The sequence below is a fragment of the Cinclus cinclus genome, chromosome 2 (genome assembly GCF_963662255.1).
Source record: "Cinclus cinclus chromosome 2, bCinCin1.1, whole genome shotgun sequence".
Classification (NCBI taxonomy): Eukaryota; Metazoa; Chordata; class Aves; order Passeriformes; family Cinclidae; genus Cinclus; species Cinclus cinclus.
In genome coordinates, this window is record NC_085047.1 from 27,831,430 (window position 1) to 28,054,955 (window position 223,526).

At 42.2% G+C, this 223,526-nt stretch overlaps 2 protein-coding genes across 3 annotated transcripts; both read right to left on the reverse strand.

Annotated features, from left to right (window-relative positions):
* Positions 1–16,560: 16,560 nt before the first annotated feature.
* GSK3B (glycogen synthase kinase 3 beta) lies at positions 16,561–165,116 on the reverse strand. 2 transcript variants are annotated; one of them, XM_062515510.1, is made up of 12 exons: positions 164,983–165,116; positions 109,732–109,925; positions 84,572–84,655; positions 71,940–72,050; positions 68,938–69,068; positions 67,022–67,128; positions 57,790–57,887; positions 46,416–46,511; positions 37,047–37,085; positions 34,548–34,734; positions 28,860–28,958; positions 16,561–22,466 (listed from the first exon to the last, which is right to left on the reverse strand). In XM_062515510.1, the coding sequence occupies exons 1-12, from the start codon at positions 165,068–165,070 to the stop codon at positions 22,399–22,401; spliced, it is 1,302 nt and encodes a 433-aa protein (XP_062371494.1). In that variant the 5' UTR covers positions 165,071–165,116; the 3' UTR covers positions 16,561–22,398. The 2 variants fall into 2 exon arrangements, with proteins under 2 accessions (XP_062371494.1, XP_062371495.1); XM_062515511.1 differs by lacking the exon at positions 37,047–37,085.
* Positions 165,117–184,951: 19,835 nt separating this feature from the next.
* On the reverse strand, positions 184,952–199,334 carry GPR156 (G protein-coupled receptor 156). Its single transcript, XM_062512918.1, has 9 exons — positions 199,230–199,334; positions 196,458–196,594; positions 194,132–194,267; positions 193,682–193,792; positions 192,553–192,678; positions 192,007–192,102; positions 189,016–189,252; positions 186,686–186,844; positions 184,952–186,136 (listed from the first exon to the last, which is right to left on the reverse strand). Exons 1-9 carry the CDS (start codon positions 199,332–199,334, stop codon positions 184,952–184,954), a joined length of 2,292 nt encoding a protein of 763 aa, XP_062368902.1.
* Positions 199,335–223,526: the final 24,192 nt, after the last annotated feature.

The following is a 223,526-nucleotide window of genomic DNA, read 5'->3' on the forward strand; positions in this document are numbered from 1 at the left end:
AACCTGGGCTTTTGGTGGTATTTCCTTGCTTCAATAACATTAAAAGAAATAATACTCCATATGTGGGAAATTTTGAGTTGAGACCATCCACAGACAAGCATGTTCCTGTGATTTCCTTAGTGGTGTAAGGTTCAGTGGCTTTCTGCATTAGCGCTGCTATTAATGAAGCATTGCACCTATTATAAATTTACTCACCACAGTCGGGTGGGTCAATCAATAAGGCAATTTATTAATTTGTTGATAAGGAACGGGCAAGCAGTGCTGGGGATGTGGGAAGTCCACACTCCACCAACACATCCGTCCTACCCCCGGTCGTTGCCCCTTTTACAGGCAGTTTCTGGTGGGACCATGTCATGCCTGCTGTGCTGGGGTACAAGTCCGAGGAAGCCCGAACATGTTGGTTACCACTCAAGTAGCAGTGGCTACAAGCCCCTGCCAGGTCTGGACAAGGCTCAAACATGTTGTCAGGTTACACTCCCAGCAAGCAGGTAACAGCAGTAACAAGTCTGTTCATGTTTGCACAAGCCCGTGCTTTCCTTATACATAAAAAGTGGATACAATTCATCATTATAGTGGCAAAATAATAATACAGAAAAAAATACAGAAAAACAAAAAACCCAACAGTTCACAGCAAAGTGATTTAAACAAATGAAATCATTATATTTTCCTGTGTCTCGTGTCCATGCTTTACTTTGAGTTCAGTATTCTTGTTTATATTGATCCCATGGTGACACATGATCCCATAATGACACGGATCACTATGTAGCATCTCACAATCCATCATCTTCTTTTTTATCTCATTGATTTGTGACTGTTTTCCAAATCGAGATAGTGGTTTTTGTGGGGGAGTTTGTTTCTTTTTATTTTCAGTTAATATCATTAGTTTGTGAGTTTTCTCTGAGGCAGCAAGTCCAGGATCAATGGGGATGGCTGATATTTGCATGTCTTGGATTACTGAGTGTATGAGTCAAGTAAAACATGGAATTAGACATGGTAAAAACAGTAAACCTAGTACTGAACAGAGTATCATGAGTCCCACTTTCTTCCAACAGACTCTATCAAACAATTGGTTCCACCAAGTTCCTTGAAGGATGGAATTCCGTTTTTGAACTGGGACATGTGCAAGTCATTTAAAATCTTCTGCTAGCTGGAGTAACTTCTCAGTTGTCATCAATTTGTAAACAACATTCAGACAGGTTAAACTTTCCACAAACTCCACGTTCTTCAGCTAACAAATAATCCAATGTCATGTGGTTTTGGTGCACTGCTGCTCAGGTTTGAGACATTTGTTTAGCTATTAATTCTAAGCCTTGGGCTGTTTTATTGGTTATTATTTCTATTACTGCTTGAAGTCTGATAATTTGGTTAAGCATATAAATGGGAGTTCTATATCCCCAACTGCCGTCTTGTGCCCAAGTAGCAGGTCCATAAGTTTCTATTATCCGCTCAGGAGGCCACTCATCATTCCTTCATTTCTGGGTTCCTTGGATGAGATCTCTCTTTGAGCTTACTTCTAGATGCTCATACAAAGGCCTCCCAAGAGTGTTTCCTTTTGTTCTTTCTAAGAGTAAGAATCCAGGTTGAATAATTCCTATGGTACAGCTACCTTTCCAATTTGAGGGTAACTGACTATATGCTCTTTCTCTGCAAATTAAAACATTCTGTCTGGAGCTTTCCAATCCCCTACAGTGTCTTGGGGGTTTTCCCAGAACCTTTTTAATGTGTCTGTTCCTTCAAAAGGGTTGGCATTAGTCTTACTACACCAAAACAATTTTTCTGTTTCATTAAAAGTACAGTTAGCTTTGTTTTGCATGCTCCAATATCCATTTGGCCTTTTTGACCACCACCAGATAGCACTTGAATTTGTGGTATATAGCCTTTTGCATGGGGTTTTGCCTACCCTTTAAAAAATCCTTGATTTCCCTTCTCTGGCAATACATTCTTGACCCACAACTGTATGAATCAAAACCCACCCCTCTGACCTGTGTCCTTGTTCAGCAATTTCTGTTCAATTCCATTTAAGTATTTGAGTGATATCCAATCCTTCACCTTTCCACGGCCATTGTTCAGCCATTAATGCTCCTCCACAAACCCAGCAAATGGACGTGTTTAGTTCTCCTGCAATCCTTTCCACTAAATTTACAAACAAATTCTTTCCTAGAGTGGGCAATTCTATTTCTGAAAGGTGTTCCCATATGTTGGAATATAGATCCTGAATTTTCTGGGGTTTATTATAATATATTTTTGCTATTTCTTTCAATTGTTTCTGGAACATTCTTTACTAATTGTGCCTGAAATTTGTCCTGAACACACCCCCACCCCCATTGTCTGTAAGGCCTCACATGCCTTCTTTAGTAAAACAAATATATTCTTGTCCCTTGGGACAAGGCAAACCCAGCCACATTCTTCCTGGTGCAAGACTTTGGGTTACCCAAAATGATCATCCAGCTATGTCACATGATTCTAATTGATGCTGGTCATAGCACACAGAATTCATGTGAGTGTTGGCTGCAAATACATATTCAGTGTGGCAGCTAATACATACAAGCTGGTAGCATTTTGAGCAGTCCCCATTAGCTTGTAGAGGTATTAAGCACATTAGTATCCACCATTTAACAGATTCTGTATGATTTATTCCTCTACCTGCCCAGCCTACTGAGTTGATTAATGCATCTTCTCAGTAGCAAGAATAGAGATCAATTCGTTCTTGCCCTCCTGTAATTTATAATGTGCTTTTACCCCCTTTTAACCAGGTTTTAACCTTGTCTCAACTTTTAGCCTAAATATATAAATATTTAGGTACCCAATGCCCACCTGAATTGCAATCCTAAGTGTTTGCTTTGTCTGCTCTCTCTTTTTGTTTTTTTGCATATTCACAACAGAGGGGACTCTCCAGGTTTTTTTCCCCTGTACTATGTCTATACCACAAATTCTCACACTTAAGATAGCAAAAACATACTCTAAGTTTACGATTGTAGTTAGGAGTTTGAGAAATTACTTCCTTGGAATATCTTAAAAGTTATTTAACTGGTTGCCATGATGTGAGTCAACTTTATCAGGGTTGCTTTCGGAATTTTACTCATAGGTCCCTTGGCGTGGAGGCAACTTTCCGTTTAGGTTCAGAAGAAGTTGTACTGGTCCTTTAACTCGAGAGGGACGTGTCCATCTCTTTTCAGCAGTCCACACAGCTGTTTCTGTAGTTAAAAGAGTTAAATACGGCCCTTCCCATTTAGGGGTTAAGTTTTCTTCTTTCCACCCTTTTATCAGTACCCAGTCTCCTGGATTGATATTGTGAATGTTAAAACTAGGGCATACTGATTGAGCATGAATATCCCTTACTTTCTTAAATAGTCTACATTCTGATAGTTTGTATGTATTTTTGAATAGTGTAAACTTCTATTACTATAGGGTTGTGTGGTATTTCCTGGGAATATGGCATTCTGTACAACATTTCATAGACTGACGGTCCCGTGTTAGCATTTGGAAGAGTCCTTATATGTAATAATGCTAGTGGTAGGCATTTTACCCATGACATTATAGTTTCAATCATTAACTTAGTCAATTGTTGCTTTAGGGTTTGGTTCATTCTTTCTACTCTGCCTGAACTCTGAGGATGCCATGGAGTATGATATTCCCAGGTAATGTTTAACATTTGTGCTAAAATTTTAATAATTTTTGAGGTGAAATGCATCCCCTGGTCTGAATCAAATGCTGCAATCATCCCAAATCATTGTGTCATTTGTTCTAATAATATTTTTGCTACAAATCTTACTGTGGCCCTTGTAGCAGGGTATGCTTCTACCCAATGAGCAAGTTGATCTACCACTACTAACAAATATTTCCTGCAATTAACTTTTGGAAGCTCAGTAGAAGATATCTGTATTCTTTCAAAAGGATGGAATGCTACTTTTCTTCCCCCTAAAGGGGTCTGTCTCATTGCCTTTTTGTTCACCTTTTGACATGTTAAACACCCCTGGGTTATTTATTTTTGGGTTCCATCTCCAATACTCCTATATACCCATAAAATTTCAAAAAATGGTCACACAAGGCCCTAGTTCCCCAGTGGGTTTCTTGGTGTCATTGTTTTAAAATTCCCCTGGTCTGAGATTTTGGAAGTATTTCCCTTCCATCCTTTAAAATCCTTCTTCCTTTCTTCTGTTCAGCCCCTGATTTTTAAATAATATTTAATTCTTGAGGACTGTAAATTAAATGTGTTTTCTTTTCTGGCTTTTCACTCAATACTTGTAATTTAGATATCTCACCAGGTTTCAGGGCTGCTTCCTTTGCTGCCTGATCTGCTAAGCTGTTTCCTCTAATCAGAAAACTCATTCCCTTTAACATGCACATGGTGGCCTTTAAAATGCACTACTGCTATTTCTTCTGGCTCTTGCAAAGCCCCCAAAATCTTTTGGATTAGATCTTTGTGAACTAGTCCCTTTCCCTGAGTATTTATTAGTACTCTTTCTTTCCAGATTTTTCCAAATGTGTGTACTATTCCAAAAGCATATTTTGAATCTGTATATATTGTCCCTTTTTTCCCTTTTTTTTAATACTAAGGCCTTGTACAAGGCATACAACTCACATGCCTGAGCTAACCAGCTGGGACTTAACTTTCCCCTTTCACACACTGACAGACTCTGCCCATTAACAATTGTATATCCTGATTTTTGTTTCCCTTCAACAAATTCAAGATGATCCATCTACAAAATATCAATCCCCTTCCTCAAGTTCTACCTCACTCAAATCTGGTCTAACCTTTGTTTGTACTCCTATCAAATCTGTGAGATTTGTACTCCTATCTGTACTCCTATCAAATCCTATCAAAACTGTGAGACAAACCCCCATCTTCAGTGGGCATCCCATAAACTGAGCCAGATTTTGTGAGGTAGTTACTTTTAATTCCAGCTCAGGAGAATGCGTAAGGATAGCGTAAGGATATTTTAGAATTCGACTATCTGTGAGTCATTTTTCAGCCTTTTGATTTAATATGCTCCTAACGTTATGGTGAGTATACACAGTCATAGGAGCCCCAAAAGTTTTCTGGCTTCTGTCAAAAGTGCTGTGGCTACTAAGGCCTGTAAACAAATGGGCCATCCACGACTTACTGGATCTAATAACTTTGAATAAAATCCTACTGGTTTCTTTCTGGGGAGGTCTCAAGTAAGTACCCCATATGCCATTTGATCCGCTGAGCTTACAAACGGTTGAAAGTTTTTATTTAAATCTGGCAGAGTTAATAGTGGGGCCTGTATTAATGCTGCCTTAACCTGTTCCAACTTCTCATCATCCTCGTTGTTGCATTTAAGAACATGCTGAGTAAGTTTCTCATACAAAAATTTTACCTTCTGACTGTATCCCTCTATCCATTGCCTACAATATCCCAAAAGTCCTAATAATTGTCTAACTTCTCATTTTGTTTTAGGAGGTGATCAGGCTAAAATCCCAGAAACTTGTTCGGGGTCCAGTTTCTTTGTTCCCCTACTCAGCCAATGCTCTTAAATATTTCACCTTGGCTTCTGTAAACTGTAAATTTGGATTTTGATACCTTTAATCCCTTGTCTCCTAAAAAGTTTAACAATTTTATTGTTGTCTCACATACTTCCTCCTGAGTTTTTCCTGCTACCAAAAGATCATCTATGTATTGAACCAATTTACTTCCTTTGGGTTGTTCAAATTCCCAATTCTCCTGTAGCAATTTTTCCAAGGCTTGCCCGAATAAGTTAGGGGATTCTGTAAATCCCTATGGCAATACAGCCCCCCTTAACTGTTGTCTCCTTCGAGTCTCAGAGTCCTGCCATTCAAATGCAAAAACGTTTTGGCTTTCTTCTGCTAGTTGGCAGGCCCAGAAAGCAGCCTTTAGATCCACTACATTGTACCATACAAATTCAGGGGGTATTTGGTTAAGCAAGGTATATGGATTTGCCACCACAGAAATTCAAGTTAAAGTTCTGTGGTCCATAGCTCTTAAATCTTGGACCAGACAGTAACTGCCATCTCCCTTTTTTATTGGTAGTATTGGGGTGTTATGGGGAGATGCGCATGGTTCTAACCTACCTTGCTTAATCAATCCGTCAATTATAGGTTTTAGTCCTTTTCTTCCTTCTAAGGAAATGGGATACTGCCTTACCCTTATCAGGAATTCAGGGTTAATAATATTAACAATAATAGGTTCAGTGTTTAATTTTCTAATTTCCCCCAGAGTGGACCAAACCTTAGGGTGTATTTGTTCCTCATCTTGCACAGTTAATTTATATGCTTGTACTTTTAGCTCATTGTCTTGGGGTATTACCCTTAATTCCAATGCCAACATTAAATCTCTCCCTAGCAAGTTAAAGTCCGCTTCCAGAACTAATAGTAGATTATTTAGAACTATTTTATTTGTCAATTCTATTGTCACATCTTTTATTACTGGGACTCTAATAGCCTCTCATTTTGCTCCAATTACTTCAGCCTTTTCCTTGCTTGGTCTGCATCCATTTGGCAAAATTTGAACTGTAGATTTTTCCACCCTGGTGTCTAATAAAAATTCAAATTCTTCCACTTGGGGACCTAGTTTTAACTTTATCAAGGGCTCCTTCAGTGTTCTAGTCCCCAAGAAATAGAGCCCCTGACACCCCCATTGTTGTTCCTCAAATATTGTTTCCTCTATTCTCCATTTTCTGCAGTCCTTCTTTAAATGTCTTTTTTCTTTCTTTCTTTTTTTTTTTTTTTTGACAATAGGAACAAGTAGGAAGAGTGTTACTACTCCTCTTAATTCTCCCATCTCTTGAGGAACTTTTTCTCGAGTTTTTCTGATTCAGGGTTCTCTTTTGAGTTTCTCTTACTGCTACAACAAATAATTTGGCTTTGGCTTTTGCTTTTTCTTCATCCCTTCTTACATACACTTTCTGTGCTTCTCGCAAAAGTTCTTGCAATCCTCTATCTTGCCAATCATCTAATTTTTCCAATTTCTTCCTTATATCACCCCACGATTTTGCAATGAATTGAGTCTTTAATAATGCTTCTCCTATCGCTGTATCTGGGTCCACCCCTGAACACTTTTGTAAATTTTTTCTGAGTCTTTCCATCCAAGCTGTGGGAGACTTATCCTCCCCCTGATGTTCACTGAAGGCTTTGTTAATTTTTTGATTCTTAATAACTGCTTCCTTGATTCCCTGAATCATTATATTTCTAAGATCTATCCTATTTTGCCAATCAGGGGCCGCATTATGATTCCATTTGGGGTCTACGTTTGGCCATTTCTGATCACCTGGTGGCCCCTGCTGGTGTGCCCTTTCCCATACCCTCATTCCACCTTATCCAACTATCTGCCTTTCTTTTATGGTGAATAGAATCCCTAATATAGATTGGATCTCCCCCCAGGTATTGGTATTTGGTCCCAAAAAACTGCTCTAACTGGTCCAATACTCCTAACAGGTCTTCCAGCAACTTTCCCATTTCCTTTTTAAATGCTCTCACATCCCCGGCATCTAGGGGTACATTTACGTATCCTATCCCCCCAGATTTCCCCCTAGCAGGATTTCTCGTAGTGGATATAACTGACCCCCACTTTCTTCATCACTTGTCTCTTCTTTTAATACCATAATTCCGGCTTTACCTTTTCAGCAATTTTTTACTACAGGAGGTGTGGTGTTCCTTGGGGAAGGGGGAGGGGGAGCCGGGTTTAGAAAAGCCAAAGCCGTGTTTTGGCTGTGTGCTCTCTGGTTCCAAGTGTTGTCTGGTGTGGGTAGTGGTGCTTGTGGAGGGTAAGGAGGGGGAAGGTTATCTAAAGGGTCCCAGGGCTTTTGATCCTTTTCAGCCTCCCCTTTAGTCCTTAAGGCTTATAATAGCAACAGCCCATTCCCACGCCAGCATGTTGCATGCTCACTTTCTTCTCGATTAAAAGGTTTTTTCTGGTTTACATATTTGTTCAGTGCCTGACATATCCAACTCTCAAAAGACCCGTACATGGGCCAAAACAAATTGTCAGGTCTTATCATTTCCCTGGTTCAAGTAACCATACAGTACTGAATAACTTTTCCTTACTTTTTATCTCTTCCCAATAGTCCCAATGTTTTAACATAATCCCCAGGGGACTGTCCTGAGGAATATCCGGTAATGTGCTCCCTTTATCCTTTGTACCCCGGTTCTTATGTGAACCCTGGTTCTTACCTGAACCCTCAGTACTTGGGTCTTGAGGTTTCTTGCAAACCTGACCCATTCCTGACTGGTCCTTCAGTGCCTCCAGCTCCAACCTTTTAAATAAAATCCCTTTGACAAACGCCTCCGGCCCTTGACTTTATTCTAAGTCCCTTCGACAAGTGCTCTGCCTCTGATTTTATTTAAAAGTCCCTTCTTCAGTTGCTTCATTCCTTCGCCTGCTGCTTCTCTCAGGAGAAGTCCTAACCGAGGCTAGAAGAACTCCGCACTCGCCTCGTAACAAAGTTACGCCTCAATGGTAGACCAGTCACACACCACCCAAACAAGCGATACTTACAGTCCAGTGTCCAGGCCTGGATCTTCATGCACAAGAATTTGCGGGTAATTTTCTGCAGTTTTTCTCCAGCAGCTCGAATTCCTTGCCCGTGCCCTATGTATTTTATGAATTTCCTATCCCAGTGGAGGCCAACAGTCACCTGAGGCCACCAAAGGTGAGGCGTGCCTCCCCTGGATCAGTTGTTCTCCCCCGGAAAATGGAAATTCATTGTGTCGGAGTCACCAAATTTGGTATAAATTTACTCACCACAGTCGGGTAGGTCAATCAATAAGACAATTTATTAATTTGTTGATAAGGAACGGGCAAGCAGTGCTGGGGATGTGGGAAGTCCACACTCCACCAACACATCCGTCCTACCCCCGGTCGTTGCCCCTTTTACAGGCAGTTTCTGGTGGGACCATGTCATGCCTGCTGTGCTGGGGTACAAGTCCGAGGAAGCCCGAACATGTTGGTTACCACTCAAGTAGCAGTGGCTACAAGCCCCTGCCAGGTCTGGACAAGGCTCAAACATGTTGTCAGGTTACACTCCCAGCAAGCAGGTAACAGCAGTAACAAGTCTGTTCATGTTTGCACAAGCCCGTGCTTTCCTTATACATAAAAAGTGGATACAATTCATCATTATAGTGGCAAAATAATAATACAGAAAAAAATACAGAAAAACAAAAAACCCAACAGTTCACAGCAAAGTGATTTAAACAAATGAAATCATTATATTTTCCTGTGTCTCGTGTCCATGCTTTACTTTGAGTTCAGTATTCTTGTTTATATTGATCCCATGGTGACACATGATCCCATAATGACACGAATCACTATGTAACATCTCACACAGCTGAACAAAGCCAGTCAGATTTTGCATCATCTTTTCACATCATTAGTCCTTGGAGAAAGAAAAGGTGTCCCTGACCTCAGCAGGGTGGTTTCTGACAAGCAGGCAGTGTCTGGCACAAACCTAGGTGGTAGCAGGATGACATGGGCATGGCAGGACTGAATGTATTTTCCAGAAATGTTACTCTTCGGGCTGACCACTTCATGCTTTTTTTATCACTGCAAAGAGCAGTTCTGGAAGAATCTTATTTTTCTTGGAAAAGTGTTAGTCACTCTGACTCTCCAGCTCTGAGGGCTTCACAGAAAGGATGCTGGCTTTGGTGTGTGCTGGCTTTGTCGTGTTTGCAGGCAAAGGGGTGCTCCAGCTCCGGATGTCAGGAAGCAGCGGGCTCAGACAGGCGCAGTGCATCCCTCACAGAGCTCAAGGCTTTCTCAGCTCTCCAGCGCTCACGTGTCAGAATTCCCGAGGGCTGTGGCCTTAGCGCATAAAGGAACATTTACACCAAAAACTACATTTTGGAGGGGCGGGCACAGCCACACCACCACACCCAAAATGCTCATTCATTGATGGCTGCAGCTTATGCAGCCAACAGCAGTACTAGCCTTCAGTGCTGTGGGGATAATGGGCTGATCTCTCCCTGCTGCCATCATTTCTCCTTGTGGATTGTCTTTTCCTTGTGCTGCAAAGCTCAGGTGTGGTTTGGCTAATCCCAACCACTGCCTTTCCCACATAACACAAAACAGCAGCTGGTCAAAAATGGTGCTCATTAATGCATTCCTGTAAAAATTCTGCATCGGGTCTTTGTTTTGTGGGTTAGGCTGGGGCAGGGTACAGGGAAAGGAATTTACAGGGAGGGGAGAGGAAAAGGAGGGAGAGGAGAAAGAAGTTTGGATACCGCTGTGTTCCACTAGGGAGTAAATAGCAGCTGGAGAGAGGAAAGAGCCGCACCAAAGCACCGCTGGTCTCCAGGTCGCTGAACCAGGGGGCACCAGGGGACTGCTGGGGTCAGGCAGCCTCTGCAAGTGCTGCAACTTCTGGCAGGAGTTGGAGGGGTGACCAGTATTAGTTAACACTGTGAGGATGATCCCATCAGGGACAGGGGATTTGAGGCAATTCTCATGGGTATTCGTAGCTAGTCAGTAAAAGGGAAGGTTGCAAATAAAAAAATACAGAACAAAACACTCTCCACAGTGTGGGAGGAGAAGCTGTGCAGAGATCGGCTCTGTAGCCTCAGGCCACCTTGGACAAATTTAGCCTGGTTAAAAGGAGGTTCATGTTCATGTAACATGAAGGAGGTTCAAAGGAGGTTCATGTTCTTGTAACACGAATTACAAGATCCAATGTAATAGGAGAGACATGGAAAACTTGATGCAGCAGAAGAGTAGAAGAAGAACTCATCCACTGAGGCATTTGCTGCATTTCTGAAGATAGTCTGTCAAAATAAACATTCTGCAGGTGGCTCAATTTGATGTGGTTTTAAAAGATAACTATTCCAAAAGGTGTGGGAATGGACAGAGGTTGCGTCACTGTGGTCTTCTGCAGGGATACAGCTCTGCATGATGAGGGTGCAGGGGACTCCAGATGCTGCAGGGGACTCCAGGCTGAACTATAAATGTCTCAGCTTCTATTATGATTTAAGGGACACCATCACGGTAAAGCCATCTTTTCCACATGACATTGCCTAGCATGTAAACTGAAGGCCACGGCAGGATTCCTGCAGAAAACTCTTCTGTAGAAACTGCTTTCAGTTGTCATGTGTTTTTTTTTTTCCTCAAGCTTTGCAGAATGTACTTTGAGAAAGAAAATGAGCACAGTGAGAGGAAATTGGGATCATAAATCAACAGCATAAGAATGTACCATTCCCTCTCCTAGCAGGAGACAAAACAGCCCTGGGGAGAAGCCCGTACCTGAAACAAACACAGCAGATGCCTCCAGGATTACACCAATGCAATGGGAATATGGGGCAAATTCAGCGTGTCCCTCTTTTCTTTCACCAGCTGTCTGCAGGGAGGGTGCCTGGATGTGCTGCTCTGCTGGCTCCTGTCTCCTGGCAGGTGGGGGAGACAGGCTGAGCCAAACAGATCTCTGGGGTCACTGCACCCTGAGAATGGTGAAAAATTGGTCTCTGCAGTAAATGAATGAATCAATGCAAATTGTCCCAGAGCCTCCCTTCCAATACAGATCTGGTGGTGTGGGAAGAGAAAATCCAGCACCAAGTTCAGTTCATCAAAAAGGACTTTGGGTCCTTGTTTACTGGAAATGTACAGTGTCTGCATTTCTGTCAACAGAAAACCACACCAAACCCACACTCCCCCATGTCTCCTGCCTCCCTTAAAAGCAACATAACCATCACAAAAGCTGCTGCCATAGACCTGAGTGTGCTTCTGTTAAAAGAGTTCCTGCCACTTTCTGAGCACAGCTGTTCCCTCCGCTCCTGGTCTTGCAATTGTGCGGGACTTGCCTGATACTCCATTGAGCTCAGTTCAGCCCTCACGCAATTTTTTTTGGAGAGTGGAATTTACCCTACAAGTATGGTCCTCACAGGCTCAAGGTTTTTAACAAGGCCTAATTGCATTATTGCTGACTGTCTCCTCCAAGTCCTGTTTCCCTGCTTTCACCAAAGTCCTGTTCATGCAACTTTTTCTGTGTTTTTATGATTGGTGAATTAGTATCATGCTGGCATCCAGCCTCCTCATCACAGTGCCCTCCAGAAGTTGGCCTGGGCTTGGATGGGGAGCTTTTTGTTTCTTGTGTCTGCTGTCCACTCCACCAGGGGCAGGAATTGGTTTGAACACCTGCCAAAACTGCCAACTCCCTGAGACAGAATGTAGACCTGGATTAGTAAATTCAATTTTCCTGGGACCACCCTGGACCAACGTCCCCACCTCTCCTCCCAGCCACTGCCTGAAGCAGAACTGGCAAGGAAAAGATCTCAATAGACACTGTTTGCATGAGACAGAAAACGCCAGCATGCCGAGGGGAAGGGTGTATGCTGAAACCCGTGGAGCAGGGCAGCTCTGGCTCTCTGCTCTGGTCACATAATTCATTCCCTCTCATACTTCCTTTTCTCCCACACACTGCATCAACCCCACACACCTTTTCCTCCACTTCTGGCTGGAGTCAAGGCTCCTTGTCTTGGCCTTCTCCCATGTGCCACATTCCAATCCTTCAAGTAGCACTTGGATGCCCTATTCCCCCTTCCTTCCTGTAGGGCTGCTTACTTGTACCCACATGCACTGCCTGGCTCAGCACACCATCCCCAATGGACCTGACAACTGCGGCTGCTCCTGCCAACACTCACTGTTGCAGCTGCTCACTGCTCTATAGTGGCTTGGACCACTGCAGAGCCCAACCAGATGAGATTTATCCCATCCAATTCCCCCAGCATAGAGCTCACATGGCAGCCTGCACTCCTGGCCCATCCTGGAGCTTCTCAGTCAGTGCTGGGGATGTTGGTCCTTGTCCCTGGGGAGCAGCCGGGAGCATCCGCTGCCCCTGCAGTGCCGATTGCAGTGAGATAAAGGTGGTAGAGACTTAAAAGCTGCATTTGCTGCTCTCCCTGGGCTGCTGCAGGATTGATCCTAAGAGTCTCCCTTGTGTTTGTTACTGAGTCAGTAGCAGCCTCTTGTGAGACTGTTGGTTTCTTACCTGTTGAATTGAAGCCTCTCTCTACCTGCCAACATAACTTTTCTGCCTCCAGTCAAATGCAAACCATTTTTTCAATGCTGTGCAGGCCCCAAATCTGTTGTCTCCAGCAGAAACAGCTTCCATTGACCAACCTCTTCTTAGGCCTGGTGCTGTGAAACAAAAATCTTAAAAGAGGTGTAACTGAGATGGTCCAAAGAGTCCCCAGCTGGGCAGTCCCTTTTCCCAGGGCTGCTAACTTATGGCAGCATTCCAAACAACATCAATGATCTCCTTGAGTAAAAATGTTCTCAAACCACCTGGGTTTTTCCAGTAAGCAACACTTCCTCCTTCCTGAGCACTCTGGCCTAGCAAAGGATTTGATTACAGGAATGAACTGCAGAAGGGAGGAGGAGGGTATGGCTGCTGTTATGCCAGAGGAAACAATCATAGAATTGTTTAGGTTGTAGAGGACCTCTAAAGTCACCAAATCCAACAATTATGCAGCACTGCCAGTCCACCACTAAACCACGTCCCCAAGTGCCAGGCATATCCAGGCACTGGGGGTATCTCCAGGCATAGTGGGTGGCTCCACCACCTCCCTGGGCAGCCTGCTCCAGGTCTTGATATCCCTTTCGGTGAAGAATTTTTTTCCTAATATCCAATGAAAACCGTTCCCTGTACAACTTGAGCCCATTTCCTCTTGTCCTCTTGCTTGTTACCTGGGAGAAGAGATCAATCCCCACCTGGCTGCAGCCTCCTCTAGGGGAGTTGTGGAGGGTGATAACAGGGATCTGGTGAGAGGGGTGGGAATGCCCTTTGCTTCCTCTCAAGCTCCAGTGCTGCTCCCACCACACACCTCAGACTGTCTCACTCCCTGCAGCCTCCGTCTCCCTCTGACAGGACCTGCCACACATCCCAGTGGGAGCAGCAGGTATCTGGACTCTGTGACTGCTCAGCACTTAGAGGTAAAGCAGAGGGAGGTCAAGCAGCCAGTGATAATGAACAGTCCTGCTCTAACTCCTGCCTTCCCACCAGTTTCTAGAAACCATGTTTAGGGAAAAAAAATACCAACTAAAAAGCCCAAACCCCTCAATCTCTCTCCTTAGCAATGAAATTTCATTCTTACTTCCCTGGGCTGCCACTGTACACAGGACCTGTGGCTCCTCTGCTAGGACAGATCCTTGTGCTCTGCCAGGCAGAGGGTTTGTTTGCCCACAGCTGGTTTCTCGCTCTGTAGCAAGTGAGGGGCCTGTGCAGATGGCACTGGGCTTGGGCAGAGCACCCTGGTCAGAAACACCCTGCTGCAGCCACTCACAAGCTTCCACAAGGGAAGAGACTCCTCATCCCCCAGTTGGCCTGGAGGACCCAGCCTTACTTCTGGAGTATGTTAGCAGAGAAGCGATACAGAGAGGAGGGAAATTCTGGAAGAGAAAGTTTTAACTCCACTGACTGAATGGGACACCTACCCAACTGCATGCACACTCAGGGAGTAATAGGATACACCAAGAAAATATCTGTGCCAGGGCATCAGGAATTAACTGGGTGTGCAGCAAGATCCAGGGCTGCATTCCTGCACTGACCAAAGGCAGGTGTTTGCTGTGAAATCCAGTTCTCCCTTGCAGCCCTGAGCGCTCACCTGCACTCTCACCTGAGATGATCTCCAGCAGGAGTTTGTTTTGGGGATCTGGTCTCTGCTCCAAAACCTTGCATTGTACAACACACACCCAGACAGAGCCTAGCTTTCCTGCTGTGCCCTGTGGGGCATTGACACCTACACATCCTCCTTTCCTATCAGAGCTTGGATTTGGGAGCAGTCGAGTCTTGCAGCCTTTGTGCACAGCTGGTCTAGCAAAGCCAGTCCTTTGCCAGGAACACCACCCTTCAAGACTAGCAAGGGAGACAGGATGAGGGCCCAGCCAGACACTCCCGGAGCCCAGGGATAGAAGCAAGGTTCCAGGCCGGCTGATGAAGTTGTACCATCTATTGGGCTTGCTGTCTCCAAGCAACTGGACATGGAGCCTCAGACAAACTGCAGTGCTCCTCTCCCCTCTGCAGTTTGCAGCTCACTTCTCTCCTCCTCCATCTTTGTGGCTCTTGTTCTTCTGCCACAGAAAGCCACTCAGACCTTCCCACCAGCAGCCCAAAAGCTGTCACTTTCCAGATAACAAATGGCACCAGTAGCCTTGACACTGACACTTAATTCCAATGCAGATAGATGGCAGCTTGCTTGATAAAGACAAAGCACATCAGTTGAGCAGACTTTTGTACTGCATTCAGCTTGGTGCTGCTTTATGCTTGGATTAGCATTTTAAATCATCCCAAGGCATTGGTGAACAACAGCCAAGTGGATTTGACCCTGGTCCGCAGATGGATCTCAAAAATTATTTTCTCAAAGGTTGAGAGAATGATGTTCCCTGGAAGGTTGTGCAAGGACTGGCTCTTGATGCTAAAGTGTTACATTACATCTTTTAAAAGGGTGATTGGAATATAAACACTATATGAAACTGTAACAGTCCCACTGGCAATGCTTGCAGGAGTTAAAATGGGAGGGAGTGCTGGATAAACTGGACAGCTGCATCCTCCATGCGGAAGAGTGAATGCAAATCCTTAGGCAAGGAGACAGACCGGCAGCAGTTACAAGATGCTCTCCAGTGCCTTCATTGACACTAGGGAGAGCACTGTAGGGAACCTCTGGCTGCTTTTGGTACTCACAGTTTAAGGAGGATGTTTGAAACAACAGCAGAGGAAATAAAATTGGAAACATTACAAAGATGTGAAGGAGCTGAAGATCCCCTTTCAGTCAGCTTAGCAATAAGTTAAGAGGTGCTTGCTTGAATCCTGTTCATTTGGCTCTGACATTGGCTCAGAAGAGAGATCTGAGACTGGAGCTGAGAGTTCTGTGCAAAGACAGCACATAAAGAGAGCCCACAACTTGCACTCCAGGTGAGGGAAGTTCAGAAGAGATGGGAGGCCCCAGTGCATGTCCATCCAGAGAAGTGCCCAAGGATGACTGACTACCACCCCAAATCACCAGGGATTGTGATGAACTCCCACCAGAAGCAAGATTTAAATATATAAACTCACTCAGAGAGGTGCTGTAATTTCAGCAGCAATGTGTCTGCAGGTGTAAGTGGCCAACCTGAATACCAGGTCCAGACTGGCCAAGCAGAGCAGTCCCAGTCTCAGCGTGAGTTGGATGCATCCAGAATCCTGGTGACCTTGTGGTACAGAGGTAATTGAAGGGACAGCAGGCTCTGCTCACTGCGTTGCTTCTGGGGCAGCCAGGCTGTGGGTGGCCACCTGGCCCTGTCACCCCAGTGCAGAAGGGTCTGCACAAGCCAAGCCCCAAACCCGCTCAGAGAGCCGGGGTGGGCTGGCACCTACTCCAGGAGCACAGCTCCAGCACCCAGGAGGGGCCAGAACAGCTCCCAGATGCACATTTGGCAATCAGAAGAGAATTAAGGGGACTCTGACTCAACAAGCAAAGTGTGGACCCATCAAAGGCTGCTTCCCACCCTACTCCCACTTGTCCTGGAGGGCCTCTGGAGTGAAGGTTCCAGCCTGGAGCCCAGCAGAGGTGTCTCAGGAACAACTGCAGCTTGTGGCACACAAACAAAGCAAGAGGAGTCTCTTTGCAATACAAATTTGTTTTTATTGAAGCAGCAGTCACATGACCTCGCATCTAGCCTTTAGGATAGCGACAGAATGGATTCGGCCAGATCAGCCAGCCCAAAAAAGGATTTTTATTTTTTTTCTTTTTTCTTTTTTGCACTAATAGACATGTCATGTTTAATACATACATTATCCAGTACCGGAAACCCAACTCAGAGATAGCTACGTGCTGATTTGCTGGAGGAACGGTCCACTGGACGTGGTCTCGACAAACTACAGATCACCACCAAATAACATTACTAATGGGATCCAATGATTTAAGAAAAAAACAAAAAAAAACAAACAAAAAAACCCCCAAAACAAACAAAAAAAAAACAACCCAAACAACCATGAGTGCAGGATTCAAAGCCAGCAGTTTACACAGGTTCTTACGTTTGCATCTATAGGTGGACGGTAAAGGAAGAATGGTTGGTTTCAATTTGAAATATTTATGTCCCAGGGTTCCTCTCTCCATCAAATCAAACAGTATCATAGACAAGCTGGCATCTCTTTAAAAATAGCATGGAATAACACAGCTCATTTAAGAAAACATGCTCATTTCTTGATTTTTTTCTTTATTATTACAAAGATTCATGTCCACCTATTCTTGCAGAGTGGAAAGAGGCATGAGGGTGAGGAACAAGGGTCAGAGAAGGGAAAGAGGAGGAGGGAAGAATAGGGTAATTTTTTGAAATAAAGACCACACACTTGTTATTTTTTTAAATTTCATTTCCAGGCTAACCTACTTTTTATTTAATGCAAATTACAGTACCAGTTAACTATTTCCGAACCGAGTCACACAGAACAAAACGTATTTACAAGGGGAATGGGGCGGGGGAAATAATAAAACATTAAGCATACTTTCCACAAAAAAAGTTTATATTTAAAATGAAAAAAAAAAAATCAGTCACAGAGGCATTCAAGTAGTAATAATGTTATACAGGTTTTGCTTTTCCTTTAAATCAAGACAGATTTGCACAAGTGTATGCAATAGTTTGTATACAACCCACAGTCCTTAATATATATATATATTTAGATTTCTGTTTTTAAGATGGAAGTGGTCACGCTAATTGGTGTGTACAGGCCCAAGTGATCCATCAGCAACACATTAATGAACGCAAATTTTTTACAGGCAAGCAAATTATATATATATAAATATATTTTATATATATATATTAAAAATAAATTGAGAAAGACCAACACAAGGAAGCTACTTTTCTCGAGCTAACCCCTTAGGTACTGTTTTCCTTTCCTGTCGTTTTGCCATTATTGCAGTGTTGCAAAACGAAGCCAACTACGACCAGAGCTGGCTGAGAGCTCCATGGAAATCAGCTGCCACCCCAGGGGAACCCGCTGGCAGTCTCCAGAAGGCAGAGCCCAGACCAAATACCCTACTGTGCTTTTCCTCATCGGCTTTTCCTTTTTCTCTGCGGTGGCTGAGGTTCCTAGTACAGGAGTACGAGTCTGACAGGCCTCTTGACTTCTGTTTTTCCATGTACTGAAAATGGGGGAATTTTAGGTTGCAAGTCGCAGGCACCTGTCATTATTTTAGGTAAAGCTTGGCTTCGAAATAAAGGGACAGAGTGTTCAGGGGTCTTCTACAAGTCAATTTTCTTTTGCAGGTAATTTTTTATCTTTTCTCCTAGCAAGGTAGATTAATAGTAAAGAACACCAGTGTCTTGACTGAGCATGTCCATTGGGGGAGAGAGACTGTGATCCAGCCCAGCTCAGGGATCCGCTACTGCAGGGCTGATGTAAAGGACACTTCAAGACCACACTGGGTTAGAAAAGAAGCCCAAAAGAGTGTAAAAGAAGAGAGGGACAGCTCCGAGCAGACTGTTGCCAACAGCTTGGCATCACTGACCTTTGTGTCACCAGAAAGAACGTGCAGCCTCTGCTTCACTGGAATGAACACGAGATGCTTCGAAATAAAACAGCAACCTTTGGTTTGGTAGTTACGTGTTTTCCCATTCAAGACAATCTTATGTGGAATACTAACAAGGTAGTAAAACACAAGCAAACTAGTTTTAGAAACAAGGCCTTCGTGCTGGGCACAAGAAATCAACAGTCATGTTAAACTCATCTCAAGAAAACAAAAGTGACTTCTGGGAAGGATGTGGGGGGAAAATAGGGAGAAGAAAGGGAACAGAAAGTCCTCCCGGCAGAAAAAACCACCGCGGTCTCCTACAGCGATGCCTCCGCTCCCACCGCAGCCAGATGGGTCTGAGCTCAGCAACCCTGTGGGATGTGGGGATTTCCCTCCCTGGGGGCCCTTTCCGCTCGCCGCTGCCCCCGGCACAGCCGGAGAGTGGGAAGGCCAAGCCTCCTGTAAGCTGCTGCTGCCCAGATGCTCCTGGGTGCCGGGTTGAGGGGGAGAGACAAGCAAAATCTAAATGGGCTTCTAGGGCAAGGGTCCGAATGAAATCAGCTGCTGCTAGCGGGAGGAGGAGGGCAGCGCAGGCACCTTGGAAACTCCCAGAATAAAGCCACGGCTCCAATGAAGTAAATGATGGTGGACACGGTTTCTTTTCATTCCGCTACTGATCAGGGTACCACCGAAACCTTACAGCACTCAAAGAGTTAGAAAGCGGGACGGGGAGGGGGGGGAGCAAAGATGCGGGTTTAGGTTGGGAGATATTGTTAATAAAGAAGGAGGAGAAAAAAATAAAAGGGAAATAAAATTCAAAAAATCATGGAAGCGAAGGCACTCCAAACTATATAGATACACTATACATCGCTAGAGTTATTGTTACAATAATACAGGCCGGTACCTACTGTACAGAGTTAAAACTATATGGCTTTAAAAAGCTCGTCTACATTTTGTCTGATTATTAAACAGAATCACTGCCCTGAACAGTAACTTTTTGCTCATTAATAACAGTTCCTGGGTCCACATATTTACATACAAAACAATAAAACTCAAAATTCAAAAACAACCAAAAATAATAATGTACAAGCTTGAATTTGGTGAGGAGCTTTGTTTTTTGTTATTTTTCTGTTTTTAGTTTTTTTTTCTTTTTCTTATTTACAAAAAAAGGTTGTTCAAAGACCTGGATCTAACTTGTATAAAAGAGTGTGTGATTCTGCTATGATTCTTGAAAACAGAAATAAAACCAGAGGGGCACCCCGACCCTCCCCCCCACCTAACACACACACAAGACACACACAGACGCTGGCACAGTTACAAAACCAGAGACAAATGCTCTGAACTCCCCTCCACCAGTCTTTAACAAAAAAATGAAAAAGAAAAGCCACATGTACTGGCACAAACAGCAATTTTTCTTTGATATTTTTATTACTTTTTTCTATTTTTTTTTTAAGAGTTGGTAATTTACTGCCTCCAAATAACAGCACCTGTGGCCAATGCTTCAGCAGTCTTGTCTATACAGCAGATCCATACCCTGCCACTGTCCTACTTTTTGAGTCTCCTGCATGGATTTGGATCACTGGGTCAACCAAGCCGCTTCAATTACCTTTCAGGACACCGACTAGCCGAGCGCATGTGTTAAGACACTCTTCAGCCCTTTTCTATGAAGTTGCAGGTAAGGATTTGGAAAGTCTTCTGTTTCTCAATGTGGGTGTGCTTCCCTTTGCAGCCAGCCAGAATGCAAAAAAGCTTTAAAACACCTTTTTTTTTTGTTTTGTTTGTGTGTGTGTGTGCGCGTGTGTGTGCGTGCCCAACAGCAAATCACTGAAGGGTATAACACGAGGGTTTTACTGGTTTCATGGCAGGTGGTCACTCACCTCTTCGATCAGCTCCTTGCGTCCCCAAACCCACCACGTCCATGCAGGAGGGAGAGGGCAGAGCTTTTATCAGTTCCAGGGCTGCTAAGAGACAGTTTCCAACAAATCCCATGTCAACAGCATAGAAGGTACAAGAAGAAACACACTGAGCTTGTGACCAAGCCCCTGTCACCCCTGTGGCAGCCGAGCTTCCAAAGCCGCTACTGCTGGTTCCCCCCGGGCCACATGAAGGTTCTGAGTGTTCCCGAAAAGCAACTGCTTGCCTTAGAGATTCGGAGGTCAAGGAGCAGCTCGGTAAGCACCAAAGGCGACTACAGTTTTTCTGAAGAAGGATTAGGCTGGAGCGGACACCAACCGCAAGCCTACCACAAGATCAGGTCTTCAAAAGTCTTGTTTCCGTGCCGGGGTTGCATCCGGCCATTCACCTGACCTTTCGCAAGGAATATTGCTTTGACTTCAGGAAAAGACACGTGGATGCTCGCACCACACACCGTCGCAGGGAGGAAACCTGGACCCTGAACTGATGGACTCGAAGAAGCATTCACCTGACACTTCAGTCAGACTGATTCAAAATCATAAACAAAATAAAAAAGCAGTATTGTATCTATGTATACATGTATATATTTATATAATATATATACACACACACTCACATAGAGCCAGCTTTCCTACAAGTCAGCAGGTACAAATTACCATCAAGAGCATTTGGATGTGTATTTTAATATTCTACCAATGTAAAATATAATGGCGACATGGCAACACTCATCAATAAATAGTGATCAAAAAAAAAAGAAAAAAAAGAATAAGCAAGAAGTTAAAAATTATGAAACTTAAATACAGATTCTAGCTGTGGATTTAAAATCAGAACCATCAGAGAATGTGACATTCTGCAAGTTAAAACTGCAGTTAAAAAAAAAAAAAAGGTATTACAAAATAAACCAGTAGCCTGTTACAATTCACATTATAAACCCTGGTGTCCTTTTCCTGTACGCACCTTAGGAAAGGGAAGCCTGTTCAAATCAAGAGCCAAGGAGGGGTGGGGAGAGAAAAAACCCAACCAAACACACTTTTACAGTGATCACTTCCCAAAAAGTCCCTTAACATCCATCCACCAGCTGGGCCCCTGCTGAGGATTTTGTTCATCTGCTCTTCTCTGCTGAAGCTGGGAGCCAGCTTGAGACATGGAAAGCAGGAGCTCCGGATGGGCAAAGGGGCGGCCTCGGCAGAGCCGACTGCTGCTATTCGTGCATGTGTGTGTATTATATTATATATCACCCACTCAGGCAACACTTTTCCCACATGAAGCTGCAGATTTCCTCATCACTAGCACTGATTTTTAAAATGAAAGGCTTCCACTAGCAATTCAAGCCATAGACACATGGCAGACCCTCCCCCCCACCCCATGGCAACCTATTTTCCTACTATGTCGCCCACTCCCCATGCTGAGCCAGGGCAGTTCTTCAGATGACCTGGGATATGGATTTGCTGACAAGAAACGCTGAGCTCTGTTGAATGACCCCTGCTAAGCTCCCGACCAAATTCAAGCTGTGCACTACATCAAAGTCCAAAACTTCACTTAAAAAGAAAATAAGAAAAGAGGGTAAAAAAAACCAAAAAAAACCAAAAAAAACCACAAAACTTCAGCAGAGAATGAGGTTTGGGATTTGTTTGTTTCGGTTTTTTCTTCTTTCTGTTGTGGGAGGGGGCATGAGGCAAGAGTCCTGGTTCTGAAGTACACAACAGCAAACTTCCAACATGAAGAGATTGTCGAGGGGAGACATTGGTGTGTTGTATTGCTCCGCTTTCCCTCCTCCCCCCACCTAGTCCCCTGCCCTGGACACCCTGCAGTGAGAATACAATGAAACTGGTTTGTATTTATAGATATTTTACAAGGTTAAATAAGAACAACAATAATAATAATAATAAAAAATTGAACACTAAAATGAACAGGTTGGTTGGTTTGTTGGATTATTTTTTCCTCTTTTTAATTTTCTTTCCAAATGTGACCAGTGTTGCTGAGCAAGACTCAAATTACTGGTGATTTTTCCTGTGCAGCTGGCTGCTTGGTACTGGTTCAGGTGGAGTTGGAGGCTGATGCTGTAGCTACACTATTGGTCTGAACTCGTTCTCCTGCGTTAACATCTGCAAACAATGGACGAGAAGGGGAGAGAGAAAAGAACAAGGAGCATTACCTCCAAAACAGAGACACATTGGAAACAACAGTTATGACATTCTCCACAAGGGGAAACCCACAACTCCCACCAAGACGGTGTTTGATTACGATGCTCTCCTGACTTCAGAGCATGGAGATGGAACAATGAAATCTGGGGAAAAATGGAAGATGGTCTTTAGGCAGGGTAAAAGCAACCTGGAGGGCTGAGGGCTGTGGGTTGGGCTCCAGCAGGTTTTGCAGTTTGTAACACTGGTTGTGCAGTGCAAAGTCACCCATTTTACATCCCATAACTGCAGGACAAGGCACACTGGCATTGCCAAAGCCAACACCAATGTCTGTGGTCATTATGAGGTTTCACACTGTTGCTGTTTCACATTGTTAGTCCTTCTTACAATAAAACTGCCTGTTAGTTGTGTGAATGAGCATGGACAAAGAACGTGATGAGCCTGCTCCCCTGGCAGAAACAGCTGGTGTGCCAATGTGCAATTCATGCACTTGCTACTTGAGAAAGTCTTTCAAGTCTGCTGCTGGATTCAGTGTTGCTCAACCCAAGTTGGATCTGCCACCCTCTGAACTGCTGAAGCAGATTAACATCAAGGCCTGTAGCCAGTAATGAGGTTTATGCAAGCACATGACATGTCAGAGGATCGGATCTCTGCAGTAAATGCCTCCAACACCTTCTCAGGGAGGGACAGTGCTTCACAGAGAGACAAGTCACAGGATCAAGGGCATGTGTCAAAGTGCATTCCAAAAAAACAGAGGGTTTGCAAAGAAATACCAAAAGGAAATTCATTGTAACTGTCTTTTCATAGGCCACATACATCAGGTATTTCCTCTAAAATAAAAAATAATTCTTAGTATTAGAAGAGCTGGTAGGGGGAAAAATGCACCAATTTCACCTGGAACCATTCTATATAATAATTAGCCAAGGCAGAAAGACTGCAAGATACTTATAGATCAGTGGGTGAACACCTAAATGCATAAAATACAGGATGGGAAAAAGATATTAAATGAGGTTTTCTCCAAGTGACTGTCATTTCACCCACTTAATTTACGTAAGATTAAATGCAAAGCTATTGATTCTGATGCTTTTTCCTGTTGCAGTAAGACTTATTATCTCAGTACAGAAGAAGGCAGACTGGGCCAACCTTGTATTTGAGAAGATACATCGAAAGAGTTTATAAAAAGAAAACAGATTTGGTGACCTCAGCCTGACGGGCTGTGTGACTTTCACACACAGCAGGAATACCAGACATGACAAAGCACACTGGTGGGCACTGGGTGTGCAGTAACATTTGTCCATCACTGAGGAGCCGGGCAATGCTCTCCGGTTACCTGTTAGCAAAACCTTCTCCTCTTCAGACACACTTACCTGACCACAGCCATGAAAAAAGGCAATGAACTGAATCATGGACCACTTTGGGTTGGAAGGGTTAAAGAACATCCAGCTCCAATTTCCCTGCCATGGCCAGGGACACCTCCCAGAACAGCAGGTTTCCCAAAGGCCCATCCAGCCTACCTTTGAACAGTTCCAGGGGCAGCCACAACTTTTCTGGGCAACCTGTGCCAGCGCCTCACCAAGTCTCACAGTTGAAGAATTTCTTCCTAATATCTAATCTAAACCTACCCTGTCTCAGTGTGAGCTCATTTCCCCTTGTCCTAACGCTTCATGCCCTTGTAAAAAGTCCCTCTCTGGCTCTCTTGTAGGCTCCCTTCAGGTCCTGGAAGTATGCGACATGGTTTTCCCAGAGCCTTCTCTTCTCTAGGCTGAACAGGCTCAAGTCTCTCAAAGGAGAGGTGCTCCAGGCCCTCATACTCTTAATCACCTTCCTCTGGACTTGCTCCAACAGGTTCACATCCTTATGCTGGTGGCCCCAGAGCTGGGCACAGCACTTCAGGTGGGCGGTCACAGACCAGAGTCGAGGGGCAGAATCACCTCTCCCAACTTGCTGCCCAAGCTTTTGATGCAGCCCAGGATACATTTGGCTTTCTGGGCTAGAAGTGAATGTTGGCAACTCATGTCCAACCTCTCATTAACCAACACTCCCAAATCCTCCTCCTCAGGGCTGCTCTGAATCCACTCTGTGCCTAGCCTGTATCTGTGCCTGGGGTGCCCTGACCCAGGGGCAGGACCTTGCTCTTGGTCCCGTTGAACTCAGTGAGTTTTGCACAGGCCCCCCTCAAGCCTTCCAAGGTCCCTCTGGATGGCATCGCTTCCCTCCAGTCTGTCAACCACACTGCACATGCAGGCTAGAAATGGGCAGCACTTGCTGAGTCACAAATTAAGTAACACTGACAGCAGTGACAAAAATAGGAAATCAATCAGCATGCAGAAACACAACCCAGAAGTGGGAAGAGAGAGTGATGCCTATTTGAAAAGGAAATGCTGCAAGGAATGTGTGGGAAGAAAGACAAATCGTCCTGTGGGCAGAGGATGCCATATGATTGCCCTGGGAGCTTCTCATTCCCTTTCATCTCACCCCAAATTAATTGCATCCCCGTCCTTAGAAAGGAATGACCAACATGACAAACAAAAAAAAAGCTCATGCAATTAAATCACCAAGGCAGCATGACTACAGTACCAATGTAAGTAGGAAGCTGGCCTTGCATGAAAGGGATGCCCTCCTATGTAGAGAATTTCCCTAAAGGAGCAATTCCCAAATCCCACAAGCATGCAGACCAAAAATGACCACAGAAACCAGAAGTGACCCAGCCAGCCAGATAATAGTTTCCACACTTTAAACTCTCACTGTGCCTGTTCTAGATTAATTTCAAGTATGGATAAACTCCAGTTAATGCAACATCTGCTGGCAGTGCCTGATGTGAGCAGTCGAGCTGGAGCCTATATTGTTGGCAGAGGATTTCTCTGTATGTGTACTGACAGTGGTCGTATTTGCTGAAATAAAATGCGTCTTTTGATCTCAATTTCCTGACGACAGCAGAGGCTGAAATTGTTATCATTTATATTGCTACTAGACAGAGATAAAGGAAAAAAAGAGGAAGGGATGGGGCTACTTCACATAACATATGCTTATTTTCTATCATCGCTATAACAGGGAAGCTCCTGAGAAATATAGATGCTATGTATTGAAATAACAAGTGATGCAGGCCAAGAACATTTTCCTGGGGCTTTTCACAACAATATGCAGAAGTCCCCCCAGACTGGGACAGAGCACAGAGCAAGCTCAAGGCTGCCCTGGCTCCCAGGCTGCAAGAAAATGCAGTATTTTAACATTTCAGCTCATTTGGTGATTCTGCATTGACTGGATGTTTGAGGAACAAAGAGGGGCTCATTCCAGTATCGCTTTGCTGAAGCACCAGAAAAAAAGAGTACAACTGGAATATGAGGGTCTCTGGACATTCACTTCTCACCATAAAAAAAATCAGTATTTGGGCCTAAGAGAAGGAAATCTAGGCCCTCAGCAATGTTAAGAGAGGATAGCAAAGCCTTGCTGGGGAACACAGCTAGGAGCTGGCATGCAGCTTTGTGGAACAGGACAGACGAGTGCCCAGCTTGAGGTCAGGGCAGCTTCTTTGTCCTGAACCACTGCCCAACACCCCTCTGTGTGCAGGCAAAGAAATGCCATCAGGGTTTAAGTGCCAGCTGCTTCCAAAAGTTCTTTCACACTGAGGGTTAAAGCATCTCTCATCATTATAGACAACTTCATCCCATTCAGCTTTTCCCTCTTAAGGGGTGCCTCAGCTTTCTTGGAGGGTACGTGATACTCCTTAAAAACCTCCTGAAAGGGAAAGACAGGGCTACAGTTCAGAGAACGACAGAGATGCCAGCTCAGACTGAGAAAGCCCATTAGCACTGCTAACAGCATTAGCTGGGTGCATTTGTGATGCTGTCAGGCTGCGCTGCTCATCTGCAAAGATACAGAAACAAAGCAACCACCAGCCTGGGAATCCTCACAGGACAGCTGAAGAGACAAGGGGAAGGAGGAGGATAGCCTGGAAAACCTATTATGAAAACCTATTATGCCTGCCTGTGGATGTAGAAATCCAGGCTCTGAGCAAACCTGGCAAAATGTCCAAGTTTTACTGCTCTTGTCATGGAATCATCCCTGTTCTGAGCTTATAGAAGCCTAAGAGAATTGCTTGCCGATCTTCTCCTGGTTACGGAATTCAAGTTTTCCAAAACTCCTTCAATATGAATACCACAAATGCACTAAATCTTATTTCATGGAGCACTGTGGTGTTTTTCAACTATGACACACTGCTAGGTAACACTAGTTCTAATCTGTTTTGTCACTTAAAGTTCAGGCACACCACTGCATTGGGATTACATGGTATCAACACAGTGGGATGCCTAAGACAATGACCCCAGAATACCTGCTGGCACAACTTCCCTGCAGATGGCAAGTATGCTCTTCCCATCTTCATCTTAACACTGATTAATGGAGAGGTAACCACTACTGATGGCTGATCCAGGAAGAAAAATGTAGTCACACAAACAGATATGCATTGCATTCAGCTCGGTTTGCATGTCCCCTCTCAGATGCTGTGGCTGCACAGTTATGAAACCATCCTCTTCCTCCTCCAGCCACGCCCAGGAATACAACTGCACTGGCATTTTTAATCAATGGCTGGTATAACTCACAGAAAGCTAGCACATCATTTTAAGCAGGGGACAATAAATCTCCTATTTCTTTTCCTCAACTTTGCTTTAGACATGTCACTGTGTCAGAGTTTCTCATAAATATTCAGGAGAATTTACTAATGCCAGAGCAGCAAGGCTACACACTCCCACTGCAAAGCCAGGTTCCATTACTAGAGCAAGTACAGCTTTTTGCCTCAAGAGAAGAGGTAATTGACAACAAATGTGTTTTATTGCCACTGCTTGCTAGACAGAGGAACAATTTACACACTAATAATGTGAATTACAGTTACATATTTGCTCTTCCCATTATTGCTTTGAGAGCTATATTTTGCTGCATCATCGCCACTCAGAAAAGCAGTTTCTGAACCTGTACTGCTTAGTCACACACACAAACATTTTGCAGAGAAGTCTCCTGCCTATCAGGATGCCCTGGGTTAGGTGGGAGACTTGCTCCCACACTGCTTTAGCAGTTACTGGGGAACGTAACAACATTTACTGCTCTGGGAGGTGCAAGGGGTATAGAGAAAGAAGGGACCCCTTGTATGAAAATCTCTTGCTAAGTGTAGCATTAGCATGCAAAGCACAACAGATTAAAATAAGCATTGTAACTCTGATGACATTCCCACAACCAACTGCAGAAATTCAAAGCTGTCCAATACTGAACTTAATCACACAATTTCTTTCCAATCAGCAAGGATATTATTTTTGGTCTTGAACCACAAATTGGAGGACACATCCCAACTCAGTGCAGTGCTTGCAAACAGAAGCTTTAAAAATGTTGACATCAATAATATGGGATGGGTCAGGGTTTTTTTACTTTGTTTTGGGTTTTATTTTTTGGGGTTTTTTTTAAACACTTCACTTGAGGGTGTGGGGCTGACTTGCATGCAGGGCATGTGGAAGCACACCTGTTTTGCAGCCTGGCTTTGGTTGCTCAAGCCCTGAGACAGCCTCTGGTATGCTGAATCAGGGCTGACTCAAGAGGAAGAATGCCATGTATTGAATCACCTCTGTCACATCCCAACTGGTATTACCAGGCTTTAAAGCTTTCACTGGAAACAGAATACAATATGGAGTGGCTAAATGCCAACAGTGAGCTTTTAAGAGGTTTCTGACAGAAACCAGAGAGACCAGGAAGAAAAGAAAAAATTCAGTCAGTGCTGGCCAAAACCCAAAAACATCTGCCTTGTGCCTGAAGATGACACAAGCAAATTCAGCAGGAAGCAACTGCAACTACTAAGATGAGGCAGTGAGTATGCTGACTGAACTCCCTAACTAGACTTTCAGATGCCAACACCCTTAGGGAAAAATCCTCTTCATCCATACTACATAGAGGCCACATGCTCTGAGCTAGCTGTTTCTCTTCTTTCTAGGCATCACAGCTCATGCACCAACTCAGTGTTAATTTCAGTGGCTGAGAGCACAAATTAGGTGCAGACCAATCCACAAGGGTTGCTAAAGAACAGGTGAGATAATGACTTTTTTTTCTTTAATAGTGTAAGTCTGAGTGAGAAGGACCAACAAATTAAGCAATCAAATGCAAGTTTGAGTGTCCTGGGTTGGTATTTGGGATGGTGACCACAGCTAATAATCATATGACCACCTACCAAGACCAAGGTTCAGGTGCTACTGAAACAATTCATTCCTCTCTGTTCACTCTGCGGGCTGAAGTGGCCCGTGGGCCTCAGCAGAGGGAAGGTGCCTGGGCAGTGTGAGCAAGGGTGGGGAGGGAAGGAGGCAGGGAGTTTCATGTTCTCACCTGAGGCTGCTGTAGCATTTGTAGGGGTTGAAGCAGCTGCTTGGTTCCGGGCATGAGCAGGGATGAGGATCGAAGCCAGAGTTGGGTTACTTGACAGCTCTAGAGGGGAGGTGGAACAAATAGAGTTAGCTTATCATCCACAGAGTGCGCCACATACAGGAACAGCTCCTAGGGTTTCTCCCTGTAATGGCACCTCACGTGAAACACATGCCCTTACAGCCCAAGGTCACGTTACATTTTCTTCTTTGCCAACCAGTAAGAAGAAGCCACAGTGATATTTAGCATGGCAGTCTCCAGAGCAAGACTGCCAAAACTACAGATACTGGTGCAAAGGAGAAATTTCCTAGAGAAAGACAGTGGCTTGGGAGTGAGCAAAGAACCAGCCAACCCTGTACCTTATTAATGGCCTGATAATTCTGCTTCCTTCTGAGCACTGGAGAAGGATCCCCTTCTTTACAAGCCCACCTGCAATCAGTCCCAGGGAAAAGGCTGATAACAGTGGTGTTGCTTTGGGCACTGGTTCAGCAAGCAAGCAGCTGCAACAGCTGCTCCAAGAGCTTCAGGGATTAGCTCTTTGGCTCACTCAAGCATCATTTTTTTCTCAATGACCCAGGAACCCAAGACTAATTTCTCATAGCTGTCTCCTTGAGCGAGGCCAAGAAGAGGTAACGCATCTCTTAAAAGGACAGGGAAAGGCAAAGGGAATTGGTCATCTGGGCAATTTAAATGGACAACAAAATGATGCAATTATTCTGTATGAAGATATTAACCAGGGAAAAAATAGTTGTCTTTTAGGTTCCAAATCTAATATAGCTTCAGAATGTGCATTAGAATGAGAAACAGGCATCTTACAGCCACAACTGTGAGAGGATTAAGGGCAACACACTGCCAACAAATGACAATCTTCTGTCACCCTTTCAAGACAATCTAGTGCCTCACAGAAGGCGGGATTGAGCTCAGACAAGACAGATCCTGTTTGTTTCAGAAACAGGAGTGACTGGCTGTCTCCTGAGAAAGCAACATCCAGTAAGAAGGATGTGAACAGTCACCTCATGGAAGGAGACTGATGACTTTTGGAGCTCCAGGAGGTCATCTGGAGGAGAAATGAGAAAAGAACAGACAGCTCTTTACACAAGACCTCCAGATACCTCAGGCTGTACAGAAACCCAGCCAAATCGTGGCATGGGTTCTGTGAGGGGTTTTTGGACACAGTCTCAAATTATTTGGGCTCATTTTTAAGAGGTTATTGCTTTTCTTTAATGCTAGCTTTAAACTCAGGGCCTAAAGCAGTCCACTTGCTGAATTTTTTTTTCCTCTGCTGTTACATTAAGTTTCATTACTGCTGGGAGGGTGAAAGGCAGAAGACTCTCCCGATTACAAGCCTCTTATTACTACACATTTTCAGACTGTTGCTACACCACCTGCAACACCCATCTAAACTATCTTGTAATACTCCATTCAGGTCTAAGCAGACCCATGTAGTCCTTATAGAAAGCCCCAGTACTCACAGCACTTGTACAAATACAAAATCCTCAATTCATAGGGGAGTAATTAAGAATTCATATATTCATAATGTTAATGCAGAATTCCTGAATCTCCATTTAAAATGGAAAAATAAGCTGAAGAAACATGAATCCTGAAGTGTCAAACTGAACACCAGTTGTAAACCTATACTTCAATACTATCTTGCGTATTATCTGCTTTGTGCTAGAAAATGTTGCTCCCTTAGTAATTTTTCCAAATCTGTTTCTCAAATCTCTTATTACTGGGAACCTACTCTTCATGTTGCTCTTTCGAAAGTTTCTATCAGCCCTGCATTATTTTCTGCTCATCACTCAAAACACTATGGGCTGTGATGCAAACAAAAGGAGAACTAAAACAAGGAAACTCCATGCCACTTGCTACCTTCTGGTGCTGCACAATGCCTCGAGGTGCAGCTACAGACTGTCAGTGTTGCTGTAGCCCAAGAACCAGTTATTAGACAGAACAACACCCTCGCAAGGGCACTTTGACCCCCTTCTCATTCCTCCCTCATCTAATGTTGTGAGAACACATCCTTTTGTACTGTGGCAATAGTAATGGCTTTTTGTTGTGTTTACTGCAAGTGAAACCATTTCTCTGAAGCTACCTTAAGGAACTGTCACAGAGACTAGAAGACTGACTTTGCTCCCTTCTCACACCTCACATTATCTTTCTTGGTATGAAGTTTCTAAAATTCAGCATACTCTGCATGTCTTGAACTTTAAGAGGAGCAGGCCAATTCAGAGGAGATAAAAACAAAGTAAAGTGGAGTCTCTTGGTTGAGGTTCAACAGCAGCTTTGCTTGAGAAGTTGTTTGAATTTTTGCTATAATGTATTTTTGCAGCCATCCTATCTGTAAGAATGAGACATGGCAATACTGTGGAGAAAGCTTGACCTGTGATTATCTTCAGTTTACAAAATAATGAGAATCTCTGTCCTCAGTGCTTTCCCTCACAGTATCTTGGCAGTGTGGTCAACTGTAGCCTGGTTATGGAAAACAAATGTGCAACTCAAGGCTGGGTTAATTAAAACCAATATAGCTGCAAGAAGCTACTGTGGTCAAGGCAATCCCAACAAAGTTTTCAATATCATGATGTGAACAGAGCAGCTATCACAATTCATTTATGAGACCCATCCACATCAGCCGGGAGAACACCTTTGGCTTTCTGCTGATCAAATCATACCATCTGCAATCACTTAACTTGTCCAAGAAGGAGCATGAATGAAAATGTCCAGTTTTACTAGAAGATCAGATCACCTTCATTCCCCAAACACAAGAAAATGCCTGGTGTTGGGAAACAGTGCAGTGTTCTTTTTCAGTATTATTATACTTGATATATCAACACTACAAGAATTCCCTGGAAAAATTATTCTTCTGCCATTTTTTTTTGGTCACAATAACAAACTTTCCATTATATATACACATAAACACATACATTTATCTCTCTAAATAAAAGAGAGATTAAAGCTCACAGGCTAAGGTCATTAAAAATACAAACAAAACTCCCAATGCACTCCCCTCTCAATAAAAAGTATTTTATCTTCAAGAAGCATGATAACCATTCCTAAGTGCTGAATCACTCAAAGAATTTTACAGTCTTCTGTGTCCAACATGGAAGCAGCATGATGCAGCACAATTGCTGACATGCTACAAGTAGTTTAGGAAATGGCAGTCACTTCAGACTATTTGAAAATCTGGCTTTTAAGAGAAAAAATTGCTTTTTGTTTTGCAGATCTAAAAGCCTAACTTAACTGCAGCTCTGTGCTTAGTAGAGATAACTTCCTTAGCCAAAGTAATTTTTCCAAAACCCAATTAGCATATAGTATTTATTTAAATTAAGAGAAACTTACAGGCAAGACATCACTAATGACCAGACAATGCTCTCTTCAACAGATTTAATCTCTAAACACCCACATGCCCCACAACTACAGCTGGCTGCCAAAGACCATGATCTTCATCTTCCATATACCCTCATTGCTCGTTTTCTAGACTCTATCTGAGAAGCATCAATGCTCAGGTCAGCAGATTTGGTATGATGTTTAATTCCTTTTTGAAAATCAATCCAGTGCCCTAATAGTCAGATTTATCTTGTCACTTCTAACAATTTTGCCTTCAAGCCCTCTGCAGTCACCTCCTACGTCATGGGTTTCAGGCAACTGGATACAGCCAAATCAAACACTTCTAGAACTTAATACTGCCTGTTGAAAACAAAGGCTATTTAAAACAAAATTGTCTTTCATTACTTTTCAAATTACCACAGATGACTTAACATGACTCATTATCCATCTAATGATCTGGTATGTTTCCCAGTTGGGATTTCTGCTCTGTAGCAGTCAATTTGATATAACCTTGCACATTAAAGGCCAGAGAACAAGGACTGGACAGTAGTCATTGGAGGAGCAAAAGCTTCTTGTATATCTTGAGGTCACAGTCAGATCTGCTGTACATTTATCAACTACGAAATTCTTCCAATCACTGCTCTAAGCAATGTATTTAGGTATTTAGAAACAACACCACTTTGGGCTTTTTTGAGTTTGACTGGTCACCTGCAACAGAACTTGTTTGGAAATGCATTAATGATCAGCCTGTGTCCTGCCTTGCCCTTACAGATGGTAAAACCGGCACCTGTAGATGACAGACAGAAATTTGACTTTTTTATCTTAAGGAAATCACTCCAAAGGAACTGTTTTCTCTTACCATTCCCAGGACTCTGTGTGAGGGAGGGCATATTAACTCCTTAGGATGGCAAAAGAGGAGCTCTAAATTTGCCTGAGCATTAGGCTCAGCTTCCACACTACATGAGGTGAATCAGGGACACACTACCAATACATATATCTGCTTTTCCCCCAAGAAAAACATTTTTAATTGACTCACTATAGAACTTCCCAACTCTTTCTAATAATCTTATTTTCATGTAGTAGGTAAGTTCAACCTTAATGTCATCATGAAACAATTAATAAATACTTTCAAAAAGAATAGAGGTGAAACTGCCTTGAAATACTGGGATCAAAACTATTTTAGCTACTGAAGATGGCCTTAGAGGGGCAAAACAAAAGGTAATCCAGGAGTACAAGGAAGCAGTTGTAACATAACTACTGAATTTCTAACTTCTAACAACAGATGCAGAAATCACCACAGAGGACATGATGTGGAAGCACAAGCTATTTACTTGACCACTTTAATGCATTTATGCTTCATACATGGCCTGTATATTTTTAAATAAAAAGGCTCCACAAGTTGAAGGAGAGAGCTGTTTCACATTTTGGCAGAGAGGCACAGCATGCACTAGAGTTTGAAAAATGATATTGATGCTAACTGGGCCAAAAGGTGTTCTACACTTTCAACAGAAAATGCATACAGAACTATTCTTGTTCAAAGGGTGAGAGATGGCAGCTAATCACTTAAAGAAAAACAACAGAAAAAGTCCTCCAAAATTAATTACTAGCATATTTGTGTGCCATACTTCTCCTATGTTCTGTCTTGGCAGGCAAAACTATACGGGGAGGGGGGGAGGGGGGATCAGTTTTACATCTCTGACTTCTGGAGAAAAAAATAGATGAATGGTTTTAAAATCTGATACCAGCCTGGCTTCAAATAAGAATGTGAGTTGTACATTTATTTTTACAGTTTCTAAATGACTGAGTCAGTGTAATGCCAGATGAACTGTACAGCATATAAAATCTGGAAAATAAAGCATCTTTATCTTGCATCCAGAACCAAAATGGGCAGCAACACTACAAAGCTCCCTGCCAAACATAACATGCATTACTACTCGACTATGGTATTTCAGGTGTGAAGAAGCAGGACCATCTCCAAATGATATTTTAAACTGCATGGTCCACTGATATTTCACACAATGCCATCAGCCCAGTTGCAGACACTGAGCTATTCATACTCATACTCTGCAGACACATGCTATATACATGCAATCCTTCCTGATACAATCCAGTAACCACTACTCTCAGTACCTCAGCAAAATTGAACTGGAAGAATCAAGACTCTGAAAATCCTGTAACTTCAAGACCCTTTCATCTCGTTTTGAAATGGACAGCTGGTTATGCAACTACTTCATTAACTTAGTATCACTTAAGAGATTTTTACTTCTGAGGGAGTAACATCTGCACTACAACCAACATTTATCCTGCTGCTTCCTCCTCTCGGGCTACCTTGAGTGGTGAAATTGAAGAGTGCAGGTTTATCTCGCCCGTTTGGTAACTTGACATTTGGGTCCCGTAGTTCATCGAAGAAAGAGTGCGCGCAGGCCTCCAGGGGAGTCAGGCGGGCCGTGGGGGTGTACTCCAGCAGGCGGCTACATAGCGCAATTGCTTCGGGGGGAGTGCGGGGCCGGAAGACCTGAAGGGACAACAGGAAAACAAGCAAGGAGAAACAGGTTGTCTGGCTAGGTCTCATCTCTTTGTCGACCAGAAGCAAGTCAGAGCAATTAAACCTCTCATTGCCCATCAAGCTGGAACAAACAGTTTGTGCTAATCAAAGTCCTGCAAGTAAGTGTGAGAAAATCCATTCCTGGGGTTGAGAAAGGGTTAATTGCAACGCCTTGCACTAGAGTGAAAGTGCAATGCCAGCAAGAGACTTCATGAGAGCGCACTCAGAAAAACAACTTTGAGAATGAAGGGGAAACTCATTCAAAAATCGTGACAAACACACACAGGTGCTACCAGCCATGCATATGGGGTGAAGGTGGGGAAGAAGGTTCAAATGAGCAGGATTTACTGGATGTAAAAAATATAATACTATAGCCCCGCTATAGTTTTGGGTTGGGATTTTTCTGGCTAGTGAAGGAAGTCTTACTAACATGGACTTTTGCAGGCAGGCAGGTCAGACTGTTGCTATGGAGGCTGCTGTTCAGCTTTGGAGAAAAACAAGGAAAGCACGGGTGGGGTGCAGGAAATGTCTAGCTCCAATTTGCAAGTTACTCCTTCTGTGACCTTATTCTGGCAAGCTACTTCTGTAAGTTTATAGGGATAATTCCTGCACATTTGGTATTTGTAAGGACAGCTGAAAATTGCGTCAAGAAAACCAACTATTTTAGTCTAACAGATTTTTACTTTAAGTGATTACAAAAAGCAGTTCTTCACTGCAGCTTTGTTTTAAACCTCTAAGAATAGTTCTACCTACTGCAAACCACACTCTCCTTTCTCATTCCATTATAAGCAAAAGAGGAGTTAATCATGTACATGACCTGGATGGCCTCCTCAAGCACTTGTTTTTTGCTGTGTTGCAGGTAAAAATGCAGTCTGGAGTAAAGGGAGTAGGGTGGGCATGAGCATAAAGTTCTGATGCTAGCAATTTTGGTGAAAACTGAAGTAATACAAAATGCCTTTGCACCACTGCAGGTGAACTCAAGCCACACAGCACCAAGGATTAAAAACAAAAATCAGTGAATGACATGCTAGTTAATCACACATGAGAAATTTGCACAGGCATTTCTTTAGGAGGTTTTAAACCAGGTATATATTAAACACAAAAGCCAAGCTCAGCAGGGACTGAAATTTCCTGCCCTTCGTACCCAGCTGGGCCAGCAGCACTGGATTTGCTGAAGGTATGATGTGCTAACTAACTCATGTGGCAAGGAATACTGACTAGGGGAGAGGAGCCATGTACAAAACAATCTGACTTCATTCCTACTACCAGATTATTGCAAAACAAACTGCAAAAAAGTTTTCACACAAGGCCTATAATAACAAAAAGAAAGGCTTTAGCTTAACACTGCTGGCAGAGAGCCTGTACTGACCACTGTGTTAGCAGTGTAGGGCCACCTGAAGAAGCAGCAGAAGCTGCTTTGTGCCTGCTGCTGGTGGAGCTTGGATTGTTGACCACAGCACACAGTGGATGCAATTACTGCTCCCAAGTCACAGCCTGACCAGAACAAAATCCAAGACTGCCTCCAGTTAAAAAGAAAAAACCTTCTGGCTTCCCCCCACCTCCCCATGGTAAGTAGCACAAATGTGTATGTCTTGAGGTAAACCCACAGAAGTGAAGTTGTTCTGTATTTAACGTGAGGTAAAATTACTGAGGTCTCCCTCATGCACCTTCACAGTGATATTTTAACAGGTTTGATTTATCACAGCTTGAAACTTTAGTACTTCACTCTTAGCTGTGTTTTTCTCCTCATTACAGCTCACATATAAGCCACTATACAGATTTTAAAAAGAAAACAATTTTATTTACTTAAAGATGACAAGCCCTTATATTGAGAAAATTAGTAGCCAGACAGTCACAAATCCAACACAGATAAAAAAGTAGTACTTTCTTGTCCACTAAAACTCCTCATTTTCAAGTCCTTGAAACCCTAACATGTTTCCTAAACTCTGTTATGAACTGCTCAGCCTGCCTTTGGATCTGGAACTAGTCATTTGGGGTAGGCAGTTCCCGAAGTCTGCCCTAACTGCTTCAAACCAGAAAGGGGAAAAAAAATATAGATACTAGGAGGCCTCACATGGCCTTCTCCTGCATCAAGTGGTGACTAACACATGAAGCAAGTTACAGGTCTGTGCCCACCTCATGTCTATCAGCTTGTGCTACATTCACCTGGCTGCTGCCTCAAGGACGCAGTTTGAACTCAATTATTCCACTTCTACCATTTCTCCCCCTTTTTTTTTTCCAAGGCTAGGCCTAGTAATTTGAAAAAATGTTTAAGTACATACCCGTACTCCTGAGGTGAAATGTCCTGTTCCTGACGAGTCCTAAAGATGATAATGCAGTGAAATAATCCAAACAGGGGGAGTCAATCCAAAAGAGAATAGTCCAGCAAGGAAAAATATAGCCAGTATTATAAGAAATCCATGGTGTGGGGGACATAGTAAATGTTTACACAATTAGAAACTTTAAACATCAGTCTCCATAGCAGCAAGTCCAACTTCACCACAGTGTATGCCAAAAAATCGATTGTGCAATGGTGAGGCATAGTATAGAACCATTTCTATATGAAATTTATGTTCCAATGCCAGTGCATTTACTAAAAAAATAAAAAAAAATTGAAATCAAAACTCTAACTTGAACTAAAAGGGTAATTGAAATTTCCGTAATAAAGCATTTTCAGTCCTTGGTCCTGGATAGAAATGTCCACAGAACCAAGTGATCAGATTAGTTTGTATCCAAAGATGCATCCCACTTGTAAATCTGTCCCAGACACACAGTGTAAAGTTTTGGATGGTTTTGGGTTTTTCTCAAAAAACCCCAAATCCCTAGCAATTTGTGCTGAAGACAAAGTAAAAATCTGAGATCTAAACTTTAAATTTGGATACTTTTAATTTGTGTACACTATGAGTACCTCAGGCCGCCGCGGATTATTGTCCATTTTGGATTGACTTCCCCCTCCACTGGATTTTGTTTGCTGGCATTCTCTCTTTAGGATTCTTCAGGAACTGGACGTACCACCTCAGGAGTGCGGGTATGGACTGAATTTCTCTCTATTGCGGGTTTATTCCCCCTCATACCCGTCGCACCCATTACTTAAGAAATTTTTTTCTCCTCAATTTGTCCCCTCCCACCTCCTTTTTGAATAATGTCCTAAGAAATAAAAGCAATGCCCTCTATGGTCTTTTAGCTCTTCCCATTCAGCAAAGTTCCCCCACCAAGAACTACACGAGCAGCTGCCACCCATGGCAATGGCTATGCCAGCACTTCCATGCCACAGAGCACCGATGCCAAGGCAATGCTGGGCTGATGCTCTGTGGTGGGAAGGGGCAAGAGGATGGATAGACAGGGGGACCGGTGAGCCATGAAGCTCCTTGCAGATATGTCTCAGCAGGAGTTTAAAGTCTGTGTAGTTCTCAGTGAGGGAATCAATTTAGTAAATAATCCGCGGATTATTTTTAGTCTGCGGACTAAAATTTAGTGCACGGACTAAAATCCGGCCCATCGGAGCAAAGTCTGTCTTGGTCTAAAATACATTTGGGTGAAAGCAAAAGAAAAGAAAAAAAGAAAGAAAAAAAAAGGAAAGAAAAAAGAGGAAGGAAAAAAAAAAGGGAAAAAAAGCTAAGTGCACAAAGTGTTTGGGTAGACTAACATTTAGTATGCAGACTAAATACGGCCGGGCAAAAGGCACAGCAAGTCCACAAACAAAATAGAAACCAAAAATAAAACACTGACAGGAACTTTTAAAGCAATCAAATACTACCCCACCGGCGCAGCAGTTCATTTTTCTAAAATGAAACAAGACCCTGTGTAAGGCTATTTGTCCACAGGAGGGACCGAAGGCTCAAGTTTTCATTTTAAAAAATGAACCTGTTTTGGAGATAAACAAATGCAAACAAAAAGTTTTACATACAATATTCTTCAAGAAAAATTTGCACTTGAATAACTCAAAACCTCTTGTTTCTGCAAAGCAAATGAATTTCAGGCTGAGACCCAGGTTGCTGGTTTTTTCTTTGGGGCTTTTTTTTGGATGAGTTACAAAAATCTCTGGATGATCATGTCAAGTGGAAATGCTGACTCATCCAAAGCCACAACTTTTGGTGCTTTTGTTGGTTTTTTCCCACCCTCTTTCAGATCCCAATATATCTATACCTCACCAAAAAGCTGAGGGACCAGCGTGAGTTGTTTCTTTGTTCAGGCATGCTAGTGGTGCTCAAATAGCAAGACCATAACAGCGAGTCAGCAAGGCCTGACACACTCCTCTCTCCTCAAGTTGAGCTGCTATCAATGCACATTTTATGTTACTCCCCCTTCATTTTTTCTGGAACTACCACCATCTTCAACATTTCAGGCTTAAGTGCCCCTGGTGTACTACACAGCTCTCATCCCCCAGAGATTTGAATTCAGATGAAGGCTCTGTGCACTAGCAGAGCAGTCACATTTTATGTTACTAATCTGAAATAGCTCCTACCAGTGTAGTGGAGTTTACGCCCCTTCTGAATTTTATTTTTCTGCACATACGGAAAGATGAAAGAAAAAGGATGGAAAGCTCAGAATTCTCCTATTTCACTTCACTCACATCAGCATTCAGCTCTCAAATAAAACCACATGGGGCAAGAGCTAAGTATTGTTTTAACAGAATGGTTGCTCTGACTTTCAATTCAATGACATTCCTCAAACAAACTTTCCATGCACAACACGAGCTCCATCATCTTGGCGTAATTAAGCCCCAAAGCCAAAGCTTCACAATGTGACACCAAGGTGCTTTTCTAGCCAGCGTATATTAAAAGACATGATTTCATGCCATCAACCACTGTGCGTTTTGCATGCAGATTGTGAATACTGCCTGCATGCTGTGCTACCTAAGAGAGCAGAGGCTTAGGAAAATGACATCTGTTGCTAATGCATCAAGTTTGTGACACCATGGTTAAAAATTTCCTCACCAGCTTCAGACTCACATGCTTTGCCAAGAACCACCCACACCACCGACTCAAGGCTGACAGTCTGTGCACATCCTTCTGGTTTGTAAGCATGTTTTTTTATTGCACATGAACACTTAGGTAAGAGAGAAAGCTCCTTCCTTCAACCAAAAGCTTGTACTGTTTACAAGCCAAGTCATCAATGTACAACAGAACCCGCAAATCAGCTTCTAAAAAATGCTATCATTCAATACAACTACTATGAAGCAGCATTTTGATCACTTAAATTTAACACAATAAGGCTCATGAGAAACAACATATTCACAAAAGGAGAGGGAAGAGACACACAGAGGACAGAAATGTATGCACCAATCTCCACCTGACACAAAGAACACCAAGGCTGCATCTGAAGCTCTTGGGACTAGTCTTGTTTCAAACGCCTGAGAATTTCAGCATGGGATTTCTGAAATATGCCATTTGGCTACTTTGAAGTGTGCAAAACTCACGTGATAAAAAAATGGAGGCTAAAAAGTGTCCACAAAAGAGGCACTGGTGTTGGGAGATATTCTAAAAATATATATATAAGTCCCCCAGCTTCTTTCTCCAATTAAATTCCTCTGTGTTTTTTCTAAAAGCACCTCAGAAATAGTAAATGCCTGATTAGTCAAGAATTCCTGTCCAATGGCACTTAGACAGGAGAAAATGAAGTAAAGAAAATGAAGAAGGGTTAAGTGGCTTACAAATGAGCCAACACAGAACTGGGAACAGGACCAGGAACCTGTCTTGAAAGGTACTTCTTGTTGAGACCACAGACTTTTTACTGGGCTCCTTCCATTGAGGACCCTGTGGAAACAGAACGAGCTCATGTTTATTACCCAGTGCATGTGCTCTGCTTCTATCAAGCTCTAAAGAAAAGCAACAAAGCTAAACGGAACAAAAGAGCTTGCCTTCTTCTGAGAGAGAACCCCCAAAAATGTACCTCAGAGCTCTCAACCTTGCTGGGACAGCTGCTATGAACACCTTAGACAGATGAGTTGCAGTGGGATGGCTAAACAGACGGTACACTGCAGAAGACATGTTAAACTTAGCATTTGATTTCCCGAGTTGCACTGATCTAAATCCTTTCTTAATGAAGCATTAGTGCTCACTCATTTACTGTTAGGCAGTACCTTCTTTACTACATACGAATTGGGCAGAGGCAGGGCAATTTAGCACCCAGCAAGCCTGGCTTCTTTTCTCAGCCATGTAAGATAAGAGATTTACACTGTCAAAAATCATTGCTGCTACAAAAGGAGCTGGCAAATATGAACTTGCCAGAAAAACGTTGTTTCTTTTAAAGTTAGTGTCCAGCAGAGCTTTTTCACTCTTTGCCTGTAAAGCCATAATACATCAAGTGAAAATAAGAGTTGTACGCTTTAGAATGAGGTCAGGGCACAATTTCACAACAGGCATAAATCAAGTCCGGTTCATGCTGGAAATGAGAGTTCTGCCCTTTTGGATATGCAGGTCTGCTCTGGTCCCTTGTCCCAACATTTGCAGTCTGGGCAGAATGGTCAGTCAGGTAAAGAAAATTGATCCAAATCCTGAACATGTGCTGTTCAAGAGGCTTTTATGCCCACGCAAAGCATGGGAATTTCATTTCAGGAATATGCAGGTGCAAGGCGGAGAACTGACCCAACTCCATGATGAACTTAATGCCAGTTATGGAGCTGCAACCAAAGAAACATTTCATCCTCATTGGATCTTTGTTCCTCTACAAAAGAGCAGACTTAAATCTCAGAAAGAAGAGCTTGCAGTTTAATCTTAAATCTAAATCCAAGTCCACTTACAAGATTTCTGACAGAAGAGTTTTTACATTTTTGTCATCAGTTATAATTAGAAGTGACAAAATGAGCTGTCTGTTAATCCCTTTTACTGTTTTGTATTCTTTCTTGAATCCACAGTATGAGCAGTCACTTTGGAAGCCTTATAAGCAAAACAATCTGCTTTAAAACTAGACAACAGCAAGGAGAGCAGGAGTATGACAGGATGAAGACATAAAACCAGTTCTGGAGAGTGGAAAAACTTTCATGAGAGAGAGCAGGTTCTACATCCCCATCCTAGAGTGCGGGGAAGGCAACAGGATGGTCTGCTACAAGCACAGAATTATTCAGCATTCAAGGTAAAGTGATTAGTATGGGAAAAACATATATACAGAACATACACGTACACAAGAGTATATAAAGACTTAAATATTAGGCAAGTATTTTACAGTATTAGCAGAAATTACTTCATAATGTAAGCGGAAATATGAATTCTAAAGTCAATAGCCAAAGCTACTCTTTAGCACAACCAACTGTGGTTCTGCACAACTTCAGCTGCAGCCAGAATTGGCCAACAGTTTTGGAAAAGTGCCAGAAGGGATGAGCTCGAGTTTGAAGTCTCATCTTAGACACTGTATTCCTGTGCTTAAAACCATTTGGCTTAAAGACATGGACAAAAAAACCACCCTGAACAGTAACAAATAATTAAAAAGCCCCCAAAACAAAAAGGAAGTGCTTACAAAGTTGGGAGGGATCCTGCCCACATCTCCCACAAATTTATTGTGAAGGCAAAGCAATGCAGAGAAAAGTCCTCTTGTACTCATCCACAAGAGTGCAAAACAGAGGGGCAGAGATACTCAAAACTAATCTAAACATGACAGTTTTTCTCCCTGTTTCTTCCACTGTCAGGCAAATGACTCCTGTCTTTTTCCAACTGAACACTGACTTGGAAATTATTGTCCAGGCACCAGCTAAGTATAGATTTGGGGATGGTGAAAAAGGCTATGCTCTTGAGTACACTCAGATTTATCTCAGCGAAAGTATATTCAAAAAATGCCTCCATGTTTGAAAAATCTTGCAAGTACTTTCAGAACAGAAGAAACAAAGGCAACCAAACCACAGCACACTGAAGGGACTCACTGTCCATTTTTAAGAGCTGCCTTGAGTAGAAACTGTTTCCATGTCTATACATTGGAGACAAAGGCAGAGGTTATGATTAAGTAAAGAAAACTGCCTTTGCTGTTAGAACTTATATTGTTCTGGCATCACGAAACATGGACATCTATATGCATACATATCTTTCATTATCCTGACATTGTACTGGCAAACATGTGGCAGTATCCTTAGGTGGGGAAAAGAAAAAATCCCAGAGAGTAATTTTCCCCACACAGAAAGGGCTTAAACTACATAATTCTACTGCATTTACTACAATCTTAACGAGATCTTTTACTAGCTAGATGCAAGAAGAAAGGCAGCCTGTCACAGCTGGACATTTTATGTATTTCTGGAAGTTAGCACTGCCTTTGATTTCCACTATCCCAGGGATCTGAGACCTGAAAGCAGTACCTGAGTAATGCCAGGATAAAGGGCAGCTGTAACTGGGCCATGGTAAGCAACACCCATCTACCACAAGCTTATGAAGAATGCCTTTAGACCTTCTGTTGACTGTCCCACTGTCCCTGCTCCTTTCCAAAAAGGGCCAAAAGATTCACAGAAAATCACCAAAGCTGAACTTAACAGCCCTGTGATTTACAGTCTTGCACTAATTAAACCTGGATTTCCTCCTAGGCTTTATATAGTCATATGTTAACCATATAAAGAGTTACATGGTATAGATGAAGCTTGATCAGAAGAACAGAAACAAGTATAAAGATAAGTAGCACAGATCAGACTGCACTTCTGCAAAGAAAGAAGGCTCAAGGAGTTGAGGTGGTGAAAGACACAGAAGCAAAGATATGACCCAGTAAGAACAATACCAGCAAATATCCAGAAAGAGCAGCAACTTTTATTTAATGAGCTGACACCATTAGTAAAAATGGACAGGTTTTCCAGCCCAAGATATACCTGAAGCTGTAGGATACACCTCTATGAATATAACATATTCTATATGTAGTGAAAATAAAGGGAAGTTTGGATGAAAATAACATCTAAGTTACTAAACATACTGGTATTCTGAAAAGGACCCCCCCCTGCCAAAGCACCAAAATGTCCTAGATTCCTCCTGTTGAGGCTGGGGTTGTAGGGATAGGCGACAGAGGAAAAGAAGAGGGAAGCCCTGTTTCTGAAGAATGGTTTGAGAGATTCCTGGAAAGTTCAGATTCCCTTTTCTTTCACTAGCCAGGGACATGTTGAACTTCCATCATCACGTGCCTCATGCATGTGAACTGGTATAAAAATACACACATGCTTGGCCAACACAAAACTGTGCAGGAGATGAGAGAGAGGTCTCTGAGTTTTATAATGGGAGACTCCAACTCTTAAGTTACAAATTTACTTCAAATCTGAAACTGAAAAATCAGTCTGAGAATTGTTCGCACTGCAAATACTGCTGCATACTATTGCTGCAGCACAGAAAAATTGTTTTTAGAGTGTTAGTTAGACTTCTCATAATTTAAGAAGGAAGTTATCAATACTTCATTAGGATAGTACCAATTTATTTCTACTGAAAAGCCTAAGATACATCTATGAAGTTAGGCTTCAAGCATCCATAAAACTTGTGCTCAAAATTCCAATTTTAGCCCAGAATTGATTCTCAGAAAACAATGTTCCTTCATAAATTTTTCTGTCTTCAGAGTTAATTTCTGCCTCTTTAAAAAACCCAGAATATATTATATTGCACTATAGCACCAGCCACCATTCTTCACAAGTAGCTAACATCAAGTGTAGCAATTATACATCATCACAGCAATACTTAGTAGGAAAGTAACATAATACTTAGTAGGAAAGTGCCTCCCAGAAACATCTAAAAGAGCAGACCAGAACCAGATACATCCAGTACAAGTCAGCATCACAGAATTTCAGATGCAACCTATATATACTACAGCTTCCGAAGAAAATCTATGCACACTTTTGCAGACAAAGGAAGTTCCCTGAAAACAAGACCTTACTTTTGTACAGACTAATGGCCTGGAAACAACCAGTTCCAGACTGCATAGAAATATGCACTGGGCACCTCAATCTCATGAAACTAACTCCAGCAAGGGACTACAAATCCAACTTTGACAAATACCAATGACAAATACCCAGCACAAAACAAGGAGAATACTTTAGTGTCTAAGAGCTTACAGAAAAGAGTGACTATATTCTCAGTACTTCTCTTTCAAACATGCTGAAAGCAGCTGCCTAGAAGTTATTTCACACGTACAAAAAAATCCTTCTGTCAGCTGAATCCTCTGGTCATAACCGCTCAACAAAAATAACCACCTCTTATCTACTGTCACCTTCAGTAATTCTTTAGATTAGATGGTAAAGATTTGTGCTTCTGAAGCTGCAAGTTCAAGTCCTGTTGGCAACTAGCTGTACCAGTCTAGTTATGCACACAGCTCTAACAAAAAAACACAAACAACAACATTATCACTTTCACTTCTTCAGTCACTCCTGTTTATTCAAAGCCAAAGCTCTGAAGAGGGTTTTGTCACTATTCAATTCTAAGACAGAGAAGCTCTGAGAGGATTGCCTGTGCCCACTGACATGTCATCAGTTATATCAATACAACTGGGTAAGAAGAACCACTTCTATGTAATGCTACTACTTAAATCTATCATAGCTCAACATGCTCAAAACGTTGAAAGAAAAGGATCTTGAGAAGTAATACACCAAGAAGATAAGAAAATAGGCATCATTACCAGCATTGTGCTGGGCAATATATTTTTTTAAATTTAGCATTTGTATAATAAGTACAGATTTCATAAATGAAATCTCATGTAACCAAATTGCAATAAATTGGTTTGAATGCTATTCTACACCCAGCTGATATCAGGAAGAGCTGTGTGCAGAATTACTTGAGAGAATAAGAAGCTATGCTGCAAGCACAATTCTCCAACACTAACTGTGACCTAACCGAGAATGCCACAGAGTATTTGGTCCAAAAGAATCTGCCTAGGACATGTGCTCAGCTAGGCATGCAACCCTTCCACACACAGATACTGCTTTCTTAGCAGAAGGAAACCTGAGTGCTGAGATAAGATGGAAATACACTGTGACTATAAAAGACATTTTCTCAAGCAGCAAGAAGAAATGTTAACTACCCAGGTTTCAATTGTTTGAGATTCAATATTCAACTTATTCCACACCCAAGAGGCTGACTAAAAGACCGTTACTCTGCCCAAGTAAAATATTCATCTTTGCTTGATATGTGAAAGACTATCACTAGCAGTTTCCTCTTTGGTCATGGAGGTTGTAATATTGTCTTGTGTGTATTTCATTGGTGTCTCCTTATGAAAACTAGATAACAAGACATCTTAAGAAGCGACTCCAAGATAAAAAATCTCCACTGTACAGCACACCCACAGAAGTACAAACAGAATACCTATGAGAGAAGCATTTAAGAAAGTGACTGCTAGCCCTCATCACACTATTTTACAGCACTAAAAAAGTGCCACATACATACTGGAACACTTTCCTCATTTCCTTGTGACCTTTGTGCATATCAGCTGATAGCATGACAATATGTAGAATATGCAAACTGCTAGAAACACACACACCATTATCAAAAATCAAAACAAAACAAAAACCAACCCACCTACAGGCAACCCCCAGACCAGCAGATATTACAGAGTACTGTTACAATATCTCCTCCTCAGCTACATCAAAAGTTTGCAGGTCCCCAGCTTAATTAAAAGCACCCAGTTTAGACTGAAACTCACCAAATCACTGAACAAGCTGAACAACTTTACTTTCAGCCCACATCTTTATTATTCAGATCATATAGACTCACCTTAGTCCATGGATGTGCCTTAATCTGAGGAAATTTGAATTCAGTATAGTTTGGATTCATTTCTCTAATTTGCTCCCTTGTAGGCGTTCCCAGAACCTATATAGGACGGAAATAAAAAGGCAAATTGTTTGGATATGCTTCATATGGAATTAAGACTTAAGTATAACCTATCAGACATTGAGACAACTGAAGTCATTCTATGTAACTAGTAAGTTAATACAGTGTTGAGAGCAAAACAACAAGACTTCTGCACCCACGAGAGGGAAGTCTTCTCTCTGGGCACCCTTCTCCAGTCTTTGATCACTGTCCAGAGTAAAAAAAAAGTGCTGTACTCTTGCTGCTGCCACTTGCCCAAGTCAGTGGGCAACACTAAGAAAAGTGTGGTTCTTTCTTCATTCCCTCACACCATAAGGCTTTTATACACTCTGTTAAGAGCCCCCCTCCACCCCCAGCCAAGTCTTCTCTAATTCAGGTGAACAGAGCCAGCTCTTGCAATCTCTCCTATGACAGATGCTCCAGTGCCTTAATCACCTTTGTGGCACTTGCTCCAGCATCAGTGGTCTCTTGTTGGCAATTCAGTTCATGCTCCAAGCTCAGTGTCAAAAAATTAATTCTCTTACAGAGTTTTTCACAAAATTAAAGCATCTCTCTCAAACTTAGTGATGTTTTAGTGGGGTAGAGAGTTCACTTTAATTAGTTATATCAAACAGTACTACCAAACACATTCAGGGACTGCAGTTCACTGCATATGGTTGATTAAGGATCAGACAAGTAGCACAGACTGTATTTTCTAAGTCCTCTGACAAGCTTAAAAGATCAGCCAGTTACTGCTGAGTGTCTTGTACTCTCCTCACAAAAAAAAAAAAAAAAAGTGTAGGTTTGGGCAGTGCTTTCTCATCTCAGTATTTCCACACAGAGGACAGACTTAGTTTAAACCTAACTTGGAAGTATCTAAAAGGCATAGCACCTCTGGTTTACCTTTCCCAAGCTGTATTTCTCATTCTAAGGATCTGTGCAATGTTATTGATGGATGCAAAGTAGTAGTATGAGAAATAAACAATTGCACATCTCTTTGTAGGTTTGGGTACATTTTGAAAGGATTTCAGAAATCCCTTGAGGTAATAAGCCTGACAATATGGCATTAGTGCTTTCTTTTCAGTTATCACCAAGTATGAGAGAGCCACTGTCTTCTAGTTATACATAAAAGTTGCAAAGTATTTTCAGGAAATCCTATTGTTTTCTGCTTGCACCCAAGCACCTTTCTAGGCACCTTTTTGCTCTGCCAAGAGAAGGGGAGATGGCAGGAGTTGCTCCTCCATGCTGGGCTCAGGCTCATCTATAGTGTAAAAACCTGTAGTGGCACTATTTTGGCCACATGACAAATCCCTCCACACAGCTTAGCGTAATGGTATCACCTCATCTCATCAGACTGTACTGCTACCATCAGGCAACAAATGATCACACGATACTGGCGCTCTAACTTGCTGCTTGATTAAGAAATATCTGGTTACAAATTCCGGTATCCGTGTACATTTTCATTCTTTTAGAAGAATGGAAATTATAAAAATGCACTCCAGAAAGTCAGGTAAGGAGGTAAAAGAATAAGGAAACTATTGTTTGAGTAATTTGTGGAACAGAGAAACTATCATCAAGTATTATGAACAAAACTTGGTATCTCTTTGCTACTTAAAGTAAGAGTTACACAACACAAAAATTCCTATCCAAAAAGCAACCTTTTAAATAAAGAGCAGCAGCAGAGGAAAAACACTGCAACTTGTTCAGACAGTTACTTCTTAGATAACTAATCTGACCAACAAACTGTATAAAATGAACAATAATGCTTTGTAGATCACATCGCTCATGAGGATTTAAAACCCACCTCATTCTAAAAGCCAAGGGTTTGTCTCAGAGATGCCAGCAGATTTTTTTTGTCTGTGTCTGAAAACACAGTTTTTGCTTAGGGGGTAAAAAAAGAGAATGTTTGCAGATTCCATATATTTTGCTCAACTTTCAAAGGAAAAAAGGAAAATGTGCCCTGTCCCTGCTGGTTTTCTGTTTGGCATCCACCAGAGCATCAGCCACCCGGCTGCCAGCCCTGCCAGGATGGTGCTGCTCTCAAAGCTTTGATAACCATCACTCTCAAACCTTTCCAGTTCTAAAAGATGAGGGGATTTCACAACCTAAATATTATTTTCATACCAATTCAGGATAAAAGTAATTTTTAAAACCTTGGAAGTTTGTTCAATTACTTAAAATTCACTTTCTGAAAAGTGATGGGCACCTTCTATTGCTCTCTCACCTTTTCTAAAAGCAAAGTATTCAGGTCAGGTTTCCGTAGTATAAACAATACTTTTTAAAAAGCATGTTTACCTTCTTTACCCTTTTTCTCATTAAAAAAAAATCCTTCAATAGCTTTTCTAAGAAGCAGCAAGTAGATTTATTTTTAATATAGCCCAAATATATCAACCTGGCTTGGTTGCCAAGGCTGCTCAGAACAGGAGCCTACACAGTGCAAGTATATTTAAAGACCACCTATAACATCAGAGAACTCAGATTAGATAAGCAAGGTCAATTTCATGGAAAAATCCAATGTCTATTCATATATTTCACCAAAAGCACAGCTGTAACTCCAGATGATGGGAGAGGGCAACTCCTAAGGCATCTAAGCAGCAGCACTTAAGGTTTCATGAATGCTTAGAAAAGAAGGTATTGAAAAGCAATGATGGTAGCTGAAAGAAGGGACTGTCTGACCTTTCAGCTACATAGCAGCCTTTGACACATGAAATAACTGTACAAAACGAAATGTGAATACTAGTAGCTACACAGTGTATTTATATTTACTCTGCTCTTTTGAGACTGAAAAACCAGAATGCGATTCCAATTTGTACTGAAAGCGGATTAAAGGAAAAAAAAAACCAACCGCAAAACAACATACCCCAACATCCAACCAAAAAACTGAAGAGTAGCAGTTTGGAAGGAAGAATAGACGTTTTAAAGACTGTGCCAAATTCAAGTTACAAATTAGAACACCGGGATGAATAAACTGATAAACTGTAAAGCTGTACCAGTACTTGATGTATCTTGAAGAGGTCCTCTAGTGCATCTCTCCTCATCCCCCAATATACCAGTTCTGTTTGCTACATTATTTGTAATTGTACCTCACTGAGTCATACCAAATTTTTAGTACATTGGGAATACCTTCAAGTAACCTTGGTAACAGCAATCACTTAAGCTGCTGCAAAAATTGGTCAAAATACTTATTTTGACAAAGAAGCATGAATTACTGTGCTCATTTTCGGCAGAATTACTCCATGAAATAGCTGCTCTTGCTGTATCAACTCTGAAAATACTATAGATCAGATATTCCTTGGAGAGCTTTAACAGAATCACAGAATGGTTGAGACTGGGAGGGATCTCTGGAGGTCATCTGGTCCAAACCCCCTGGACAAGCAGCACTGTCCAAAGTCCACATCCAGACAGGTTCTCAGCATCTCCAAGGACAGAGAGTTCTACAACCTCCCTGGGCAAACTGTTCTAGTGTTTGACCACCCTCACAGCAAAAACTGGTTTGTGTTCAGATTGAATTTCATGTGTTTTAATTTGTACCCATTCATCTTGTCCGGTCATAGGATGCTAAAGAAAAGAGGCCGGCTCCCTTTTGAACCTTCTTTTCACATACTTTGTACACTAGTAAGATTCCCAGTGATCTTGAAAATGTCAGAGAGCTTTTAAGAAATACAGGATCAAATACTGATTTGTTCAGGTCAATGCAGATTGGAACATACTAGTCCACTTCCTCAGGAGTCATACAGAAAGTGATTTTATCAATGAAAATGTTGATTCTCTTTTTTCTATTTAACACTTGAAAAAAAAAAAAAGAGAATCAAAGTAAGTACTTACTTAGTACTACAAAGTAAGTACTAAAATAATACTAAGTATTATTTTTAATAATAAAAGTACTATTGTCTGATGGAATCAACTGCAACTAGAATGAAGCCTTAACATTCAAATGAATGAAAAGGGAGATCTATGTGAGACTACAGAGCATCTTCCTGCAAGTGAAGATGCCAGGTCAACTAGTTTTGCTCTTCAATACTGATTGTCATCATCATCTCTTAAACAGAAACAAAGAAGCATTATCTACTAAGATTAATTAAAGAAGACACTTGCTGAGAAGCAGACAGTACTCTGATTCTCTCAAAAATTGAACACAACAGGTTCCACAGTATATTCTGTCAAGGTTTTCCCTTGACATTAATCTGTAATGGATGAATCTACCCAAAACATTTTTATTTATTCCATGAACAGGGTTTGCCAAAGTAGAGTAATGGTATGCATCTCCTGCAGTCAAAGAAAAGCTATGATAAAGGAAGGCTCACAAGAACGTCATCCTTACCAAACAAGAAGGGGGGATTTATGAACCTGGAATAAGCCCTGAATTTGAATAAAGATTTTCAGTTTATGTTCTTACAATCAACTTTTATAGGAGGAAAAGATGGATTATTCAGCTCCAAGACACTTCAGTTACACCTCAGTACGAAGACAGCTGCTGCCCACACCTGCTTCACTATGCAAAACTGCACTGAGTCATTTATGACCAAACCCACACTGCTGCAACAGCAGAGGAAAAGGAAACTGTAAGAGTTTCAACAAATCCCATTGGAATAAAGGCGCTATATGACAACTATTGTTACTGCTGAACATTTGCCAAAATGTAATCAATTAGAAGCACAGGGACCTTGGTTAGAACCAAGGGTTTAGAAGCTCCAGCTGGTAGTAACTGAACTAGAGAGGGGAGAAGAATGTGATAATTTAAATCAGAAACCTCTAGAAAGCCATGGTTGTAGTGGTATAGGGGTCTTCCCTGGGAAAACTGTGCAAGTTTATGAGGAAATGTATTCCTAAAAGCCTGGTGTTTATGGCTTGCCAGATGGTATAATTAATACTTCTACAAACATGACTGCACCTCTTCAGAAAGTCGTGAGAGGTGTGCCAATAGTTATTTTTAAAATTCACAGTATAGCATCTCAAGCAGCTAACATGGCTTGAGACAGTAATTCAAGAGTTCTGTGGTAGAAAGTAAACTAAACTTACCCACTTTACACACACTTCCTTTCAAAAACTCTTTCTTGTCAAACACTGAAAGCCTACTAAATATAGAATTTTTTTTCTATTCATAACACGAAAGGAGCTATACATCAGGAATAGGAAGAAACCCATTGTCACTGCTGACATGAATATAATTGCCCATCAACCTTTTATACTGCCTGCCTGCAAGCACTGGAAGTGATGAATTAAGTGAGGCACAGGAACAGACAAGTTGTGATATGGGCGGACATCAGGGAAAAAAATGACAGGAGACTTCCCTTAGGGTTGAGGATAGAACCCAAGTGAAAGCCCATGTCAGATGCAGGCAGGTCGTCAGCACAGGACCACATGCAATAATATGAAATACTCTCCTATGACTTACTCTCCCAGAAAAAAAGGCTCCTCTCTGCTCATTAACTACTCTGACTGGATTTGCTTTATTTCAGAAACTGAGCCCAAAATAGTACCTTGACATTTGAGCATGAGCCATATATTATAATTGCAGTCTATACTTAGCATTAGGCACAGTAAAATTGTCAAGAGCCCAAAAAGTTACACATGAATAGGATTCCTGATACTATTGAACTTGCTTTTTCATACATTTTTTTTCCCCCTTGCTCCCCCGTACCCAGGGAACTATGAGAAGATTTTATTATTCCTCTTAAATTACCATGATATGCCAGTTTTGGTGCAAGGAATAATCACAGTGCAGTAACAACCAAAAAACTCAAAGCAAACACCACCCCCACCCCATAACCCCCACTTCTTTCCTGCAGCTTTCACAAGTTGGTTGATTCATTTCATATTCTAAATAGCAGCATACAGAAAAAATATTTCTGGTAAAGAAAACATCAGGCAGATTGGCTAATCCTGTCCTCCCATGTCCCAGGGCTGCTCAGACAATTACTGCTGCTTTGTTCCTTCGACAGATTTTTTTTTCCCCCTGCTTTTGAGGGGAGTAGGGGGAGGGTACTTAACAAACTTTGAGAAGATAATTATCTTAGAAACAAACCCATTACTCTTCTGAGATTCACTTCCTGCAAGAGGGATAAAGAGTAACTGCTGTCTGCAGGAAGTGCACTTGAAGGTGTTTTAGTTTGGAAAGCATACGCCAGCCAGTTTTATCTTGACAGCTCTGGGATGATGGAGAGCTTGTGGGGCCAGGAATGTCAACAAATTTCCAAGCTTTCACAGTGAGCATGTCAGTCCTGCAGCCACCACTGCTGCACTGTAAGATGCACACAGAAGATTGAAGATTTACGAAGGAGTCTCTCCTGACTGCATCTCAAAGAAAAATCACTCTTGTGGCCTAGGTGCTCCTTCTTTCAAACTGTATTCAGCAGGGTCCCACTTGCATAGTGGATTTTAAATAATGAAGTGGCAACTGCAACCTTCCTGGGCTGCTGGAAGAATCCATCTTCTTCCAGCTTTGGATGAAGTCCAAAGCTGCATGACTGCTCTGAGGAGTAGTGTTTACTTGTACATAATTTCTTTACGGGATCACTGATGAAATCCACACTACCACCACTGTGACCGTTTCAGAAACTGAGCACGTTTCTGAAGGACATGTCACTTGAAAGCCAGTAGGGGCATGAATTTTAACAAGTATATTGGGTTACCTACTTGAGATATTCCCAGCGATGGGACAACCTAACATTTGGAACAGCAAGCAAGTGCTAAAAATAAGAAGAGCCACCATTCAAGATCAAAATTCAGAAAAAGCACAGCACATGGTTTCTTTCCTGTAATAGCATGAGTATTCAAGAAGAGTATACTTGGGTTAAACTATTTCTTCAGATGGACCTCCAAGACAGTATTCTCCTCTATTAAATATAATTTTGTCTGGGATAAGTGGTCAAAGTTCCCTCTTTCCCAGCCAGACTGAGAACATGTAGAAAGACCATATTTAAAGAAACAGGAACAAGAGGAAAAAAATTAGAAGAGGACTCTTGATGCAATTGAATGTAATGCTGTGGTTCTATAGGGGCACAGTTTTCCAGAGCAGTTTGCAAATACGCAGTAGGTGTAGAAAAAGTGCAGGTGCAACTATATGGAGAAGATCTTGCAAGACTGCTTGAAATGAAACTACATGAAGACTGTTGAAAGTGTATCAAAATCTGTCAAAAGCCAAAAATGCTTGTGATCCAGCAAGGGACTGAGATGTTGAGCATATGGCCTGCAGGAAGGGCAAGTTGTGCCAACCGATATGTCACTGTGAACACAGCTAAAAAGGGGATGTCATCAAGAACTGCATGAGAAAGGAGAACTAATTCAATGTGATGGCATTTTGAGGTCATTATCCAGTCTAATGCAAAAAACTTCAGCCAGGTGTAGCATTCACTTGCTATGTTGTGAAATAAACTCTGAATAATCAACAGCTGAGTAGGCAACTGAAGAGAAAACGGAAAAGCTTATCCTGGCTCAAAAAAATACCTCAAGTGTGACTGTGACTCAATCATCTTGAATTGATAAGAACCAGCAGTAAAATTTCTAAGCTGACCTCTTCCTGTAGTGGAATCAAATATAAAGTATGGAAATCTGACATATTTCCAAATGTGTGGTAAGTATTTTCTCACTACAGCCCATTTTTGGAAGTTAAAATACACGACATTCCCCACCTCTAAGTTTCAGGCACACAGTTCCAATGAAGCTATGTGAAAAGCAGGACCCCAGATAGCCAAACAGCAGCTCCCAGGTCCCAGCCTGCAAGCTTCTACCAAGTTCACTGATATTCTACAACTGTCAGATCCCACAGCTCTGCTTCTCCCACAGCCAGTTAGCATTAAAGTAAGTTTGTGTTACAATTAAAGCCTTAAATACTAGTTTTCTATGGCAGCAAATGGAAGAGGTGGACACCATCTGTCAAAAATTTTTTAATGAATCCTACCCTAAAGAAAACTTTATACAACATCACGTTTTACATGCTGTGCCAAGATTTACCATTTCTGGTAATTTATTCTGCAGAATTGCATGTCCTCAACTGTACTGAGGCTACGAAACAAACTCACTCATGTGGTTGCTTCTTTTATACCATCCTTTCAAATCTAAGTTGAATTTCAGCATCCTTCTGGAAGTGCATAAGAGCAGAATGCTTCATGTCTTCTTTGCAGAGTTAAAAACCAAATCTACTTAATTTGATTATTGGCTATTTTTAAAGGATACACATATAGATGGAATACACACATAGATGGGACAGATCCTTCCCAACAACTGGCAAAATGGAAACAACCTGACTCACTTTCTATTTATTCCCAATTCTCAAAAGGGGAGGAAATATTTGATGTAAATGTACTTTCTCCCTCTACTCCCACCATGAAAAATAGCTGTAAGTGAATATACCATTAGAAGGGAAGCACCTTGTTATCCCATTCCTAGACAATTTCTCACGGCTGTTGATCTTGAACTCAGTAGTCTCAATTACAACTCTTCTCTGTATTCCCACCTTCACCTTCTGCCAGGGCTTTTCTCAACAGTTTTTACAAAACTTCACAACAGAAGATTAGGGAGACAAGGGCACTGAAAAGCAACCCATTTCTCCAGTTTGCATTCAGCTTCTCTTCCAGTCTTGCCTTCAGAATATATACTGCATTGGTAACAAATACTCTCAGAAGAACATGGTACCCACCCATTCAAGCACACATTTTACATTACACTTTCTTCAAGTTTCAGTGAGCATCCTTTTTTGTAATTACTGCTGTAAGATTTACAGTATTTTTCCCCCAGACTTTCCTAAAACATACTGCCTCAGTACATTTTATTTCACTTCACTTCTATGTGTAGTGGACTACATAGGTAACAGAAGATGAGAAAAACCCAGCACAAGATGTGAACTATTATTAAATAGCACCCTTCCTATATTTAGAGAAATTAGTTAGAAGTCTGTTTCTGTGAGGGTGAGTATCATAATTCAACTTGTAATTTACTGAAATACTCTCTACACTGGGTACTCTGCCAGCTGCCTTGAGAAATAACATCAGTTTGCCAGTACTACGTATCATCACTACTACGAGTTAGTCAAGAAACATTACCACCAGAGATGGTAAAAAGGCTATCAGCAATTTTACTGAGGTGGTACTCTGCTTCAATACAACTGAAGACTAAACAAGTAAGTGCCACAACTGGAGCATAAGTGGAGGTGTGCTATGAAATTACTGGTTCACAGATCTTTTCTTCAGTAGCACAGAACTGATGTTAACAACTTCTTTAGCAAACTTTCAACCAAACCACAAATTTCTGCTTGCCAAGCATGTCAATAATAAGAGACCATCAATCTCCTGATTATTTTACTTTCACATAGTGAAATCAAAGCAGTGGTAGGGCAGAGCACTATGGTTTCACTAATAAGGCCTCTCTACACTCAGATTTTTGATCAAGCCATGGACAGTCACCATGATATAAAGTTCTATTTACAAAAATTCAGGTAGAGGTCAGGCTCTTCTCATGGACAGCAAGTGAAAGGACCAGAGAACATAGTCTTAAGCTTCACCAGGGAAAATTCAGGCTGGACAATGGAAAGCATTTCTTCACAGAAAGGGTGATTAGATAGTGGAATGGACTGCCCAGGGAGGTAGTGAAGTCTGTCCCTGGAGGGGTTTAAGTAAAGTCTGGATGTGTCATTTAGTGCCATGGTCTAGTTGACACAGCAGTGCTGGGTCATAGGTTGGACTCTACCTCAGAGGTCTTTTTCAACCTTGGAGGATTTTAGACATTAATCAAGAAACAAACCAGGACTTCTCAGAAACGTCCAAAGGCCAACACCCCATTTTATCACACAAAATCCTGAGGAGGTCTGGTCATCTGATGTGGACCCCTTCACATGTCAGAAAAGCAGTGCAGCAAAAAGCAGCACACCACTCCAAGACATTTCTCAGAAGTTAAAAATATTGTCACTTGTACCATCACCAGCCCTACATCTGAAAGCAACTCTAGTTTTTCATTAGTGTTTCCTAAGCAAACTGACCCAACTTGGATAAACTGAGTTTCAATACACTGGGCAGAAAAGCATTAAGAAGACATCAAGAAAGTCATAGGAAAAGTATGTGGAAGACATGGAGTCTCCAAAGGAAAGCTGCCAACTGGAGGATGTTCAGCAGGACAGAGAGAAACTCACTGTAACAGAAGCCAGATTTGCATGGTCAAAACCTGGTAGACATGGGGTGACAGTCTAGAAATGTCACAGCACACTCTGAGCCTCACCAGCCCATGTCCTTCAGGCAGGAGAATGACGAGTCAGTGTTGGTTCATGTCACACTCTCTTAGGACAGGGACAAAGACACTGGCAGATCTTCTAGTCAATGACACAGACAAGTAGGAAGTTGTCATTTTTCACCCACAGATTTGGGGTTTGAGGGGCTTCTCACATGCATGCCACAAAAATATTTATGCATCAAGGCAGTGGCAAAATCAAGAAGGAAATTCTCTTAATACAGTCCCCTCATGGTGATGAAATCAATAAAGCTGAACAGCACGTGTACACATCCTCTGTGATAATGCCATCTTATTATGTGCATAGTATATATTCAGAGGAAAATTATACTAGTTTCTCTGGAAATCTTGTTTCCTTCACTGCGGAAGCTGAAAGAGGTAGAGTAGACAAGGGTGCTGGGAAGTCAGACAACAATTCATGAACTATTCTTCCCTGTCTCTAATTTGAGAACCACAGAATATTCACAGCTTTCCACATGAAATCAATCAAGATGTGATTGTTTATGTGACTGACATTAAGTGATATGTGTTACATATTCTGACACATTAGTTATTTTACCTTGAAAAACAAGACTCTTCAGGTGGAAGGTACCTTTGCCCTACATGTCCTGATTCTCTATCTGCAAAAACAAGTGCCTTTTCCCCCTTTCATTTTAAAAGAGCAAGAAGGGAGAAGGCAACTACATATGTGAAGAATCTGGTATAAGGAATTTAACAACATTGTTTTCAAAGCTAAGTACTAACTGTGTGCATCAAAGGAAAAGGAGACAGACACTCAAAGAATGAAAATCATACATTAATAAATAGTGTCTCCATATATGAGTACTTTTTCCAAGTACACTGGAAGTGCAATCCTTTATAAGGGAAAAAGCCCCAATACATCACTATGCATGACTGCATGAAGAAAAAGTAAAGATCATCAGGTTCTCAAAATAGCATGAGAAGTGTTTTCAAACACTGTTTACATGCAAAACCCTGTACAATCATGCCAGAATGTTTGTATGTTCACCAGTTAGTAACAGTGCATGTTTTCATACTGATTTCCAAAAATACAGTCAAAACAACAATTAACATTCCATACCTTGATTATTTCCACCAACTGATCCACACCACTGTCACCTGGAAAGATCGGTTGTCCTAGTAACAGTTCAGCCAATACACAGCCTGCTGACCACACATCTAAAAAGGGAAAGGTGGAGGACAGGGAAAGGTATCAGTAAAATATACATATTAAGCCATTCATAAAAAACCCAGTCATTTTAAGCTACTTATTTTATCCTTTGCCATGTTTCATGGTGTATCCAACACAGCTAAAAATAAAAAACATTCCTATCCTAATGTTACCAGATACCTGATATAAAACAACATTTTCAGGCAGTCTTAGAAGTCAAACTGTGAGATAAATGAGAACTGGAAAATCATGTTAAATGCCACAATATATTGACATTAGAACTTACATATGCAGGGAAAAGACCGTAGAATGCTTGTCATTTGTAAATTGAGAGTTTGCCCAAACCCTGTGTTTGTTTAAATCACATATATCATGACTATGCATGGTATCATCCAACACAATGGCTGATGTTTTTACTGTTTCCGAGTGTTGAATAGTCTCAGTTTTTTATACATCCATTGAAAGCATACGTGCACTGACAGATGAACCAGTACTGCAAGTATTACTGAAGTACACAATAATTAACAATCTGGGAAGAGCCTCTCTAACCAGTTAGTTCAAGATCTAATCTTTATCTCAATTCCATTTGCCAACTTGGATGAGCAACTGAACTGCAAGACATAGATCACATGTCAACAGCATCTGCAGAAGAAGGCTTCAACTAATTTTTGCATGTATACCAAAAGCCTCAATTAGTCCTTAGGTGCTATTCCTCCTACATGAAGAAACTTTTCCACAATCTATTGCAGGTATATCTTCTTAAATAATTAGGCAATTGAGTATTACAGAAGCAATTTAGGAATGTATCTAAGTGTACTACAGAATATAGCATTTTATTTTTGGAACATAATTAACTAAAATGAAAAATCTAACAAAGCAATGCAGTAAACACTGTTTGTCAAGTGTTTGTGAGAATTTCATGTAATTGCACAGCAACTAAATGAGATTTTAAGTTGACTGTTAAATGAATACCTGAAACCTTACACTAAAATCCTGTCTCAAACAAGCAATCAGCAACAGAAGATCTGTAAATCCTCTACTACAAAGAAACACCCCAAAAGGGAAAACCAGTCCCCTTACACACATATTTCTTTAAACTCTCATCTGCTTTTATGAGCTAACCTTATCTCTTAGGAGAATTTATCTCCCAAGGCCTGTTCCACCTGAGATAACCTATGCTATAACACAAATCCTTATTCCTGCATGTATTTAAACTTTATCCCATCCCTGGAAGTGTTCGAGGCTAGCCTGGATGGGGGTCTGAGCAACCTGGTCTAGTGGAAGGTGTTCCAGCCCATGGAAAGGGGTTGGAATGAGGTGATCTTTAAGGTCTATTCCAACATAAGCCATTCTATGACTCTATGGTTCTGTGAAGCAGGTTATACACAACCCTGCCAGTTTTACAGCTGAAGGTCTGAGTAAGGAAAACATCTATGACAGTCCTCCAAGCCATCTATTAATCACCTTGTCACAACCACCATAGAGTGTTGCAAAATAAAAAAACTTTCAGAAATTTAGGAATAACAAAATTTGCAAATTAAAACACAGTTTTCTTTCCCCCATTTCCAAACGAGGGTGAGAAGGCTATACAAAAATACTTCCCCATCTCTTCTCAAGAATACAGTTGAGTTGGAACATACAGTAGACAAACAGCATTGTCATTATTTCGGCTTTTGAAATTACTCACTTCCAAATCAAATTAATGCACTTTTACCTAATTTCTTGGTACAAACACTGCATCAGGGTTTATCCTAAAAAGCAAGTACTCACAATGCAAACAGTAACCAGAAATAATTTGAAGTTTGAGTCTTGAATTTCAACAAGCAAACATACAAGATGATGCTTTTTCATCTTTCAGTCACATTTAATAAAAGCTAGTATGGCCACCAAGATGCTAAGTTCTCTTCTAGACAACAAACTAAGAAGGAATCATGTAAAGAACATTTAATTGCATCTAACTGCTAATCGGTGTCTTTCTCTGATAGCTCCTGCTGTTAGACCAACACGTACAGCAAAACCATGATGTAAAGCATCACTTTTTGTGTTTCCCATGCATATTGAGTTGGGTTTGGAGGAATTACTCAACAGTTCAACAGATAGCATAGATTTCTTCTGGAGAATTGAAGAGATAGATTAAATGTACTAAGCAGTCAGAGCACTGCAACTTAAAAGTCTATTTAAAGATACCTTTAAAGGGTTTTAAATAAAATGAGTCTAGTCCTTTACAAAACAAGTAATTACACCAAATCTGTAAACATTATTTACAACTCAAAGACTTATTTTGCACTGAAAAGATTATATACGCCTAGTAAAAATATTTGACAGAATATGTACAAACACAAAGCTGACAGGAGAGTAAGTCATCAATCCCAATTAACTTCCATTTAAGATTTTGAAACTATGTTAGCATTACTGTTTTCAGATTAGACTGTGGCTTTTTTAAACTGTTTTAAATAACCTTCAGGTCTGGCTACTCCATGAACTAGGGTTTGTGCTGGTTTTTCTTTTCCTAGTTTCTCCAAATGCTTTTGTACTCCACCAGCCTATTTCAGACAAGTCTGTAGGGCAGAAATCTCAAATCCAATATAAAAAATTTATAAAAACAGCGTGGAGCATCAGTGCTGCTGCCAAGATGAGGAGGCCTCAGTCCCTGGGGGAAGCACTGGGCTTGCCCCAGCCCTGCCGAACTGCAACTGCAAACAAGTCAAACAATGTGCAAGTCCTTGTTCAAGAAACAAACAGCAGAGGGCACATGAGAAAGCTGAGGGCATCACACGGGAACACAGGAAAAAAAGCAAGTATGTAGGTCATGAGGAAATAGGTGGCAATGGCTGAGGAATACTTTCTGCATTTATGCTGGGTTTAATCCCTCAAACATACAACAGATCCATCAGAAACCTACGTAGCAATTCCTCATGCACTGAAAATTCCAAGTAGTTCCTTCCAAACTAGGCAATTTAATGGCTTATTAACAGTCTATTTACTTTTTCTTTATTTTACCTGCTAGCACTTTAAAAACACAGTGAAGTAGAACACAGACATTTCAAAATCCCCATCTATTTTCCAGGCATGTTATTTCACCAACTTCCAAATTAGGACTTGGCCAATGTTCCTTGGGCATGGAAGAGAACAAATTCTTGAAGCACCCTCAACAAATTCCAGAGAGTGGAGGCTAACTCGAGCAGCTCCCAAGGAAGGACAGAAACAAAAACACAATATACACAGGTATTTATACAGCTCTTGATAGGCTATGTACAATAAGGAACAAACTAAGGAATTTCATCTCTTCTGAAACTTGATGGAATTTATGCCATTGACTAAAATCTGGTTCCAGGATAGTCTGCTCTTTTTTTCCCCACACCCTTTATATCTTGCATTTTAAAATTTATCTACATCAGGATGGTAACATTTTTCCTCAAGCCTGAAGTAAACAAGTACTAATTTCTGTTTTTAGAAAACATATTACTTAAAGGAAGAGATCAGTTTTTGACAGTTCCTTCTCAGACACTTTCCCTGTTAGTAAAGTCAGAGCTAACTGCTACAGATTAATATGTGGTGTAACTAACTGCTCTCACAGGAGAAGCAGCATTTTCAGAAATATTTCTTTTCAGTATGTACAAGTTAATTAAAGCAAACTAGGACTCTCATTCACATGCTGTAATTAGCTAATAAACAAGCTAAGAGAGACTCTTAAAAGAAAATACTTCAACAAATGGTCCTTACGTCAAACTAATTGGGACAACGTGAAATTTTAGGAGAAAATACTGAAAACTATTTTTTTAAGAAAGCAGGCAAGGGTACTTTCTTCATACCTTCAGTGAAATGTAGTCTAAACAACACAAAAGAGAATAAATACAACTGCCAGGCAACAGCAACCTTCATATAAGCTTATTTCAGGCAATTTTCACGCATTTGTAATGGTAGCTAATTCCACGTCTTTCCCAGACTAAAAAACACTTAGATAAATACCATTATCACCTAACCTACCTCCATCAATTTAAACACACAAAAATTCATATAGCCTCTTATACTACAAATCTTTACTTCAACTAAGTTTCTACTGCTTTATTGATCTTCAGAGCTGTTAGATGGACATTTTCTAGTACTATAATCTCCATAATGACCTTGCTTTTGAATGCTTGAATGCATTGTAGCATTACAGAAGATAAGAAAACAAGTATTTCTCTTTAAATCAGGAAGAGGCACTGGGGAAGACCACCTGCAAAACACACTCCTTAGCTTTAATTCTATAAATGTGCAATTTTTAGTTAGAAATTAATACCCCGTCCACAAATTTAACTTTTTCTGATCTCAAACTCTGCCTTTCCAAGCTGAAAAGCTGGCCCTCTTCTTCACAGCACAAGCACCATTCATTGTATTACACTCTAGCTCCTCTAATTCACTATTTGGAGGACATGGAGGAGGAAGGGGGGGAAAAGAAAGGTTTCTCTCATCAACTTAGAACAAATTAAGAACTTCCATCTATCTGATACTTTATGGGGTGTATTTACCTTTCTACTTCTTTTATTACTCTTATCTATTTATCTCTGCCTCACTACCCTTCATCTTGATGGACTTCCTCCACCTTGGAGGTGACTCAAAGTTGCTGCACTGGAAACTGTGGAAACAAATGAAGAGTCAGAAAAGCAGTCCTGGGAAGCAATAAAAGCTACAGCTTCTAGTTGCCACATGTCAGACCCCAAAGTGCTTCTCACTGCTGCTTCTTTGAAACAGTATTTGGTATGTCAGAACAAAAGCAAAATTCAGGATTACAGGCAGGCATGCTATATTGGTGGTTCACACATCAAGCCACAACAGAATTCATGGATTGAGGAAAAAGAGTAAAGCTGAAACATCAAAATGCTTGAAAAGATGCGTTTGTCCCAGTATTTGGAACAAATGCTAAACACAGGTACCTCTATTCTTTTGCAACGAAGAGATGAAACTACAATGATAGGTGGTAGAGCAGTTCAGTAAATTAACACACCAGCTCATTTTACAGCACTGGAAGTTGCCATCTGAGAAAGAAGCAAATCCCTCTGACTGTTTGGCAACAGTTCCGGGACACACCTTGTGGTGTTCTTACCCAAAAAACTCTGAGACAAGCCTACTACACATACTTGCAGAAGAGCTTCTGCTCCAGACTGCAGAGGTGAAACACTTGCACTTGCATTTTCTAGGAAAGTGAATGAACAACTTCATGATAGTTATTTTTGGACACCCCAAGAGAAGCCAGCAATGGTCATGCAGATCAATCTTTCCCAGACAGTGGCTATAAATGTTCCCTCTGGAACACTCCCAACTCCTGCCAGCACAGCAGTGGAACAAACACACTGAGACAAGCAGCCCCTCGTTGTGCGGAAGCACCACCAGGATCTGGTGAGCCCTCCCCTGCCCCACCACCTCACCTAGGGGAAAAAACACGAGACTGAGGCAAAACTCAGCTACACAGCTTCTTTCCTTACAAAAGGAACACATAGCAATAGAAACACCTGCACACACCCCTGCTCCAGTGCCTGTGCCAGGACAATGTTGGGGAACGTGGGCAGCCATCCCAGGGTTTTTCAGCAGCAGCATCACCCATATGACCAGCACAGGCAACACCATGCCATCAACATACTCTGGGATGCTAAAATGCACACAGATTGGCAAAGAAAAAGCCTCAGCCAAAAGACTGTCAAGCCATAGCTGAAGGGTTTGGTTTGGGGAAAAAAAACAATAAACCAGCCCCCCACTTCCCTCTCTCCCCCTCAAGAAACCCCAAACAACCAACAACAATAGAAAACTCCTGCAAATCAGCTGCAGGAAGTAAACAATGACCATTCCCAGCAAGCTTTAGGGACACATACAAACACACACACATTTACAGAATTCATAGCCAAAGATGCACAAAGGACATGTACAAGCTATGCAGGCACTCAATTGACATGAGTATTTGTGCCTGACCACTAAAAAGTCCTGTAAAGTTGTAAGGCTGGCATACAACAGAGCTATTATGGGTATGGATTTGAAGCTATTTTGCAACAGTGACTATGTAAAAATTCGAATAGGTCATTATTTTAAAAATAGAGCCCCAGGTCTGCTGGAGGCACTATGTGCAGTAAATGTGATTTGATGCTACTCTTACTATGGTATTTATTTAAATGCAGCACTAATGTGGTACTTTACAGAAATGTAACAAACATCACACCCCTGGCTCAGTTATTTTTTAAAGGGACCTTTTGGGTTAGAACTGAAGTCATGCACTTTAATTAAACAATCAATATCCTAGAAGTTAAATGCCAGTTTACAGTTTGTTGTGACATCCAGGATGACAAGACACATCCTGGAACCAACTGCTACATTGAAGAGCAAACAATGTCATGAGAACAAATTCATGTGTTTAAAGACAACCTGGACGAAGCCAGACAGCCTAAAGCAACTCCTGGTTCCAAATGCTAAACAAGATGTAAACAAGATGACTAACAACCAACATCGTCACAATGCAGCTGGTTGTGCTGTTAAGTCTTGGGCCACCAGTGTCACTGCCTAGTCTTAAAAAGCACCTCTTGCTCAGAAATACTTCCAGGAATTATCCTATTGCAGCACATTATAATCATAAGCCCTGCAGTAACATTAATAAACAACAAAGACCTTCAAAAAAAGCTAGAAGCCTTGTGGATATTGTAGAAAAATTTCTACTTAAGAACACTTTTTGGCTTGGTATTCTTCACTGATTTTACTTTTGCTATAGTTTTACTAGAGGATACTTAACAGGGGAAGTAAAGATTCCTGCCTTACATTTAAAGCTCACTTTTTGTTGCCATGCACACACAAGTGATTCTTATAGTGATAAGGACTGCAGTGGGAAAAGGTTGTTATGCTAACAACTCACAAGAAAAACAAGAACTGAAAAAAACAAGTATGTCAATATGTCAGTTTAAGAGGCAATATTACAATACTGAAGCATTTCCCAGTTCCCTATACTCTGAGCTACATATAAAGCACTAATAATTACATGCTCTTTCCCTTCCTTTAATAAATCTCTCTATGCTTGCTAATTTGTTTTCCAACAAGCTGGATGAGTTTGGATGAACAATCCCACATGAAATAAGGAAGAACTGTCATTATATACCATTGCTGCCTACCCAGCAAGAACTAAGGAATATGTACAAACATCAGCACCACAAAATTAACCCTTAGAATTTCTAGCATATTGCAGAACACTGGGAAACTGTAAAACCTGTAAAAGCGTTTCATTCCTGCTCACCTCCCAGATCCAAAGACTGCTGAGAAAGAAGTGGAAGGTGGATAGGACAAACAAAGGAAAGATCAACAGAGTACTAACTTCATTTTCAAGCAATTTAGTGCAAATTTCAAAGAAAGGACTTGGAGGGACAGGTGGGGTTTTTTGACACAAGAAAGTCAGAACAATGACTGAAATTCAAGATATTTTTGGAGGCAAGTGAAAAATTGCACTTCAGAATGGAATTTTTATTAGAACCATTTTAGAGACCAGCAGGCAAAACAACATAAATTGAAAGCGCAACTTGAAAAAGGGTCTGCAAGTTGGAGCAACAGACACTTCACAGGCTTATCTGTAAAGCAGTCTCTCCTGCTGACACATAAAACACTTGTTTTATGCAGTTATCCTCTGAAACAAGAGGCCTCAGTGCACTCTGATAATGCAGCTCAGCCAATTTACTAGCTCTCAGCTGGCAAAAAGATGTCAAATGGGATCAGCCACCTTCTTCTCACTCACAAGCTCACAACACTTTGCTTTTACCTGGTCTCTGGACTGCACAATAATGCTGATTGCACTCACACAGCTGAAGTTAACCTGCCAAAATATTTTGTCAGTTGATGCTGAATCAGCAAATTAAACAGCAAACTGTGAGAGCCAGGGTATCCAGGGGCACAAGCAGGGGTGGGGTTACCATTTTTGGCAACATTAAATTCTGCTCTTTTATCTTTATTGTGCCATTACTTTCCCCAGGCTACTCTGGGGGCCTGTTTTTCCAAACAGGAAGACGTGTAAGAAGTGCTACAATACATACTGAATAGTATCTAATGGGAAAAAAAAATTAATGAGTGCAGGGAAGTCTTCAGGAAGGTGTTGAGGTAGGGATTTTTCTTCTTTTTTTAAGAACTATAGAGTTAAAACAAGCCAGCCAGCCACTGCGTTTCACACTAGTTTAAATATATTAAGTTTAAACACACTGGTTATAAACATACTTTGCCAAGAGATGATCATGATCTCCAAACCCTTTTGAAAACATTAAACCTTGCCTAAGTCCATAAGCAAGGTAAAAGGCTCCCCAGTATTGTGGTGAGAGCCAAATCTACTCTCTTTTGCACTAGAACCCAGAAGGAGTCCAGGCAGTATCTTGACGGAGAAACTGTAGCTGTTACCAGCAACCAGCCAACATGCTGTTGTTAATTTCCAAGATTTTTCATTTTGCTGTTCATTTTTAGTTCTCTACTGTAGGAAAACTTGGCTGTTTCCTGATCTCCATCAAACCTCCAGCTTCCCTAGTATTTCCGTAACACAGCTATGTGTCATGTATTTAGAAAGAGTTCTTTGTATTCAAAATTAATGACTAAAGGACAGCAAAAGCTAGCAGAATTAGATGAATTAGAAGGACTGCTGTACACAATATTTTAAAGTTGTAAAGAGAATTTAAAGTCAATCATTAGGCCATACTTACCTCCCCCTGTAAACTTTTTACTAAAAGCCAAGTAAATAAATTACAGATTTATGTCTAAATCACAGCATATCAGAAGCTATGGCAAATTTTCTACAGACATTCTTCATAGTTATTTCAAGTCATTAAAATGCTTTTCTGGCTTGAGATCTCATACCTACTTTTAAGCTAAATGGCAACATTACATGGACTTTTTTTTTCACTTGTAATCAAATTTTCCCCCTCTACATGAAAAAGCCCCTTTACTAGTGTAATTGATGATGAAATCTCAAAAGGTGTAGGAAGCACAGCAGCCATCTACAAAACATTTGCATTTCTTTAAAAGGGGTACCTAATAATTTGCAACCAAATTCAGCTCCTGGGGATTGTATCTCAGATCTCTGCAAACCTTTACACTTCAGTACAGGATAAAAACCTGAAGCAGTTGGTACAGATTTCAACCAAATGCACACACATACCTATACTGGAGGTATAATCGGTGGCTCCAAAGATCAACTCTGGTGCCCTGTAGTACCGAGAGCAGATGTACGACACATTGGGTTCTCCACGAACCAGCTGTTTTGCACTAGGAAGGAAACAGTATTTCAGTAATGAATGCTTTTACAATATTGCTGTGCAAACCAACATTAAACTTTGGCACTCTTCACCCACTCCAATTCCCAAATGTTCAAGTACAATGTTCTTCTAAGCTGACGCAAACTGACTCCTTGATTCACTGTGAAATCAGTCCAACCCATCAAGCATCAATCTTGTAGCAGGACAGCAAAGAAAATTCTGACTACAATCTAGGTGGAAAATGGGGTAAAATTTTTGGCTGCCAGTTGTCTTTTGCCAGATACAAAGGGTTGTTTACAGAGGAAAAGAGGACAGAAAGCAGTTCAGTCAAATGCAGTCACCGGGTAAGGTTCAAAAGCTCTGGATACTCACAAGGACTGAGTGGGGTATTTTTATTTGTTTGGGTCTTTGTTGGTTTGCTTTTCTGTGTGGTTGGTTTTTAATCTCCATCTCATTATTCTGCCCCTTTGCTACTTAAGGGAGTGTGGTATGATGTGACAAAGAAAAAAAAAGCCTTTGCCATTGTATTAACGTTAATGGTCCATGATTTAACATGTAGGTTTCTCTTATACTGTAACTGATCAGCCACAAAGGATCTAATGTACAGTATTGCCTCAGTACTTCTCTTTGAAAGAATGCAAGAAAAGAATGGACCACAAGGCCACATTACTTTGGGAACATGAGTCTATGAGCATATTACACTTCTTTCTTAATGAACAAGGGCTAGATAAAAAGGAGCTGGAAGACAAAACTTCCCTTTTGAAAATATAACATTCACCTAAATAGCACCAAACACTGCAGAGTGGCAAGCCAGTCAAATCCAGTGTTCAGCTCTCCAGACACTCCTCTCAGCCTTCAGTGAACAACTTCCACCACCCATTTCAAGTCTCAGTATTCAGTTTTCTATACAAAAACTACAGTTAACAAATTTCCACTGATAAAAATAAGTAAGCATTCCCTTTTCACGCATTGTCAGTTTTAAGCTTCAGCGTGATTCCTACTTTGTTCCAACACTGGTGAGGTAGAGCTGAGAAGGAGATCCTGAGGTACCAGCCATGATGATGCACCGTTTGAATAACCCCCATCTGACATTCCCACTCACTATGGGCAAGCAAATTTAGCAACAGCAGCTTCTGTGACTTCTCACACATATACCCCAACTATTTTAGTCCACAAAGTTACAGCACAATCTAAAGACTGAACTTTCCCAGAGAGAAATCACTGCGGATCACCAAAATTTCTGTATCAGTTTAAGATGAGGGCTGGACTCTAAAGGTGATTCTGAGTGGATATTGGAAATAAATGTGTCTTTGGAAAGTATAACATTGAGGTCCATTTTCCAAGAGCTTCAATTGGAACTGCTGCTTCTGATTTTGAGCCTCTATGGTAATTTGCAATGTTAAGTGACTTGTTGCACATGCAAGTAGACTGACCAGTGTAACATCAGCCTTTTTAAGTTACAATGCCACCACGACTGTCCTCTTTTGCCCAAACACATTTCACTGCAGTAACTGGTTCTGTTTTTCCATGGTGCAGTATTTTCCCTATGTCATGGTGTATTGATTTTATTTTTCTAATACCTGCAAAAATAAGAGGCATGAAGTTAAATTCCCTCCCTCTGAATACCCTTTTCGAGCTCTTCCCTGCCACTCCTTTGAACTCACTTTGGGGGGGTGGGGGGGGATAAAATATAAATAATTCCACTTTTAAGCTACAATTAAAGACCTTCTAAGGGACAGAGTATTTCTTGGCAAAGTTGCATTAAGGTTCACTTTGAAGGAAGACCTTTTCACCAGTTTTCAGGGACAAATGTGCTTACCTTCCAAAGTCACAGAGTTTTAGAACAGCTGTATCAGGGTCCAGCAAGAGGTTCTGTGGTTTAATATCCCGGTGGCAGATCCCAAAGGAATGGATATAGGCTAAACTCCGGAACAGCTGATACATGTACAACTGGAACACAGAAATACCAGTCAAATCAGGGTAAACAATTATTTTAGCACAAACCCTTATTAGAAGAAAAACAAAACCATACTGAATGCCTATTAGGGCTATGAAGGTGGGCAAGGTTTTTGCGTACTTTCACCACATGCCCTTTGCTACACACACACATGTGGTTCATACCTTTTTCTGTGTCCTTTGAGATAGCATAATTAGCATAATTCCAAAGAAATAATTGTGCCAGTTTTCCAACATATGTAAATAATGGCAATCATAGAAGGCATACACAAAATAGAGGAGTTTCAGTTTGCTCTACAAATCAGCATTTTCACAGCAGTGAAGTACTCCAGGTTATTAAAAAAAAAAACCCAAAACAAACAAACAAACAAACAAACAATTTAAAAAAATGCTCCACAAAATCCAAAAGAAAACCCTTTAGTTGACGAAGCTGCATTAAATGTTGCCCAAAGACAAGGGTAGTGTGTCAGCCTGTCACTGAAGTGAATCTCCCAGTGTCTCTTGCTGAGGGGACAGAGTCATTTCAAATCTCTGGACAAAACCAGAAGGTGAATAAAACCAGCTGTTCAGAATAATTTTATGCAGGGCCCATGCTGAGGGAGAGTCTTCTCTGCCCACTTTCCAGGGCTGCCTCATACCTTAGCAAGGCGGAACACAGGAAGGGGAGATATTATGAAGCCAAGAACTTCACAGGACAACCTTAGAGGGCAAGGGGGATGTCCAGCTTCTGGAGATCTACATACTTTTCATTATGGATAATAAAAAACTGCTTGATACAATTAAGCATGTACAGCATATACAGTCATAAAGGCATGGAAAGCCCTGTTTTAAGGTTGACAAAAGGCTGCCAGATTATTTTTTATTTTTGTTGTGTCCCCACAATTTTCCACTTAAATCAAGCTCCAGGCAGGACACTATACCAGAGATGTGCCTCCACACTTTTCTTTTACATGCACATTTTCAACAGTTCACCTTTAACAGTCTATACAACCCGGTGCAATTACTTGATATTGATATCAGGCCACGTCTGCCTCTCTTTCACCACTATCTTTGTGAACACACTTTCTCTCCCCCTTGTTTTCTGTAATTTGTTTGGCAGGGAAGTAGGAGAGGGAAAAGAATTGCTTGAATTTTGGCTCTAGGCCTCTCGTTTTCATACTTGTTTCTGAAAACCACAACTCTGCACAAAGAAAAGCAAACAAATATTTTTTCCGAATTGCCTGTTCTAGTCCCTTAAGTATGTATTGTGCAAGTGTATTGCAAAATAATGCAAAAGACTGCTCTGACTTGAGGGGTCAAGTCAACACACGTGGGATTTAGAAAGTATGCCTTTTGTCTCCACACAAATCCAAAATTTCCAAGGACTCCTTACAGCAGGTTAGAAATTACAAATAAAAATTAACCAGAAGATTACTAGAACAGGTTCTGTGCAGCTGTAAGTTTCTTTGTTACCCAGGGAAAAGCAGCTCTCTACCTGTCTAGTTATCCATCAGAAGTGAACAAGTATGTATGATCTGACCTTTGTGTAGCCCAGATGCCTGAAAAATTGAAAAATCCTTAATGACATTAAGGTAACATCATCCTTTACAATACAGGATTACATAAAAGCCTTGCCAGAAAAATAAGAATAGCTCTCCAGGCTACCTGGAACAGGAAGTCCCAGGCATCCTGCAAGATGAAAGAGTTGAAGCAGATTTTAGTCTGAAAGTGTAAGGAAGAACAATTTTCTCAACTTCCCGTAAGAGAGAACAATTAGAGCAAGAATACTGACAAAAGATATATAAATAATTTATCAAAAGCCAAGCCTACAGATTTTGGAGAGCACATAACTTGAAGACATGCTGTTCCACCAACAGACCAAACAGAGTGACCCTGAAGTCTGCTGGATGAAAAATTCTGTGCTCTCTTAAAAATCAGGCAAAAGTGATGCCTATTCAGAGACATGCCATTTGCAATTTATCCATATAGTTATGACACAAAATTTCATGACTGAAATAACTACTATTTTTAGCTTTCACCTTTGAAACTTTCATCTTATTTCAACCAAACTGAAGTATTTTCTTAAACCAATCCTTACATTAAGCATTATACTTTTAAAGAGGAATCTGGAGGAATCAACATGCATCAGGAAAATTTGTTGGTAATTTCTACAAAATCTTACTGTATATCATGGTAACAAGTTGATGCCATGTGAAAACATTATCATTCACTAGTGTGCGGACTGTGCCCTCCACAACATATGAAACGGAACTATGAGGCCCCAAAATGAGAAATTTTATTTATTTTAACCCCTGTGTAAAAGATCTAGACAACCTGAGTAAGGTTTTGAAAGTACAAGGTGCACACAAGCACATTATCCCACATAGCTTTTGAATACATAAGCCAATGAGCTTCAAGTGGAGACAAAAATGTGCCTTTCATGACCACAATAAAAGCACATGAACTCGTACCCATATGCCAGGAAAAGGGTAAGATAACAGATCAGGGAACATCCTTTTGACATCCTCTTTCAGTTCCTGACCTTTGTTCTATTATGTCTTCACCATCTCAGGAAACTAAAGCTTCTAATCTGGCTGGTGTCAGTCTCCGTCTAAGCTCCTTCAAAAACAAAACACTTCCCCCACACTTGTCTCCCCAGCCCATTCCAAGATTTCTGTAAGGTCAAAAACTTGGAATATTTGTTAAAGTCTCAACCCTCTCTTCTTCCTTTGCCACAACAGCAAGCGATTATAAACTTTCTTCCTAGCCTCAAGATCTATTTGCTTCTAAAAATTTCTGAAAATTTACTATTATGTTAGAGATGAGTATTCACAGTGTACTTCTGTAATATCTTTCTTCACCTAACCACATCTGCCAGTTACCTACCTTGACATAAATCATAGGGAGTGTCTGTTTGGCCCGACTATAATGTCTGGCAACTCTGTATACTGTTTCAGGAACATAGTCCAGCACCAAGTTGAGGTACACCTCATCTTTCTGAAAGAGAACAGAGAAGAAAAACAAATCAGCACTAGATTTGAGGCATGAAGCACAATAAAAATGTTCAGAGAAACCTAAAAGAAGAGAAAGCTGTGGACATTTTGAGTCCCATCTTTAGTGTGTGAACTGCCATGGAACTATTTATTTAGGCTTTGCACTTGTGCATTAATACTTCTGTCAAGCTAACAATTAAGATCATCTTAATTGTTGTGGTCTCCAACAGATATAACATATTTTCAGATTATAAATGGAGACAAGGATATAGTTGTTCTGCCCAGTCAGTATTTTCATTAGGAGAGTATTTCAAGGTAACATCTGCATAATTAGTTAAAACAGCCTATTAACTCATTTGTCCCTTACCTGCCAAAACCCAAGAAGTGCAAATTTAAAAGTTAAAACTCAGCCCCCAACAACAGCACATCAAAAAAGTTCAAACAACCTTCCTATTTTAGAAATATTACTTTGATCTTACTGAATTCCCAGTTATTAAGAGATTAATATATACTAACCATTTGAATACACTAAGCCAGTGTTAACATTTGTAACCATTCTGTTTACAGGTATTTTGATGTCCAGTAATCTCAAACATATGAACTTATGCATTACAAAAGAGAACAAGCCAAAACCAAAGTCTCAAGTATAATTTTTAATATCTAGGATTAAGTTAGATATTCAGGTGAACATAACACAAGAGAAAAAACAGAAGTAGCTCTGTAATAAGGTAGGTTGTCATTTGAGTCCTCTTTGTTCCTTCTTTCCTTTGTTAATGTGTAAGGTACTTTATAATATACAACAAAGTACTATAATCATATAGTGCTTAACTGCAAAACTGAGAATTTTCAGCAGTAAAACAGGTCTTTAAGAGACTTCTGATATTTTAATACATTCTTCAGTGCAAATCCTGCCAGGACTGTGAATACATTTAATGCTGGGGGGTGGATATAATTAACTATATCAGCACAAAAAAAATATTTGGAAAGCTAGTGAATGAACTAGAACTAACCTCTCCTGCACCTGCTATTTTATCACCTAGAACTTTCTTTAGAGAAAGATAATATATAGAAAATTTACATGGATAGAAACAGAACAGAGCTCCCAAGTCTTCGCCTGGAGGCCCTTGTCAGAAGATCTACCGTCTATCTATATCTTAACACCTAAACACAAACCTCATTTAGCTGCAGCAGTTTAATACTACTACTCCGCTATGACTTGACCCATCACTTCAAGCACAGAGTGAGGTGTGTTCCTCTCACAATGCTCTGCTGTCCTGCCACAGCAAGGAGCAGCAGTCTGGTACACTGCAGCACACAGAAATACACACCTTGAATACACATGCAAAGATCTGCTGACTTTGTGCATTTTTAAAGGCTCAGAATTCAAGATCTCTGATCACCATTATTTGACAATAAAGGCTTTTATTTTCAGGACATTTTAACAGCTCTTACCAATACCTCCTAATAGAACAAGTCACCTTGCACGGCCCTGCATACATCATTCCTCCCTACAAATAAAAAAGCTCTTTTCTTAATATCACTGCTTAAATGACAGTGACAATAGCACAGCACCAAGCAAATGACAATGGCCCACCAACTTGTATCTATCTGATCTTACCATACTTCACAAACATAGACAAGGAGCAGCCTCCAAAACCCTGCCTATGCTGGTGCTTCTCCCAGCACCATCCCAGGAACTGGGAACAATGTGAAGGCTTCTAGGGACCAAGCTGGGGAGAAGAAAATTTTTTAAATGGATGAGAAGGGACAACTACCAGCAGTGCAGAGGAAATACCAGATGGCTCTGTAACTCCACAGCCATGCAAATGTATTCAAGGAAAACAAACAAACAAACAAATTTGTATTTTAGCAATTTCCCTGCAATAAGAAAAGCTCTTACTTCCCCGACTCCCACTTCAAGCCAATAAAATTCATCCACCACCTCTTCTTCGGTCAGAGCTTTCAAGATTTAGTTATAAAATACCAAAAATAAATGTCCTAAAAAGTTCAAAATTATCTTATGCCTGGTAAAGCAACCTGTAAACCACGAGAGAAAACAGTTTCATGAATATTAATGCTGTTTGCTTCAGTGCAGATACAACCTGATGAATATGCTAAATGTCTGCCTCTCAGAGGATGAGAAAGTGTTACTGGTGACAAATCACTTCACTGTTACTGAGGTTGGTGACTTTGATCCAAAGATCCATGCTTCATGTATTGAAAAGATTTACATAAGAGATTTGAGGGAAAAAAGTAAGTAAAAATTAAATTATAGTGATTTTATAATCCCCTCATAATACAAGCAAAAGGACACATGGAGAACAGCAAAACATATGATCAGTAAACCCTGTCTATGCTACTTCACAGCAGTGAGTTTTGAAAATTACAGAACTAATCTGTAGTCCATATAATCTCTGTTTTGCTTTTAGTGCCTCCATTTTTATTTCTAATTTTACATTGTATTAAAAATGGGACCAATTCAATAGCATGACATAACATAAGCACAAAAAACTTTGAGGCATTTGCATCTTTAGAGATGGAGGCTTCACTTCTGAGTTTTGATGCCATCCACAGTGCCTAAACAACAGCATGGGTTTTGTGTGGTACTGCTCCTGTGTAAATCTGTATCACAAAACTCTAAGGCACATGAACACTTTTCCCCTCCTCCCCCCCATCAACTATCTGGTTTTGATGTACCACTCAAGGGACCCAGAATTCCAATATGCAGCTATACAGGCAATGCTTATGCCATTGGCCATGTAAGTAGTGGCATATTTCACTTCTATCACATGCAACTGACTCCAGAAGTTCTCTTGAAGACCGCTATAATGAATTAAAGATTATTCAAGTGTCTTGAGTGACATCCTCCTGATGTCATCTGGTACTGCTCTGATAAACATACAGGCAAGGAGTTTTCACAAGCCCTGATCATTCTCAGTAAGCATGAACTGGGTGAAAATAATACCCAAGTTACCTGAATTCCCCTGAACAAGATTCAAGGAAGCTAGGAAGCAGTCATGGCCTGACAAGCTCTAAGCGTGATGCAATCTGGTTTGCCTACCCCATACATTCCTCCTAAACACATATTTTTCAACTGACCCAGATGTATTGCAATGGGAAACACGGTTAGCTTAAAGACTTGGCCAAATGAGGGCAACTGCTCAAGGATCAACTGGGATGATCAAGGTTTATCTTTCCATTACAAGAAACCTCACCATATATTCCACAAGTGACTCGTTTCCATACTACTGTTTCAAAACTGCTGGTCTGGGAACAAACCAAGGTAACCTGACTGTCACAAGCATGTCTGAAATGACCTAAAGAAAAGAGAAAATTCCAGAGGAAGCTGCAGCATACAAAATACAGAAAGCAAACACAAGATGTCATTAAATAACTCATTTGTCCTTAAAGACCTTGGGGCTTACCAGCTTTCTGCTGCAGGTCAAATATTTACGTGTATTTATGTTCTCCTATGCTTGCTGCTAAGGTTATGACCACATACAGTTCGAAACAAAAACAGGCAAGGGCAGAAAGCCAGATCCTGAAGCCCAGGATCAAAGTATTTCAACAGGATTCTGACTTCAGCAATGTGGCTCATGTACCAGCAACTGCATCAGGTAGCTAGAAGCTGCAGATAAATGACTTGGCAGATAAATCCTCAGTTGACAAACACTGCTCCAAAATGAGCCAAAGCTAAACAACCGCTGTTTTACCTTCAAATTGATCTGCACCTCTCAAGAACTACCAATTCAGGCAGTGCTTCACTTTGGTAGAACATTTAATGTGAATAAATACTCACATACCTTGTACCACAATAGGAGGCATGAGAAAGACTAAGATACAAGACCCAAAACATTACAGCAACTTCGTTTCCTTTCTCATGCCAGAAATTGGAGACAAAACACAATGAAAGTACATGAGCATTACAAACAATGTGGCTGAGGACTGAGTGAAACTGAAAATACTGCCTTGCTGACAAAGCAAAGGCTGCACAGAGGTCTCAAACTCCACTTTAAAACTCTTCTCTCTTTCAGTCCAAATAAGTAATCCATTTAAAGCACCCTCCAGTTGTGCTTAATTGAGGTCAATATAAAGAAATAGCTATTGAATTAAAATAAAGGAATGGCTATTGAATTCAAATATTCACTTCTGTAGATTGCTCCTTGCAGTGATAGTTAAAACATTGCTTCTCTGTGATCATCCCCTACCTCAACAAACCTCAAATTGATCCTGAGTGGTTCCTACAAGCTTTTGTTTTCATGTATCAGACACACTATATTTTCAACATGCACATACAAAGCAGCAACCAATATTTAGTCAGCCACAGTCCAACTATTTCCCTTATTTACTACCATGATGATAGAAGCCAGGGGCATCATACATGCCAAACACCAGATTGACAGCAAAAGGAAAATTCTTACACTGAAAATATGTCAGCATCTAATAAGACGTTGGAAGTATTCCTGAACTGCCAAGGCCTATGTGGAATCTAAGGAAAACTTCTCTGAACATCAAGTAACAGCATTAAAAGGTTAAGAAACTATTCTGGGTGCTCTTTCTTCTAGGGTGACCAAATTTACTGCTCAGCATTTGAAAAAAGTGATGAACATGCTCATTTCAGTTTGTATCTCCTGGCAGATTAGTAACAGTGGTTCTGGTGGGGTTTGGGATGGGTTTTCCTTTGTTTTCCATGGACTCTACCTGATCAGCTGTATGAACACAACTGAGAGGAGATGAACAATACAGGAGTTTAACTTTGCACTAGGAGGAATAAATGTGGAATTGCACTCTGAAGAAACTTCCTTTACATGTCTATTCAAGGTAAATGCACACAGACAAACGATATGCCTAAAATTGAGTAATATGCCTCCAAAATGTACTTCTTGTTATAAAAATTATCCCAAGGCTTCAGTATTAGGGCTGTATGAGATAAATAAATCAACCAACTTAGGCAAGAGGATACTGTCCTTACCATACAACAGTACCCCACTGATGGTGTTTAAGAGACAGGTGCTGCACGAAGCAGTTACTGACAGGATGCAGCTATGCAAGAGTTCTATCAAAAAGCACCTGAGGGATTTACCTTTCAGTTGGAAAGCAAGAAAATGCCTTTCAGCATTCCATGCAGACGATACCTTTCGAGAGTGCATTATTTGAACACTAGAGTGTCAGCATGAGGTAAATTATGTCCTTCACCCTGACTTAGGCATCTAGATTTAGACAACACACAAGGTTCAAAGTCACAGTTTTTGCCCTAGCTTAAAAGGAAGTTATCTTACTTCTCTTAAAGCTACAACCAGCACACACTTCACACCCCTTTACCAAGCACCATGTGAGACCCACCTTCCTTCTCTTATCTTGAATGCTGACATTGGACCTTAAAGATACAGACTTTTGACACACTTTCAAAGGCAAAGCAAAATTTGTAGTCTTCCTATTCTAACTAATGATTAGACATGATACACAATAAAAAATTGAAAATGCAAAATATGTGCTAGCTGACCTTATTTGTATGAAGGAATGGTGACATCCAGTGGCCACGTGTGTCTGTTTTCACTTGCAGTTTACAACCACATTTATTTCAAAACAGAGTTTCGTCTGCCACCAAAATTAAGGGAGCATAAGCCTAGAGATACAATTGGGGTTTCACACAGATAAATCCGAGGGGGTAAGAACAGTTGAAGACACAACTTCATTGTTCAGAGAGATACCAATACTTGATAATAATACTGCAAATGTTGAGCCAAGTATCTCCTTTCCTAATCCCTCACTCTTTATGACTGAATTTGAGAACTGAGATGTGTCCCAAAACTTCTGTTCCTATGTCTACTTGTCAAAACTTACCAAATTGCTCTGTAATGCTCACTACTCTTCAGCAAAACATGGTCATGTTACATAGATGGGAACTGCCAAGTGGGTCAGCTGTGATGGCAGCATAAGGCTAGAAGTCAACCCTCCCAATAAATTTGTATTTAACATCTTTCTTGGGTCTTTTTTAAAGCCTGCTGGTTTACATTACCTACCTTTGATCACTGAAAGAGAACAGGTTCTTAGGTGATGCACTAAGACATTCTTTGTCCAAAAAAAAAAAAAAAAAAAAAAAAAAAAAAACATTTTATGACCTAGTTTTCCCCTCTAAAGAGCAGCTACTGTAAAGGAAAAGGTCACAGATTAAAATAATTTAGGAATCCCTGATAATTCTTGTTTATCTTATGCCCTGTGAAGTCCTTAAACTTACAGATGTACTTCCAAGGACAATGCCTACAAAGTTGGAAACTTTTGCCCAACATCGAAAAGGCAGGACTGAGTTACCATCTTTGACATAAGTAATCTGTGGATATTTGAATCCCAGCTCCCAAGCAGGGACTGTGCCATAAACTGGCCATAAGTCTGTTGGAAGATGAAAATTAACGGATGATGTTTGCATCACTGGACTGCCCTGCACACCTTGTGATGAAACAAAAAGGAGAGTCTTGGAGATCCACTGTTTTCCTGACTGTTCGCTACCTTCCAGAGTGAGTAGGAATTTCTGAATCAGGATATATCCATGACAGAAAACTAGGCAAGACAATACAAAAGAATTGCTCAAACTACATACCTGCTTCAGGACAAACAACATAAGCTGCCTTTCTAATGGCCATCCAACACTGGGAAAATGAGAGCAGAAGCCAGAGCTGGCAGAGGAATGACTTGAACAGAAGAGTGACCAAGGAGATGTACCGGATGGCTCATCGGCCTCGCTTCCTATCATCGGCTCTAAGCTTCCTATTCTCACTGCATGCACCTCCACACTAAGGATCTAGTCACTGCTGCTTACTCTGCTCTTGTGAAGCCCTACCACAGGTACACAAAACTATTTCTAATAACAAAACCTAGTGAAAACCAGAGACTGCTCATAACTACAATTAAGGAAATTCCCAGCCTGTTGCAAACCCCAACAGCAGTAACTGATAATCACAGGATGACTGGTGCCCTTTTTGAAAAGAGTTTGCCAGGCCTCAGGCAAGGACTACACAGATACTAACATCACAAAACTCCTCATAATTGGCATTAATTGCTTCTTTGTTGACAACACACAAGATCTGCCAGGGACTGAATGAATGGTAGTTACTAAATTCATCTCTAGTGATGGACCTTCAGCACATTACTAGCTGGTACAAAAGATTCACATAGACTCTCAGTGCACAATTGGGCTCAAGGCTCTGTTAATTGCCCTTTTTATGAAGTAACAACTTTTTTTTTTTAAAAAAGTTCAATTAAGAAACCAAATTATTCCTATTTAACAGTGAAAAGAATGGATGGTTCTTACATGACAACTCATCTGAACACTCCTGCAAGAAATAATGGTGATGTTCATGCCTCTCTGAAGGTGGAGGATATAACAGGGATATAGCTTACAAATCAGACAGTTGTCTGTTCTTCCAAACTTCTTCATTGCCATTTAATCCAGTTCTGCCAAAGCACAGGAGATCAAGTACAGAAACTCAGAGATGTAGCTCAGCATGTATCTCATGCACGTTTATTTTAAACTTCAGCCTAGGTCTATGGGAGTAAATTTCCATCCTGAGTCTCCACAGACTTTTGGCTAGATGCCCTTATAGCTAAGGCTAAATAAGACCTGACATCAAATAAAGCATGCAGAAGGGATAGCTCAGCCTCCAAAAAAGTGTCAGCATACTGCCTATTTGTGACCTCTCTGTGCTTCCATTTTTGCTTTGACTCCTCTGAATACTAAGCCACCTTAAGGAGGAAAAAAACTAAAGGACATAACCACAGGTGAAATTACTCAACAAAAATTGTAATTACTTTGATTTTATTTGATGCAGAAACAAATCCCTCCAGTAACTTTTCATCCTCTTTTGGACACAGGTATGGATCAATCAGTCTATTCAACACTCTAAAGTAGCCATACAGGAAAAGCTGACAGTTATGAAACGCCACAAAAATCTAACCAGAAATAAAGAGGGATAAAAAAGGCAGAATCAAGAACTCATTTCAGGTTTTACACAGCTGTGTAATTGTATTTGATAGCCACTGATAAGTTAGGTCATTCCACAAAAGATCAAGGAATATTCTTAGCAAAGGAGTTAGAGGAATTATTTCCCAAATTCATGTTTGCCCTGGCTTGGAACATGGCTTGAAAGGTTCTCAGCAGAATTAGGCTAGAAAGGACAGGTGGCAAGATCATCTCCCCTTGCAAAAGGAAATCAAGACCTACATTTTTGTATTGTGCTAAATGCAAAGCAGCTCCTGAAATTAAAGAAATGTAGTAAAAATTAACCCTGAAATATATGCCTTCCTAATACAGTCTGATCTGCAGTGGAAAGCTGACAGGCAAACCAAGCATCTTGTTCAAGACCTTATCCTAAGGCATAATACCAAAGCTACCAAACAGTGGACCTGGCTAGTCCTAAAATCCTACTTATTTTTTCCAAGAATTACCTAGAAAATCATAAATTGCAGAAATGCAGCATGGAAAAGTCTTGTGACTACTTTCACCAGGGGAGGCTTTCATATACAATTCAACCCATTATTTGCTTTTTCTCTCTCCCACTGTCTCATTCCACCAGATATAATTACACATTTTTAGATTACTGAAAAGCACATTACAGCCGTGAAAGTCAGTGCCCTGCTACCAGATATCTCAAAACAGCCTCAAAAGAAGAAGAAATCAGAATGCACTCTGGCAAATTCATTAAAGGAAGAGGCTTGGAAAAACTGGTTATTGAACAGGTCTGACAAATGTCTGTAAAGTTTCAAAATTAATGAATGGAGGAGGAAATAGTTTATAGAAGCAATTCGAATGCCAAGCCTGTCAACTGTCATCTTAATATAAATTACATACCTTCTTTGAGCTCTTTTAGAATAGAAATCATTAGTCAAACATGATTAATACTTAGTACTCAGAACTTTTAACATCTATATATACACATAAAGGTATAAATATGTGTGCATGTATATATATATATACACACACTTTGCTGTATAAAGGCAGTATAAATTCAAAGATGCTTAGACAAGAGAGAGTCACCCAGTCACAGAAGAGAAAGGAGAAAAAAAAATCAGTCAAAGCCACATTTGATACATGATTTTCATGCTGCTAAGGTTTGATGGCTTTTGTCAAAAGCAGGGAAGAAGTTTAAGCAAATGGGAGACATAAAAGGGAGAGTTCATCACAAGGAAAAAAGAAAAGCTAGGGAGCCCAAGCCCTGCAACCAGTTCCACCTGGCCAGCAGAAACAGCTAAGGAAAGCTCCAAATCTCTACAGACTAGCACTACAACTTGGTTGAAGCTAAGGAATGGTCTTACTAACAAGTTTTTTCTGACTTTTTTTATTTGATACTTTTCCAGTTTTCCAGTCAAGAATGAAACCTCCTGTTTTGCTAGAACGAAAGCAGTTTTAAGGTTCCCCAGTGTCTAAAAATATCTAGCAATTGAAATGAATTAAAGCGACTGTTAGGCACATGGCTTTCAATGAGTACCAGTCTGACTAGATATGCAGAAATCCTTTGAGGTATCTCTAAATCAAGATAGAGTTAAGCTTCTTGGACATTGGCAGATAAAACAAACCAAAACAAACAAAACCTACCAAAAAAAAAAAAAAAAAAAAAAAAAAAAAAAAATCCAACCAATCAAACAAAAAAAACCCCAACCCAGAAAGAGAAGTCTGGGCTTAGAGATGCTGGTGTCAAGCACCAGGAAAGAAGTCCAAGCAATAGGAACAGGTGGAGTAAAGACAATGGCATGAAAATCTTTATGCAAAAGAATGCTTGATATATAAGTATCAACACTTAATTAAAGAGATCAGCAGTCTAAGAGTTTCACCTGAGATTTTCCTATCGTTGCTAGACTTAATTATCACCAACATAGATTAATGGCAGAGGATCACCAAGTTCTTCACAAAGACAGTCAACAATTGCGAGCCCATCTCATCACTACCCCATCACATTTTCTGCTATACAATGCTTGGATTTTTATATTACTCTTCCCATTGGATTTGGCTTCAATAATAACTTGATGTGTCCCCACAGGTTTATATAATCTATACCTGCAACTGCTTTCTAAACATTGTTCCTGGTCACCAGATGGGACATTATGCTTTTCTCCCTTCTCCATCCCCCAAAGACAGCTTAATTATGAGCCTAATATGAAGGAAAAGATGCTATTGCTTCCCAAAACTGACAAAAGCATGATAAGAAAAATTCTCCTTCCTTCTTTCCCACATGACCTTCAGAACACCAATTTGCTGCTATCTAGAGCTTTTCCCAAAGAGCAAACTCCAGCCCCCTTCCTCCTAGTGGAGTACCAGTCTACTACAAGGCAAGAACAGCAAACTGCCATACCCCATAGTCCATGGAGGAAAAGCTGTGGCAAGCTGCTGTACTAACACTCAGCTTGCGTTTGCTACAGCTTCTTCTGCAGGTATTTCCTGAGAGCTGCAAGAATGGGCATGAGTCATGCACACCATCATACAGTTATCTTCACATGCTGCCACCTACATGGAAATACCTGCAAGCCAATTAAGTGTCATTTTGTATTGAACTGCAAGAGACCTTGCAACCTGAACTGCAGTATTACACTGCTGATGTTCTGGGCGTGTGCTGGCCCCAGGGACTGCTTCCCATTTGTCCTATTTTTCAACAGGGCAGCAGTGGAAATCTCAAAAGCAGAGGATTGAAGACCAAAGAGCAAAAAGTAATGTGAAGGAAAGAAAACTTGTCACTGAAGCATAAAGACTCATTGGTCATGGATAGAGACATTTTTAAGAGCAAAATCAGTGCTGCCAAAAATCAGCCATGAGGAGTTGAAACAGCTGAAGGGAAAATCAAGCTCAATATAACTTAAAGATTTCCAAAAGCGTTTTTCTCAAGTTACTGTTAAACAAAAGTGCCTGGACAAGTATTCTATGCAGTTTTAACACTCCACTGTTTGCAGGAGGTTTTTGAAAGCCATTAGATAAGTCAGTTGTCTTCTGTTTGTCCAGGAAATTCTACTTCAGTTAAGTTACAAGCTGCTTTGAAAAACCCAGTCAACCAACCAACAAAAAAACCCCAAACCCAAGACTCATTCACAGTATTTTTCTTTTTTTTATTCATGCTGCTTGAGGAATTTCTGTTTATGAACAAAATATTTAAATAAAGCTTTAAAAAATGACACTGAACTATCAGCAAAACATACACAACTGAAAATGCTTGTTAGCACCAGCCAAGGGTAAAGAAGGGGAGGTTGATTAAAAAACAATTTAAAAACCCTATATTATATTTCTCCTTGAATGCTGTTGTTTTGCAAATTTTCTATAGGCACAGGCAAGGTACAGGGCCAGGTCCCCCGCAAAACAACTCTCATGTAACAGCAGATCTCCTCCAATTATCCCCCTGTGCACAGCACAAGACAAAAGCAACTTATCCTGGAGATGTTAGCTCCTTTTCTGGCTCCAAAGTCCATGAAAGAGGTGGGCTGCCTCTCCCAGTCGGCTGACCCACTTAATGAACCTGCAGTTAGCAGCCTGTCAGTAGCTATCAGCTCTCATATACAGCCCTTTATAGCACTGTGGACAAGTATATCAGCATCTGAAAACAACTAAGGATGCAATCTGCCTTTAAAAAATGGGAAAAAATGGCAGTATTTCTATAAATTATGTAGAAATTATATAAATATTTGTAACAATACATACAAATATCAGAGAAAATTCAGAAGCTCATCTAGCTCATTTCCCGACCTCACAATTTAACTTCCACATAGACCACAACAGTTTTTACTCCATGGATGATCCTGCTTTAAGGATAAGGCTGGAGCAAGATACCATTTTGAAGTCTATTTCATCCTGAATTCTCCTATGTAAAATTCTACGATTTGTAAAATGATGATACATACTTAGAAAAGGAATACATTATAATTTCACATTAAAACTAAGCCATGTAACCTCTTCTTGAAAAAAAAAAAAACAAGGCATTTTTAAACCTAGACTGAATGAAAACAAATGTCAGTATCTCTTCTTGAGAGATATTAAATCCAGCTATTTGCTCTTTCTTTGGGAGCACAAACATTCAGACAAATGCTACAATCACATGATTGTATATTATTTTTTCCTCTGGGCTCTGAAACTCAACCTGGAACACTGTAATAATTGCACAATGAAAGGGGACAGAAGCATACAGATTAGTTGTGGGAAAAGTCACATATATGCTTTAAATCTAAAATGCTTAACACTGAATCACAGAAAACATGTATCTGCATATATGGAAAGGCAGTGCTACACAAAGCCCAGCTGTGATTCACTGAATTAAGAAAAAGGCAGTGCATATGCAAATCTACTGCAGTTTTGTGGTTTTAGACCACTCCTTATGGACCACACACTTCTGTACTGAAAAACATCTGTTCTAGTATGACCTGTTACAGCACCATTACAGCATTTGCTCAGCGTTATATGTCTAGTATCTTCACATTTCTGTCTCCACACATTCAGACAGTCCAGTTATACCCCCGACAGTTACCAGGACACATTCTTTTGCTTTCCATTCTTACCTTCTCTCCACTAGAGTAGAAGAAATAACGCAATCGGACAATGTTACAATGATCCAACTTTCTCATAATCTGGAGCTCTCTGTTCTGAAACAAGAGAAAAGCAAACAATTAGAAGAACTTTTTGTGGAAAAAGGTCAAGTACCATCATGAACACTCTATCATACAGATACAGAAGTTGACAAATCAAAGAACAACTAAGCTGCAAAGAGGCAATAGCTTTCACATGTTTATTAGTATTTATTGGAATTGCTTTATCACTAAGAATGTTACCAATTTTGAGTAATTTTCTCTCTAAAATAAATGTCAGCAAATCCATCACGTAATCCATTAATTACCTATTTGCTCTATCAAAGGGTCAGTGGCAAAAGGCAAGAAAACGTTAACTTCCCATTTTTATTTTCTGATCTTACAATACTACAATGTATCAACCAGAAGGATGGGAAGCCTATCCCCATTGAATACTGTAAGAATAATGCAAACATTGTGAAAGCAAACATAACATTTCCACCTACGTGCCCACCTTTCTCTACAGCCCAAGAGAGGTTTGGAACAAAAGATCTTTTCCACTACCATTCTTTTTGCAATACAAACAAAAAACACCTGAAATGGATTAGGTAACTCAATTTCCACTTTTGTTCAACCAAGGTTAAACCAATTTAGACAGAACAATAGTGCTATTTTCCCATTTTATATAAACCTGAAAAGCTGTTACAATAAAATCAGTTTATCACATGCACAATAAACTTGGAACTTTACTGCAATATCCATTGCATAAATGAGGACTGAAAAAAATGAAGGATCTTATAGCCTAGCAGGTAAAAACACATGAAGTTTTGAAATGCAGGTATGAGTAAAAACAAGCAAGTAAAATTAGCACAGTTATGTTTCTCACACTTCATTCCACAGCTGCCGCTATAATACCTTTTTTCTTCTAGTCACATTTACACAATGCTGTTTTTCCTTTCTCAATTAATACACAATCTGCAGTTACAAAAATAGGAGGTATTCCACTTTTTACTTTGATCATGGAATTGTTAATCATATACTCTAAACCAGCAAGAACTAATAACACGACTAATTCACTGGTCATTAGCTCTGGCCCATGTTCAAGAATACTTGGGAAGACAACTCTTCAGCCACCACACATTTTCACACTGAAGTGCACAAAACTAACACCCACTTTGTGCAGTGCTGCTGTCAAAACAATGATTTCAGATTTTGTGTTATCAGAGGGTCACATATGGAGTCAGTCACTACAATTAATTGTTAAGGAAATCCACGAGAACCACTCAGAGCTTCTAATGTGAACATGGCTACAAACTCGGTTTTTAATTCCTCTAAGCCATGTAGCCTTAAAAAGAGAGGCGCTACATAAGATGCAGTATCATTAATCGTGTACCCGGCCAGTAGTTAAGGAGAAAGCAAGTCCCTCCCTGAGCTTGCCTGACCTCTGAACTGATTAAAGCCTAAGACTATTTGGTGCATACCACGACAGGCCTATTCTATACTGCGAGATGAAAACAGAAAGTAAGAGAAAGCAAGGAAAGCCTGTGAGGCTTTCATGTAGCCCCTGAAATCTTATGGAGTAAATCTGTGGGAAAGGAATAGAGGATTCACCACGTAACTTCATCAATATGCCTCACATCTCACAGAGCAAAGCATTCTCCTGGTAGGAACAGGAGATCACATATTCTCCACTTACTCATTCTTTATTAAATCCAATTTTAAAAGTCAATTTTGGGAGTCATGGCTGGGGTTCCTGTGCTGCATAGCCCAATTTAAACTTCAGATCAACAGAATCCCATCCTCTTGTCTTCTCCAAACCACTGCTGGCCATGGGATATCTCCCTGGACTGTACAACATGAGGCAGATTTCAATTAGTGAGTCAAAGCAGGGATGGCTCTAGATCCCAGTGGTTACAGAATTACCTATTATGACAGAAAACTAATTTCTCCTGTTGGCTTTTACAACAGTTAACAGTATTACTACAGGAATAAACCTAACACAGCAAGTTCTAGCACCTCAACCAAATTTCACCAGCATTTCATAGCCTAACATGCAAGTAATTTCTTCTTCCCCTTCTCCTACTGACTGTGAAAGGGGAATAATACTTTTTATCTCGTGGATTTACTGGAAGAAACATGAATACAATAATCATTAATGTGCAAATATTATTTTGGTAATATCTCTACTAGTATCTTAAAATACCTGTACATATTCAGGTTATCGTTTCATGTTCTTTAGATAGTGTACATGCTGATTGGATACACTGGAAAAAAGAAATCAGCAAAAGTTATTCTAATGCTAGGCTCAAGTTATTTTTATACTCTGGTATCTCATCCTAGCACAAGCACAGTTTCTGCCTACTGTGATGCCTTCTACTTTGATCCATCTCCTTCAGCTCTCATCCTGACCATCTGCTGCAGCTGCACAGAGTGCTTCAAGAGGTGCTAGTATCAGAAATATCATAAACTAGTTACACAGTAACCCATATAGTGCATCCTGTGACTAGGCAGAAGGAAACATATCTAAACTGCAATCTTAACCAGTCACCTCAGCTATCTTAAAACCAAGCTGATTTCTAATCACCACTCCCTGGTGGAGTTAAAACTGGAAATACTTGAACAGTTGCAAAGCTCAAACTGGATATGGCAGAAGAACAGCTACTGATGTTCAAGTTCAAGAATTACTTTTTTCTCAGATAAATATTTCAAGTAGTCTCATTTTACCATATACTTCTGTGTATACATCTTACGTAACAACCTTTCCACATTACGATGTGGGCTATTAAATACTAGTGCAGAACTGCTTGGAGGGGAAGGGGAAATATAGGATTCTAACCAGGGAACCTTTAGTGAAATGAACAGTGACAAGTGTCATGCATCAAGCGCAAGAGACAAAATGCATGTCTAAAGATAATGCAAACTAAAATAATTTCAAACCATGCTGATGAGAAAGGCTGACAGTGCCCATTCAAAACACAGCACAGATGAAAACCTAAGGCTCATGCTTATCTTTAACTCAATTTTGACTTCCAAGAAACATGGATGCAAAGTCAAAGACTTGAAGAGGAGGAAGTAGTTATACTTTCCTGTTCTCCCACCCATTCAACGTGAAGGAAAGGGCTGAGTTTTCTAAGGAGTGCACCAGGCCTAGTAAGCACTGCAGAAAGCAACACTTCAGCGTGCACCTTGCCACAGGACCCAGGAGACACCTGTTCCCACCAAAAATGTGCTGCTGCAGCACATGTCCCTTTGAGGAGCTGCAAACCAATGGGACTATGAATGGATTACTCAGCAAATTTTCTGCAGTTCAAATTCTTTATCTAAAATAGATTTCTTTATCCAGAAGGTAAAGGCTGCTGATGTAGACTGCTTTATGATCAGCGCATTTAAACCTTTCACTAACTACTGAAGCAAATGCCATGGGATGAAACCCTGTTCATCACTTATGAAGACAACTTTCCTGACCAGACTGCCTTTTATCTGTTCATTAAATTGAGGAAAACTGGTTGCTCATCAAGGTTAAAGATTTGGTTAAAGATTACCAAATAATCAGATTTACAACTTCAAAGCACAGACAATAAAATTCATGCATCAAGATTCCTGCCTTCTCTCCAAAATTACATTCCCAATCCCTCAGAGCTGTGATATGCTGGAGGTGATATGATACCACCAAAGCAAGATCACTTCTGCCTTACTACTGTAATCTGCTATTACAGACTAGGATAACCATCACTCCCTGCCACACACACTCCCTTTTCTCCCTATCCAGGGATTACTAGAGATAAACCAATTTGTTCATCACTCCTAGTCTGATTCTTTGCCTTCTCCCTGCCTCACACCCTCCCCCACCACCTTCTCCCTCCCATTCTTAGAGTGGGGATAAAATGACTGGCTCATTGGAGATGAGGCTTTGTAGACTTGCAAGTTCCTGAACTGGACTACAGCAAATTAAGATTAAAAATTTTGTGAGCTCATGTCAGCATGACATTGTCAATATACATCCAGTGAAGTGGAAAAATATAACCTGGAACCAGTTCAGAAGCGAATTCCTCAGTTTTGTTAGCTGAAAGGCATGCTGGGTTTTGATTTTTGTTTTTCTTCTGAATCACCTTTTTTAAGTCTCAGCAAAGCTCTTGGAGAATTATGTTCAGCAAAGATGAAATGGGAGAAATTAGGATTCATATTACTGCTTTTTGCCACACCAAGGTCATGATCTGATTATTTTAAACAGATGAAATTATGTATCTCTTGAACTTTTAGAGAAGATATCTTTTACATGGAAAGGTAGGATAAGCTACCAGTCTAATTTAACAAGTACCTTCAGCATCAGACTTCTTGCTTAAATCAAGTAGGAACAGCAATTAATGTTAATGCTTATTTCTGTATTTTTTGAAGTAATTGTTATTATTCTTAGTATAATACCTTCAAATGATGAAGCTCAGTACCTTATGTTCTTCTATCAGATTGAAAAAAATTGAAAATAGAGCATAATTGCATGAACTGTGGCATTATAGACAGAAAGAAGCATCACAGGTAGATCCAAATTTCTCAGTATACAGACTATTCCTCCTCCTGTGTATGTTGTGTTTACTGTTTCCTCCTCTTCTCTGCTTCCACCATAATCTTCACCATTCTACCATGTTTCTTATCCCTCATAGAGGTTTTCCCACAATGACGAGCACAAGGAGAAAGCCATGGGCAAACTGGGGGAGAAATCGGTTTCCAGCAAGACACAGGAAAACAGTGATGGGGGCAGCAGGGCTTGCTTCTTTCCACTTCTACACACAGAATGCCACATCACATCCACTCACCTTCACCTGCTGCACTGCTGAGCCTGCCCTGAGAACAAGCTCAGGCTGAAACCTTGAGAGATTCAAAGATTTTTTCATACGGCAGCAAAACAACTATTTACTCTGACCATTTCCCACCATAAGAAAAAGGCTGGACTCCAAGCGCAGGACAGAAGGCACATACCAAGAGAACTTTCAGTGTGATCCCAGCCAGCTAGGCTTGGTGCCTTGCAGAGACAGCTGCTTGCACAACAATGAAGCCATACCTCCTAAAGCAAGCTTTGCAAAACCTACCGAAACAAAACGCCTCAAGACCACAAAGGATGTCACTGAAATAGCACCTTGCATGTTTACCAAGGTGCAATGGGATCACAAACCCCAGCGTATTTAGCACATTTTCACTAATATTGTTACTAAAGCTCCAATCCTAGTATGTGTGGGTTGTCTTGGTAGTCAGGAGAAACTTAGTAATCAGTCCACAAAATAAAAGCTGCACCCTATCTTCCCTAAAACCTCCTGAAGTTGCCTGACCCATTCCTCCAAAGACAGATTCCAAACTCCATCAAGTCACCAAGGTGCTTTTCACTATCCTGCTGTCATCAAAACTATTACAGAAACTACTCTCACAGACCTGACTTTAACAGAGACACGACAATTCAAGCATTTTACAGAACAAACGCCAATTTCTACATCCATCTTGCCCCAAAATATCACAAATACATCAATGCTTGGAGAAAAAAGTAGTGCAAAAGGGGTTTTACTACACAAGTCTAGGCTCGGAATCTGTCCATGCTGGTCATCAATAACTACCTGCTCATTTAAGTCCATTTTTTAGGCAAGCAATTTAAGGCAGAGACAAATGTCAACAGGGATCACAGTTTTCCTCATTTACATTTGAGTCATGGATTAGGACAAAGCCCCAGTCTCTCTCTCCTGTCAGTCATGGCATATTTACAGCACCAGCAGATCTAATTTGGGGTGGTCTCCATTTTTAACACACCTGTTCATCTCAAAATCACACAATCATGACCTTTAATCCAAAAATAGGACAATACCAACAAACAAAGACTTTCTATTAAATGTCTGTATCTATGACATACCAAGAGCTGTAATGCCACAACACCCACCACCCAGTTCCTGCTGTCCTATACATGACTTTTGAATATTTGGAGACCAGAAGATCAGAAAGTCCACACAGCCTGTGTCCTGCTGCAACCTCTATCAGTGTGTAATACATGCATATGCACAGAAGCGGTTTTGAGAGCCAGCAATTGTAGAAACACTTCAAATTCATAACCCAAAAAGTCTCAGAAACATAGATCAAATACTAATTTATATATTGCTGACATTCTCAGATTCCCCAAGGAAAATAAAAAGCAAAGAAACAAAACTGAACAAAAAATTTATGATAGCCATCAGCAGTTTAAAGCTCAAATACAGAACTGCTGCTTTAAATACTCTCACCACCCACCCCTTTCTTATCTCTCTTCCTGCCTGCCATTCACAGGAATCCCAAAGGGAAAACCCAGAGGCTAAATACCTATACAACACAAGAATAACGAGTGCATGTGCATCATGCCACGCAAGGGCATGAGCAGAAAAACTTGCCAGGGGGACCAAGATAGAAAGTGCTGGTGTATGCACTACTGTGCAAATTGGCACATTGTGGCTGCATCATGCTCTGTTTTACTACATAACCAGAAGGAATCAAAGGCTCCAAACCCAGCTACATCTTGCTACCAAGATCCGTAGCACCGCTAAACTTTTCAATGTTTTTCATCCTGCAAAAATCTGAGGCTGCACTGCAAAGTGTTCCTGATACGCTGGCCTGCAAACACCCAGAACGAGTCACAGGCACAAAAACGCTTGTGTCAGCTGTATTCTGTCCAAAATTTATTACTGAGCACAGCGACCTTCAGCCTTGGCATGGGCACAGAGCAGGGCAAAAAGTGTCAGCTCTGAATGCGGCAGCAGCAGACAGGACCTGCCTGAAGAAGCCAGTGGGCAGAGTGGGCTGGAGCCAGGCCAGGGCAAGCTGAAGGTACAGGGTTCAGCAAGTGTAGGTGAGGCTACCAGCACACTCCCAACCTGCAAACCCATGATTCATTAACATCTTGACTGAAATTAAAGAGCAGGCAGGGGCTGCAAGAGTCAAAAATATGCTTTAAACTAAAGATCCAGAGTAATGAGTAAAACAAAAATCACACAGCTACCATAGAGTTGGGCTAGATATCATTAGCCCCTTCAGAACCAGACAGATTTGAACCACAACCACACAGTAATGAGTGAGCTTACAGGCGTACTGGGTGAAAATCTGAGCTATTAACACACACCTTGTTTTCACCCTATTAATTCCTTCTATTCTATTATTGCCCCAATAAACTCAGGCATTACACCCCTTCTCAGAAGGAGACCACTTGCTCTCCAGTTCCTAACTCGTCCCCCTAGGCAGTCATCAATGGCAAGTGCCATATTATGTCATCTCCAGGCTGCTCTTTCCAATGCAGAACAGAGTCCTTAAGCAGACAACTTGATGTTCATACAGTTTTATCACACATAGTTTCCTATAACTGGAAACAGAAATGGGTTATTTTTGTTAAGAGATAAAACAAGCCTTGATCTCTCCTGGGAGAACAGAAAAAAACAAACAAACAAGCCTGACTTTTCTTTCATTTTCTTCCTGTAACTCAGCAGCAGTTAATTAAACAGTGGAAGACAAATTCACTAACTCAGTGTTGCATCTCTGAATGGAAGTGGAGTTTAAGAGCATCTTAATACTATCTCTAAATTCCTTCCAGTTTTGGAAGCTTGAGACTAAACTTCAAAGACAAACTGATTTCCAGCATCACATCGCTTCTAGACCACAACCTGAAATTCTCTAAGTAATTTTTAAGTGGTTGCTTCAAATACTGTGACCTGATGAACTGCTCAGTTTTACACTTCCGTTCTATAGCATCTGCTGTGCTCTGCCAGCAAATCCACATGTAGAAGGAATCACGGTGTATCCAAGATAAAAGTTAGAGAAAGAGAACTAAGTCTGAAACTCAGAGAGATTGTTCAAACCCATTTTAAGAATGAAAATAAAGTGCAGCAGAAGAAGACCTGAAAGGAAAAGTATTTTGTAAAAGGTGGCCCTATGCTTTCACAGACAGTAATTGCCATTCGTCTTCAGTGGAAGCACAGATGATCTTTGTTAAAACACTCTTACAGTAAAAATCCTTCTCCTTTCATAGAAATACCAGTCGGATATTTCCTCATGTTTTTATTTTTAACTCTTCAACTAAGAAGAAATGTTAAAGGCATTTTTATACTAAGTCCTCAGGGAGCCTGCAACATCCATAGAACCTTACACCTGCAATCGTAACCAGAACAGGTTGCAATTAATCTACTAATCAAACAAGTTCCAATCTCCCACGGGCATAAGACATTTGCTGGGTTGCTAATCACTATGTTATTAAACATTAATGAAATGTTTTATTACTCTTGGCCTTCTCTTACATATGATTTAGCAGATGTTTCATGCAAACAGATTCCAAAGGACTTGCAAAGCAAAACTTATTTCTCCTCACCATCAAAAAAAATTATTTATTTATGGAGCAGGTAAGTTCAACTTCCAATGTTTATTTTTCCTTTGTCTCAGGCCTATTGCTACATGACATGAAAATGCCTGATGTTACAAGTCATGGGGGGCTTTTATTTCAATCCAACTAACTCCCTCAGACTTGAGAAAATTGAACATGTTTCAAATTAGAAGACACAAAATAGGGAAACAGCAGGTGAAGACTGAGCCATCAGTAGTTAAGGGAGATAAAACTGGCAAGTGGAATTAGCCTGCAGATGATTATTTGCCAAGCAGAATTAAATTTTCAAGAAGTACAATTTCTCAGTAATGTGGTCCCAGATAACTAAGCTTTTAAAATGTTAAGCATTCCCTGCTAAATTCAGAGGAAGGTTGAGCAGCTCCTCCTCTAGGGCTGGGGGAATGTGAGAGGACATTGGCTCAAATCCAGCATTGAAGTTAAAATTGGAATTTAAACTTCTTACCTTATACCCATACACAATAAGCTGTTCTCCCCAAATTCACGGTGGGTTCCCCACCCCCTGGTTTGCTAAGTTTGTCATGAGCAGGTAACAAAATCTCTTAGTTACTACTGTAACTAAGAAAACTACCACATGTGAATACCAGGTCTAAGATAAACCTAAAATAATAAACACCATACCAAATTTCAGATGATAACCACACATAAGAATGTTTCAACACTCCTTCACAGTTTCATATATAAAACCAATTCAAGCTTCCTTCCCCAAATACATATCTTCATATTAAAAGGCAGCAGCACATTCTTGCCAGAGCTGAAGAATCATTTCACTGGTTGACGTCTGCTAGATACAAACAACCTATTGTACACTTGGAAAGTAAAAGCCAGCTATGTCAAAGTACAAATTTACTATAAGCTGTTGAAGTGTTCCAAGTTTGATAAAACAGGTTATCAGACTTTGTGCTTAAGGGTTTTTTCCTTAGTCAGCATTAGCGCTTTTCGAACACTGTCCCATTTTCAAGAAATCATTTCCTTTGGCAAAACGGTGTCACAGCACTAAAATGAAAAGATTAGGAAATCTTCATGTTCACTTCTATCCTAAATTGCCACAAAAGAAAAAAAAAAAAAGAAATGTGAAGAAAGAAACTATTTCATATGTCATGTGAGCACTATGAATTTAAAGTGGCACACTTTTAGTAAATTTCAAAAGGCTACACTGCTACCTCATGGGCTTCCAGTTTCAGAGTTTCTCAAGCACCAGGTCCAACTGGACCAGGACAGGGAAAACCTAATCACCATGAAGCTCAGTTGTTCTTCCCTCAGTATGTGCAAAAATCATAGAATCACCAAATGGTTTGGGTCAGGAGGGAATTTCAGATCCTCTAGGTCCAACCTCTCTGCCATAGGCAGGGATATCTCCCACTAGACCAGGTTGCTCAGAAGCCCCATCCAACTCAGCCTTGAACATTTCCAGGAATGAGGCATCCAGTTTCTCTGGGCAACCTGGCCCAGAGTCTAACCACTTGCACAATGAAGAATTCCTTTTTAACATCTCATTAGGTTAGGTTAAACCTAACCTCCCTCCAATTAAAATCTATTTCCCCTTGTCCTATCATACATGCCCTTGTAAAAAGTTCCTCTCCAGGTCTATAATACCCTCCTTCAGGTGCTGGTAAGCTGCTCTAGGATCTCGCTGGAGCCTTCTCAAGGCTGAGAAGCCCCAACTCTCTCAGCCTGTTTTCACAGGGGAGCTGCTCCAGGTAGCTTTATGAGCATCCTGAGTTCCCTCTCGCTTCCAGAATAAAGTGAGAACTTGCACATAACCGTGTAACAAGTAAATGGAAGAGAACTCTTGAAAACAAGGGACTGATGGAACAAAGGTTTGTCAGCAGCCATCACCAGATGCTTCCAAGCAAGTTCCTATCTATCTGGGACCCTAAAACCAGAAGACATGACATTTAACTTCTCTTTGCAGAACCTGTAAGTAAAAATACAATTGTAGAAGATAAGAGGCTCAATGCAAGTCAATCACAAATTATGTCAGAAATTGTTTCCTATACCACCTACCACCTTTTCAATAGACTATGCATTCTTTTGTGTTTAACACACAATGTTAGAGAGGGTTCTCATAATCCTCTGAATTATGACTGGATATCATTAAACCATCCACTGTTAATAATGGAAGTAGCAAAACCTTCACTGCCCTTGCCAAATATTTCCCACTACAAAATCATATTTTCAATGATTACGATCTCTCACTACACACATCACGCAAAACAGACATGCTGTGGAGATGACCTGGAATTGAGTAATGATCCTGATCCTCTACTCATCTTCACTAAGGCCACACCTGGAGTGCTGTGTCCAGTTCTGGGCTCCTCAGTCCAAGACAGACATGGAGCTCCTGGAGTGGGTTCAGCAGAGGGGAAATAAAAATTAATAAGGTGCTGGAGCATCTCACTCATGAGGAATGGCTGAGGGGGTCTGGGCTTGTTCAGCCTTGAGAAGGGACAATTAAGATGAGACCTCATCAATGTCTCTAAGTACCTGAAGGGAGGGTGTCAAGAACATGGAGCCAGGCTTTTCTTGGTTGTGCCAAACCATGAGACAGGAGACAAGGAATAGAAACTGATGTATAGGAAGTTCCACTTGAATATGAGGGAAGGACTTGCTTACTGTGCCATTAACCATGCACTAGAACAGGCTGCCCAGAGAGGTTGTGGAGTCTCCATGACTGGAGATACTCAAGAACCATTTGGGATCAATCCTATGCCATGTGGTCTGGGATGACATTGCTTGACCAGGGATGCTGGGACAGATGAGCCACTGTGGTCCCTTACAACCTTGCCCATTTTGCAATTCAGTGAAATAATTTCCTTGCCCTACCCTCAACCAGTAAAAATATATTTTTCCCATTTTGTTAAAATCAAACTCTCTGCAAAGGCTGCTGAGACCCTTTTGCATTCAAAATCCCAACAGCATGAAATAATGAAGATTATTGCCTGCTGAGGATGTGATACTGCCTGCCTTGCTTATGTAAGTAAGACAGTATCGCTCCCTATACATTCTGCACACAGGTTAGGTCAAAACAAGAGTCACTGTTGTGCTTACTGTATACTTACATTCAGGAAAACTCAAATAAATCTTAAAGGTGAATCAATTAGAACTTTCTACACTGTTTAACTGGACAGCTGAATTCAGAAAGGTTTTGGACACATTTATTTCTCTTGGAAAGTTCACTATCTACTCAAGAAGTCATTCACAGCATTATCACTCACAAGCAGGCCCATGCAGACAAGCCAGTAGGACGGCATGCCACAGCTCAGCACTCCACCAGGAAGGGACTTTCTACTACCACCTGTGCACGGCATTGTGCTTTTGGACTATGTACAGGCTGCTCCCACTGGCAAGAGGGATTCTTTCTAAGAGATATTCTTCAGTTTAAAGCCAAACAAGAGTCACTGCACTGTTTATCCTTCTTGCTAATTGATGGCCCTCATGCTGCCACAGAAATTGTTCAATGAATACACCGACCCTGTTCATGCTTCCAACACTCCAGGCAACCCTCAACATGCCCTAGTTTTTCCTCTGTCTCATACTACTTTCTTGTCCTACTAGATCTGTTAGCTCTGCATGAAAGCAGATAACCTTTATGCCTGTTATGCAGTTACAGAAACAGAGTCATTGCCTACCAGAAAATCTAGCATACTATCTGCAAACCGCATCTTTTCTTGCCCTTATGTCAACTTAATAAAAAAAACAGAAAACAAAACAAAATTAAAAAATCCCAAAACAAACAAGGAAAAAAAAAAAATTAAGATAGCACCAAGTTCTTGACTATTTGCTGTGGCTCTTCAAATGCTGATTCCAAACAACCTGTTGAGTTTTCCTGTACAATGGTAAAGAACATTTCCATTTCATATGTTCTCATACTGTTGCTTTTGCAGATATCTAAATGACAGGTAGATAGGGTTAATAAATTCAGTATAATAAAAGAATCTCCAGGTCCCACAGACAGGCAATTCTAGTACAGGTTAATGTGATGTGGCACTACTAGAACAATCTAACCTAGAAAGAATATAGAACTACTTTTTTAAAAACTACAAAGCCTCTAATACCATTGTTTCAACCAAAGATTATTATCTGTTGTTACAAGCTGTTACGACCTTCTAATTTTATAACTCAGAATTGTTCATTATTTATAAAATATGTTCAGAGCAGCACTACAAAGAAAAAGTCCTCATTTTCAGGAATTCTTCAGAAATATGTGCTCACCTTAGTTCTCCTGCTCTACATTACATCCTGTTACACCTGCCAGACTTCATTTGAAATGTGCTTACAAAGCTGCTCAGCATTCAGAAAACAAAGCAAGTCCATCCACATAAGATACTGAACTGAATCTTCCTCATGCTCTTTAGCCCATGCACTACATTTTGGAATGGCAAACTGCTATGTCCTCATTGCCACACCTGCATACTTACTACTAATTCCCATGGTAGTAAGCAACACATCTTTTTGAAGGTTCTTCTATTATTTAACAGCAAACCTGAATTTTCCACTAAAGTGTCCACATGCAGTGTCAACATCCACTATGAAGTTTTACTCTAATGAGGCAAAAATTGAAAGAAAGGGAAAAAAAACGTTTTCTGTCCACTTGCAGCAAGAGCAGTGCAACCGGTGGACAGCACAACAAGTAGTATTCATGTCTCACCACAACACCCAAATAAATTGCAATGTCTCACTTCAGGGACTAAGCAGCCTGCAACAAATTATCTCATTTATAATCCATAAACATGCTAACACTAACTCATAAGATGAGTTAAACTCATCTAGTTTAAATGAGATGCCTGTGCTCAAGCCCAAAAAACCTGGCACAACCTTCATGACTCATTGTGCCCGCTGCAATTAAAGATGAATGTAAAAGGGCCTACAAACTCAGTCTGATAAGAAGATCCTTGGATGAATCTTTGAATGAAGAAAAAGAAGAGAATTATTCTTTAAAAGACATCAAGTTATAGATTCTGTCTTCATCACTTGATAAAGCTTAGGAGGGAAAACAAGGAGCTTTTGTTGAAAGGGTGATTTTTGAAATAAAAAAAAACAAACCTGAAATTAGATCCAGCTGTTGTTTTCCACATGCATAGTTATGCTTCAGTGATTCAGACTGGATGTTTGTATTTTGACTAGTTAGCCCAGGACCTAAGCAGTCTAATAACCATGGCTGAGCTTTCAAAGTAACAGCACAAATGAAGATATGAAATGAGCACCTTTGTTTGGCCTGTAACAATTAGACCTGGCTCCAAATCTTAGAAGAACTAGAGAATATAGATGTCTGTAGTCAGCTTATTTGCATCATGACACATATAGGAGTCTACTTTACTCATCTCATTTCACTGTACTAAGCATTACATAAACAAAAACCCACCCTGAAGAAAACAACTGCCTTCTCCTTAGTTAAAAATCTGTAACATATGATAAAATATGATAAACATCACACATCACATTTCACCTTAAAGAAGAGAGTCCCTTCTTTGCTGCTGGCCAAAAAACATTACAAATGCTCAATGACCACTTAGACATCACTCATTATATTTTAAAATAAGTATCAACACCATGCCAAAGCATCAAGGACTGTAATTAGAATGTTCTTTAATAGAATAAGTTTCTCTTTACTTTTCTAGAAATATTTTTTATTTTGGGTTATTGCATGGTACAACTCTTACAAAATCACTCAAAAATCAGATGAATTTTTACTTCCTGTGGTAGATCATACAGGAGAGTCTAGGTCATCCAAGAAAACCTCAGTCTATATTATCCTCCAAATTTAATCTTCCAGTGTTCCAAATGGGCTATATTTCACTGCATAATGCAGACAGAAAATGAGATGGAAAAAACAAAGTGGAACAAAAAACCCAAACAAGCTTTCCTCAAAAACATGCAAAGTAAAGTAGTAGAAAAGTAACTCTTTGTATTGTGTAGGCTGGAAATAATTCCGTTGGTCAGACATCTCACCTTCTCAGTCATCAGGGACACAGAAGTATCCAAGTCACATGAAAAAAATGGCAGCATTTCTAATTTTAGAATATGCCCAACAGTCTGAACTGTCTCTGTACTTTAGATGCTTGACAAAATATTTAAAAGAGCTCCCTTTTATTATTTTCCCATGCCTTAGTACTACTTTTCCAAGAAGCAATGGGCGATCCAAGTATTGCCTTTAGCAGCAAAGAAAACAATTACCCATTACATGGCTCTCCAAGTTCTGAACACTTCCCAGGAGCATATGCCCTTTGGTTATAGTTTCAGGTCTACTCAAGAAAACAACCAGAAAACAAAAATTACTCCAATTTTCACATTTACTTAAACCTTCCTCATTTTGTTTGCTGACTTTGAGTTAATACTCATCAAGGAAGAGTCACAAATTAAAAAAAATTCAATTACAACTCAATTAAAAGGTTTTAAACAAAGCCACAAGGGCTGAACTACAGCACAGCACTGGAGGGTAGGGCAGAGCTGTCTTGGTGACCCATAAATGAGAATACTGTCCTCTTCTTTGCTTCAGGAAGCCTCCACTGAGCAGCAGGTAGATCTCTTCTATCCTTTCCATGACTAGCATTTTATAGATTATCCCTTCTTTCCCACCAAGTGCAATAGCTGCCACGCAGGATATTTGAATAACAAATACTAAGCTCAAAAAGGACACAGAGTTTGCCAGAGTTAGCATCCATCCATGTTAAAGACAAAAAACCCCAGTGTTCCCTGGCAAAAACTGAAGACAAATAATTTAATGATCTATTCCAATCATGTTCCCAGACTGAAATATTGCACCAAAGAAAATTTAACCAAGTGAGAATTTAGTAAGCAAGTGAGAGCCACAGGTAGGTAATGTTGCTAGATATAAAGACTGTTTACACTAAATCTTCCATAGCCAGGCAATGTCATGCTGTGGGACTTTCAAAAAGGAATACATAATGGCAACCAAGAGCCTTGAAGTATCTGCACGTACCAAACATCCAAGTAGTCTCAAAAGCACCATTTTTATCCCATCAAGCTAATCTTTATTTATACTCTATGCAATACTCTTTTTCCTAACTAGGAGACGTGTAGAAGGTTCCTCCTGGAACATCATTTCCACCCAACACCTGTATTAATGTCCAAGCTCTCTATAGCAGCAGCATTAACAGGCTCTCAGGGGCATTAGACAAACCTGCTCTCTGCCTGATCATTTCAGCTTCTACTCCAAGATGAAAAAAAGATAAAACTATCTTAGAATTTATATACGGCCTCATACACAGTTAATCACTCAATCCCCGAGCTTCAGAAGGACTTCAGGAATTTTACGGTGACGTTTTAAATGACCAAGTTCAGGCTCCATTCACAAAATAAAGACCACCCTCAATTCTCTACTTGCACTGGTTGCACAGTTAGAAAGACTACTCCATTACCACACTACGACTGTCAGCCAGTAAAGTTTTTGTTTAGATAAGAATGAGAAAACCCAAATCTGCTCTACCAGCCTGTAATCTGCCAGCCTCAGAAATGCAAAGATACAGAGCCTCCATGGTAGTGATCCTGAAAGGTTACCAAAGATCTTTCCATAAAACGCTACAAAATGAAGAACATTAAAATCAATTTTTAACTTTGTTACACAGACCTACAAATCCATGACATAATCTAGGCTCCCTCCAAGTAGCAAGTGTGACCCAGACATAAAACCAATTTACAAATATAAAATAAAGAGGTTATTCCCACCTCATGCAAGGTTACTATTTTTCTATGCCAGTCCTTCTCAGGCACTTAGAAGCGCAATGTTAAAGAGTCAAAGGAAAGGAAGTTACCTTTCAAAACTGAACTTAACTTGACCACAATCAGGAATTCTGCCAATGTCCAAGAACACCCTTACAGTTGTAATATGCTGTCAGTATGTGGCAGAGTTACAGCTATTCATGTGCTTTGAACTATGCATTTCCATAGCTTGATGGATTTAGAATTCTTTTAAACTTCACTCTCCGCTCTGAATGCCATTATTTCAGAATAGCATCCATTTAACCTGTGTCTCTCAAAAGAGTCTCTAGCTAATTTAGGAATGTATATATATTTCATAGACTATAATATGTATTTTATGAAAATCAGACATATGAAATCACTTCCTTTAGAAGACCTGAGAGATAACAGGAAATAAACTAAGGCATTATTGAAGCAGCTGTATGAGTTATTTGAACTAGTGGGGCAAAAGACTTTTTATAAATGTAATGTATCATCTGGTTCTTTTTGTTGGTCAGTAAATTCACACAGGACAGACAGGTTTAATTTTAGTCTCAAGTTATACACTAGAAGTGAGCAAGAAGAGAGAAAACTGACGAAACAGCTATCTTGTTTTAAAGTCCCATCTTGGTCCTAGTCTAGGGAGTACCACAGAAAAACTCACAGAAATAGAAAACCTCAAAATCCAAAATAAATGCACCACTTAAACTGTGTCATTGATCTACAACAGGCCTCATGCAAATATCCATGGGGTAGGAGCAGAAAAACCCTCAAGAGCTCTTCCGACTCCTCCCTTTTTAAAAACACACTCCTAGGGCCTATTTCCCTACTAACATCACATGGTAACGTGCGGAAACATTTCTCAACACACGCAAAGCCACATCTGCAGATGAAGAGCACCTCCTCCTCTTTCCTGGGCCAGCTGTAGCTGGATGACAGTGCATTCCCCGGACATTAATTATCAGTCCAAACTCCCCAGCTAAAATGAAGAAAATTGAAATCAATACTCATAGTACAAACTCCATTTCATGTCATGTGCCAAACTGAAGACCTATTTTGCACTAACAGCTATTATGCATCCAATTCAGCTGTCAGATTTGAAAACATTTGCAGGAGCAGCCATAACTACAAATAATTTTATTATATTAATTTTAAAATAATAGGAAGTTAGGAATATGATTCTTGGAGTTCTTAGATCTTCTAGGCCACTGAAGTATGCCCAGGGATGTTACAGGTGATACAATGAACAGTACACACTGCTTTCTTCAAAGATGATCAAAAGCAAGGGTAAACAGATTTTTTACCTGTTAGGAAAGTTTGAGAAAATTGGAAAATGGAATTAAATACATGGTTGTGAGTGAGAATTCAGATCTCCAACCAGCCTTTTTGGTTGCTGCAAACAGACAGGCACTGCAACTGCAGTTACAGCCGATGACACAATTGGCTCAAATAAGCTTCCAGGAGACAGCCACACCAAGTAAGAAAAGCTATTATCTTGGTAAATGTCTCTGATAATTGGGCTAAGCTAATTTGGACCAGAGCTACAAATCTGGCCTCTATATAAGAGTTAAAGCATAGATTAGAAAAAACCTCTATGAAAGCAAACGTAGCCTTCCACCTGTTTAGGAGATGGAAAAACAACCTGAACACATGCCCAGGCACATCTCATTCTGGAAATCTTATCTGACAGCCTCAGTCTTAAAGAGGGACTGTATGCCCTTAGATAAGGACAGGTAGGAATACAAGGGTACTTTTGATCAGGTTCAATTATCTTTGTACTGCTGCTTTTACAAATGTTCACAATATTTGGTGAAGTCACTGAAAAGTATTTTCAGACTTCCATCCCCACTTGTGATAGAAACACAAACAATCTCATTAGTCAGAAGACAGATCTATTGTTCTGGGTGCTCTTTCTAGCTATTTAACAATAAAATTAAGGAATCATTTAGAGAGTAACACCTCCATGATAGTGTTATGAACAGTGATTCACTATTTTTCAGGTCTTCAAAGCAGCTGTTATGTGCAAGCTCTCAAAGACTTAAAAGAAAGGTGCTTAAATGTTACTAATTCTCATCACCATGTTTTTTCTTTGTGACTTTTTATCCCATGGGTGCTTCCAACTCAACTGAGATACAGTAAATAAAGGCATTCTTCTAAGAGAAGGCCTTAGAGATTAATGGTGGACTATTCAGTGATCCTTAGATGGAGATATGAGAGAACTCAGCTAGCTCACACACAGATTCAACTAAAAAAGGAAGTTCAGTCCTTAGTTCAGAAGAAACCTATGCAGATAATGAGAGGTCACAGTGAAACATAATCATGAATACATCAGAGCAAATCCAACCTCTACACAGTATTCAAGACTTTAAACACTGACTTAAGATAAAGACAGCATTCATTCTGAATCTCTGCAATAACTTTCAATTCTGTTCAAGAAAGGAGTGAAGTAGAAGGGAAAAGAAGTATCCCAAGTGACCTTATTGCTCTCCATAACTACCAGAAAGGAGTAGTAAAGTGGGGGTTGTTCTCTTCTCCCAGGCAACTGCAAAGAGGATGAGAGGATACAGTCTCAAGTTGAACCAGGGGAAGTTTAGGCTGGACATCAGGAGAAATTTTTTCACAGAATGGTTATTAAACTTTGGAATTGACTACCCAGGGAAAGTTGTGGAATCACCATCTCTGGAGGTGTTCAGGATATAACTGGATGTGGTACTCAGTGCCATGGTCTAGTTGACAAGGTGGTGATCAGTACAAGGTTGGAATCAATCCTGGAGGTCTTTTCTGTAACTTCAATATCCACTTTTGTGCTTGAAACAAAAGGTCCCCAACTCAGGCACATACAAAAGAAGAGTCAAGACTTCTATGGGATATCCAGCAGTAACAATGGCTTCTCTTCAACTGTACCTTTAACATTCTCATGACAAAGCTATGATATATAGGAGTTTGGAAGATGGATCTGCTAAAATATTAAAAAGCAAGATGATGCACACATCCTGTCTGAACCTAACAAAGGGAAACCAAACCTGCACAGAAGAGACAGTGATACCACTTCCCTTAAAGCTTTACAACTGGATTCCCTACCACATTAACAAGAGGCTAGGTGTCAAACTCCTGTCTGCTTGTCAGTATATAGACATGACTATCCATAGCACAAGCTTACAGATTGCAAAACAAAACTTGTTTTAACTCTTCTTTCAGTCAGGTTACCCGAGTAACTTGAGTACATCCCTCCTCAAAACAGCTCAGATATACAAACAGTGGCCTTAATAGACTGAAGTCCCCTGAAACAGAGCCTTTTCTTCCAGTGTAATGCTACTATCTTGTATCTTCACTGGCTATGGATAACCAAGAACTAGGAAACAAGCTGGGGGGAAACCAGCGTAAGTGGAACTAATGCAACCCAATTTGAAGTCATATTCTCACAGTGGTCTGTTAACCACTGAGATTCTGAGAGCAAAAGATGCAAATCATTAATTAACAGGTTTATTTTATCACACGCACAAATTATACCTTCAACTACAAGCAGGGACACAAAACCTATTAAGAAAAACTGGGCCAGCTCTATATTTCTGAATGCTTTAAACAGAAAAGTCTCTTGAAAAGTTAACAGAACTCAAAAACCTAAACACCCAGTAATTTTTCAATGGAAATTCTTCCTTGTGGTTTTACATTTTTCATGGGAGCTGCTACGTGATAACTTATTTTCAGCAACTTTGATCAAACAGCAGATATGGGCTACTTTGAAAAGGATCTTTTTATACTTAGCAACTTGATATATCTGAGTGTCTTGGGGCAACTTTATGATGCTTATATCCCCAGTCGTCTGTTCTGTTGGTGTGGAATATTGAGTTCTGCAGCTTTAAGGCTGGTTCCAGGAGTGAAGGGGGAGAGAAGAGGCGCAGAGTTTGTTATCAGAGACTGCACTTGCTCCCCCACATCCTTCATACAGACTGTGCTGTCTGCAGTGGACAGTGGGAGAGAGCTCTCCTCTGCTTTTGGTTAGTTTTTCTGGCTAGCTGAGGCAAAGTTCCCTGGACTGTGGACTTTCTTTCATTTTTTTTCTTGGAAGTGTTTGAACCTGCTCTGGACCGAAAATCCAGAAGAGCACTGGGAGCTCACAAAGGTGTCCCACCAGGCCTGGCCTGGGCCATGGCATTTCCCAGCACTGGAGGGACTGGGAACAGCCAGAGTGAGCCGGGCTGCACCCCACGGAAGGGACTGCGCTGAATTTGTCACCTCTTCGGAGCAGTGAGAGGTTTTGCTGTTTAGTATTGTTCATTTTTGTGCTGGAGTGCTTTGCCTGTTAAATAAACAATTCTTTTTTTCCACTTCTCTCTGAGGAAATATTTTTTCCCCGAACCAGCTGGGGAGGGACTGACTGAATCTGTTTCCTAGAGGTACCCCCATTCAGAGGTTTCTGCCCATACTTGCCCTAAACCAGGACACTGAGGCAGGAACTGAAGGGGAGCTGCTGCTTTCAGTAGCATTTCAAGCAGGTCACAAACATACACACACCAGCAGAGAAAGAAAGAAACCAGAACCTCAACACAGACTTATTTTTCCATGCTGCTCCTTTATTGGGCTTTAAGGCTCAAATTAACACTAAGACTTTACATATTAAAAAAACCCAAAAAACCAAAAAACTTTAAATATGCAAATACTCTCAACACCTATTTGTTCCATAACTAAAAATGGGAAAGAGCACTGCCTACTATTCAGTGGCTTCAGCTCTAGCAATGCAGTGCTTCACATTTATGGACCATCAGGGCCCTAGTTTGACATCCTCTCACACTACAGAAGATCTGCCCATCTAAATAATTCAGGCAACTAAGGCAAGGGCACACATGGTTGGATGGCTAAACCAAGGCAGTCCCTTAATGATTTGACAGACTGGATAGCATGAATGGTACCCATTACAGAATTTGGCTCTCTCTTGCTGCACACTATATGTCTGTGTGAGCTATTAAAAAGAAATGTGACTCCCAATCTAGACTGTTTTGAAAAGGTGCAGGAGGAGTACAAATTCTCTTAATCACTTAGATTTCAACAGCCCAGTGCTAAAAGCAGAAACATCAAGGACTGCAATTCAGATACAAGAAATTTAACTACTTAATTCTCAGTCAGCTGTGAAATATTTCTAGCAAATCACACATTTATTCCATTAGGATTTTGTTAAAAACCTTAATGGAATGACAGATAAAAAATAACTATTTATACTATGCCTCTTTCCTTATTATTGGTTTTTGCATGATTAGACAGCAACATGACAGACTCGTAATCTGAAGAATATTCCAATGAAAATGCTAACACAAAGGCAGAGCAAGAATTTTTATGCCACCAGTATTTTCTTTTCAAGCATCACAATTAGGCTGTGTCACTTGAGGGCCTGTACTGACACATGGATAAAAATAATTGAAAATACTATGAATCTTTTAACTGCACCTATCAATGCTTTGCATAAGAACCTATAATTAGGCATCTGTGGGATAGAAGCAGAAACACAGTATAGATCTGTGAAACCCAGGTAGCTGCCTTTTGAAATTTTGTCATTTGAAAGCACTTTGACCCCAAAGTTTATGAACAGCTGCATTACACTACTTGTCAAATCCCTCTCACCCCTGTTAAACTTTTAACTGAAAACAAAATCCAAAAATATAACCTTCCATAAGAGCTGGTTAATTAAATAAAACAAATAAATTGTTTCACAGATTAATAACAAACATAGAAAAACATAGTTTGTGAACTACTCATTTAAGTATCAGGTAATTGCCCAAAATTTCATTACTTAATTCCTCACACTTAATATGGAGAACTAGCTTACTGAAGGCAGAACTACAAACTGAAATGAAGCACAGATCTCTAGGTGGTATTTTATTTATTCCCTTCAATGTCTTACTACTATTCCTACCAATACTATTGCTGTACATTAAGCTGCACTCTAGACACACACATTCTAAAATCCAGACCAATTCAGAGGTCCCATTTAAAACACAGTCATGCAGGAACTGCAATGTCAAACTGAAGAACCACTGAACTGCAATGAGGGAGTAGAAAGAAGGAGCACTGCAAACTATCTTTACCATCACAGAAACTGTAAGATTCAACTCTTCAGCACTGATTTAACACAACTTCTTTCTGGTCTGACCAACGCTGGGAGGCTGATTTATCATAGTAATGCAAAAGGAAAAAAGAAAAAGGCAACCCTCTCTGGTAATTCTAGCTTTCAAGCTAGCTTTAGACCTGGACAAAAGCTTCCTGACAGAGATCTAAAATTGGCAACTGAGGCGCGTATTCCAAACAAACACAATAACTGCCCTCCACATTCATAAAATGCAGCAAGAGCCCAGAATTTACACCCTCTTGGGACTTCCTAAAATCTCTGAATCACACCCTTTCAGTTTCAAGACTATCTGCTGGCTCTTCTCAAATCATTTTTTTTAAGAAATCATGACTAAGGAATTATACTTGTACCAAGTACACATGTACAAAGGCAAAAACATTACAACAGACAACCAGGCACCAGCCAGAAGCATAAATCTGAAAGCTTCGTTCATGATTCAAGTATCAGGAAGCAACTTTGATACAGGACTTTCCTCTTGTTGCTTATCCACTAATGGGATCAGAGCAGACTGGCATTTCTACGGTGTCCCCTCCTCTCTTCCCTCAGAAAGTGATAAATCAAGCAAGCTACCACCGCCTTTGGCTGCCTACAGTAAGATTGGCTTTTTCCCCTCAATCACTGCTAAAGTGGGAATATGCATTAATGAGAGGGGAGTGGCAGATTGCTTAGGGAAGTCCACAGACCAGGCCTTGGATCTGGACTCGAGCAGCTGAGGACGTATGGCAACAACCCAGCGGAGCTGCAGCCACAGCTCAGCTCTCCAGCTCTCTGAACACAAGAGCTGGTCTGCTCCTACACTGCACTTGAACCATTCAACCAACAGACTTTCAAAGTTCCCTCTTTAACTGACAAACTATGAGGTACCTAGACCAGGCATTCCCAAAGAGTAGCATACTGTGAAGTAATTGTATGCTATTCTTAATATAAGCTACATCTGTCTAGCTTCCAAACCTGTCCAGGCAGAGGCTTCCATCCAGCCTGCAAGAATTGACACCTCCTGCCAAAACAGCATACACTTCTAGATGAGAATGTGAAAACAGGAGGACTAAACTGACAAATGATGGGAAAAACTAGGGAGCTTAGACCAAAGGTAGATGATGCTGTGAAGCTGGGATAGAAGTTTGTGATAAGAATATGAAAAAAATACATAACTTGGGTACTAATGTAGATGTGACCCATACAAATAAAGACACCTATAAAAATATTTTTAAATTAATGCCATCTGCAAACCTACTCATGGACTCAACCATTAATTATACCAGGTTAAGAGATAGTAAAGCTTCCAGGTATTGGATGTTCTCAGCTTGTATTATCAAATGTAGACAATTAATTCAGAGTCCAAACTGGAAACACCCTACTTAGCTTTTCAGTTTAGCTGTTTTGCTTTAACAAAGAAAGGGCTAATATTCAAGAGATGTAATTTTTTTAAATCACTTAAAGAAACACTCCAAAATAAGAAGATATATACTCAGATAAAATATAACTGAACCAACTACCAAAACAAAAAGCAATCAAAGATCAACATTTTACTCTAGATGTCCAAGAGAAATTAATTCTAAAAAAAAGTTACATGTCACACACTATTAATATCTGATGGTCAGGAACTAAAATGCTTGGCCAAGTTTTCATTTCACACGCTGCAAAACCCCAGTTACAAGGCTAAAGAAATCAAAGATTCTTGTCAAAAGCACTAGCTGACATCTACCAAGGTTACAGGCTATAGGAAAGATCCCAACACTCCCCTTAAACCTATGTAATGGGAAGATACCAAAAAAGCTCCTTTTAAGTAATAGGTTTAGAATTTGTTTTTCCTTTTCTGTGTTACCTCTTCTTTATTCTCCTAAAATAAGGGACTCTTACATCATATTTCATGCTTCCCAAGTACTAATTATCTTCAACCCATAATACAGTCCAGAAATAATTCTCAGATGTAAGCACTATGTAAGAACTTTATAAGCCTTCCTGAATTAGAAGTAAACAACTCTACATTACTTTAAATGTATCTTTCCCATTTTTCAACTAATGCATCTGTGATATGCCTGTGGTGATAGCATCAGTTGAAGACTCAAGGAGAAGACATTCACTAATTCCTTTGAAACACTTCAAAACAGTTATTATTATTACCAGTGGAACTAGCTGTGCATGAGGTCCTACTGTGAAAACAAAAAATATTAAAACCAGTACCTCTACTATCATGTACTGCTTGCACAAGTTGATCTGCAGGCCACCTGACTATAAGGGAAAGCAGTCAAGCACATGAAGTACCAAGCTGAGGACTAACAGAAGGGATGAACTGGCTTATGGTTCTTAACTTTTATTTGGTTTAAAAACCATTAGATAAAAAGATTCCTCCTTGGAAGGCTACTTGTTTAGAATGAAGGATCACTAGTCTATTAAAATCACCAACACACTTATAAATCAGGTAAGAAGAGAAGTAAGTGATCTTGAGGCCAGACTGCCCTGGGCTCTGTATTTATTATCTTCTTGCTTAGTTTTCACAATTTCTGATTTACTCAAATACAACCTTCAACTTTATAGGTACAGCAACTATGAACAAAGGCTTCTGTTCCTTCCAGCAGTTTAATTACTAATGACTGGAAAATAGTTTTGCTAGAAAAAAGTAACCTTAAGACAAGCTTTTCCCTTGTTTCCACAGCTCACTGTGTGAGAAATCTGGTCTGCAACCTGGAAACAGCACATCAAATCAGGATTCTTAGCTTCCTGATTTGCACTAATACAAATAATCACAGTGACTCACTGATTTTCAAGTTAAGCTACTGCTTTATCATAATCCATCTGCTTAATGTTTAGTCCCAAAAATTTTTATGTGTATTTATGTGTTCCAGTGAAAATAAATTAAGAAAATAAAAAACACTGCCATCAAAGACATGGAAAAGGAGATAACATCATTAAAAAATACTATGAACTTATGCATAGGCTCACCTTAAATCTTTTATCCTGCAGGACTTTCTTAATGGCCACAAGCTCTCCTGAATCACAGAGTTTGGCTTGATACACAACACCAAAAGATCCATTTCCAATCACCTTGGTGTCTGTGTAGCTGACTTCTTGTGGTCGGTCCGGACCTTGTCCAGGAGTTGCCACTACTGTAGTCACCTTGCTGCCATCTTTGTCTCCTGCAAAGCAAGAGATACACAAATAATCAAAATACATGCATAAACAAGACAACCAACAAGACTAAAACAGATTTAGATCAGCATATGCACTTCAATATTGTAGAAAACAATAGAAAACCTCTGACGAAATGCAAAGAAAACTGAACATTTTTTTTACCAATATATATTAAGGGATGACAATTTTTCATTTAGATCATTGCTAACAAAAATTTGCTCTCCTGAAGCCAATAACTGAACAATAAAATGTAATATACAAAGAAGCCAAATACTTACCCCTACATCCGATTATCAAGTGATACTAAACACAGTGCTGTTTTCATTATCAAAATAAAGCATTTTCCCATACTTTCCCTATAACTGAAGAAACCAAACTGCCAGTATGAGCTCAGATCAGCACTCTGATTTTTACAGGCATTTATCTAGCAATGAAAACCAGGAGCACTTTAAGTTTGTTACAAATCCATACACTTGTAAAGCTTCAGCTTGCAGCACTAGGAAGCACAACCTTTGTCAAACTTGGCTGGGTGCACCTGAAGCGAAACCTAGGCTGAATCACATGGCACAGTTCTGTTCCTCCCTTCTTCCATGCCTGGACTTCCTTGCAAAGAAGGGAGGCACTTGCTGGGGCAGGGGAAGAAGGGGGACAGGGATGACAACAGCAGGCATTTGGCTGGTATTTCAAGATGAACCAGAACATAGCCAGGGACAGTGGACGCAGATCACAGTGGAAGCTGCACAGGTGAATGTGCTTTGGCACAAATGCAGCACCTGTAGGTTTTACTGGCATTTTCCCAGTCACTTTCCCAACAAAAGACCCAAGCCACTATCACCTACTCTTAGCCCCACTGTTTCTACCAATAGTGCTTTGCCCTGTTTAAAGTCTGATTTTTTTTTGTAATGGGAGCAAAGCTTTAAGCATTTTACAAGCAAACTCTGGACATTTTTTGCCGTCCAGTTGCAATGAAGAACCCTTCAAGGCTTGTGTTACAGAACCAAATAAGGCTGCAAGAAAAACCAGAACCTACTGTTCCATAGCAGTCACCACAATTCTACAGAAACTGTTCTCAAGAAATGCTCATCACATTTGCTTGGTAACAAACCTTCCCAGCTTTCTCTGGGTATTCTCTTCACTTCTCATACATTTAGAAAACTCTTTCCAAAAGACAGCTTGATCGATAGCTTTACTGCAGTTTAGGCAAAATGCTCCTTGTTCTGCTCCATAATGGCATGGGAAAAAACGGCACAGCTCATCCCTGCTCTCCTTCCCCCCAGTGCCTCCTTCAAATATGAGGGCTGTTGCCAAGAATGTTATTATGATGGAGAAGTTATTTCTCCTTGGGCAACCTCTCCCCTCACTGCTATAAACTACTCAGGTACAGCACCTAAAACCAGACTCTGCAAAGGAAGCTTATCTCAGCTCTACCCATCACACTGGCAACTCCTTGTGTCCAACTTACAACACAGTTGTTTGTACAGCCCAACACAATGTTTGCAGCTTGTGCAATGCTGCAACCTCATGATCAGCTTGTGTACTGAACTCTCCTCTGCAGAGCTGCTGCCTGTCCAATCCTCATCCACTTTCCACTTACACACCCGACTGCTCTTATCAAAGCCTAATATTCTGCATTTGTCCTGACTGAACTGCTTCCAAGGTTACTAAACTCTGTTGCCAGCTGACCAACCCCCAACACCAGCTTGTTACTTCCTTCAAGCACAGTCATGACCCAGAGATCCATTTCCTGATGCTACATGAAATTTACCTAAGAAATTGGTGAAAACTGGTGAATTCAGAGACTGCCTAAAAGCGCTGCAGAAAACCATGAAACAGCTCATCCTATTTTTTTATTGAACCTCCTGTTATGCGCAGACAAAATAATCAAATAATTCTGTATGCCTTTCAGGGGATTTCCCAGTCTGTTGTTTTTCTAGATTTCTCATGAGAAAATTAGTTTGAAAACTTTAGTCAAGATGCCCACATCTACAGCTACTTCTGCACTTAGAAGATTCAGAAAAAAAGCAGGTGCCTTGACAGGATTTCCTCCGGAAAAATCCATATTAACTACTACTATTCATCTCCTGTGTTGCCTTTAAGGTTCTTGCAAATTGTTTCCTTTTATGATTACAACTACTTCATGAAACAAATTAACAAATCAAATATATATAAACGACATTAGTGCTAAGGGTGCCAATTACTTGCCAAGCAATACAGAGTAGGTATAGCCCTTCCCCATAATAGCCACAGGAAGTTGAGATGCAGATTTAAGTATCTGGAGAGAAAATGGGGGAGGGGGTAGAAAGGAACACTAGACAGACAAACATACAGGGAGAGAGAGAAGCATAAATAGAAGCATACTAGCTGCATGGAAAATTCACTCTCCTCTTTGATAACTGTAAGAAAAAAAAGGAAGAAAGCTACAAAGAAATGTTTTGTGATTTTTTTGTAAACAAGCTGAAAATGTAACTCTCATACCAGCAATGCATTTTATTTGCTCAACTATTCTATGATTAGCATTCTAACTTATCAAATATACAAATAAGTTACATGTGCTTTACTACAGCAATCCTCATCAAATAAAAGGTAATCCCCTACTTGTTCAATTTGGAGCGGCATTTTTTTTTTTTCTTTTCAGCAGGGTTCACTAGATCAGAGTATTCAGATTACTATTAATGAGTTATGTTCTCCATTTTTCCAAAAATCAAGACTAATGAACTATTAGAGATAAAAATAATTGTCCCTTGCAACAGTGGTTGAGATTTGAAGTATCTGATACCAAGAAACCTGCTCTAAGGATTTTCTTCAGAGCTGCAACTCTCTTAGGGGCCTCCTTGTCCACAAAAGGAAACCCTGAATTTCATGCCACTTCAAGTGCTTCATTCCAATGTGTAGCCCACAAGCTGCAGCCACCCAGCCAACTTTTCAGAGCCCAAATGAGAAACCAGTCACTTTCCTTTAAGTCCACATGAAAACAGCTCCTATCGAAACTTGCTGAAATAATCGGTGCTTAGAAGTGTATGCACTAACACTTCAAACACTACACTAAGAATTACTTTGTTTCTTTACCAGAATTTAGAGAGCATTAAGCCTCATACAGCTTTCTCCCAGCTTCCTGCTTTCAGGAAACAAATTTTTGCAAACCATCCACAAAACACGCCATAAGGACCCCAATCTTTAACTTAAGCCTGTTAGAGTTTCAGTTATATTCTATTTCAGTATTGTTGAACCTGAGGGAATATAGCCATAAAATTCACCCTGCACCCTCGACAGCTTTGATCTCCAAGAATAAAACATCTCACTGCTGCTCCAAGTACACAGATAATGTGTTTGTATCACAGCAGCATTCAGAGGCCCCAAGCCTGTTTTGCCACTCCTTGCACCAGGCAGATGTAGGTACTGCTCACAAGATCATACACAATTCAGAATGGTTATCCCAGTTTAAAATGTCTAGACAGCAAGCACTGACTTGCCAGAAAAACATCCCATAAAAGAGTTCACTAAACAGCTTTCAGAAATGCTGGGTTTAGCCTCAGCATGATGGAAGATAGCAGAGAGCAAACAGCTCTCATCTCATTCCCTTCACCTCTTATTTTGTTTAGGACTGTCAGACTTGGTGTCCCCAGTGGATAGGCAGGCACTGCCAAACACTGAATACCCTTGACAACTTTGACTGTAAGATCTACAGCAGAAATAGGACATTAAATAGAAAAATTAAAGAAGGAAGGACCAAATAGCAAAACATTAACAGCTCTTAGAGCACAGCTCACATGAGAAGCATCACTAGCACACGTCCAGAAGCTGCTGCTTTCTAGGGCCAACAGCAATATGACCATGCTTTACTATAACCAAAAATCAAATTGATGTGACTGTACAACCATCATCTATGCCAACCAGCTTTATAACATCCAAGGTAGAGGCACAAGGAAAAATAAATAGGTATCACACTATAGTACAGTTGTACTTGCACTTGGTATGTTTCATAGAAACCCTTAAAGCATTTCCTCACACAGTACTGATGTTTAACATCCATAATGTGCTATTTGGGTTTGGGATTTTTTTATGAAGAGTTTTTCCACGGTTCTGATGTGAAACTGAAAATAAAATCCAGACATTTCAATTTCCAAATGCTCTGATTGACCTAGTTCACTTTCTACCTTCAGCACATGATGACCACATGGGATAAATCGCAAATATTAGGTAAAATCAGTGAAAGCACTGTAGAAAGCAGAGAATACTCATCAGTTTGTGGGAAGAAATAAGCATACTCCACTTAGAAGACCACATACCATCAATGCAAGCTGCAACCCTATTTTGGAATCTCAAAAAAAAAAAAAAAAAAAAGAAAAACATGGTGGCAGATAATGTTTTTGTTTTTACCCAGGTGAGATTAGTGATCCTGCTATTGGGCAAGCATTTTGTCACCTACATACCCTACCAGCTGCAGATTCCTACTACTCAGCTCAATGGTGACCACCTGTAAGTGTACTGCATGTATACTTTTGGCCTGTGCCAAATGAGGTGTCATTCAATAAAATGCACTTCAGTCCTCAGGGACCATGAAAAGCATCCTTTGCTATTGATCACCCCACGCACCTTCTACTGAATAGGCCTGGATAAAATCCAAAATTATGTCTGTTCTGCATCCCTTTAGCTGCTAAGTGTCTGACTAAGCAGTAAAAGCACTCTTTAATGTACAGAGATCTAAGACTGCTTTTTTTCCTCTCAACTATATGTGTGCCCTCTTCCTCCTCTTCCATGTTGAAGTGAAGAAACAATGTATTAGTACAATGATTACAGCAGCTTTAGACCTACTTCAAATGCTTGATCCTTTGCATTGTCTACATACTCCACCTTCTCTCTTTTAACTTTACCTATTTCCTCTTGCTTCCCTCCTCCAGCTGTTACATTCCTTCTCATCAGCATGCTCATGGGCTTTTCCATTAGATATCATTTAGATTGTTTTGAAGTCCTAAAAGAAAACTTCATCGACCTACAACACACTCTGTACTATGTCTGAGGTCACATAACTGTGTTCTCTTAAATATCTTCACTGACATGTTCCAACTCTCAGTGTCACCTCCCTATTAAGATATGGCTCAATATTATGCCACTTGACTACTTTTCCCCTTCGTAAGGCTTCACTGCACTGTTTCATCTTAATTTGCTCAATGCTCAATACAGTCAAGGAGTTACTTCTGTAAAAACCTGACATGACTGGATCCAGTCCCTGCCAATGGGATAAGGTTGCAACCAACAGCTGACACAACCACCTAGAAAGAAATGAGCAACCAGAAGGGGATCAAAGCTTATAAGAGCTGCAGTGGTTCTTCTCAGTCGCAGGTAACAGGACGGTCAAAAGACCTGACTACTTTGTGAAACAAATGTTTTAAGAGAAAACTTTTCTTGAGCTATCTGCTAGAATCTGGTGCTGATCATCAGATAAGGCTATGGAATAAACACCTGACTTCTTAGATAACTCTTCATGGCATGTGAAGGAAGGTCAGCTACTGTTCTGAAAGTCTTTAACGTGGCCAATGGATGCTTGAGGAAAGACAGTCAACAGTAGAAATCACTACAAATTTTCTTTTTCTAATTAACTTTTCCTACATTTTTAGAAAAGCTATTTTCACAAGGAGCTAATTATTATTAGTCAGTACAGAGGAGAAAGTATTAAAATGGTATTTATTAACTGTTTTACTAGACAACTTACTTTCTTCATCAGTGAATTGCATGAATGTTACCTAGTGAGAGACAGTAAAAGGTAAAAAATCCTAAAACCATACAGAGTCATAGAATGGTTTGGGTTTGAAGGGACCTGAAAGCTCATCCAGTTCCACCCCCCCCCCCTCAAAGCATCACCAAAGAACCTCCACTTGACCAGGCTATTCTAAGTCCTATCCAGCCTGGCCTTGAACACCTTCAGTGATGGGGCATCCACAACTTCTCTGGGCAACATGTTCCAGCGTCTCACCACCCCCACAGTAAAGAATTTTTAGGTATAATCTCAAGTCTTCCATTTGAATCCATTCCCCCTTGCCCTATCACTATATGTCTTAGTAAAAAGTCCCTCTCCAGCTTTCTTGAAACGAACATTCACGGACCAAATCAGAAAAACTTAAGGGAATCAAAGAAAGGAGTCTTACAAACCAGAGTGTGGTTTGCTTTTTCAACTTACTCCAAACAAAACGAGTCCTTGAAATTCCAAAAATAGTTCAAGTCAAACACTGAACAAAAACCTCTAAGCATGCTAACCATCACCCAGACAAGGCAGATGCATTCACTAAATATATATACACACATACACACTTGTTTTAGCACAGAAAATGTCACTTGACTTCCTGACTGTAACTGAATACTGCAATAAAAGGGCAGCCATTAGACATTAGTTAAGATCAGAAGAATCTCATGATTTCTACCCAAGGATTTTGGAAGAGCTAATTAAGAAGTCTGAGAAGTGATTTTTGAAAGGAATCGGAACACTCAGAGAACTTCAAAGATGGATGGAATGATTCATACAATCCTGTTATTTTCACAACAATTTTGTTTTAAGTACCATACCAGTTCCTTTGATAATGAATTAAGAAGCAGTAAGGTATTTCACAGAGACCAGACTGTTGGATTCTCTATTGTTAGAGACTATATGTTCATTTGGAAAAAAAAAAGATAAAAACATTGACACACAAGAAAAAATATTATTAATGAAATTAAAACACATCAGCCCATAAGTTCAACATAAAATATAACAGGAGGTGCCACCAGAATTAACTTTTGCCCTCACACTTACTGCTTTTATCAACAACTTGAAAGAAAAGCCATGAAGTGATTTGATACAAGATTTAGAGTTATGCACAGGAGAGAGATCAGTGAAAAACCAGCTGACCTTAGTAACCCAGGCACAAGTTAAGTAGAGGAATCCAGAATCCAAGACTATAGGCCATGCAGCCAAATCAAGTAAAGTCATCCAGAGAGTGGAGTCACCAACTCCGACTTGCAAGACATCTCAGCACAGACAGAAGCACATACTGCTACTGAGATCTAAAGCAATCCTTAGATGTATAAGCAGAAGTACGTCAGACAGAAAGAAACCCCGAAAAACCTCTTTGCTATTTCACACCCATTTAACAGGTAGTAGAACAGCACCCTCAATCCTGATAGCTGAAAATCAGCAGTGATAATTCAAAACACTAGATTCTGAAAGAAGTCTCAGATATCATAAGGTCAGCAAAAATACATTACTACTTTGAGTGAGACTTAAGAGCACAAACAATCTAAGTCAAAGAGAAAGCTGGAGGATTATCTCTAGAAGGAAAAAGGAACAGACATTTCAGAGAGAGCTCTGATCTGCAGGTGGATGACATATTGCAAATAATGACTAGAAACAGAAATTGCAAGAGTTTGGGACAGAAATGTAGATAGAAAAAATGTAGGAAAAAAATAACTTCCTTTTTAAAAGTTATGATTTTTATTTTAGATTGGAATTCTTTTCTTAAACAAAAAATACTGCTGAACTGCAAATGCTAGGCTTGAAATAAGAAAGCATGCACAGGATTGTGATATCTCTTAGGGTCTTAAGAAGTTCACAAAGGTTCAATACCCACAGAAATAATTTCTTTCAACTTAGCACTAATGAAATGGTGTCATAACTCAATATTAAATACGCTGCTTTCCACAACAAGTCTACCTTCAACTTAAACAAAAACACAATAAAGTGATAAATAATGAAAATGCGAAGAGTAGCAGGTCATTCTCTGACTTTATTACTAATGCTCAAATGATAGGCACAGTTAATTATAGGTCAATTAATTTCAGCTCAATCCCAAGACAAATTATCAGGACAAATTTCAGCAACAACTTTCAAGTCAAAGACCACCAAGGGAAACCACCCTGAAATCAAAGTTGCCATCACCTCTAGCTGGACACAAAGGAAGGAATTAAAAGGAAAATGTTCATTCCACTTGTACCAAACAACAGTGCTTTTTACAAGTCAATCATTTGAAATTTTTTTTTTCCAAAAGAACTTTACCTTGCAGAAGGCAAAATCTGTCACTTCAAAAATTGGTAGTGCTACATTTCACTCAACAGTTTCTAAAATGGCAAATTTGAAGTACTAAGTGTTAAGTTTATGCAGGAAAACTGAAAAATGGAGCAAAAAGCAAACAGAATACCAGAGACTGACTTTTGTCTAGTGAAATAAACTATCCTATCACTACAAAACAAGAAGTTAACAGTAGACATATTATACAACTTGATTATAAAAATGAAACTGCGTAGCTTACCTGACCTCTTTCTGAGGTCATCATGTCACTAAAAAAATGAAAAAGAAACTACATGTATTTCCAGCAGAGTGTGACAAATAATGGCATACCTCATATGCCTATATTTGATGTAATAACAAGATGCAGGTACATTTACCCCCTAATATTAGTTGGAAAAAAATAGAAAAAAAATTAGCAGAAGGAACAGCATGTGGATTTACTACATCCCAGTGCAGACATTCAAAATGCCACTGGGGCTTTAAGTCTTCCTTTAGAGGTAATAATAGACTTTTGGAAGGGGCATTCAATTCACTCCCTTTGAAAGCTTAATGCTAAAGATTGTAAACAAACTTTTAAAGAATAAGCAGGGCAGTGAGCAGGTCCTAGAATATTCACATGATAAACTTGTTAAAATGTCCACTGAAAGGTCACATGAAGTTCTAAGACACTGACTTCCTACAGGTTTTTATATTTTAACCACAGAAGTCAAAGTGAGCACACCATGGCACTGGCCACACAGTTGTGCTCCTCTACTCCAGCATAAACTTGATTCTGAACAATTTAAAAAACAAAACAAAAAACCCAAGAGGAAAAAGGATGGGAAGAGCCCTGTTGATCTAGCCCAGATGCCTGTCAAACTGGCCATCAGATGACCTCCCTGGATCCAACTGTGGCAGATGGGACTCCAACAATCACCTGCTTACATCGGCCACCATGAAATCCCAACAAATTAACACCCCACTGATTAATAAACCAAACAGCTGAATCCAGAAGGGATGTTTACTTGCAGTGCCTGAAAAAAATTCATTTTGCTATAAGCTGTCCCTCCTACCGCTGCGTAAGGTGGTGCCCACACCTTTCTGAGGCACATTTAAGGTTTGCGTAACCATCTCATTAACACAGAGTTTGTTCAAGTACTCTTTCTGTCACGGCAAGCACAGACCAAAACTGTAAATTTCTAAAGAGAGCTGCAGTTAACACTCAAGTGGGAAAAAAATTATGCACAATTACCTTAGGGAGTACCATAAAAACTATTTTTTTTTTCCTGTGACTAAACACAATATCCACAGGAATGCTTACACTTATATTTCTGCTTTGGAAAAAAACACAGAAACATACAATTAAGGTAATCTAAACTCTGGCTGCCAGTGGGGTTTCATAAGCAGTCTCATGCTTGTTAACAAGTTATTTTTAGTACGCACTCTTTCTGTTCTCCTCTCCCTCCACCCACATGCAGAAGAACCCACCCCACAAAAGCTATTTAGCTATATAAAACAACTTTAAAATTAGATAAGGTGATTCCACAGATTAGGAAGTAAGTACCAAAGCGATCATAACAGATTTTGTTTCTTTAATCTTAGATCAGGTCATTTCACCTCCAAAAAGCTTACAGGTTAAATGCAGCACAAGAGACAAGGACAGAGATAGGGAATGAACAGAAACAGTATGACATCATTTTAGCATAAGACTGTGGCCTCAGTACTATGCTCCTTTCATTTCTAGCTCTGAGTTAATTGCTAGCTGAGAAATTCAGCCTAAACAGTACTAGTTTTGAAGTCTCCTTTAATCATTTTTTCCTCTTACGTTATCAGGGAACATGATTTAGCAAATATTTGCCAAAGACAGCTAGCAGTTCAGCTGACACAGAGTACCTTATAAACCCCTGTAACTGAGCCCTGACATGCAGAACCCCAAGTTAAAACAGATCCTGTTTATCCACTTGTTAGTGCCATTCAACAGTTGACCCTGAACGGGGCTACCGTGTCTTCTAGCAGGGCTGATGTGCAAATCCATTGTTAGTCACCTACCCACACGCCTGCTTTAAGACCACTGTCAGAGACTACAGAACTCCCACCCCTCCAAGAATACCAAATAATAAACAGCTCATCTGGGGAATTCCCAGGTAATCTACAATCTTCCCATCAAAATACCTGGTATGACCCGCAAACCTCTCCCTAAAGTAGTTTCTTGCAAACTGCTTAAGTAGAGAGGCAGTCTACTTGCTAGAGACTGCCTGGCTTGTCTCTAACTGCATTTGCTTTGAGTTTTTGAATCCAGTTAAATGTACATGTCACCAAGGAAAGCACACCTCTGACCCCTGAGAACAGATATCACCACTGTTTTTTTCCTTTTCATTCTCTCTTTGCATCCACCAAGAGGTTTCAAATGCATAAGACCATACCATTAAGCAAAACCCCCAGAAAGTCACCTGCAGTAACTACAAGTTGCCAAGACCCCACCTACCACACACTGGCACAAATTAAGAACATCTTAATACATCTTAGAGGGAGTCTCTATTCTCCTACTGGAGGTTTAAATAAAGCATCTTTCAATTGTGTTTATTACAGCAGTGCTTAAGTATGAAGTGAGAATCAGACCCCACTGTGCTAGGCACAGCACCAGGAATAAGAGACAGCTCCTGCCCCCACTGGGAGGGAAGCACCAAAAAGGAAACAGGCTAAAGAAAGAAGAAAATAAAGCAAAAGTAAGCAAAACTCAGGTGAAAAAGAAAACCAAAACATTCCAACCCCACAAAACACTAATATCAAAAAGTGCAGAGAAGCAGAAGCAAGAGCAGAGAATCAAGAGAATCTGGAGCAAGACTGTAAGCATATTAACACTGAACCCACAAATGAGTTATCCAGGGGTGTGAAACCCTTGCTGTCACCGCCTCCACAAGCGGCCCAGGCCAGCAGAGCCTCTGGGTACTTCTCTGTGGCCTTTCACAGCCTTGCCAGACTGTGGAAAAAGAAGCAGGGCACGAAGCAAGCAGCTCCTCATCTGCTGGAGTCTCCTTGGCAGGTCCCTTCTGCCATACTGTGAAGCCAATCTTTATCACAAAGGTGCACCCTCAAACATTGAAATTTTTATCAAAAAATGAAGACCAATTTCTGCATTTATGGGTATCACAGGTGGACCTGGAAATCCAGGTGCAATGAACAGTAAAAGCCACTTAGCTGGCAAAATTTTGCCTGGCAGGGCAAAGGACGAAGCTCTCACCTTGCCAGAGCCCTGGATTTCTAACATATTTTTCTGCCCTCCAGAGTATCAAAGGACTCTCCTTCCCTTTGCAATTTCTCCTTTCTCTCAAAGTACTCCATAATTATGTTGTCCAATAAGGACCTGACATGTTTTCTTACTCTTCAGCTTCACCGAACACAGCACAGAAATACAGCATGTACTTGCCATGACAACCTCTCTATGACCAAGAAACGGCATCTTGGACCCAGAGTCCAGCCCAGACAGTGAACGAGACAGATCAAAATCACAGAGAGAAACAGACTGTTTGGAATCTGAGACAGCAACCAAATCCCAAAGAGAAAGACAGATGAAGCTAATTATGAAAATGCATTTGGTGACTATGTTTTAAGATTGGAGGAGGAGTAAAAGAACTGCCAACTGTTCAGAACCAACATCCACCTTGGATAGGAAATACAGTGAATAAAAAAAGTCAAAAATTAATAGTAGTCAATCTGAATTCCTAAGACAATCATGAGCTGAGGTTGAACACCATTCTAAGACTGAAAGAGGCATTGCAACTGCATCTCCAGAGAGCAAAATCAAGTTGTGCTACACTGTACAATTCATGCTGCAAAGTACAGACCACCTTAAAGAGATTCCACAGCCTCTGCACCCATCTTGAATTACTGCTTTAGATTGTGCCACAGAACAGCACAGAAATGCAACAAGTCCTTTTAGGTTAAAGATGGTTTTGAATTCAAGGAGAATGTTATCTCTGTTAACACTAAGAAGCCGCAGGCATTCCATCAGTGTAATGAAGATATTCTCCATGGCAAGAGTAGCTATCTTGGTGCAGGAGCTATTATTACAGATGAGGTAGAATTTTAGAAGCCAGATGCGTAAGCTATTCACCACTTGCAAAAGTCCTGCCTTTGAAATTTATTTATTTTTTAAAGTAATAAAAATAGTAGAGCAAGAGAACTAAGTGTTGGACATCTCTAAAGCTATTTAAGGTAACCACAGAAACTACAGCTCATTTTCACATTATACGTAATCTGATCAAAGTGGGGGCTACTGCTGAAAAAAGATGGTCTTACTTCCCACTTTCGTGTTCCTGCCATAGCAAATCTGGCAATCTTGTAGCCCGAGGATGAGTCAGTTTAGCCTACTGATCTGACAAAGGAATCCATCTCCAAAATAAAGCAAGCCTCAAATCAGCAAGCTGAACTGACTCATGTTGAGGACAGGCAGTTGCTAGATCTGAGGAAGGGAAGAACTGGGAACAAGCCTGTTCCTTACTGCCTGTACTCCCAGGAAAGCCATGCTAAGTGTAACACAAACCCACACCCAATGGCACGGTGGAGCTGCAGCCTGTGGAGGAAACTGCCTCCGGAGGGGCAATCCGGGCCCTCCAGTCCCTCCCCATGCCCTGACACCGCACTGCCCTCCTACCAGGTATCAAATGACTGCAATCTGAAGGTGAACTGCATCCCAGCTGCTTCCGGAGGAACTGCCAGCCCAAAGCAACGTGAGCACTAGGGCTGGCAGAGGAAGGAGATGGAAGCAGCTGGAGCAATTACTTGCCATGACAGCCTGTGCCAAGGGCAGGCTGAATCAGCCAAGCTGTGGTCTTGGGTGAACCAAAGTGGAAGCACCTGGGCACCACATCCTCTGCTTTCTCAAAGCTCATACTGTCAAACAACTGAAAAATATTTGTATTATGGTTAAAAACCCCATTACACCAGCACAGACCTTTATTCTGGAGAGTAATTATATTGCCTTAAAATGACTGTTTTAGATAAGAGAAAGAATAGTTTTCTCCTATGGCTTTTTAAACCTACTAAGAAGTTTATTCTTCCTCTCTCAGAAACAATACACCTACACTTCATTATGATTTTCTCCCAAGTGAAAGGACAATAATATATCTCGAACTACAGAAGATGTCTCCAAATATTTTATTGCAATATACAGATTTTAGGAAAATAAAATCCTACAAAATAGGAACAAGTTTTCTCCAGAAAGAAAATCATGAATAAAAGTAATACTTCTCTTAAGAATGAGCCCAGGTATCTAGGGTTGAATTCCCTTCTGCTAGCATATGAGCAGATAGAGGCTTTCAGGGAAAAATACAGATACAGCTGAAATTTTCAAACTGTTCCTGTAATTGTTTGTGAAGAAAGACTGCTGAGACTTGAAATGCTAAAATAGAAACAGGTATCAGGAAACAGGGAGAAAAGAACACCACTTTTTAAACCAAAAATTCCTGTCAATTATGCTGGTAAGAGGAAAAGTAAGGAACAAATTCAGAAATTTCCCAAATTCTATTGTTTTCCATGCTGGACAAAGGCAGTATCACCCTTGAAGATATCACAAAGAAGAAAATAAGTGATATTAAGTAAAAGATAAGCCTGAAGACACAAGAACAATTTTTAAGGTAACAAGCTATGTTATATGTTATATATCTGTATATATCTATCCATATATATATCTCTGCAAAAGTCATATACCTATCGAGAAGGGGCAGTATTTCAAAGGCTGCTGTCCCAAATCTATGTAGGTTTTGAAGGCACCTAGGTTGGGTTTGTTTGTTTATTTTTGCCAGCAATGCAGTAAATTTTCTTAATTACAAGCTTGATTGTCTTGGAGGGAAAACAGGTCTCAATAATCCTAGCTTTTCCTTCTCTTCTTGAATATACCCTCATCCCAGGAAACTCAGGCAAGATAAACCAGGTATTATGAAGCCAGGTCTGAGTACGTGCAAAAGATTTCCATTTCTAGAAGGAAACAAGGGAGCCTAATATTTCTCTACTGCTGTTACAGCTGGAGAATAATGGCAATACTTTATCTTGGTACAGGAAAGGAGGCTACTTTCAACACAATAACAGACATCCACCTCAGAGAGAGTAAATACAGAGGAACAATCTGATGTTCTTGAAGACAAAAGGTTTCATTACCTGAGGACAGCAAGCAACAAAGCACTTCGAAGAACACAATTCCGTTATTATAAGGGCTCATATTTAAAAAAATACTCAAATATTATACTGATCAAGATAAAGAAAGCATGGCTTCATCTACCCATTTTCCCTTGTCTTACAGTAGTAAATAGTATTTAAGGAAGAATATAAAACAGGACAAACTTGCAGGGATAGCTACCCCAGCACACTCTCCTAGACCTCAACTACAGATGGCTAGGGAACTTCCTAAGCCAGACACACCATCTCTGGATTTTTCTTCCTGAGTTTGCAAACCCAGCCCAAAAATACACAGTAAGCCAACCAACCATTTTTAAACAGGCATAAGGAGAAGGGACATCTCTAAAGCATATCAATGTCAAGACTATCCAGTACAAAGCTGAAATTTTATCTCAACATCTACAGCAGCAAGTAGCGACAATTTTGTTCAAAGACCAGGATGGCTAAGGCATGTGCCAGCTAAGGCATATTACCCAGCATCCAGGCATTTTTTATTACATGGGATTAGTCTTCATCTTTCTCATAAATTCATCTCTCATGTTCCAACTGGACAGAAACAGTATAGTCTAAACTGGTGTCTTTAAATAGACTAAATAAACTAAGATCAAAAACAGCAAGAATTTGGGAATAGGAGAGGGTCACAACAACATAAAGATCAAGTAGCAGTAACTAAGAGTTGATAAGAAAGTAATTCTTGAAATATGGGATATGCTTGAATGCCATTTTGGCTGAGATGAGAAGTCTTGAATAGAAATTATTTTCCACAGTAGCAGCCACTCAACCACAAACCCATGATGAAATTTCATTAAGACATTACAGCCTGGCACTGTAGGAGAGATAATGAATGCATAAATCAAACTTATCAGAGAAGGATTTTGGCAGAGGCAGGATGAGACACATCATCTTAAAAAGCTATGTCAAAACCCAACAAAAAGCAGAAAAAAATACTCGTGTTTCAGCTTAGATAAAGTTATGACAAGGTACACTTTTTTTTTCTTTTAGTAGAAACATTCTTCTGAATAAACACATTTTTGTAACAAATCAGTAATTGCCCTTTATCTGCCAGGAAAAGAACCCAGGATTCTGTTTTTCTTTACACTTGCATATAAGAAAACATCCAATATTTCACTTTGGATCCTTGATAAAAATCAAACAGCCCTACAATTCAGCGTGCAATTAAAAGAGCCAGCTTTTTCCCCAGTATCTTCCTTGAAACATGTAATTGAGCTGGTACACAACTTTGTAATTAGTGATAATGTTTGCAAAATACTTCTTTTCTCTGCAAGATGACCTGAAAATACAATTTACTTTTTAATCTAAATGCTGCTCCTTCCAGTTTGTCACATCCAAAGATTCTGACAGCTAACACGGCAGATACGAACTACTGTATGTAATGCCTGCTGCCTGCATCACAAACGAAGCAAAAACGATTGCTCTTGATCAGAGGTGGCTAATGTGGGCGTTCATCAAAAGTAGATGGGTGGGAAATATTCAAACCCAAATTCACCCTATTTCCAAACATTATGGCAATATTGACATTACTCAAATACGGGGTTTTTAGTTTAACAGTTGATCACCATCTATCCCAATGACGGATATTCACCTACCTTTACTCTTAGCTCATTTGCCAGGACAGCAGAATCATTCCTTAGCAAACTGGGATCAGATGAATAAATGGACATGATGAATAAAAATTGGCTTCCTGCACAATTCCAAGTACTTCAGAAGGTCTCCTCAACACTAAAGAATCTAGACACCTCAAAATTAGGCCTGAAGAGCAGAAAACCAGGGCATTCCATTACAGAATTAGAAATTATATCCAGAGGAGAAAATGCCCTTGGTCATTACAAGACCTGTGGCCTTTAGGCCTTGAAAGCACAATGTGGCTTATGCACTAAGAACGCTCTGTCAAATTAATTATACAGCCTTTTCTTAAAACCAAGAAGTTCATTATTTCCTTGATATATTAAAATAGAAGTATCTACAGCTAAGATAGGAGCACATTCCCCAAACACAGGCTTTGAAAACTGTGAACAAAACCACTAAGTATCTTGGGTCTTCATGCTCATTTAAGGAAAAAAAAAAAAAAAATCAGACACCAGAACAAACAAGGATAGCACTCAGATATTTTCACACAATTAAAAAAACATCCTGAGAATACCACTGCAGTGGTTTTCAACATAGCACATTAGATACACACTGGTTTTTAATAGTTCTAAGTTACTCCTTTAAGTTTGACAATCCATCCTCCTCTCATTTACCCCATCAGATATAGAAGTCCCCACAGAATCCACACAAGACAGTGCAATGCAACATAGTCTACAAAATACATTCCGTTTAATCTGTGGCCATGTTAAACACAACACAGACAATCCGTCTTTCAGAAAATCACCTTAAGTCGGTCCAATTATGAGAAACATGACATTTAACAGGATTTTTCCCTTATGACAAAAATAGGTGAATATACAGACACTTGTAAGCTTCCAAAAGACAAGTTGAGCTCAAGGGTTTCACAGCCATCATTCTCATCTCCAAAATGATGGTTGAGCTTTGGCACTAAAACATCCCTTGCAAGTAGGTTATCACATGCTGGTACAATGTACTCCAGTTTTGCAAGTGTTTGCTCACATTCTATTATTTCAGTTTCAGCATCAACGAAAGCAATCTGAATGCAACATAAAGGTTAATTCAAGCAGAAAAGCAATCTTCTGTCTTCCCAATTTCCTATCAGGATTCAATAATCACTGTCACCAACACAAGTCTTTCTAGATCAAAGCTATGCTACAGGAGTTCATAATTCTATCACCATACCCTATGGCCACAAGTCAACATTTACTGCATATTACATATCTGCACTTAAACAATGACACTTGTACCAGAAAAGAGTAGCAGTGAACTTCATGAAAATAATACCACAATCACCACAGCAGCCACAACTGCGAAGCAATTTTTTATGAAGAACAGGATTAGAACTCCTAACTTGATGGGTTTTACATCAAGGGTTTTCTGGGTTTACAGAACTTACTGGTTGATATTGTAGTTGCATGTTGCTTTTGTCTGTTAGCTAAAAATCAGCTTAAAGTCTCCCACACACTGTGGCAGCTCTCCCCTCTACCATAATTCATCACACGCTAAACCATGCTCATGAAAATGTCTGTGTGGCTATGCTCTAAATATCAATGAAGAAAAGGAAAGCAACCTATGTTTTTTAATTTACAAAATACATTTGCAAGTCTTGATCATCTTACTAGTTGGCTTCACAGTACAGTTGTGAAAAAAAAAAAAAAAACAAAAAAAAAACAATCTAGCATGGGGGATTAAACTGGTCAGACAGCCTTCCCCACTAGGAAAACTAATGTAAATCTGTACCAAAAAAAAAGAGAAAGGCAGCAAGAGGAAAGGGGTTTGCTAGTCTTAACACAGACTATTCTTGTCTGAACTTTCTTGAATATCATAAAAGACCTGTAACACAAGTGCTAGGAATGGCTCAGCAATTCTCTCAATTTTTTTTTTAATGTCACCATAATTAATGCGACTAGAACTATAAATCACATACATATGTACGTGAAGTCATCTGTCCAGTTTAGATCTAATATGCCCTGTTACACAGTGTAGTTAAAAATCTTCAGAGCTGCCATAATTATAACCGAGTTATAATCACTTCACATTATTGAAACCTATGCTTTTGGGCACACTGGGTCAGGACAGGAAGCCTCTCATTATTTGTGAGATTTTCTGAAGCTCTTCAACAACTCCAAAACATTCTCCAAAAACATTCTCCAGCAGGAGTCTCTAAGGGTACAGACAGGTAAATGCAGTCTCCATCCATGGCAAGACTGCCAATATTAAGAGCATAGCAAATAACCTGCTGGAACAAGCTGAATATGTCTTTGGCTTAGAAAAATCCAGCTAGCACTCCACGCAAACAAGTAAAAGAAATCCAAGGAAAACACATACTTGGACCTTCAAAGAGTTCGGACTGCTCCTTTAACAGTCTATAGCAAAAAGCCAAGGCTACAGAGGAAAGATCCAATCATTGGCAAAAAGCTGGTTAAAGACTAGGAAGCAATCGTGGGACTTAATAGTCAACTTTTCCACCACAGAGAAGAGTCAATAGTGGAGCTGACCTGGCAGCATTGCTAGGAATCATTCTATTCAACATCTTCACTGACCTAGATAGAAGTGCACAGTCAAATCCTCCAAGTCTTCAGCTAAAACTAAGCTTTTCCAGGTCAGCCAGCTGCAATGGCAGTAACTGTGACCTCTGGAAGGCCCTCACTAAACTGAGTAAGTAGTGTGGTAGATAAGCTTCAATGCAGAATACAAACAGATCTATGAAAATAAATGGGAGGGGATAAAAACAAAACATATTAGGCTTCCATAGTTAATTTATAGATGGAGCTTATAATTCAAAGAAGTGACCCTGAAGTCATTGCTGACAGTCCTTAAATTACAGGCTCACTGTGCAACATGTGCTAAAATGTCATCTAGATATTGGACATAACCAGTTCTGGAAGAACTCAGAACAAGGCAGAAAGTAATTGTGCTGCTAGGTAAAAACTTGGTGCACTGCAGTCTTAAGATCCAAGCTGTGGAGACAAGAATAGTATATGAGAAGAGCAAAGCAGTATTTTAAAAGGTATAGAAATGGTCAATTAAAGGATTGAAGATAGAGCAGCTGCCTTGGAAGAAAAGAATGAAGAAGCTGGGGCTCTTCGATCTGAATGCAAGATGTTAGGGGTGTGAGGGTCTAATACATTCAAAGCTTACTTGAATGGCAGTAAATACTTGATGGCAGTAGGTAAGATTAACATAGCTGGTAAAGAAGTTTGGAAATCTGTTGTCTCAGGATTGTAAGCAGCTACTAAAAGGAGCAGACAAGGATGTAGTCTCTAATGTTCCTAGTCTGATGACTGGATCCTAGAAAAGTGGGAGGATAGTGAGTCACAGAACAGCCGTGGCTCATTTGTACTCCCTAAACAGCAATGTGACTGTCATGGCTGAAGAGAGCATATCTGGCTACACAAACACCAAATACCAGACTCAGTATGGTACTTCTTAGCTGCTAAATAAAAACTGGAAAAGAAAATGTTAATATGAAATACTTCAAACTGGCTTAATATAGCAGGGAAACTTATTAAAATACAATTTCATTATCTAATTTTCATTATATTCTTACAAGGAGACAGGCCTCAGAAAATACAGATTCTAAAGTAGATGTGGTAAGAAGCCTGGTTTTCAGGCTAGAGAAGAATGAGAAGGAAGACACAAAGCTTAATTATTTCAATTACTCATTACTCTAGATACTTAAGAATCAATAAAAGCTTGCTTCCAAAACAGCTACACACCTCTGTGCCACAGGCTCCATCTCTGAGAGCTTCAATGTCAGCAAAGGCAGCCCAGGTTAGAAGTGCACTGCCTGTTCCCAGCTGTATGACCAACAATAGTTATTGCTCCTTGATGTCATCTCAAGGGAATTCTACCCAGAGTAAAACACACCTTTAAAAGGTTATCTATCTGTTTCTTCATGAACACCCATCCTCTCAAGGTAAATCTTAAATTAGGAGGAACAGAACAAACAAGCTCAAAACACTGAGTCACTGGCCAGTATCTCAGCTACAGAAGTTTCTTCAAAAGAGACAAGGCCATGTCAAGCATCTGGAGATGGCTGATTTCAAGTACTAACAAACAAAGCAGCCTCACTGATATTCCCCTCTGCCTTGGAAATGAGTGCACAGAGCAGGGAGGTAGTAGGAGGTAGTAGTAGGCTCTCATCCTAGTTTCTGCTTCTGAACAGACCTACAGCCTGCTCATCTGACCCAAACCTCTATTACTGGGTCCTCTGCAGCTGGGCAGAGGTGTCTCCTCCTCTGGACCGAGTTTCAGGGCAGCAGCATAGGGCCAGTACACATTAATACTACTTTTATCTTGCTCTTTACATGATGGTCTGAAAACAGCTTTCAGTACTACAAGATGTTGTAATGGATAACATAAAAGACAGGCCTGGAGCACACAACCTATTTTTCCCTTGAAACAAGAGCTTGCATAGAACAAAACTCTTACCCAGTGGACAGGCACTGACTGAGCTGAGACCTGGCAACACAGACAGACCCTGCAAGAGCACCTGCTCTGATCAGCCATGCTGGATGTGAAAACAGTTGCACTTGTAGGAGCAAGTGATCCAGTGCAATTGTTGCCTTGGGTCAGCACCCTGAGCCCTGCTGGAAATGGATTTCAGTGACACGTCTCATGGCCTTGGGAAGCTCTGGGAAGACCAAACCATCTACCAGCAGAATCTGCTGCAAGACCATGCCCTCTCTCACTCCATTTGCAAGCTGTGAGGAACAAGCATCCACCGCAACAACAGAGAAACTGTTATGAAAAATTATTTGGGGCTTTTCCATGTCTTTAGATTCTAGTGAAAAAAATCACCCATTTAAGTGGCAACACAGAGAACTCAGCCTGAAGCACTACAACCACAAAGAACAACCACTTGCTTAGGAATAACAGCACTTGTGAATACCCCAAACACTACAAAGGTAATAAATACCAAGGGTTTCATCCCCACTTAAATCCTTCAATTGTCATCTTAAACAGTTAACAACACAGCCACATATTTAGCAACAAGCAGGTATAAAAGCAACAAGTTCTATACCACTAGCAAATAAAATTAGGAAAAGTGGTTTTTTTTTTAATGTCTGTTTCTTTCCATGTATTTAAACTAGGGTACCTTTTAAGTCCACAATTCTCAAATATTACACTTCATATAACTAAGATAAACATCTTTTTTAATGTCTTTGCTCACCTTGTACTTGGGTTGGAAAAGAAATAAACACCAAGCCAAAGAAAAAGTCAACCTGACCTGTAAAAGAAAAATCCCAGATGACAATACACTAAAATCCACTAAATTATTCACTAACTGGTATCAATTTCATTTGTTTTGCCCCAACACTGCTGCAAAATTTATGTGTACAACTTTCTGAAAGAATATTTCAAGTCCAAATTTAAAACTAAGTTCAGCCATGTTAAGAGTCTTGTGGAACAGGATGCAACATTCCCAACTCCTTCAAAAAGATATGGATGGAACTGCCATGTTGTAAAGGCATGACGGAGAGAATACATTGTCCAAAAGCCAATTTGTAGTCATTACATGCTCACAATTTAAATCCTTTTCACTGATCACAATAAAAGCACCTTGAAGAAATTAAGAATTTTTGTTTGTTCCACAAGTTACACAGTTCTTCTGATGCACAGGACATTAAAAACCTCAGTGTTTTGATGGACAGGTGTTGAGAACAATTTTAAGATTATGGGGTTTTGCAACATATCCTAGCCATTCTAAGAAATTCCAGATTTTCCATATATTAACACTAAATGCTGACTTGTTAATGCTTTACCACACACACTGCACATTTTTATTCTTCAAATGTAAGCAGTTTCCTGAAGATAATGTTTGTGTTTATGATATCACAGTACAAAAGTTACTGAATCTGTTTACCAGAGGCCACTTATATCTTCTGCTTCCATCACTTCAGCTCATTTTATTGTCTGGTGTTACTTATGCCTGACCACACACCCTTTAACAGTTTAACAGGGTAACTCTTGTGATTAACACCAACACTTAAATCATGTTCTTTTTTTCTAATAAAGTGATATAAGTGTATCAAAAATATTAAAACTTCAAATGAAACAGTACTTTTGTTCTGTGACAAGACCAGTAGTCTTCTTCCAGCAAACAGAAATCAGCAACATGATAAATTTCTGCAGTTTTTATCATCACATATTCAACTGGAAGAACTGGGAAGGCTTATCACACTTGTTTAAGTTGTATGGCAGTCTGTGTATAGAATCCTCTATTCAGTTAAGTTTACAATACTGTTTGGATAAATATTGTAAGTGGCAATTTGGGGGCTTTTCCTAAATCAGAGCAGAAAAAACAGAAAGGAAAACACGAAGAATTACTTACCACTGTGATGGGTAGAGACAACACATAATAGCAAAAAAGCCCAGGAATTAACACAAACACTGAGATTCTGTCAATTAACTAAGAGTAATAAGAAAAAAAGTGATAAAATCCCTTGAAGTTAAAAAGGCTACCAACCCCTGTGCTTACTACTACTACCTGGAATAGGTAGCATTTTTTTTAATAGAGTCTGAAGTTACTTGATCATACATAAACTCCTTGAAAGCAACCCATATCTCATAATTAAGCAAGAACCCTGGGAAATACAAAGACACTTCACCGTAAAGACAAAAAATTCCATCTCCCATCTCAAGCCTGCAGAGTGTCACAATTCTGTTTGTGAAGAGTTGACAGTTACAGCACTAGGTACAATATACAGTTTCTGATTGTTTTAATGCAAAACATGGCCAACTAGAGCTCAGCACATTCAGGTTTACTCAGAGGGCAAGCACAGTCAAAATTCCTATAAAACTGCACTACATTTGCTTGACAAATCTGGTGGGCTTACTGAACTTAAACTGAAATTAGTGTTTCAAACACATTTGCATAATGTTCAAGACTAGTTATATCCACCTGAACTTTATTCTACCCTGTCTAATTTCATCTCTTCCCTACTTTGTATTCCCATATCCTTTCTCTGCTTATTTAAACTGCTCTTCAGGTCTATTTTGCTCCACTCATCTCTTCTCCTGTCTTGCTTCTTCCCTATCTGTAACTCAGAATTACAGTGCCAGCCTCTAGTTTGCTCCTTTCCATTTCCTTGAACAGGAAGTGTATCTCTCCTCATACCCAGCCATATACTCCAATCTATCTCAAGAGCTTAGAGATGGTCACTGACATTACTTCAGCCATACACCCTCCCTGCAATTAAAGGAAAATGTGCATTTGTGTAAAAATCATCACTGTCCAGATATATGCACAATCAAATTCTGGTCTACAGAGAATTTCCTGCAGCTGGGAAAGAACCCATCGAACTTATACTGCCAAACTTCTGCAGACAGGTGTGCAAACAGCATGATCCTATTCCCAGCAAAGTTAATTAATGTCTACCCTGCTTTACTGCAAATTCATCAAGCAATCACACACAGCCTGTGGCATGGGGCAATAATTTTTCATTTTAGGCTTTAAAATCTCTCAGAATTTAAACTCATTCCACCTAAAGGCCAGGGTGCAAAAAATCAGTTCCCAAACTGTAAAGTACTATAGATCAAGAGGCACACACAGTTGCTGTTCCCTCACCAGCTCTGGCATTCCTGAAACACACAAGCCAGAGGTAATACAGCTGCAGTCACCAGTCTGATGCCAGAAGGCCACCAGCTAGCAAGCTAGAAACTGCTTCCACAAAGCTAATTATTAGACTGTCATTACATTAAAATCCAAGTCATTTTTAGACTCTGGCTACCTTTTAAACGGTGCTTCCAACCCCTGAAGACAAACTACCTGGCAGCCAACAACCCATTCAATCTGGTAAGAGTGGTGTCCTTCCATTTGGTGGTATCTTCAGGTACATCACCCACAGTGCCACTTTGGTACTTGCACATACCTACATCTCAAGAGAACACCTCTTTTTTTGCAACATATTCTTCCTTCAGAAGTTGAGCAAGTGCTTGTAAAGTCTCCAGACCTCATAGGGAAGTTGAAAGCTCCTAATCCAAGTTTATGGGAGCAATTATAGCAGCTTTTGAGTGTAATTTTTAATGCCTTCAGCATGAATGTTTTTTAAAAGGATGACTAGAAAGCACTGAGTAAACTGTATTTCTGTACATCAGAAACAAAGCAACTCAAAACATTTCTATTTCTTGTAAAACACACTGTCTTCTCCCAAAAGGGATACTAAATTCTAGAGCTATTTCTTAAAGTACCCCTCCACTCATACAGAGTTTTCATTTCATCCTGTAATTCATAAAGCTGTTAAAAATGTCTTTATAAAGCAGACAAGTTTCCAGAAAAAGGCTCATGCACTACACTGTCATATCACAACAGCAGATCTGCCTTCCATTTATCACACCATTCAACACCATATAAACAATATATAAAACATACAAACATGAATTATACACACTTAAGAATATCAGGAGAATGAAGTAAGAAAGAGTATTACCATGCACTACCTCCCCAATCTCCAGCTACTTGCATGGAACAAATGCAAGTAGCATACTACTGCTTACAGAAAACACTTAACTTCTGTGTATGCATCTAAACTAAGACAGCTTTGCGCTTCTAATTGAATTGGCATTTGGAAATGTGGCAATTTGGAAGAGAGAAGCCATTTACTTGGATGATGGCAAACAGCAGAACTGACTGTGCATCATTTTTGGAACTGCTTGCTTAATTTCAGAAATCAGCTTCTTTCAACTGATTTTTTCCAAGCTGAGTGTATGTAGTTACAAGAAATGCTACACCACCACTAGCACAGGCTGAAGAATGTGAGCGTTAACCAAGAGCTTTCCAATTCTTCCCTTTAAGTACAAGTTTCAGCACATGAGGTGAATGCCTCATGTGCGTAAAATTACTTTAAATGCTGATTTCCAGGTGGTCTCTGCTAGCCTTGATATTCACCTTGCAAAGGAAAAAGCTGAAAATCTGAATGCCCTTAAACACCAGAGAACTACATTTCCTTCATAAAAATCACTCCCAAAAAATATTTGCAGTTATAAAAAAATTAATATTGCTGCACCAGACCTCTATCAGAATTTGAAGTGCTCTTAATCCCACCTTTAAACTAGTCACAAAACATGACTAGCACACTCAAAATACAAACCACCTATTTTAATTAGGTCATATACTGACAGCAGTATCTGCTAGGCATCATGTCTGTATTTAAGACAATCCCTAAATATAAAACCTGACCAGAAGTTTCTACATTCAGCAAGTCAACTGGTGCACCAGAATAGAGGCTCTTCCAAGAAAACTCCAGGTGCAAGTAACCAGCTGCCAAGTACAGCTCATCACATACCAGGGCTTGTCTGAAGCTGTTTACCTATTCCATTATCTTAAAAAGCAATGGTAATGCCAACAGAGATCTCTAGGTACTGCCAGGATTTCTTTGGCAAGTACACCCATCTTTCATCCCTCTCCTTTCTGTATAGTTGACACAACTTGTAATCCAAGTGCAATCTTCACTGGTGTCTGAAACAAGCACTTCACACCCTCATTTGTTTGCTGGTAGAGGAGAGATGGGCAGTATGAACACACAGAAAAGAATTCAGAAGAAAGTGTTATTAACTGAATGAAGCTGAAGCCTTGCTGTTTCAAGTCACAGACACTGACTTGCAAAAAAATCCCAGTCTTTGTTGTCTCCGTTTTTTGTCAACCATCAGTATGAATGCAACATGAAAAACTGTTTCAGTTGTGTTTTGCAACCCACTGCCATGATAAACCTCAGCTCTAAGTAGTTTTAACCTACTGTCCCCATTATATGAGGCAAGTGATCTGCACACAGACCTGTGTCTGAAAATCTGACTGCAGGTTTCCATCTAACGAAGGAAACTGCTACTCAAGGAAGGATGTCTGCCAGCCCTCCAGTACAAACATGCAAGTGCCTTTACGCGTGTGGTTAAACAAGGCTGCTAAGGTGACCTAATACTTAATACTTCGCTGTCATCAGAAGGGACACTCCTTTCTGCCTTCCCTCTCCCCCCAGCCATCCAGTCTGTCCCTTCCCTAGTCATCACAGCTACAAAAATAAGCCAATTCAACTTGCTACCCCAGCAGAAAACTGTTTACTCTCAGAGTTAACTTTCTGATGAATAAGCAAGTTCAACCAGCTCGCTGTCTGGACATTTAAGCTCTATCAAGACCATACAGGAAGGAGTAAGAATATGGCTGGTAGTGGAAGTCCATTTTGATAGCATGAGAAAAATCTGCAAATATAAATATGTGTAATTTACTTCAAAGGGTTCAAAAACATTAAGGGCATTTTTGGACCTACAATACAAGTTATTGCTACTATTGTTCATGAAAAATCATTGAACAGAAAAGGAGGAAGGCAGCTCAGAATCTGCTGCACAATGTCATTGATTTTGAAGACTTTCAGGGGTAAGGTCAAATAGACTCTGACCTTAGTAATTCTCTAAGAAAAGTAACATCTAGTTATCTATCTCGAGGGCATCCACTTATTTGGTCACCACTTCTCGGAAAAACAGAAAGGCTTTGAACAACAATCTGCTGGCTCTCCTGTCTCGTGAGCAAGGCACTGACAAAGAAGTAGCTAATTATTTTGCTGTTGTAACTTATTTCATTATAATTCACTGATTCCAGTGGCAGCTGGCTCGTCAAAACTGACTTGATCAGAAGTTTCACATCAGGTGCTTTGTTACAGATACTGAGACCAAAATTCATTTGTTCATGTGATGAAAAAGTAGCCTTCTGTTATGTGAGTATGACTTCTCCTCAAGTCAGAATAGACCACTTCTCCTAATCTCTTTACCTGAAGTGGTAAACAAGTAGTGACAAAAACAAGAGTTACAGCAAATGTATCACACAACAGAACTGCACTGAAAGAATGGCATCCCACACACTTTACAAATAGAAACAAGAAAGGAAACTTCATTAGTAACAACAGAAGCTGATGTGCAAGATGCCAAGTCAACAAAGGAAAGTTCAGTAGCCACAGAAGTAGTGTTACTTGGAGAAAAAAAGAACACGTTTTGTAGAAGGCAGAGAACAGAGGAAAAGTAAAAGGAAAAGGAAAATGAGAATAAGCTTACAAAAGGAAAAGGAGAAAAGTAAAATACCACATCCCTTATTCAAGTTTTAAAACATAGTTATGAAATTACTTTCAATCAACTGGTAAGAAATGGTTATTTAGACAAGCAAGACAAAGAGAAAAGTACCACGCCTGGCAAGACTGAAAACACAGAACACATGAAAGGGACTAAACAGTCAGGCTTCAAGTTGAGATGGTTGATTCAGTTCAGATTGAGTTATATGGGCAAATCTGAGTAGGGAAGACCTCTGGCTTGAAAGGAAATTACCCATACTTCTCCCATAAACGGATTAAAACTAACAAATGTTGAAGAGAAGCGGGGAGGAGACCACATACATAGAATATGAAATAACTGTACTCAGCAGGGATTCGGGAGCAAGAAAAGGAAAAGGATGTTTAGTCACTACGTTCCAGAAGTACAGAGATGAAGCTGTCCTACCTCTTCCTACCTAAATTACTTCAAATTGTATAGAGCAATGCATATTAGATTACAGTGCCTCAGTAGTTAAAAAAGACCAAAAAAATGGTTATTACATACTATTTATGAACTATTTTCCAGCTACATTATGATTTTTAGAAAAAGATTTGTATAAATTTTAAGCAGTCCGTGCTAACACCCCCTTGGCCGTACATAGAAGTCCTATACAGCTCTGCACATTGCAAGCCATACCTCTGATCTCAAGGGGAAGAATTGGAGCATGGCTCCAGAAAGGATTATATATGGCAGCATCCTCCTGTCTTGGTATAAGACACTTCATAATCCCCCCACACGTTACCACAGAAACTGGGTTCTAAGTATAAAACACTTAAAATCCATGCTACAATTCCCTTCCCAAAATCTTATGAAGGAACAGTCTCAGGTAGACTATGACTCTCTCCTTCAGAAAATGGACATGCAAACAACACACCATGTAGAAATGATGTGACTGAACTTACTATAGAATAGTGTGCTACAGCTTTCCATCTGCACAGTCACCCTGAGATAATTTCACTAACTTGTATTTACTTTCTTTTCCTGAGGATCTGAATGAACACACACAACTATTGAAATGGAGCCTTTCACTCGGTTGACCTGCAATGGCTAGTCACATGTCCATGCCCTCGGGTCCCTATCACTGCAATACACAAGGCCTTCATGAACTGCAACTGGCCTCAGAATATCTGATAATATAGGAAAAGGCCATTAATCACTTGTTTGAGGCACTGGGCAAAACACTATTTGCCTGCCTCAGCAGTATTACCTGAACGCTAAGAATCCTACCATGGAGAAAATCATAAGGTTATAAAGGATTTTTTTACATTGGTATAGCCAGTTCCACATGGAATAAGAAATTGCACATGAGATAAAGTTTCTCTATACTGGCACACTGACCACACCAGAGCTTCCCACAACATAGCACCACTTCTTAAAAACTCAGAGCTAGCAGGATGGCAGCCAGGTACATAGAGTTTGCTTAGAGTCCCAGGACAGCAGCAGCAAGAGGCAGAAAATCAACCCAGACCTCCCAGCTTCCACGTTTTCTTCACCTGTAAAATTTTCTTCACCTTGATGATGCTCTTCACCCTGTCCTCATTATTTTATTCCCTGTCAGGATGACAAGAATCAAAGCTTATAGAAGCTCTGCAGCCAAGCACTTATTTAGAACTCACCTCAACAGGCATTGCCATACAGGAGTACTATTAATCAACTTTTGTCTCTCCACTATTAATGAAAAACTACCACGTGACTTAAAGGAAGACAAAAAACTGGGATAAAGACAGCTAAAGTAAAAACTGGGAAAGACCTCGGGACTGAACTGAAAGTCTCACACAGTGAGCCAATCTTTCTGGCTGACAGTTTCTTTAGAAGGCAATGCTCCATGATTAGGAAATGCTTGCAAGGCACCCAGTGTAATGACAGGGATTAAAATATGACCTGGAAATTGATATGTTGGGTAAAAAAAATTAAACTTTTGCCTAAAGGGACAAATTATAAGCAAAGTTCGTCTACTTTTCTGTGTTTTGTTTTCTACACTGTTTCTTTTTTTTTCTTCCTGTAGATACAGAATCTTACAGTGGATTACCCCACTGCTCTTAAACTGGTTCCCTAAGATAATTAAGCTTATTTGGTCACTAGTCTGCCCATCTGTTTTTCCTCCGCACCACAAAAAACCTGGACCTCATGACCTCATGGGTCATTATCAGCCTAGTCTGATAGGGCAGAAATCTCAAAGACATTTTGGACCCCTGTCAATCAGCAAACCAGGAATACTCCTCCACCTCTTTCATCTTGGTTGGCAGCAGGGAGCCAACTGATCAGCACACACATACCAGGCAACAGCAAAAACATGCTCTCTCCAGACAAGTCACAGTCCACACCTTCTCTGCCTGTGAGAGGATGAAATCAAGGTCACAAAGTTACAAGCATATAAATAAATAAAGGGGCATCACTAGTTCCAATGCTGTAGTGGGTTGACTCCCGCTGGATAACAGGTCCCTACCAAAGCTGCTCTATCACTGCCCTTTCTCAACTGGACAAGGGACATTAAAAATGTAAGTAAAAGCTGACAGGTTGAGATAAGGACAGGGAGAGATCACCTCCCCATTACTGTTACAGACATAATAAACTCTATTTGGTGAAAAATTAGTTAAATTTATTACCAATCAAACCAGAGTAAGATAATGAGAAATAAAAATTAACCTCATAAACACCTTCTCCCTACCCTCCCTTCTTTATGGGCTTAACTTAACTCACAATGTTCTCTACCTCCTTCCCCACAGCAGCACAGGGAGACAGGAAATGGTGGTTGCAGTTGATTGATCATCTGTTGTCTCAGCCATTCCTTCCTCCTCAGGGAAGAAGGTCTCACACTCTTACCCTATTCCAGCATGGTGTCCCTCTCACTGGAAACAGTCCTCCATGAACTTCTTCAATACCAGTACTACCCACAGGCTGCAGTTCTTCACACACTGCTCCATTGTGGGTACTCTCCGGGGTCACAAGTCCTACCAGCAAACCTGCTCTAGCGTGGGTTCCTCTCTCCATGGGTCCTGCCAGGAGCCAACTTCAATGCAGGCTTCTCATAGGGCCACAGCCTCCTTTGGGCATCCACCTGCTCCAGCATGGGTTCCTCCATGGGCTGCAGGGGGATCTCTGCTCCACTGTGGATCTCAATGGGGACAATCTGCCTCACCATCAGCCGCAGGCAAATCTCTGCTCTGGCACATGAAGCACCTCCTCCACCTCCTTCTGCACTGATCTTGGTCTGCAGGGCTGATTATCACATATTCTCACTCCACTCTACCATTCCTACTGCACAGGTATTTTCCCCTTCTTAAAAATGTCATCAGAGAGCTGCTATCACTGTCACTGATGGCCTTGACCAGCAGCTGGTCTGTTTTGGAGCCAGCTGGCATTGGTTCTATTAGACATGGGAGAAGCTTCTAGCAGGTTCTCACAGAAGCCACCCCTGCAGCCTCACTGCTACCAAAACAGTATCCACATAAACCCAGAACAACTGCTCATAAATCTGTGCCATACAAAACTTTTGCCCACGAACTTCTTAACCTTTGCTTTGAAGGATTGCAGGGCTGTTTCCACCTACATTTGATTTAAATTTCTTTACCCATCTTGTCCCACGCCACGTTTTAGTGTCTTGACAACACACCCTTAAGAGACTTGTGAGAGCTGTACCTTTGGCAGTTGCGGTCATTTCGTGTTTGTGCCTGTTTGTGTATGAAGTAGACATTCAGACTGCAAACTGAATTAGAACTGCAAGCCAGACGTGTTTTTTTTATACCAGTGGACACCTCTGCCACCAATTGCTACCTACAACTAGGCATGACAGCCCATAATATAAGTATCCACAGATAAAAATATTACAAAACCATCTGAGGCTGTAAATAAATGTAACTCTAACATGAGAACTTATTTCCAAACAATCTCTAAAGTGGTGCAGTAATCTTTTTTTTATTTTTAAATTTTTTTGCAACAAAGCAAAATAGACTTAAAGCAGACCCATCTACATTTAGAGAGACACTTGACCAACCTACCTCAATTGTGCACCCTATGGAGAATTCCAAACTGCTGAGGTCTGACTACTTTCATTTTCTAAATGCTACTGCCACCTAACAGATTTCAACAGCAAAGCCACCAACCCACAAGTGCTCAAGGTTTTCTCAGAGAAATACTTCAGAGACAGGCAAGAACCAACCTACACACAGCCTGGGAAATTAGCATTCACACATGCTCTAGCTGAACATATCACTAAGCGGGAAATAGCTCTAAATGAGACAAGGGAATCTTCAGAAAAAAAAAAAACTCAAAAAAGAAGTCAATTTATCCTAATCAAGAGGACAGCAAGCAGAACAAGTAATTTCCTAACCTTTACATTTAGAACAGACTGCTGCTTTAAGCATACAAAAGCTAAGCCAACATGTTTCAAAGTGTTCAAGATCTACAGAACTGACAATTTGGTTTTCTATTTCTGTCTGCTTACCCTGCTGCTTCTGCCTGTAAACATTTTGTAGGAGGATGTGAAATTCAACAGAGAGGACTCTGAACTATGAATGACTCCACAGTGGCACATTCTTAGAAGTGCGTGGTGGTGCCTATGAGCTCACTCACACATGAAAACGTCACCAGTTAGGGTCAATTTAAGGCAGCCACAGTTCTACTTGGTTACAGCTGAATGTCAGTTCATTAATGTCAAAGTGCCCTGTCTCAAGGAAGGGAAGAGGGGGGAAAAGGAAGGAGGGAAGAGGGGGGGAAAAGGAAGGAGGGAAGAGGGGGGGAAAAGGAAGGAGGGAAGAGGGGGGGAAAAGGAAGGAGGGAAGAGGGGGGGAAAAGGAAGGAGGGAAGAGGGGGGGAAAAGGAAGGAGGGAAGAGGGGGGGAAAAGGAAGGAGGGAAGAGGGGGGGAAAAGGAAGGAGGGAAGAGGGGGGGAAAAGGAAGGAGGGAAGAGGGGGGGAAAAGGAAGGAGGGAAGAGGGGGGGAAAAGGAAGGAGGGAAGAGGGGGGGAAAAGGAAGGAGGGAAGAGGGGGGGAAAAGGAAGGAGGGAAGAGGGGGGGAAAAGGAAGGAGGGAAGAGGGGGGGAAAAGGAAGGAGGGAAGAGGGGGGGAAAAGGAAGGAGGGAAGAGGGGGGGAAAAGGAAGGAGGGAAGAGGGGGGGAAAAGGAAGGAGGGAAGAGGGGGGGAAAAGGAAGGAGGGAAGAGGGGGGGAAAAGGAAGGAGGGAAGAGGGGGGGAAAAGGAAGGAGGGAAGAGGGGGGGAAAAGGAAGGAGGGAAGAGGGGGGGAAAAGGAAGGAGGGAAGAGGGGGGGAAAAGGAAGGAGGGAAGAGGGGGGGAAAAGGAAGGAGGGAAGAGGGGGGGAAAAGGAAGGAGGGAAGAGGGGGGGAAAAGGAAGGAGGGAAGAGGGGGGGAAAAGGAAGGAGGGAAGAGGGGGGGAAAAGGAAGGAGGGAAGAGGGGGGGAAAAGGAAGGAGGGAAGAGGGGGGGAAAAGGAAGGAGGGAAGAGGGGGGGAAAAGGAAGGAGGGAAGAGGGGGGGAAAAGGAAGGAGGGAAGAGGGGGGGAAAAGGAAGGAGGGAAGAGGGGGGGAAAAGGAAGGAGGGAAGAGGGGGGGAAAAGGAAGGAGGGAAGAGGGGGGGAAAAGGAAGGAGGGAAGAGGGGGGGAAAAGGAAGGAGGGAAGAGGGGGGGAAAAGGAAGGAGGGAAGAGGGGGGGAAAAGGAAGGAGGGAAGAGGGGGGGAAAAGGAAGGAGGGAAGAGGGGGGGAAAAGGAAGGAGGGAAGAGGGGGGGAAAAGGAAGGAGGGAAGAGGGGGGGAAAAGGAAGGAGGGAAGAGGGGGGGAAAAGGAAGGAGGGAAGAGGGGGGGAAAAGGAAGGAGGGAAGAGGGGGGGAAAAGGAAGGAGGGAAGAGGGGGGGGAAAAGGAAGGAGGGAAGAGGGGGGGGAAAAGGAAGGAGGGAAGAGGGGGGGGAAAAGGAAGGAGGGAAGAGGGGGGGAAAAGGAAGGAGGGAAGAGGGGGGGAAAAGGAAGGAGGGAAGAGGGGGGGAAAAGGAAGGAGGGAAGAGGGGGGAAAAGGAAGGAGGGAAGAGGGGGGAAAAGGAAGGAAATGTTCATGAGGAAAAATTAGGTTATGAGGGCACCTACCTACCTTCAATTCTTCACTCATCTTCAACATCTAGTTAAAAAAAAAACAAAACCACTGAACTCTGATGTCTTATCTCACTAGGCCTAATAGTCTGATTTACCACACCCATTTTGTCAAACTTGATGATATGAAGATCACTGTATATGTTGTTTAATTTACTCTGAATGCCTAAATTCTGGATACTTCACCTTGTGACGTAGCTATACAGTAAGTATTTGCTTCCTGGTCTGTATTTAACAACATAACCAGCTGCCTGAACGAGTAAATCATAATACAGAAAACATCCCAAGGTCTTATCTACACAGGGCTGAGGAAAGAGTAAATTAGGTAAGATTAAAGTAAGATACATTGCACACAGACATTTTCACTTCAAATTACGTATACACAACTCACCTTTAAATACACCTTGACCTGATCAGCCAAGGTCAATGCAATTGCTGTATCTCCACAACAAGGAAAAGGTTGCCTTTATAATCACAGTTAAAAGATATAACTTAATAGTTGAGCAGAACATTTTGTCTAAAGAGATCAGAACAACTACTCATTTCATAAACACACGATTAAAGAAATCCTCATTGCCTCTTCATATCAGTCTTTGTTGATTCGGTCACCAACCTATATCCTATCTAAGACTTCCACCCAAACGATACACACCACATCCCACACCACATCACTGAGGATCTGAGAAAAAGAATAGATGTAAGCTTCTCCAGCAGCGGAAGACAATGTACAGGACTGCTGGCTGCAGAGCATGAACTTTAATAACAAGGGGCTTGGAACCTCAACATCACAAAAGACAGTAAAATTGCATCTTCTGTTTTACAGATGCACATGGGAACACATGAAAAGAAAAAAATCATGAACCAAAAGAGGAACCAACACCTGCTTTTAAATAAAGATGCCATTTTACCCAACATTTGAAGTCACTTAAAGCAGTAGAAAAGAGATTATCACCTAATCTTTTTAATTCTAAAAACTATCATCGTAACAACTTTGGTATACCTTGAGTTTAGCATACGACACATCATATACATCCTACATATTTGTTATACCATTTCTATAAAACCAATACAAAAACGTATACCACATTGAATGAAAGGATGAAATGCCATACCAAACACAGCATCTCAGAAAACCTTGGTGCCTTTTGCTCATCAGAAATGCGCATGCTTAGCCAGGGAAGCTGAAAACTTCAACATAGCCCATCTATAACATCAAATCAAGTTACAATACATAAAATGCTACCCCAACACCACAAACTGATTTTACCAGAAACTCAGGCAAAACACTGAATAGTAGCTCCCATCATTACCACAAGGTAAAAAAGTTTGTAACTATGCAGAGATTTATGGGAGCTGGAGCCTCCCCAGCACACAGGACCCTGCCAACCACAGATCAATCCATTTAGTGATCCAAATTCAGGAACAGCTGGTTTAGACTAAACATCTCCAAGTCCAACAACTTTTCCTCTGCCTGCAGCAGTTTGACAAAATAACATTGTCACTGCTGAAGTAAAGCACAGTCATACGAAAAAAATAAAATCATGAGACCAGAGCCTCTTCAGAAGACATGAATTTTCACAATTTATGAATAAGGTGTTTGGTGTCTACACAGCTTCCAACTTTTATAAACTCCTTCAGCTTCAAAGTATCTACTGCCACAGTGAAATAACACTAATTTCTGCCAAAAGAGAGCAAATTTCCACCAAAAAAAGCAAAGCTCCATGGCAATGAGCAATAATTTGACTCAAGTGCCCTGCAAATGCTTACAGCTATTGTACAGCAACCCTAGAGATGAAAATTAATTTTCGCATTGAAGACTGACCGTGTCATAGGAAAACCCTTTGAAAAAAAGTGCGTATTTCACCTTTTTTTGGCCTCAGACTTCCACATACAGGGAACTGAATCACAAGACAGACCTGACAAAGCAGGAACTTGAATGAAGTCACAATTTTGTCAACAACTAGATTTGATATGTAGTTGCCATACAGAGGGTCAAAGAAAATCATTTAATACTCTGATAACTCCAAAGGTGACATCTTTAGAGCTATTACCACAACATAACAAACAACTCTTAAAAAATAATAAACACGTACTTCACAATTCTTTCCGTAACAGAAAATTCAGTGCACCACTACTTCAATATTCCAAAGTAACAGAAATTCACCATGCTTCTTGCTGGAATAAAGCTTCCTAAAGACAAGCTAAATACGCTGGATATATTTTTGACGTTCGAAAAAAAAAACAAAAAAACAAAACGTTTCTTATTTCAGACATTTAAGGGTATAGCAATTGTTACCATTACAGCAAGGATTCAACCACTCTTCTGTGCAAATAATCTATGTTGCCTCAACAAGTCAGAAGTGGCTTTCCCTAAGGACACTGCATGTTCTGAGATTAAGTAGATACACATTAAAAATATGAAAATAGAGTCCTTTGAGATGACTCAAAAAGCCTAATACTCCACATCAATCAGAGATCCCAGTATCATGGCTGTTTAATAAAGTTTACAAGGTTCAAATATATTTGCATTCCTTCTGAGTTACGCTGAAAGACATTAAACCCTTCAACCCTTGGAACAGTAATTATATGGGCATCCACTTCAGACACCAACATATCAAACAGAAATCTATTATCCTGGAGATAATCACTGACTTTCAGAATAATTTTTTTCTCCAGTAATACTGTACCACAATGAAGAATACTTGTTATGGCAATCCAACTATACTTCCTTCAGGAAGAGAGGAAAATAGGAAATTTTGAAGGCAGGCATTTTTTAGTACAGTTTTAGCCTTGTATTCAGAACAATGGACTGCAGCCAGATTATATTTCAAGGAATTCTGAGTAGACACATAGGGTTTTTTTCTGGAAAACAGTAAATTCTGAGCCCTGAATCACAGCCAAAACCAACAACTCTAATTTGGGTGTATACTGGGAGAAGTATGGAGGCAAAACAATGAGTTTGAACACACAAGGCAACATCATTTGGAGGCACACAGGGACACACAGTTCATGTGCTCTGTACTGCTTCAAACCAGGACCAAGCAGCTGGCTAGCCCTTAGTGGAAATTATTCAAAGAATAAAATGCTTATCTAAAATTTTATATCTTCAAATATCAACCAGTAATATTAGAGTTTTTATTTCTTTAGCTACAATTTTTTGTAGCCAAAAATCAGACTGAGAGACAGGTTTGTCAGCAAATAAAAAGCGAAGCATACTTACAAAATTAGGACAAAATAAACAGTTCCATTCCTAGAGGGTAAATGATCATGTGAATTGAATTCACATTTTAAGGATAGTCACAGGCAAAATTACCTCAATTCCTCTTTCTGGAGCCAGCAGCAGGAAATGTACTAGCAGTCAGAGGAAACCAAGGAGAGCCACAGCTGGCCACACACAAAATTCAAATGCAAAATTTCTCACCTTCATAGTAACAGTGGTTATTTTATGGCCTCACTACAAGGTGGAACATCACCCTCAGATATATGCAGCAACTTAAATGCCTTAGCTCCTCAGATAACACCTGCAGGTTTGGTGAACTAAACCAGATGGTTCTACATCAAAAAGGCTAAGTATTTTGGTTTTCACAGGAAAAAACAAAAACAACCCCACAACAAACAAGAAGCCTTTAAGCCAGAGTTTAGAAGTTCAAGGCTGTTTATATCCAGTTATAAACCATATGTGACAGCACTGGAAGAGGCTGACACCTCATAACCAGAAGACACGACTTGCCAGGCTTCATAGAAGTTTTTGCAGGGTTCTGCCAAGAGTTGAGCAAACTTCTCAACCCTGCAATGATCAAGCTACTTCAAATGACCAGGTGATTACTTTGTAAATACAATTAATTTCACTGCCTGCAGTCTTGAAGCTTCACAATAACCAAAAGAGCAGAAACATCTTCAAAGATCATATTAAACTGGTGCTTCATTTTTGTGTATCCCGGTTTCCTTTTATCTGCTACAAACAAAGTGCACACAACTCTGGACTACTTGATAGGAACAAAAAAAGCATGTTATTTTCATGAGAAAGGCAGATGTACAGCAAGAGCTCAGTCTGCCCATGGTAGGTCTTCCAAGTGGTGTATATCTGGTTAGCATCCTGTAGGATCAGAGACAGGTGTCTGTTCCAGCAACAACAACACTGTCACCAGACTGGCTGAGGCACTGAGCTCAACCATCCAAGAACTACACACTCCATGTTACCAAAGGAATGTAACAGCAACAGAAATTCCTTGTAATGATTCCTCTGAAGTTGTGCTTATCTGTTTAAGAAACGCCACTTGAAGAAAAACCACAACAAAACCAACAACCATGAGTTTAGCCAAAATGTTCTATACAAAAGAACCATGGCAGGAAGAGTCAACACTGAGAAGAAAAAATACTTAATAAAAACCCAAACTGGCACATCTCAACACTGCATTAAAAATGAATAGAACATGATAAACAGACACTTGCATGCACTTTTATGTGAGTCCAGCAGAACTTGAAATAAAAGTTTAGTGAGTCATGATCTAAACAAAAGCTCATCAAGGCTACCTATGCTTGGAAACGACACAAACTGTACTGATGTTTTACTACTCGATTAGACTTCAGACCCTACCAAAACTAATTTTTGTTGCTCTTGTCTGGGCATCTATCATGCTGAACCTCCTCACCTGCAGAAGCAAGTGAGAATTTTCAAAATCAAACCACATTGAATACTAAGAATCTTTTTTTTTGCCTAATGTCTTGGGAAAAAAAAAGCTTTCTAGAAAAGGTTTTGCTGTTAGTAGGTCAGGGATGTGAGAACAGTAAGTGGAAATAGGCAAGGCATTCTGACCAAAATCAGTTTTGCTTTCAACTTTTTTCTCCTTTACAAAATCATTTGAGAAAAAGGTCAAGAAGATCAGAGAAAGAACACTTCTATCCATATCTAGAATATAGTGTTTCACTAAAAGCAAGAAGAGGCACTTAAACATTTATTACTAACAAGAAGAAAAAAGCCAAAACCAACCAAACAACAAACTATTAAAAAAATAGAGAAGTAAAATTTTGTTTAAAACAGAACTCAAGTAACTTTATCTAACTGCCTTCATTTATAAGCCTTACAATTGTGATAAGGATGTTCTGCATAAAACCTGACAAGTACTTTCCAAAATCCAAAACTGAACTATGAGTTTTGAGTATTCTCCCATTTTTCTCCAATACATTGAATTCGTACATAAAGATTCTAAACACTGAATTTAAAAGTCCAAGCTGTCACACTGATGACATACAGAAGGCTGTTCTAACAGCATAACCCCATTTATCTCAGGAATTCCATGGAAAATTAGCTGCAACACCTTAAGATTCAGAAGGTAAGGCTTGCCTATCACACTGATGACATACAGAAGGCTGTTCTAACAGCATAACCCCATTTATCTCAGGAATTCCATGGAAAATTAGCTGCAACACCTTAAGATTCAGAAGGTAAGGCTTGCCTATGGCACTTTCAAATCAACCTGGTTTCCACTACGTTTTAACATGCAGTACCAGTCAGTACATCCAACTCCCCTCTAAATGTCAAATAGTGCAAGATCAAACCAGGCTGCACAAACAGTGACAGTGAAAAGAAAAACTTCAAGTGATACATGCTCCTTGCATAATACTCATTCAGTCCCTAACTTGGATTACAACCAGAACACTGGTAGTTATGGACCTGAAAATGAGGACATCCCCCTAAATTATCTGTGAGCTTTCTTAATACGCTAGATGCAAAGACAAAAAATATTAATGCCTCTCCAAGAATGGCAGAAAAGTTGAACAGATGAGACAAATCCAACACAGGGTAATGGAAAAAAATTCAGGAGAAAAAAATGATGTTATCCTACAGACAAAATGCTTTTTTGTACAGGTCTCAAATCCTAAACAAGAGGGAAACTGGAAAACAAGTCTGCTGGTATAGAAAATTCCTAAATTCAATGCAAGTCAAGACAATTCAACATCTGATAAAGCTACATGGCTGCTCTAGCTACTACTGGCCACAAAGAAACCAGCAACCAAGGCTTTCTCTTCAAGCCACAACAAAGGATGTTTCCATATACGCCAGAACATCCCCTTCTGCATATCAGAGGTTGGTCTTTTGAGTTTATGATGCTAGAGTTGTAAAATCATGAAAACTTAACAGCTTTAACTGCTCATATATATTTTGCAATAATTAAAAAAGTGAAAAATATCTTTTAGGTTCTCAAGTCCAGCAACTTCTTACTGAAGGATGCTGTATTTTACAGCCCCGGTACATAACCAGTCAAGACAAGTCTTTAAGATGCACAGTTTTTCTTGAGGAAAGACATTCTAAAAAATATTTTCCACTGGGCAGGGAGAACAGAAAATAGAGACATTTCAGGAGAAAATACATCCTTTTTTACCTTCAGCGCCATTATTTTTACACAAGCAGTGTACTTGAGAGAAGTAAAAGCAGAAATTAATGTTTGCTCACTCTGCCCTCATAGTACTTACAGAGAAAAAAAATACCATTTACATGTGAATATTTTGCTAAAGTTAAGACAAAGACCATCAGTTTCACTTCTTGATTCGCCTTCCCCCTAATATCCCAACTCATGCTTCAGACTGAACTCTTTTGTGAAGTCCAAGTAATCATGTGGGTGCTTAGTTCCCCACACGTATCCTGAGCTGCAGCAACTCAAACTCTGCTCATTTCCCTGTCTCCACAGCAGAACACCCACCACAATCACTTATCACCCTGACAGCTATACCGCTCACCCGTCCACTCAAGGATGCTCCAAACATCCTTGTGCAGAACCTCGTCCAGGCTTTCAGCTAAGGGCTTTCCACAGCATGCTATTTCTAAGACACCTGGATTCACAGTCATTGATGTATTCCTGCTTGTAATGGCAAAAGTAAGAACTTGTCCCATATTAAAGGTTGTTTAAAAAACAGAAAAAGTCAAGGTGCAGTAAAATATGAGTATAAATATTCCTCTCAAATTTTCTTGAGTGACTTTAGACTCCATATTTTCTTCCAACTGGCAGGAGTTAGAAGAGTGGCTCAATGAAGTATTTCTCCTTTATTTGCCACAAAGAAAACAGTTCTTCTCCCCTGTAATAAAGCGCTGCTTTTGGGTACACCACATGACTTAATTAGCATGCTTAATTAAAAACTTCCCAGCTGGATCCACTGATCCACATGTCAATTTTAGTCCAAATCTAGAAACCTAGTTCACTTATATATGCTTCTACCACCATCTCTAAGAAGTTCTGTTCAAAAAAACACATTTAAGACATTGGCAGGATATGAAACTAAATTCTCACTGCTTTCCTTGTTTAAACCAAAGGTGCATTGCTGCATTCTTTAAACCACAACCATTTTCAAGCAGGCTGCTCCACTTACTCTTTTCCCCCAAAAAAACACTCTTACATTTGTAGAACAGATTTGCACGGAACTGAAACTCACAAAGAAAAACCCTTCTTGTGATGTAACATCTGCTAAACTCTGGCATTGCAAACATTAAAATCAACATTTCCCAGAGAACTCCATTCAAGAGTTCTGGTTTCTTGCAATTTCAACAGATACTGAGTACAACAAATGTAAAGGACCAAGAAAGCGACACGTGACCATCTAAACCAGAGGAGACTTTAAACATGAAGATGAATTATTAGTATTTTACAAATATGGAAAGGGAGGAATGAGTACCTTTCTCCATTTCTTCTTTATGAGAAAGATACTTCAATGATAAGAACTGCACTAACTTAAAATTTCAGTTAGCTCACCAACTGCCTCATACTCGTCTAATGCATCCTAAACTTGCAACCAAGTTCAGGGAAGAGAGGAGATTTAAGCAGTTAACTTTACTGTTATTATTTATTCTGAAGCTTCTTCTTCAGAAAACTCAGTCTGAATAGTTCCCATAACCCAAAAAGAACACTTGGTTAGGCTTTACCTTGCTTCTTTCCTTGATGCCTTTTCTGATGCCAGGTTACTTTGTTGACTTTTTGTTGCTGTCACAGCACTGAAGCTAAAGAATGTCAGCAGAGGCATCCCAGTCTCCCACAGCTATCAACAGGGAAGGGGAACAAGTTTTCCACAATACACAAGTTGTAAACCCTACCATCATTCAGATAATGACAGCTGCAGACACAAAAAGAACTGTACGCCCCGGCAGTCTAAGCCATCTAAGAGATGGGTCTATTTTGTGCATGTTGAAGTCAGATCCAACACTAAAGCACAGCCTTAAGCCAAGCACTGCCTAGAAATGACGTACAACCATCTCCAGCAAGAGCCTCACTTACAGTCACCCTTCTAATCCCTCCACATCAGCTAAAGATTTCAAATGGAAAAAATAAAAGTCACTTAGGACTACTTACTGTACCTTAGGAGGACTTTGGCATAAGGTTAGTGAGCTATCACTTCTTCTCTTTTATTTAAGCAGAATAAAAGGAAAAACCACTGATTTGAAACCTATTCATTTTTTAACATTCAAAATCACATGGAATATGGAAGCAAGAACTCAACAGAATTTTACAATTCAATTGTATTTACAGTTCAGGATTCCAGTCTTCCACAGTAGCTTCACTTGTGTACAAAATAAGGCCATAGCTTTGCAAGGCACAGAAAAAGCATTTGTTTCATTCAAATCAAAGTTTCTGCATCAAAAGGGAAACCATGTACGGGTACAGATGATCATTTCTGCTCTTAAGTATCTTTATAGTCTAAAGTCCACAGTTTCACACATCCATCTAACTTGCCAGAAAGCTATATACAAGTCAATTAAAATGCCTAAAAAATTTAGATTAAGTGACAAAAGGCTACACTTTAAGATCCTCTTCAAATCTTTTGAATTTTGAATTAATAAAATGAAAATAATTTGACAACTATCTACACTCCACAAATGTACAAGACCAAGAATGTGTTTTCTTTCTTGGTTCGTGTTCTATGCAACATTTGGTTTCTACACACAATCTTCAAACACTTTTCCCTTTATTAAATTAAAACTAAAGTAACTGCTGTGAATAAATGGTAGTTATATATCCATGGATGAATATTCTTCTTGCACTGGCATTATATGCCAAAGCAATACACTCTAAGTTGTTCAGAGCAGATAGACACCCCTAATTTAAGCTCAGTACCTATCCAGCTAGTGCAGTTTGGTCCTGGTCTCTGCCTGAAGCTCTAAGCAGTTCTTGACTTGTGCTAAATTCTTTTGTGTTAAAGCAAGAACCACAGGATGAAAAATTGAAGGAAAGCATTGCTTTTCTCAGGATCCACATGAAGCAAGATCTAGAAATCCCCCATAGAAAGTCTGTGCTTCTCAACTGCAGTATAGGACTACCAAAGAGCACGTTTTCCTTTGAACAACACTTGTACAAAAACAAGAAATTCAGAGCAGATTTAAACCTCCAAGTAAAAATATTGGCCAACTGCTTTTCCAAATACAGTTCATTTACCTAAACTCCAACACTAAGGAAGCTTTAAGAGTCTAGATAGTAGAAAGTTTTTTGGTATTTTTTTTTTTTGCAATGAGGGTGGTGAAACACTGGAACAGAAAGGTGGTGGGTGCCCCATTTCTAGAAACTTCCAAAGTCAGATTGGACAGGACTCTGAGCAATCTGATGTGGCTGAAGATGCTCCTGCTTATTGCAGGGGGATTGGACTAGATGACCCCTCTAAGACAATCCACCTTGCTTTTTTAAGTGTTAAAGCTGTGGACAGTTTCACAAATCCTTATCTCCACACCCACTAACTGCCAGCAAGCTGCCAGTAACACAAGGCTACCTCATTCCAAAGGGAAAAGCAAGAGCATCAGTGTGCTGTAACTGAAATTCACCCCAAGACCAAGCAGAAATAACTGGAATGACATAAAGTAATACCATAAGGGACTACAGGCTGTCTTAATTAAAACCTCTCCAAACTTCTATATATAAACAACCTGGCAAGCATCTTCATTTTTCAAACATGCACTACTGGGAATCTGACAGCCTTCCTAATCTATTCCAGCGCTCCTGTTCTTAAGAGTTGACTCAACAAGCTTAATAAGCGTTTGCTACAGTTTAAGCCCATAAATAGTTTCATCTCCAGTAGGGAAGACAACAGCTTTGTCTTTTCTTTCCAGCTATCTTTTATATATTAAAAGAACTTTATCAAAAGAAAGCTCCCTTCCACCATCTAAAAAAAAAATAAAATAAAATCCAAATTGTTTTGTTTTCCCCTGAAGCACTTTTTTTAGACCTCTGACCATTTTCCTCTGCCGCTAACTATTCTTCTCCCAGTACAATACCAAAACCAGGTGCTGTACTTTAGCTCATTAGCATATTAAGAAGTGGGAAGGCTAACTCCATGTGTTTTACAATGCCATCAATACATCCAGTAAAAGATTTGCTGTTTCTCCAGCATTAGTTGACTTGTGGCCACTGTGCAGATGTCCAACTCCAGATCTCCTACCATCCAGTTTCCCACAAACCTGTTATCAGCAGAGTCAAATCTGCACAGTCAAACCTTACTTAAGAAAAACAGATTACATCAGCCCCTTCTACACTTCCTCCTACTTAGGGTACCACTTGGTTAAGATAATTCTGAACATGTGCTCCTTAAACCTAGGAGCACCTCTGATAGTGCAGTCCACAAGTCTAGAAATTTTAATTAGATCGGTTAGAAAAAAAAATTACTACTACACTTTACAAAACTGTAGAAGTCCTGATTCTGCACATCCTTCTGGTTTGACACAAATCCTGACTCCAAAGAACATTCATTTTATAATAGCTGCAGACCCATTCTTAGACAAACAAGTCATATTTTCTGCCATAATATATAAAATAATTAACACTGTCAAAGTGAGCACATATAATATAAAGATGCGTTAATTTGTCAGAACAGACGTACTGGGTCAGATCAAGGCATTGCCTAATCCACTCTCCTATCTCTGACAGCTGCCACAAGGAAACACCCAAAAGGATAACATCCAAGCCATTAACAGGAGGTATGAATATAGACATTTGTCTTGAATTACATATAGATATATATATATCTATATATAATGCCATCTATTTTAAGTACATTCAGTAATTTTGCCTAACAATAAATTACACAGTTCTCCAGCACTGTATGTTGTTGTCCATATCCAACATCAGCTTAAGGGAACTAAGAGCCCTCCACTGTATAAAGCCAAAGAAAAGAAAATTATGCAGCAACAAAATTACTGGAGGAAAAAAATTAACAGTATTCCATAAAAGTAGACATCTGAAGGTTTTAGTGGATTAAGTGTTTTTAAACAAGCACTTTCATGCCACACAGATGACTCCATTTACCAGCATGATCCACGGCTGATCTCCTTTTAGAGTTTTCATTTACATGGTCTGCATATCCTTGTCTTCAAAGAACAGCTATGGGATGGGTGACTTTACAAGAATCTGAAGGGCACCGTATTTTTTAAAAGGGGGGAGAAAGGTACTTTGTGGTAGTTATATATTTAATGTTTAATGACTTACTTTCCACTTAAGCACAAAAACTAGTAAATATACATGGCAAAACTGCTTCCACACATACCATAACTCCAAGTTAGGGCTGTAGAACTTGTAGAAAACAAAAATGGTCAAATAACCACTATTTGACTCACTGTATGTTTCCTAAGTATGAGATGGCTTCAAATTAACACAGACAAAACAAAAAAATCAAAGTTAAACAGCACCAGAGATGATCAGAGAAGTTCAACCGATTTCAACAAAGAAATCTCCAGGAGTTCAGGAACATCTGCTCTCTTCAGTGTCAAATGACAGATAATTATTCCTCTTCATCTACGAACAAATTCCCTACCACTTTATTAGCCACTTTTCCTGACAAAACCCTGGGCATTAACTGAATTTTTAGAAATACTTGCCTTTATTCTCTACTATACTTAGAAATCACAGAGCTTTCAAAGGCAGTTATAAAAACTTGCATCTATAGTCCCAAAGCAAAACTGTAATAGCCTATGTACAGCAGTCTTCAAGAAAGTGGAGTCATACCCATCAACCTTTTGTTCGCCTTACTGCATAAATTATAGAACTGATACAGGGTGTTTAACAGGCTACTGATACATTTTCCATATACATCTTCCTCATATTTCCCAGAAAAATACTTTGCACACAAGACAAAGATACCATCCCTAGCAGTCCTGGCTTGGGGAATTTTTTTCCCCCCACTAGCATACCTTAAATCTGAAGCATGTAAGGCATACCTGTGAAGAACTAGATGAGGGCTGCTCACCTCTGCAGCAATCCCCAGTGCACAACTTGAGAACTTCACTGGAAGCACAACAGTGCTCAAGAACACTGGGAGAGGTGAAAGCACCACAGCACCTAAGATTGCACAGGAAGTGTGAGTAAACAGAACATGCAAGTTAAAACCTACATCTTGCTAGTTTTCCCAGACACTCAGACAAGAATACCATGAGCACCTTTGCATGCAGAGAAACTTTTGCACTCATACATGCAGAGCAGTCTGTAAAAGCTTTAAAGCAGAAGCCTTCACATGTGTCCTAGGTTTAAATTCCAGATCATCTCCTCCCCTCCAGACCATATTTTAGACCATGCATATGTGTGTGCCTGTCTATACTCAAATACATGTAAAAAGTAATAGAGCAAAAGTAGCTGCCAGAGGACAATTTAACATTACTTTTCTCAGTTAGAATCTACTGATTTTGAAATAGTCTGCCAGGAACTCCATAATTGCACTTGGTCTTCACTTCAAAGAAAAAAAGGACAAAATAAACAAAAAACCCCACCCCACAGTGTCTGAATAAGCTAGAAAACCTAAAAGGCACATGTAGATACTATATGTTTTAAACTAACATTAGAAAAAAAATCATTAATTATGCCACAATGTAAGAATAAAATTAAGCTTTCACCATATATTTTGAAATGCAGACAGTGTTACTGTAAATATTTCTGAAGTATCATAATTATTAAAAGTTAGGGACACAGCATAAACATTTCTGCACTACTTCTTTTTAGAGCTGGCCCACTGTAGTAAACATTTACAGTCAATCACGAACTATCAATCAAGTACTACCATTTAAAAAAATAACCCAGGTTATTAGAGTAAAAAATAAACACACAGGCTATTGCTTAAAGCCAAGGCATTGACACCAAAGAGAAAATGCTGCTCGTTGCCTCATTAATATCTCTGTCTCCAAAATCCCACAGGCATTTCAAATGTGCCACCTGGGAAAAAAGCCACTGTTCTTTTCCTGTCAGAGATTCCCACATCACTTGTCATGCTTGAACCTTGCCAGCTTTCATGGACACTGAAAGCCAGCTACTCTAGCTGAAGGGAAGTTTCAGTCCACTAAAGTTGAATCTATCATAAAATAGAAGAGATTTGCAGATTTGGCAGCATTCATTCCCCTAAGAAGATCTTCCATTAAGCCCAATTCATTTCTGAAACATGCTCTGATTGCTTGAATGACATTCAGACATTCCTGCAGGTGAACTTCACTCATGCATGTGGAGTCCATTAAACCCAACTGCATCCCCATGTCACTAGAGTAAGAACCTATACGCAATCCCAAACCATCAAACCATCTCATGCCTGCTGCACTGATCAAGGAAGAGCAAGTCTGAAGTTGAGCTCAATCTAAAATTGACAGTACTTTTTTTTGGGAGCCACAACTAAAGCTCTCCCTGTCCTCTCACTGACCAATATCATTTGAAGTTTGGGTCCACAATTTCTAGAATAGTAAAGTTCTCCCACTCCACACAAACCTTATGCTTTTGTCTCTAGTATATTCAATAGATGTTCCACTAGAAAAGCCAGACAAAGAGAAAAAAAATCACCTAGCTTTCCATGGGTCTCTAAAACATTTCCCCAAGGCTCAGATCAGCTCTGTGATCCATTGCGGTTACTAAAACTTAGTGGTAAATCTATTCCAACGTCTCTAAAACTGGAATTTGATTAGGAAGGTTCTATTCTCTGAGGAACAAAGAAAAAAAACATTAACTTGCAACTACTATGGTGCATGACTATACATACCCATGACTCCCAAGGCAGTACACACAATCACAAGCAAGATGGCAAGGTTATAAGTGAAATGGTCAACAGATACGTTCTTCTCAAGGACCACACAGTTCTCCTCTCCTTTAGGTTTCAATTGAGCAATTCTATGTATAAAGAAAATAAAACATTCCACCTACTCACCTGCAGAGAGACTGCCCTGCCAGAAAGCTTCTGTTCTCTAAACAAGGCACAAAACACTTGTTCTAATGCTGATACTGATCCCCACAAATTGAGGAAATACATTTATGGATATGGGCTTCATTCATGGGGACACAGATCTCGCATGACTCACATTTACTTGGCCAACATCCAAATATTCTATTTATTTAGGCTGATGAATTTGTGACCCCTTCCTCCCTCACTCACACAGGTCAATTCATCATGCTACTTTTTTTCAACAGATACTTAAAACAACTAAGCAGATGAGATGGGGTACAAATAGCATTGTATGTGCTCTATGTAAACGTTTACAGGAGGGTGTGAATCAAAAAACCAGATTGGCACTATCAACTGTGACTAAATAGTTTTCCTCTTTCTATACAGCAAGAAAAATCAAATTCTTCTCCGCAGCAACAGTCACAGTTTATCTTTCTGCAAAACATATTCTTGGCCTGTCTGAAAATTAAACAATTGCCTGCATTCCTGGCAAAAGATATTACTATGAACTACAGGGCTTGTATCTGACAAGAATTATACCTCTACTAAATTAGTTAGAAGAGATGATGTGGATGTAAAAAGTCTGCCTTGATTGGAAAAATCCAGCTGCTGCTGCTTCCCTTCTGGTTATAATTTCAGAGCCAACACCCAACTTTTCTCTTTCTAAGTGCTCTGCCCCACTGCTTTTGATCAGCAGGTCTCTTACTATGATTATTATGATCATCTGCTGTCAGGCACTTGGGACTACTGAAATGTTTCTACAACTCGGTCCAACTGCCTGAAAAGACACAGCAAGCAATATAACTGTATCACTACACATTTTTGGTATATATATGTATATATATAAAGTTTGAGAGACTTTTTTCAGACACAAAAATACTTTCACACCAATGCTACATTGGTCACTGTACCCTTCAAAGAAAGAAACATTCAGCCCTATTCAGACATACCACAAAGCTATAAAGCTGTTTTCTTTAGCTGCGTGTTCTCACTTCTGTGCAAGCTGAAGTGAATTTCCTATGGCAGGCACCAAGGCCTACTGCAGCCCCTTGGAACTGATCCTTCAGGTACAGTCTGACTCTGCATCACTCATACAGAAGCCCTGGAAATCATCTAGAAATTAATCAACATAGAAGATAACTGCCAGCCCACTTTCACCTGTGTAGGAAGCACTGGCACTGATACACAGTTAATAACCCTTCCATCAGCTGATGACGCAAAGCCAGAAAATGCACAGTCCTTGACACAGAGACACAGCAAAGCTCCTGGCAAGGACTGGAGCCATCTCTTCAGAAGAAGCTGTTGCTGTATGGCTTTTGTTTAAAAAAAAAAAAAAAACCTGAATTCTTGACATTGACAAGCTATCTTACCACCTTCCTTTCTTCCATTATAAGACAGACTAGGTGAGAACACAAATTGCCTTAAATGCTTAGATCTACTTCCCGTCTGCAAGAGATAAAAGTACAGAGTGAACTGCTTTGCTTTATTTCCTTTTCTGAACAACAGACAAGTCATCTGTGGCAAGAGCACCTAATGAAAAGATTCTTTGATAGCACTGAACATACAAAAAAAATCACTGTCCACTTCTTTTAGAAGCACAGCAGTATGACTTCTGGGCATCCACATTCTTGATAGTTCTCAGAGAGTGATACAGGACTGCTTTCAGAAGGGTTTCCAACGTGGATTTCTACTGAAATACCGTCATCTCACCTCTCCTACTGCGCTGACAAAACATCACACAGCAACACCCACAGGATATAGGACTGAGTCAAACATGCACTGTTTTCATGGAAAACACCTAAATAATGACTCTCTCTGTGGCAGGGTAAACTCTTACCTATGGGGCAGGAAGGACTCTGAAGAGGTGATGAAAGCAAATCCTTTTTATCCAAATCCAGCTTGCAAAAGCTTCAGGTAGAAATTTTAGGCTTCTGTTTAATGAGACACAGCAGCACTGACCAGGAATAGCTGTCTGAGCATGACCATGATGTCATAGCCATTTGTCACAGGCCTGCATCTTGCTACCAAATCTCACACCTTTCTCACCTCAAGATGAGACTGCTAAAGTGCTCTCAAGCGGTTACATTTTGAATCAATCCAAAAAATAAAGTGGCATAGACCATTAGGCCTCCAATCTTCCATCTCCCCCAATGGCAGCATGCAGCACTTTGGAAACAAGCTCTATGGGATGAGAAATGACAAGGAGGTTCCTGGTTTTGCATCTCAAGAAAGGGGGTCTGACCTGTACAGCATCTGAAAAAAGGGGGTCTGACCTGTACAGCAACTATGGATTTTGAGCCTTTATGACTGAAAGAGTATATTTTCTTGAAACACTGCAAATGTTGTAACTGGTATTTATTTTCAACACACATAAACAAAAGAGCACCTATTTGTGCAGCTTTCTGAAAGAAGTTCAAAGAAAAAAAAAATTCACATGAACTTGGGTATTTTTTGAGGCATTCAAACTTTCAATAATCTCCTTTCCTAGTTGGTTGAACTTTAAAAGTTTTGTTTGTCTTTCAAGGCTGCTCCAGGCTGATGCTCATTAAATTCAGAAAGCAGCCAAGTAACTCCACCAGCCATATCGCTGCTGCGGGAGACAGCCACTTTAGCACTTCCCACACTAGCTATGGGTGACTAAAAGTCCCCAGAGTAAAGTTAAATTTAAATTTTTTTAAACAAGATCAAAAGGGACAGAACTCCAGAAAAATATTCAAGTTTCAAGTTGTCTACAGAAATTTCCAGAAATTTAGAGGTAACAGACTTTTCAATTTAAAATGGGACTTGGTCATTTAAAACAAAAATACCTCAGTAGCTTGAACCAAGAGGTTTCAAGTGTTCTCCAAGCACCTGGCACAGTTTACTGTGTTCAAATAACCAAGGGGTTTAGCATGAATTCATTTCAGAAAATGCTACAGCTGATTGCAGCACAAAGCTTTAACTGCAGGCTTTTTGCACACAGATACCCTGTAGACTTTCATAATCTTCTTCACCCCTCCATCCAGTTTCAGAGAGCATGGAGTGAGGGAAAAACAACAGCCAATATCCCACAGATTCCAATCATTGTTAAGATCTGTGATGAGTAAACTGAACACCAATATTGGAAAATTCCTTTATATTTTATCAGAAACAGCTCTTAAAGATAAAATACAACAAAATTAAAGAATTCTCCTGAGGTAGTAAAAGGAAACTCATCAGGCTGTGTGGTGGTCTTCAGCTTTTCTCATCTCCCTGCCACTGCTTGTGTTACCTACAAGGCCCTAGCAAGTTAACAGATGAAGTGATACAACCTCCAGAGACAGGGTGCATACAGACAAGGAACACACTCCATTAAGACACAGCTGTGTAAACCAGTGAACAAGACTGTGGAAATTGCTAGGAAATACAGAAGGTGAATCAAGGGGTAAGAAGCAATCACCTCCAAGAAGCAATGTAGGGAAGGGGAAATGTGCGGAACAGAAATTGAATGCTCAACTAGCTAATGGTATGAATAAAGAGGAAAGAGTCTGTCAGCATCAGAATTAAGTACAGTTCTATTCCTTTTCAGTCTGCAAGGCACAACTTGGGGGCACTGTCACATGAAAAACATTTTCCACTCAGGCACACATGTTCATTAGCTGACCCCCTCAGCGCATTTTTTTTTTCCCATGCTAGGAATGAGAAAACTGCTCATCCAGCAGCAGTCAGAAAGCTGGACAGGGCTAGGATGAGTGACGGAAAGACACAACGCTCAGCAGGTTTCTGGAAGGGAGTGATTTTCTTCTCCAGCAAGGATTTTCTTCTCTCCAGCAAGGAAAGCAGGATGTGCAGCTTTCAGTTTCAGAAACCAATTAGGCAGAAACTGCTATCAAAGCAATAGAGAGGGCCCTACCCTAACTGGGTTGAGAAACACCAGGTGGTATTATCTCAATCGCTTTTGCCAGTTTCAACAGTCCCACTCATTCCCTCTCGCTGAAGGCACTTCGGGTGCCCTTTTCCAAGACTCTTCCCACACACCTACCTGGACACCACACATAATTAAACTAAACTATCACCTAGACACCATTGCTACCTAAAAAGCAGTCACCTTTATGTAGTGGCTTTTGGAATAGCTACTAAAAGAGCAACAGACTCACACACTTTATTCCTTCATGAACCACTTTTAAAGAGCCATCAAGCTCTGTGTGAACAATACACAGTATTATAGGTTTACCAAGCTATTGTGCTTTCAGGAGATTTTACAATACAGAAAAAAAACAGTGAATCTAAGAAAAGAAAAACTTCAACAAACTACAGTCTGGCATTACTGTAACATTCTCCCACAGAGTCCAAAATGAATTATTACAAGAGTGTCCTTTAGATTTTGCAATCAAGACTATGTGGTGAACATCAGAATTAGCTAAAGCAAATAAAACTGCCTTCCTCACCCTCCAAGTTGACAAATCCTGCATAACCAATTACAGGCCCACGACACTCACACATGGAGCAAAAAACTCTTCACAGCAAGTGTTAGCCAAGACTTTATTCATTGCAGACCATCAAGACAATTGGCTACAGTTACAATAAGTACTGCTGTCTGCAAGAACTTGGTGTTACTTGAAACATGTATTTCCTAAAAGTTAAGAGAAGGGGAAAAATATCATTCTACTGTCATTAGATGCAAATTCACAAACTGCAAACTTTGAGACTTCTATTTTTATACTGACATTTTTGGTCATGCCAAAAATGCATGACTACCCTTTATATTTCAGGATTATATTTGTCCCATTTGAGAAACAAGGTGCATTCACAAGCAGTGCAAGAGCAACTAGGTGAAGAACAAGAACATTTCAAGCTCCTATCTCTTCTCGTACTACAATGAGCAGGTTGATAGTATCAGCAAGTGGAAAACCGGAAGCTTAGCTCCCTCCTTCTGAGGGACAGGCTTAACACAAGGAGTACACACACTTTTTTTTGGGTTTTTTTTCTGTTCAGGGAAAGCCTACAAAACCAGCAAGACAGACCCACACAAGGAATACCCTATTTGAGAACTATTTCAATGTAGAAATCCATATGGTTTAGTGATTTCGCAACCACCAAAATATAAAAATAGCCAGATTTCAGAAGAGAGATGTATGTCTTAAAAGAGATACATGAAGACCACAGGGTTCCTACTGTTGCAGAGATGTTAAAACCTTTGTAATATCCCTGACAGAGCAATGAGAGCAGCATGCATGAGAAGTCATCTTTCGCAACAGCCAAAGGAGAAGCAGCTGTTGGTAATCTCCCATCCTTCCATTCAAGGCTCCATTCAGTTACCAACTTCTGAGGACAAAGTATCGTAACGTCAATCTAATAAACTGCGCAGCAAAGAGAAGAAAAATCCTAGCTCACTCCTTCCTTCCCACATATCTTGGGAAGAAGAGCAATCACAGTATGGTTCTAGTTCTGCTCCTCCCAGGAAACACAAGGAACAATGAACCCTCCTCCAGTATTTTATTAATCTTTTTCTCATCCCTTAGATTACTCCTTCCTAGGTAACTGTTGCAGCATTCAGCCAGGAGAAGCAATAGCTGCAAGATACATCAGAGCAAGAGTGACTTCATCATTTGATTTCACCCCTCCTTATAAATGAGAGCAAAAAGGCAAGACAGGTTTTGCTTCCAAAAAGACCCACACCAAGACAGAGGCACTAAAGATGTCCCAGACACTCAAAAGATATCAATCCATCAATTTTCACCTTCCTCACAAGGACTCTTTTGTCCCAGCTTTAACTCTAACTGGCTCAGAACACAACTTAGTATCAGGCTATAAACATACATCAAAATTAAAGAGCCGACCTAACTCTGTTCGCCACACAAGCACTCCACACTGGTAATACACAGACTGCTACATCATGTCATAAGCTGTTACCAAGACTCTGCTAACCAGAAAAAGAAAACCTTTCATGACACCCTGGAATTTTTCTCACTTAAAAAGCAAAGAGGAAAAAAACCAACAAAAAAAAAACCAACAAACAAAAAAGTTTACTTCCCAGGCTGTCTTACATGGCTGGATTAACTGAAAATAGAAACTGCACTTCCCACAGAATCCTTGAATGTGGTTCTCTTGCTTTGTTCTGACATTTTTTTCCAGACAGCAGAAGGACCAGGAGCACATGACTAGAGCGACTGGGGGGGTTATCACAAGTGCATGCGCTTTATGGTACGGCCTTTGTTTCTCCCTCAGTGTTTTACACTTGGGATTGAATCATATTTGCAAACTTGTTAGGTCTGCATCAGTTAGCACCCTCATCACAGGCAAGCATCTGTCTAGTCTTTGACCTCAAATAAACGGGAAAGCAGCATCAATGACCTTTCAAGAATCAAGCTGTAGAACGTGAATAAAACAAATTTAGTTGCTGAGTATGACAGGCTGAGGCCTCTCTTGGTTGAGACAGCCACCTGCAGAAATACTCATCAACAAGACCAGCTTTCCATTCCACAGGCACATAAAGTAAGCCAGTAAATTAAAATGGAGTCACCCACAGTTCTCCTCTGTACAGATCAACAATCCTTAATAAACTATTGCTGAACCTGATCAAACCTACGCTGTCATGCTGCTAATATGGGTTAACTGCACCCACGGTTTTTGGAGTGCTGCTGGCACACTGATCATGCAGATGCAAGGTGGACAGCCCCTGAGCCAAATGCTCTCTTCAAGGTTTCCACCAAAGCGGAAGGCATTTCAGTACAAAAAAAAACCTACCAAAATTTCTCATCTGTCAAAAAGCTCACAATCTCCCAGTGCTTTGGCATGAAACACACAAGCCTCTGCAATGGATGCAGGCATGCACCCACAGAACCAAGTCAGGTGTGGCTTTACACGAATATCAAATAGATAAATCAAATGGGAACGCATACTGAGCATTCCTGGTCCCATAAAGATGTCATCCTGCATTCCCGTAAGAAAAAAGAAAATATCTCTAGAAATTACACTGTTCACATGAATCTGGAAGAACAATTCAGTTCTTAATGTGAACATATTCAAATCAAGCGTAAAGAAATTCCATATGATACACACATAGCTGATCTACAGCAACTCAGAACTGGGCCTTTTTGTATCAGCACCATACATTTGTTCAGGTTTAATTCACATTTTTAATTCACATAAACCAGCTAACCCCAACGGATAGACTACGAAGAATGGGCACACACTAAGCACAATTTCTCACATGTCTGTGCAGAATAAAGCACAGGCCTCATTCTTAAAAATATTCCTGATCAGAAAATTGGAAAATTAATTCCAAGCTTGACATGTGACCCCATGGAGTAGTTATTCCAAAATGAGCATTTTCTTATGCTTTCTTCTGAGCATTTTACCACAGCCTGGAGGATATTAGAGACACCTTTTGTAAGCTCCCCTCCCCCTCCCTTTTTTTTTTTTTTTTAATGGGCTGGACTAAAAGGTGCTCACACCCGATCTACGGGTGCATGGAAAAACCTTCCATGCTCTCTCTCTCTCCTTCACAGTCAGGAGCGCTTAAAAAAACCCTCAAAAAAATAAAACACATAATGAACGTGAATGTCACGGTCATACCTGTATGCCCACAATTCGTTTCCTCCTTTCGGTGGGAGGACGGGGGGAATGAAAATGAAATACAGGCTACGGAGCTCCGAATCAGTTTCACAAAGGGGGGGGAAATGGCTTTTTAATGAGCCAGAGGCCGCTGGCAGCTACCAGGAGCGAAGAACGAAGATAAACCCACCAGGATTTTCCGTCCAGCAGGCCCCGTACGGAGCGGCGGCGTGCGCCTATTCAAGGTTAATGGGGGGGGGGGGGGGGGGGGGGAAGGGGAGAGAAAGGAGCTGCCGAGGCCGGGGCTGGGGCCGGGCTCCCTTCGCCGCTCCCCGCCTGGGCGAAGGGCGGGGGCAGTCTCCCCGGCCCTCATCCCCCCACCCGAGTGGGGGCAGGATACTCACGGCTGACTTTCATGCTGCCGAAGGCCGAGGGCTGCTGCACCGGCTTGCAGCTCTCCGCGAAGGAGGTGGTCCTGGGCCGCCCGGACATGGTCTCTCCCGCTCTGCCCCAACGGCGATCACCTCTCTCCTCTTCCTGCCTTCGTCCTCCGCCTCGCCCCGGCGGGCCCGCCTGCCGCTCCCTCGCTCGCTCAGCTGTAGGAGACGGGTCGGACACGCCACATGAAACGCCGGGACCCCCTTTCCCCCCCCCGGGGAAGCCCCCTCCCCTCTCGGTCTCTGTCGCCCGGCGGCTGCTTCTTCTTCTGCCTCCTCCTGCTCCTCCTCACGCCTCCCGCTCCTTACACGACCATCCTTCCCGGCCGCGCCGCTGGGTCCGAGAGCCGACTCCCCCCGGCGCCGCTCTCGAACGAGGGGGGTTCGCTGGGCCTCGCTGCCCCCACCCCGGGCGCCAGTCACATGGGGCGGAGGCTCGCGGCCCGGCTCCTTCGATTCCGCCGCCGCCGCGTTTCTCTCCTTTTATTTGCTTTATCTCTTTATTTTTCCTCTTCTTCTTTTTCTTCCTTCTCCTCCTTCCCCGCTCCCCGTTTCTCTCCTACCCCCTCTCCTCTGAGGGAGGCGGCAGGCAACGGGACTATTTTTTTTTCCCCGGCGGAGGGATCTCGGGGCACCGCCGAGCGGAGGCGATACTGAGACGAGTCTCAATAGGATCCGGTGGTGGCGGCGGGATCCGCGGCGCGCGGAGGGAGGTGAGGCGGCCGGGCGGCCTCGCTGCTCGCTGACGCTACAGCTCAGTGCGGCGGTGAGACGCAGGTGGCTCCGGCGGTGCGGCCGCTCATTGCGCCCGCACGGGCAGCTGGCGGCGGCTCAGGCAGGGCACGCTGCACTGCGGGAGGCGGCCGGCGGCGGCGGCACGGGCCATAATGGCGGCAGCTGTGGCTTCCCTGCTCCTCCTCAGCCCGGCTTCAGAGCGCTGGCGGCGGTTGCTGCTTTTGCTGCTGCTTCCCTAGGTGGCCAAGGCACATAGGACTCGTCCGCCGGGCTGAAGTCTCCCGCCGGGCCCCCCTCCCCGTTCCTGCCGATCAGTCCCTTTGTCCCCGCTGCTCCCTCCGCTGCGTGCCGGGCTCCCGCCGCTGCGCTCTGTGCGTGCGCCAAAGCCGCGCAGCCGCCCGTACCCGCCGCCGCCCTACGCTACGGAGCCGCCGTAAACGCCGTCTGTGAATACCCGGCCGAAGAACCCGGCGCGCCCGCGAGCCCCCAGCCCGAAGCGGTTGCGGAAACGCCCGAGCCTTCTCGGGGCCAATCCTAAGACCGTTACAAGAATGCCTGTAACTGGCCGGAACCAATCACGGAACCACCGCGGGCTCGACCGATTCTCCCCGAAGTGAAGCGGAGACCCAATCGGAGCACGCCGCCGCCGCCCTAGCAGCGCGGGCGAGCGGCCAATGGGAAGGAGGACTCTCTTCCGGCCACAGCCGGGCCAATCCGAGTGGAGCCGAGGAGAGAGAGCCAATCAGAGGGCGCGCTGCCTCCGTCACCCAGCCCTGGGACGTTTTCAAGCCGCAGCCAGAGGCGGAGAGCGGCCACGAGCTGTGATTGGCTGGAGGCGATGAGGCTGCCTGCAGGGGACCAATCGCGAGGCGCGGGGTCACGGGCGCGCCCGCTCTCGACGGGGCACGGCCGCTCACCTCTGTGGGGGCCGGGGGAGGGCAGAGCGCATGCGCAGCGCGGCCGGGCACCGCCCCTCCGGCGCGTCCCCGCGGTTCTTCCCGCCGAGAGCGCGCTTGGGGCAGCGTGAAAGGAAGCCATAAATTGCATGGTTTGTGCCTAAAACCTGTCACGCGCAGGGGTGCTGTGGTTCTGCTTCGCTGAGCCGTGAAAGAAATGGCGCTGACGCGCACAGGGCTGTCATAAAATCATAGAATGCTTTGGATTGGAACGGATCTTAAATACTTTTCAGTTCCCACCCTCTTGCCACGGGCAGGAGCACCTTCCACTAAACCAGGCTGCTCCAAGCCCATCCAACCCGGCCTCAAATATTTCCGGGGATGGACCATCCACAACTCCTCCGGGTAGCCTGTTCCCAGTGTCTCACCACCCTCATGGTAAACTGAGTAATCTAACCCTACCCTCTTTCAGTTTGAAGCCATTCCCCTTTGCCTGGTCACAACAAACAACAGTCCCTTTGTAAACAGTCCCTTTCCAGCTTTCTGGGAGGAGACAGGAGGCAGAACAGTCGTGGATGTGGTTCACGAAGCGGTTGTGAACCCATTCTGCACAAACTGGACCAAGCAGGAGAAAGAAGATCAAGGCGTTCATAGAAAGTCCTCCCAATTCAGCAAGGTTTCCTCACAGGAAACACAGTTTATATTGAGGCACTAAACACCCTCATAGTTCTGTCCAGTGCCACCATAGGTAGATTGAACTTGGCCCTGGCCAGAGTTCCAGGCACTGTTCTGGAAGGACTTGTCCTTCTTCAGGGCTCTGGAGCATCCCTAGGGGCAGCGGCTCCCAGCCCTGGCTCAGCCAGTGCTGGAGTGCTGCTGCCTGTTGTGACCTAAGTGAAATTACTCGGCAGACATCAGCAAAAACTGAGCACCACTTGCTTATGCGATAAAACAAACAAACAAACAAAAAAACCCACTATTGCCAAAATAGTTTATACCGCAAACAAAACAACTTGGACTAGCAGAAACATATTTTGCCAGAGACTAAGAGCTGCTGTTTTCAAGGCATAAAAATATTGCCAGATTTACTATTTTTGCATCCTTGTTCTGAATACCATTGCTACGTGACCAAACAAAGACCTGGCCAAAGGCAGCTAAAATATATCCTTTACAAGTGCTGTTTTCCAAAGCAAAAAACAGTCTCTCAGAATGGTCCTGTTCAGCACTTTGCTTGTCCTGGGATGCTTGGCTTGCTGGAAGCCTTTTTTCCTGTCTGATAAATGATGAATGGATTTATCTACTACAAAGGCCATGTGACTGTTTTAGCTTTGATCCTTCAGGAACTACCTGTGCAGCTCTGTACAGCTGGGAACCTGACAGGTGAGAGTCGTGTGCCCTAGCAAGGGCTGAGAGACACTGAACTCACATCATAGGAATGGTACTGCAGCCACCCCAAGCCACCCTACCATATTCATTGTTCCAAACCCCTGTGAGACACCACTGTGTCAAATGTTGCTTAGACACAGCTTCAATGAGCTGCCAACAGTGAAAATAATATTTCCTCTCCTGATTGGCAGAGATGTTGTCAAAAATTAGGGTTACAGCTTGGGTTAGCTTTCTGAAGAAGATTTTTACATAAAACAACAAAATAAATATGCCACCAGGCAGTGGCCAGCTCTCTTCTACCTGAAAAATACCACCAGGCATTCCAGTCATTATTTTTTCTAGCTGTGGGCATCAAAATGCTAACACAAATCACATTTTCTTATTTTTTGACAAAGTTCTTTCAAATTACTACATAAACAGGGGAACTGACTTAGGAGAGACAGCCAAGCTTTGTTTCTTAAATAAGTTGGCAGTCTGTAAATAGCAGGTGGGGGAGGGTGAGCTCTTTGCTTTTCAGCATTTGCTGCTTCTCATGATAGTAGTAAATAAAAATCAGACTGATGCATAATTTATACTGATGGTGCCCATTTGAGAAATGTCCCTTAAAGCTTTGTAATGAGTCTACAGCCTGACAATAAAAAGGGGAAATCAACATCATTTACTTACAGAGAACAAGCTACTTCATGAAAATAACTTAGTGCTTGTCCTCCTTTATCTGGTATAGCCATTCTCTAAAATCACCCTGTTTCCTCTTCAGTATCACATCAACCACAACTTGGTTGCTACTAATAACACTTTTCTGAATACCAAGCCTATCCATCCATGGGGGGAATGCATATTACAAAAATCCCAGCTGCAGTATTTCATATTTGGCAGTCCTGCACATATTTCCATGTCATAATTAAGCAACCAAGCCTCCAAAAACTGTCCATTCAAGTTGTATCATCTTCTCATCCACTAGGAAACCGTAAGTCTGTTTGAAAGGAAAATTGTGATGTATTTGAGGGGATGGAAAAGCATAAAGCACCTCCAATTTCTTTTAGTCTTTTTGGAGGTTCTTTCCTTAGCTAAGACTACTCTCACAAAAACCCTAAACACACAATAAGGGCATCTATTAAGCTTTCATCCTCAATTTCAAAAATGGACTGACAAAACCATTTCTGAGAGTCATGAGTGAGCTAGTTGTTTTTTTTGGACTGAAAGATTCTCTTTTGACAACATTGTGAAGTCCGTATTTATTTTTGGCCCCTTGGCTGATGAAATGACCTCCCCTTAGAATTTGCAAATGTAAATAGAATTGGTGTTTTAATGATCAGTTTTCACAGGCTATTATAATCCAGCATCTCAAGCTTCAATATTGTTCCAAATCTGGGGGCACGGGGCAGTTTTACAGCTGCTGTGTCTTTGTAATGTGCAAGTGCCCAGGGAGGTTGCCTGAATACATGAAGTGTCCAAATTACTGAAATGTTGTCTCTCTGAAATTCCATAAGGTGGCAGTGAATTGGAAAACTGGTACAACTTCTGGGTAGAGCAAAGCTCTAAGGAGCTCAGGAGAAGAGTAGGGGAGGGGTTTTGTTTGCTTGTTTAGGGGGGTTCATTTGTCTCTTTGCATTTCTTATATCAACAATAAACTTCAATCATTCTAATCAGACAATGAATAGTCCTGCTCCAAAAGGAACCAGTGGACGTGTTCCTGCACAGGAACTCCTGCTTTTTTCTTTCTCCATTGCTTCCTTTTCAAGTGATCAGCAGGAAGATTTTTTGTTTGCTTACCTTGCAGCTCTTGCTGGGTTGTTCCACCAGAAGGCACGGTGAGAGGCCTACCTCTTGCTAGTCTGATAAGGATGCAATCATTCAAGGCTGTTGCTATGCTAGAGAATCTAAATTATATTAATGGATCTACCAGTCTTGTATCTAACTCCTTAATATTGCCAAGGCAATTATCCAGAGAACAATTTAGTGAGACATTGTAATGGTTTGTCTCTTGTTTGATTGGCATGGGCAAACTCAATAGTTATGGTTGAACTTCAACTTTGCTCTTTCTTTTCCAGTGGAAAATCGGAGATTCTAACAGTAACAAGTTTACTGATTGCCCAGGCATTAATAATTTAACAATAAATCCTGAAAAGTGGTTTTGGTTTTTGTCCCAGAACAAAACCTGAAGGAATCTATGTTTAGAACCTACCAGCTGCATTCATGTTTCTGAGCAGAACACAAGTTTTTAATCCTGAGAACCCACTATTTTGCAATCACTTCCTGTCACAAAATATGTCATCACCAAAAATTGCTTCAGAAGACAGCTGATGTTTTGATGATCTGGATGTGCGTGGGTGATCCTAGTCCTTGCAAGGCGCCAGGTAAGTTTGCCAGAACCAATAAAGCCAAGTGGTCCAAACAGTTCAATGTAACAGAAGCTGCAGACAACTTCTGTATTCTACAGAAGTTTGTAATGGAAGTGAATGAGCAGAGACACCAAATACAGGTTCATGGCAATATTGCAACGTGGAAAATGTCAGTGACTCAGTATGCAGGCAGATGCATCTTTCTGTGGAATTAAGTTCTCCCTGCCAATGTTCTCCACAAGTTTAAGGTTTGTTTTACCCATTGGCTCTTGACAAAAGCATCAGGTTTCCCATCATGCCAGGAGAACATCTTGTTCAGCTGGACAGTTACCTTTGCCCCAAAATTTGACCACACAATCTTCATAGATAATCCTGGAAAACAATGGTGCCCAGAGCCAGAGAAGCTCTACCAGTCTAATGAGCTTTTGACAAATCTTCCAGATTCTTGGTTTCAGGAAAGCAACATCTATGCCCATGTCCTCAGGAATGTGAAAGGGTTCAAATCTAGAAAAAATTTTGGTCTCTTCTGTGAGTATCATCTCACTCATTAGATTCAGTCAAGCAGCCCAAGACTGACATCCCTTTGCTCTCTCTGTACTACAGTTTTGGTAGAAGGCCCATGGTGAATGTCCCATGCTCCCAATTTCCATGCTCCCCTAATCAACTTCCAAACACTTTCAAAGTAAAGAGAGTTAAAGCCAGACTGATTCCTGAGGCCTTCAGTTCTTTTGAGAAAATCTTCGAGGGACAGACAGCCTTAACTACAGCCCCAGGATTAGGACTACTCTTAATGTGGATCTTGATAGATGTATTGAGGAGGCAGTGCAGCAGAGAAGAGTCAGGCTGTCTTTCCAAGTCATCACAGTGACCTAGAAGTTATACAGGGAGCCAGGCACAACAGCCAACAAAGGAAATTTTTCTGTGCTTCCTCCTTCAGACAGCTGGGGAATATTGCACCAGGGTGATGAGTTTTATTGTGCCTTCTCACAAACACAGGAAGAGGATTTGCTAGTTCCTATTGAAATAGTTTTTGGAAAGAAAGCATTGCACATGGTGCAAGGTGCCAACAGGAGAAAACGCTGTTGAGAACAGATGTTTGCATCACCAAAGAAGCAAAGAAAGCAGCAATAGGCCTGGTGAAACCTGCCTGGGATGCTGTCCTTGCTGGAAGGGCTCTCTGCAGAAGAAAATTACTGCCCTTAACTGCAGTGGAATGCTCATCCAGTTCGTGCTGCTGCAGCTGTTTTTACCCTGGCTGAAAATAAGTGCATGGGTACAGGCCTCCCCAGGACAGCCAGCTCTGCAAGGGAGAAAGAGAACAATAGTGCTTGGTAGGTTAGAGCCATTCTTGATATCTACAAGGCAAACTGTGCTATAATACATCTGCAGATAGAAATAATTACTCTGCAGTAGACAACACCTAGCACAATGGTTGAATAAAGCCACCAAACCTTGGTCATACATCATCTACAGCAGTGACCTTGCACTGTTGTATGTCTCACCTATGAACTGGGGTCTCTAGTTTGCACCCCTGAATTAAAAGTGGTGATTCACTTCAGAACCTGGGAGAAAATGCACAGCTAATTTTGAAGTGGCCAAAAATGTAACCGTATTTTAATTTAATTCATTGAGTTTTTGCCAAGCACTCTAATTGATTTAATGATCCCTGTCCCCTGGCTGCTCGCTAATCACCATTGCACACTACATTCTTCATCTTTGGCTGTCAAATGGTTACTAATTGTTGCTGCATCTTGCACTGTACATCTGGTGTTGACAGCTGTCCTTGCACTGAGATGGAGAGACAGCTGTTTTTAAATGGAGAGCTCTCTCTCAAATCTCTAAAACATCTGGGAAAATATGGCATTGAAACTGAGCTATCAAATACAAAAAGTTATCAAATATGTGGACATGCTGGAGTGTCTGCAAACACAAAACTTAAAAGTAAGCACAGGAATCAGAACAGAGAAGACTCTCTGCTGTGTCTTTAAAACACAAATCCTGGGCGTTTCCCATAAAACATTACTCTTTCCCCTAATTCCCCGTAGACTGTTTGACATCATAAAATTTTTTACTCCCTGCACACCTCCTAATTTGATCAGGGTAACAATCCATGTTGCTTTTGCTTCAGCCTATTAGACGTAATTCAAAAACCTTTCTAAAAGGCAGGATTCAGGATCTGGCAGCAAGATCTAACTGGCTAGAAACAAGAAACAGTAGCAAGAAAGCACTAAAAAGTCCTAGAAATCAATGGAAACAATTGCATTCCTTAAAAAAAATAAAAATAAGCCAAACCAATCTTTTCCAGAATCTCTTTTCCTCCTGAACATTTTGTGACCGTGATTGTTACGAGGAACCTATTTTTTTCCTCTCCCTGTTTATTTTGTGTATTTAGCAGCACTGAGTGTACAGTCCATTGTTTTGCTAATGGTCAGCAAAGCTTATCTCCTGATCGAGCCCAGCCGCTATTGCTCACATGCTGTTCTGCAAGACTTGGATGATCTCTCAGATCCTGCAGAGGCTGCAAGCCAGCAGCATGAGCAAGGCTGGACTCAACAGGCAACAATGAGCAGGCATGTAAGGACACAGAAAGGAAATGGGTGAGCTTAAACCAGGTTAGCGTGATTGGAGCAGAAGACACTACAAATGACCCCTAAGAAAAGAGTTTGCAAGCAGAAAAGGCCTGGCAGAATTAACAATCCTTTTTTTGTAAAGGAGTCATTTCAGGACATCTGACTTAAGGGAAGTGCCACATTTATGTATTTTTAATTGGACTGGATTTAAGCCATATCAAGCTGATGGTGCCATCTGAGTTCAAAAGGATATTCTCTTTGCCTCATAGCACGAGAACAAGGGCACAATGCAATTAACAGGAAAGGTGGCACTTTCAAAAGCAGTAGAAGGGATTGTTTTTAAATTAAGCAGTTATTGTATATTTCAGGCACTCAAAGTATGTGTTTGTTCTAGTCACTGGTAGGTGAGACACTTCTCCAGGAGATTATTCTATTTCTCAAGTGTGCTTGCTTTTAAACTCCACCCAGAGGCGCCTACTCTCTTACACTCATGGAAGGACTCTAGAAAGACCTGGCTGGTAAGTGGCTTCTGGAGTAAGAAGCCTCCCACGAGGTGAAGGAAGACAGTTACATTTCTAAGTGGACTCCGAAAGTCACTGATGCAGGATATCACTGATGGGCAAGAACCTGGATAACACTGGTCCCTTTTTTTGGTAAAGAGTGCTGTTTGGAAACATGCTGTTTGAATTCAAATTGCTCTCTAAATGTGGATGTATGGGAACATTTATAAAATGCTCTGAAACATCTTGCTCTGGCCACATAAGGATCAAGATATTGAACTAGAAACCAAAGGTTAAGCTGTTTAATCATCTCCTTAAAACTCAAGAGTGGTTCGTCCTGACAAGAAGAAAATCAAGCAAGGGTGACAGGAGGCATGTGTGGATGAGCAAAGAGGTCATGGCTAAACTCTGACATAAAAAGGAAATGCACAAAAGGTGGAAGTAGGGGTAGGTAGCTCAGGAGGAAGCCTTACTGGTGACAGTGTCCTTCAGCAATCCCAAGCCCCTGAGCAAGGGGGCCAAAAGTGCTGAGGAAACTGGATAATGTAATTGAAAGGCCACTCTTTGAAAGATCACAATGATCAGATGTTCCTCAGACCTGGAAGAGAGCCAAAAGCTACTCCTATCTTCAACAAGGACAAGAAGGAGCAGCTGGGAAATTAGAGTCTAGTCAGCCTCACCTCAGTCCCTAAAAGAAAATGGAGCAAGAGATCATGGGAACCATTTCCATACACAAGTAAAACCAGGAGGTGATCAAATGAGGTCAGCATGAGTTTACGAAGGGGAAATCAGACCTAACCAACCTGACAGCCTTCCACAGCACAATGAGCAGTCTTGGTGAATGAGAGGAGAGCAATGATGTTGTCTGTGTTGACTTTAGTAAGGTTTTGGACACTGTCTCCCACAACATCCCCATAGACAAAGTATGAGTTACCTAAGTGGGCAGTGAGGTGGATCAAAAAATGACTGAATGAATGGATCCAGAGTGTCGTGGTCAGTGGCACAAAGTCCAGCTAGAGGTCAGTGACTAGAGGTATATTCTGTTACCAGGTCTTATACTTTCTGACATCATCATTAATGAGCTGGATGATGTGTCAGAGTACATCTTTGGCAAATTTACATATTACACAAAGCTTGAAGGAGCTGAAACACCAGATGATCTGCTGCCATCCAGAGCAACCTGGACAGGCTGGGGAATTGATCAGAGAGGAATCACATGTAGATCAATAAAGGGAAATGCAAAGTCTTGTACCTGGGGAAGATTAACCCCATGCACCTGTGCAGGGTGGGGACTCTTCTGGAGGACATCAAGCTGGCCGTGAGCCAACAGTCTTCCCTCACAACAAGGAGAAACAGCAACATCCTAAGTTGCATTAGGAAAAGCATTGTCAGTAGGTGAAGAAAAGTGATCATTCCCCTCTAATCAACACTGGTGAGGCCACACCTGGAGTCCTGTGCTCAGTTCTGGCCCCCTCAGTACAAGAAAGATAGGGACTTACTGGAAGGACTCCAGCAAAGGGCATGAAGATGATTAATGGACTGAAGTACATCTTGTGAGGAAAGACAGAACTGGGAATGTTCATTGTATTGATCCCAGAGAACAAAAGGCATAGGGGGAATCTCATCAATGTGTATAAATATCTAGTGGGAGGAAATAAAGAAGAGGGAGATAGGTGCCTGCTGACAGGACAAGAAGCAATAGGCATTATTTAAAACATGAAATTCCACCTGAACACCAGAAAACATCTTTTTACTCTGCGGGTCATCAAGGACCTGGAGAAGTCATAGAGTCTCATCTTTACTATGCATCCAGTTCTTTACTGTGAGGGTGTTGAGACATTGAAAGAGGTTGCCCAGAGAAGTTGTGGAGGAAATGTTCAAGGCCAGGTTGTATGGGGCATTGAACATGTTGGTCTAGTGGGAGGTAGAGCAGGGGCATTGGTACGAGCTCATCTTTAAGGTTCCTTCCAACTCAAACCATTCTATGATTCCATCTATGGAAATGTGCAAAACCTGACTGGACCCAGTCCTGGTAACCAGGTGTAGCTGACCCACCTTGAATAAGAGGGGGTTGAACTAGATGATCTACAGAGGTCACTTCCATCCTCCACATTCCTGTGATGATCCTATAAGCCACAGCAGTAGCTCCTGCTGTCCTGTATGCTCTTGGTTCTTGTGCATTTTGTTGATTTTTTTCCTAATGTAATTAATTATTGGTGTAATTAATTGCACTGAATGCATGTACCTCTGAGGATGAGGTGGTTGTGAAGAAATCTGAACTTAACAACATAGTCAGAAGAATTGTCCATTTAAAAAAAAAAAAGGATCCGGGAATCACGTTCATGACTGTGAGGTTCCATATACATGCCTTGAACAGAGCAAGGAAGGTCCAGAGAGATAGAAACTGATGAATTGCACAGGGCAGGGTCAGATGAGAAGTGGGAGAAGAGTAACATGACAGTCAGCACTGAGTACAGCACACAAGAACTTCAGTTATATTTCCCAGTCTATGAGAACCAATGCCACAAGGTCCGGGCAGTCTGGGTGGTGGTAGTAAAATTAAAGCCCTAAGACTGTATCAAAACAGGGCACCAAGTATGGACAAAGAAATGAGAGTCAGTATTTTCAAACTGTGCACCCAGAAAATGGAGAAAACACAGTTAATGACTGCCTGGGAGAAGTTGGATTTGCATGACCACCCAGGAACTCTGAAGCACAGACAGTTCTCCAGGGCAGCAGTCCACAAGCTGAACCATGAGCCTGTTATTTCTCCAGCTGTGTTCCCACTCTCCTTCACAGCATGGTCCCCATATATTTTATGCACTAAGGCAGGATGCCATTAAGAAAAAAATATGATCCTGTAATTAATGTCTGTCTCACAGAAGAAGATTAGAGAAACATTTGTCAAGAATGGCCTAGGGATAATTGTTCCTGCCTTGAGAGAAAGAGATGGACTGGAGTCCCCAGACAGCTCCTTGAGGTCCCTTGCAGGCCTCTTTTCCACAAAGTCATACATGCCAAAATTAAGCCAAATTAGGTTTGTGCGCATTGTTTTAATTCCAGTTTTCTTTAACTTCTGAATGTTTGATTTCAGAGAACTTTTTGGCACAGACTACAAGTGTCCTGCTTTTTAGGATCCTGGTCAGTTTGTTTTAAAGCCAACCCAGCTTAGCAAGGTTGCCATGATATGCACATCCACCCCTTATAAGAGCCCCCTGACAAAGACCTCTTCCAGGGACTGGCAGAGAAAACCAAGGAGACACTGATTTCTACAACTAAAAAAGCTTAGGGTGGCAGTGGGAGGGAAAGCACCAGAAATTGCCTTTCAGATCCACATGCTGGGAGCAGGTGACATGAAAATCTAAGGATACCTTGGCTCCATCCAAAACTCTGGAGGGCAGTATGTACCATCAGGAGCTTTTGCTTCTTGCCATCCATGGTCCCTCTAAACCTATTCTTTTTTGAATAGCAAAGAAGACCCTTTTTGACCCTTGAAAGCAAACAGCTTCTTTGTTACCTCCTCTGCTCCCTGTCCCACCACTGTCAAGTTAGGATCTTTCCCCACTCTTGCCTCCAGTACTTGCACCCCACATCCAGTCATGCCCACACCCTACCTCTGTCCCCGTTCCAGTCACCTGGCTTCCTCTGCCATCGCGTATTTTTTTTCCCTTCTGCTCTTTTCCCTACTCCCTCACCTTCTTTTCTGCCTAACAGCTGCTCCCAAACCCTGAATCCTTGGTGGCTTAATCCTTCTCTCTGTCCTCACTGCTTTTCATTGTTGATTCAGGAAATCAGCCTCCCCCCATTCCCGCTTCTGCCCCAGTCACACCATATTATTCAAACAGATTTACCTCTTTCCTCCCACATCTGGCTTTCACAACCACTTCTCCTACCATGCTGCTTCACAGCCAGTGTGGTAGTCATCACTTAATGAGAAACCTCACTTTGCTCTCAGCTCAGTGCAGCCTCACAGTGCAATGCCTGGCGGGTGGGCTTGGCCACCACTTGCACAGCCTAGGTGATGGGGGCTCCAGCAGCTGCAAGGACACAGAATATACTCAGCCAGGACTTCCCAGGGATGATTTGGGAAGGGCTTTTTGTCCAGTAGGTGCTAATAAGCCTCCACAGACCTATATGGTCTATGATTTTTCAAAGTCGTAAAGTGTGGTCAAGTTTGGATAGCTTTTGTCAAGACCCATAAAAGCTAGATTTCCAGTTTGTATGGTGTGAGGAAGTGTCTCAGACAAAAAACTAAGACATGCTTGAAATGGGGCAAATGCATTTTTTTTTAGCCTTCTTCTTGAAAATGTCCTCAATCACTTTCATTTTAACTTTTCATCACTCTGAACATTATAAGCAAATTAATCTAATATATTTTATAGGAAATGCTGTGCAGCCTTAATATGCAGATGATGTTATGCACCATATGCATAGGAATGTTAATTGTTAGATAATGAAATCATAAAATATTTCACTTTTTTCACCTTTGTTTTTCTCTTTTCCATTCCCACCAATTATCAAAATGTGCTAATCACTTCATACTCCAGGCCTCTAATATTTTACTCTTCATTGGAGACCTTTTTGCTGCAAGACAAACTCCTCATTATCTGGAACATCTCCTGAAATAATTTATTCCATTGGTGACTGCTGAGTCACAAAAATAGTGGTATTATACTGAAGACTTAAGTCATAGACATTGTTAAAGGAGCAATCTGCTTGAGCAGCTGAATTAGTCTGAGCAACATCCTTTTCAGCACAGTGTCATGAATTTCCCTTACACTGATCACTTTTTTTCCCCAAAGATGATATTCAGGTTTATTAAAGGTGTTTCTGTTATCCTGGGCTTGGGCATGCTTGCTGAGTTGCTGAAAAAAAAAAGCCACAAGGTTTATGTCTAAAGTGGAAATCACTGTGCTCTTTCACAAACATAGACATCAGCAGAACAGCTCTTGCTGCTTGAATGGTATGAGCAAATCAATTTCTTATATCTGTTTTGGTCAGCCCAGCATTTCTTTTATACTCTACAGGTAGGTTGCAAACTTGCAAATCCAAGGAGACAGCGGAAATTTCCCTGTGAGAAAAGCGTGTCTCTCAACGCTTCCAGGCATGTTGCAGCAGAACAAAACTATGACCCATTCTTTCATCTGCCACCCTAAGAGTAGGAAGATCTTTAGAAGTCAATGTCTCATTTATGACTGAGCATTAGAACAGCCTAAACTGATCACGGAGAGAAATTATTTTAAAATAATCCTGTAAAAAGAGACAGAATCTCTGTAGCTCAGCTGTTGGCTGCACAGGGCTTTGCACCGATCTTGAAATCCGATGAATAATGTTGGAAACAATATTGTTCCTAGATTTCCAGCTGTACTGGAAGGTAGGTAGTCAGTGCAAAACCTACCCTACCTCCTGCTGCTGCTGCAAGATTGATGCTGTCTGGATCAGGGGGAGGATGGCCCAATGCTGCAAAATAAATAGGCCCCTGCTGTGTCCAGCACAGAGGTGTCATCTCTCATTTTTCCCAGTGGAAAGCTACAGGATGATTTTTTTTATTTAAATGCTTTGCCAGACATACCTCATATGCTTTTGGAGTTGCTTCTAATGCTGTCATTATCTAGAATAATCTTTGCCTTGTGGTAGAAATCGCATACTTGCTGTTGGGGAGCAGGGTTCTTTTCTATTTCTAATTGACGATTGTCAAATTCCAATTTTTCCAGATGGTGGGATGATCCTGAGAAAGTGGGATGTTTTTCCTCTGTGTAAAGACACAAATATATACATGAACATGCACAGAAATATTATTCAATTTACTAAAACCAGCTGTAGTGAAAAAACCACCCACATAGAGCAACTACTTCAACAGCAAAAACATTGGTCTCCCCTATTAATAATCCAGACTGTCTGAACTTCTTCTCCATCTTCTCTCACTTTTTCAAGAGGACGTTTGGAATTTTCACTGCCATCCAAAAACTGCTGTTTAAGGAAGTTAAAAAGGACCCACCTGCGAGCATCAGCTCTTGTTTTCCTGTTCTTTCATGAGTCCTACTGGTCACTCAGGCCTTGCTGGTGAAACAGAGCCAGTTTCACAAACATATAGTGAAGAAACCTTAATGCAGCTCAGGGAGGTGGCACGTGAATGCCAGATGCCAGCGAGAGAGACAGAAGAGACCATGGTTTTTCTCTCTGAGATAAGCATAAGAGTCAGTAGAAGAGACAAGGCTGTTGACTCCCAAGTTTCCTCCTTGGTTAAATTAGACCCCATGTCATCCTTGGATATACTTTGTTGTTGTTGGGTTTGTCTGCTTTAAAGGCTTAATTCAGATGCCCTCAGGCAGCTGTGGCTGAAGGCAGTGGGGGCTGGGAACTTTTTTTTCCACGAGAAGGCAGTGAGTATTTAACCCAAAGGTGTTGTACTGAGGCACAGCAGGTACCCAGTAATGCTGGGCTTCCAGAGATGGGAGAGCCTGGCTCCCCCACTGACTGCAGCACACTCCTAACAGTTATTTGCTGAACTAGGAAAAAGACATCACCACTGGAGGGTTGTGAAAAATGGGCTGCAGAAGCAGGAGAGCTCCAAATGTGTTTTTGTTACTAGAATGAGAAAGGCTGTAAGAGTAAGGAAATTAAATTATACTTGCCAAAGTGTAGTTCACCATCAATGCAAGATTCACCTGCCAGAGGAAAGGAAGTTTGTTTGGGGAACTGTTAAAAAATACCCAACTAAAACCCAGCTGTTTTCAAACAAGCATTTGAATTTGCTGTAATCATGTACAGCGTATCCCACTGTTCATGATCTGCTTAGTACTGCTGCAAATTCAAGGTGTGATTGCATCAGCTAATATTATTTCTGCCATTCTCTTTGGTTTGAAATATCACCCAGCTCATTTGGGTTAGATAGGAGATACAATTGCCTGGAAACCAGTGCACAACTCCAGAAGGGTGCCTTGCTCATTATATTCACCTTTTCCAAGGAAATATCCATGCTGTTCCTATGTTGGATCATGTCACCAGGATACTGCAGAAGTTTGTGCTTTCATTTTCCCCTTCTGTGAACCCCTTGAGAGGTACCAGGTGCTTTCTAAGGAACTCAGGTCCTTATGGATTTTCTAAGCCATGGGAAACCTCCAAGAAATAAAAGCTCTTTCTGCACTCACCAGGCACAGGAGTGTACCTCAGCAATTGCAGGAGGTGTGCTGAAAGGAAACATGGATAGGCAGCTCTTCTGTGAGATTATTAATATACTGGTGGTAAATCTAGGACCCAATGGGTGCTAGGAACCCCAGGACCATTGCACACTTGCAGAGAAAACGTCAGCTTCCTGATGACCCACAGGAATTTTGCCTGCTTCTGGCCTGCCTTTCTGATGCCCTAACTCCCAAAGAGTGTTTCTTCTCTCTTTTCAAAGGTGAGCATGGTCCTGTCCCAGCATCCTGGGCCTCCTGTGCTGCTGGGAGGCAGGGAACAGTGTATACAGCCATCCTCACATGGCTGCCAAAGGAAGGGTATGACCTGGTAGCAATAAAACCAGGGCTCTCCCTCAAAGCCTCCCTGCAGACTGAAATAGGGGTAGGCATGAGCTGCTAAAGGGAACTAAAAATAGACAATCTCTTCTCCGAGTAGACCAGGGATCCTGGGAAGAAAAGGCCACATTCTTCATTGGCATGTAAGAGAGTAGGTTGGAAGATGGGAAAGAAGAACAGCCACTAACTAGAAGACAGCATTGACATGAGAACAAGTAGACAAAAATAGTCCATGAAAAAATGTGGGCTGCAAATCAGAAACAAGTTTCCTTCTGTCAAAGTGAAGTTCTTGAATAACCTGCCAAGAAAATTCCCAATGACTTAAGATGGACTGTGATAAATTAACAAGAGGGACTTTATGACTCACTGTTTGTCATTGCTGGGAAATATGATGATGACTAGGAGATCCCTTCTAGCCCTACATTCCTGCTGGTATGATAATAGAGGAATCTGTGTAGGGTGCAATAAATGCTGAATCACTGAGTGCTTTATCTAGCTGCCTGGCAGGACAAAGTCCCTTGTACCCATCCTGTCTGCAAGAACCTCCAGGAAAAAAAAAAAAAAAAGACATAAATGATTGTGCTCTGGCAGCACAAAGCACGCAGCTACAGATGCCTGAGTTAGAAGAAAACCAGCTCAGCTACAGGCACCTCTATACAGGGGAAAGGTGGTGGTATGGGTGTGAAAGCAAGGAACCACAGTGAGAGATACACATTCCAAAGTGAATGTGCTCCAGCAGCTTCAGTACACAATCTTAATGAGAGAAAGAACCTCTTGGAACCACACAGCAGTATCCCAGGCACTTGCTCAGCCAGGTGTGTGCAGGGATCAATCAGGTCCACAGGGTATAACTGTGTCATGTAACAGAAAGTTCCTGCAGTTAACATCAACCACTAAGCCATCCACAGTTCTCCTGCCACGCCAGCACCCACAATTCTTTTGATGGTATTTTTTCCCTGTGTCCATGGAGTTCCCCAAGGCCAGCAATCAGGATGCAGCTTACACTGATGGGTTTGGTACTTCACAACTGGACAGCCACAGCTTTGCTGCTCTGGCTGCAAGCGCAGACCTTGGACTAACAGCAGCAGCTGGCAATTCAGCAGTGCAGAGCTAGAGATAGAAGCCAAGAAGACAACCCTGGAACAGTGGACAAGGTAAGGGTAGATCTGGTTTCTTGGCTCAGGAAAGCAATGCAGCTCAGGAGCAGAGCGCTTTTCCACAGCCCTCATGGCCGCCAGACTCAAGGAAGATTTCTCTGGAGCTTCTTCCAGACCTGTGGAGGACATGTACAGGTGTAGGTACTCCCTCACCTCCTCAAAAACCTGCAGCACAGACTACTTGGAGTTGTAGGGCCCCTGATTTCTGCTCCCCACTGTGCCACAGCAATGTCTCCCTACAGATGTGGCACCACTGTACAGCCACTGTGTCCAGGGACTGCATGGTCTGTTTACTCTAGGCAAAGGACACCAGAAGGGTCTCTCTCTTGCAGTACTTTCAAATACTCATTATTTCTCATAACTGCACCTGGTATCAAAGATCAGAGCAAGAGGTTCCCAGAGATTCCAGCTGCTAATGCCAACACAAGGGAGTGGGGAAACTTCCACACCAATGGTCAGAACTCCCATACCATACAGCCTGTTATAATCCCTCTCTGCCATAGCTAACAAAGCTATTTTCATCTTTTTGCCTTTTTTTTTTTTTTAACCAGGCAGCTGAATCACAATCAAGATCAATTTTGTTATTTCCTAAGCAGTGGCAAGCCAACAGGTAACAGAGGCAGACTGAGTCACGGCAGGTGGTTGTGGCACAAGAACCTCAAGGCTTCCTTGCCTTCCTGCCTCTTGCCAAGGCTCACCAAGCAAGCATGGAGAGAGATCTCATCCTGGCTGTGACATGACCCTTCCCCTAAACAGCCATCAGCAAGGAAAGGGCCCAAAACTGAACATGAGATTCGAGGTGTGACCTCACCAGTGCTGAGTACAGGGGGATGATCACTGCCCTGGTGCTGCTGGGCACACAATTTATGACACAAACCACAATGCTCTTGGCCTTCTTAGCAGGTGCATCCACAGGCTATGCAGTTTTCAGGTGGTGGCTGCTGGTCACTGCACAGAAAAGCAACGACCTCAAATTCCAGCAGTGAGTTTCCAAACAAACCCTAGGTTCAAAGTCCTCTGGAGAGTTTTTCTGTATTCACTAGTGGGTTTAAAGTTAATTTTTATATCAGCCGCTTCCAGGTGGGTTCATGGTTGATCATTTCCTTTGACTGTGCTGCAGTATTTCCCAGTCCCAGAGCAAAGTGTTATTCTAAACACGGGGGTGGAGGTTTTGGGGGTGGGGAGAGGTTTTGACCCAATTTAATAAGGTCCCTAGAATGTGCTTGTCTCCCCTCTTGTCCCAGCGTGCTGATGCTGTGGGATGTACTTGGTGTTTGCCGGCACACCCGGCGTGGCAGCAGCAGCACCTGCTGCGAGCGCTGCAGAACTGCAGGCGGCTGGCAGGCGATGGGGACAGAGAACTCGAGTCCCACTACAGGGAGCCATCGGGCTCCCGGGTTTGCCCTGCACAAGCAGGGGACCCTCCCAGTCAGTGGGCTTCACCCAGGCCAGAGATGTAAATGCTCAGACAGCTGTAAAAGAAAAACTGAAACAGAACAGTTTCTATTAGAAAAAAGTGATGACAAAAAAAAAACATATTACACACTCTGTCTGGGGTGTTTCAATTTTAAAAGCAAATGGGCTGTGGGAATATTGCTCCTCATAAGATTAGTTAGTTTGGTGATTTGCCCAACATGCAAGCTTCTACATAAACTGCAGGGGCAACAGGGGAAAAAAGGGGTGACATCAGTGAAGAGAGAGAAATGGAGGATTTCACCATCATAAAGATTAGTGAAGACATGTTCAAAAACAGGTCTGGGATCCTTCTGACACCTGCTCTTTTAATCAAGCTTTTCTCTAGTAGGTTTATATTGCACTGGGCATCAGGTCTCAGCATCCTGAACTCCTGTGGAAGCAATGATAAGCTCAAATGCCATGATAAATACCGCCAGAAAGGCACACACACTGGGTTTACTGGGTTCTTGGTGTTTTGAAGATAAAAATTAAACAGAGCATATTAATTTAAACAAACCTTATTCCAGACTACATCATCCATACAAAGACAGATGGAAGGGCACAAGACCCAGAAATCAAGGTAAAAAAAGAAACCCTTTTTCAGATCCTCCTTTACAATGGCTAGCTTGTTTTTCCCTTCAGCACTGACCTGAGTCTCACCTACAATGACGCACCTGAACAACACAACATGCAAAAACACCTCCATGGACATCATATTTGGACTCCATTTTTTCATTCAGAGGCTACAAAAAAACCCACCAAAACCCAAAGGTTTGTGATGCACACCCCATTCCAAAGTCCTTGCTTTGCATGGAAGCAGCCCACCCCAGGTGACTGGCAGCCTGAAACCACGTTGGTGTCCGTCTCCCATCCCAAGATGGGGGCGATGCCAGTGGAATGCTCTGCTTGGGCAGCCTCGGGGGAAGGAGTCCTTTGTTGGTCCATATGGAGCAGCGTGCAAGAAGCAGTGGTTGTTTCCAAGGCAGGATACTGCTCCCCGCCAGTGCGAATCATGCAGGTCTCACGGGGAAAGCTGAGGAGGTGAAGTTTGGGCTCCCACAGACACCCAATCCCGGTTTCTCCACTGCTGGCACCAGAAAGGACAGAACTGTCAGCAGCTGCCCAGAGTAGCCAGGACAAGGCCACCACCACCTCCCCAAGTGCTGCCAAGCCCCTCTCAGACAAACTCAGGCTGCAGTCACGGCTGACCAGGCTGGGGCTGACAATGCAAATCAGAACAGGGCAAGGTTTATTCCCACTCCCCAAATTCCAGAACAAGGCACATTCTCCAGAAGGATGTGTGGCTTTACCACTGTTGAAAACATGCAGTGTTTCAGGGGTGGAAGGGCACTTGCCTTTGGGGCAGGGCTGCTCCCAGTCACACAAAAGTGGGTTTCAGATCGTCTTTGAAATTCACCACAGGCTGGGGCCCACCGTGGTGCTCTGTCTGGTGATCCTCACAGTCACTGGGATCTGTGTCCGTGTCTGTGCTGCTGCTGTCCAGGGAGCCACGTGGGCTCTGGAAGCAAACCTTGCAGCAGGGTCGGTGGCAGCCATGAAACATCTCCTCCGAGCTGCTGCTGCTGGAGTCAGAGTCTGGGTAATAGTACAGTGAACGCAGGGAGGGCTCAGCAGGTCCCCTCAGGGTGCCCTGCTTCCGCCACTGCTCCTGCGGGACGCACGATGAAGCACCCTGGGACTCGGGCCATCCCAGCCACCCCTCTGGTTGGAGGCTGGCCTCCCTTGGGATGGCTGGAGGGGATGGTGCTGGAGGGTAAAGGAGCCCTCTGCCAGCCATCTCCCCTCCTGCCCCCTGGGAGTTATGTGCTGACTTCCCATGACCCCAGCTGCCAACCTCCTTCACCCTGCAGCTAGCACGAGGGGATACATCACGTCCAGGGAAGCACGTGGAGACAGGGGGCAATGGGATCCTCCGACGATGCCTTGCCAGGTAGGGGCTGAGGGGTGAGTGGATGCTTGGATAGCCCTCCTGGCCCACCCGTGTTTCTCCCTGCTCGCCTGAGGTGCCTCGGTTGTCAAATGGGGGTCTTGCAGCTAAGGCTGGGCTGCAGTTTTTGCCATCCAGGCTTAACTCCTGAAAGATTTCCCACAGCTTCTCGCTGTTTACGTAGCTGACTTTGGGGGATGACTCCCAGGCTACACCGGCTGAGTTGTCCTGATCTGGCAGCTGCTCTGGAAGCTGCCCCTGCACTGCAGGTGTCCCACACTCCTGGAAATCTTTCAGGCCACATTCAATGCTGTCCCCTGTATTAAAAAGCAGCACCTGGGAGCAAACAGGCTCCTGGGTTGCTTGTTTCTGGAGGGCCTGGGCATTGCTGCCAAGAGGTGATGTACTCAGCAAGCGGGGGGGAAGCCACCCATCCCTGTCTGGATCCGGGGGGCAGCAGTCCTGTGGTGCATCCCCAGGCTGCCCTGAGGTCCAGGCACAGGGAGCTGCTGGCAGCACACGGGGGTCACAGCCGCTCTCCGCAGACATCAGCCTCATCAGCTTCTCCTTGGCACTGCTCACTTGCTCCTGCAGGCTTTCGATCACGGCATTTTTCTGCGTCAAACAAATAAGCCTGTCAAGTGTGGGGTGGGCACAGGGGAGGAAAATGCTGCCAATTTGTAAGCAGGCACTGCCAGAAAAAAAAAAAAAAATATCACCCCTTCTCTGCATGGCAAGAGCCACAGTGGCAGCATGTGTGACCTCAGCCTCCCCTGCAGCCCCCCAGACGTGTGTGTGGGAAGGGGTGCACTGGGCAGGCAGCTCTTCAGCCTGGGGTGTTCCCATGCAGTGTAGGTGAGGGAGCAGGAGGCTGGAGGCTTTTCTGAGACAGACCATCTCCCCTCTAAATTAACTATGTTTGACAAGGCTGTGTAAAACAGGCTATATTGCACTCCTCCCTACAGAATTCTTTTAATCCCTCCAAATTATGCCTAAATTGTGGTGCTTTGGAGTGTGACAAAACAAAGCAGCCCTAGCCCTCAGGAAGGAAGAGGCTGGTGAGGGATCACCAGTGTGGACAAAGGGCTTCCCACCCAGCAAAGCCTTCAGCCCACGAAAGGGAAGGGGAGAAGCTGGAGAAGGGGGGTCAGCAGATCCCCATACCTCAGTGAGCAGCTGCTTCATAGAGTTTTTCTCCCCAATGAGCTGGTAGAGCTGCTCCTCGCTGTACACTGAGTGGCAGCTCCTGCTCGGGCTGGTGAAATATTTTGCCATGTGGCTCATGGTTTGGCTTTCTTCTTCAAAGGCTTTCCACTGCTTGAGCTGGGGAGTAGAAGAGGGTGTTATCCACAGAGCCCCAGCCAACACAGCAGGAGGTAGGCACGGCTCAAGCTGGAAGGAGACAAAGGGATGGAGAGGGGGAGACAAAGGCAGGGTGTGACGGTGGTGGGGGGAGCAGAGACAGCCAGCCAGAGACGGCTGGGCGAGGGGCTGCAATTGTCACTTGGAGCCTCCCACCCATCTGAGCCCTACGTTGCTCCTGACTCCAGCTTTTATGCAGAAGGTCAGTGCCTGGCTGCACTGAGACTACTGAGCACACTGTAAAAGCCCCCTCCCTCTTCTCCCGGCTCCCTGACTCCATGACAGACAAAGACAGTGTCATGCAAGCACCCTCATCCCTGAATCACTGATAACAAGCTGAAAACCAGCAATGTGTAATATCTGTTTTCTCATCTAATGTCTGCCTGGAAGCCTTGCACAGTCCAGCTCCAGCTGTTTATTAATCTCAGATGAGCCATAGAAAATCAAGCCCATTAGGAAAAACAAGGTAATAAATTAAAAGATCCAAGTTAAATAAAATGTTCAAGGGCCCCAGGCTCCCACAGAAAAATGGTACAGGGAGAGTGCAAGTATAGCTCATCAGCTTCTCCACCCTCAGTCCAAGAGACCTGGTGCTTGGCAAAGCACCACCAGCAGGCCTGGTGCTCCCCAGAGGAGGTTTGTATCTTTGCTCCAAAAGGCTGCTCATCTAAGGGCTTGGGGCTCTGCAGTTACACTGCCTCAACTGGGGCAGGAGGGGACGTCTGGAAATCATCTCAACTGCCCTGCTCATGCAATGTCAGATGAAGCAACCTGCTCATGACTGCATTCAACTGGGCCTTGAGGATCTCTAAGGATGGAGACTCCACAACCTCTCTGGGGATTCTGCTCCATCACTTTACAACTTTCACAGAAAAAACTCCAGCCTTTTCCTTATGTTTAAATAGAATTTCCTGTGTTTCAGTTTGTGCCCATTGTCCCCTGTCCTGTCAGTGGATACCACCGAACCTCACTCCCCCTTCCCTATTCCGCCCCCATCAATATTTATATACATTGCTGAGATTCTCTGAGCCCTCCCTTGCACAGATGTGCTTTCGTGAGCTTCACCTCTTCCTCCCTTTCTCACCTCATGTCCTTGAGCCCAAACATCCCTCCAAACATTCAACTGAGCAAATAACTGTTTCCTCTCCCTCTAACAATGGGAGCATTATTCCCACTAACAGGGTGGCCAGGAACACCAGGCTGCTCCTGGAGGATACAGGAAGCAGAAATGCCTCACCTCATCACCACAAAAGGCTTCCTTTAAACACTCCTCACTTGTGGCAAAGCCCAGCTTCCTTCTCCAGAAGTGCAGAGGAGGACAGCCTCCCCTGGGGACCACCAGCAGCAAAGAAGTCTCTGAGAATGGCTGAGCCATCTGGATGGTCTGCACCAGCTCCATCCCTGACAGTGGCAGAAGCTCCTGGTGTGAGTGGGCATGTGAGGTATGAGGAAAGGACAACTGCACAAGGGACAGATCCCACCATCTACATGGAGCAGGAGGCCAGTGGCTGCCTTGCCTCATGTGTGCTGTCTGCATGGCTGTCACCTGTGACACGTTCCTCTGCAGGAAGGTTTCTGAGCAGCAGTGCTGCACTCCTAGGAGACTTTCCAAGACATAAAGGGGACAAGGGACAAGAAAGCTGGAGATGGACATTTTACAAAGACACAGTGATAGGACAAAGGAGAATGCCTTTAAACTGAAAGAGGGTAGATTTAGATTAGATACAAAGAAGAAATCCTCCACTATGAGAGAGGCGAGACCCTGGAACAGGCTTGCCCACGGAAGTTGCAGATGGCCCAGTCCCTGGAAATGTTTAAGGTCAGGCTGAATGGCACTTTGAGCAACATGGTCTGGTGGGAGCTTCCCTGAGCACAGCAAGGGTGTTGGAACTAGATGATCTTTAGGTCCCTTCCAATACAAACAATTCTGTGATTCTTTGAGACTCAGGGAACTTGCTTGGGGAAGCAGAACCACCAGGGTGGGGTTGGATGAGGTTTGGAAAATGAGCTGTGCAGGTGAGTCCAAACATTTGGGGAAAAAAGCAGGAAAATGAGTGCACTGCTGCCCACAGCTGCTGTTGTTAATATGTGCCCATTTCCAGCCAAGTGACAGGACAGAGGCGGCAGCATACCTGTGGGACAAAGATGAAGCAGTTGATCGTGGTTGTACACACAAAGATGCCTCCAGAGGTAAAACCAAACAGCAAATTGTGCCAAGTAAGGAAGAAACGGTGAACTAAGCAGATGGTGCCAGCAGCCAGGAAAACGAGGTTGACCCCAACGATGAGTGTCAAGGACTGGTTGACCGGTGAGGAGCTGACATTGTCGGTCAGACCAGCCAAGTAGGTCCCATACAGGAGTAGGATACTCTGGAAGCAGAAAGAAGAGGTTTCGAGAGTATGGAAAATTACAGCCTGATGGTGTCAACCCCCACCTCGCACCAAGCCTGGTGAGCTCAGATACACTCAGCGCAATCCTAATTAATGCTCTTTGATCTATAATGCAGACTTTGAGCATGTGGTGGTGACGCCGTGGCAAATGCCTGGCATGCTGCTGCAGGCCAGGATTGGGGCTGGGTACACAGGGCAGGAGTGAGTGCACTAGTGGGCACAGGGGGTCCCAACCGAACGGCATGAAGAGTCAGAAGTCAGAGGTCAGCAGGTGCTGCCACAGAGCAGGGGATGGCTAGGAGAAATTGTGAAAACTGCCCTTTGGGCAGGCTGGAGCAGGAGAAGCAATGGCAGACAGACAGGAGGCAGAGGTCTTTGAAGGGATGCAGCAGTGGGTGCCATCAAGGAGCAACAGCAAATCTCTGAAGGAGCAGAAAAGATATCCAGAAGGAATTCAGAGAAGAAGGCAAGGAGAAATGGAGGTTTAGACTGGAGGGAAGAGGATGTACTTGGTGCTTCTTTAAATAGCAATAATCCAGGAAACTACCGGTACAATTCTTTTCCTTTCCCTTCGCTGTTTCCTGTCTCCAGCAGCAGGGAAGGGCACTACAGAAGTGGTCTGTACATAGAAGCTGTCCCTCCCCCCAAGCAGAGCAGTTGTTTCAGAGCAGGCTGTCTCACCACCCTGCTCCTCAAGGGTCTCATGCACACATTTTTCCAGGGTGCTCAGGATAGAACTACCCAGCAGTTTAACCTCTCCTTCCCTAGGTGACACTAGCAGGAAACACCAAGTATTTTTTGCCTGCCTCCATAGAGCTGAGCATGGTCTGCCTTTAGGATCTTTTGGAAATACCATCTAACCAAGTCCCAGCTCCTGCAAGGACCTGAAATACAGGGAATATGACCTACATTAATCCTGTGCTACCCAGCAAGTGTCAGCCTTTTACTAAGAGTCATTGTTATTTGGGCATCAGAAGTGCTTTGTGATGCAAGAGGCAGATATTTTTTAGACCCTTCTGAACCCCTCTGTACTGCGGCTGGCTGATGACTGATGGCCACTGCCGGGATTAAAGTCTGGAGGGACACAAGCAAGAGAGGTTCATGTGCAGATCTCTGGTGAGACTTCCAACTTCAGAGCAGCATAAAGTCTCAGGGTGGGGTTCTAAGAGTGAAACCTGCCTTGCTGGGAACTGGGCTGGTGCCTGACCCTGCTTTATAGAATCTGCAGTGGATCACAACAATGTCCACCATAAGGCACCTCCAAACAGCCTGAAGGAAAGCCAACCCCTAATCCCTGAGCAGGAAAAAAAAAGCACCAAAGCATTCATACATCTATCTGGGACACAGACAACAGCAACAGTGCTGCCAGTAAGCACAGGAATAAGTGGCTTGTTTGTTTGTTTATTTTAAATTTGAGCAGAGGACTTTGCTTCTAATTCCAGGCATGTCCTCTGGCGAGTCATTTCTATTCATTGCTCTATTCATTGCCAGTAAAACCAGGATAATACACTGTCTTCCCAAAGGGCTGAGCACATTAATGCTGTGGATGCTAAAAAGTGCTATGTATGCAGAGATAAAGCCTACTTTCAATGTTAGTGTAAATCCAGACTAACTCCAGAGAAACCACCAAGGAAGTACTCCATGACCCCCAGTAAGTAGGAAGGAACAGGGCTAGATTCAATGCAACATTAAAAAGATTACCTGGAATTGATAATGGGGATGTTTTATTTCCAAAAGGATTTTGTAAGGCAGAGACATTCTGTAGGCAGAGACATTACCTCTTTAAACCCTAATACAAACTGCAGAGTTTGTGTTAAAACTCTGAGGTGGAGACACAGCATTGAAATCCCAGATAATGCCTACATTCCCTAACACCAAAGGACTTTTATGACACCAAAGAACGTCCGGATTAACATCCTTGAAATTAAGCGTAGAAGGACTTGGCTATGTTGTGAGGTCTCTTTCTGCTCTTTTTACTATGATTCTGGGTAGATGGTCAGTGAGTATTACAGTGAATCACAAAGGAAGTGCCTGTGCTGCACACAAGATAAAGCCATTCCCCAAAAAAGGCTGTGATCTCACAAGCCTCATCAACATCAGCTTTCTGAAATGTGTCCAGCCTCTGTCATACCAGAGACACATGAGACTGCAGATAACTACAGTGATAATTATACTGACATAGTTACATCTGTATTAACTAACACTGCTGGAAAAAGACTGGCCATGTACAGAGATTCACCAGTGAAAGTGCACCTCAGAGGTATAATTAACCTGATAAGCATCCTGTAAAGGTGGGGACCAAGCACTTGTCATCAGCATGTCCTTGATTTGAAGTCACAGGACTCAGGGGCTGAGCCACCTGGTGTGCCTTGGCAGTGGCCTTTCACTGGAGCCTTTAGGGATGGAGTGTGACATAAAGAACAGCAAGATGTCAGTTTCAAGAAGTGGAATGAATGAAGCTCAGGGGGTTGCTGGGAGAGATCTAGAGGGACTATATGTGTGCATAAAGGAGATGGTGAGGCAAGGAGAAAGCAGCTAGCAGGGCTTTCACACTTCCCAAGATGGGAAGGGCTGGAAACAGGAGGGCTTATGAGATGAACAGGAGTAGCTGAGATCTGCAATGGGCATGTAGCTTGGGAGGGCAGTGAAATGACAAATGCTGTGAAACAGTTCAGGCTGAAAGAAAGGGAGGAGGTGAGATACAATGCAAGAAGCAGTCAAGAGGTTACATACCTTAAACCCTAAAATGAGGATGAGCCAAAGATCGGAATAGAGAGATGCACAGGACTGGACCCGGCTCACTGAGCATGTCATGCCTTTCTCTGTCGCCTACAAGGCAAGGGAAAGGCAGAAGTGAAGGCTGCAGCCTGGTACACAGACCAACGGGAAGATGCATCTGAGCTGGTCTCCTCTGTAAATTCTGAAAGGAGAGGTCAAAGCAAAGCTGGTGCTACCAAGGACAGAGGCTTAAAGCAAGAAGATTTTGGCATTCTGCTGCCATCAGGGCTACTTAAACATTTCTCTAAAGCAGATGACTAGGAGTCCTCCTGTGTCATGCAGGTGATCTGCACAGACCTGGAAGTTTTGCAGTAGATTCTAACCTCTGTAATAGACCAGACACAAACCAAATCCAGAGTGCCCAGAAGGTTGTCTGCCTCGTTTTTCTTTCTGTTGTTTATCAAAGACCACCTCCAAATGCCTGGCCACCCATTAACTCTGTCCACAAAGCTCAGATAGGACATAGCAAAAATCCTGCACCGTCCCTCCTCATCTTTTTACCCGCAGTGAGACGCTGAGGGTTCGGAAGCACTGGACTGGGTCAGAGAACACCCATGTCATGAGCAAGACAGTGTCTGCCAGCACCAATGCTGCCACCATCGCCAACAACTGCAGGTCTTTGATAATCTGCAAACACGCAAGAAGTAAAAGTTACTATGGGGAACAAATGGACACCAATGACCTCCATCCCCCTTGGGTCCCTTGCTGTTGTTTCTTTCAAGTGACACGTCCACCCTACTACATCACCCAGAGAGGCGTCTAGCACCTACATTTGAGTTGGCCACAAGATCCCGGTCTTCAACTCCCAAATTCTTGGAGACTTAATCAGGCTTGAAGCCAGGTATAAACCATGCCTGATGGTGTGGATAGCAGGTAAATGCTATGACAGAAAACAGTTCTTCCAAAACAAGACTATCATCCCTTATGACCATATCACCAGCAGAGACAAAGGGCAGAGAAAAACACCTGATAGGATCATCATTTTGCAAGTTTAACACAGATCTCAGTGTGAAACAGGAGCCCTTGCTGGTACCCAGTTCCCCTGCAAACCCTCTTGTCCCATCTTTCATCTGAGACCTACTTTTTTCACTGCTTGAAAGTGACCACTGAAAGTTATAAGTGCACTTTTTTGTGCATGAATTTCCCATTTCCCTCCCTGTTGCTGAATCCCCATCCTTAAGTGCTGCAGAGGAATACCCAGCATGCCCTTCCTGCCTTCAAGAGCAGATTGGATCCATCTGGCCCCACATCACATGCTTTTGAGGACATCTGGTTTATCTTCATCCCACAAGAACAACCAGCCCACACCTGAACACAAACACGTGTATGAAGTGAAGGCATGTGGTCAATGTAAAATGGGAACATTACTCAGCCCCATTACTGATGGGGCTGGGACTCCACTGGGGAAGAGGCAGCCTGGAAGGGCACCCACTTGCCTGTAGAGTGAAAAAGCTCCTGCCTCATTGTGCAGGAATAAATGAAGGGCCCATGCCCAACCAGGTGTGAAACCAGACCTGTGACTGTGGCATCCATCCCTGTCATGTGCCAGTTTTATCTGCTATCCCACACTGGTTTGGGACTTGCTGGTGTCTGCCACCGTCCCTTCCCACCTCAGATGCTGGGTACTCACCACCCGCTTGTCTGGCACCCGCTGGGTGAACACCTTGTAGAGACGCCAGCTCTTCCCCAGGACAGGGCCGAACACCAGGGAGGTCCCCACACACAGCAGGCACAGCCTCACCTGCCAGGGAGTCAGAGGGAGGGGGAAAGCCACAGCCCAGTGACAAAAGGCAACCAGATACACAAACATACACATACACAAAAGGCAACTGGACATTTTCTGTCAGAATGGCCTTTGCTGTTTTTCAAACCATATCTGCACCAAGGAAGGGATTCAAGGCAGGTCCCCAGGGGACAGTCCTGGCAGGTTTCTGGGCTTGTAGAAGTGCAGCAGGCAGGGGGGGAACATAAAGGAAGATGGGATCCTCCACGTAGCCACCACTGCCTGACACAGCACAGGTGCTGTGAGGCTGTGGGTGAGTTTTTTGGCTGCAGAGCAGATCTTCAACAAAACGCTCACCTGAATAAGCTTTTCCATTGAGTCTCCAGATGGCAGACTCTGCTCCTGAATCCCAAAGAGGTAAGCACTTGTGTAAGTCAAGCCACTGCCCAGCAGGGTCACGATGTTGAGATTGGGGCTGGACATCTTTACAATCCTTCAGGAAACAAAGTAGGGAATTTGGTGACAGTTACTGAGCACTGTGACCTAGCAGCACAGGGGTGAGGCCCCTTACAGGGATGTTGTCAGTCACAAAGGATGCTGACACACTGTCCACCCCCAGCCCGTGCTGTTCACCGCTGCTCCAGAAGTTTGGCCATTACTCCGTGGTCCCATTCTCTCCCCTTTCTTGCTGGAGTGCTTCACAATCCTTCAAGTATTCATTTAGCCCTACGCCAACACTTCTGCTGCAGAGGAGCAGAGGTGGAAAACCACACCAACACAGCCCAGGGTGACAGTCTCCAGCAGTAAGCTTTGGGTGCGAGAGCTACTTGTGCTCCCAGGAACAGGCCCTTCCCACTGCTGCTTCCTCTGAGGAGATACCTCCACACTCAGCACAGCCTCAACTTCAGGAAGCCGCCAGCAATGTTCAGGTTACAGTCTCCCCTCTGTAATTTCACCTCATCACTCATAATCCTGTAACTGTATTCAGGGAGGGGATAATCAACCCACTGATCTCTCATGACCTGTCACCCTTCCCCAGCAAGCCCATCGAGTGAAAGCTGTACCTCCGGCCATCCCCCCAATAGTTCTGCCCCTCTGACCTGCTACCACGTCATTACTTTTCTTTCTCCTTGAGCTCCTTCCTGGCCTGATGTCTTGTAGTCACAAAGCCTGGGGTTCAACCTATCTCTTTCCCTTCCTGCTTTCCTCACCATGTCTCAGACCTTGGAGAAAGATATTCACCAGGTCATGCTCTCAGCTGCAGCTGAGAAAGGTCTCCTCTGCCCTCCAAGGTTCAGGAGGTAGATCAGTATTTATTTACTGCAGAGCAAATAAATAATACACATTCATTGCAGCACATTCTGAGAACATCAATTCAAGCAGCCACTGAACTCAACACCACTCAGTAAATGAAGTACTTTGGACTGGGATGCAGTTGGGATGTAGGTTATGCAGCTGCTGCAGCGCAGGAGGCACAGGGCTCTCAACACAAACCCTTATGACCCTTCTGACTACACTTTGGCTGTCAGGAACAATGAATTCCTTAAAGCCACCAGAGAAGTCAAACAACATCAGTCCAGGCTGCACTCAAATGTACACATCTGTGCGAAGCAATGGTACATGGAAAGCAAAGGTTTGCCAGGTGAAGCCTGTAAGAGGGATGTATCCCTGGAGGAGGAAACAGTTGAGATACCAAGGGACCAATGACACTGAGGAGAAGGTGGCAAAGAAGTGCAGAGGCACCCAGAATTGCTGAGGAAGGCTCAGCACTGGCTGAGACAGGTTGAGCTATGAGGAACTGTCAAGGCTTCTGCTGTATTTATGCTGCCTTCAGGGGAGCAGGACTTTTAATCTCCTCTGTGCAGACTGAACAGCACCAAAAAAGTCTACACTTTACCACCAGCTTCTCTAACCAATGGACATCATGTTCCCCACTAATATGAGCAACCACCAAGAACAAAAAGGATTATCAATATCTTCAAAGTATGAGTGGCCCAACAGGAGGAAGGACATGACACACTGTGGGGAGTATGATGGCCTTGCTATGGAGCTGTGCCACTCAGAGCAATGCTCTCAAGCATGTGGAGCAGAAACCAGCTCTCTTTTTGCCCACTCCTGTTGATGGTTTTATTGAGTAGCATCTCCAGGATGAGACCATGCATCGCTGTCAGTGCCAGAGGGCACCCATAGAGTCATAGAATCATTAAGGTTGGAAAAGACCTCCAAGACCATCCAGTGCAACTTTTGACCAACAGTTGCCATGAGAACTAAACCACAGTACTAAGTGCCACATCGAGTATTAAACACTTTCAGAGATGGTTACTCCACCACTTCTCTGGCAGCTTGTTCCAATGCTTGACAAACTTTTAGGTGAAAATTTTATTCCTGGTGCCCAACCTGAACCTCCCCTGATGCATTTACTGAGGCCATTTTCTTTCATCCTGTCTACAGCTCCCTGCCTTGAGGAGGAAAGGAGCAGTCCAAACAGGACTGTCTCCACCAGTGATTAAAACTCTGTGATGGAAAAAACTGCAACATCCCTGGCATTACCCTTGCTTGGCCTGTGCTGCTCCTTCAGGCTTACACCTTCCTGATCCTTGGCTCAGAGCCTGGTCCTTAAGAAGCCTGACTCTGCTACTCCAGCTCCAGGGGACATCTCCCAGGAGAAGTGGGATGCCCTTACCTGTTTTTCCTGAAGCGAATTGTGAAGATGAGAAAGAAGAGTGCTAACAGGGCTCCTCCAGTCAGGAATGTCCACACAACTCCCAGAAGACCAGCAGAGAAGGATGGGGAACTCTTCATACTGTGGTCAAAAGATGTCTGCAGGAAGAAAAAGGGATAAGGAAGAAGAAGAAATTGCTGGGGGTTTTAGCAAAGGAGGTCCCTACTCCAGCATGATCACTCCCAGTTATCCTGCTCAGTCACAAACCACAGCTCCCAGTAAGAAGACACTCTGGCAACAGACCAAGTCCTGCAGGTAGGGCCACTGAGATGTATGTGGACAGGACACGTGCTCTATCACTTGCTGAGTGCTCAGGAGGACATGGCAGTCCAAGAGGCCTCTTCTTATGGCCAACTAACCAAATCCACAGTGAAGCTGTACAAGTGATTCATAAAGCTCAGGCAGTCCGACCTCTGGGACATGGGAAGATGGACACTGGCCCCACTGTCTTCTGGAAAGAAATCTTTGGAGAAAGGCCCCGTGGTGCACCAGCTGGTATTCACGCTTCTTTAGATGCTTCTTGACTCCCACCCTTGCCCCTCCCCTCAGCAGACAACTGACCAGCTGGCAGATGTGACTGAGAGCCAGCAGCAGAGCTGCCAGTCAGTGCAGGAGCACAGCAAAGGGGGTGTGACAGTGTTCTTCAGCTGCAGTGACACAGTGAGCTGGAATCCCCCCATCTCCCAGCTGGCTGGAAATTAACTTGGTCCCAGGCAGACATCAGCCGAGAACTGGCTTTTAAGGGACACTCCCAAAGCAGGTATGATGGAGGCACCTCTCTCCTTACACACAAACCATCTTATGGGTTAAAATCTCCATTTAAAAATATTCTCTGCTATCTCCTTATTAACATAAAACGGATAAAGTGATCCTACATGAAACAAGAAACCTACTTCCGCTGCTGATCTAAAATGCTCCAGCATTTTTAGCAGGGTGGGTGCGTGTGGGTTACCAACTTCTTTTTTTCCATAAAAAAAGCATCACTTTTATAAAAGTGCTGGCACATCCCCTTTAAGGGCGGTTTGAGCTGGGATCACACACCTCCTCACTAACTTCTTTGGTGCCAAGTCCTTTCTCAGGTATTCCTGCATCCAATTTCTATTGCAGAAGACTACTTTTGCTAGTAGTCTTGACACTAACAAAGTCACTAGTGTCTTTGACACTGCCCCAAACTCCCAGTTTTTACTTCAAGGTCTGAGCTGTTTATGCTTCCAACCTTGCTAGAAATACATCTTCAGGCAGAAGAAAGGCATTAGTTTAGAGCCAATGTGTCATGTCCCTCTTCTCCAGCCAAGCTTCATCTCCTCTGGCCGAGCAAGAACAATGCAGAACAGCTTGCAGAATTAAAGCCACCACATAATTCTTGAAACAAAAACATGCCGCTGCCACAGGAGCACGGCTGATCTGCAGGCTCCTGGCAGCTCACATGCTGGTGCCGTGCTGGTCACAGGGCAACTGGGAAAGGCAAACCCCTGCCTGGGAGAGACATCCAGCTGAAAGCTGCTGCTGCTGGGATACAGCTGCATGCATATCTCAGCCTCAATTTGCAGCAGCATGGAGGGATCCCTGAGAAAATACTCATCTTCCTCCTGAAAACTGCTTCCCACCTCCTCTTCCTCCCTCTTGCTGTTCCCTGGGGAGTCTTTTGCCTCTCTGGGAAATGAAGACCACACCAGATGGTGGAGATGGTCAGCCACGTCAGTACCCCACTTACACCAGGGCTCTCTGTGTAAAAAAATCCCATCATTCAGCACAGATCAGGCCCATCCTCCCCCCTGCCTGGAGCTGACAGGGCTGGTACAAGGCTGTAATGCCATTCTATTTCTGTGGTCTGCCTGCTCAAGCCCGAGGGTAATACCTGGCTTTTGCCAGTGAGGTGAGCAGGGCAAACTCAGCATTCTGGAGCTTCTGCACTTCACTCCCAGATGCACCCACCAACAAAAATATTTTCACCTCTGGCTGCTGTCAAAAGTATTACTGCACCCTATTCCCAGCAACCATCCAGGGATCAGAAACACCCCTATGATCTCCACTTTTTCTCTCCCACACACCCTCCCACCTGACTGCTACTTCCCTGAATGTTGATGCTACTTGAAGTTGATGGAGCGCTTTGTTAGCTGCTAAGCAGAGTAAATCCTGGTCCTGGCACCAGGAATATTAATTGTAATCTGGCTGCCAGAGCCAGAAGGGCCAAGCAGCATACAGTCTCTTAATTAAAGGCCCATGATCTTGTGGGATGTGATCAAGAGCCCAGTGAGCCAAGCCTTGCCGCTCTATCCAGCAGCCTTACGTGGTGCCAGCTGCAGCTGAGTGCATCCCAGTGTAATTTCTACCACCTTACTGATGGAGGGAGGAAGGTAACATTTATTACAGATGATGACTTTTAATTAAATCATGCTTTACGCATATTTGAAAAGCACTTTGAAGTTATAGGGGATAGGAAAGGTCAAGGGCAGATGGGGCCATCTCAGGCCAATCCTGAGCAGCTGGCTGACACATGGGAGGGCTGCTTGACATGACTTGGCTATCATGGATGCTTTCTCCCCTTCGGAATAACAGCTGGGTGTGTCTTGGAGGTCAACCTGGTGACAGTGTGCTGCCTTCAGCTGGAGTGGAATTGTTTGGCAGCTGCAGCCCCCTCTTCATCCCTCCCCCAAATCTACTTCTGCAGAGCAAACCTCATGCCCTGGAGCACTGCCCTGCATCCATACGTCCCACTGCATCCATACATACCACTGTCACAGTGCAGAGCTCCTGCAGTGCCCGCTGCTGCTGCTCCTGGCTGCCAAAACTGGAGCTGCCATCGCAGAGCTCAGAGCAGTTGAATCCCGGCTCCATAGCACATCCTCAGCTGTCATCCAGCCATAGCTTTGCCCTGCTGGAAGGATGAGCATTGGCTTTCTCCAGTGAGAAGAAGCCTTTGGCACATACCATATCCTTCCTGTCAGCAGGGAAGGGTCTGAGGACAGCCCAGGGCTGAGCTTACCCAAAGTGATGTGATGCACATCCAGAGCCAGGACAGGGAGTGCCCCCTGCCAGTGTCCCTCGGGGTGTCCTCTGCAGCAAGGAGAGTCAGATCAGGACCTGGGCTCTCACGGAGCACGGTGGCATCCCCAGCACTGCTACACCACCCTGCAAAACAACACCTGTGGAGGATCACAGTGGCCCCCAGCCCCTAAATCCCAGCTGGGAGCTCAAATGAGGTGCTGTGCTGGTCCAAGAAGGAGCATGACATCCTGACACCCTGAACCCACTGCATCTTTCCTTTGCCAATGCATTTTCCTGCACTGGAGCAATTTCAGGGACATTTTGCAAGTACCCTTCTCGTGCTGGCAGTGACTGCTGGCTTTTTGCAGCGAAGAACCAGCGAGTGAACACAACAAACAATAAGCAGCAAAATGTTGCCAGTGCTTAACAGAACCTACACTCAGACCTGGGTGAACCGAGGGGAAGGTGCTTGAACCCAGTGTTTTGGCTGACTTGGCCAGAGGTGCAGCCTAGCTACCTGAAGAGCTGGCTGTTTATTAAGATTTAGAAGCCTGACACCTCTGTGCTCCCTGTCCCTCCTGGTGCTCTGGCTGCCAGGTATTGTCCCTGCCTGCTTCTGATCCCTTTGCATCACCTTTGCCTCTGTTCCCCCTTTCATTTCTCTTTTTTGGTGTGGATTTTAATAGGCCTCATTACCATTTTAGACATGAGGTCATACTTATCCTCGAGCATCCTTACTCAATTACCATTGTCACCAGGTTTAATTAGCTTCCAGTGCACGACCATAAGCAACTCTCCTGTTGTTAGTAGCTGAGGAGGAGGCGCAATAGCTCGCTCCCTATTTGCTCCTAACAACAGGTGGGAGGGAAAAAATTATCCCTATCATGATCCTCACGGCTGCTCCCTGGCTGAGAATCCCCCGTGCCTCCATCCTTCCCTGTTGCTAATCCTGACACTTTGATGTCCTCTCCTTCCAAGTCCTTTCTTTGGAAAAATCCTATCATTATGCGAGCAAAGAAAGAGTAAATTAAAAAGAAACATGGTCACCAGGGCCTGGTCTGAAACTTGATGTTTGTCACAGGGCATCACTGGGATTCGAATGCCAGAAAAGCTACAGGCGTTGGATGCTCTCGAGTGTAGACTGATTTTTCAGCTTTAGTGTAGTTGCTTACAAGTCCCAGTGCAAGCACATCAAGGTAAGTAGGCTACTTGTACAAAATTAGCAGGCCCACTTCTGAAGCAATAACCCTAGCTGTCCCGCTGGCAGAAGCCTTGGTGTACTGCAGGTCCATGCACTGTCCTGCCCCTGCCAGAACTTCCCCCAGCGTGAGATCAGCTGGCTGTGTCCTACACAGTATCACACATCAGCCAGACCATAGATTTTACACATGTAGTGTGTAAAGACCTGGTTTTCAAGAGTGCTGAAGCCACCCAGCTCTATCAAGCCTCCTTCTCTGTAGCTTGTAGCAAACCATGGTGGTGTTTCCCCTCTCCAGCAGGAGCATCCTCTGGGAGTTTTCATGCCCTCCATAGCTCAGGCTGAGTGACTGGAAAAGACCCATGGCTGCAGGAGATATCCAGCTGCTGCCGTGAATGCCAGGATTACTACAATGCTGGAAGTGCAGTGGCAAGGAGGAGACAAGCTCCAGCTGAACAATTCAGAGACCAATTCAGGACAGTGTGCAGGGACTGGTTGGGGATGAGGGTAAGAGAGGGACACTGAACCTTTGATGCTGAGAAGACCTGAAGGTGAGCCATGCCCAACCTTCAAGGGAGTCAGCTCCTCCCCATGCCCACAGGTGGGTTTAAAGACAAAAACCCCTATAATTCCTTGTAACCTTCTGCCATGTGGGAGGGGGAACACACCTGGGAGGCGGTCCACTACCAAGGCTGGCATGAGGCCAGCAGGCACAGCCTTCCTACGGCTCACAATTGGAGATGTTACCACGCGAAGCACCAGTTCAGCCCTCATCCACCCGGGAGGCCACGCCTTGGAGGAAGGCAGAAACCCCTCGGGGCCTCCCCAACCCCCACCCCTGCATTCTGCAGACGGCTCCCACACAATGTTGATAACAAGCCGAGGCCAATTAGTGTTCATTAGTATGCAACAAAGCAAGCACCAGTGCAGCTGTCGCTGAAAGACAACAGGCATTTCCAGTCCAGCTCCCGTCTCTTGTGAGAGCTGGCAGGAATGCTTCTCTCTAGCTTGGAGAGGTCCAAGGGGGACCAGCACTTTGGGGGGTCACTGACCTTCAGGGGGAGGCTGGGCAATTGCTGTCAGGACAGCAACACAGGTAAAACCCCATATCCTTAAATGTAAGGGTCTGTTGAGAACGGAGATGTAGGGTTTGGTTTTTTGAGGGTGTTTTTAAGACCAAAATGCCAACAATTCCAACAGATCACTTCCAGACCAGAATCACAGAATGGCTTGGGTTGGAAGGGACTCTGCTTGCCTTGCTCTCCCCTTGCTGCCCTTGGTCTCTGTGGCCTTGTACCTGCTGGCTGTCTGGGACATGGTGAAGAGTATCTGGCCACAGAGGAGCATTGGTTTGCACACAGACATAACCCAAAAAGCCAAAAGTTGACAGGAAACAAGTGACTGGACCACATGAAAAATATTAGCATCACCATCTTCTAAGATAAAAGGGAAGCACTGACTGTTGAAAACAGTATTTGGATAAGAGCATTTTGTGGTCATCTCAATGGTTGATCTCCAGGCCTGGAAAACCTGTTTCCTTAGATCTGTGGAGACCCAGGAATACTTAGCATAAAATCATTTAGGTTGGAAAAGAGCTCGTAGATCATCAAGTCCAATTAACCCAGCACTACCAACCCCTCCACTAAACCATGTCCTTAAGCATGACATCTACATGTTTGTTGAACGCTTCCAGGGACAAATACAGAATCATAGAATCACTAAGGTTGGAAAACACCTCCAAGATCATTGAGTCCAATACCTAACACTGTTGAGTAACCACAGACTAGCGCATAAATAGCCCTCAAAATAGATGCAGTCAATGTCATCTAAATGCTCCTCTTGACTCTGTCAAAGTTTCTTCTACCCTTTCAAAACATTTCTTTTGGAAATAAACAGAGGAAAAAAACCTTTAAGGAAGCTAAAAAATTGGCACACGTGTATAGACTCAGAGCAGGCAGAATGAACTTTTCACCCCAACAGGTTCATTTTGATGTAGTGTTGAAAGAGAGGCTTCTTCCTAAAGGTAGTATCACTGCTTGGTGAATCAAGAAGTGGAAAACCAAAGATGTCAAATCACAGACAACAGAAAAATCGCGTTCAGAAATGTGCCAGTCTTCATCAGCTCTGCCATCCTGCCCAGTCACACCAGCCCTGATAGAGAAATGGTACATGCACATCTCTGCAAGGAGCACAGCTGGAGAAACACCTGCTCAGAAGAACTTTTGGGAAGGTGGCTGTGTGGCCAGAGGCAGAGAAGAACAGCTGGGTAGAACAAGCAATGTGCAAAGGGCAGAGCCATTCCTGCTGCCTCAGGAGGGGAGCAGGAAACCTTGGTCTCCTGCTGCCAGTCCTGGTGGGAGATGGAGCTCTGCTGCTGTGGAGCAGCACTGGCTGACAGGACACTGCACACTGATAGCAGGAAATGATCAAGATAACTGTTCCAGCAACATGAACACTGCGGGATGCGGCTTTGCATTTCAGAAATCTGGTGCTTCTGCTTTTCCTTCTGCTCCTGCTTTTTCCTTCTGTTCTTCTTGTCCAACAAGATGCCTTTTTGTTTCACCTGAGAAACCTGCAATATTGCTATCCACAAGACAATCAAAAAAACTCACAAGCCAGACTTACTGCAACACCCCCTGTGATGAAGCCACTTAAAAACTGTGATTTAAAACACACAGTATATCTGAAGATTATTTTTATATTTAAAACTCCAGCACCTACCTTCGCATGCTTTCCCTTGCAAACACAAAAGGAAGAAGAAAGAAAAACAAGAAACCCTGCTTATCGCATCATCTTAAAACCTGGGTTACAAAGGCTCAATCCTCAGGAACACTGGGAGGCTAAAAAGTTGTCACCCTTCTTCTAAGCAACTGTCCTGTGCTTGTGCTTCATTCTGCTCCTATCCCTGGGATTTCCGGAGCCACTTTCAGGCCCCTCATATATCTTCACACCCCACAGGCAGACAGCAAGCTCAGTGAACATAACCACCAGGAGCTGCAGGTCCTGCTGCACAAAAAGGAGGGAGATGCAGGACAAAGTGCTTCTGACTCTGCATGCATGGGGAGCTGGCTGTGTGACTGAAACGTGAAATTTTGTGTTGACTGAAGCTAGATGTGAATTTTAACCCTCCTACCATTTTGGAGAGCATGTCCCAATATCATGAAGGCAATAACTTCTGAATGTTGATCTTACTGCTTCTCTGTCCACTGTAGCTCCCTCAGCTTGGGAGGATGGCATGAAGTTGGCACACTTAGCTTTGCCTCTAGATTTTTTAACTTTGTAAGTGCAGGTTGAGTACCCACACGGCTTTTTTCAGTTCTTTAATTTTGAATTAAAGAAACTTTCATTAAAAAAAAACAAACAAAAAAAACCCCACACCACATTACTTTTTTTGAACCACCACACAGTCCTGTGAGGAGCTGACTCACATTTCTCCCACTAAGGAGCTGATAAGGCTTTTAATTCTATAACCATAATTGCTATACAATGACAGGCATGCGAGAAACAGACAGAAGAGATTGGAGATGCTCAAAGGAAGGAAAATTAGGAGGGAATGCCAAGAGGCATAGGTAGCATGCCACAGATGAGGCCAATATGACCAGAGCTGATGGGGAGGTAAATCAAATCCTTGAAACTGCCAAGTAGAGACTGTCACTAGAAGATCTGAGCCCTCCCTAGTGTCCAGCACATGGATTAAATGAGCAGAAACCTCCAGGTTTCTGCCTCCCCCAAGTAGCTGGAAGTCCAGGGGTCAGGATCCCACCACCCCTTGTGCTGAGCTCATCCTTGCTTGGCCAGGTGGCCTGGCAGGTTCCTCACACAGAGCCAAGCAAAAGCAGGAAACAGCCAGAAAAGTCCTTCCAGCTGAATTTTACTGACACCATGGTACCCCCAGGTGGAAGCTCACCTTCCTGCAGCCAGTGAGAGAGGCAGTGGCGTCTCTGTTGCGAGACAGCAGCCTCACCACTTGGAGCCAAGGAGGGTACAACTGCCTCCCCCAGAAACGGGCAGGGGACATATCCCAAGCACTGCTCTGAGAAGGAGCAGTGCTGCTCCCATGCCCTTCCCATACCCAAACCTCTACCCACAGCCAGCAGCTGTGTTGCATGGAAAGGAAGGACACGCAGAGGCTTTTCACCACTTTGGGAAAAATCCTGGGTTTCCATTACTCCATAACAACTTCATCAATCATTTCACTTATTAGTGTGAGACCACACCTGTAGGTGTTGTTCTGCCTCCATGGGACAACCTCCCTGCTCTTTCCCAAGCCCTGGGTCAGGAAAGGCTCCATCCCATGTGCTGGGCATGTGGCAGATGACCTCAAAGTGGGATGGCAGGGGCTGCCTCTGCAGAAACACACAGACAATTTCATGCTGCACTGCACCTTCGCCATGAAGAGGAAGAAGTGGCCAGGGCTACAGGGCCCAACTGCATGGCCACCCACCATGCCCACAGAAACACAGCTTCTGCCTGCCACACTGCCAAGCACAGCCAAGGAGATGGTGGTGGTGTGCAAATATCCTCAAGCATCTGCTTCACAATTTGCCCTGGTAGCTGGCTACAGGCAAACCATGAGCTCCCTCCGTTTGTCAGGCTGGTTAATCCTGAATCCCTGCCACGGATCACACCCACATCCCTGCCGCAGAGAGGCTGGCACCTTGACACAAGACAAGGAGGCTGCAGGACTCCACTGTGGCTGTGTGACACATTTTTCCACCAGGATGCTGATTCAAGGTGCTGTGAGTGGTGCAGCATCACTAGGCCTCAGGGCTCTGTGCCCATTCCTGGTGCCTCTGTTGCCTTTATACCTGCTCCCATCCATCCACATGCATGACCTACCTCAGAAAGCTGTCTTTTCCCAGGCCATTCCCATCAAATACTGCTACTTTCTCCTTTGGGCACGTGCCCCAATATGCTGCTCTGTTGCACAGCTCAGCCTCAAGCACCACTGCTGGAGGCCCCAACATCCCTTCCTTCCATCAACTCCCTCTGCCTTTGGGGTGTTAGCATCAGCCTAACAAACAGGAACATGCTAAACAGCCTTACAGAAAGGTGTAGCCTGAGATTTTTTTCTATCTTAACTGTACCATCTTTAGAGAGCCACCATGAATAAGAGGTAAAAAAGCCTGATAATTTAGAATTTTGATTTACAAGGGAGATCTACCTTGTGTTTGTGGTGTATATGACTTAATTAAAAGCAGAAGCTCACCGCCACTGAAGCTGTTTGCTGCCAAGCTATCAAATGCAGAGAAGGAAGAGACCTCAGAAGGAATTATTTCCATAAAGTTATGTTTCACATTAAGCAAATGCCTTCAAGAGCTCTCCCTTTCCAGAGCTGGCTGAAAGCTTCAGCTGCTCCTTCATGCAATCAGACATCATCTCCTCACAGCACCAGCACACCTGTGTTTTCATAAACAGTGCTAGGATGGCCAGGCTACAGAGCCACACAGCCCCAAGCATGGGGAGAGCTCCTAGCCCCAAAAAGGTCAGCATATTTGTTCTCTAATTAACTTTTTTTTCTTTCAAATTTGGCAGGATTTTGGAAATCCAATGACAGATTTAGCCCTTAAAGAGGCAGGAAAACAGAGCATTACAGCTCTTTCACCTTACCCCTGATGACCAAACAGCAGGGAAGATTTTCCCCTAGGAGACAGATTTGACTTAAGGCTCTGGAAGCCAGAGATGTCCATGGCTCCCCTCCCAGGTACCACAGGCTGCCAAACTGTACCCAGTGCTACCCTGCTGAGGCTTCTAGTCTCTCTGCTGGGCAAAACAAGCCCCCCACCAAGGGGCAGGGCCACAAAAAGGTTTCCACAACATCTGCCAGCCTGGCTCCCTGCACACAGTGGTGAGGCTTGCCCAGGGGTGGAGAGAGGCAGCTCTGAAACTGGAGGCACAACCAAACCCATGAGGAAAGTGCTACTTTTAAACTGTGTCAGCACAGGGTCCACAGCAAGAAAGGAGCATGCATTGCCCTGGTACCAGGTGGGTGAGGGGATGTGGCAGCTGCGTCAAATCTGCATTAGAAATGCCAGCTGCAACTCAACACTGGCAGCTCACAGTTACCCGGGATCTGGTTACCTTGGCCTCCTCCCTGCCTCTCTGAGGATGCAGAGCACCTGTGGGGCAGCGGAAAATCCAGCTCTGGGTCCATAAGCCACCGCTCCCTGAGAGGCTGTGTCATGCTCAACTCTGGCAGCCAAGGAGAAGCAAATAAGCTGAGTCCTTGGAGTGTTTCCTGGAGGGGGGCAGCACTGTGAATCCAGGGCACACGGATACCTCTCTCTCCCTCTCCATCCAATAGATTGCTGCACTGTGGAGTTGGTTGCAACTTTTCTTCTTCCCCTTCTGAACTCCGAAAGGCACACAGCTCGCCCAGGTAACAGCAGTTTGGTTAGCACAAACTGACCTAGCGCTGCAGCTTCGCATCTTTGCATCCTGCAAGGCAGCGCTTTCCCATCACCAGGTGCCAGCAGACTCCCGTTCCCACAGGTGCCTTCCGAAGGCTGCTTGGAACCTTCGGGATGGTATTTTTTTGGAGAGCTACAAAAACACTGGCCCAAGCCCGCCCTGTTTCGAGCTCAGGGGTGCACTCCGGGCACAGCCAAGCCACCGAAGGGCGAACGAGGAGCTCTGCATCCCCCAAAAGCGCCCAGAGCACGGCTCCATGCCGCAGGGCGGGAGCGCTCGGGGCTGCCAGCCCATCCCGCGGCCTCGCCGTGCTGGGGTCCCGCCGGCTGCACCCGCGGAACCCCGCGGGCTGTGGGGAAAGGGGCAGGGGAGCAAAACCACCAAAGCGAACAGCGCCAGGACAGGAAAGCAACTCGGTGGGTAACCTGGGCGCCCTCGTCTCAGCCATCGCGCTCGCAGCCCCGACCACGGCTGCCGGCCCCTCTCTCCCCACACCGCGCCCGGCGGAGCCCCCGACCCACCTTCGGGCACGGCACCCGTACCCAGGGTGTCAACCTGCGGAAACCTGCGAGAGCCTGGCAAGAGCGGCGCGGCCGGGGCAGGAGCAGCCCCGCAGACGCCGCGGGACGCGGAGCTCGGCACGGCCGGGGCAGGAGCAGCCCCGCAGACGCCGCGGGACGCGGAGCTCGGCACGGCCGGCCGCCCCTCAGCGCCCCGGCCCGGCCCGGCCCGGCGGAGGCGGGCGGCGGGAGGGGCCCGGGCGGCCGCGCTCCTCCCGCCGGGGCGGCGGCGCCTGTCCCCCTCCCGTCCCACTCGGGACAAAACTTATCGACAGCGGGGGAAAAAGCCAGGGGTCGGGGCTGTCCCGGCTACAACCCGTTTCACGCCGGCACCTCCTCCAGACAAGGGCAGCATCGAACCCTCCCCAGAGCACCCCCGGAGCCGAGAGAGCGGCACCCCCCGGCACAGCCCCCCGGCTGACCTGGTCCCGCCGCCGCAGCCCAAACTCATCTCCGGCCCCGATCCCACTGCTGCCGGCGGGATGCGCCGGCTGAGAACGGGCCGCCTGGGGTGCTCCTGCCAGCTGAGGCAGCACAAAGCCCCGCGTTTGTGGCAAAACCGGCCCGAGAAGGTGAGTAAACGCCAGGGTGGCCAACCTTGTGCTCCGTGACCTGCTTGTGCTGCCCTATGGCTAGTGGTAGCCAGCGTGACTATTGCAATAGGTACGTTTGTGTGAGCAGCACTCGGTGTCTTGTGGACAGACCCGCCGTCACTCTCAGCATCCTCCTGCTGCCCGTTTCCCTGTCTTACCTCCCAAGGTCCTGCAGCTCGCTCGCATCAACTTCGTGCTCTCTTCCCTCAGGACATCCACTTCATTTTACTGGAAGTTTTCCCGAGCTCTGAAAGCCAAAACCTCTGTTCCAGCACTGTACTTTCTCTCCCAGCCTGCAGCAAAGTGCCAGGTGCTGCTGGAAAGGGTTCTTTGCAGGCAGGTGTAAGGCCGTGCAGGTTTTCTTTTCTTTACACCATTCGGTTTGCCTCATTTACTCAACTCTGCCAGGCTTTGGCATGAACAGTGCTAATTTTTCACTCCTGCCCATTTACAGGGCCGCAGAGCCATGGACCAGGGGTAGCTGTGGTCTGAATGGGAGCAGAGGGGTTTGCATAGCACTGTTGGTCATGCTGTGCCCCACACTACCATTGGCAACAAACAGTGACTTGTTACTTCCCAGGCCTGGTAAAAGCATCCAGTTTGCAGCCTCTGGTTCTGGCAGCAGCTCCCACTACCCTTTACTAGATTTGACTGATGTCGCAGAGGAGAAGCTGCTGTAGGACCTCTCCCTTTTCCCATCCTCCTCTGAGGTGAAACAGAGGCACGTACCTTGCCGAGGGAGTCCAACGCCACCCTCCAGAAGGTGTTTTCTAGCCTGGCCCGTGATGGGCGGTGAAGGCTCAGTGGTGGGGCCAAGGGTCACATCCAGAGCAGATGAAGGAGGCTGGAGCCTTGTTACTGTCACATACAAAGTAGAATGAAAAAGCCTCTTGGAATGCCTTGGTTTCCAAGGTCCAGTGATTTAAAAGATGGAGACCATGGATTAATTCTGAATTTTGGCACTGAAAGCAGCCCTTCAATTTGCAGAGGTGCAGATTATCTGCAGCTCACGGTGGCTATAACGAAGACCCCCGTGTTTCAGTATCTCTGGAAATCTGATCTCTTTCAAATGCAGGCTCTTAGACCGAACCTAACAATCTGGTCTCCACCTCCATAAAACCAGGACCATAAGTAGAAACATCTCTCAGCAGGAAGTGAGGGGAGAGGAGTGAGACCCTGACTGTTCACACAGGAACAGGAGCGAAGTGCCTTTTTTCTGGTTCCTCCCAAAGCTAGCAGAGAGCACTGCTGTTGCCCCACTGATTCATGTTTATTACTAAGCACTTTGTAAACTGTGATGAGAAATGGCTGCTTTGTATGTGCTTCAGTTTTTCTCCTGGTTTTTGCTCCCAAAAAAAAAAAAAAAAAAAAAAAGAAGCTCTGGGGGTATGAATGATTCCGTGGCAACTGTTACAGACATGTGGATATGCATCACCTCTTATTCCTCACCGAGCAGAATTGGGACCACAACCTCATCCCAGTGAGCTCTGCAGCCCTACAAGAGCTGGGGCATCCTTCTGGGTGTCACTTGTCATTGTCAGAGAACATGCAGTTGTAGCCAGGATTTTGGGGAGTCTGGGAACAATGCCTGGGTGTTTTGTCTGCAGGCAGGAAAATGCCCGTTGCACTACAGATATGCACCAAAGAATGATTTGTGGTGCCAAGCAGGAAGGAATGGAAGTCTGCAAAGGCACAAGTGAGGGCAGAAAGCCCATAGTTAAGGTGAGTTGTGTTACAAACTCTGCAGGGACAAAGCCTCTGTTGTACCAAAGGGTCCTGCTTAAAGTGAGATAAGTAACCCTGTGTTGGGAACACATCGCCCCATGCCAGAGAATAACAAGTCCAGCAGCAGCATGGTTCAGCCCGAGGCTGGGTCCTAGGAAGGGAAAGCAAGAGCTGAACTCATTTGAAACTGGCAGGAGAGGCAGGATGCCATTTTCTCCATTCATCTGCCATGTCTTTTCTCAGTCCTTGCTCTTTTTAAACATTCTGTTGAAGAGTTAGATTGCAGAGCTCCCTGGGGAGTTCAGTATCCATCGCAACACTGCCTCATAAGAAGGATAAACCACTGCATGGAGCTATTTACATGTTACAGCTGCTGAATTCCTTGTGGGAGTCGTGATTACCTGGGACACAGCACCTCATTTTGGAGGTCTGGCCTATGTCATTTGCTCCAGGATACACACTAAGGTTGAATACTTGTTTCAAGTTTACTGTTGAAAAAAGAGGGCTTGGAGCTGATTTTTGTGGATTGTGACACCCCCCCCACCCGGGCTTGCCTGTCATTAGCAATAACACTTCTCTTCTGGTGTCTGGCTCAGGGTTTTAGCCCATTTTACTGCAGATTTTGGTCTGCTAAACTCTTCTTAAGCAACTCACATTGCAGTCAAATTTCACTAGATTTGTCCCAAGTCTTCTTTAGGGTTAATTACATTTGGGTTTTGGTTCATCTTGGGGAAAATTAGTGTATTGGAAAAGCCAAGTTCATATATGACTACCTGTGATTGTCCTGACTTTGCTTAAGTCCATTGCAACCGCTCAGCTCCACTGTCTCTACCCATCATGATGAATCTAAAAGGGATGCCAGGGATGGACACATCCTCTGCTGGGAAATTATCCTCCAGCATGCTTAGAAACTCTCATGAGACTTGACTGTGGCCTGTAGGCAATCTCCACAGATGTGTCCCAGAATTAAATTATCTATGCAAACACAGTTTTCTTTTCGCACATTGCAAATGATTTGGGCCTCGTTTGATGAGGCAGTCAGGTACACACAGGCTTGCACAGGGTGATCCCTTGTGGGCTTTCCTGATCTGCATAGTCTGCTCTGAGTCCCCGCTGTAGAATGGGTAATGTTGCCATTAGCAAGAAGCACCACCCTTCTCTCTTTTAAGATCTCTCTCCTTTCTCAGCATGTGGCAGCCAGCAGTTGTAGCATTCCCCCCTAAAAAAAGCATGTTGCAGCACTTAGGCAATACCGGTTTTGTTGGATTCATTCCTAAAAGGGAAGCTTCTTCACATTGTCCTCTTACAGACAAAGTTTCCTATTTGGGAGTTTAAACAACTGATTATTTTCCTCTCACATACCCACCTAGTCCATGTGTGTAAATTAAGTTTTACCCATTTGAAGGTTCATTAAAGCCATCCTGCCTTTCCCAGCCCATTTCCAGGCTATGAGGTTGGGCACTGGACTTTTGACAGGCAGCCATCCAGAGAATGCATCTGCAAGAACCAGGGCTAAGTGCCCCACATAGTGAAGCCTCTCAGCAAACACCAGCTACTTCTTCAACCATCAAGAGCTTCTGTTCTCTTCTCCAGCTCTCAGGAGCCAGACCTTGAACTTTTTTCTACTTTCCTGAGATCTTCTGAAGGCTTGAACAATCCTTTGCTGTTTCCACACCATCCTGTTGGCTTTCTGACACTCTTCAAACAATCTCTTCTCAATTCTTCATTCCCCTTGACAGAAATTCCCCATTATAACCATTTACCTTGATAAGGCAACTGGGAACATGTGTGGATTATTCTTACACAAAGAACTGCGCTCAGTTCTTTGCCAACTGCTCACTCTTTTCTTCCCAATACATCCTGGAAGACTGTCCATTCAGATGATGAAATCTGCCAGGAGTAGTTAGGTGCAGTTGAGGACATGAGTATGAACCGGGTCACATTCCCTTTAATGCTCATTTTCCTTGGCACTGTGAACTGCTTTAAGGTGACTTTGTAACTCACTCATACCACAGAAAATTTTGAGCCCAGTTAGGGCTTTTCCATCCAGAGTAAGTTAAAAAAACTTCATTTGTAGTACAAGGCTCTGCATCTTCCCAGATTTGAAACAGTCTCTCCAAAAGATGATCTTTGTATGGTTGATGTGGACCCCACTATTGCTAGATGGACAAGCCAAGATCTTAGGAGTGACCCAAGTGGAAAAAGAAATAGAAAAGAGTGGGGAAATCCAGAGGGATCAAGAATATGGTGGAAGAAAAGCACCATGTGAAGAAAAGTGACATGTGGCCCACATCCCCTTGTAGCAGAATCTATAGAACTTTGAACTAGTCCAGGGCAAGAATATCAGCTCCAGCGTGGTCTCCACCATGCTTAGAACTGCAGCTCACTCCTACCCATGAAAACTGGTTTGTTAGCAACACCCTGCTCATCCTGCCTGTCTCTTATGCAAAGTAAGGCTCATCCCAGAATCACCTGACAGGGGCCAGGTCAGAAAGTCACAGAGGGCTTGGGCTTGAGACATAACCTCCTTCAAGCTGCCATTTGGCAGCTCCCTGTAAAAGTGGAGCCAGTGCTCACTACTGGAAGAAAGGTTGGTCTGTTTCAACTCTCCCTAATCCTCTCTGCTCCATCCATGAGGCCAATCTGTGGGGTGTTAGAAACTCTGTGTGAAGACTGCAGTCTGCCAGTGGCAATGCTGGATGGGGACCAGCTGGATGGAGAAAACCCTCAGTCAGTCTGTTGAACATGGGAGAAAGGCTGACAAGCTTTTGTAAGCTGGTTTCCCACATGCTTTCTAATTACTGTTTTTTTGGGGGATAGCATCAAGTGGAAAACATGAGGTTATGAATTAGGTACTGTGGCAAGGAAAAGGAAGCCAGGGTAAAGCTTCTGAGAAAGCAGCAGGATGATCCTACGCCGCAGTGTGTAGCCAGAGTGTGTGGGAATCAAGTGAGGCTGTGACCAAGCTTTCTGGTGGAGGAGGCACCAAGCACATCTCTGATTCTGACAGACCAGGATGTTCATACAGATTTGGTCTTGGGACTCAGAGACAAGTGGTCTCATATTTGATGAGATCCTTTCCAAACAGTTAGGACCATTGCTCCAAATGTCCCCCCATTCCTCTTTCTTCCCTCTGCTTTACATACTGAGCATGATGTTATAGGGGGTTGAATACCCCTTTGGTCACCTGTCCTGGCTGTTTATCCTCTGATTCCCCAGCCTCCTCCCCAGCCTGGCAGCATGAAAAGCAGAAAAGGCCTTGGCACTGTGTAAGATCTGCTCAGCAATAACAAGAACACCTCCATATTATCAGCCCTGTGGACAGCACAAATTAAAAATACAGCCCCATACCAGTCACTGTGAAGAAACTTAACTCTACCCCAACCAAAACTAGCAAAAAGGATTATTCCACAAAGGTGGATTATTCCTTCTCCCACATGGGGTAGGAGCACATGCACAGCTTTTATTAAACATCAGAAATCCCTCTCACAGGGATGGGATCGGGCAGAATCATACTTCATGGCAAAGCACAGGTTCTGCTAGTGGGAGGACAGGGCATCCTTGACTGAGCTGTCCACAGGTTGACGTGTTTCATTTACCATAATATAAAAAACAGTGTGGAAGGGGGGGCAGATGAGGTGGGTGGGACCAGAAGAACCACACAGTTTTCTTCTTATTTTGTTTCCACTTGTATTTTCTGGTGGAGACTTATTTTTCATCGATCCCTTTTTTGGCAAGGGAATAACAAATGCCCTCCAAGGTTAGATGGCGCTCCAGTGAAAGGCCATGCCTGGTTCCACACTCCAGAAAAGCCTGCAGAGGTCAGAGCTCCTGAAGAACCAGCCAGCTCTGCCCAAGATCTACTGCATGCTGACACAGGAGACCAGGAGTTCAGCTAATTTTAGATAAGGGACTGGTCATGCCAGATGCAGTCAGTAAGCTTGCCCACTCTTTCCTTTCATACCGAGTCTTAATGCAGGATTTTTATTAAATGTCTAGCATCAACTGGAACCCCGAGGAAGCATTCATCCTTTTTGATGCTAATCTGAACCACCAAAGCTTTTAAGGTTCACACCCAGTGCCAGCAGTGATTAGAGGTCTCCTGGGAGGTATCTCAGCCTCTTAGGATTTGACAGGGAAACAATAAAGTTTGCAGTGGAGCCGAGTTTCAGCTGTGCCCATCTGCTAAATAACAAGTGGTAAATGATAGTTTCCTTCAATTGTAGCAGTCCATGACTACTCATGAAGTCATATAATGATCTCATCTCAGTTATTCATCACATTCTTTCTTCTACCTGACACAGTGAAGATGTTTTTCTTTGTAACTGTAGAGAGTATAACCAAACCCAAATCCCCATTAATACAGATCTAATGCACATGCAGTGCACAACAGAAGCATTTCTTGTTTCTGGCTCTAGCTGCCACATCTGAAGTATTTTTCCATCTAAGAGCTGGAAAGACAGGCCACTGCCTTCCTTTTAAAGTGTTCCCTTGTCACAGCAGGGGCCTGGCCCTTGTCTCCCTGGCTGCTAATCACTCTGCTGCCAGGTGAGGACTGTACATCCCAGTTTCCAGATCCTCACAGACATGCCCTCTTGCTCATGACAGTCCTTAGAAACAAAGACTTCAGGCTGAGGCTGAGAACCATGTGGCACAGAGGGTATTGGTGGGAGATGTTCATCACTCAAAATTAGTTCCTGGTGGGAACGTATTGAATGAGAAGGTTACCATGTCCATCCTAAATGGGCCATCCTGGAGCTGAGACCAGCTGTCTGTGTCCTTACCTGTCCACAAAGAGAGAGCTATGGAGTGCTGGAGGAAGGTATTTCTGGGCTCATTAGGAGGAAGACAAAGAGGCACTAAGATGTGAAGGCAGAAGGAAAGGCCAGCAACAACTTGCACCAACAAGCCTTGTAGAAAAGTATGTCCATGAGAGTGGGCTCCTTGGTACAGTGGATGTCTATGCTGGCTGCCAGAGAAGGTGCTGCTGTTTGAGGAATGGAAGGGAAAAGGGGTACCATGGGGCCATGGAAAAATCCTTGTGCAGAAGGAAGAAGACAGGAAGGTGGTGCTTTGTGGAGGCAAATGGGAGTAAAGATAAGCCAGTAGTGCTGAAAAGCTAAATTAGTCTGCTAAACCAGTGCAAATCCTTGGCTTTCACAAGGACAGCACTACTGACTTCAGAGACAAAGGCAGAAGGGTTTATGAGAAACAGAACTGTGCAATGGAAGTTACCACCATCTATGTTTGTGCATCCATAATGTCAAGAATAACTTAGTAAATAGGAACTTAAAAGCCAGGAGCTTGTCAGCTGAAGTGAACAAGGAAAGTAGAGCAGGAACAGGAGGGGTTACAACTGAGAAAATGCAAATGCAAGCCTGGTATGCAAGGAAATGGTTGTTTCTTATTCCCTGTAAAAGCTGGCACAAACAAAATTTAGAAGCAGAACTATTGTTTCCAATACAGCTTTCCGTGGATGTTCTAACACCTAATGTAACAAACACTAAAGTGCACCTTACCTTTAGTGTGTGCTGATCTAAATATGTCCACATTTATTTAACAAGTCACATGATGGATTTTCCATGGCCTTTAAAGCTATTTTGAATCAAGGACACATACCTAAAAAAATCACAGACCTTTAGTACAGAATTTTCAACTAAGCTGTGAAGCACTTTGATCAATAAGTTCACTGTTTTGTTGTGACTAAGAAATTCAAAGCAGCAACTGCCAATTGCTTTACTCCAACATTTAGAATATGAGATGGGAAAATACTGTACGACTCACAAGAGTTTTTGCTTACTGTCCTTTAAAGGGATTATAATCACAGGCTTCATAGGATGATACACACCAACCCTGCAGTTGTGCACTCCTCAGTCTCTGTGAAAGTTCTGAAAGCCCATTCATCATGAACTGCTGAAACACACCTTTCATTTCTTAAAAAGAAATTGAAAAAGTAGATGTCCTTGAAAAAGTTTGACTAGATGTTTGCCAATGAAATTTGCATGAGGAAGACATTTATTACTGTATAAAAGATTGTGAACACATTTTTCCAGCTTTATTAATCCTGGAAAATGCTGAAAAAAAGTTTGTGACAAAAGCAACAGGACTTATAAATATGAAAAGGTTGTTACCGTAAAAAGAAAGGAGAGAAGAGGGGAGGAAATGGCTGGGCTGCCATGTACACCTCAACAGTCACATGGAAAGATCTCAGATCTGGGATGTTCAGGCACATTATGACAAGGAGAAAACACAGGCAAGGGAGGATGTTTTTGTATCTGTAGCCAACAGTGCTGGCATTGATGTCTTCTCATGAAACAGCAACTCAGCTTCTGCAATGGTTACTTAAACCCAAGGATGTACCAGGTTTCTGGGAAGCAGGCTTGGGAAAAATATGTTATATGCTGGCATCTGGAACAGTAGCAAAGATGACTGGAACAGCCTTTTCAAATGTCATTCCACCCCTTTTGTTGCCAGGGTATTACTCTGGACTACAGGAATGAATGCACTGAACGAGCAAAGTTACTGCAGACCCATGCACCCTTCTGTGGTTTCCTGGACCAAGACTATAACCAACATAAAGTTGTCTGCAGAGCCTGTGGAAGGATGAAAAGCTTTTCTGCTGGTGATGAACCAGCCATCACCTTAAAGATTTACTAGGTCATGAAAACCATGAACCTCCTCATCCATCCCAGGTATCACCAGAGGATTCATCTGTTGCTGCATTAATGAATGTTAAAGAATTAATTGTGGGGCATATTTCCACATTCCTACATCCCTATCCATGGAAGAAGCAACATCTATTACCTTTTCATGTGATGTAATATGTTCTGCTCTAGCCAAAGGCCTTTTGTCATACCACTGTTGTTATTTAGTCATGTCAGACCAGGACCTCATTTTGTCATGTCAAATTATCATCAGGCTTCACCTTTGGCTACAGAAATCTGGGGACAACACCATGATGGTTTAAAAAGCATCATGTGAGACACTCTCACTAGACACTTGTGATGCGTGGAATGGCGTAGAAGACATGTTTGTTGAAAATCTGTCTGAAGAGGGAGTGGCATTCAGAAAATGCCATTAAAGAGGAAGTTTCCTTCTCACTCACCTGGTACAGAAGCCACCTTCAGAGCCCATGATGGATGCCACAGATCACCCCTGGCATTCTCCTTTTGCCAGGAGACAACAAATGATGTTGGAAGCTGTTCTCTGTCAGGACAACTTTGGTTCAGAAGCTGGTGTTGGGTTTGAGGAATTACCCTGGGGTTGATGTTATTTCATAATGTGAATCCCCAAAAAAACTTAGGTAACTGGCAGTGTGACACAGAAGTGACACTTTTGCCACCCATTTTCAATATGCTTCCCAAAGGGAGTCACTTTGGAGGGGCAGATCTGTGTTTGTGGGAGCAAAGCTTCTGTGACAACCCAGAACAGAATCAGGCAGCCACTGGTGAACATCTTTCTCCAAGAGAAATGATCTTTTGGATGCAAAAACTCAGCTGGTATAATGGTGAAGACATCTGCAATTTCCCGGTCCTAAAGAGGCACTTCACATGAGCCTCCCTTGGACCACAAAGGGATAGGCCCTTTTGACATCCTCACCATCAGCCAGGCCAGCTCTTAGAACTTTTTGGTCCAGCCACCTGCAGCATCAGCAGCAATCAGCAGCAACACCCCCTCCCCTTGCACATGCCCTTTTCCAGGCTGTTGTTGGAAGACAAGCCCTGCTAATCCCCTCCTGTGCAAATGATATTTATGTGCAGGTAAACAAGCACAAGCTCAGGCTCCTCCTTGCTGCAGGAACATGATGGCCCTGGGAGATGCCCTGCCTTTGCCCTCTTCCCTGTGGGGAATTCACTAGCCACAATGCCCTGCTTGAAGTGGGGATCACAGGAGCAGGAATATACTCCATCAGGGCTTTGCCAGCCACTATTAATGCAGACCATATTTACAGTAATTAACCAAAGCAGATACCTTATTCACGCAGAGTTTAAATGTAGCATGTCCACAGCCCTCTTTCTAGAGGTGTGGAAGCAAACAAGATGCTCCTGGGCATGCTGCACAGTGGTTTTCTTTCTCATGCCCCACAACTGTAGGGACCTCTATGCACAGGAATGAAAATACCTGCTGCCGCAACATGCCTGGCATATGCCAGCTGTCAGCATTCAGTCAAGGGCAGTTTTTGCCTCCCAAGGCCATCCTTCTCCCCTCCACATACACACCAAACAAAATCTATTTTCCTAGAAGCACTATGAAGTGTTTCTAGGCAGGATTCTTGGAGGGCTGTGTGTGGGACTAGGAACAAGCCATGGCCAGGCACCACAGTTTGGGCTTTCCTTATAAACCATGGCAAAGGGTCATCTCTGAACAGGTTTTCAAAGTGCAAGGCAGCGAGATGGGCTTGCAAGTTGTGAAAGACCAACAAAGTTTCAGACATTCCTGGACCATTTCAAAACGTGTTTTGACGAGCCCAGTTGCATGGGGTTTTCTGCAAGGCCTTTTATGATTCTATCTCTCAGTAGAAGTCTCAGGACTGCTTTAAAGAAAGAAAAACAAACAAAAACATGCAATTTAACTCCAAATACCTGAAGAGAGTAAGTAGGGAACTCAACTTTGGAAAACACACTGCAGTGTTTTATTTGAAGATAAAATACACTGCTGCAAACCACTCAGGTCTCATTTAGATTATAAAGGGTGTTTGGTTATATAAATGCAAGGGATGTTTTAAAGCCTTCCAAGCGAGGCCTTTCAGCAGTGCTACTCACAACAGAAAAAGTGCTGGGTTCAGTGCTTTCACCAGGCCCTCTGTGCCTGTGGGGAGGTTTTATGAGCAGGGGTTTAGTTCAGGGCCCTCTGAGGGAGAGCAGGACAATACACAGGGAAACAAAGCTCTGTCCTGAGTGGCCCTGAGGGATCCTCCACCAAGGAAGTACAAGACTTGCAGTGACCTGTTAACCTGATGCAAAGGATGTCCCCAAAAGGACAGATTTACCCAGCCTTCAAGAAATACCCAGCATGTTTGAAGCAAAGGGTTATTGTTAAGGGAAATGCAAGGTCCCTGATTTCTAGCATCCAGGTCCCCATCCGTATTTTGCTGCATTCCCATGAAATGCCAGTTTGGTAAAGATTTGTTCAGTGTTACCCTGCTCACAAGGAGAATCTGTTAGGACACATACACCCATCACATGCTCTTCCTGAGGAACCACAGGCTGCCCTCCCGAGTCAACAAACAGCATTTGCAAAGCAAGGCTTTAGAGCAACCACTTAACATTGGCTGGCAAAAAGGAGTTGTTTGCTCAACATTGTGCATGTTTGTTACAGGTTACACTTAACTTTTACTAGGGATGACAGGAACACCAGGAATTACTTAAAAACATTTTTCCACAATGGCATTTTCCTATCCATTTTCAAAGCCCTAAGGCTGAAATTTACTCTCTCAGAGACAACCCCCAAACAAAACAATTTTGCCTTTCATACATGTCCTTTCACCAGCAGTAAATGTCCGTGTCCTTGCAGATACAGAGTGACAAGCTGACCTGCTGGGCTCATTCTGTGACCCCCCTGCCCCCAGCTAAGACATCACCTAGATGAAGGATTTGTTTGCCCTCCCACCTCACCTGTTCATCAGTGCCCAAGTCAAGCTCAGACAAGGACCCTATAACACTGTGGTCTATCTCATTCCCTACACAGGGTGACAGAGCTTGATGAAATAATTTATTTGCCAACACAATGGTCTGCAGAGGTGTGTAAAACGGCAGCCAGCCTTTTGACAGTCTGGTGAAAGGGTAATATTTAGGATAATATACAACTCACCAGTACTGACTTTGAGTCCTGCTTTTTCCATGGAGTCAAGAAGAGGTTACAGACAGGGCACTTGGACAGCACTCTGAAGATACATTAATCCTTTACCACCCTAAGAGTAGCTTTGAGCTGCTACCAGTAAGTCCCAGGCCACAACAAAGAGATGGCCCTGCCCTTCTTCAATGCAGCACTTAAACTTTCTCCTAATTTTTTTTTAAAGGTGGGCAACTACAACTCACAACCTCTGTGCAGATAAAAATGTGCATACATTCAACTCTAGGTGTCTCGATCACCTAAGGCAGCATGTCTGAGTAAGAGAAGTACAGCTCTACTTTATGATGACACACTTCCAATGCATCAATATAACGCTTCCCTTTAGAGCCATGCAACTGCATGAGCCTAAAATGTCAATGTGACATTCTGAGCATCTGGTTCAGCCATCTACATAGCTCACATTTCCTCTGCACTCTTCCTGTTGTTTTAGTGCTAAAGACAGAGGAGAGGGTCTGAGAGCCAAGATTTGCTCCTAAAGACTAAAACATAGGCAACTCATGTCAGGAATCAACACTTCAAGGACTTTGTTTCCAAATATAAGGTAGGCATTAAAAAGGCAAAGAAAAGGGTATGCTTAAATTAGAAAAAAATATATTAAAAAGAAAGAATATTCTCAGCCTGGCTATTACTGCAAGGTCACTGCACTCCTCTGTACTTTATGTTACTCCAAATGGAGCTGCTGCATAATTTGAGAGGTTTTTCCTTACATATGAAGTTGAACCATCTCTGAAATAGCTCCTGCTGAAGTTAGTATCAAGTCATTCTTGTTTCCCACTGTCCCATTTTCCAATACACTACATTTCTGCACTGACAACTGGTAATTGCATGGCAGGATCCGAAACATTTTGGCAATAGATCACAAAACTCTTCAGGATGTAGAAGGAAACATGGGATTACTTAAGAAATGGAACACACTAGCCAGTTAACACGATCAGAAAATTAACATTCAAAAAGTCATTTACAGGTTTCAAGGTTAGTGTATTAAGAGGGAAACAACTGACAAAGTTTAGAACTGTTGTTTCATATTGCTGGAAAAATCCACCATGACACCACCTGCTCTTTTTCAGGTATTTATCCTGTCTGTGAGTTACTTCTGCCTTTGAAGTGTGGAGCTAATCTTGCAACACTCTTCCAGAAGTAAAACAGGGTCTGGTTCTGTAACACACAAACATGCCCCAAGAGCCAGAAGTTTCAGCAGTCCCTTTGAAAGTCTCATCTACTCCTGGTTTCACGCAGAACAGGTGAAATCCCATCCACACCCCAGCCATGTACAGCCCCATTTTAATGCTTCCAATCCTACAAGAGTTCTGTCTGCAAAAACACCAGAACTGAGATGTCAGAAAATAATGGAGAGACAACAGCAGAAATAACATTTTAACATTTTTGTAGGTTTAATGTTTGCAATTTGTTTTAACAGCTTATAATGAAATACTTTTAGAGGTAAGTCTACATTCATATGTTTCAGACAAAATACAGTTTTAAAATCATAAGGCACTTTAAGATGTCCTAAAACAAATGCTTATAATAAAAATTCAACAAGAAGGCTGGACGAGAAACCTTTCTACCCTTAGTGTTCTGGTCAGTAAATGATCAATTCTCTAGTCAGGGAAGCAATAATCAATATAAAGGTTTCCAAGACAGTTACTGCTGTATTAGTGTGCACTCTGGAGCAGTCTATTTGAAGTGTCTTCACTTGGGGAGGGAGTGCATGGTGTGAATAAGATGCATTAAAATAGTTCTTTGAACTGGGCAACAAAGATACACTGCAAGGATTAAGTTTCATTACTTTCACTGGATTAAATTCCTTCCATTCATTATTGCCAACAAGAGTTAGGAACAAAAAGGAGCTGGTTCTCCACTCCCTCCCCCCTAGTCCCATTGTAATTCAACACAAGATTTCAAAGGCTTAAAATGACCAGGACAGAAGCCCATGAAAAACTGCATCTGGCCACTTCAGAGTATGTTTAAATATTCATTATTGATTTCCTCACGTCTCACCTTTTATTAAAGAAAGAGAAACATAGAAGAATTGGCAACTGTCTAAGTTGCTTCCCATCAAATTGATATTTTGCTTCTTTTTAACACGACCCCACTGTTCCCATCAAGTACCTGCATTCAGAAACACACCAGCAGCTCTCCTTGGCAGAGGCTTGGTGGGGCAGGGGATGAATGCAGGCAGGGCCCCAAGCCCCACTGGGAAGAAGGAATGAGCAACTTTGCCTAACACAGTTGTGTCTCAGCTTAAGAACAGCTGGTCATGCTGGGCTGCTGTAGCAACAAGGTGACTGATACCAAAACACTGACTGAAGACTTTACTTGAAGATGCATCTTTAGGAGGTTAAATCTGCTAAAAACTGACAGAAAACAAACAAACAGACAGACAGACAGACAGAGGTAAAAACACTACCTACTTCTCAGAGCCCCTGAGAAGGGGATGGTAAAAACTAGTGCCTATCATCCATCTATGTATTTTCAAGTTGTGTCTCACCTAATTTATTGCCCAGTACATTTTTAAGTCTTCGGGGGCCAACAATTGCTTGAAAATTACTCACAGGGACTCCGTGTTAGGCACTACAGAATATATGTGCATCCCTAGTCTTCTCAAAAACTACCTCAGAGGGAAAAAACCTCAAACCAAACCAATCAACAATTTGCTTTTCCTACAAGCTCTTGATTGCTTTAAATTCTGACTTACTTGAATTGCACTTTAAAGCCCAGCAGCAAAAAGAAAACTTGGTAGCTATATTCAGGAATATATATATATATATATATATATACACACACACACATATATATATATATGTGCGTATATATAATTTTTAAGAGACATTTATCAAGTCTAAAAATGCATAGGTATCAATTGCATAAGCTGACAAGTTTTGACCTGCAACAGTGAAGAATCTGTGAAAAAAAAAAAGATTACCCTAATGGACCATATAATATTTGTGTAGAAATGAGATGCCTGTTGAGTTAGGAAAGAAACTGCAGTTAAGGATTGAGCTGAATTAGAACCAGCCACCACTGGTCTGAACTCTTCACACAGAGGTGCAAACAGGAACTGTGATGAAATCTAGCTTTGTGAAGTGAAAAAATGCATGACTTCAAGGCAGCTGCTGCTAAAGACAAGAAAGGAAGGTGGTACCTCATAGCCCTGAGCTCAAAAGATCTTGAGATCTCAACTTGTGTGGCTCACTTTTGCTGGTAGGAGAGTCAAGCTCTAGGTCACTGAGTTGATTGCTATGGTTATACCAACAGGCAAGTTAAAATTGTGGCTCTGGAATCATCTTACTGCCATTCACAATTGCTGTGACTATGTTCACTTGGGACAGCAAGAGGCATCTGAAAGAGATGAACAAAACAGGCCACTCACTGGCTGCAGTTTCACTAACAGCATGCATTTGGCTTCTCTCAAAGCCTGTAGGTTCTTCTTGCCAAGCAAACCTCATAGAATCTGCCAAAGTGACATCCAGTTGCTTGGCACATACAACTCATTGTGTGTTAAAAATATACTTTAAAAATTATTTGGAAAGGCATAGAGCACACATGCAATTAATTCCTTGTGGATCAATGCACACAGGGAATCACATGTATGTGTGGAAACTAAGTTGCAATGATTAACATTGGACAGGGTTACTATTTTACTATCAGGTAATTTCTTTCAAATTCCAGTTCTTTCCAAGAGAAACTGGGGAAATAAAGAGTT

What these genes read in the sequence shown, in the direction of transcription:
- GSK3B (XM_062515510.1), bottom strand. Translation starts at nt 165,070, where the DNA reads ATGTCCGGGCGGCCCAGGACCACCTCCTTCGCGGAGAGCTGCAAGCCG. An exon ending in TCTACTCTAGTGGAGAGAAG is followed by an intron (nt 72,051 to 84,571) that starts GTAAGAATGGAA and finishes GTTCTCTTTCAG; the next exon opens with AAAGATGAGGTGTACCTCAA. An exon ending in AGTTGGTGGAAATAATCAAG is followed by an intron (nt 46,512 to 57,789) that starts GTATGGAATGTT and finishes CGTCCTATATAG; the next exon opens with GTTCTGGGAACGCCTACAAG.
- GPR156 (XM_062512918.1), bottom strand. Translation starts at nt 199,334, where the DNA reads ATGGAGCCGGGATTCAACTGCTCTGAGCTCTGCGATGGCAGCTCCAGT. An exon ending in AGCTCTGCACTGTGACAGTG is followed by an intron (nt 196,595 to 199,229) that starts GTATGTATGGAT and finishes TTCTTCCTGCAG; the next exon opens with ACATCTTTTGACCACAGTAT. An exon ending in ATTCGCTTCAGGAAAAACAG is followed by an intron (nt 194,268 to 196,457) that starts GTAAGGGCATCC and finishes TGTTTCCTGAAG; the next exon opens with GATTGTAAAGATGTCCAGCC.